The sequence below is a fragment of the Cynocephalus volans genome, chromosome 1 (genome assembly GCF_027409185.1).
Source record: "Cynocephalus volans isolate mCynVol1 chromosome 1, mCynVol1.pri, whole genome shotgun sequence".
Classification (NCBI taxonomy): Eukaryota; Metazoa; Chordata; class Mammalia; order Dermoptera; family Cynocephalidae; genus Cynocephalus; species Cynocephalus volans.
The window spans coordinates 285,900,300-286,158,293 of NC_084460.1; the positions used below are offsets into that span (position 1 = coordinate 285,900,300).

The window sequence follows — 257,994 nt, forward strand, 5'->3', positions numbered from 1 at the left end:
AGGCTAAAAGCCACAATGAAGTTCTCTAAGGACACTCCACACCCCTGTTACATGGACTTTGGACCTAGTCATGGGCTGGCAGAAATTGTGGGCTGGCTTAGGAATGCCTGTAAGCACGACTGGGTTCTGGAGGGCCAACAGAGATGGGGTAATTTGGAAGGCTGGAGGTAGAGGATTTCTTTTCAGTTATGACCTTGCCCTGCACTGAGTCTCATTTCAAAAGTCTGGGAGAAAGGGTGGCACCGTGTAAAACTGCACTCCTTGGACAGGGTGACTTCCTTGTTGTTACAATTAAATATTTAGACTGTGCCCGCTTGGGTGGTAAGAGCACTCTGAAATAAAGCTCACTGTGAAGAGACTAAAGGCAGCCACAGTGCCGTGAGGGCACGGGGAAGGGCCTGTTTTCCACATGGGCCTGTGTCCTTCAGGTGTTCCTGTGGAAATAGAAAGCTGCTCTTCTTTGTCTATGCATGTTGCAGGACTCTGGGTCACATTACTACACTTTTCTGACCTGTGAAACGAACTGGCCGTTCCCACTTCATCTGGTAAATGGGGACTTAGCCTTTATCACAGATGGATGCACCTGAGATTTACTGAGACTCCTGCTCTCTCCTGCTTCAGAGTGGCTTGGGCCAAGCCCTCTGCCCATCTTCAGCTTTTTTTGGTTCCATATAAACTTGGAAGGCACTGGCTTCTGCCTACAAAAGTGGATCAGTAGAAGAACGGATGAACTTAATCCTTTCTGGGGCCTGACAGAAGCGACAGACATTGCCTGATCCTGACAAGGCCTCCCTGATGCTACTCCTCCATTTCTCAGGTATTTTCTGTAAATCAATTTTCTCATCTATTAAGTAGAATCAGGCTCCCTTTCCGTCTTCCCACCTCTTATCTCTTGGCAATTTTATGGGTGATTAATGTAAGAACAACTTTAGCCATCTCTTGGAAAAACAAGCTAAACAAATGCAACACCTATTAAACCTAAGCTCTCCTTAGAACTTAGGGAGGTGATCATTATGTCGACACCAGATAGTTCCCTCCCAGGACCCCTCTTCAGTTCTTAAGAATAAGGAACAGGATCAACAACTTTCTTAAACGTGACTGTAAATGTATAGTTAGCAAAGTATCTCTCGAGGCATGGTGCCTGGACCACTGAAGCCGTGCTGTATGATCCTCACTCGTCACTGCCATGCACACACTTCGGGAAAAATTAGCCTTCTGAAAAGTGACGGAGGTCTGACCTCTGCATCCAGTGTTCAGACTGAAAGCCACGTATTTCCTGATGTCAAATATGTTCCATGGCTCCATTGTTGCGATGATCTTTGGTATTTGAGTTAGAGCTCCAATTTCTCGAGAAGAATAATTATAGCAAAACATCGTTTTAAAGTTCTTCTCACATTTATCACAGGTTAGAAGGCAGAGACCAAGATGACCTGCCATTTGGCTGCTTTTATATCAAACTCTGACCAGTATTTGCAGCACCATGAACTGGGGGGAGGGGAGGGTGGGGAGGAGCACTAGCTGTGGGCGCTCCCAGCCTTGGTCTGCCCCTTCAATGCGGTGGCTGTTGGTTACATGAGGGACTTTCCTGTACTTCTGTCCCCCCATCTGCCAAACTGGAGATCACAACACCAGATACTATTTACACAGAATGATTTTTAGTTGATTTGTCTGAAGCCACAAAAACCAACCAAAAGATCAGCTTTTCCCACTCGTATCTTTTGAAAACAGAGGCTGTAATTATTGTCACAGCAGTGGGTACTGGCGATTTATATACACACATATATATAAATTTTTCCTGCTGCCCTTTTAAGTCCCAACATTAGGAAGGCCTATCAGCTGTATTGATGTATTTAAGGTTATAGTTACACATTTTGGATTGAGGATGAATATATTAGCCACAGCAAATTAAAGAATGACCCAGGGATTTGTCATGGTTGATCACTTTTTAAAGTGTCTGATTACAGCAACTGGAAAATAAAATGTATATTGGTGAGGTCAAGCTGAGTTGTTGAGCACTCCTGCTCTGTGGCCTAGAATCAGGCAGAAACTGATTGAAAAAAGTCATTACCTGGTTCAGACTCTTGCTTTGCCAGCACGCTTCCATCCACTTCTCCCACTGCACCTCGCTCTATTACATTCTCTCTCACACACACACACACACACACAGCACTCTGTGACCCTTCAAAGGGTATGCTTTCCATCTCCCATCATGACACTTGGATTCTCTCTCTGGGGAACGTCTGCCCCCTGCTGGTTTGGCCTCAGTTTGGGTCAAAGCCCTTCCCTTGATCTGGAGTCTTAGAGATTACCTACGTAAAAGCCAAGTCACCACCATGTATCCTAGACCGGTGGTCTGGAGAACCTTGCTTTTGAGGGCCATGACACCAAAGCCCTAATGATTATTGGCCCCTCCAAGAACCAGGTAGAATGAGATGCCCTTTTCCTAATTGTCCCCATCTTACCCCCAACCCACAACCACCCTGTAACTTTCATTCTAAACAGCTGTCATTTCAAGCCAGTTCTGCTCAGACCTGCACCATAACAGAATACACAGAAGAAAAAAGCGTAGAAGAGACCCCTGAACTAAAAACCCTTAATTGGTGGCTGAAAGCACTCCACAACATGCCCAGTGGTCTCACCGTAACATGGGATTTTCTCGCCCAAATAGGCGACTCATGCTTCCCCAGGGTAATCAAAGCATGTGATGTTTCAGGGCCATATGCTTCAGGTTTCTATTTTGGAAACCTTCAGCTGTCTTGCTTATGTACCGTATGTAAATTTATTCTTTCTAAAATAAAGAAATTCACTTTTGTTTCATTATGACTTCTTATTAAATGCTTTAAAAGCCAGTGTTGTGTTTCCTTGAATTTTTTTTTTAATCTAGACCTTTTCCTCTGGGTTCATTGGACCTGAGTTGAAAAGAGGGGGCAAAAATAAGTGGCAGGCTATAGAATTCTCTGGTGTTGTCATAATTCCATCACATGCAAGTGTTGGTGAGCCTCACAGTGGCCACAGGTTTGATTAACAGGAAATAAGTGGTATGCCGACATACTTAAATCCCCTCCTCTAACTCCTTGATATTAACAAGCATCCTTTTACTATATGTGGAGATAAATGTCACTGTATTGAAAAGCAACTGGTATAGATGTTGCTGCTAAGGGAATTAAAAGGTTTTCACAGGTGAGTACACTACTGAACCAAATGAACATGACCCTAATTCAAATTTGTATCACTGCAACAATATGCTCTGCCCTTAAACAACCCCAAATTGCTGTTTGAGATGGTACAGAAAGTTGCCGTGCTTATTTACAAGGGGAAGTTCAGGATTCTAATTGCACTTTGAGCAGAATGTATTTATTATCTCATATGCTGGGCTCCGTGAGGATATGAAGCTCCAACCTGTCCTTTTTCTCCCAGGAGAGAGGAGACACAGGCTCTGAGAATGACAATTGAAGATCCCAACTGTTAAGGCTGTAGGGGAAAAAACAACCATGCAGTGGGAACTGGGAGGAGGCAGAGATTAATTCCAGCTTGAGGGCTGCAACAACTCAAGGAAGGCTTTGTGGAAGGACTGCGTGAACCAGGCCTAAAGAACAGATGGGGTTTGCACAGGGAATGTGACGGGATAGGCAGGAGATGACACTCCACGTCTAGAGAGCAGCTCAGCAGAGGCACTTCCCCAAACACCTCCAGCTCTGACTAGGAAAAACTGAACCACACCCATGTCATGATCCCGTGTAAAAATAACAGTGGCAGCAGTGGTGGAAGAAAGGATGAGCAAAGGGGCTTTGATGTTGCAAAACCAAACCACAAAAACAGGAAGGGAGAGAAGCCCCTTCCAGAGGAGATGACGTCCAGAGGTGATTTCACAGACTCTATTCATCATTGCTCATTGGAACGTTTCAGTCTGCCTGGGCACCTTCCCCTCGGGCACCTTTGTCCCCTTGTCCTCTTGTTCCATCTTCTGATCAGCAGCTGGAACTCAGTCTGTGTCCTTCATGTCTACTGCCCTCCTTCTTCTCTTTGCTCAGTTCCTCAAACTCATCCTGTGAAACTTCATTTTAAAACATACATTGCTGGGAGCTTGTATTTCTTTGGGGTAGCTTATTATGTGAAATAATGTGGGTTTTATTGTTTAAACAAATGAAATTAAGTATTTTTATCATGGTCTTGGCTCTTCGGGGACCTCTAAATGCTCCTGTCTCTCTTTAATGATTGTGGATGAAGCCCTGGTTCTCTAGTAAGAGGCTACCCAGAACCAAGTGGAACAGCGGTATACATGTCCTGTTTTAGACGATAGATGTTCTCCTCAAAGTTGCTTCTTTTGATTTTAAACTTGAATTTTAAGTGCACTGAACAGTTGCTGCTTAAAAATCATATGGCGATCTTTCATTTCTGAAAACATAAGGCTTTAATGAATTACTTTGTACACACCAGGCATCCGTTGTTTTCTTAAAGTGGGGCACACCTGTAGTACAGACTTGAATATTTACAGAATGCATATTAAGAAGAATGAGAGTTGAATGTGGGCCATGAATAGAATGTTAAATTCTTAAAACTGTAGCCACATGAGACAAGGGAACTATACAAAGCCAAAAATTCTTCTTCCTTTTCCACGCCTGTCTACGTGGCATGCAAAAACAAAGAAAAGCAAAGATGTAGCTAGGAGTTCCGGCTGTAAGGCTTTTTTAACACACACACTCAACACATCTGCTGGCCTTGCTCTTTCTCTCTTGTTATGACATCAGGGTCCCCTTAGTGGGAACACAAGCCAGATTCTCCCCAGTGCAGGTGTTCAAAGTAAGCCTTTGCCTTTTTAACATACACAAAGCTGGCCTTGGATTGTTGGGAGACGGGTCAGGGTGGCAACTGTGTGCTGCCTTAGTTCCTGTCCCTGCAAGGATCGCGTAACCTACCTGTATCCGTGAGCCTAGCTAGGAGCGAGGCCTCCTTCACTTCCGGTCTGCAGTGTCTCTCAGGAACATGGGAACCAGACACTGCATGGTGCTATGAAGGGCAAATTACACACAGTGCACACTAGACACAGACCATGTTAGCCATCTTAAGTAGGCACCAATAGAAGATGGTGAAGTAACTTGATGATCAAAGAGGGAGTTCCATTACACCCTAGTGATGACAGGAGTTGTGCCCAGTGTTTTCCACAAGTCATCTCACCTAATTCTCTCTTCCCTACAGCCCGACTTGATAATGTAGTGCCTGTTTGGCTTATCTTGCTTCATCTGCCTCAGTGTCACCCCAAATGCTCCTTGTTTAAAGGTTCTGTCCAAGGCTCACAGCTAAGAAATCTCTAATAATCCCACCTTTCTCTGACTGGACTTTTACTCTATCTGTCCAGCACCAAATGTGCATATTTACACAGGCCTGCATCCGTCACAACTGGTTTCGTGTTGGCCCTAAGCAGGTGCTTATTTTGGGGGTGGGCGAGTTTTCATTCCTCATGACAAAAAGTTATGACTTGTGGAAAGTAGAAAATTTCTTTTGCTACCTGATTAGGTATCAGACAGGCACATTTTCTCCATGTCTTCTTTTCTGTCTTAAAGGCCAGATACACTTTGTGTGTGACAAGTCCTCTAGTTCCAGTGCCGTAGCAGCTCTCTCATATAGTCTTGCCAGTGCCTCCTTACATTGGTGGCTCTTTCAGATGTCTTCTAATTGAGAATCATGCCATGTTCCTGACTTCCTTAAATAGAAATAATAAGGCCACACCTTAAGCACGTGGAGTGAAAAACTCCAGTGTGGGTTCTTACCGTACTGCGTTAGTCACATGGGGGAGAAGAAAACATACAGGGCTTTGGCCGGACATAATTCAATTAAACCCTTTGCTGAAGATATGTGTTCAACCCACAACGAGCTACAGTGCTCATCGTCATCCTTTCTGTCCACCAGGAAGCCAAAACAGAGCAGAATACTTGAACAAAGGCAACAGTAGTGGAGACCAAAACTATTATACGTTGGCTTTGTCCTTGCTGCCCAGCTCTGTTGTCAAACATGGTCATCTGGCTTTTCTCCTCTTATCCAAGGAGGTTGTATTCCCCACACTGACTTTGCTCAGGGTCCTCAGGGAGCTGCTCACAGATTGTCCCCAAGGTGTACAGCTGCCTTGAATTTTATCATTCATGCCAGTGCAAGTTCTCAGTAATATATGTCTTAGTCAGCTCGGGCTGCCATAACAAAATACTGTAGGCTGGGTAGCTTAAACAACAGAAATATATTTCTCATGGTTCTGGAGGCTGGAAGTCCAAGAACAGGCTGAAACATGGTAGGTTTCATTCTGAGGCCTCTTCTGGTTTGTTGGTGGCCACCACTTCGCTGTATGCTCACTTGACTTCTTAATGCATGTGTGGGTGAGAAAAGAGAGGAAGCTCTCTGGTGCCTCTTCTTATAAGGACACTAGTCCCATTACTGGAGCCCCACCCTCATGATCTCTTCTAGCCCTAATTACCTTCCAAATGCCCCATGTCTGAATACTATCATACGAATTAGACTTCAAATACGAATTAGGAGGTGGGGGTGGGGGCACAAACATTCAGTCCATAACAAAAGTTATTTGAGCTCCTAATAACACAATATGCCAGAACTTGGAAGACACCAGATGGGTCAAATGCTTTAGTTGCTTACAGGGCATATTTTGCTTAAGGCAGTTGTATCCCTTTAAAGCCACCTGTCTTACTTTTGGGTAAAATGGACAGAAGAGCCAAAGTCAATAACCAAGCATTAGGGTTAGTGAGGTTTCTACAAAACATCAAGCCCAAACAGAGGCTAAAATTGAGAAGCAAGACTTTGAGCAATGTTCTCTCTTACCAACTTGATGAGCCCGTCACTGCTGAGAGCAGGAATAGCAGTTAGGCTTGCTGGTTTCTAGTTAGACTACTCCTATTTAAAACTAAGAATAGTCATTCAACATGTTTTAAATTCAAAACACACCCTTTGTCCTGGCAAATACTACATCTAGGAATGTAACCTATGGAATAATAAATTGTTTAAGTACACAAGTCACATCTAAGAAACATCTAATTAACCCTATGCATCTCTGTGTCTATCAAACACCACATGTGGATGTTTATACAGTCTTGCATCCAACAGGACTGGTTTTTCTTGGGCCTTAAGTGCTATGTTAGGGGGAGTTCACTGGAGCACTGTTTGTAATTACAGAGTTACAAACGACTGAATGTCCAACAACAGAGGAATAGTTGAACAAATTGTGGATATCCATACAATAGAATATTTAATCCTTTCAAAGAATGAGGTAGGTCTATAGGTGCTGACCTGGAAAAATGGGACATATTAAGTGAAAAGTCACGAGAAATAATGCATAAAGTAAAATATAAAACTTGTCGCAAATCAGTAAGTAGAGCATCACTCCAAAAAACTATGGGCATGTGTGTGGCTGACTGTCCAAACTAAGGAAAATGTTAGAAACAATACAAGCTAAATTGTTAACAGTGGTTAGTTACTTTAGGAAATTGGGGGAAGAAGCTTGAGAAGGCCTTACATTGTACAATTTTTTAAGGCAGTAAACTTAGATTTATTAACTTTTTCTATTAGTGTTATTCTTTTTCTCCCCCTGACACTATCTACTGCAAATATTTTTTATATTAAAAACAAAAACTCATAAAAGGTCTCAAAATTTTGGATAGGTAAATGATGCAAACCACTGAATGAGCTGTGGACTCCTAGTCACTCTTATTAGGTGTCTCAAACCCATCTATTGGCCCTGTGACTTTTGGGCAAGTCATTAATCTCTCTGAAGTTCAACTGTTTTCATCCTATAAATCAGGCAGAATTCCTATTCTAACGGTCTCCTAGGATTATTAAACAAAAAAAAATAAAAATGTGGAACAAGATCACATGTGAAAATATGAATAGAAGAACAAAGCAGGAATGTCAGGCTGTAGCAGTAGAATTTATCTGTAGGCGATAACAAATTTGTTAATTTTCCTTTTAATACTAGAGCTCCTAGCTTTTACTAAGAAGATGTATGTCTCTCCAATAAAGGCTTTTGGCACAGACTGCCCTGGCTACAGTTCAAAAGCTTCAGCCAAGACAAGTGTAAGGTAATCTGGCTGTACAACCTTGACATAAGCTGAAGGCGCACCTCTTCTAAAGGAGCCGATACTGTTTTTCTTCCTATCATTTCCTGCTTCAGAGGGCAGAAACGTCCACATGAGGCATGGAGTTGATCTTCCCCTCTCATGCTAGGATATACAATTAGGTATTTTTGTTACAAGTAATTTCTGGCCATCCAAAAACCACCCAGGTGTCTGGCTGCTAACAGAACAAATCTTTCCACCTACTTCAACAACGCCTATCATATAAGCCATGGACAATGATTTTAACCATAGTGAACCTGAAACTACAGGAGAATATCTCATCAGTAGTTGTGATCCAGTAAGCCATCTTAAGCAGAGGTGCCGATTCTAGAATTCATGCTATTTTACCCTATGCATGCATCAGCTGGTATTGTATAGTTAAAATTATTAAGACACTACATGTTACATTACATTCTTTCTCCCAGCTTTACTGAGGTATAACCTACATCTTAAGTATAACTACCACCTCAATTAAGATATGGAAAATTTCCATCGCCCACAAAAATTTCATCTTAACCCTTTGCAGTCAATTCTTTTACCCAAGCTCCCGTCAGCCAATCTGCTTTTTGACTTTTCTAGAATGTTATGTAAATGGAATCACATGTAGTCTTTTGTATCTGGCTTCTTTCACTATAATTTAATATTTTGAAAATCATTTACGTTGTTTTGAGTATCAGTAGTTCATTCCTACTTATTGCTGAGATGTATTCCAGAGAATGGATATACTGCAACTTGTAGCTACAATAAATAACACCATGAACACTTGCATAAAAACTTTTGTATGGCCATATGGGTAAACCTAGAAGTACAATAGCTAGATGGAAGGTATATGTTTCATATTTTAAGAAGCTGCCAAACTGTCTTCCATAGTGGCTGTATCATTTTACATTCTGAATAGCAATGCACGAAGGTTCCACTTGCTCCAGTCTCACCAATATTCAATTTGACCAGTGTTTCTAATATTGTGGATTTTATTTGCATCTTTCTGATGACCAATGATATTGAGCATCTCTTCATGTGCCTATTGGCCATTCATATATCTTCTTTTGGGAAATGTTTGTTCAACTTTTTTGTCCATTTAAAAAAAAAATATGTTGTTTTCTTATTAAATTTTAAGGAATCTTTATGTATGTTGGATATAAGCCCTTTGATATGCATTACTTCTTAAGGGCATATCTCACTTCATTTTTAAAATATTGTAAGGATCTGCTTACAACAGAGCTGGGAAAAATGAGATGGAAATGTGTATGTTCACAAATCTTTCTAAGTGAAACACTGCTGTCCTGATTCAAGGCTGTAATATGGTTGGGTTTTTTCTTAGTAGTTGGCTCAGCAAAAGATCCATGAACATAATTCTTGTCTCACTATCTTTGTTAGCTATTTCTTATCTCAGCAGTAACTGGGAAGTTCTCTCATACATTAGACCGAGCTTCTTTCAAGAAATGGCACCTATTTCAGAAGATAAGTTCTAGATTGAAGTATAAAAAAAAATTAGATTGTAAGACAGGATGGCTGGGAGAAACTTAGCTTCCCAGAAGCAGAAATTTAATACCTCCCTATAAAGTAAGACAGAAACTAAAAGCTCAACTAAGTATTTAAAAACCATGATTTTATAACAGACCAATTACAGTAATATGTATGGCCTAGGGCAAAAATAAGTTTTTCATTGTTTCCTAATGTCCATATTGCACTGATATCAACATTGGCCATTGTAACTCTTCTAGCAGAACAGATCTGTTGCACGTACTCTATCTAGGAGTATCAGAGATAGAGTAAAAATACCTGTGCACCTTCAAATATTTTGAATACTTGTGATACAGGTTCTTCTTTTACTTTAAAATGACTTCAAAAGCCATAACTGCTAGACCATAACTGATTCTTAGAAATTTTCTTAAAATACTGTTATTTTATTGTTTTCCAATGATGAATACATGTCAAATGTAGAGAAGCTAAAACCCTTAGTTATCTCACACTTGGGCAAAAGGCATGCTAATCAATTATCTTGTTTCATCAAAAAGGAAAACATCAGTAAGGAAATAAGATGCTCTGATGTCTGAGGAGCTTTTAGAACTGCTCCTGCACACTGCTAGTGCATTTCTCTGGCACTCCACAGGGTTTTTACACAACAATGCAGCTTCATACACAGACACCACATTCATATATTGCACAAGCAGGCCTAATCAGGGAAAGGGTAATGTCTACCCACAGAGACAGACAGTGAATTCTACTTTATTAAACATTAAAGCACAAATGGATGTTCCCTACAGAGGAGGATTAAAGGACACCAGGGAAGGAGAAAGGGATGCTCAGGAAGATAATCACACAACAGAGACCCATCTTCACAAAAAGGGCTCAACATTGATTTCGAGGGAGGAGCAGGGCATGGTCAACTCAAATTTGGTGATAACATCAGGATGAAGGACCCCGAGCTTCCCGATGCTCTGACCCTTGGCAAATATCTCAGCACATCGCCCAGGGAAGAAAGCAGGGCCTGAAAAATAGAGAGAGAAAAATCAGTGTTTCTTCTGGCAAAAATGTCTATAGACATAATAGTAAAAGCCAGTAATCTACTTTAAAAATAACTATTCTACTTTAAACCACTGGCTATGAAGAGAGTGTTTCCTCACATTTTCTAGTATTAAAAAGAAGTATTTGCTATTACACCAAGAAACTCTTGCCAGGAAAAAATTAGGGGCATATATGACAACAAGGGTCCCATATTATTGATCCCCAGGCTCCACGCAGGGAGGATGAAATGAAGGAGGCTGACGAAGCACAGAAGGAGAGGTCTTAGGAGAACTCTTCCCACACTTGGAACTGGTCCTCAGAAGGACAAAGGAAAAGAATGAAATGTAAAACTGATGAACTTGCATGGGAAGAACCTTTGTGAAACAGGTTTTTCCATGGTGATACTTGCTCGTAAGAAGTCTACCCCGAATTCATTACTCTTCACAATGTCACTCTTTTCCACCTTATTTCACAGAGAAACCCAAGCTGCCATGTCAATGGCAAGCTGCAGGGAACCGCACATCTCATTACAGGCCTTGTTATCAGAAGGCGACCCCTGTTCCTCTCTGAAGAGAGCTTTCTAAGCAGTTTTGTAGCATCTACTACAAAACCACAGCAAAGGCCAGCACAAAATAAGTCTGGGTTGATCCCTGATTTATTGCAAGACAGGCAGAAAGTTCTCTCTTCATCCAGGTGCCAATGCACGGATACAGCTTACCAAACCAGTAACAATTCTTGAGGGTTAAAGAGCTAAAAGCAAACAAACATGTAGGCCCACTCCATAATCACTAAATTACTGGTGTCACAGGAGTTTGTCAATGCTCTGTACTCTACCGAAGTTTAAAAAAAAATGCTGACTCATTTCTCTCACCACCAACTTGAAAAGGGATCAGGCCCACAGCTCCTGACTGATTCAACCAAAACATTTACTGGCATGAACTATAAATACCCAGCAGAGCTGGGCTGCAAGCCTCCACCCTGCCACTTCAGAGTGAGTGTATTATTTATGAAAGAGTAAGGGCTCCAAGGTCAGCATAATTAAGAAATGCAGAAGTGAGCTAGAGGGGAGGGAACCTGCTACTGTCAAGCTAGAACCATAGAGACATAGGACAATTACATGTATTTCCCAATCAGCACAAAAGGATGTTTGTTTATATTTCTCGGGAAAGACATGAAAATCATTTTTAATTGTCATTCTTAAATAATACTAAAGCAACCTGGTGGAAATATAAGGTGGCCTATTTTTCACATCTCTCCAAACCAAATAATTCTGCTTTATTGTCTATTAAAGCAAGAATTTCATTGAATTACATTTAAGTATTTGGCTCTGTGTCACTAAGCCACATTTGGTGAGAGGAGTGAGGAGGAAATTAAATAAAATAATGCTGAAACCAAACTGGACTGATATGGAGAGCCCTTAGTAAGAATATCACTAAATGTGATAAAGATGGCATATTTTAACTCTGTCAAAATAAAAACAACTTAAAAGACAAAACTAGCTGGTTGGTTAGAGTGTGGTGCTGATAACTCCAAGGTACAGGGTTTGACCCCTGTACCAGCCAGCCACCAAATTAAAAAAAAAAAAGACAAAACTACCTCCCACACCTCCCAAAAAAATTTTAAAAAGAAAAGAAATCTTTAAATGACAAATAATCAAGAATCATAGAACTGTAAGGATTGCTGAGAATTATTTATTACATCACCTGGCACCCCTTTATACAAAACTATATCTGAATACACCTAAACTATCTTAAAGACACTAGCCTATTTTTAAAGGCCACTCATAAAGGCAATGTTCAAAGCCTTCCCTGATAACCTCGCTATGTTGAAAAATCCTCACTCTTACCACAGTGAGGCTGGCCGGTTAGCCGAGCTGATTAGAGCATAGTGCTGATAACAGCAAGGTCCAGGGTTCAATCCCTGTACCAGCCAGCTGCCAAAAAAAAAAAAAAAAGAAAGAAAGAAAACAAAAATCCTTCCTTTTATCTATCTTCAATTCCAATTTGATTGGATTCATTTTTACTGAAGCATAAAACCAAACTATTTTAGAATCTAAGCCAGATGTGCTAGCTCTGACAATGTTAGCAAAATAAAGCCTAAGAGATAAGAACTTAGAATTTTTACTTCATAAAATGATTTTTTTGAATCAGCACATTTTAGCAAAATTTAGTTATATTCTTCTGCAGTTGCCAGCTCTACCTCTCTCCAGAAGTTTGGGTCAAACTTTTACCTTAGCTCATTAATAAGCTAGATACTTGGTCAAATGAAAACATTTACATCACTAAATACAACTTTCCCCCTTTCCAAAGAAAAGCAAAGATTATGCTTTATTTAAAACATATGAGAGTATTCTAAATAATAGTATTTAGCAGTAGATAGTATTCTGGATGATGAGTATAAGAGTATTCTAAGTGATACAGATACTAAAAGCCCTCACCCAGCACATGGACCCCTCCGAGTCACTACAGCACTGCAAACTGTTCCTAGGTCAGAGGTCTTCACTGTCTCCCAGTGGAGCTGCCCTTTCATCCAATACTAATCCTCCCCTCCCCACCCACATGTAAAAATTAAGCCAAATAATGGGATTTCTGCATAAACTTCACTTTGCTGAAAACTTCACACTTTAACCTGTGATGACAATTTTAACTTTTCTTACCATTTTTCATTTCTAACAAGGTCAGATTCTGATGTAAACAGTTCTTATGATTTTCTAATTGACGCTTCTGTTCAGTTAGAGAAAGGCTGAAGTTTTGTCCTCCATGTACACAAATTGAGAGGCACACAAACAGGGACTTCAAGTTAACAAAGGGTACAGAGAGAACCTAAAACATGTGCCACTTGACTGATATTACATGTAAACTAGAAATACTGAAAGAAAACTTAAAATTACTAAAATTTAAGTACTTAGTGCTTTTAAAACCTTTATGGTACAAACCAAACTATGCAGGCAGAAGTGAATCACGTAACTGCTTCACTAACAAAATGAAGGGGACACACCCCACTAAGTCAGCGATTAGGTCAGAGAGCTGAAAGGTGAGAGCATCTCCACTCTCGGCAGAAAGAGGGTAGTTTAGCTCTGAAACTCAGGCAGATCAATGCGATCATAACACTCTAACTAGAGCTAATGCATCTTAAATTGGAGTCTTTCCAGAAATAAAAGAAGTCAATCTGAATGGAACTAAATATTGGTCTAGGCTTGTGAAAAATCAGACCTGGATGGTAGCTAAAGGCTACTTATACTGCATCAACAAACAAATAAAAACATACTTTTGGAGAAAGGGCACCATGCTGTGTCTAGAGACATAAAGTTCAAGGAAAATCATATTGCCTTGTGGATGGGAATTCTAAAATTCAAATTCTACAAGGCACATTAGTTTTCTTTTATTCATGTATTTAAGCCCAAACAGAGTTCCCTAATTTACTGGTGCATCAAGATGCATAAATATTACAATTTTCAACCTAAAATGCTCCGGAACAAAGAGCCTCTCAGCCCACTTTTCCACCTAGTTCCTTACACTGATTAAACTCTCAGCTTTGCTGGTATCCATCACAGTAAAACAGCTTCCGTTGTAAAAAAGATATTGGGAAAGTAGTGTTCTCTGTTGAAATACATGACGAAGCCCAGACAAAAGAAACATCAGTTAAGCAAAAATAAGAATTTAATTTCCAAAACTTACTGGGGTGTAAGTAAGTCCCTTAATTAAGGCCTTTCTTTGTAGCATCTCGAGGTCTGTAATTGTCTCTCTGTGCTTAAATAGCAGGACCACTCTGAGGACCTTGGGGGTAATTCCTGGGCCCTTAATCCAGCACAGCACCCAGTCTTTAGCACATTTTCTGGCTAATTGACCATCAAAGAATTTGTGAGCTCCCTCTCTTGCTCATTGCCAAACACCTTCACAGTTTCTTTTTGCTCCCATCTTTTTTTTATTTTAGAGTAATATTATAGCCCCAAAGTTTGACTAAGCTTTATAAAGAGTCATTCCTATAATTTTATGAAGAAACGGAAGTAGAAGCCTAAGGCAGTAACTGAGCAGACCCCTGATCTGAGAGCATCGGACAGTTACCAAGCATGAAGCTCTTAATTCCTAATCTTAAACCCCCTGCTACTGGCCATATTCAACTCATTCATTTGGTATTTTACTTAGCCCATCTCTAAAAAAATCATCTACTCATACAATTTCACTTTTCCCTTTCTTCACATTCCTAATGCTTGTTTTGAGGTTTAAACCCATATATTGAAACTGTTTGCAATCTGGTACTTTATCACCCAAATTTTCTACAATAAAAAGATAAAAAGAAAAAACAAGGGGGACAGGCAACACTGGAAAAGGGATGTCCATATATAACAAATGCATAGTAAACAGCAAAAATTGTCACTGTGAGCTTTCACCATACATGAACTCCCAAATTCAGGGACAAAATACAAAATGCAGAATTATATAAATACTGTAAGCCACTGGGCCAACTGAATGTATTTTAAATGTGTTCTAAATGACTAATTATGTACTAAGGGGAGAAGGGAGGACTAATCATTTAGCAGGCAGACTCTAGGGCTGCCACATACCCAAACCCTTCCCAACTCCACAAAGGACAAAAAAAAAAATTCCCAGTGTTCCATTTTGGAGTGAAATTGACAGTGTGGGTGACAGGGTGAAGACTAGAATGGGGCTGACACCATAATTTCCTATATATGCCTTTCTCCTGGTTTCCTACCAGTTTTTCTGAGAATGTAGTAACAGTAATTGTCTAACTCTGCTGCCAGCACATCAGTATCACCTTCCATTTCTAAATAATATTGACTTAAAAGAAGAGAGAAGACAGAGTATAAGACCTTAAACTGAACATACACTTATACCATACACGTGAGCTTACTATTATTCTTGAGGGTAGTTGTCTTCAAAGTACTAGAACTAGCAGTTTTTTGAGGGCACCAATGCATTTGCACAAATGACAGAGAACCCAAGGGGGAAAACGGTATAATGTACGTAAAACATTAACTTATAAAAGGAAAGGAAACAGCTTTGGAATATGAAGAGGAAAAATATCACTACCAAGATATAAACACAAAAATGCTTTTTCAGAGCCGAGTACACTTGAGAGAAAATGTCTCTGCAAAAAACATTTAATTTGTAAGTGGAGATAATTTCCATCTGGTAATATAAAACACCCATTTTCCCCCAGATGTATACAATTCTTCACCTTGCATTTGAAGTGAAATGTTTATGGCACCTAAAGTCTGTAAAGAGAGAGAAAGCTTAATCCCTTGAGTTTAATGGCCATCTTTCATCCCTTTCTGAAGATCAAAAGAAAGAAAAACCCCTTACACAACTTTACAGTGCTAATCCCAACACACCTGCAGACATCATTAACTCTCAGAGAGAAGGCAACTGGACGTGTGGGAAGAACTGGGACCTACTTAACCCCACAGCATGGAACTCGAAGAGGGAGCCCGTGTTGCTACAACCTTCTATCAAGACAGGGCATGGCAAACTCTGCATTACAAATGAGAACAGGATCCTGTGGGCTTTACTCTTCAAAAGAAATCAGCAAAGCCCAGACTACCTAGTCTTCTAACGAATGGAGAAATATCTTCAAAAATAAACCATCTTTTATAAATCACCACAATATCCTTATGACTATATATTAAGAATCATTAATCCAAAATTTCCCAGCCTTAATTTGTGCAAATTTATCGTTTATTTCCATGGTTGTGACTTTCTAACATTTCTTATGAAAAATTTAGTTAACTGGTAAAGCAAATACTAAATGATTAAATAGAAAATGCTAGGGAAACATAAGATCTACTAAAGTCTAAATATATACATGCTCATTTCAAAAACTGAAGGAGGTCAGAATGCTGGAAGAGCTTACAAGTGACCTGTTTAATTGCAATTTTTAATCAGTCTCAAATTTGTGTAAAATAAAAGGATTTTTAACTGTAAGTTAAAAAGTACTCTCGCTGTCTGTCAGTTTTGAAAACTCCTGTTCCTAAATAATGCCATCATCCTACATTTGTCTGACGCTCAAATACTCAGGTCATTTCCCCCCAAATTTTCACATTTCTTCAATACCCTCCCATAGGATATATTTAGAATAACAACTTCAAAAATAAAAGCTATGTATCACCCTGCCTTCCTGGGCAAGCAAATGGTTCTTTCTAGTCTTTCACCTGACAAAAACCTTTAAGGGGATGATTTCTCAAACTAAATAGGGACAACATTATTTCTTCTACAATCATAGTTAATAATAATAATAATAATAATAATAAGGATGATAATAGAAAGAATGTGGTAGGGCTAATTAAGGAAATAATGAAAATGTTGAATATATGTGATTATATCCATAATTTCACAATTAGTTAGCTTACTAACTTGAGACCTTTGGCTAACTTCAAACAAACATAACTTAAAATAGGCAATTATGACAGATGTGTTTTAGTTTCAGAATTAGATTTCAGTAGAAAAGTAGGGCATGTAGAATAAAAAGAAAAGAACAATAAAAGTGAAAAAACACAGTGCCTGCCCAGCTTTCTGCTCATTTCCTTCCATCCCCAGTAAACACAGTGAATGGGTCCCAGCAGTGCCCAGGCCAACCCCCTTGTGGGACAGGCAAGTTACAGATGGGAAAAAGCGAAGCACAAGGAGATTAGGAGGCTTGCCCAAGGCAAGCAGCAGTGTAGGCTAGAGCAAGCTAAAGGGGAAGAAGGGACACTGGAATGACCCTTCTTTGTGTATGGCCCACAGACACACAGGACTTATAGCATAATGTTTTTAAACTTTTGGTCAAGCTGTCCATTTCATGTTTGCAAACTTCTTCTGGTTTAAAATTAAACAAATAAACAAAACTTAAGAGGAAAGTAAAAAGACTGACTGACAGTTCGTCACCTCTAACCTTACTTGGCACCCAAGCAGGCTCTGCAATATTGCTAACACAACATAATACTGAAAAAACCTGGAGCCTTTCAGGGAAACCAGAAATGTATTTTTTAAAAATCCCAAATAACATAGGCATCTTTAAAGAATAAACTCCAGATCTGAAACAAGACTAGGATTATTTGAGGAGATAAATAAGTACTACAGTGACACTACCTAAAAGGTAAAAAAGGCAAAGAAAAAGAGCTGAAATGTTGGAATCTGTGGCACAGTCTGCTTCTGAATTTAAACTCCTGCACAGTCTTAAAACTGGAAATGACCTTGGAGGCAATCCTGTTCATTCCCTTATTTGACATATGAGAAATGGATACCAAAAAGGTTAAGAAACCATATAGCCAGGTAACGGCAGAGTTGAGATTAGAACTGAGGTCTTCTTGAATCCTAAATCCTGGTCTGCGACTCTTTTATACAATGCTGCTTTTCTGAGGGCAGACCTAATATCTACTCTGACTTTCCTCTGGGGAGTGATTTGCCCATTCCAAAATACTTGCACAAATTCTTGCATCTGCTTCTCCCAACAACCCTATGGTGAAGACAGGACAGATATTATCATTCCCATTTTACAGATGAAGAAACTGGCACAAAGGGATTAAGTCCTTAATCATGTGGGTTAAAGTGACATCAGTGCTATTTTTACTATGCCACAGTTGACTATCATGTGTCATAGGATTTAACAAACACTGTATTCTTTCCTATTGTTATAACTAGTGTCTATACCACCTTGGGATCATCAACTTAGTTTATATTCACATATCTAAAAATGTCTAAAGACATTTTTATTACATTCCACTATATTTATATATCACAGTTTGCCAAATTATTCTTTAAATATTTTATATTACTTTTTGCTCTTTCTTGAATTATTTCCCTTTTCCAAAAGTAGTACTACACAAGTAAAAAACAACGAATCATCATATAGTTCATTACATATTAAACTGTTAAACAACAGACTTCCAGCAGTGGTAATAGCAATGAACCAAGAACTTAATATAAGATTATACTGACTTCATCTTGTACAATACAGATAAAAAATCTTTCTCTTCCTGGTGAGTGCCAAAGTATTAGTAACTCTGAAGGAGAAAAAAGGCCCTGAGTCCTGGAGAGGGAGGAGCAGAAGAAAGTACAACTAAGACACAAAACACCTGCAAGATGGGACGAGCTGGGTTTCTGAAGACAAGCTGCAACCTCACATTTGGCCTAAAACAATCCTCAGCGGGGAGAGCCCGCTCCTGACTCATAACCCAAGTGAGCCGGCTCCGAAGAATCTCCAGGAGGGGTGATAGTTTGCCCAAGTTGTACAAGTGAAAGACAGCATTCACTACCCAAGCAGGTCAAGATTAGGCCAGAGCTATTCAATACTAGTGGAAAACAAACTAACTTATCAAAATCAAAACCACAACTGGGACCTCAATGAAGTTATAGCAGGCCAATCATTTATATAAAATTATTGGGAATACTTTAAGTGAATGTCAATCTGTTGAATTTCTGGAATGATGTAACATAAAGAGAAAGGAGTCTTTCCAAACAAAGCATAATGTGGGCTCTGAGAGGGGAAGAAATGTGCTAGCAGATGAAATAAACCCTAGAGAAGACAGATATCTAATGAATGTTCAGTTAAGTTTCTACATCCCCACTGCACCAAAAGTCCACAGTAAAATATATATTTCTAAATTTTAAACAAAGCAGATTATGGATAAATATAATATTTTTAAAAATTAGAGTAAGCATTAATCATTAGAGGTTTCTAGAATCTTGCTCGTTAAAAAGTAAATAATGGGAAAATGTTTATGGAAAAGTGATTTTTTAGCAACATTCTAATTTCCTAGATAAATTGTAACAGATGATAAGTTATTAGTTTCTGAGCAGTGGGAGTTACTAAACTGAACTATACCTTTGGTTCAATTAAGCAAAGAGGGAACAAAACAGAGACTGAGAAAAGGATATTGGCATCCAGTAAAACGACTTCATTATTCTGAGGAGATAAATCACAGAAGCAAAATTAGAAGAAAAAAAAAAAAATGTTGCCCCCAAATACATCACTCTTAACAAAGCCCTTGTACAGGAAACCTGATTACTGAGAGCAAAGTGCTCTGAAAAGATGGTAGGCACCAACATTTTCTCCAGTACCAGTGTAAATCAGATCATAAGAACCATGCAGAGTCCTCCACTCTGATAATATAATGTATTCTCCAAACTGTTATAAAAAAAATCCAATACGGCATCAGCTAAATATTTTACAAGCTCCCTAGTTAGGGCATAATGTTTCCTTTCAGAATCTCTCCAAATCTTATACATACTACACATATACATAATTATTTAAAACCTGAAAATCATAGATTTAGTATATAATTTTCAAAACTAAGATCTCACCTCAACTTCAAATTATCTCAATTTATTTACAGACAAAATAAATTTATTTCACTGGTTGGAAAGAAGGATTGTTAATGGACCAAGAGGGACTAGGCTGATTAAGGAGACTATGATGCTAACTCTGATGTGTGCTTGCAAGTTTCTTGAAATATTTCTCAAGATAAAAGTCAAACAATTGAGGCCTTCTTTTCTTGATAAAAGGAGTCTATAGCACACTGTATCTTTATAACTCTATAGATATGTGAATGTCACCCTGATGTGAACCAGTTTTTTATTCCAATTCTCACCTAGTTTCAAATATACCCAAATTTCCTCCTGGACCTGTTCAATTTGACTGAAGAAGGACTTTTAAAAATTATTTAATATTTTAAATATATCAAAGATCATAAGATTTTAGATCTCTTCTATTCCTTCATTGATTTCAAAAAGCATTTACCATAAAACAAGGTGAATTCAGGAAGTTAAACAGTACCAATAAAAAAACTCACAGCAATAATTGGAAAGTAATGTGTATCAAAAATATACAAAGCACATGGAAAAAGGTGAAATTGAATCTATTTCTCATACTGTACTCAGGATAAATGACAAACAGGTAAGAGATTTAAATGTAAAAAAAGTAAGTGAAACATTAAAGCACTGAAGGAAGCATGGGGGATTACTCCCTAATCTGAGTGGGAGAAACTTTCCTAACTATAACTCAAAATCCAGAAGCAACAAGAAAAAAGATGAATAAATTTGACTACATACATTTCTTTAAAATCTGCATGGCAAAAAATATCACAAAGTAAAAGATGGTTCAAAAGATGGTTCTGTACAATGTTACCAGAAGTCCTATGGAAGAGTGTTAGCTGTTATCTAGTGAAAATATGAATTTATCCTTTGTCTCAATATTCCCATACTTGTAGGAATCTGTCCCAAAGTTACACTGGCAAAAACACCAAATAACATATGCACAAGGCTATTGATTGTAGCACTATTTGTAACAGCAAAAGATTGTAAACAACCTAATGTTCATAAATAGGAAATAAGTCGAATTAACTATGGAACTCTATACAATGGAGTATTCCGCAGATGTCAAAAGAAAGGAGGAAGATCTCTATGTGCTGTCATAGAATGATCTCCAGTGTAGACCCTCAGGCAAAAGCAGCAAGAGACAGGATGACATGTAAAGTACCACTCCTTCAGTTGAGAACATGGAGGAGAAGGTAAACACACCACACACACACACCCCCCCCACACACAAGCTTATATTTATAAAACAAACTACAGAAGGATAAACTGAAAACTAATAAAATTTATAATCTACAGAAGCAGGGAGGAAATGGTGTGGAGGATGGAACAGAAGTGGAAGCCAGAATTCTCTAAATATACTTTATTTTGTAGGCCGTAAGAACTGAAGATAAATCATAAACTGTTTTCGGTAATTATATTGTTACTGATATATTGGTGTATTTATTTTAAAATTATGACAGATAGATAAACAGAGCAAGCAAATAAGTAATAATGTAAATTCATGAGGAACCAAGATTTTCAAAGTAAAGAAAAAGAGCTATAAATATTAAGTGAAATATCTCACATAAAAATCCTCAAATCCTGAATATGAATTGGAAATGTCCACATGAACTCAATGTTTTTTCTTTAAAAAAAAAAAAAAAAAGTTTCCTGCAGCTTTGCATACTAAAAAGTCCTAGAAACCATGACTCATTCAGTAGCCATGAGCAACTTTAACACTCAGATTGTGACCTAAATTTGATTTCTCACTAAAAGGAACCAGGGCCACTTGGAGATATGGCTGATTCCAGTTCTGAGTTAGAAACTGTGTAAGATGAGCCTAGAAATGTATTTCCTACATTACCATCTCCTTCTAAAGAAGTCCCACTATATGCAATTATTTTCTCTTTTTCATTTTAACAATACCCTCTCTACTGACAAAGGCTTTTTAAGACTTGAAATAAAAAGTCTTTTTCTCCTTCTCTTCGAGAACAATTCAGCCCCAAAGAGGCTAAGACAGAAATCTCCACCCCCAGATTGGGGAGAGAAAGCCGACATGGGGTGTCAGAGCTCAAGGGGGATGGGAGCCATCCAAAAGTGAGCAGGGACATCCCTGCAGGGGCAGTCAGAATCTCAGAGTGATGAGTAGGGCAAACATGCAGGGGAGAAGATGGCGACAAAGAGGAGAGTTTAGTTACAGACAGGGGCATTGGTCATCAAAGAAATAAATAATGGAAGCCAGGTTTCCCACTGTTGGAGAAAAGAGGTACAGATATGAACTGGGATTGTAATGGATTAAAATACATTGAGTAATGAGTTCATACTGACATAAATAAATAAATAGGAAGACTGACTAGGAACAGTATATTTACATAATTTCAAAGTTCTTACCCATGAAAGATTTATTAATTATAATGGAAAAAAATAACTTTACAGTAAAGAAGCTTGGTAGACACCACCTTAATCAAATGACTAAAGTGAAGATTATCAGTTATAGAGTAAATGAAAATTGTGTGCCGTTTGGTAGGATGCAATGAGAAGTTAGCATTACTTTTGGGACATGCCTCAAAACATGCCTAACCTGAATCCAGTAATGAAGAAACATAACACAAACCAAACGTGAGGAATACACTAGAAAATAAGTGGGCTGTCATCTTCGAAAGCGTCAAGGTCATGAAAGTCAAGGGACGATTATTCTACAAGTCTCAGGAAGGAGACTAATGAGACATGACAGCTAAAGGGAACGAGTGATTCTTTGCTGTAATAGACAACTGATGAAACTTGCATAGGGTCTAAGGATTAAATGGTGGTTAACATTAACATCAATGTTAATCTCCTGAATTTGATGATTATCATCATGATTATATTAATGTCCTTGTTTGTAGAAAATAAAATACACACTAAAGTATTCAGGGGTAATGAGACATCAGGTTGGCAATTTACTTTCAAATCATTCAGAAAAAGTTCTTTGAATTGCACTTACAATGTTAAAAATAAATTTTTGATTCTTTTAAAATAAAAAAGTAACATAAAATGGGAGCTTCAGTTACAGAAGTTACTTTAAGGGACTTTCCTTCCAATCCCTGCCCCCCCCCTTTTTTTAAACAATTATTGTCCCAGTCCTACACCTTGAAAGAAAAGCAAATACTAAATGTGAGTATATCAAGCGGGAAACAACATTTTGAATATAGATAAATTCAATAAACTCATTTGCTTGAACACATCTACTTAAAAAGAAATGAATTACCCCCAATTATTCTCTCAAGAACCGACTCTTAAGGCCACTCCAATAGATTAAAGAAGTTGTTTCCTTCCTTAAGATCTATCTAGCCATCTACCTACCTGAATACATACATACACATACTTTTTCTCTATCACAGTGTTTCCTGCTATTTTGCGCAATGCAACACCCTATCATTTTTTCATTTTGTTAACTTACCCTGACAATGTACAGATATCATACACTGAGTGATTAAGATAGTAGTGTAAGAGAATTTTAGAAACTTGTAAGACAGACTTAAAAAAAAATCACTGCTTTATCATATCACCTTCAAATTACTCAAGAGAACTTAAGAAATATGAGCTGAATCATCAGTGTTTTGGCAGACTTTCCTTTTTAAATCAGTGTTCATGAAAAATAATTACTTTTAATTTTCTACTATCCAAAAGTGTCAGATGCCCTGAAGTACTTGGTGTTCCCATGCAACTGGAGCTAGAGAACATCTCAAACCTGACATCCAATTGCTGACTTTTGAGTAGCTAGGTAGATATCAATCATTTCCAAACTCACAATGTACCACCTCCATGTGATATGATGACTTTGTATTACTAAAATTTTAGATTCTCTTAATCATGGCACGTAAAAGAAAAGCAATTGAAAGTAAGCTGTAAAGAAAAGAGTAAAAATTTCTATCATCACTACAGCATTTATAAACTTCCTGATTCTCTGTAAGAGTTTCAAACTTTTTTTTAAAGACAGGGAACCCTCTGTTCAAATCTTATTTGGAAGTATGTAAACTTTTTTTTTAAGTAGCTTATAATGTAAGTGGGAACCCAGAAGACATTTTAAAAGCTGGTCCTCTAATATGTATTCCCTGAGAATGGCCAATGTCTTCACTGGCTGTAAAAATGCAAACTCGAAATAACTGCCAATGGTTATTAACAATAGCCTTAAAGGCAATAAGACACAAGTGTGTCCAGGAAATCACTGCATATGTGGATGCAAGAGAGAGCCAAATGAATGTGTTCAAAAGTAAAGGATTACAACAACTGGGGGAGTAGGGAGAAAATAATTGAGACTGAATGATTTACTAAGAGTTCATTTTAAAATGATTTAGAAGAAGTTAGCTTGAAACTTAATTTGGTTATCTTAGAACTGGGTAGCATCTTAATACTGCCAAGGAGTTCAGATAGGTAGAAATTAAAATATAACTTGTAAGTTAGGATCAGTTTCATTCTTGAGAAAGAAAACCCCAAATAGCAATGGCTTAAGCAAGATGAAAGTTTTTCTCTGTCATACCAAAGCCAGTTAGTGCTCCAGGGAAATAAGGCCTTTATTCTGAGTGGCCATGTGCTCAGCAGAACACTCCACATTTATCATCCCTACCTAGGGATTTATTCATGTTTATCTACTTTTCTATCCACCCATCTATCCATCCTGTTAGTCCTTCTGGATTAAAGCTGGACTGGCCACTTAGAGGGGTGACAGTTAGCTTACCAGAACACATCATTCACTAGGAATTCACAGGACAGTGGTTCTTAACCAATATGCTGCAGCACACAAATTTGCCCAAACCAGGTGCTGCTAAATGTTGAGCAATGTGTAAAATTACCGCTACCAATGGGAAGTAAGCTGTCATATCTATAAGATACAATCTCAGTAGTCAAAATCACTCTAAAAGACCTTTAAACTTTCAGAACCTGAGCCCTTGAAAGATTACAATCTGAAAATGATCTTCTTTTACATCTCTTTGTATTTGGGCCATGGTGTCCTCTTCTCTAGGATAGTAGAAGCCAACGTCTAGTTTGGAGGCAGAAAAAAAGGGAGTACCATGTGGTAAATAAAATCTCTTTCTTTCTCTATTTGTTCAGTACATATAAATGACTTAAAATAACTCCAAAGCATGTATTCTATTATAGCATGCATTTTCAACAGGGGTGAAAATTGGTTAATGGAGAATGGGAATATATAATAAAATATTACATATTACAATGGTTTGTGGCCCTCCAAAGCTGAGCCCCATACTTAGCAAAAATCTTACTCCTTCCTATTCAGATCCTCTCATTGGATTTTCTTGGGTATCATACAAGCATTGATATGGAAGATATTGCAAATGTTTGCAGGAACAGTGCTAAAAAACTATGGCAATAGATGGCTGTGACTGGAAGACTCTACTGACTGCCTGATCTTGAAGTCACATTGAGAGGTAGACTGCAAATGCCTCGGGCCTGCCATTTGGCTGCCATGTGGATGCTGTTTATGTTTAACCCTGACAGCTTTCATGTGTGGCTTAGACATTGCAAATTAAATAAAAATAGTTTACATTTTATTTTTTAATTCAAAAAGTTATTCAACACGTCATTAATTATATCAAGTACTGAAAAAAAGGTTGACAATAAAAAGTTAAAAGTTAAATTCACAAAATATTATTTTTAAGAAGTTAATTTAATTTTTTCGATTGTTTTACTTTTGTAGAAAAATAAGTTTGAATGATTTTTAACATTTTTGATTACTGTAATTATGTTATTTATACAAATTTGCTAATTGGCATATAGAATTTGATACACCACAATTTATACATGTAAATAAATAACATTAAAACTTAATTATAATGTTAAATATTAATAGTCTTTAAATTTAACTTTTAACCTAAAAATTTGTTTAGTCATTGTTAACCCTGCATTGAATAAAAAGAAGCTTTACACTTATTTTTTCTATGTATACAGCACAGCTATACATAAAGTACATAATACATATATAGTATATCCATGGTATTAAAATTTCATGGAAGGGCAATTAAGAAAACAACGTCTACAAAAGGTCCTTAGGGAAGAGATAATAAACAAAAGCTGAGAAACCCTGTGTTACAACAATATTTATCAGATGGAATATTGAGCTGACAAAGCCATTCACTGTGGGACTTGGTATATTCGAGTACTCCAATTTGCTGAGTACTGAAATGTCAGGTAAGTATCAAAACACCCCTGGCCCGCCAAAAAAAGTTAAGTGAACTTGAGTGGAGAGAACTTTCCCTTGTGCATACAGGAGAGGGTGAGGCAATAACAATAAAAATGCTCAAAAACAAGACAGGGCAAGTGAATCATGTGACAGTTGCTGAAGCTTTTGTACACATTGGGCCCCTCTGGTATGCTGCTGTTCCAGCTGTGTGATAATTACCGCTCATTTGCTTAATATTGCTTGAGTCTTAAATCCTCCAAAGCAGCTAACAAAAATGGTAGTATTTGAGAGCTTGCCTCAAAGACAAGGTAGAGAATCAGAGGAATAAAGACTGTTTTTACCAGAGTAATAATATCAGTAGTTCAAAAACTTCCAAACACTTTTTTATCCTGATGCCTTAACAGAACAATGTCTTTGTCGATGGTAACTAAATGTGGATGTACTAGACAGATATCCCTTTATCACAGTCCACAATGTTTTGTAAATCAAATCACAAATTGAACACTTTTACTTCAACAAGTTGTTCAACAGATATTTTTCTCATATATTTCCAAGCTCATATTACACTAAAAACCAGTGTGACAACCAGAGAAACATCACAATTTCACCCATATTTTTTAGCATCTGAAATCTTTCACAGGTGTCCTGAAAGGGGAAAAAGGTCATGACCTGCAGGTCAAGTCAATGATCATTAGGTGTTACTGTAACAGAAGGTACCTAAATAACCACTGTGTGTACATATGGTGTAGGATTAAATGTGCGTATTACTTACAAGATTATTTTTCATTTCACAAAATAAATTCTGAGCAGCATAAAAACTGGAATTGTCAAAACTAATGGTCTAATACTTCTCTCTCCATCAGGGATCTTGTCTCATGTTAAATTGAAGTTTTTTGTAGAACACTAAATAATCAAAGCTGAAATAGGTAACAAGCTAAAGGGAGAAAATACCACATGCTCAAGTCAATGCAGCCAGTTGCACACAAAGCCCACTACGTTCTACAAGAAATTACTTTTGCCACTGATTTGCCCAGCAACCACATAACTGCTCTAAACACAAAAATGTTGAGAATTTTCCTTGCCCTGAAGTGGTTTGTGAAAAGGATAAATGCATCTTAACATACATAATTTAGTTTGCAACAAACCACAAAAACGAAGGGGAAGAAGCCTGAAAAAGAGTTATGCTATAATAATCTGATCAAATGCCACTAAAAAATTCTGAGTTGAACCCTTTGAAACCCTTAAAATACTCTGCAGTCTGCTATAAAAAGTTAAAGGTTCTTTATTTTTTTACTCCACATAGACCTTATTCTCTCATCAACCTGATGTCTGATCTCACTTTATGGTCTTAATTGCAAGGGTGCTCTTATGCTTTCAAATGAAAAATATGTAAGAATGAGCGACCATGGCTTTTCACTCTGGCTGCAGTCATAGGCTTTATGAGTGTTTCTGCAGACACTTCATGTGCTGCAGAGGGCTGCTGCCTGCATAACAAACAAGGTTAGTCTCCAATGTCAACACAACTCCTTGGGATCTATGCAATGATTAATCATATGAGTTTCCAGATTTCTCTTATAACAGACAGGGCCAAGTTTCTCAAAGTGGAATCAAGTTCTGTTCCAGGCCCCACCAAACAAAGCAGCACAAAAGGAAGCTTGGAAGCATACATTAAAAAGGACAGAAAGAAATTAGATATAACTGCCAATATTACTGACATCAGCAGGAATCTCTGGTGAACAGACTTAGCTTAATTATAACTGCAAAGCCATCGGTGATTTTTAATTATTAAAAAGTAAACCACATGCCGGAGTAATAGAAGACAACTCAGTAATCAAGAATGGCAGGTAACAGTAGATCTTAATCTGTTTCTACTCTATGATACCATGGAGACCTTTTCTTAAAGAGCAGAAAAATCTGTATATGAAATAGCAATAAATTTAAGGAATAATGTACCTAAACACATCCCAGCAACCAAATTCCTATGTCTGCAGATTTACTTCTCGGGAAAACAATTCTGTTCCTTGGTTGTGGTATGTATGTATGTGTGCACATATACATTAGATGAAGAACTAACACCGGCTTTGCTACTGACTTATTTTGACAAGCCACTTCTTTTGACATTGATTTCTTTAACCATAAAAGAAGATAATCATATTTGTTAGGAGATAATCAAAACAGGCTTAGAAATCCCTATGAGAAATGAGGAACCATTATTTACAATGACACTAATTCTCTTTGGCTTGATGGCTCTTACAGAAAGCATTCAGAGAAAAAAGCACTCCAAACTAGGTGCATGCCCAGGACTAGAGGGACATTGATGTAGTCAATGATGGTAACAGGGACAGTGAAAGTAAATATTCTGCCCCCTTTCAAAAAATGCCACTTAGATGTACTGAAATATGTACTGATCCAGTCCACCCATGTGTATACAGAAGTTGGATGAAAGCTTCTCTAATTCATAAATCTTGGACATTTCATAGATATGAAAACTTTAAAATGGCAGAATAGACAGTCCCCAGCATCACTCTCTCCCACAATTGACAGATTTCCAACTATTAAAAAAGCAATGACTGCTAAGCTGAGGCCGCTAGATCTCAAGGGAAGAGGAGGGGAGACCTACAGAGTTCATGAAGGTGGGAGAAGCTGTGATGAAAGAAAGAAGGGACTATTCTGACCGTTTCTAGGTCCAGCCATTTCACAGCTGGCCCTGGTAAGCACACGGAGCAAGAGCTGGCAAAAACCAGTTGTGCCCTTTGTGTGAAGATGCTTGGAGACTGCAGGGGAGAAGAGGGCTTTGTTGGACCCCAGGCCAGCAAGACCACTGACAGGGTTCCCATAGACCCACACAGGAGTGAGGGGCCACAGACAACTGAAAAAAGGAGCCAGAGGTCAGTGAGTCATTACAAGGGACTGGTGCATGGCCCACCCCATGGGAAGTGTTTGGAGGGCAGGAGGTAGAGGAGACTGGCCCACACGGGAACAGTGGGGCACAGCACAGACAGCTGATCTGCCCTCCAATCAGCACAGGCCCACTCAGTCAGGAGTACAGATCTGCAGGAGGTGCAGTTCGCTGAAAAGACTCAGGTCCAGACCAGAGTTTCCACACAACCCAGGTGTATTGGACCTCACAAGACCCAGAAGTACTTAAAAGATCAACAATCAAAACCTGAGCTGCATAAAAAGCCTTCCCCAGGGAATCAGCAGCAAAGCAGCAACTTAGCTCAACCACAGGGTTCAAGTGCTGGTCCCCACAGGAAGTTCCCTCATTTTAGAAGTAAGCAAAGGACAATGAATTAGTTCCAGTGCAGTGTTTAAGTGGTGGGGGTAGCTAATAAGCCAACACAAAGTGAAAGACAACACAAACACCCCACATCAGAGACAAAGTTTTGATATTAATCAGTAAAGGCCTAACACCACCAAGGAACACCTACAAATCATAAAAGAGCCAGAAGCCCCCCTGGCCCCCTGAGCCAGGGTAGGGGTGGAGGGCCAAAGGCCTCAGCCATGCCCCACCATGTCCGCACCCAGCCCAGTGATGACCAAGCCACTGCCAGAAAGCCCCTGTCTCCTGTGTCAGTCAGGGGAGCATGTGGGCCTCCTCCCCATCCCCACCCTCCATATGCAGTCCAGTGAAGGAGCTGCCTGTAGGCCACCCCCACCTCCCCACCTTCACCTCCATTTCCCTACCTCTCTACCCCTGGCCCCTCCCACTGCTCTGCAACATCACCTTTGAATGTAAAAAATAATAATAAAAAATAAATTTAAAAAAAAACAATGTTTTAAGTTCAGAATGATAAAGATCTGACTTTAAAAAAAGAGATCAATACAAAGTAGCTGTATCATAAAATGTTCCAGGTGGCACATATCACATTTTCCAAATGATGAAGGCTGAAGCCTCTACCTTACTACATTTCCTAAATCAGTCTTTCCTTTTTATAGCCATGACTTCCATTCAAGTTCAAGTCCTCACTCTCACTGCTCTAAAATATACTGTAACACCTTCCCACCATTCCCTTCACCCCTACTCTCAATGCCACCCAACCCATATATCGTTGCCAGATGAATCCCTCTAAACTACAGATCTAATATCACTCACTTGCTTTAAAAAAAGGGGGGGGGGGAGAGGAAGCTTCAGTACTTTTCTTGTAAGTAGCTGAAACTCCCTTTTTGAGCATTCAGGACTCTAAATATTGTCCCAAGCTCCTTCCTCACCCTATAGTCAAACCAAACTATACTCCCTGCTGCTCGGCACACAGACAGCCTGCATTTCCCATCATTTTCAGTTTTGCTCATGTGGTTTGCCTTGCTTCCCCTGTCTGCACCTATGCCTCCAAAGTTCCATGTCACTTTGCAGAAACTCACTAATGTTTTTCTCGAGAAGTTGCACTCTCTCCCTTTTTGGAACCTCAAAGCACTTGGTCTTTTCCTGAGCAGGTTCCTTAGCAGCAGGGCCCGTGTTCTATCTTTGTCTTCTTGAAGTCTGCCTCATTATTAGAAACTCAGATTCTTCTGAGACATAAAAATCTAAGCAATTGATTGAGGCAGCAGAGCCACAATATTAGGACATTGGTTTATACAAATATCATTAATATAAAAGTTACATAAAGCATTATATCCACAATAAATTATGCTCCGAGTTACCATTCCAGCTCTCTGCAACCTTTCAAGTAAGAAATAAATTAAACTTCACTTACATGGCACAATCTGCTTCAGGGAACTAATTTTTATCCAGTTAACCTGTTTGTGAAGTAAGATTTCTGAGAAAAGACTTTGCATAGAAGGAAGAAATGTTTCAAATCTGCTTACAGGTTGCTGGATGACCAGGTCTAAGAGCAGAATCCTAGGTGGTAAACTAGTGACTGAGCACATAAAGGCACTACAAAGGCAGGTAATGTGGCCTTGTGGAAAGAACACGGGGAGGCAGGAGTCCTGGGTTCTATATACATGACCCAGCTCAACTCACTTAACTTGCCTACCCTCAGTTCCCTCACATGCAAAACCAGGAAATTGGACTGGGCAAACTCCAGGATCCAGATCTAACACTCCAGAATTCTAGAAGCACAGTGCATGTCTTCATTGGACTATTTCTAATGACAAATGGATTAAAAAAACAGTAACTCCCTGCATTATTTAATCTCTCAATTTTGTTTTATTTTTTAAAGGAAGATATGCCCACACATCTTCTACCTAAAAAAACTGATACATTTCTGGGTTATTTTCAAAGAAGTTTCAAAATAAAAACAAACAAAAATTATAACAAGCAACCAACAACAAAAACAACATCTGAGGACTAAGAAAAATAAATATAAGCAAAAACCAAAAATATTTCCCCACCAAACTTCATGCCACTACAAATAACTGCTAACTAACATGTTTAAAATGAACGTTCTATTAGAAATTTAAGATGCCAAATATAGTTATAAAAAACATTGAGGTAAACAGTAGGAGTAAGTGGTGAAATATTTCTTTCAAGTTGTTTCCGGACCTCTTGCCTAACAAAATAAAGTTAGATTCAAGCTATAGGGATATGAAAAGCAAAAATTCAGAATTCATTGGACAGTGAGAAACTGGCATGTTAGGAGTACATATACATTTAGTTAGCCCAACTTAAAGTCTCTGACAAAGATTTTACTATACTTGGGCTTTTATACAGGAGGATTCCCACCCCTGCTCAGTCAACTTTATGGCTTGATTAACATGTGAAGTCTTTCAGAATAACTTTTGAGGTTTCTTTCTTTTGCCTTAAAGGCTTCTCTTTTGAGAGAAAACCATCACTTTAGGTCTTCTCAGTTTCCAGCTTGGAATTCTGGGTTCACCACGGTGCTGGTGGCTTGAAGGTGCCAGTAACTATAGGTTACCATAGCTCAGGTGGAACAAAAGTATACTGTATAGCACTTAGGAGAGTTCTGTAAAGCATTTTCTTACAATGCTGGAGGGGAAAGGGATATTTTGTGGAAAATACTAACAATTAATTGAAATAAAGCTCTATCTCCCTTTGTCTGCATATTCTCAAGTGAGAAAAGAAATTTTTCAAAAACAGGACTTAGCCTCCTCATTACATTACCACTAACTCTGGATTTGGCTGACCTATCTTACCTTCTGATGCTTTGATCACATATCCTCCCTTATCTTCACCAGGAGGCACATTGAGCAGCTGCATAATTCTGTCCAGCAGCCCATGGATTATCTCAAACCCAGGATTCTTGTTGTAATAAACAGCACAGAGATGCCTGTAGTTTTTTGCACCTACATCTGGAAAAATAAAAGAATTGGCCACAAGGTCACATTAACCATTATTTAAGAAACTGATTTATGCAACACAAACTTGGGCAAAGCCAACAAAAAAGAAAACCAATCATTAAACATAAAGGGATACATTCAGCCTCAGAAATGCAAGATAAGATAAAGTAGTCTTTTTCAACCACCAAATTCCCTTAGGTGTTTTATTTGGGGGCGGGGGGGGGGGGGGAGTGAAAAACCCTCACAGCTGGCGCAAGGACAATTGGGCTTCATTACAGCATAAATTGTAAAACTCTGTAAACAATTTAGCAATATATATCAAAGCCTTAAAAACTCATACTCTTCATGATACTATCCAAAGGAAAGAATCCTAACTACAAAAAAGGCTTTATGTAGAAAGACATTTCCTATATTACGTCCAACAGCGAAAATCAGAAAAAACCTAAATTGGAAAATGGATACATAAAGTATCTTTATGAAGGTTTATCATCACAGGGCAAGAGCAAATACTTATAATAGAAAATGAAAAAAAGGAGTCCACAAAGTTCAAAAAGAGTCAAAACTAAATTATATTGTTTAAAGAATATACATAGGTTGGAAAACTATAAAGCAAAACAAAGGAATAACTATCACCAAAGTTAAGTTAATGATCACCCTTGGTAAAGGAAGGTGCTATGATGGGGAGAGGACATACAAGAAGCTTAGGACACTCGCAATACTCCATTGTTTAATTTCAGTGATGGTTACACTAGTGTTTGCTTTATAATCTTTTTAAAACTATATATGTTATATATGTTATATACATTCTTCATAATTAAACATGGAAAAATGCAGAATACAAAAGTATATGACGCTATGCAACAACATGGATGAATGTTGAGCACATTATGCTAAGTGAAATAAGCCAGTCATAATAGGACAAATACTGCATGATTCCATTTATATGAGATATCTAAAGTTGTCAAACTCATAGAAAGAAAAAGTAGAATGATGGCTGCCAGGGGCTGGGGGAGGAGAGGAAATGGGGAATTGCTATTTAATGGGTATAAAGTTTCAGCCAGGCAAGATGAAAAAGTTCTACAGATCTGCTGTACAGCAATGTGTATATACTTAACACTACTGTACTACACACTTAAAAATTTGCTAAGATAGAAGCTCTTGTTATGTTTTTTAACACAATAATAATAAATTATAAAAAAGTATATAAAGAATAGAATCACACTAATATAGCCATAAGCTAAAAAACTCCATGCATGGGAAAAAAGACTGAAAAGAAATATGACTAAATGTTAACAGAGGTAGTTTGGGTGGGGATAATTTTTTTCCAACTTTTATCTATTTCCCAATTTTTCCATGATAAGTATATATTATTTGACTTTGAAAGTTAAAAAACAACTTATAAACTCAATATTTTAAAAAAGAATTACAACAATCCAAATGAATCCTGACAGGTGACCAGAGAAATGAGCTGGTACAGCCATACAATGGAATACTGCTCAGCAATAAATAGAAACAAACTGTTGATAGACTTGACAACCTGGATGACTCTCAAAGGCATCATGCTGAATGAAAGAAGCCAGTCTCAAAAGGCTATAGACAATATAAGTCCATTTATATGACATTCTGGAAAAGGCAAAACTATAGCAACAGAGAACAGATGGTTGTCTGGGGTTAGGTGCGGGGAAAAAAGTGACTAAAATGGGACAACATGAGGGGTTTTTGGGGTAAGGAAACTGTTTTGGATCTTGTGGTGATGGTTAGAAGAATCTAATCCTGTATTAAAACTCTTTAAAAAAAAAAGAAGTGCACAGCATATAAAGGAAGACTCAAAGTTAATAGTGATTACTTAACTTTATGATAGGTATATACTCTTGTGGCCCTTTAATAAATCGTAGAGACCACTGCTCTAACACGAACACTGAATGAAGGTTGGCCTCATTTTTCTTTTCAAATTAGTAAAAGAGAAAGAACAAACTAATATCTATCTGAGGGAATAAAATGAGAATAGAAAGCTATTCATATTCATATATATTGAGTAAAAACTCTCCCATTAATTTATGCTCATAGGTAATAGCTATTTAGCCATAGTTCACATAAAATATAGGATGCCTTGTATCTTTCAGATATTCAAATAAAACATGACTATTTTGAGACACTGTAACTCTATTACTAAAGTAATATAAAAGTGAGCACATAAATGGGTAAAAGGGAAACTAACATTAACTGATAAGCTACTATGTGCCAGGTATTTAGCAACTGTCAGCCTATCTATAATCTTATTTAATTTTCAAGACAACCATGCAAGGTAGGTATTATTACCCGTATAAAACAGACAGAGAAACAAAAGTTCAGAACGATTAAGTAACTTGCCCAAAGTCAAACTAACTTGCTGGAACTAATCGTAATTAATTACGTAGCTAATAAGGTACAAAACCTTTGATTGTATGACTCTAATACCCATGCTCTTTCTACTATACAGTATACCCTAAAGGATATAGATGGAAGAAAACAACCAATCTAAGTATAAGGGCAAACTTACATATAGCTAAATACCTACTTAATATCGTCATAGATGAGCATTCTTCAAATGTTCTGATATAAGCAGATGTTTTAATTTTCAAAAGTTTTCACGATATTTAAGAATTCCATTTAAGCAACTGGAATAAATTATTTTTAAGAGTCTCATGCTCTACCGACTGAGCTAGCCGGGCGCTAGAAATAAATTATTTTTAAAAGTCAGTGAAGTTTCTAACCATCAACAGTATATTCTGAGTTAAACTTCTGACTGAACAGACATAGAGAAGTAACTATTCTTGCTATTTCACATTTCTTAGTACATACTGTTCTAGGCACTCTACTCTAGATATCCCTAGATGGGAGAGGTCAAAGCCAGTGTGGGACTTGCACTGATTAAATCGTCAATAATTATTTCCTGAATAAATGACTAAAGCCTGCAAAAAGGAGATAAGCACACACAAATAACTATTAAACAAGGCCAGGAGCAGACAGTGGGTCAAACTGTAAGTCAGCACAAGAGCCAGCTGAAGTAAGAAAGCAAGTACCATACTGCTGTCACTCTCCATCATTTCCACTTACAAGGAAAAAAAATTTGTTATCTAAAAGCTATAATCCAAGGTGTAAGAATAAAGATCAATATTAAAGTCAGGCAGGCATAAAACCTCACTAAACCAATCACATGCAAAAACTAAAATGGGGAGCCTGATTCTACTGCAGGAACACAAACTCACTTTCTCTCTTTCTCTCTCTCTCCGCCTAAGGGAAAAAAATGAAATGAAATAAAACTAAATTATCCCTTTCATACTACTGACTTGCTTCTGGGTATTTGTGCCATGTGGTACCCATTTGTTGGTATCACATGCTTCCACTTTAACACACAGGCACGTATTGAAACTACTTTGTAGTTACATTTTTGCTGTGAGCAAACAGTGCAACAGTAATGCCACCATTTGGAGAGCTTGGCAACATAAGCTAGAAGCTCTATTTTGGTAACCTTTGCCTTGGAATACTTCTTTCCTGACCTCCAAATTATGTAAAACTTACCTTTCCAGTAAGAGTAGCAACATCTGGAGCAAAGACTTAGAATTTTAAAAAGCAAATTAAGTGATTTCAGAATAATGAAATAGCAAAAAATACAGAACTTTAAAAAAATTATACCTACTTCCTTCAAAAGAGGTTTTAGATGTTTACAGAATACACATACAATAATGAAGTATATATTTTTAGATTTAATTCTGTGGTATTTTTAAGACAGGCCACTGACTTTTAGGGCTGTGTATTAAACTCACCATAATGATTAGATTAACCTCATAATTTAGACGCCCCCTCCTAACTCCACCACTGATTAGCTGGTTTATCACATTTCCCAAGGGCTATTGCTCCTTCTAGACTTGCTTCCTCATATCTTGCTAAGATATTCCCTCTATTGTAGCTGAATTTGATTAAAGGAGAAAATAACCACATACTCATTTCCACCCATTCCTCCTTGGAGAAACTGCTAGGTATAGTAAAATTCCCATTTCCTAGTATTTTGCACTGAGAGACCATATTACATCACAGAAGTTCACTGACTGCACACCACAAAATAAGAACTATTTAAATTTCATGCCAAAGCTAGGATTTGTTGGAAATGCCTCAGTTCTTCATAACTTGGTTAATAGACCTCTTGTGTCATGCCATCAAACAATTCTGCTTTTTAAATGTGCCTGCCAAGTATGTCAGCCAAAATTATTCATGTATTTCACAGACTTCAAAGTACTGCCTGGAGAGGGCTGATTTATTTATTTATTTTTATTTTTTTTTCCAAGGATGCTAAATGGCTTTATTATTTATTCATTTATTTATTTTTTGTGGTTCCATTTTATTTTTTAATTTTTTTTTTCTAACTTTGATTTTGTCGATATAAATTGTGGTTGATTATTGTTGCCCCTTACCAAAACCTCCCTCCCTCCACCCTCTCCTCCCTCCCCACCAACAATGTCCTTTCTGTTTGCTTGTCGTATCAACAACAAGTACTCGTGGTTGTTATATCTTCTCCCCCCCATTTTGTGTGTGTGTGTGTGTGTGTGTGTGTGTGTGTGTGTGAATTTATATATTAATTTTTAGCTCCCACCAATAAGTGAGAACATGTGGTATTTCTCTTTCTGTGCCTGACTTGTTTCACTTAATATAATTCTCTCAAGGTCCATCCATGTTGTTGCAAATGGCAGTACTTCATTCGTTTTTATAGCTGAGTAGTATTCCATTGTGTAGATGTACCACATTTTCCGTATCCACTCATCCGATGATGGACATTTGGGCTGGTTCCAACTCTTGGCTATTGTAAAGAGTGCTGCAAAGAACACTGGGGAACAGGTATACCTTCAACTTGATGATTTCTATTCCTCTGGGTATATTCCCAGCAGTGGGATAGCTGGGTCATATGGTAGATCTATCTGCAATTGTTTGAGGAACCTCCATACCATTTTCCATAGAGGCTGCACCATTTTGCAGTCCCACCAACAATGTATGAGAGTTCCTTTTTCTCCACAACCTTGCCAGCATTTATCGTTCAGAGTCTTTTGGATTTTAAACCATCCTAACTGGGGTTAGACAGTATCTCAGTGTGGTTTTGATTTGCATTTCCCGGATGCTAAGTGATGTTGAGCATTTTTTCATATGTCTGTTGGCCATTGTATATTTTCCTTAGAGAAATGCTTACTTAGCTCTTTTGCCCATTTTTTAATTGGGTTGCTTGTTTTTTTCTTGTAAAGTTGTTTGAGTTCCTTATATATTCGGGATATTAATCCTTTGTCAGATGTATATTTTGCAAATATTTTCTCCCACTCTGTTGGTTGTCTTTTAACTCTGTTGTTTCTTTTGCTGTGCAGAAGCTTTTTAGTTTGATATAATCCCATTTGTTTATTTTTCCTTTGGTTGCCCGTGCTTTTGGGGTCGTATTCATGAAGTCTGTGCCCAGTCCTATTTCCTGAAGTGTTTCTCCTATGTTTTCTTTAAGAAGTTTTATTGTTTCAGGATGGATATTTAAATCCTTAATCCATTTTGAGTTGATTTTAGTATACGGCGAGAGGTATGGATCTAGTTTCATTCTCCTGCATATGGATATCCAGTTATCCCAGCACCATTTGCTGAAGAGGCAGTCCCTTCCCCAGTGAATAGGCTTGGTGCCTTTGTCAAAGATCAGATGGCAGTAAGTGTGTGGGTTGATTTCTGGATTCTCTATTCTATTGCATTGATCAGTGGGTCTGTTTTTATGCCAGTACCATATTATTTTGGTTATTATAGCTTTGTAGTATAGCTTAAAGTCGGGTAGTGTTATGCCTCCAGCTTTATTTTTTTTGCTCAGCATTGCTTTGGCTACACGTGGTCTTTTATTATTCCATATAAATGTCTGGATAGCTCTTTCCATTTCTGAGAAAAATGTCTTTGGAATTTTGATGGGGATTGCATTGAATTTGTATATTACTTTGGGTAGTATGGCTATTTTCACTATGTTGATTCTTCCAATCCAAGAGCATGGGATATCTTTCCATCTTCTTGTATCCTCTCTAATTTCTCTCAGCAGTGGTTTGTAGTTCTCATTATAGAGATTTTTCACATCCTTGGTTAACTCAATTCCTAAGTATTTTATTTATTTGGTGGCTATTGTAAATGGGCAGGCTTTCTTGATTTCTCGTTCTGCATGTTCACTATTGGAGAATAGAAATGCTACTGATTTTTGTGTGTTGATTTTGTATCCTGCTACTGTGCTGAAATCATTTATCAACTCCAAGAGTTTTTTTGTAGAGGCTTTAGGCTGTTCGATATATAGGATCATGTCATCTGCAAACAGGTATAGTTTGACTTCATCTTTGCCAATCTGGATGCCCTTTATTTCCTTCTCTTCTCTGATTGCTCTGGCTAGTACTTCCAACACTATGTTGAATAGGAGTGGTGAGAGTGGGCATCCTTGTCTAGTTCCTGTTCTTAAAGGAAAAGCTTTCAGCTTTTCCCCATTCAGGATGATATTGGTAGTGGGTTTGTCATATATGGCTTTAATTATGTTGAGATACTTTCCCTCTATACCTAACTTATAGAGGGTCTTTGTCATGAATGAGTGCTGAACTTTGTCAAATGCTTTTTCAGCATCTATAGAGATGATCATATGGTCCTTGTGTTTGACTTTATTAATATGGTGTATCACATTTATTGATTTGCGTATGTTGAACCAACCTTGCATCCCTGGGATGAATCCCACTTGATCGTGGTGAATAATTTTATGTATGTGTTGCTGTATTTTGTTTGCTAGTATTTTAGTGAGGATTTTTGCATCTATATTCATCAAGGATATCGGCCTGTAGTTTTCTTTTTTGGTTATATCTTTACCTGGTTTTGGTATCAGGATGATGTTTGCTTCATAGAATGAGTTTGGGAGATTTGCGTCTGTTTCAATCTTTTGGAATAGTTTGTAAAGAATCGGTGTCAATTCCTCTTTGAATGTTTGGTAAAATTCTGCTGTGAATCCATCTGGTCCCGGGCTTTTCTTTGTTGGGAGCCTTCTGATAACAGCTTCAATCTCCTTTATTGTTATTGGTCTGCTCAAATTTTCTGCATCTTCATGGTTCAGTTTGGTGAGCTTGTGTGTGTCCAGAAATTTATCCATTTCCTCCAGATTTTCAAATTTGTTGGCATATAGCTGTTTATAGTAGTCTCGAATGATTCCTTGTATTTCAGATGAATCAGTTGTAATATCGCCTTTTTCATTTCTAATTTTTGTTATTTGAATCTTCTCCTTTTTTTTGTTAGCCATGCTAATGGTTTGTCAATTTTATTTATCTTTTCAAAAAACCAACTTTTTGATTCATTGATCTTTTGTATTGGTTTTTGGGTTTCAATTTCATTAAGTTCTGCTCTGATCTTAATGATTTCTTTCCGTCTGCTAACTGTAGGTTTGGATTGTTCTTGTTTTTCTAGTTCTTTAAGGTGAAGTGTTAGGTTGTTCACTTGCCATCTTTCCATTCTTCTGAGGTGAGCATTTAATGCAATAAATTTCCACCTTAATATTGCTTTTGCAGTATCCCACAGGTTTTGGTATCATTATTTTCATTAGTTTCAATAAATTTTTTGATTTCCTGCTTGATTTCTTCTTGGACCCATATGTCATTAAGTAGAATGCTGTTTAATTTCCATGTGTTTGTATAGTTTCCACAGTTTCATTTGTTATTGATTTCTAGTTTTAATCCATTGTGGTCTGAGAAAATACATGGGATAATTCCTATTTTTTTGAATTTACTGAGACTTGATTTGTGACCTAATATGTGATCTATCCTGGAGAATGATCCATGTGCTGATGAGAAGAATGAATATTCTGAGGTTGTTGGATGGAATGTTCTGTAGATATCTGCCAATTCCAATTGGTCTAGAGTCTTGTTTAGATCTTGTGTTTCTCTACTGATTCTTTGCCTACATGATCTGTCTAATATTGACAGTGGGGTGTTCAGGTCCCCTGCTATTATGGTATTAGTGTCTATTTCCTTCTTTAGGTCTAATAGAGTTTGTTTTATAAATCTGGCTGCTCCAACATTGGGTGCGTACATATTTATGATTGTTATGTCTTCTTGATGCTTCAGTCCTTTTATCATTAAGCAGTGTCCCTCATTGTCTCTTTTTATGGTTTTTAGTTTAAAGTCTATTTTGTCAGATATAAGAATAGCTACTCCAGCTCGTTTTTCTTTTCTGTTTGCATGGTAAATCTTTTTCCATCCTTTCACTCTTAGTCTATGTGAATCGTTATGGGTGAGGTGGGTCTCTTGTAGGCAGCATATAGTTAGGTCCTCCTTTTTAATCCAGTCAGCCAGTCTGTGTCTTTTGATTGGGGAATTTAAGCCTTTCACATTAAGAGTTGTTATTGAAAGGTATTGATTTATTCCTAGCATTTTATTGGTTGTTTGGTTGTCTTAGGTGTCTTTTGTTCCTTGTTTTCTGATTTACTGTTTGGTTTCTGTGTTTGTTGGTTCCTTAGGTTGTAGATAGCGTTTTTGTTTGTTTGTTTTCTCTTCATTAATGCCATTTTTATTATACTAGTGGGTTTTGATTTTTCTTGGGTTTTTATGGCAGTGGTAGTTATTTATTTATTTTTTTCCATTTTTTTTTAAAAAATTTTATTTTGTCGATATACATTGTGGCTGATTATTGCTCCCCATCACCAAAACCTCCCTCCCTTCTCCCTCCCCCCCTCCCCCCCAACAATGACCTTTCTGTTTGCTTGTCGTATCATCTTCAAGTAATTGTGGTTGTGATATTTTCTTCCCCCCCACCCCCCGTTTTAGTGGTAGTTATTTTTCAGGAACCAAACCCAGTACTCCCTTGAGGATTTCTTGTAAGGGTGGTCAGGTGGTAGTGAACTCCTGCAGTTTTTGTTTGTCTGAGAAATATACTATTTGCCCTTCATTTTGGAAGGATAGCCTTGCAGGGTAGAGTATTCTTGGCTGGCAATCTTTTTCTTTTAGTAATTTGAATATATCATCCCATTCCTTTCTAGCTTTTAGGGTTTGTAATGAAAAGTCTGATGTTAGCCTGATTGGGGCTCCCTTACATGTGATTTGACGCTTCTCTCTTGCAGCTTTTAAGATTCTCTCTTTGTCTCTGAGTTTTGTCAATTTGACTATAATATGTCTTGGAGAGGGCCTTTTTGGGTTGAATACGTTTGGAGATCGTTGAGCTTCCTGGATGTGAAGATCTGTGATTTTTCCTATACCTGGGAAGTTTTCTGCCACTATTTTGTTGAATATGTTTTCAATGCAGTCTCCGTTTTCCTCCCCTTCTGGAATACCCATGACTCGGATATTTGAGCGCTTAAGGTTGTCTGATACCTCTCTCAGATTTTCTTCAATGTCTTTGATTCTTTTTTCTTTTTCTTTTTTGTCTGCTTGTGTTATTTCAAACAGCCCATCTTCAAGTTCAAAGGTTCTCTCTTCAACTTCGACAAGCCTGCTGGTTAAACTCTCCGTTGTGTTTTTTATTTCGCTGAATAACTTCTTCAGTTCAGCAAGTTCTGCTACATTATTTTTCAGGACTTTGATTTCCTTGTACATTTCCTCTTTCAGATCCTGTATACTTTTCCTCATTTCATCATGATGTCTAGCTGAGTTTTCTTGTATCTCATTCAGTTTCCTTAGAATTATCACTGGAAATTGCTTGTCAGTCATTTCAAGGGCTTCTTGTTCTATAGGATCTAGAGTTTGAGATTTATTAACTTTTGGTGGTGTACTTTCTTGAATTTTTGTATTTCTGGTATCTTTTTTTTGATGTTTATTCATTGTGGCAGGGGGTTTCATAGTCCACCAGTTTGAGACTATTGACTAACTAAGATGTTGCTGTGGTTGCCAATTTGGTATGGCTACCTCTGTGACTTCTCAGTTGGCCTCTAGTGTCTTGTGTGTGTGGTTGCCTCGGGTCTTGGGCCTCTCCGGGGAGCCACCTCTCTGGTCAGCTTGGACTCTGCTGGGCTGCTGGATCACGGGGCGGTACCACAGGGTGTGTGGTCTGTGCTGAGCTTCCACTTCCTGTGCAGGACTTTTCCCTGTTTCGTGCGCTCTGGCCCGGGCTGTTGGATCACGCAGTGGCGACCCCACAGGGTGTGAGGTTTCTGTCGAGTCTCCGCCTCACTAGCCGGACGTCTCCCCGCTCTGTGCGCACTGGGCTTGGCTGGGATGTGTTTTCTGCAGCCCTGGTCTATCAGCTGGGCCTTCAAGACCCTGCTCAGCACCGCCTCACCCAGGAAGTCTACCAGGTTTCTGCTAGGCACAGACGACCGGTCACTCTGGGTGCCTTTGTAGCACTGTGTAGATCTTTCTCGGGACTTATCACCTTCCCCCTGGCATCGCGGTTATTTGTGTACTTGTCTTATCTCCCACACCAGAGCATGAGCTCCTCAGGGGAGGAGCCTGCAGCACACGGTTCACCTTTGAATCCCCCTGGCGCGGACTGAGTCCAGTGCGCGCCCGCAGTCAGCTCTCCGTCAGGTTCAAGCGAACTTGGGAACTCTCTGACCACACTATTCCTAACCAGAAATCGGTTAGGCGTTTTTCCGAACTGGTAGCCGCAGAGATGGTATCTGCCTCCTGGTAACAGGAAGTTTACTGGGGGCTGGAGCCCAGGGTGCGGTGGAGTGACAGTCGGCCCAGCGCGTACTTCCTTGCCCTCCTGACGCTGGCTGGGGATGCCCCACGCCACCAGCCCCACCAGAGAACCGCCGAGGGAGTGGGAGGGGAGGCCGGCCCGCAGGCCCCGGGAAGCCCCGCGCCGGGGCAAGCAAGTGGGAAGGCTCAGTGAGGAGCTGCGCCAGGCGAGGAGGACAGGCTTGGCCGAGCCAGGCCGGAGCTGCCACCACCTGAGAAAATGGAGGCAGCCCCAGGGCCAGTGAGTGGCCCGGTGGGGCAGGCGGAAGCTGGGCGGGCATCCGCCCCCCGAGCAGGGCTGGGCCGGGGGTCACTCACAGGGCTGTGCCGGGTCGGGCGGCTCCCTCTCTGCCTCTGCGTCGTCACTGTCCCCGTTCTCGGCCACCGCTGCCTCGGGCTGCTCACTCGGTCCCACGGCGTGGCTCAGGTGCTCCCAGGAATTTTCTTTTATGCCGGCCTGAAACCTTGAATCCTGAATAGGGCAGTTGGCCGCCTTCAGCACGGCCCTGGCCTCCGGGATCCTGGCAGCGTCAACAGCAGCCCCAGCGCCATATTCCCTGTTTAGGGACTCGCTTTTGCAGCTAAGAAACAGTTCTTTTCCTGCTCCATACTTTAAAGCTGTTGGCTGTATATGAGGCAGCCTCTCCTGCCAAGGGCAAAGTGGTGGTCAGCCCCCACGACCGGCCACCAGCAGAGGTCTTCCCTTAAGAGACGGCAAGAGGAAGGTCCACAAGTTTCCCGGCTGCCTAAGGCCCAGTGGGCGCCTTTTCCACCTCATCTACTCCGCGCCAACCGCCGCAGCCACCACCATCTTAGGATCCAAACCGAGAGGGCTGATTTAAACCACCCAAAGGAGGGGCGGCTAGCTACAATTCTGTAAGCTGAAAGAACATGTCAAATAATTTTCTTCCTATGAGAAAAGCAAAAGGAATGGTACATGATGTCCACTAGTAGATGACTACTGCATACAACTCAAATTTTTAGAATAGGCTCTTGCTTGGTGTAGTTCTTCATTCACCAAAGTACTGATGATTAAAAGCAAATTAGGGGTTTTCAGTTATGTTATCATATATGGCACAGACTGGAAAAGGGCAGAGTCTTCAAGAGAACCTTTCCATTCCTATTCACACATTCACCTACAAGCCCAAATAAAGATGCTGGGAGAAAGCCTACTTAGGGAGACTAGGGGCTACTGTAGAGCTTGAGATTAACAGTCTGGCCAAGCTCAGAAAATAAAACAAATCACCTTGATTTTTAAGTCGATTTCATCAAATAAATTTATTTAATACTGGTACCCACAAGATTCAACTTATACTGCAAATTTTACTTATCACCTGAAGAATTTCAGTGCAGGGCTAAATGATTCACAAAAGCTACAAAAATCCTGTGAAGACATCAGCACCTTCAAAAACCATACATAATTTGGGGAAACAGGAACCTTTTTACTTTGGGTAGGACTTTAAATTTGTAAAAAAATCTTTTTTGGAAGAGAATTTGGTAAGTTATCAAACACTGAAATGTGTATACTTATGAACTGACCAACTCTATTTCTAAAAAATACATATTTGTACCAGAATATTCAATGCAACAGACATATTTTAACAAAAATCTGGTAATAATCTAAATACTCATCATAACAGTCCAGGTAAATAAATTATAGTGCATCCATATGATCAAATATTATATGGCCATTAAAAAAAAGTGGGAGACCCGGCCAGTTAGCTCAGGTGGTTAGAGCATGGTGCTGATAGCACCTAAGTATAAAGTTCATTCCCTGTACCAGCCAGCTGCAAAAAAGAAAAAAAGAAAAGAAATGAGGTGGATAGAATGTGATCATAGGAAAAAACAAGGTGCAGAAAAGAATGGGTAAAGTACAATTCCATTTGTGTAAACTAAAGTGTTTATTGGTATCTATGGCTATATGCAGAAATGTAAAACATGGTTACACATGAACAGAAAAGGTCTGACAAATTTCAAGAGCAGAATTAGGGAGAAGTTGGATTTCGTTTTTTAAATAGAAAAAGAATAGAATTATTCTTAAATTAAAAATATCGATGCATGGAGTAATTAAAGACATTACAAATATATTTTCAATTTTATTATACAAACATAATAAAACTTAAGCACAATTTTCCTTAAAATGCTTCTATATTATAGCACCAAAGTACAGATTTTTCTTTTTTAAATAATGCTGAAAGCTAAGAAAAAAATGTGAGGAAAAATCTATGACCTTCTCAATGCATGAAGAAAAAAGTTACATCCTTGTGGGTTGGCTTTTATTTAGTTAACATGAACCTGGAATGGATTTTTATCTATTAAAAAAATACACTATTCAATGCATGACAGAGCACATTATACTCACATTAGCAAACCTTAACTATGTGGAACTATACATACTAAAATAACTTTCTATATTAAAGATGATGTATTTACACAGTTAAGATGCCATCACATATGCGAATGATGCTACTTCAAAAATTGTTAATGTCAATGCTCCTTATATCCATATTTTTTGAATTATTAATTGGAAATTCTACATGCCAAAAATATGAAATAGTAAAATTAAATTAATCCAGACTGATGACATAAGCTCTCTTCAGAAAACCACATTCCACATGTTGATGCTAGATAATCTTCCTTTACTTGAGAGCTCCAGAATTAATGAACAATTTCTCCAAACGGAAGTATTTCAGAAGCCCATAATGAAAACACTTTTACTGAGCTCTTTATTAAGCATAAAGTTATACAAAAAAACTATAAAGAACTGGCCCCTGCATTTTAGTAGTTTACTAAATATATGACAGATACATGAACTAATGACATACTTATAATGGTATAAAACAACTTCAAATTAAAAGAACAAACCGAATCATAAAAGAATAATGAATTAGTTATGTCCTTACTGGCAGCCATAGTGGTCAAGGGAGGAAAAAGGAACAAAAATCTTAAATAAATATTGCAATTAAAGTTAAAAAAAAATCTGGATTTTCACATCCAAACTAGGCAGGGTAAGGAGAAGTAGATCATTGTAATCTGAAATTTTAGACACTGTTTAGGCAGTGATTTGGGGGACAGAGGAAATACAGCTTGAACCAGGACTGCAACAATAATTTGGAGAAAGTATGAATAGTCTAAGGAAGAAGTAAAGGCTTGGAGTAAGTGTGCTTCATGAAGTAAGTGAGGTTAACTGGTGCCCTCTGAGTGGTCAAGGGCCTTTAACCAATTCCATCTACTATAATAATTGTTGAAATCCAGAATTTTTTAACTCTATTAATTGAAACCAAAGTGCATGGCAATTTGATTATTAACATTCTCCACAGACAGATATATCAGGCTGACAACTAGACGATTGTATCCTGCTAAATCTAAATTACGCTATGTACTTTATAAAGCCAAACTATTCTTTCTTAGGCTCTTGTCCTTTTTTAAACTTAAAGTCACTCAATCCAGTGATGTGTTTTCTCCTGCCATTTCTGTGAGATTCTAGGCTTACTGGCAGCTTCAGTGACCATCAAGGAATAAACTGTGATTGCAGAATTCAATCTACATTTAAGAAAACACTGGAATTTTGGACTTCGCAAAATATACTTGCTTTTCTGGGAGTAAAGATTAAGAATTCCCCTGAAGCAATATTTTTTATTATTTTGTTTATAGTTTAGCTATTCTTGACATTGAACAGAAAAAACAAAAGTATTAATGACTGAAACCAACCAATAACTTACCCAGCAGCCTGATAAGGCAGCTTCAGTGCTGCCTCTGCTGACTTCCCTGTTAGAAAGCTAAAAAATTTACCCTACGGCAGGCAGAGTTTGCATTCAACTTCTCGGTCCAATAACACATGCCACTCTGCCCAACAAAAGGGATAAATCAGCTTAGTACCTTGAGTCATGACTAATTTTTAAAAATGTTACAGCAGCTTTGGATCTTGAGATTCAATAAATGCACTGGTTGGCTCAGCCTCAAGGAACCTGAATATGTCTGATTTAGGGTGCAAGTCTTAATACTTGAGAAGTACGCCTGACTTAGTCTCTAAACTGGCAGACTGACAGCCTCGCACAACATGGATGGTCAGTTAAAAAGTCCACATTAGCATAACAAACTGTCCCATCAGGTCAACTGTGAAAAACAGGCTAATAGTCTTTCATGAATACAGGTCAGAAAAAATTTGTAGGAGTCATACTGAAATCTATTATAGATTTCATTTTCATTTCCATTTTGGAAGATATGCTTGCCCACCCACAACTGATATGAAGCTGGGAGTGTTGGGTTTTTCCTTAACATTACAAAGCAAGTTAATGGCAGTTGCCATCCCTTCTCTGCGCTACCAGGGCACCTTGTACATTCTCTCTTAATATAATCTGTAAGAATCTGCTAACAGGACTGTCTCCCTCAAGACTGGTAGCTCTATATCTTATATGCCAAGCAGTCCCTAGCAAAAAAAAGGAACTAGGAGATACTTTCCTACCAATGTGCTGAATGAGACTGGCTGATCCATTCTCACCGAGCATCCCAACCCTTTGAACCAGCAGTTTGGAAACTGCTTGCACTAATGAAAATTTGGGAAATTTTCATATTAACGAAAAATTCCTCTATCCTTTCACTTTTGATAGTTTAGACCCTTTTCCTTCAAAAAAGCTTCATTCTTTAGGAGCAAATAGCTAATGTTAATCCAACACAGAAATGGTTACTGGTTTGAGAGACAGTAAAAACACACATGTCCATTCATTGAAAAGAAGTGATGAATTACTCAAAAAAGCAACATTCCTGTTTTCTTAAGTAAATTCCCACATCAGTACGTTTTGGTTTTCTTATCCTAAAAAAAATAGGGCACAACATAAGAAAAATCAATTAAGTCAAAGGTTAGGATAAAAATTGGCCCCAAGCGCCTTAGCAAGGCAACATTAACCCTTTAATGGCCAGCTAAAGCTTTCAAGTCATTCTGGTAGAAAATTCCCACATACCAGGATGCTAGGTATCTGGTGTTAGGGACTGCTAATAACCTAACAATAAAAGCGAACACCTAACAGTGCTTATTACTTGGCTGCAACTTTTCAAAATGCAATTCCACTTAATCCTTAAAACAAATCTAATGAAATAAGTGCTATCATTATCCCCATTGGACTGATGAGAAAACTGAGCCATGGAGAGATTAAATCAACTGTCCAAAATTAAGCAGCTGGTAAATGGCAGAAGCATGACTCAAACCCAAGCACTCTAGCTGCAGTCTCTCTACAGAATTGTGGTGCTGTGCTGCCTCTCCTATATAGGCCTCTATGTATACCAGATGACACGCAAGGAATCCACATGTACATATTTAGAATACTCCATCAGAAAAGCTTCTTTTGTTATGAAATAAAATCCAGGCCTACCTAAACAAAACACGTACTCCAAATAAACTAAAGCAAACCTATGTTTTCAAGATGGTAGATTTACCAAGTACATTTACCTGCCTTCATTTCTCAAATCCCATTGATAGGACAGAAAATTTTAAAGAAAAAGAATAAATCATAATAGTATAAGACAACAGGCAAAAGTAGTATCAGATGGAAATGAATCAATGGGGAAAGAGAACAGAATAATTACAACTAAAAACAGGTATAAAAAAGGTTATCTACAGAGATGAGAATTATTCCTTCTGATGAAACAAAGTGCAGCAGAAATGCAAATCTTTAAGTTAAGTATATGGACTAGGTTGCTGGGGTAATCACCTGGGTGATTTGTTAAAAGATGGCCCATAGCACTAGCACTTAAGAACAACTCTCTCTCTCAAAACAAACAAACAAACAAACAAAAAAACCAACTCTCAATAGGGGAGTTATCTCCAAGCACAGGCCGTGAGGCCAGAATGAGAAGCAGAATAGGGTCCATATATGGGCCTTTCCAACAAACACAGATTAAAAAACAGCAAATGTACCTCTGCCCAGGATTGTAATACAGTAAAGTGCTCCATGCCCACAGCAAAACTTTACTTGAGGCAACTGTGGGACCCCAGCTTGCTCCTCATCCTCACCCTCCAGACTGAGCTGCCTGCTATGAGCATGCCCTACAGAGCTCTTAGGAAGCCCTGGCAATTAGAAAAGAGGCCTATTGCTGAAACAGTATTACAAAGGAAACCAAGTATAACTAACCTAATCCTATATTTATAAATATGAACAGATCACCCAGGAACAAAACAATATAAAACTCAGAGAACTAAGATGAAAGGAAACAAGTCAAAGTTAACAAAGAAATTTGACATTGGAATTATAACACATTCTCAGCTACCTTTACCAATGGAGGATTTGAGGCATAAGAACCCTCAAAACTATTTGCAGCTGGCACTAAAAATGTTTTCTGGTTTCTACTACAGATTTACCTCCCAAAGAAAATTTTACATAGACTGATATTAAAAATGAACTTTATGTACACTGAGACCTAAATTCTGGTCCTAGCTCCAAGTCCAATTGTAAATTATTTTCTATCTTAATTTTCCAATATGTTAAATGGGACAATACTAGCGAACAGATGGAATCCAGCCTCGGCTGAAATGTTTGCTATGGACAGTCCACATATGACAATCACAGTGGTTATACCTCTACAATATCTATTTCCTAAGACAGGTCGATCCACAGCGTTTGCTTTTGGTAATTAAGAGTGATGCCTATTATCCTCTTCAGGATAAATTGAGGAAAAGTCATTGCTTCTGCTAACTGATTCAAAAGAACACACTCTGAATTCTGTAGAGTCTGGAGTAAGAATCACTGAATAAACACTGCTCGGACTTGATCTGCTAGATCCAGGGAATCAAGCGAACACTGACAGCAATTGAGTCAGATGAGGCACTGCTCACCAAGGGATTACCACACATACAGGTCGAAACAACCAGCTGGACTTATATCTGAGACTGGAGACACAGAGTTTGAATGAGACAGACTTCCTTGGCAATCAGGTTTAGGTACTTACTAAATATACGTATTTATTAAATAACCACCACATTCCAAGTGTTGGACCAAGCAACCTGCTGTACTAACAAGTCCAGACCATACTCAAAAGGGACAAAAACTGGTAAAACACATTCACAATCATCAGTACAACAGTGATGGTGAACAGTCACTGCTAAACCAGAACGAGAAGATATCAAGTACGTTAAAATGATACGCATAAAAATCACATGATATAAGAAAAAAAAACGTTCCATAGTGCTTTTCAAGTTGGGGTTTTAAGAGGGCTCTTCAAAAATATTATTAAATTATTAGTTATAATGTGTTTTCCATTAGAAGAAATGAGAGACATAGCAACCAAATATCTGGACCTTACTTGGATTCTGATTCAAATAACTCAATCATAAAAAGTAAACTTATGAAACAACTGGGAAAATTTAAACATTAAGTAGATATTTGATGATAATAAAGTGTGATGATGATGGGTTACTAAAGTGCTGATGAAATGATACAATATCTAGATTTACATTTTCTCTATATATGTAATTGAAATTTACATAATAAAAAATGCTTTAAGTATACAAATCAAAGGTGAGTCATTCTTACCTCTGCTAGAATCTTTTATTACAATGTCAGAAATTTCAAACAGTTTCAGAGGAAGGGGCATCTTCCGATTTGCTGCTAAGGTCTTTAGGAGACCAGGAAGAAGGGTTGTGCGTGCCACCTACAGGAAAAGACATGAAATTGCACTGACCAAATAGGAACCAGACAACACACACTTGGTCTTTAAAGACTAAGCCAAAAGACTCCACGGCTTCACAGGAAGACACTTCTGGAAAATGCAATGCCTAAAATGTCCAAATCATTTTAAATTTCCAGTTCCGAGACATTGTAATTGAACTAAAAAGAACTAGAAATATTCTAGCTGCCAAGTTTATGAAATGAAGATTCATAAATGATTAAAAAATAAGTGAGGAACAAATATTATAACAAATATGATTGCTCTTATCTAAAGATTGGTTATTTATTCATTATCATTTTTAAAATTAAAGTTGGCTTTCAAGATTTCGAATACATAAATTTTCATATCTTGCCTCATTTCACAAAATAATTGAAGCACATTACAAGAAATAGAAATATTTAAGTGGATTAAATATGAGTTAATCAGAAGTTTAAAAACCAGGACCAGGGAAAATGTAAATGCAATTAAAATACTAGGACCATGAGAAAAACGGAACACAAACACATAGGCACTAAAAAGTTATACAGCTGCTATGGGCAGGCTATGACTATAATCCTCAGCTTTTCATTAATTAAAGCAAATAGTAAAATACGTACAGTTATTTCATTCTTCCTAACATAAGAAATGCACATTCCAGCTCTTGAAAAAGCAAAACTTCCCTGCTTTTGTCTGTGAAATAAATTTCTCACATCTATGAGATGTGTTAGTTTCCAACACATCATGGTACCGGAAGGGTTTTATGAGCAGTGGTATATCCGAAAGTCTGTGTTCTGCAATCACACTCCAAGCACCGTTATCTTTTGCCCAGACAATTGCAAGATCTGGCTTCTATGCTTCCACTCTTGCCACCTTATGGTCTATTGTCCATACAGAGTGGTCCTTTAGACCTAAGTCAGATCATGTAATTGCCCTGCTCAGAAATCTCCAACGGGTTTCCATCAAATTTTGAATAAAATCCATGCCTTACATGGGGCCCTCTATTATCTGGCCATGGCTCCCTCTCTAACCTCAACCCCTGCTGCTCCCCCTCCAGCCATGTTAGATGCTGGGGCCTTCACACTTGCTCTGCCTTGTGCATTCTTTCTCTAGATTCACATGTGGCTATCTTACTTCCTTCATGTGTCTGCTCAAATGTCCTCTCCTACAGAGGTTTGCCTTGACCACTCTAGCTAAAACAGCAGCCCTTTTAGATCCTGCACAAGTACCTGTAAGCCCCTAAAAGAACTTGCTAGACTGTGTGCTGAAGGAAAAAATATATATCTTTCCTATCACATTCACTCTATCAGAAAGTTGCTATTAACCTTCAACTTGGTGCTTTCTTACATACTGTTCACTTTCCCATTTGGAGGGAAAGTGCCCAAACCATTCTCAGAAACAAAACAATGTTAAAAGTTAAAAGGAAGTTTAACTTACTGGAATATAAATAAGCTACTTTTATAGAAAACATTTCTTAATTTTTCCAATTTATAAAGATAAGCCTTATTTGCTTATTTAAAAACCTTATAGCAGTGCAAAAAATTAAACCTGAATCTGATCAAGCTTCTAGATCTAACTACCAGTTTAATGGAAAAATAGGTGACCATTGCAATGTATTCAGGAAAATCCTAAATGTGGGAATTCTATAGAACAAGTGACCTGCTTTCTTCAATAAACCAACTGAAAAAGAGAGAGAGAGAGAGAGAGAGAGAGAGGCGCATGGATGGGCAACTTGTAGATTAAAAGATTTAAGAAGCACATCAATCAACTTTGATGTATGAACCTCATTTGAACCCCAACTCAAACTATAAAAAAATAAATCTAGACAATTGGGAAAACAAACGACGACTACATATTTGAAGATATTCAGAAATATTACTGTTAATTTGAGGGGAAGATGTGATAATATTCCGTTACTTTGTTTACAATAATTATAATACAATTTTACTATTTTAGCTAAATAATATTTTTCTTATCTCATCTACTCTCTAACGTATCTACAATGAGAAAAGGACCCAAAGTTAGGAATTATGCAGGGGAAAGAATGGGCTTAAACAATAAACTGAGTTACAAGTCCATGAACAAATTTACATTTAATTTAACCATAAATATATACCTGTGAGCCACATTAGTAATGGCAGGACATATCTACTAGTAACATAGAATCTGTCAAGTCTAAAAGTGGATACTCTCCTTTATCTCTAACATATTTTATGCAGAAATATTGATCCTTAAGTGTGCTAAGCCACAGCTATTTATAGTGATGTTTAATATCTGTTTCTGATTTGTTTTCCTTCCATTTATATAAAATAGATAAGACAGGATGTAAACCCTGAAAGACAGAACAATTATCACATCTTAAGAAATCTATCAAGCTTCAATAAATGAAACTAGGGGGGAAAAAAGGTAAATTTGGAATAAACAAATAAAAATCCATTAAGATTTACTGAAAAATCACTCTATGCAAATGAATTTGAGTATCTTTGATTAAAAAGAACACCATGAGCATCTTTAAAAGCACTAGAGAAGCAAAACCTCAGAAAACAAAATATGACAATTCATTATCACAATCTTTCCAAACCAGTATCTTGTATAAGGATTCTTCCAAGTTCTGACACTAAATATAAAGAATTCATGTACTTGATGCATATTTGTATTAATTCATTTCTGTTGCTTATGACAGAATACCTGCAATTGGGTAATTTATAAAGAAATTAAATTATTTCTCACAGTTTTAGAGGCTATTACAGTTCATGGTCCATAGGCAGGATCTGATGAGGGCCTTTTTCTGGGTGGGAACTCTATACAGGGCCCCATGACAACACAGAGCATCACATGGTGAGAATGGCAAGAGCTCTTTTATGTGCTCCTGATAAAGCCACCAGTCCACACCCATGATAATTCATTAGTCCATTCAGAAGGGTACAGTCGTCATGATCTAATCACCTCTCAGAGGCCTCACCTTTCAAATAGGATTCCCCTACCTCTTAATGCTATGACAGTGGGGATCAAGTTTCCAACACATGAACTTTTAGGGGACACATCTGACCCATAGCAATATTATTATCAATTAGTTCTTTAGTCTAGCTCTAATCTACCACATTATTAGGTAGGTTCTATAGATAAAATTTAGAATTTTTAAATTTAGGTTAAACATTTTTAGAACTTTTAGAATTATTTTAGAACTAATTCAGCCCCCTACTTTTATAGAAGGGAAAAAACATAGTCCAAAGAAACCACCTCAAATCAGAGAGTTCAAACATTATAGTATTAACTTTCTTAGAAACACATCCTTCCAGTTCTAAGATTTCCCTTGATTCTAGAAGACATGATTTTCTCTAAAGTGGGGTTAAAAACACATAGAATTGCATATGCAGGAAAAATAGAACAAGAGCTTATTAGTATAAAACAGATGGGACTATTTAAAGTTATTAATAAGCAAAGATACTATAACCTTGAAATGCCCTTTTTATAGTTAATACCCGAATCTATAACATAAATCATTTAACAGAATTATTAAAGTAGTGTCATTTTCATTTAAGTATTTCTAAACTCTACATGAAACTGCCAATAAACAGACTAGTACAATGAAAGACACAGGCAGCACAGTTAGGAACTAATGAAATGACTAATTTCAACAAATGAATGGAAAAGAGATGAAACCTGAAAACAGTATTAAAAAGTCTACTATGAAATGGAAGATTCAGACAAAAGAGACTGAGCCAGATGGCACAAAGCAAATAAGAACCAACTATAAAGTTAATCAAGAAAAAATTATAGAAAAAAGTTGTAAGAATGCTTGTCAGAAAAGCATGTAAGACCCAACTATAAACTTAGGCAAGAAGAGATTATAAAAAAGCTCTCAGATTTCACCATCTGAGACATAATAACGAAGAGACTTTTCCTAACTTATGTACTGTCTCTTAGTTTTTACTCAAATTCTTACCCACTTAAAATTCTTACCTGGAATTCAGCTGTTTTAGGATTACTTATGTGGACTGCCTTTGTTGCAGAGATATCCAAACCAAGTTTATCAGCAATATCTTCTTTGGAGCACTAAGAAGGACATACAAAGTATATCACTATGGAAAAGCAATGACTAAATTTAATATAAAAAGTATTTAATACTTTAGGTCAACTTTTGATGGCCTAATAGCAATGTATATTCTCTACATAGATCAGTAAGTTAAGAATAAGCTCAGGGTACTGATAACACCAAGTTCCTGGGTTTGATCCCTGTACTGGCCAGCCGTAAGAAAAAAAAACCCAAACAAAACGAATAAGCTAAGAATAATCATACATCAATTTCAGGGCTACAGCAGATGCAATTTAACATTAATAGTTCTCTTATGATGAATACTAGCCATGATATGAAGCTAAAGTAAATTTTTCATGTGGAGATGGTATATTACCTGTACTTGGGCACTTCCTAAGCTAGCCTCCCATTTATCTTTCCATTTTAATCTTCTACCCATTCTCTAACCGTTACACTTTTCCCTGACTTCACCTAAAATGCCCTCCTAGTCCCACATGCTGCCATTCCTCGAGGCTCTACTTAAATGAGCTCTCTTCCACCTCTTTGATAAAAAATATTATCAATGACTTCAGTCAGAAATTCTCTCTCACTCCTTGATATTCCCACAGCTTTCTGTTTTGCCTACCATTGTAACCCTTGCTAAATCCGTACTGAGTTGTGGCAAAATGGTAGGACTGAGGGCAGAATTCAAGTGACCTGCACTCTGCCCAATGTTCTTTTTACTCTATCATTTAACTTCTGTGTACATGTTTGATGAAGCTCCTAATAACAAATAAATACTCACCAAGAGAAGGAAAGATGCTGTCACCTTTAAAAATCAGGATTTTTAGGCAGAAGTTATGAAAATAAAAGTCACTAACTATTAAATACATCAAGTGTAATAATAAATGAGATAATGAGATAAGGCAAGTACAGTGCCTGACACAAAGTACTCAAAAAGTATCAGCAATAATCATAATTAACAAATGGTTACTAAGGATAAATAATTATTACATATGTTAATGCTAATTCTTTGAAAAAGAATTTAAAATTTAACATGAATAATGATGTATCAGCAGATTCCATTACAATGTTAGACATTACTGTTCAATGTACTGTTCTATAAAATGGTCTTCAAGGATTAGTTGCTCTGTATTTCACTTAGAAAAAAGGAGTGGTGTAGAATAACTGAAATGGTAAAAAAAATTATTTTATGCCAGTGCCAGTTCAAGCAATTCTTGCTATGCTGTCTTAGGAAAGAGCCGGAAACCACATCCAAACAGAGCTCCCTCACCTGCTCTGGCTGCAGAGGTGAGAATGGAACAGGCACACTGGAAATAAGCATTTTCCCCCAGCATGGAGGACCAGATTTAGATATAATGTGATCAATTACTTGAAAATGTAATTTACGTGATGCAGTCCACTCTCAAACAGAACTAGTACTATCTGTATAAAAGAAAAAGGCTCCACAGACACATGGCAATGCAGCAAAGTATCTGAGTGGCCTTGCACTTTATCATGACGAGGGACCATAAGGGATAGTGATAAGAAGCTATCCCAAAGTAGCAATGGCTACTACACAGGAAGGAATATTTTTAAAATGTTAATGTTTATGTGTTTATTTTAATGTGTTAGAAAAATTATAACAAGTAAATAAAGCCCATAAATTTTATGGATATTATTCTTACAACAAGGCTGAAGGAGGTGGTTATAAAAGTGAGCCAATTTAAAAGAAAACATTACAACTATATGCAGATACAGCAAAACCATAAAGATGAGACGTGAATTACTTATACTTGGGAGGTCAAGACAAGGTTTGAAAAAAGAAAGGCTGTTACTCTTGTGCAAAACTGGATGTAACAATATAGACCATCTTTGCTCAGTAATGTTTAGGTGCGCTTATATAGCTTATAAAGTGTATAACTTTATAAATACCTTTCATGTTGAAATCCCTGCAGGAAAACTGTTATTATAAATCTGAAACTTTCTAGCACTTCACTCCTTTACACACCATTGATAAACAATGAATATGTTAAAGTGACTTTGGACAGCTGAACAGACTGTTTCTAACATTCCTAGTGTGACCGACCGTTCAGTCACAGGCTTTGGATGCAGATAATCCTGGGCTGGAATCCCTGGTCCACTGCTGATTGGCTATGCGGAGTAGGACAAGTTACTAAAATTAACTGCTGTGGAAAATAGGAACATCTACTTCACAAAGCTATGCAGTGGGGGAATGGAAGGAAGCATATGCATAAAGCCCTTGGCACAAGACAAACACTCCCTGCAGAGCAGCCACTAGTCAGGAGTCAGCCTATGTACTCCTCCAAAGATGCACAGGGCCACAAAGTTACAAAATCAAAATGCACTACTAATATAACAGAGCAGAGAAAAATACATGCATAAGTTTCAACAATTGTTTCTGAGGAGGAAAGTAAAATTAGAAGTGGAAAAGGGAACTGTCATGGCTTACTCTACATGGTTCTGTAAAGTTTGAATCCTTTAAAATGAAAATGTATTCCTATGCCACTTACATATTGAAAAAAATAAAAATACATTTCTTAATGTTATTTTTTGGACTTCATTTTACATGAAACCATGGATGCTCATGACTGTAAATGTCCATGTATATATATATATATGAATGAAATGGTACTACAAACCTAGTGTACACAGTATGTGACAATGGAAAAGCACTGTTCTACGAGTCCAAAGGCCAGGATTCTAGTCACGGTTCTCCTGCTGTCTGTGTAAAACTTAAGTACTTATCCTCTCTCATTCAGCCTTGGGCTTCCTCATGAGTACAGTGCCTGGCATACAACTGATGCTCAACAAACCTTGTTAAGTGAATGACTGCTGAATCAGAAAAATGGAAGTGTTGAACTAGATCTGTAAGGTCCCTTAAAAGGTCCTAAAAGACTGAGAATTTCAGGATGAGGGTTGAGTTGGGGAGGGAAGAAAAAGAAGTAGCTTTTCTTCCCCCCATAGATTGTTAAACTGAAGCTCACTTGAACACTCAAGAACTATACTGTAGGCACCACAGAAATGCCCCAGAAGATTTTTAAAAAAGACCTACAAATTACATACACATTTTATTCTTTCAAATGGTCAATCTAGTCGAGGAGGGAGATTTCCTTCTGATTTTGTAATAAAATTCATTTCCTGATTTAGGCCTTTTATGTCAGCTTTTCAACTCAAAGCAAATGTTTGCGACCATGTTCAAAGACAAAGAAATAAGTTTAATGTGGAACAGTTCATAAGCCCTTAAACAGGGCCGCATCTAGGGGGCACACCCATGACCAAATTAAGACCAAATATTCTAACTTAATAAGTTTGGTTATGAAATTCTTTGTGAACCCTCAACATTTATATGAAACCCAAAATTGTACAATCCCAAGTAACAAAGAATCTGGAAATTTTAGCAATCTAGATTTTATAAATCAATATAAGGAATCATAGAAGAAATAACTCAGAGATTCAAAGTAAACAATCAGCTGAGCAGAAAAAGCATGTAAGACATACCAGAGCAAAGGTAAGTGCTTCAGTGAATCCAGCAGCTGCCAGGTCATGTCTGAGAAGTTCAGTGAGCTTATTAAGAGGAAACTGACGGGGAAAAAAGTATTCACTTTATTTCATCTCAATAAAGTTTACTTTTTTTTTTTTCTTAAAAAAAGATTTATACAGAACATGTCCTTAACAGGAAATCACCCTTCTACCCCTTACTAACATAATGCTAATACCACCTTTCCCCCAGCTCCAACCATCCCCTCCCCACTGTCTCACTCAACCTCTACTCCTACACAGTTGTACAGCCCCCGCAACTTCCACCTCTACCACACATAGCTTCTGCCTTGGGGCCCAAGCTGAGAAAATGAATCTCCCAGTTAAAGATTTGACAAGGGTGCCAAACTTGAAACCTGTCTTTCTTCAAGGAACTAGTCATCACAGGTTTTCAACTTACTCTAATCACTTGGGCATCTGTTTTGTATCCTCTCCATAGCAAATACCTCTCATAGCACAGCATGTCCAAATACTGCTTAATTCCTATGTTCTGTTTTTCTCAAAGCCTTCCTGGCATTCAATAATCAGTTTCTAACAATAAGGAGTGTTTATTTAAGGGTGCAATCTTACTTGATTAGCTATGGTGTATGTTTTCGGGAGAGTCATCTGAATGTTGTTATATCCATAAGCAATAGCTGCATCTTCTACAATATCACATGCATGGATAATGTCAGCTCTGGTTGGAGGGATTTCAATCTCAATCTGATTCCCATCACCTATGACTTCTGACTTTAAATACATCCTGGTCAGAAGCTTGGCAAGGTTTTCTGGAGTTTCTCTGAAATAGGAATATACAAAACATAAACTTCACTGGATTATTTAAAACATGTTTACATTTTGTTTTAAAATATGCTACTACCTGAAAAGAATAACCTTTCTTTTTGAAACCCATTAGGCACCAGACATCCTACCTGATGCTCTATCACTCCTTAACTTACTCTGAAGGATAGCAAAACCCTCTCTTAGCATTCTTTCAGGAAAACAAATAGTCTTGTGTGTACTTCATTCTTGAATTTTCTCCAACAGTAAATAAATAAATGAAGTTTTTACAGCATACCTGATTCCAACTTTTTTGTTAATTAGATCAGCTCTCACCATCTCCTTTCGGTAAGCCAGTTCCTTAAAGAGAAAAAGAGTTTGAAAAGCTTAAATCGTTCCCCATCAGATAAAGCTTCAGACTCTTTCTAATTCAATTAGTTGTTGTTACAGTTTTACTATCCTCCCAAGAAATTGTCATTAATGGCACAAATTGAAAATAAAATTGATGTTTCAAAACATTTTTATAGACGAACAAATTTGCTACATTAGATTCAATTATGAACATTTTACTTGCTAGACAATATGGACTTCTTGGAAATAATATAAAATGCCAAACATTTTTCTCTTTTAGATGGTCAATCTCCATTCCTTACAGTAAAACAATGCTGTGTTATATCATTCCTAAGATGTCTCTAAATCCTGCTAAGGATTTTCAGTCTCATGCAAGCAGGTGTGTTTGACCAATAAAGAATAGGTCATTGTCACAATGTGCTACCCATCCCACTAAATCTAAGAGTGTTATGAAGATATTCCTTTCATACCATTTCCCAGGTGGGGAAATGCAGTGATGCCCCAAGTCTTGGCTATCAAACTGCTCCAGGACACAGTAGAGGTGGGAGTATCTCATGAACTGGTATTTACTTTCAAATGGTAGATAACTCTACCACATTAGGCAAGAAAAAACACACATAAAATCCAGGCTTTTCACACCTCTGCAAACATACTTATGAATATTCCTGATCACTAAATTACTCTCAAAAGTATAACTGCCACTAGCAAAAAGGCCATAAATTTAAAAACCTGTTTTGATTCAAGTAAGGGTAATGAGCTAGAGCCTTGCTACTCAAAATACAGTCCTCAGAGCAGAAGCATCAGCATCAGCATCACCTGAGTGCTTATGAGAAGGGCAGACTTTAGGACTTTACATCTGGCGGCAGTGACACCAGATCTACTGAAGCTCTATCTGCAGGTTATCAGGATCCCCAGGTGATGTGAATGCACAGTAGAGTTTGGGAGGCACTGGCCTAGATGCTAATGATTGCAATAGAACGACAAACCTTTACAGAGCAATTACTATGTGTTAAACAAGATGCACTTTTAAAATAAACTTACTTAATCCTCACAAAAAATACTATTAGTATTCTCATTTTACAGATAAGGAATTTGAGTTTTAGATGGATAAATAGTCCTAGGTCACAACAATGGAAAGCTGCTGAGCCCGAATGTTGCTATATTCTCAGAGCTTAGAAAAATGCTTAACAGATAGCAAGCATTCAGTATATACTTAATGAGGAAATGCCTGCATTCGTGTAATAACTAATGAACAAATTAGTGAATTAATAAACAACAGCCTAATTCCAGAGCTCACACCATTAACCATTAGTCTCTCTCACTACCTACCACTTATTTCCTCTACTTCTCTTATTCGAAAGTTTTATTCTTTTACATCAAATAACAAAAGAATAGAAAAGAATTTTCAAAGTGGGAAAATATGCTATTTATATGCTATTTCATGTGAGAAAAATCAGTTTCTTCTAGAGTATCCTTCCCTTCTGGGAGGACAATCTGAGAAGAGCTGTTCTAATCTAAGTTTAGGAGGAAATAAATTAACAAATGTCAAAATACCTGTGTAGCACTCCTTTTCAGAAAGCCCACCATTTCAAATTTATGAAATTGCTCTATAATACAAATAAATGATTTTAAGAAGATGCACGAGGAGAAAAGTGAACCAAATTTAAAATATAGCTCTCCTTTTCTTCCCAAAAGTACATATTCACTTTTATTAACACTTGACAATTCTTCATATTAAAAAGAAACTTTTCACAAATCAGACATTATTTTAAAACAAACTAAAAAGCTATCTCTGGCAAATCCTAACTACTACCTTTGTAAACTGTAAAAAAAAAAAAAAAAAAGGCCACAAACCCCTCCCCCTCAGCATTCATGGCCTTACAATGTGACACTGTAGATCCTCCCACCAGGAGCTGGCATCTATTTCTCCCCCAAATCTAGCCAAGTGACTGGGTTTGGCCAACAGGATACCATGCATACAAAGCACTTGAGCACTGGGCTTGCTCTCTTGCTACTGGAAACCCTGCAACCAACCACTCCTGTGGAAAAAAGCCCAAGCTAGCCTGCTGGATGATGAGGGATACTTGACCTGTTGACTACAATGCCAATAAGCAGACATGTAAATGAAGCCGTCCCAGATCATTCAGCCAGCTGACTACACATATGAACAAACCCAGCAGCAGATTAGCTAAACAAGCTCAAATCAGGAGGACTACCCAATTGAACAAGAGAATCATCAGATAAATGAATAGTTGTTGTTTTAAGCCACTAAGGCTTGGGGAAGTTTGTTACACAACAAAAGTTAACTGATAACAACTCCTAAAATACAAATCAATTAAAAAAACTGATACTACTCATATAATTTCAGTCATGCTTTCTACAATTACACACCTATTTTAACTTTATAAAATATAATACTAAACTCTAATGTTTTCAGGAAGGGGGAGGTTTTGATCTTGGCAAGTTTGTCTACTTTAAAAGTTATTTAAATAGTAGAAACTATTTTAGGCTTTGATTCACTTCATAAATAACAGGGGAATATTGAAAAAAAAAAACAAAGGAAAAATTAGTTCATCAAACAATGTTCTCACTAAATCAGAAACACAACTAGAAGATTGTGATACTATCATGTTTTGAGAATGGCCATCTTTATATCAAGTCATACGTGATGGGGCGGGGGGAAGCCCAGTAACTTAAGAATAATACTGGTTTAGATTTTTCATCAAGATCCCATGTCCTGACAATAAATATGCTTACTATTAAATTAGTCTTATTAATACATTTGGAATTGTTTCTCAGTTACAGTGATGGCCTTCAGCAACTGTTAATTCGAGTATGAACACAATAATTAGGTTTGGAGGGCTGAGTAATTGTAAAAAAGGTGAGACTATAACCTACTGAGTTAACTAGTTACTAAGAAAATAAATCACAGTTATTATGGTCATACAATGTTATAATGTAGTGTGGACAGCTGAAGTCAGACTGCCTGAACTTAAATCTTAGCTCTACCACTGAACAGTAATAAGCAAGCTATTTAACATCTCAAGGTCTCAGGATCTCCATTTGGAAAAGGCATAATAATAGCACCCAACCTCACAGGATTACTGTGAGGACTGAATCCATGTAATGCATATAGTATAGTGCCTGGTGCATATCATATAGGTGGATGAATGGATGGATGGACAGTCAGAAAGGGAGAACACAGGCACTCTATAGCCATCATTAGTAGTAGTATTGTCATCATCAAGTCATTTCTTAAATACTTACTGGGAAGGTATATGATTTCCCATTAGGAAAAACTACATCAGCTGCTTCAACCCTAAAAAAAAGCCAGAAATAAAATACTTAAGGAAAAAAATGGGCCACAAATTCTAGAAATGTGTATAGTTAACAAATCTTTCATTTGGTCTATAACTACGGCTTCAACATATTCAATCTAGGGGTTGGCTGGTTAGCTCAGTTAGTTAGAGCATGGTGCTGATGTCCAGGGTTCGATCACTGTACTGTCCAACTGCCAAAAATAAAAATAAAAATAAAAAAACAACATATTCAATCTACTACATTCCAACATTGCCATTTGGATTCATCTTCCCATATGCAATATGACTCTACCATTCCATCTCCTATGGCTCCCACATCCCTTTAGGCAGTGCCCACTTGAAAAGTTTATCTCCCAGCATGGCAAAGCATACATCCTGTATGAAATCCTTGCCAATATTGATATGCACATTCCAGTCTTTACCAGGGTAGTGTGTTATACAACCAAAGCTAACTGATATAACCACTGAACTGCAAATCAATTAAAACAAAACTGATATTGCTCATATAATTTCTGAGCTTTCTACACTTACATATTTACTTTAAATTATAATGAACACTCTAGACTAAATGATAATTCTAGTACATAGTAGGGGCCAGAAGTTTGTTAAACAATTTTTTAAATTAAAAACATGCTTTGGAATGAGTAATCTTACTGACATATATGGGATACATGCTTTGCTCCTATATATGCTTCTCTACCTTTGTTTAGCTGTTCCTTTTGCCATTCCTCCATCTTTACATCTCAAATCCAATGATCCCTAAACACAGCTTAAATTTCAATGCCTCCATGAGGCTTTACCAGATTGCCTCAGCTGGCAGTAACTTGCCCTTACAAACAGCCAGAACATTAATGAAACTTTTTAAAGTACCTATCACTTTTTACTTTATGTATTATTTATGCATATATATTATCTCCCTAAATATCAGACTATATATTTTAGTTATAGGAACCACATTTTTCATCTGTGTATTCAGCACAGGCCTTAGTGCCTTGCCTTCAGAACAGCAAGCCACTAATAAAGTGCTGAATGAACTTACGTAAACTGATTCTCACAATATTCACTGAACATGGTGACAATAACATCAAGAACTATTTTTGCCTGCAAAGGAAAAAAACAAATATTAGGGTAATCTATGAATATACTCTCTCTTCACTCAGATAGAAACAAATTAATATTTAATATAATTTAGTTCCGAAACAGCTAAAAATAGACCTTTACATATACAGTCTAAAAAAAGAAATGGAATAAAAACTCTGAGTAGGCCTGTCCTTATCTTCAGTGTTCTGCATTTAGGCAGTTCTCTGAGAGTTACAATCCATGACTGACATAAATCACTTAGTTCCCCCACCCCCAACCATGGGTTCACCAGGTTTCAAGAGAGACAAATGGCTAATTATTGGAGTAAATCTCATCAATCTCGTAAGTCTCTGAAGCCAGACTCCTTGAATCCTGGCTCAACCACTTATTAGCAGTATGATTTTGAGCGAGTTACTTATTCTCTTTGTACCTTAGTTTTCTTATCTGTTAAGTGGAGATAATAAAAGTTCCTATCTCATTTGGTTATTATATGGATTAAATGCATTAATATATATATATATATATATAACATGAAGAGCAGTACCTGGTTTATAGTAAGGGTCATACAGGTAAAATTTATAATTTTAATTAAAAAAAGAATTCTGAGGAAAAAATACAGTAAACATTGGGATACATGCTTTGCTCTTATATATATCTCACTCTTATATATAAGCCTCGGGAAAGATATTCAAGGTCTCTTAATGCATGAATTAAAAAAAAAATTATTTTTCATCCCAGCCTCCTGTGTGAAAAATTTAAAAAAAAATTTTTTTAAATAGTAAAACCTGTATTAGCCTGACAATATTTCTGAAAGCAAGTATGGTACATAAAAGTTATAAATGAAATACCTTAAATGGTCTCCAATCCTCTAAGATATGTGAATGACATTTACCTGCCCTACAAATACCCAGCCTTCTCCTGACATTCAAGTTTATCTTTCGTAATTTGCTTGATTGCCATCTAATTCTATGCCTTACTTAACATGTGTAGAGAAGTCATATGCCATAGGAAAAAGCTTTCATAGCAATTCAATCCAATATATGTCATGAATAAAAGTGAGTGAACAACTAGTATTCTACAAAGATTCTAGGTATCTTTGTGTGCATAAACCCTTTACTAAGCCCTTTATCAAACTCCTTCTAGCCAATTCATTTTTTTTAAAAATTGTACCAAGTACACAAAGGTACCAAATTATTCAGCATTTAAATTAAACCAACTACGATAAATAATTTACACAGATCTTTTTACAGTACTTATTCCTTTCTCTGTTTTACAGTTATGTGCATGGCTAACTCTCCCACTAGACTAGGAGTTCTCTGAAGTCAAGAAACATGTAACTCATTAAATTTCTGGCACCAAAAAGACATTAGGTGTTCATTAAAGATTTGTTGAATTAATGAAAGCATCATAACCAAAGTGCAGAATATCTATATCTTTTTAATTTTCTAAATTTCTATAATATTTTCCCACCTACAAAATGAACATATTAAAAAAAAAATTTTTTTAAAGCAGAAAAGGAATGTTTTAAATTTGAACTATATATTCTTGTCCCAGAAGTAAAATCTATTCTGTCAGATAGTACAAAAATAAAATAAAAGTTTTATTTACCTTAGTAAAATCAGTTCCTGTGCATTCAATAAATACATTTCTAGTATTTAATGTTATTCTGGAATGCTCCCCTGCAATGAACACAAAACAACCAGTTTCAGAAATATAAGTGCACTATAAAGCTCAATAAGACACTAACTACATTTTAAGTTTAAAACACAATTTAAACTGATACCTCAGAAGTAACTGAACATACAACTTTTAAGCCCCAATTGCAAGAATAAAGATAAAATAACAAGAAGCCTTTACTGAGTGGATATGATGCGTCAGGCAGTTCACACATTTAACACAGGTTTCTCATCTAATCTTCACAACTCTTTGATGTAATTGCAGGTAAGTCAACTAAGCCTGAGAGAGATTAAGCTACTTGACCATGATCATGAACTATTAAGCAGCAAGGTAAAGATTTAGGTCTAGATCTGGTTAACTCTGAGGCCTGTGTTGGTAACCACCACAACTACTAACGTCCAAGACTCTCCTTCCCATCGTGAATGAGCTAAACCTCTTTTTCACCTCCAGAAAGACAAACATCTATGGCTTAGACGTCATTTGTAAATACATTTAAATTGCTTCATAAAAATAGTCTTCAGAAAGGAATTGAGAACAAAATTTATATTAAAAGTTTTAGTTTATAAAACTATAGGCAAGACAGAGTTTGAGTTTAAACAAGTAAAATATCTGCTAAAAACTTCAACATCTTTTGGAAGAATATAACAGAACCCAGAGATTGGCATTAGTAAATATTTATAAGTATATAAATAAATATGTATAAATATTTATACACTTATAAATAATATAAAAATCACTAGTAAAATGTTGATGAATAAATAAACTATTAAAATAAAATCTACAAAAGACCGGAGATTTTCAAATTAAGAGTTATTTGATTTGATTCAGCCAAATCTATTTAGAATTCTACAGAAATGCTGAAGATAAGAGGAAATAGCAAAAATCCATGATACGTATGAAATAACTCACCATTGATGACTGGAGGCATTGAAAGGATGACACCATTGCTATCATAGATAACTGGGTACAGGGTTTTATTTTCAATTATATGTAAATAATGCTTAAGGTGGTTGTCAGTCTGAATAAAAATTAAGTTAAAAGAAATTAGTTTTTTACTTCTATCACTATAATTAGCTTTCATACCAACCTAATATATTAAAAAAAACAAACAGGGGAACGAGTAAGAAAAACATTAAAACAGTCCAAAATTACAGACAGCTCAAAATTTATAAGATTTTCCAATATAAACTAATATTTCAACATCCTTATACAATATCATCTTGTACTAGGGAGAGAAGAGAACACAACTGAGTGTTTTCAAGAAAATCACAGATTGGCACTGGTATGTCTGAATCATCTCAAAAAAGCACAAACCATCACAAAACAACTCCGAATAAAAGGAAGAAATCACTTGTAAATCACGCCAGGGATAAGAGCTGCTTTTTCCAAATGATACCTACTATTTCTATTTGTTATACGCAATTTAAAGTGACTACTGAATTCATTTTCACCATTGGACTCTAAAATGCTAATAATAGGAGACAGACACTTTGTAATACTAATTCTCACCAAAAAACTAGCTAAATCTTACTGTTCCTTATACTTGCATGAGTTTTAATTATACCCACCTTCTAATCTTCATAGATTACAATGTAGGATGGTCTTACTTTAGTGGTTCTCAATTGTGTACATTGAAATCATTAAACAAAATAAAACTAGGTCTAGGCCCCACTCTAGGTCAAATGAATCAGTATCTCTGGGTTAGTGCCCATACACTACTATTTTTTAAAGAGCACTCATTATATTTTCCTAATTCCAAGACTTGACATTGAAGGAATTTCACGTTTTATACAAAGCTATTGCATAAGAAGAAAAAGAATATTTACCTTGTATATTTTCATCAGTTCACAGGCTGTATACTCCTTGGTCTTATTTAGAGGCTTAAACTTGATATCTGATGGACGCTTCACAGTATAAGTAAATGGGCCTGACAAAGTGTCCAAATCATGCGTACCAATAGCAACCAATGCTCTTTTCCTAAATGTTGAGGGGAGAAGGAGGGAGGGAGGGAAAAGGAGAAAGGGAGAGAGAAATTTGAATATTCCAAAGCAGAAATTCTAAAAATAACATATATACAAGTATACGTTTTAAAAAAATTACTTTAGACACTTCCCTAAAACAACCCATTGCTACTATATGGCATCTTTAGGGGAGTATAATAAATGAATTCTCACAACCACTAAAAGTAATGAGAAATTATAAAGCTACTTAAAATATGTTATTTCAGTAGATGAAGGAAATTCTTTGCCATTGTGCTTTACCAAGTACTATGCTACTAGGCCATTTTCAAAGTCAGCATTCTCTTTACCTTCTTTTAATCTATTTCTTCTTTTAACCTATTTTTTCTTGGTGTCTTCAAGTAAACATTAATGTTTTATTAAATTAGCATAAAATGCCAAATTGCTGTGTTATTTGGCTTTTCTATATTTTCCTAAATTTTCTGTCACCTAGCTATATTACTTTAGTAATAAAAAAAATTTAATTTTAAGAGCTGTGAATTACATTTAAGCCTTATTTTAATGTGTAAGGAAAGTTCAAAAGCTATTAATTTCAGTTGTTCTATCGTTTATCTGCAAAGGAGTTCAGGTAATTTTATTTTTGTGGACTTATAGCAAGATACAAAGTAGGAGAGAAAGAAGTAGAACTAAGGATATAAAAGGGAGCCAGGAAATGTTGATACTAAATTAAAATCTAAAGGCCTAAATCTTATCAGGAAGGATCACATATTTGGCTCTAAGCTTTCTAACAATCAATTCAAAAAGAGAAACTTGGCCAAAATGGTGTTCTTAAAATTCCTTAAAATTAGCTTTAAATGTATGTGCACATATATATGAGTATTTATGCATAACCACATATTCACACAAAACAGATAAAATGCATGATATCAAATTCTGGTCAACCTCCAAGACAGAGAACTAGAACTTTTATAAATATGGTTAAACTGAACAGAATTTCTGGCAAGCAAAAAGGAAGTGTCACTTTACTCAATGAGTTATAAGCTTATGGAAGATAATAAACCCAGAACTACCCTAGGAAGAAATATACATGATTCATGATGTTTAGGTAAATTAACAATTGACAGATTTATAAGTAAGAAAGTCCATGTTCTCTTAGATATTAATATTGGTCCTTAATCCTGAATCAGTATCTCAACCTATCATCAAAATTTCTACTTCAAACCCATCACAAAAAAATAAATTCCAGATAAGTCAAAGAGCTAAGCATTTTGAAAAACAAAAGACAAACATACATATACACATACAAAAGAATCCATAAAAATTATTCAAAGAAAACACAGAACATGCTCAAAATTGTAGAGTAGGATGCCATTTCTTAAGTAAGACACAAAACATAAAAGTCATATAGGAAGACTGATAAACTTAACTATGTCCAAATTGAAGACCTTAGATATCCAAAAGATCCCAAAAGTCAAAAGATGAGAGACACACTGATAGAAAAGGTTTACAACAGATGTACAGAAAAAGGATTAATATTCCAAATACAGAAAGATATGAAAAAGAAACTAAAAATAACAGTCAGAAATCAAGATTGTATCTATCACACTGGCAAAATTTAAAACCATAGCTATAAAAAAGCAGCAGGGGCTGGTTGGCTCAGTTGGTTAGAGCACAGCCTTCTTACACCAAGGTCATGGGTTTGGATCCCAATATCAGCCAGCTGCCCCAAAAAATAAATAAATAAAAATTAAAAAGCAGTAGCTTGGTGCGGAAAAAACTGAGCAGAAAATTGAGCTGCTGCCAACTGCAGAGATTTACTCTAGCCAAGTGTTTAGAGCCTGAGCCTAGCTAACTATCAAGAGTCTTTGCCTGCAAACGCAAAAATCACTTTTCAGAGAAACATAATAAAATCATGACCCTCTTCCATAATATAATATTTTATATGCAATCAAAGGCAATGGACATGAGACAAAGCAGGGGAACATGACATATACTCCAGATGAAACCAGCTAAGTTTTTCTATACTCCATAGAGACCAATGCTAAGATGCCCCAGATTTTGACATTGCCACACAGAGTTAAAAGCTGCTACGACAAAAAAAGTTCAGTTATTATGGGAAATATCAGCAGAAAAAGAGAAACTATGAAAAACAAACCAGGACTGTCCAGTTACCTCACTCGGTAAAGAGTGGTACTGATAATATCAAGGTCAAGGGTTTGGATCTCCTTGGATTTCTGCACAGGCTAACCCCCCTGTCCCCCCAATAAAAACAAAAATGAAAGGAACCAAACGGATTCCAGAGATGAAAAGTAAAATAACTGGTGTAAAAAATTAACTGGGTACTTCCAGCTTAGATGGAGTAACAGAGAATGGATTTACTCTTGCCTGAACAACCACAAAAAGAGCAAAATATATGAAATAATACTTTTCATGGTGGGCAATGAAGAGCAGCAATCCCTGAGAGACCAGAAACAAGTGAAGTGAACCCTGCAACTGCCCCTGCTTATTGTCTCATGAGACTGCAGGCTGCAGGGCAGAGAAGAGGACCTGGTTGGAGCCCAGTAGACTCCCTGAGTGCAAGAGACACAGCTGAGAGTCTTGGAGGGCCAAGACGGCCAGAGTAGTCAGAATCCTAGAGAAAAGAGAGCTACACAGAGAACTTTGGAGATATGCAGAGGGTTCCCCCTAGGTCTTCAGCTGAGTACTGATCAGTGCATCCAGGTGAGGAAACTACACAAGGCCAAGGAAAGAACCACCGAGGACTATAAGAAACAGTGCCCCACACTCTCACAGAAAACTTCATTTTACATGTGGCAATAGATAAAGAATGCAAGAGGGTCTTGGCTCAGCAGTAGGACTACAGGCATACCGTGTTTTATTGTGCTTCACGTTACAGCTTTTCACAGATACTGCATTTTCCACAAATTGATGATTTCTGGCAACCCTGCTTTGAGCAAGACTACCAGCACCATTCATCCAACAGCAGGTGCTCACTTCATGTCTCCACATCACATTTTGGTAATTCTCACAATGTTTCAAAATTCTTCATCGTTATTGTATTTGTTATGGTAATCTGTGACTTTTGATATTACTATTGTAACTGTTTTGGGGCACCACAAACCACACCCATATAAGACAGCACACTTAATCGATAAATGTGTGTGTTCTGACTGCCCCACTGACCAGCTGGGGAAGGCAGGTTGAAAGCCGAGATAAGCTGAAAGCTAGGCCTCTTGAGCCGAATGGTTACCAAGTTGTGGATCCAAAGGAAAAATTCTTGAAGGAAATTAAAAGTGCTACTCCAGTGGACAAATGATGATAAGAAACCAAAACAGACTTACTGCTATGTGGAGAAAGTTTTAATGATCTGGACAGAAGATTAAATCAGCCACAATATTTTCTTAAGCCTAATCTAGAGACAGGCCTAATTCTTCAATTCTATGAAGGATGAGAAGTGAGGAAGCTATAGAAGAAAAGTTTGAAACTAGCAGATGTTGGTTCATGTGGTTTGAGGAAAGAAGCTATCTTGTCTTCATAACATAAAAGTACAAGGTCAAGCAGCAAGTACTGAAGCAGAACCTGCAGCAAGTTACCCAGAGGATCTAGCTGAGATCATTGAAGGCAGCTACATTAACAGCAGATTTTCAATATAGATGAAACAGCCTTCCATTGGAAGAAGATGCCATCTAGGACTTTCATAGCTAGAGAGAAGTCAATACCTGGCTTCAAAGCTTCAAAGAACAGGCTGACACTCCTGTTAGGGGCTAATGCAGCTGGTGACTTGGTGACTTTAAGTTGAAGCCAATGCTCATTTATCATTCTGAAAATCCTGGTCCCTTAAGAAATTAGCATACCAAAGAGATATCTGCACCCCCATATTACTGCAGCACTATTCACAATAGCCAAAATAGGGAATCAACCTAGGTGTCCATTGACAAATGACTGGATAAAGAAAACATGGCATATATACACAATGAAATACTATGCAGCCATGAAAAAGAATGAAATCCTGTCATATATGGCAAAATGGATGAGCCTGGAAAACATTATGTTAAGCGAAATAAGTCAGGCACCCAAAGATAAATACTGCATGTTCTCACTCTCATGTGGGAGCTAAAAAAAAATACATAAGTTAAACTTCTAGAGGCAGAGAATAGAATTGTAGCAACTAGAGGTTGGGAAGGGAAAGGGGTGGGAGACAGGGAGGGGTTGGTTAATGGACACAAAATTACAGCTAGATAGGAAAAATAAATTCTAGTGGTGTACAATAGTGCTAGGCATCTATAATTAACAATAACTTGTTCTATGTTCTCAAATGGCTGGAAGAGAGGAAATCAAATGTTCTCATCACAAAGAAATGACAAAGTTTTGCAATGATGAATATGCTAATATAATGATCACTGTACACATGTACTGAAATATAAATCTGTACCACATAAATATGTACAACCAATATGTTTCAATTAAAAAAATAAATTCCTTAAAAAAAATTGCTCTATAAGTGGAACAACAAAGCCTGGGTGACAGCACATCTGTTTACAGCATAGTTTACAGTTTACTGACTATTTTAAGCCTAGTGTTGAGACCTACTGCTGAGAAAAAGGTACCTTTCAAAATATTACTGCTCATTGACAATTCACCTAAGAGCTTTAATGAAGATGTACAAGGAGGTTAATGTTGTTTTCATGCCTGCTAACACAACATCCATTCTGCAGCCCATGAATCAGGTAGTAATTTCAACTTTTACGTCTTATTTAAGAAATACATGTATCTTGCCATAGATAGTGATTCCTTTGATGGATTTGGGCAAAATAAGTTAAAAACCTTCAGGAAAGGATAAATCATTTTAAATGCCATTAAGTACATCTATGATTCATAGGAGGAATAATATCAACATTAACTGTAGTTCGGAAGAAGTTGATTCCAACCCTAAGGGATGACTCTGAGGAGTACAAGATGTCAATGGAGGCAGATATGGTGGAAACAGCAAGACAATGAGAATTAGAAGTGAAGATGTGACTGAACTGCTGCAATCTCAAGACAAAACTTTTATGGATGAAGAGTTGCTTCTTATGGACGAACAAAGAAAGTTGTTTCTTAAGATAGAATCTATTCCTGGTGAAGACGCTGTGAATAAGACACTGTGAACATTGCTGAAATGACAACAAAGGATTTAGAATATTACATAATCTTAGTTGATAAAACAGCGGCAAGGTTTGAGAGGACTGACTCCAATTTCGAAAGAAGTTCTACTGTGGATCAAATGCTATCAAAAAGCTTCATATACTAGAGAATTCTTCTGTTAAGAAAAAAAAGAGTTAATAGAAGTAGGAAACTACACTGTCATCTTAAGATTACAATGTGGTAATCATACGACAAGGCTTGGATCATTAGCATTTTGGGTAATAGAGTATTTTTCAATTAAGACATGTACATTGTTTTTTAAAACATAATGCTATTACATACTTAATAGACTATAATATCGTGCAAACATAACTTTTATAAGCACTGGGAAACCAAAAAATTCATGTGACTCACTTTATTGCGACATTTGCTTTCTCAAAGTGGTCTGAAACCAAACCCACAACATCTCTATGGTATGCCTGTAATTAGCTGATGATCAATGAAAAACAGAAAAATAGAGGGAAAAAAAGAGAGAAAAATCAATGGAACCAAAAGCTCCTTCTCTGAAAGATCAATAAAGTTGATAAACCTCTAACCACACTGATCAATGGAAAAAAAAGAGAAGACACAGGAATAAAAGAGGTGACATCACTACAGATATTACAGATACTAAAAGGATAATAAGAGAACATTATGAACAACTTTATGCCAATTAAATTTAATAACTTAGACAAAATGTATGTATTCCTTGAAAAACATAAACTTCCAAAGCTCACTCAAAAGGTTAATTAGAATTTACTGACAGAAAAGGACTCTGGCACACCAGAGTATTAGGATGTGTTCTATTCTTTCCCTTAGAATAGGCTTAAGATTTCCAGAAACACCAAATAAAATAGAACTTAAAGTTTTATTAAGTGAGGAAATGACTTCTGACTTAGATAAAACTAGATTCTTAAGGTATGTTCAGAATAAATAATGTGGCTCAATCACTTACTAGCTATTCTTATGCTTGTCAAAAATCTTATGTCTTATTCCTTATTTTAAAATTATATTTAACTCTGCCGAGAAGCAGGCAGGAGAGCATGCCCAGGGTCCTCAGCAAGGAGCCAGGGACCACAGCCCCCCCACCCCCCCAAGAAACAGGCAACAGAGTACACCCCGGGTTCTAGGCAAGGAGCCGTGGGATGCAGCCCCTTCCCCCACCCGTAAGCAGGCAAGAGAGCACACCTGAGGTCCTGGGAAGGGAGCCAAGGGCTGCAGCCCTGTTCCACCAAGAAGCAGGCAACAGAGCATGCCTGGGATCCTGGGCAGGGAGCTGAGGGCCACAGCCCCCTCCACTCAGAAAGGCAACAGAGCATGCCCAGGTTCTTGGGCAGGGAGCCAAGGGCCACTGCCCCCTCCACTCAGAAAGGCAACAGAGCATGCCCAGGTTCTTGGGCAGGGAGCCAAGGGCCACTGCCCCCTCCACCCAGAAAGGCAACAGAGCATGCCCAGGTTCTTGGGCAGGGAGCCAAGGGCCACTGCCCCCTCCACCAGAAGCAGGCAGGAGAGCATACCTAGCATCTTAGGCAATAAAATTGATAAATCTCTAAACCCTGCTCCAAAGCAGGCAAGAGAATATACCAAAAACACCACTTCCAAGCAAGTGGCCCACCACAGCCACCGTCACAGCCACAGTTGTTGAAAAAGTGGCTCAACACTACAGGAGCATCCATTGCCACCATGCAGGCAAGCCACTGGACACTTGACTGCATTGACACAAGGAGACTCAGCAGCAGAGACTGGAAAACGAAGAGACATCTCTCTCCTCAAAGCCCATTCCAGAGTAATAGAAGCAACTGCTCTACCAGATGCCAGACATCAACACAGAGATACTAGAAATACGAAAACCTAAGAAAATATGACACCACCAAAAGAATACGGTAATTCTTAAATACCAGACCCTGTAGGGCAGGAAACCCTCATAATGACTGAAAAGGAATTCCCAGCAACAATCTCAGGAAACTCACTGAGGTATGAGAAGATTCAGTTAAACATAATGAAACAAGAGAAAAAAATCCAGGATACAAAGAGACTGATACCTTAAAACAGAATGTAGCAGAACTCATGGAACTGAAAGATTCACTCAACAAAATAAAAAACAAAATCCATAGCTTAAGCAGCAAGCTAGAACAAGCAGATGAAAGAGTTTCTGATCTTGAAGACAGTCTTTTCAAAATAACCCAGGTAGACAAAAAAAGGAAAAAGAATTTTAAGAAATGAAGAAAATCTGAGAGCTAGCAGAAAACTTAAGCATACAAACATTAGAATCATGGGTGTTCCAGAAGGTGAGGAAAAAGGAATAGGCATGGAAAACCTATTCAATAAAATAATTATGAAAAACTTCCCAGGTATAGGAAAAGACACAGACCTTCAGATCCAGGAAGCTCAAAGATCCCCAAACAGATTCAACCCAGAAAGATGCTCTCTAAGACACATTACGGTTAAACTGGCAAAGTTCAAAGACAAAGAGAGAACCTTACAAGAAGCAAGAGAAAAGTGTCAAGTCACCTATAAGAGAACCCCTATCAGACTAACAGCAGACTTCTCAACAGAAACTCTACATGCCAGAAGAAAATGAAATGGTATATTCAAAATACTAAAAGAAAAAACTGCCAGCCAAGAATACTATATCAAGCAAGGCTATTTTCCAGACAAAAAAAAGCTGTGGGAGTTCACCACACAACCAGCCCTATAAGAAATCCTCAAAAGGAGTCCTGTATCTGGAATCTGAAAATCTGAAAAACAATAATCACTACCACGAATATACAAGAAAGAACAAAAACCACTGGTAAAACAAAAATGCAAAGAAGAAAGAGAAAGAAACTAAATTTTACCACCCAAAAAGCCATAGTGACAATGTAATAATGCCCCTACTTTATTTCTGATTTTAGTAATTTCAGTCTTCTCTCTTTTTTGATGGTTAGTCTAAAAAAGGTTTGCAAATATTGTTGATCTTTTTAAACAATCAACTTAGCATTTTGTTGATTTTCTCTATTGCTTTTAATTCCCTACTTCATATATTTCTGTTGTAATTTTTGTTATTTCCTATCTATATTTACTTCTGCTTTGGTTTGCTCTAGTTTTTCTAAGGTAGAAGTTTATATTACTGATTTGAGATTTTTATTTTTAATATAGGTGTTTACAGGTATAAATTTTCCTCTCAACACTGCATGAGCCCTGCATCCTATAAATTTTGATACATTGTGCTTTGATCTTTATCTCAAAGTACTCTCTAATTTTCCTGTGATTTTTCTTTTTGCCTATTGTTTATTAAGGAAAGAGTGTTGTTTAACTTCCACACATTTGTGAGTTTTCTAAATTTTCTTCTGCTATTGTGGTCAGAGAACATATTTTCTATGATCTCAGTCTTTTTATTAAAAAAAAAAAGGAAAAATCAATCAAACAAAAAAGTTCATGGAGAGATTCCCGTTATCTTTCAATTCTATTTTTCCATGAACATTAAATGCCCTTATGTTTACCTTCAGTTTTATTGACTTTTTATGTAATTTATGATGCTGAACTTAAGACAATTAATTTCTGTTCTTGATTTATTTTTATTAAGTGGACCTCTTGATTTCCTTAGAAATTAATTGGCCTTGAAAAGTTTATTCATCTTCCTGTGTTGAAATTAACTTGATTTTTGCATGCTTTTGGAAGACGTTAGAAAGCTACTGAAAATAACTGTAGAGATTATAAAATGAAATATGTAAATTTTAATAAGTTTTACATCTCCAGTTTCTGTGAAAATTAGAAGCCCTACTTCCTACAGAGTATTTTGATTTTGTTATTCATGTTATTCAGCTTATGTATCTATTATCTGAACAAATAAATGTGCATATCCTTGTTATATTAAAACAAATAAAATAAAATTATATTTAAATTTTTATTGTTTTGCTTAATAATGACATATCAGCAAACTAACATACAGACTTTATGTAAAAGGACTGGGAATAAATGTTATTTGGAATCTGAAAGAAATCTTGCTTCTACCACATGAGCAAAAATATTTCAGGAAAAAGAGAACTTGTGAGCTTAACCACAGGTGTGACTTTTACTATTAAACATTTTCACCAAGAAAATGTCCAAAATTCTCTTTTAACCCTGTCCCTAGCCCATCCCATAAACACAGCCCTTCCTAGTCTTCACAGTTTACCAAACTATAATTATTAAAAAAAAATTATTTTTCCTATTTTTATTCAAGACATATTTAACTGTCAATCATACTTTGGGGTCAACACAGATAACTTATGTTGTTATATTTCAGAACCAACACAAAGAAACTTGGTATGTTAGCTAAAGCCTGAGGTTTCTCATCATCAGTAAATATTTAGTTTTCATCAGGGTTTTTTTAATTTTTATTTTTTGGCAGCTGGCCAGTACAGGGATCTGATCCCTTGACCTTTGTGTTATAACATCATGCTCTAACCAACTGAGCTGACCGGCCAGCCCTCCATTAGGGTTTTTGAAATAATGAAATTAATTAAAGGACCCCCATTTCTACCTTTTTGACCTTTAGGAGTTCAGGAATTGTATAGGTTTGAAGATCACTGAACTAAAGGGAGCTGTGCAGGAAATAATGTAAAGTAATATAAAAATAAAATCAGTAAAATTCAGTCATTTAAACTCATGTTTTAACCGTCAATCTACAATTACACTCATTCAAAAAGATCAAAACAAATTTTTTTTTTTCCATTTTTAAAATGATAGGTTATACTTTTACTTTTCAAATTACCAAGTTCACACTTAGTAGTATAATCCACTATTGATTTGAACAACAACAGAAAAAACCAAGAAAATCTCTATGACTAGATAATTCTTCTCAATATAGTATTCAAAATATATCTCCTGTGTCTCCATGCATGAATCATTTATAAACAGTAACGAATATCTGTCTGGTAAAGCAAAGTTAAACTCATTACTCTAACATATTATTGATTTAGAAATGCTTTGAAAAAATCTGCAGAGGAGGAAGAAAGGATGAAGAGATGGATAGAGGGAGGGAAGGTAGAAGGGGCATTAGGGAGAAAGAAGAGGGGAAAGCAAAGAGTGGGAGGAAGAAGGGAGAAGGGAAGGCAAGGAGGAAAGAAGACGCAACCACAAACCTGCAAATATTCTGATGTAATTTCTCTTGAAGTTCAATGAAGCTGTCATATCGATCTTTAGTAAACTTTATATTTCGGAGAACTGCTGCTACAGCAAAAGGACGTATTTTAGCAGTCTGAAATTCATAACATCATTAGAGACAGTAAATATTACAGCCTTTCTTTGTAATAACATCTTATAATAGAGGTAACTGCACTATTGACCCTGTCACAAATTTTCATTCAAAAAAGAATATGTTCACTTATTCAATCAACAAGTAATTAGGCAGTGAACAAGAGACAAAGTCATTGTCCTCACAGAATTTACATTTCAGTAAGATTTCTGAAAATTTACTAAATAACTGAGAAAAATTAATCTTTAGTTTGCTCATAGTTCATTTTTTACCAAAACAACCCCCCCAAAACAGTTTCTCTTTCAAAGTTTTATTAATATACCACAATTGAAACAATTATATCTCAAATATGTTTTTTTTTTTTTTTTCTTTTGGAGGCTGGCTGGTACAGAGATCCAAACCCTTAACTTTGGTGCGATAACAAAGCACTCTAACCAACTGAGCTAAATGGCTAGCCCTCAAATGTGTTTTAAGTAAGCATTTGGATATTATTTTCCAAAATTATTTATGGAAAACAGATACTTTGCTCTCCTTCATTTCTTGGTAAAAACAAATTGGCGATATTTAAAAGCTAGAGACTAAATATATGAGGGTACCTTAAAAAGTTTGTGGAAAAATAAATTAAAAGATAACACAAATCTTTCTATGAACTTTTTGAAGAGCTTTGTACATCTATTTCAGCAAATGATTAAAGAAAATTACATTTGGCAGAAGAGTCAACTCTGTTCCTTTTTCTTCCCCACCTTTCAGATATATACACAAAAGAGATTTTTAAAAGGGAAAATAAGAATTTATCCTTATTACCTCTTCTGTGATAATCAGTTTCTGGATTTCTCCATTAGGCATTACCCGTTTATACACTGGAGCTTTTATCCTAAAATAATATTCAAACAAAATTACTCATTATTAATCAAAACATTTGGTGAATTAATTATATCCTATGCTATATATAGAAAGTATATTAAATGAGCAAAATTAAGACAATGGGTTGAGTACAGTAAGTAAAATTGTGGCTGAATATTTAAAAAACAAAAAAAGAAAAACAAAAACTAACTTTCTAACATTTAATTGTCCAAAAATGCTTCATTATAATGAGTTTCCTATCAGTGGAGATCCAGCAGAGACTACAAAACCATTAACTAAGGAATTGTTTACAGCACATTTAAACATTGGTTGAGGGGCCAGATTAGAAAACCTTTAAGTTTCATTTCAACCATGAAATTCTGAGCTTCCAGTAAAAAATGGAGCTTATTAAAAATACAGAATCCCTGGTCCTATCCGGACTTACTGAATCAGAAAAGTCAAGACAAAGGCTTGGTAAATGGTACATTTTGAAGGCTGCTATGGTTTGAATGTCTCCTCAAAACTCATTGAAGCTTGATCCCCCTTATAACAGTGTTAAGAGGGTGGGAAATCAGACTATGGTATTTGAAAGGTGAGCCACTGGAAGTTAATTGGAACGTGAGGACTCTATGCTCATGAACGGATTAACCCATTCATGGATCAATGGTTTAATGGGTTCACGGAGTAGACTGGCAGCTTTATTAGGAGAGCAAGTGCTGTGAATTGATGAATTGTGTCCCCCAAAGTTCACACATTAGAAGTTTAATTCCCACTGTAACTGTTGCGGGCAGGAAATCCTATTATGTAATTGAAAGGTGGGGCCTTGAAGGGGTGATTAGATTATAAGACCATGCTGTAGTTAATGGATTGATAATGGTGTTCAGGGGTGTGGTTCTGAGGGCTTTAAAAGGAGAGGTCATGAGAAACAATCTCTCTCTCTGCTCTACCATTTTCTGCCATGTGAGACCCCCGCATTGCTATAAAGCCACCACCAAAGAAGACCCCCACCAGCTATTTTCCCTGAACTTAGGACTTCCCAGCCTCTAAAATTGTAAGCAATGAATTTCATTTTCTTACAAATTACCAGTTCTGTGTATTTTGTTATAAGCAACAAAAATGGACTCATACAGCAAGTAAGCATGTGGAAATGCTCTTGCTTTTGCCATGTGACACCCTGTATCGCCATGGGACTCTATAGATAGTCCCCACCAAGAAGAAAGCCCTCACCAGATGTATCCCCTTGACTTGGACTTCCCAGCCTCCAAACTGTAAGAAATAAATTTTGTTTGCTCATAAATTACCCAGTTTCAGGCATTATATTATGAGCAACAGAAAACAGACTAATAGAAAGGTATATCCAGTCAATTATCATGAGAAGTTGGGAATTATTGTTTTAATGCATTGCTTTCCAAACTTCAAGTTGCTTACAATCAACAGGTAGTTTGTTAAACTGCATATTCTGATTCACTGGGTCTTGGGTGGAGGTTAAGATCCTGCATTTTTAATAAGCTCTCAGGTGATGCAGACGCTGCTGGTCCACGGACTACACTTTGAGTAGCAAAGTTTTTAAGTCACATTCCTAATTCAGTCTAGTCATAAAAATCACATGAGGTATCCATTAAAAATATAGATTCTGATCAGGGGGGTTTGGAAAACACACTCCTTGACTGTGAAATATAAGGACCTGACTGTCATGTAGGAAACCAACAGGGTCAACCCCAAAATTTTAACTATCTTAACCAAATGCCTAATAATCATTTCACCAACACCCATCATTCATCTGAAGCCTCATAATATCAGAATTTAGCCCATCAGCCAGAGGCTCCTATTCTTTTGCAACTGACCAGGTGATGTATTTGTAATAAAAATTAATTTTTTTTTTTTTTTTTTTACTAACCTCATTTGTAATGAAAGAAATACAAATTTATAAAAGGAACTCTCATACATTGTTGGTGGGACTGCAAAATGGTGCAGACTTTATGGAAAATGGTATGGAGGTTCCTCAAACAATTACAGATAAATCTACCATATGACCCAGATATTCCACTGCTGGGAATATACTCAGAGGAATGGAAATCATCATGCCAAAGGGATGCCTGTACAGCAATGTTTATTGCAGCACTATTTACAATAGCCAAGAGTTGGAAACAGCCCAAATGTCCATCATCAGATGAGTGGATAAGGAAACTGTGGTATATCTACACAATGGAATTCTACTCTGCTATAAAAAACAATGAAATACTACCATTCGCAACAACATGGATGGACTTAGAGAAAATCACACTAAGTGAAACAAGTCAGGCACAGAAAGAGAAATACCACATGTTCTCACTTATTTGTGGAAGATAAAAATAAATAAACACACAAATAAAGGCGGGGAAGGAAGAAGACAACAATCACAACAATCCTTGAACTTGTTAAAACAAGTGAACAGATATGATGTGGGGGGGAGGTGGGGGATGAGGAACGGGTAAAGGGTCATGAAAATCAACTATGATGCACATTGAGAAGTTGAAATGAAGAAAAATAAATAAATAAATAAATAAATAAAAATAAAAAATAAAAAATGACACATTTTTCAGTTATATTGGCAAAGATTAAATACAAAAAAAAAAAAAGATTAATACTTATGATTTACCATGGAATATATAGGTAGGATGGAGGTGGTCACATATACACTATTAACTGGAAGTGTAAATTGTACAGCCTTTTTGGACAGCAACATGGTTATACTCCTCAAAGCTCTAAAAATGTTTAAGCCCTTTGAACCAGTTATTCACTTCTAAAAACTTTCTTTTTTTTTTTTTTTTTTTTAAATTTTATTTTGTCGATATACATTGTAGCTGATTAATGCTCCCCATCACCAAAACCTCCCTCCCTTCTCCCTCCCCCCCTCCCCCCCAACCATGTCCTTTCTGTTTGTTTGTTGTATCAACTTCAAATAATTGTGGTTGTTATATCTTCTTCCCCCCCCCCCCCCGGTTTGTGTGTGTATGTGTGTATGTGTGTGTGTGAATTTATATATTAATTTTTAGCTCCCACCAATAAGTGAGAACATGTGGTATTTCTCTTTCTGTGCCTGACTTGTTTCACTTAATATAATTCTCTCGAGGTCCATCCATGTTGTTGCAAATGGCAGTATTTCATTCGTTTTTATAGCTGAGTAGTATTCCATTGTGTAGATGTACCACATTTTCCGTATCCACTCATCTGATGATGGGCATTTGGGCTGGTTCCAACTCTTGGCTATTGTATAGAGTGCTGCGATGAACATTGGGGAACAGGTATACCTTCGACTTGATGATTTCCATTCCTCTGGGTATATTCCCAACAGTGGGATGGCTGGGTCGTATGGTAGATCTATTTGCAATTGTTTAAGGAACCTCCATACCATTTTCCATAGAGGCTGCACCATTTTGCAGTCCCACCAACAATGTATGAGAGTTCCTTTTTCTCCGCAGCCTCGCCAGCATTTATCGTTCATAGTCTTTTGGATTTTAGCCATCCTAACTGGGGTTAGATGGTATCTCAATGTGGTTTTGATTTGCATTTCCCGGATGCTGAGTGATGTTGAGCATTTTTTCATATGTCTGTTGGCCATTTGGATATCTTCCTTAGAGAAATGCCTACTTAGCTCTTTTGCCCATTTTTTAATTGGGTTGCTTGTTTTCTTCTTGTAAAGTTGTTTGAGTTCCTTATATATTCTGGATATTAATCCTTTGTCAGATGTATATTTTGCAAATATTTTCTCCCACTCTGTTGGTTGTCTTTTAACTCTGTTAATTGTTTCTTTTGCTGTGCAGAAGCTTTTTAGTTTGATATAATCCCATTTGTTTATTTTTCCTTTGGTTGCCCGTGCTTTTGGGGTCGTATTCATGAAGTCTGTGCCCAGTCCTATTTCCTGAAGTGTTTCCCCTATGTTTTCTTTAAGAAGTTTTATTGTCTCAGGGTGTATATTTAAATCCTTAATCCATTTTGAGTTGATTTTAGTATATGGTGAGAGGTAAAAACTTTCTTAAAGACATAATTAAGCAGTACTACAAAGTGTGGAAGGACAGTGACGGCACCACTGCTTCCAGTAATCAACTGCAGACAATCAAAATGTCTAATACAGGGGACTGGCCGGTTAGCCGAGATGGTTAGAGCGTGGTGTTGATAACACCAAAGGTCAAGGGCTCAGATTCCCGTATTGGCCAGTGGCCAAAAAAATTAATACAATAAACAAATAAATAAACAAACAGAGAAAGATGAGCCAATTGTGACACATCTTTCTTATGGCAGGCAGTGCCTTCACCTCGATGCCATTCTCCCAAACCCACCTTAGCTTCTTCCTTTCCAACAGGATCTACATCTAACAGAGGCAAAAATGTCAGACAATGCCTTCCTCTGTGACCTCATCTGAATCAATGGAAACTGAGAGGAAGTCTTCTGAGGGTTTTGAGGAAAAGTCTTCCTTATAGATTAAAAAAAAAAAAAAAAAAAAAAAGTGAAGGAGAAATGGCCTCTTTTGCCTTTTTGATGCAATTTTATGAAGATATGAAACTGGAAGTTACTGCAGCACATCTTGTGATTGGGAGGGGAATGACCCTAAGGTAAAACCAGTAAACTGGGGCAAACGCAAAACAAAAACAAAAAAACCTGTGTGTTATATGAGACAACACATGCCCTTGGTTACTTAAGCCAATTATATTAGAACATTGTTACCTATGGTCAAAAGCATCCTAACTAATATTAGCCATACAGCAGAGTACTTTAAAACCACTAAAAGTTATGTCACAGAGGTATACGCAGTAGATGTGCAGTTAAAAAAAATTACAGTAGTCTGTTCCATTAAAAAACATAAAAGAAATATGTTAATATGTATTCATTTGCCAAGAAAAAGGTCTGGAAAGATACTCAAGGTTTTAATAGTAGTTATCTCTGAAAGCAGGATTTAAATGTTTCTTTTTTGCATATTTGCATTTTCTATTTTTTTTCTTACAGTGAGCATGTATCACTCTAAAATTCTGCCACCCTTTCTACTTCTATCAATTCAATGCAATTTTGGAAAAGAAGAGGTAAGACATGTATTCTAGTGAGCTATCTTGAACTGGAAGTCTGCTTTTTAATAGGAAAAGTTTTCATTATTTTTTTAAAACTGTTTTGTGAAATAAAATTAGATATTATCAGTCATTCATTTTTCAGGAATATGGAAGATTAGTTTTCATTTCCTTTTGTTATTTAGGAATTCATATCACGACTTTGTACCATTTTGTATTGGAATTTCTTCTGTGAAGCAAAAATAGTCCCAAAATGAAGGATCTTCAGGTGTTATAGGAATAGCAGATTCTATTAAACCATTAAAAGTGAGAATAGTAAAATGCCTCTGGGATGGTTTAGAATCATTTTGAGATGATATATTCTAATGTCTAGATCCATTGGCTTTCCTACGAGCTACTGCAACAAACTGGTGCTCATCTATTTTGCCTTTTTCAAATGCCCATTCTTTTTCTTCCTCCCCATCTAGGAACAAATGTATTTCTTTAAAAACTTAGCCAATATCCAACTTTAATGGAGATATATCAAATTTAAACTGCTGTAATTCAAATCCTAGCCCAACATCTATGGCCTTTATGAAGCTTTCGTTCAGTGCTCAATTCATATAAAACATATCCAGATGAGTCCATTCATACTTAAAGCTTCTGATTGTTTCTCATTCTCTGTTGGTAAACTTTCTTTTCATAATATGAAAGAATTCTGGAATCGAACCATGACCCAGAAAACTAGTCTTCATTATGTCAATTCCAACTTGTACCTCAGGATCAGCAGCAAGTACCACATAGTCCCCTTGATAGATGTAAAACTGGGGTAAGGATTCAATGAGTCCTTTGCGAGGACTGGTTTCCTTTTGCAGTTCTCTGCAAATGAATATTATTCCAAGGGATATTCAATTTCTCTGCAATTAATTTCCTTATTATCAGACAACCAGCCATGGCTGCCTTAGCATCCTGGGCAAAGACACACTGGCGAATGCACTCTTTCTCCTTGGGCTGGATCAATTGCACTGCCAGCAGCCACTAGGCTCTGCTTGGCAGCCACGTGCCGCAGGAAAAGGCCCAGTGCACATCTTCTGTGAGTGGCATGAGGCAGAACCATTTGGCTGGGAAACCATAAACTAAAAACAGAGCTCACAGCTACCTTGGGCCTGATGGCACAGATGCTAACCAAAAATAGTTATTTTTAATAGCTGTCATTTTTTTTTTACTTTATATATTCATTACATTCCATATCTACCACATAAAGAGTTGGAAGGGGCCTTAAAAATCTTCTTCAGTATAGATTAGGAGATTGAAACTAGAGAGGCCAATTAACTTGCTCAAGATCATATAGCCATCATAAGACATCAGTTTTCTGGTTAGAAAACTCCACTCCAGAGCTTCCTTAGAATTCTTAAGGTAAAAAAACATAAAGTATTGCCACCTCTACCTTTCCTCACAAACTTTAACAAATACAATGAACTATCCACTCCAATAAGATTACTGAGTGAAATCACACAAACCTGCCAAAGAATTTTTTAAGCAGCCATAAAATCATTAACTTCCAGTTTCAAAATACGCTCCCCAAATGAAAGGCTATGATTGAATATTTAGGTAAATTTCCAAATGACTACAATCTATATGAATCTCATTCTCCAAACATCCCTCTATTCAGACCTAAAGCTGTGCACCTATATAAGTTTATTTCTAGAAATTTAAACATGCTTATTGATAATGACAGGGGGAGGGGAGGGAAGGAGAGGAGAGATCCAACTTAGCAAAATATTTAATGAACATATTTCCTTACCTTTCTTTGAAGACCTGAAGTCCTCGAACCAATCCTTCCAGACACAGGAGATCATATCTATTGGCAGGGACGTCAATTTTGTAAAGAACAACATTAGAGGCCCCTTCTGCCTTTAAATTACCTTGTTCCTTACTTATTATTTCTTTCTCAGAAGTCTAAAACGAGACAAATAATAATAATAATAATTAATATAACTAATAAATTTAAACTCTTTTTAAAAAGTAGAAGGCAGTAACTATATTATACATGTTATTTACTGTAACAAAAACATGGGTTTATTATATGTGCAACAAAAACAAAAAAAAAATAGCAGACAGAAAAATACTCCAACTTTTACTGAGTTCAGACATAGAGCATCCTCAGTCATTCCAGAAAAGCACAAATCCATCTAAATGATGGCCTACTGGCCAAATCATACCTGACATCTGTTTTTTGAAAATGAAGCTTTACTGGAATACAGACAGACCCATTCATTTACATATTATCTATTGTTACTTACACACTACAACAGCTGAGTTGAAACAGAGACTATATAGCCTACAAAGCCGAAAGTATTTACTGTCTTGCCCTTTGCCAAAAATTTGCCCATTGCAATCTAAAAGAAAATGAAACCATCACCAAGAACATAGAGCAACAACAAAAGTGCCACAGAGGTAAAATAAAGATGATTCACCAAATAAAAGAAATACAACTTTTTATAGGATAATGACTCTAAAAGCTAAATCCTGTGGACACTCAAGCCTAGAAGCAACATGAGAATGAAAGTGATAATATAAAAACAAAAAATATTCACCAGAAGAGATCAGAGTGGTTATTTCTTAAAAATAACCACTCCCAAGAAGTTACATTCTATTCACTATGTTTACTACAGCAGGGAACTGTAAATATATTTAAGAAATTTTCAATCAAAATGATTAAAAGTTATATTCCAATTGTTAATGTTACCCTTTAATTATTTGGAAACTCCACTTACCCAGAATTCCTGCTATTTCTACCACCAACAAAACCTGCTAAAATAACTGATACATTTCTATCAAAATATGTAATGATTTTTGTTTTACATTATGTCCTCCCTGCCACAATACGAGTTCAAATTAAGAATTTGAATTCTTAGTTCAAATTAAGAATTATAATCCGCACTTGCACAGTATGCAGAGGAACTCACTTTTAGTCACTAAGCATTATGTGCCCAAGTTTCCCTTAAGAACCACAGAGATCCACACAATGCTGGGACTGTGCAAGGCCATGCCAGGCTTCAAAGAAACATCTACCCTGACATCTCAAACTCAGGAGGCAAATTTTAAAAATTAAGAAAAATGAAAAAATGAAAAGAAGAGGAAGAGGAAGAAGGAGCAGGAGGTGGGAAAAGAGGAAGAGATGGGAAGAGGCAGAAAGAAGAATTAGAATTTAAATAATGTTCAATCAAAGGCATCAATAAAATTACTGTTTTTTAGTGAAAAAAAGTTGAGTATCCCCACAGGGGATGGTAGACTTCAAGACGGACCTATATAAAGAAGTGGAGATAATATGGTAACCAGAGAAATAACGGCATCTGGTTAAAAAATGGCTTAATTCCTTTGGGAAAAAAAAGAAAGGGCTGGCCAGTTAGCTCACTTTGTTAGAGCATGGTGCTGATAACACCAAGGTCAAGGGTTTGGATGCCTGTATTGGCCAGCTGCCAAAAAACAAAAAACCCTACAGCAATTTAAATCTTTCATTTTCAGCATCTCAGTTCATACAGAGACTATATGTGAAGACTGAGTTTATTATCAGTGCTACCTGACAAAAAGCTAACAGAAATCAAAAAGCCACTTAAATTTCAGAGCCGGAAAGGATCTATAAAGATCATATAATCAAAACCCTTTATTTCACCAATGAAAAGGAGGGCCAGAGACTAAAATATAAGGCTCAGAGATGCAAAGTAATTGTCCAGTAAATGTTGGATATGAAAACACAACTCAAATTTTCTGGACTGGCCAGTTAGCTCAGTTGGTTAAAGCACCACCTTGTAACACCAAGGTCAAAGTTTTGGATCCCAGTACACGCTATTTGCCACCCACCGCTCCCTCCCTCAAAAACACACAACAAACCTCAAATTTTCTGATATCCATTCCAATGCTCTTAGATATCACATAGCCTCAAACAAAGTTTTGAGGTTTAGTAAAATTTTTAATACCAACTTACAAACTGCAGATATCTCAGCCAATTTCTCAAGCATCCAGATACTCGTTAATATAAAGATTACCTTTTCTGCGACATTAGTAAAGAAGCAGCAGGGAAACTCAGGCAAGACAATGTGGATTTTTGTTAAGTGAAGATTTTTCAAACTATACCTAAGATAATGTTATATAAAACACTGAATAGATCAAGAAGGTAACGGCCTTAGAAAAAAATAACACTACCAGAAAACTACTGTCCTTTTAACTATAAGTACAATGTCTTTAATATATAATCTTTATTAACAATATATTTTATAAATAAAATATATACCCCCCCATACATGCTTTTTAAAATATTTGATCAAAATATGAGATCATTTTACAAGGTTAATACATACAGTAATGAATAAGCTAGTCAAATAGGGATGGGGGTGGCAAACAGAGACTGAAAGAGGAGGAGGTGGAGGTGAAGGAGGCACAGCTACTCTGGTTAAAGCAACATTTCCACTGCTTCCCACGTCCCTTTCCATGGTTAATATGGAAAAAAAAAAAAAATCTAAACTGCCAGGTAGCTCACTCTCATTTTGGGGTTATTTGGTTTTTTTATCCATCTCCACAGCATTAGCCTGATAGCTTGAAACGATTGCATACAGAATAAGGCATGAATCCCTTTTGAGATTTTAATCAAAGTGACGGATACTTTTAGAACTGGAGCTTAGCCCTCTGAACACAGAGAACACAGAAATCATTATGGCTCACAAATGTATCATCTTAGTCTAACTATAAGATAACAAAGACAAAATACAGTAAACCTCTGAAAAATGAACTTATACACAGAATATATGAAAAATAAACAAATATCCAATACATACAATTTCATCAAGTTCCAGACCAAATTCAAAACAAAGTTCATCAAATTCTTCGTCAGCTAGGAAAAAAAAGAGGACATTAATTTTAATCTGTTCAGCATAAACAAAAATAGTATATAAATTGCATCTTATTATTAAATGCCTTACAGCAAGCACACTATTAAGTAACAGATATTGCCATTTAAAAACAAACAAAAAAGCTTGATCAAAATTAGGAAAACAAAATGATTAATAGTCAAAACTATTAAAGGGCTGATAAATCTGTACTAATATCAACTACAGAATTAGGTTACCTACAGTGGGAAGTTTGCATTTACTTAGGAAAAAAACAACCTGTTAAGTAGGGATCAAATATAAAGTAGGCTCCAAATAACAGAACCAACACAGTAAAACAATGGCATGTTAAGTCCTATCCTTTAAAATTCTTTGAGGCAGCCTGACACTTGGCTTTGGAGCCAAGCCAATCACACTTTGAATTCTGAGTATCCTATCTACTAATTCTGAGAACTTGGCACCTTATGAAAACTTTAGGGATGCCTCATCTGTAAAGTCCATGTAATGGCCATTTATAGCATAGAACTGTTGGAAAGATTTAAATCAGGACATGGACATAATGGGCCTGACACTGTACCCTGAAACAGAACGGGTCTTCAATAATTAATAGTTCTCTTCCTTATTTAAAAAATATATTCCATTTCACTTTGCTACCTGATACAGCATTTTCAGGGTTTTCACATTATCAAAAATTGAACACAAATCATCACTACCAGTATATTTTAGTGAAAAGCTGGTTAAGATTCCTGATCCAGACAATAAACTTCAATTCAATTTAACAAACATTCATCGAGCACCCACTATATGCCAGGCACTGTACTAGGTGCCAGCGCTACAACAATAACTAAAACACAATTCCCACCTTAACTACTTCCTCCTCCAGTAAAGAAACTAGACATGTAAATAAATATAATTATATTAAGTGTAGGGTAATAAGCTCCACTTAGGATCAGCTAAGTCTTAACAAAAAGGATGAGTTTATTAGGCAGTGACTATGAAGAGTGAAACAAGAGCATAGCAAATTTAGAAAACTCTAAGTAGTTCAATATGGATTAAGCATAGGTTCATGTCAGGAAGAGATATAATGAAACACGGGTGATGTAACCAAGATTTCCAACCAGCATTCAAAGTGTCTGATTTTCTCTTGATTCTTATGTGAGACAAGAGATAAACCAAAGGAAGGGCCTTTAAACAAGAAGGAGTCAGGATGCTGATGATATTAAAAATTCACAGCCTCTCCTGATGTAAAACAATACTAAAATTAAGAAATAACTTCTAAGCAAAGATCCAATCCAAGGCATTGTCAGGAAAACATGGGCCAAAGATAAAATCAATCATATGATTATAAAATCTTTAGACTCAAAAAGATCAAAGGTTCACTCAAACAAAAGGTACTATAAAGAAATTAAGGGTGTACCTCACAAATCCAATTAATCACACAATAGAAATTAAGAACATTACATCAGCAGAAGACCAAAGTATAGAACAGCTTATTTCAGAGATCTGTGGATGGTGTGGCTTTGACTAATGAAATGGAAGCCACTAAATTACACCAAAGACCCACAAAGTTTTTAGAAGAAATACATACACAGAAACATTGCCAGCTTGAACTGAAAGGGACAGAAACAGGACAAAACGAAGTCTTTGAACCCCCAAATTTCTTCACGAAGGAGACTGAGAAAACAATCAGCTGTGAAGGACAAGCTTTCTGGGGTCCACTCAGAGGGTGCAACCGATAGCCTAGAGGGCAGGGCAGAGCCAAGGAGAATTATCCCAAGAAGTAAGACCTAATCTAGAGCATCCAACATTTGCCATTTGATTTCAGAATTGCCATGAACCAGTGACCCCTTTGCGTCTCTCATTTTCTCCCCTTCTGAAGAGGAATGTCTACAGTAGTTTTCCTATGCCTGTCCCACCATTGTATGTTAGCTGTATGTGTGGCAGATAACTTGTCTCTTGAGTCTCTCAGGTCAAGACATAACTGTATTCAAGGAGCTATACCCAGGTACTACACCCAAGAAGCCTCATCCATATCGGGACCTGATTCAGATGATGAGACTCTGAATTTTGAACTGCTGCTCTAATGGGATGACACTTCCAGGGGCCTTAGGAGAGAGTAAGCATATTTTACACATAGGAGGAACATGATTCATTTCACTGGGGGCCAGAGGGTGGACCGTGGCAGTCAGCCTCCAATAATATCCACCTCCTGGTATTCACAGCCGAGTGTATAGTCCTCTCCTACGTTATGCCAGGACTGGTCTGTGTGGATATGGCAAAGTATATCACTTCTGAGCTGTTATTTAAAATTGAGGCTGTGGCTGGCTAGTTAGCTCAGTTGGTTAGAGTGCAGCCTTCTAACACAAATGTCACAGGTTCAGATCCCCATACTGGCCGCCAGCTCAGCTGGTTAAAAATGGAGGCTTCTCTCTTGAGCACTCTCTCTTACCTGCTCTCTCAGACCTCTCACTCTAGGATGAACAAGCTGACATCAAGTAAGTTGCCCTATAGAGGCCAAGGTGGGAAAAACTGAAGCCTCTGGCCAAAAATCAGCAAAAAACTGAGGCCCACCAACAACCACTTAAGTGAACTTGCAAGCAGATTCTCCAGCCCCAGTTAGGCCTTGTGATGACTACAGAACTGGCTCACACCTTGACTGCAACCTGATGAGAGATCCAGAGCCAAAATCACCCAGCTAAGCCATTCTTCAATTCTTGACCCTCAGAAACGGTGTAACAAATGATTATTGTTTTAAGCTGCTGTTGGGAAAATAGAATAATTTAATCAGGCCCCCTCACCTTAGGTCAGGTTGGGGGTGGTGCTGCACATTCCTTATTAAGTTGTGTGTGGTAGGAGTTAGTGCATATGCACTACGCCTCGACCTGGCTGGCACTGACTGCCTCGGGCGTCCGCCCAGCATGGCCATGCTCTCAAACCTACGGCTCCAGGGAACTTTTGGCTGGTTACATAGCTCCCAGACCTGCATGTGAACGGTTTGTGACCCAGTCTGTGAATGGGCTAGAGGGGTCTGTGAGCTCCAGACCCAGCCCTAGCTTGACAGCTGGTAAACTTTGTAGTAATTTATCATGCGGCAATAGATAACTAAAAGTTTATTAACCAAATTTAGAACTATTAAAATATACTGAATCCTAATTATCATATAATATTCTATTCCTTTCAGCTGTATTTCACAAGCTTAGGTGCAAAGAACCAACAATAAAATAGTGATTAATAATCCTCTAACAAAATGACACACCTAAGTAACACAAATGGCTCTAGTAGTATTGCCAGCCATTACGCCAAGCCAGAACAGGACCAGACTGAAGAGCAGTGTTAATAAAGCAGTTGACAAGAAGATGAGTGGCAAGAGGAAAACATCTGAGCAAACAGGCAGTAAAAAGGTAGACTAAGGAGACAAAAAACTGCTCCACTGGAGTCAGAGGAGCAAAATGACCATACTAACAAAAACAACTTGAAAGAAAAATATCTTTGACAAGCTAAAAGGTGGCGAAGAGAAAGGAGGTGACTGTTAGAAACAATGGAATTTCAGACAGAGAGGCAGTAACCCCTGGAGGAACTAAAAAGAAAACATGGATAGGAAGGCACAAATGAGGCATTAATCTGATAACAAGGAAAAAAGAGGGAGGGGGGGCGGGGTTTAGGGAGTGATAGGTTAGGAAAAGGGAATAAAGAAAAATTACGATTTGTAATAATGAATATGCTAATAATAAAAAATAAAAATTTTTAAAAAGAAGACTGAAAAAGTAAAAGGTAAGAAACAAGATGGATCCATACTATTTGGAAACCAGATGTTTTGTGTAACAGCTTTTCCAACTCTGACATCAACCCAATTAACATTCAAATGGTTTCAAGAAAAGAATACAAGTATAAACAAAAGGTGAGTATTATTTCTGGCCTGTCTGAAGTACATCTCAATAACATCAATCTTTCTCACTGAAATTTTCAAAAAGAGCCAGCAGCTAACAGATATTTGTAGAAAATCAAGCTTACCTGACCACTCTGGATTTGGAAAAAAAAAAAAAAAAAAATGGAGAAGGCAGCTAGAGAATATATTAAAACTATCAGATGACAATATATAAGTTATAAATCTCACCACTTTTTAAAACTTGGATTAATTTTTATTTTTTCAGAGATGGAGACCAGGACGGGGCCTGTTTATAGATTTTTGGAACAAATATTTGCCACATACCATCTTATGCAATTCAGGTATACTACATACCATAGTAAGAATATGTTTTAGAAAGACATGTAAGAAATATAAATAAGCATATCATAAAATAAAAAAATTATTAGGGAATTAGAGCCAAGTTCAAAGAGTAAGGGTGTTACCTCTACTTTCAAGGACTTGTGGAAAATAACACTTTGAGAATAGACAGTATCTATAAGAAAGTATAGAAAAGTTTTTTTTCTAAACTTAAATATCTTTAGAAAAGTTTTTAAAAGGCTAACTTTATTTTCACAGTAACGGTAATATCTTATCCTGAAAAGCTATACCTGTTAATAAACAGATTAGCGCTTTATTATCATACTGAGCCCTATGGGCTAAAACCAAAAAAGAGCTCTCACAAATCAGTCGCAACAGCCTTTATCCAAGCTGATAATTATGGGGTGGAGCAGGTGTCATTTCAGCTGCCATATGTGTGTGGTAATAGATATTTGTACTTAACATTTCCCTCCTTTTTCTCAATGGTGGTGTTTTTAGAACTGAAGAAGACATGAAGTGTAGCTAAGCCCACAGCATACTATTCAGGTCTCAAGTGTTACCACCCTTTCGAACGTTGTTCTTAGCATCAACACCTTGCTTTCCCTCCTTGATAGCATTTGACATTATCCGAAACAATTTTATCTTATTTTTTTTTCCAAAAAATTATTTTTATGTTATCTTAAAATAAAATGCATAGCAATGGCTCTTATTCAGTATGGCCAAATAGGAAAAACCAATTAATCATTGTAATAAAGTGTGTGTAATAGATAATAATTATTGTTTTAAATGGTTTTTTTTTTAATTTTTAAATTTTTATTTTTTAATTTTATTTTATTTTGTCAATATGCAATGTGGTTGATTATTGTGGCCCATTACCGAAACCTCCCTCCCTCCTCCCACTATCCGAAACAATTTTATTAACGTGCTGGTTAGTTACTGTCTGCCTCCTTCATCAAACTGAGAATGTGGACCTTGTGTGTCATGTGCACCGCTGCAGTCCCAGGCGCTTACAACAGGGCAGTCATATTAATAAAATAAAACGGAGACAGACAAAGGCCATTCCCCCCTCTCCTGATCACACTCCTACTCCTACTCCCTCACAACCTAAGTTTCCACAGCGCTCTTTCTACTGTACCGAACTGGCCACACTCAGGAGGCAACCCGGCGATTCATTCTTATTCTACTCCCTGGCCCCGATGTCGGTGCCCGGCACGCAGCAGGCGCTCGGTACGAGATCGCCAGATGAATGACACGGAGAGCAGGGCACACGCCGGCGACGCAATGGCAGCCGCGGCGATGCCGGTTCGGAGGGTTCCTCAGCCCAGCCGGGCCGCCTCGGCCGTCGGCTTCCCCGTGTAGACCCCGACCTCCTGGGGCCAAACCTGCAGGGCAGCATGAACGTTGCCACGATGCCCTTTTGGAGAGACTACTAGCCTCTGAGTAGAGGCGCAGAGCCCAGGAGACGGGTAAGGGACTCACTATAGGTCCGGCCTAGGGCTTCGAAAAGCAGATCTCGCTTCACGCTGACAGTCGGCATGGCGAGTCGGATGCACTGCGCCTGCGCGGCCAGCCAGCCCTCGCTCAGCGACGCAAGTGCGTAGGACCCGCATCTCTCCTGTGGGCTGTCTTAAATATCGCCAGTCTGTTTCCAAGAGTTTCTTCTCTTAATTTTTTAATCTGAAAACAAGTAATTGCAACCATACAGCTAATTTAATATATAGGTATTGGGACAGTAACTAAAAATCTTGGAAAAGACACATAATTGGATAAAATTGGCTATTACTTGACAGGCAGTAAAGTGGATGGACCCCGAAGGCTCGGATTCCTCTAACGCCATAAGGTGGGGCGATGCCAAGCGAGATGGGCGGGGCGAGAGAGAGGCTGGTGAGTAAAGGGGGCAGGGCCTCCAGGTGGGGAATCCTGCCCCGAGGTGGTGAGACTGCGAGTGGGCGGGGCCTAAGGCGTCCTGGACAGAAGCGTGCACAAATGTGTGTGTGTGTGTGTGTGTGTGTGTGTGTGTGTGTGTGTGTGTGTCTGTGTCTGTGTGTGTGTGTTAGGGGGAGGGGTGCTATTAAAAGACTTGAATTTTTACTTTATTTTTAATCTCTTTTGTATCCTCATAAGTGATACTGTACCTGTGCTTTGTTTGAACCTTACAGTAGCTCTATAATAATGGAAGCATTGTTAGAGACCTCTTTGTAGAAAAGGAAATAAACTATTTACTCAGTGCTTTCTGCTATATGCTGTGCTCAGCCCTCTCCCAGCCTTAACAGATTTCCTCCTTACAACAATCCTGAGTGTAATAGGCTGAATAATGACCCGCAAAGATATCAGGCCCTAATACCTGGAACCTGTAAATGCTACTTTATATGGAAACAGCATCTTTGCAGATTAAGTTAAGAATTTTGGGATGTAGAAATTATCCTGGATTATCAGGATGAGCCCAAAGTGCAATCATGTGTATCTTTACAAGAGGGAGGCAGAGATTGGAGTGTGGCAGCCACAAACCAAGGATGCCAGCAGCCACCAGAAACTGGAAGAGACAGGAACAGATTTTCCCTTAGCTTATGGAGGTGCCCAATATACACTTCGATTTTGGTCAAGTGAAACTAATTTGGGGTTTCTGGCTTCCAGAACTGAGAAAATAAATTTTCGTTTTAAATTAACAAGTTTGTGGTAATTTGTTTCAGCAGCCACAGGAAACAAATACATGGAGGTGGGTACTATTATTATTTCCATTTTACATATGATGAAACTAAGACACAAACTGTCTAAGTCATCTGACCCTTAAGGCTTGGTTGAGGCAGTTCCACATGGAGCCTTTCTCTTAACTTTTCTACTGCACAGTAAGTGAGGGCCCCCAAGCCCCTTCATGTGAGGTGGCAGAGGCTGGGCCAGATTTAGGCTTCGCTGGCTGTTAGTCAGTTTTTCACTATATTAGCTTTACCCCCACAGATGCAGGCAGTCCCTTCCCTGTGTCCCATATAACAGATTGGCAATACCCCATAAGAGGCAAACATCCCCAATGCCAAATACAATTTTCCACCCAAAATTGTTGCTTAGTGTCCGATTAATGAACAAAAAACTTCCTGAATTATTGCATGCTGATCTGCCGACCTCTGGGCCCTCCGAAGTGTTCTGTGGCTCCTGAACCTCAGTTATCTTATCTAAAAAATAATGATAATGATACACACTTTAGAGAATTATTGTAAGGATTAGAAATAACTATTATAGTTCTTATCATGTCATAGGTCCTGGAAATGGAGCAGCTGTCATTATTGTTATCTATCCTCCTAGTCAGTTTCCTGCTAGTCTCAGACCACTGAGAGGCATTCTGTTCCCATCTCCTATATCCCCCAACTCATCCATCCTGCTTTTTATCATTGCACACATTGCAGGTACTCTGTACCTTCTTTGTGACTAGCCAAACAGTTAGAAGATTCTAATAGAAAAGAGAAAACTAGGCTGCAAGTACTCATCACAAATGTTACTAGCTGACTGATAGGAAAGATACTTGGAAAATGTTGAGATGTTTTATCACAAAATTTAGGTATATGCTTCTTTTATCTAATTCTAGGGTCAGACCAAGAGCAGGAATAAGGTGGCAGCATTTCCTAGAAATGAAAGATGGGCTGGGCAATACACATGAGAAAATTCTCACCTCAATAGCAATTAGGGAAATACAAAATAAAATTATAATGAAATACATTTTCATACCCACTGAACTGGTAAAAATTTGAAAGTCTGACAAAATCAGATCTTGGCAAGAATGTGGAAGTATAAATCAATACAACCATTTTGGAAAATATAGCCTTACCTAGAAAAATGGGGCCTATGCCTACTCTACTACCCAGCAATTACAATCCTAGGTATAATTCCCTGGAGAAACTCTTACCCTTGTGCAACAGAAGACCCAAATAAGAATGTTCGTGGTTACTTAACCTGGGAACAACACAATGTTCATCAATACTAGAATGGGTAAATCATTATGATAAATTTATACAGTGAAATGCCACACAGCTGTGAAAGTGAATAAACTACAGCAGCATGTATCAACTTGGATAAATTTTAAATCATAATATTAAGAAAAAAAGTAAACCACAGAAGGATACATACAGTATGCTGTCATTTGTATAAACAACAAAAACAGGCTAATCTTAAAAGTATATTGTTAGGCATACATAAATAGAATGTTAAAAACTACAAGAAAAAGCAAAGGATGTTAAACACAAAATATGACACTGGCTAGGTCTGAGTGGGGTGGAAGGAATGCAGCCTGAGGAACTGGGATATCTGTGTGTATTAGGGTTCTTCAGAGAAACAGAACCAACAGGACATAGATAGACAGATTTTATAAAGTATTGGCTCACGCACTTATGGAGACTGAGAAGTCCCACAATCTACCGTCTGCAAGCTGAGGACTCAGGAAAGTTGGTGAGGTAGTTGGAAGGCCTGAGAGCTGGAGAGCTGATGGTGTAGAAGCTGTCTCAAGGCCTGAGAATCAGAAGCACTGAGGGCAGGAAAATATCAATGTCGCAGTTCAAGTAGTCAGGCAGAGAGTGAATTCAGCCTTCCTCTACCCTTTTGTTCTATTTAGGCCCCCAATGGATTGAATGATGTCCCCCCCCCCCCACAACGGGGAGGGCCGTCTGCTTTACTCAGTCCACCAATTAAAATGCTAACCTGTTCCAGAAACACCTTCACACACCCAAGAATAATGTTTAATCAGCTGTCTGGGCATCCTTTAGCCCAGTCAAGTTGATGCATGAAATCAAACATTGTAATACCCCAAGGGTTTAATAAATATTGGTGATGTTCTATTTTACCTGGTATACCTCTGTGGATGTATTTTAAGAAATTAAAGATGAAGGTGGGAAGCAAGAGATTAGTGTGGCACTTTATTTGGGGATTAGGGAGATATAAATGCTTGGCAGTTTATAGCTGAGTAGAAACCACAACAGGAATTCTTGACATTTGACTCTATTTTAAAGTGTTAGCTTTTTTTTTTTTTCTTTTCCCTAAAGGGCTTTTTAAAAAAAATTAGTCTAATTTATAATTGTTTTCCTTTATAAATTCTGGGGTTTAAGTTATGTTTTCTAAAATGTCTCCATCTCCCAATTTTTTTTTAAAATTACATATGCTTCTTAGAGGACTTAAAAGGATTTTTTTTTCCATTTAAATCTCAGATCTTTCTGAAATTTGCTTTGGTTTTTAAGTGAATGAATAGCTTCTTTTTTGTTTTCAAACGTCAATCCAGTTAACCGAACACCATTTATTAAATAAACTTCTTTTTCCCCAGATTTGAAATACCTTCATTATATATTAAATTTCTATATATATTTGGGTCTATTGCTGAGCTCTCCATCCCAACTAAGAATTCATGTACCTTCAATGCTTTAATTTTTTCAAAGTTATGTGATTATTGTCCCATGTTAATTTTCCTAGATGAACTTCAGAATATTTTTGATTTCTGAAAAACCTTTTAGTATTTTATTAGGAATCAGACATAATTTGTGGATTAATTTAGGAATCTTTCTATCCATAACCACTGGCTTGCAAGTTCCTGAACGTGCCAGGCAGTGGACCACCTTAGGTCTTTGCACCAGCAGTTTCCTCCACCTGAATATTCTTGCCCCGACTCCCATGCGGCTACTACCTCCCTCAGCTCCTTGAAGTCTTTTTTCTCAGAAAGGCCTATCCTTGACTATACTATTTGTTATGGTTATTAGATATAAATATCTCTCCCTGAATGCTAAAACATATGTTCCATAGAGATTTTTGTGTTTTGTTCACTAATACATGGTAAAAGCCTCAAACAGTGTCTGGCACAGAGCAGACCCTCAATAAATATTTGAAGGTTTATTTTAATGACAGGAATACTTGGCAATTTATCTTTTCTTTTTAAAAATAAACACTTGAATAAAAAAAATGAGTGAGAGAAGTAAACATTAATTCATTAAATACAAACAAAAAAAGAAAAGTAGGAAGGGGGGAATGCAGATTAAAACAACAATGGAAGTAGGGATATTTTCTCCAGGGAGACCAGCATAGGTTAAAGAAATAAATTATACTACCCCATATTGGCAAAGATTTAGGAAGTTGGCACTTTTAGACACTCCTGTTGGGGATATAAATAACAGTTTGAGGGGTTGGCCAGTTAGCTTAGCTGGCTGGAGTGTGGTATTATAACACCAAGGTCAAGGGTTTGGATCCCTGTACTGGCCAGCCACCAAAAAAGAAAAAAAAAAAAGCAGTTTGAAGATATGAAACTACATTTTAAATATATATTCTCTTTGATACTGAAATTTCACTCTTGGAATTAGTCTAAGAAAATAACCAAACAATTGTTTCTCTCTTTATAGCACAGAAATTTTTGAAACAACCTAAACATCCAAAATATGGGCTTGATTAAATAAAATGTGATAACACCATGCAATAGAATACTATGCAAACGTTAAACATGATGTGACTGTCTACAGTTTTTTAACGTGGAAAAAAGTTCACAACAAATGATGTGAAAACAAAGTGACTAAACAATATACTTTAAATGATCAATTTTTTGTTTACAAAATGTGTGTATGTATGTGAGTGTGAACAAAAATAGGACAGCTAGCATGATATACACCAACATGTGAGCAGTGGTATCATTGGGTGGTGAGATTATCTTCTTCATTGTACCTTTTATATTTTACAGAAGTGTGATTAAGATGTATTTTAACTATTTTTTTTCTGTGTTGTCTACAAGAAGTATTGCTTTTATTATGAGGAAAAAAAGCAAGGTTATTGCAAAACACAATCATATTCACTTCTTTTTCTTGCCTAATCTGATATCAGTGGACAATCCAGCTCTTTCATCACCACATAGGATCACTGCCTGCACAGGCTGATTGTTTTTGCCTGTAAAACATAAGAAAGTTTCTAAAATGATTGTGCCACTTTCTGGTAATGCTCGTGGGCAGTAATTTGCAAAGAGATACTGTCAGGTCTGAAATTCTTCCTACATACATTCTAAAACGCTGTACAATGTCAGATGACATGTTAAACTAGAGCAGCAGATAGTTTAAAGTGGTATGCTAATATTGTGTAGTGCTTTCTTCTCAAAAAAACAAACATTGTACCATCCCAGCCTCAGTCTCTTCATCCTTAAAATGGAGATAGTACTTCAGATGATTGTGAGGACAAAGTATGTGGAAACAATTTGAAACGTGAAAACATATTTATACTGAAGGTAGCAACCCCAGTGATCTGAGACTATAGCATTAAGCTTAGTAATACTTGAGCTGCTGTCTCCCAGAGGGTGAGGCAGGGCTAGCCACACGAAGAGATGATGCAGTTTACTATAACTGGCCTTCTTTTCACTTGCTGTGTATCCAAAACTGGTTCCCTTCTAGCCAAAATCTTACGTGCCTTTCCTATAAACTTCCTGGAGTACTGTAATTTCTCTGTAGATTACCCTTTTAGGATGTAATCAAAGTCCATCTGTCAAATGTCTTCTTGTGTTTTTATTGTTAGATACATCTGGAACCAAAAAGGTCTGCTAGACTTGCCAAGAATCAAGTTGATCAGTATTACTTCCTAGTTTTGAAAACAATGATTGTTTTTAAAATAAACTCATTAGACATTTTACGTTATTGACCATCCCCTTATTCTTGAAATTTTCCTTCCTTAGTTTTCCTGACTCCAGACTCCTGTTTGGCTCCTTGGATTTTTCTAATAACACTACATGAGAGGCAATACAATATAGTGTGAAAAGTTCTATTAGTTAGTCACAGATTAAAATCCTGGATCTACTGCTTACTAACTGAGACCTTGGGCCCATGACCGAATACTGGTCAGCCTCAGTTTCTCATCTACAACATGAAGATGATACTAATACCTACCTTGTAGGTAGACCATAGGATGGCTATGTGAATTTTAAGAGAAATAATTTGTGTGGGATTTGGCACGTTATGAACACTCGGTATGTATTAACTCCCTCACAGCCTCTTCTACCGCCTGTGCTACCCTTTTCCTTCTTCAGTGTGGGGTGCTCTCCAGAGTTGTGTGCTTAGTGATCTTCTCCCCAGGTGAGCTCCTCAGCTCCCACTACCACCTACACACAGATGACTTCCGTTCTAATCTCCAGCCGATGTCTCTTCTGTTTATATTTCTTACCCGCTTCTGAACACCTGCACCTGATGTCCAGCACTCTGGCATCTCATACTCAACATGTCAAAAACCGAGCTTTCCCCCCTTGCCCCTAAGACTTGTTCTCCCACATGTTCTCCTGTCCTTTTCAATGTCACCACCATTCACTGAGTCATTTAAGTCAGAAATGCTGAAGGTGCCTTAACTCCTTTCCCCTCATTTCCCTCTCTTTTTGTCTTTTTATGCTCATATTTTTTTATTGTGGTAAAACATATATAACATAAGAATTTCCATTTAAGCATTTTAAACATCTAATTGTGTGAAATTAATGACATTCACAATGCTGTGTAACCAGTACCTCTATCTACTTCCAAAACTTTTTCATCATCTTGAACATAAACTCTGTACCCATTAAGCAATAACTTCGTGTTATTTTTTCCCCTCTGTTTTTGGTAACCCCTAATCTACTTCTGTCACTAACTTTTTCTCTATTTTTCATTTTTTTTTCTTAATTGACCTGTGAGAATTTTATATGTTTAGGGAGTACAATATGACATTTGGGTACATTTACACTGTGTGCAATGATCATATCAGGGTGTTTTGCATATCCATCTCCTCAAATATTTGTCCTCTCTTTGTGTTGAAAACATTCAGCATCCTCTCAACTAGCTACTTGAAGTTATACAGCAATTTGTTGTTGGCTGTAGTTTTCCTATATTGGTACAAAACACTAGATCCTTCCTACCTCTCTGCAATGTTGTACTCATTGACCACCCTCTTCCCGTCTCCCTTCCCCATTTGGTTTTGATTGCAGAAACTTGACACAATCTTCCCAGCATTTGCTCTTTCAGCCACAGGTTAAACTTGAGAGCCATGATATTGGAGCAGCGGAACCCTGTGTCACATTCCAGTGAATTGGTCTAGGAGTGAACACCTAATCCAAGCTGGATTTTGGACTTGGGACCACAAGGAACTTTACATTATTTATGTAATGGTGTAAGCTGTAAAGTACCAGTATGGAACCATGGCAGCCACACTTCCCATGCAGAAAACTAATCTGCAGTGAGATACAATGACTATGACAGCAAGAGAGAAGATAGTGGAGAGAAAGACCTAGAAGCATTTAAATACCTGGTAGTTCTTGAGACCCACGTGTCTCCCTGATCTTACTGAAACTTGGTGAGTGTGGAGGTTGGAAATTTACACTTGAGACTCAAGAGGTATGTAGATGACCTGTAATTCAGGTCCTAAACCATATAAAAGAGTTCAGACTTTATCTTGAGAGCAATGGGAAAAAATTCAAAAATTTTAAGCAGAGAAATGACAATTAATTTGGTATTTTGGAAAGCTCACATTGGGTACACTGTGAAAAAGAGATTGGGGTGGTAGTTTGGAGGGTAAAACTCATGGTAAGAGACTTGTTATGAGATTGTAGTAATCCACGGGAGAAATTATAGCAGCCAGGATGGAGAAATGGCATGTGTCAAAAAAACATTAATAGTAAACGAGAGGAATCAACAGGTCATATAACAGTAGTTATAAACAACTGGAAAGATACAAACATGAGTTCAAGTCCATCACTGGATTGGACTGTCTTAATCCATTCAGGCTGCTATAACAAAATGCCATAGCATGAGTAGCTTATAAACAACAGCAACTTATTTCTCACAGTTTTGGAGGCTGGGAAGCCCAAGATCAGGGTGACGGCATGGTTGGATTCTGGTAAGGGCCTTCTCCAGGTTGCAGACAGCTGGCTTCTTGCTGGGTCCTCACATGGCAGAAGGAGCCAATAAGCTCCTTTAGGCCTTTTATGTAAGGACACTAATCCCGTTTATAAGGGCTACCCCTCAGGATCTAATCACCTCCAAAAGACCCCACTTTCTCATGCCATCACCTTGCTGGTTAGGATTTCAACATGTGAATTTGGGCAAACATAAACGTTCAGACCATAGCATGGAAGGTCAAGAGTTCAGATGCTGTACTGGCCAGCCAACCAAGAACAAACAAACAGACCATAGGATGGATCTTGGAAATTGGAGCTAAATGATGAAGCTGGCGTTGGCACTGCTGTTTGAGGGACTGGCTGCCTCTATTAAGAGCCTGCCGTGAACCCAAGTCAGTTGCCGTAGGCCTTCCCAGTCTCTTTCTTCTTGATCCTACCTTGCTTACATTGCTGGAAACCAAGCAGGTTCCCAGACCAAAGCAAACGAAGGTGGGGGTTGAGGGTTACGGGAAGAGAAAGGAAAGTATTTAATCAATACTAGTGATTACTATAATAATTTCTAAGAATAATAACTCATAGTGTTTTAATAATTTAAAAGGGCAGTTAGGGAAGCACATATTTTGTAGAGGAAACATCATATTAACATTACTTAACCAGTAGGAAGATAACAATTAAACCTAGATTAATGGAGCTTTCAAAGGAGACTGTAAAAGGAAGAAAAGCAGGGATGGTGGGTAGGATCTGAGACTTGTGGTATGCCTACAGCAACAAGAAAATATGGAGGGAAGGAAACCTGGGACCATAATCATGGTGGCTACAAAGCCTCACTGTCTCAGGTAAGACTCCTGCTACTCTACCCAGAACAAACATATCCGAGCCCTTTCATATTGATAAAACAGTTAATCGAGAAGGCAATAAGTAAACAAAAGAGCCAGAACAAATTTCTTGAACTTTGCTCAAAAGAGCCTTGAAAATAGAACTTCCAGGACATTCTATTGAAACTATCATAATTACGGCCTTCTATCTGAATTTAACCAGAGCTGGTCATTCTCAATAAATTATGATAAATACGACATTTGGGTTCTGTGTGTGTGTGTGTGTTTGAGTATGAGAGTTTTTATGATTTATGCATCTTATGAAAGACAACTGTGACCATTGTCTTAAACTGTCTCTTCTAAAGACTCTCAATCTAGACAGAATACTATTTCTTTTTTAACTTAACAATAGGAGCATTTTAACTTGTTACAGTAAAATGTCACGTTACAGAAAAACATTGTCATCTTCTTATCAGAAGTTAGATATGGGAAAATGCATAGAAAAACAAAACAAAAAAAAAAAAACAAGGAAGTGATTTATAACTGTTCATTTCCGAAAGCAGACTTTCATAATTTATGAGGCAATCTGAACTGTCACCTTATTTCTAAATTAGGGGTGAGAAGTAGAAAGGGGAAGCATACTCAGTCGGTGGAATCTCAGATCTTCAAGCAGGACAGCATTCGTTTCCTATCACCATGCCCTTCCCAGTACTTGCCACAATGGTGATGATTCATGCATTTTTGTTGAATTATTGTAAAACACATGTGTGTATTATTCATTCATATGTAGTCAATGCCAAGTACATAGGAACAAAGCTGACCCTTCTGACAAATGTAATTTTCTCTGATAAATATTTTAAAATATTTGCTAAAATATTTGGTGATTGCAGTTAAAAATTGTATATACCAACATTACTGAGTCCTAACTGCCATATACCACATACTGTGCTACATGCTTTAGGTACCATGTCTGATTTAAACCCCACAAGGACTTGAATAGATTAATGGGTTGGATGGGTAACTAACCCCAACCCAAATGGACAAGTTTAGTATGGCAGTTACTTGCTTAGGCTCTGGAAACAGACAAACCTATTTTCAAAACAAACAAACAACCCCCCAGAAACCTGGTTCTACGATTTACTCTATAAATAGTGTGTTTGACCTCTAGTCTTGGTTTCTACATTGGTAAAGGAAATAATAGTTCCAACACTGGACAGTCATTATGGAGTTTAAATCAGACATGGTACATAAAGCATGTAGCACAGTATATGGTAGGCGATAATGTTGCTATATACAATTTTTAACTGCAACCCCGATTGAAACTTTGTATTCTCCAAATTTTGAGTGGCTCATGAAAACAAAAACAAAAACAAGGAGCAAAGTAAGCAGTGGTTTCCAAGTTGGGTTTTGCTGAACCCTCAGAGATTCTGTCTGATGCCAATTTCATTTTGCTAAAATTAGTCACTTTGGGAAGGAGGAAGATGCAGAGTGAGTGGGAGTCAGGTTCCCCATCCCTTTTCAACCAGAGTTTCTTTGCTCTGACTTGTCTTATAAATTGGAGGGTTTTTTTTTTTTTGAAGATTTAATAAAAATTCCTCTGAAAGAAAGTTTGAAACCATTATACTATACCACATTGCCTTTCCTCATCTGTTTTAGCTCTTAATGCCAAGAATTGGTTGTACAGCTATTAAGAAACCTAGGTTTACTCCTTGTCAGTAATTGGCCGGGTTGCTTTGAGCAAATTACCTAACTTCTCTATTCTCAGCTCCCGAATCCATAAAATGTGTAGTTTGGAAATATAGTGTCTAAGGTTCCTGTGTTCCTGTTAGTTTTAATTCTAGAGGTCAACAGGACTCATATAGAAGAATTGATTTCAATAGCTTGATGAATTAAAACCATATCGATCCAATAATCATTTAATAGCAATAACCAGGTGCACAATATGTACACAAATAAATACATGTTGAATATGAAAAGAATGAGTAAAAGACTTAATTGTTGTTTAAAATGAACCGTTGCATTGACTGAGCCCTGGTGGGTCCACGCTTTGCTTCAGTGGTCTGTGACAGATTATGATAATGCTCTTTTACTAGCTGAGTCTTCTGGGAAAGTGAAAAAAGAATTATTAAGTACAGTAAACTCCAAGTGATTAGGATCAGGAGTTCTGGGTGTTTTGCTCTTCTTATTGATCAATAGATTATGAATTCAATTAATCAACCAGTCCTAGCATTTATATCTCCCTCGCATATCTCAAATCTATCTCTATTCTTCCCTGCTTCCACAGTAGGGCAGGCCACCACTCTCTGCACTCATCCTACAATAGCCTTCTTGGAGGCCTCCCTACTTCCACTCTTGTTACCTCCAGTCTGTCCCTAAACAGGTGTCCATCATTCTGTCACTGGAGACTACATGTTTCTTTCAGGACGTTATCACACATTTAGTTGTATAGGTATGTAGTTATTTTCTGTTGCTCTCTCTAGACTGTGAGCCTCAGAGGACAGAGACCTTTCTTACTCACCATTCTAGTCCATTCCCACTCCCTACCTAGTGCCTAAAACATAAAAGTCTTTCCACCAAGCAATGAATGAATGCATGTGAATTCTCAAAGGCACAGAGACCATGTCTTAATTCACTTTTGTGTTATCAGCACCAGGTCCCCGTCCCCAACCCCCCGGAGTCTGGGGGTGGCTGGCGACACAGACCAGTAAACTAAGAAGCTAAGTCCCACACCTTTTATCCAGCTGGTGCACGATTCCCATTCCTAAAGGGTTCGGAGGAAGGGGTGGGTTTAAGAGCGGATGCTGAAGCCAAGCGCACAGGGATCGACCAGCCGAACAATGGTCAGATCCCCATGGAGATTTCAGTCCCTGGACAGGCGGCAGGAGCCCGGGCTGCCCGGCTCGGGCCCGCAGCCAGCTGACCCCTCTCGCAATCCCTTGTGCCCTAACGCGGCAGCTGCTCCGGGGCCCGGGCGCTCGGGGCCAGCCACTAAGCCTGGCAGGCGTGATTGACAGCCCCCCCCAGCCCCCTCGCGCCCTCCCACCCAAGGCGAAGTCCAGTCCCCGCCCGCTCCTCCCCGCCCCGCAGGTGTCCGGCGCGCGGGATCCAGCCACTCACTTGCCGCAGGCGCCGCGGAGCAGCGAGGGTCCTCGCCCCGGCCGAGCCATGAAGGTCGAGTTTGCACCGCTCAACATCCCGCTGGCGCGGCGGCTGCAGACGGCGGCGGTGCTGCAGTGGATCCTGTCCTTCCTGCTGCTCGGTAAGGACCCCGCCCCGGATCGCCACGGAGATCAGGCAAGACGCCGCGGTGCCTGGACTCCTAGTCCTCCCTCCCGGACAGTCCCCAGCCGTGCTCGGCGCCTTTCGACCCTTGCTCCCCGGTCAGCCAGAGCAGGCAGGTCAAAGAAGGCGTGTGGAGCTAACGTGGAACTCTCCTCCTTGGTTTCTTTCCCCCACCAGAACCTCGTAGCAAAAACTGTTTACCAACTTTATTTTCCCCTGTGCTATTTTTAAAAATCGGGGTGGACCTTACTTACAATAAAAGACACAGACTATAAATATACACCTCGATGAGTTTTGAAAGCGATATCCACCCAAATGTAACCATGACCCAAACAAACTGCAGAGCATTGCATTTTAACCCCTCAAAAGTTGGTAAACTCGTTTCTCGAACGGTCGATTCATAAATGGAAAAATAATGCTGAAGTATTTGAAACCTGATACCTTTACCTCCCCACGCGCATAACAAATAGTCGTGCTAATTTTTCCGTTTTTAAGCTCTCCCGGATGCAGAGAAGTCCACACCGCACGTTGGGCTGGGTTGGGTTGAGTGTCTTGTGTCTGCGAATAATTCGACCCAAGGGTGTGTTCTAGCAGATGGCCAAGTTAAACCCATGCAGAAACGCACACGAGCTGAATCCCTAGATGGAGCAGGCAGGCTTACCTGAGGGCTTTTTCTTCATGTTTGTTCTGCTCTTGGAATGAATGGGGGATGATATGGGAATTAGTAAGAAAACCTTGCATGGGAACTTAAAGTCTTGTGAAGGCTAAAATAATCTATATGTTGTAAGACCATGGATTGTACACTGTTGGGGCTGTAATAGTAATAAACTCACTACGTTGTAGAGTTTTACACTTTTGAAACGGTCTTCGCATGTTGCATGCCTAAATCAGCGTTTCTTAACCCTGGCTGCACATGAGAGTCACTGGAGGAGCTTCTAAATAATACAGATACCCAGGCTCCACGACTCAAATTTCTAATTCATTTGTTTGGGAATGGAACCCGTGCATCAGGATTTTTTTTTTTTTTTTTTAACTTTCCAAGTGACTCTAGTGTGCAACTAGGGCTTATGGGAAAAGGTAAGTCATTAATTCATTAAGTCCTCACAGGCCAAACGGTGAGGCAGGGTTAACATTACACTCCATTTTGCTCTGGACCAAAGGGCCATCAAAATAACAGCCAACCTTTCCAGCGCTTAGTATGTGAAAGGTGCTGTTCTCAGCACCATCCGCTATTAACCATATAATCCTCACAACAACCCTAGTGGGCAAGGACTATTCCTGCACCTACTGCACAGATGAGGAAACTAAGAGGTGAAGTAAATTGCTCAAGGTTACACAGATAGCAGTCGGTGGAAGAGCTGGATGCAAACCTCTGTATTTTGCCCAAAGTCCCTGCTTTAACCACTATATGCTGCCTGCTTTAATGACTTGAACTTGAAGTCTAACTTTCTAACTGATAATTCAGCACATCTCTAACAGCCCACTATCCTCTTCTGTCATGTTACTTATCATTGCTAGTATTTGTGATGTCTGTGGTTATTTGGGGAAGGTCTGTATTGCCGTCCTACTCTACAAGCTCAGTGAGGAAGCACCCAGCAAGTGCCTGGCCTGTGGAAGATACATAAGAAATATTTGTAGTATGACTGTTTTGCTCTCTCACCCAAAAGAGGAGCTATCCACCCCATGTCCCCACGAGTATTGCTCATGTTACCCTCACAGGAACTACCTCTGTCCTCATTTTACAAATAAGAGAACTAGGAGGTGAAGTAAATAGCTCAAGATCATATGGCTCAGTAGTGGACGGGTGAGCCACCTATACCACGTGTGAGTGGATCAGTGACTAGGTCATGGTAAGTGCTCAGTAAGCCATGCCTAATTTGAATAGAACTATAGTAGCTCCCCATGCAATTCATTTAAATGTTTTTAGTTCATACATTTGACATTTTTGTTACTGGGAGCATACTATTTTGTTATTACATCTTTTGATAATTATATTATGGAAAATTTTAAACACACAGAAAAGTAGAAAGAAGGATATAAATTCCCATATACCCATTACTTAGGCTTGTGATTGTTTAATAATTTTTTCTTCTATTTGTTTTATCCATTATTTTGCAAAAATATTGCTTTTATTTTATTTTTTATTTATTTATTTTTTTTTGGTGGCTAGCCACTAGGGAGATCTGAACTCTTCTTGACTTTGGTGTTACCAGCACCATGCTCTCCCAACTCAGCTAAGCAGCCAGCCCCTTTGTATGCATATTTTAAAAGTAAGTATTTTGTACATAACTGTAGTGCCATTGTCACACCTAGCATAATTAACAAAACTTGCTTTAAATCATCTAAACCAAGTTCATATTTAGATATCCTAAACTGTGCCAAAAATACACCTTTACTGACAATTTGTTTGAACTTGGATTCGAAGAAGATCCTTGTATTGCATTTGGTTTTTATGTGTCTTATTTAGAACAGTGCTCCCCCATTTGTTTTCTTGTCAATGAAGCATTGAAAAAGGCCTGGCATGTATTCTGCAGGATTTCCCACTTTGTGGATTTGTCTGATTGTTTCTTTGTCGTGTTAACTTGTTCCTCTGTTCCCTGTATTTCTTTTAAAATGGAAGTTAGACTTGTTTAGGGTTAGACGAAACTTTTTTGGCAAGAGTTCCACCTAGCTGCTGCTGTGTGCTTCATACTGTATTGCATCAGGATGCACCCGATGTCTGGTTATCTCATTATTAGTGTCTAAGATTAGTCAGTGAGTCCAGAAAGGAAGTAACCTGAGGGGTGATAATTGGCATGCTGCAAACTAACATTCCCCATTGACCACTGATCTTCACCTAGTGATTGAAGTCATGATTCTTGCCTGAATTGTTTTATTTGAGACTGCAAAGTGGTAGTTTGCTGATTCTATCATACATTCTTCATTTATTAGCTAGAATTTCTGCAAGAAAAAATTTTTTCTCATCATCTAGGGCCATTTGACTACTCTACAATTTAATTCTTACAGGAAAGGAGGGTAAACGCTAACTTCTTTCAATTTGATTATCAATTTTTAAGAAAGGAGTTGATGTAATAGTTACTTTCAGGGATAACAAGTCAGGTTTTAATAATGATATATTTTGAGATCTCTAAATCAAAATCCAAGAATACAGTTTTCTTTCCACCACCAGAAAGTCAGTTTAAAGTGAGTACTTGGCATATATTAAAAAATAGCAAAATGTTTCATTTAGTCATGAAATCAAACACTGTTTCCTTGAGATAAATATTAAGTACCTGTCATCCAATCTTAATATTCAAGAAACTGAAACATTACTTACTAGTTTATGTACCACTAAATTGCTAACTGAAAAGCAGAAAACTGAAAAAGAGAGAGCCAACATTTATTGACCATCTTCTACCCATAATCCTATGGCATTATTAATATTTTGGCATATTCCTTTCCTCCTATTTACTTATTTTTATTTATTTTTATCCAAATAATATATGTACCTGAGAACAAATCGGATAACATAATGGGCTGAGCCATTGATTTTATTTTTTTATTTTTATTTTTAAAGAGATCTTAACCCTTGACTTGGTGTTGTCAGCACCATGCTCTCCCAAGTGAGCTAACCAGCCATCCGTATATAGGGATCTGAACCTGTGGCCTTGGGATTAGCAGCACCACAGTCTCCGAAGTGAAGCCACAGGCCGGCCGTATGGGCTGAACCATTTAAAACTGGTGTGTCTGAATGTCTCAAGTAGTCAGTGGCTACCAACTAATGACTAACACCTAATAACTAACATTTATTGAACATTTCCTATAAGCCTTAATTTTTCTAAAGGCTTTCTGTGTATTAAATTATTTGTTTCACTAACCAATTATTTTTCCATATTATGCACACTACAGTCTTAAATTCTTTTAAGACTATTTTTAGAGCAGTTTTAGGTTCACACAAAATTAAAAGGAAGGTACAGGGATAACCCCTATACCCCTACCCCCACAAATCCACAACCCTCCCGTTATCAACATCCCCTGTCAGAGTGGTACATTTGTTACAATTATCGAATCTACATGGACACATCATTATCACCCAAAGTCCCTAGTTTACATTAGGGTTCACTCTTGGTGTTGCACATTCTATGGGTTTCAACAGATGTATGATGACATATATCCATCATTATAGTATCATAGAGTATATTCACTGCCCTGAAAATCCTCTGTGTTTTATCTATTTGTCTCTCCCTCCCCTCAACCTCTGGCAATCACCGATCTTTTTATGATCGCCATAGTTTTGCCTTTTCCAAAATGTCTTATACTTGGAATCATACAGTATGTAGTATTTTCAGTTTGGCTTCTTTTACTTAGTAATATGCATTTAAGTTTTTTCCACATATTTCCTTGGCTTGATAGCTCATTTCTTTTTAGTGCTGAATAATACTCCATTGTCTGGCTGTACCACAGTTTGTTTATCCATTCACCTACTGAAGGACATCTTGGTTACTTCCAAGTTTGGGCAATTATGAATAAAACTGCTATAAACATTCATGTGCAGGTTTTTGTATGGACATAAATTTTTACCTCCCTTGGTTAAATACCGAGGAGTGCAATTGCTGGATTATCTGGTAAAAGTAAGTTTAGTTTTGTAAGAAACTGCTAAACTGTTTTTCAAAGTAGCTGTACCATTTTGCATTCCCACCAGCAATGTATGAATTCTTGTTGCTCCACATCCTTGCCAGCGTTTGGCAGTGTCTGTCAGTGTTCTGGATTTTTGCTGTTCTAATAGGTGGGGAGTATCTAATAGGTGAGTAGGTGTCTCACTGTTTTATTTTGCATTTCCGTGATGATATTATGATATGAAACATCTTTTCATATGCTTGTTTGCCACTGTATATCTTCTTTGGTGAGGTGTCTTTTCAGGTCTTTGGAGTATTTTTTAATTGGGTTGTTTGTTTTCTTATTATTGAGTTTTAAGAGTTCTTTATATGTTTTGGATAACTGTGCTATATCAGATATGTCTTTTGCAAATATTTTCTCCACATGTATGTGGCTTGTCTTTTCATTATCTTGACAGAGTCTTTTGCAGAGCAAACATTGTTAATTTTAAGGAAGTCTGGCTTATCAATTCTTTCTTTTATGGATCTTGCTTTTGGTGTTATATCTAAAAAGTCATTGTCAAACTCAAGGTCCTCTAGATTTTCTCCCATATTATCTTCTAGGAGTTTTACAGTTTTGCATTTTACATTTAGATCTGTGACCATTTTAAATTAAATGTAGATTCATTTTTTTTTTTTGGCATGTGGATGTTCAGTTGTCACAGCACCTTTTGTTGAAAAGACTGCCTTTTCTCCATTGTATTACCTTTGCTCCCTTTTGAAAAACCATTTGACTATATTTACGTGAGTCCATTTCTGGGCTCTCTATTTTGTTTCAATGATCTGTTTGTCTATTTATTCATCAATACCACACCATCTTGATTATTATAGCTTTACAGTACGACTTGAAGTCAGTCCTCCATCCTGTTCTTCTCCTTCGATCAATATTGTGTTGGCTATTATTGGTCTTTTCCCTCACTATACAAACTTTAGGATCAGCTTATTGATACTCAAAAAAAAACTTGCTGGGATTGGGATTGGGATTGCATTAAGTCTATAGATTAGGTTGGGAAGAAATGACATCTTGACAGTATTGAGTCTCCCTATTTATGAACATTGAATATCTCTTCATTTATTTAGTTCTTCTTTGATTTCTTTCAACAGTTTTGTAATTTCCCTCATATAGATCTTATACTTATTTTGTTAGATTTATATCTAAGTATTTCAGTTTGCGGGGGTGTTAATGTAAATGGTATTGTGTTTTTAATATCAAATTCCATTTGTTCATTGCTGGTATACAGGAAAAAAATTGATTTTTGTATATCAACCTTGTATCCTGAAACTTTGATATAATCACTTAGTTCCAGGAGTATTTTGTTTATTCTCCTGGATTTTCTACATAGACAATCATGCCATCTATGAACAAACACAGTGTTATTTCTTCTTTCCCAATCAATATACATTTTTATTTTATTTTATTGTCTTATTGCATTATCTAGGACTTTCAGTACTGTGTTAAAAAGGACTGGTGATAGGGGACATCCTTGCCTTGCTCCTGATTTAGCAGGAAAGCTTCTAGTTTCTTGTCATTAAGTATGATGTTAACTGCAAGTTTTTTGTAGATATTTTTTATCAAATTGAGGAAGTTCCCCTCTATTCCTAGTTTACTGAGAGTTTTTATCCTGAATGGGTGTTAGATTTTATCAAATGCTTTTCTGCATCTTTTGATATGATCATGTGATTTTTATCTTTTTTTTACCAAATTATCCTTTATTAATATTTTTTTTAACATTCTGATGTTGTTGTGGAGCAGTTGGGAGAGAGGGGGAGAGGAGAAAAGGGAAGGAAATGGGATGGAAGAAGGAAGAAGGAGGAGGGGCGGTATTGTGGCCTGTGGCACCCCCCCCCAACATTCCCACACGGGAGACCAGGGGGCTTCCAGCAGTGGCTTGGTCCTTAACAGGCTGGGTGCAGATGTCAGGGAGTGTGGCAGAAGCCCTCACCACCTACCACCCCAGCTCAGGAACCCAGGGCCCTTGCTGCAGCTCAGTGGTTGTCACTGGGCTGGTTGTGGGTGTTGTGGCCTCAGCTACCAATCGCCCTGCCTTGGGATAGCCCAGGGCGCTTCCTGTGGCAGCTTAATGGTCATCACTGAGCTGGTTGTGGGTGTCGGGGGTGTAGCTGAGACCCCCGACCCTCCCCCCTTTCTGGCTTGGTAGCCCAGGAGACTTCCGGTCCTTCTAGGTGTTATAGGTGTTCTTTGGTGAAATGAGACCTTTACTAGTTAATAACTAACTGTCTTTGGTTGTGGATACTTTCGGGTTTTTTTTCCAGTTCTGTGTTGGATTATTTGCTGTTCCCACCACTTAAACTCTGTTCTGGAACTAATTTGTTGTCCTTTGCTTACTTCTAAAATGGGGGAACTTCTTGTGGAAAGCAGGACTTGAGCTCTGTGGTTGAGTTAAATTGCTACTTTGCTGCTGATTCCCTATGGAAGGCTTTTTGTGCAGCTCAGGTTTTAATGGTTGATTTTATAGGTACTTCTGGGTCTAGTGAGCTCCAGTGCACCTGGGTTGTGTAGAAACTCCAGTCTGGGCCTGAGTCTTTTCATCAAACTGTACTCTATGCAATTCTATATTCCTGACCAATCTCTTCTGAGGGGTCCTGGGCTGATTGGGGGGCAGATCAGCTGTCCTTGCTGTGCCTCAGTGTTCCCCTGGTGGGCCCATCTCCCCCACTGCCCGTGCTGCAAACACTTCCAGTGGGACAGGCTGTGCTCTGGTCCCTTGTGATGACTCACTGGCCTCTTGAGTGGCTCCTTTTTTTCAGTTGTTGTAGCTCCTTGCTCCTATGTGGGTCCGTAGGAATTCTACAAGTAGTCTTGCTGGTCTGGGGGCTAACCAGGTCCTTTTCTCCCCTGCTGCCTCCAAGCAACTTCATCTGAAGGGCACAGAAGTGGCTTTTGCCAGCTCCTGCTCCATGTGCTCAGCAGCCCCAGCCTGGAAGCAGTTGGGATTCAAAATGGTGGAAGCGGTTTTTTTCTCTCATCGTGGCATCTGCCACATTCATGCACTCCATAGGTCTCTCCTCCTCTTCCCCTGAGCTCTAGGGCCCCAGATTGGCTGTTGTTGTTTTCTTATAGTTGTAAATGGGTTGATTTGTGGGAGAGAGTGATGCTGGCAACCATCTATTCCACCATCTTGACTGAAAGTCCGATTTTTTTCTTGAACCTGTTGTTGTGGTGGATTATGTTGATTTTCAGGTGCTGAACCAGCCTTGCACACCTGGGATAAATGCCACTTGGTCATGTTGTGTAACTTTTGATGCATTGTTAGATTCAATTTGCTAATATTTTTTTTGAGGAATTTACATGTATGTTCATGAGAGATAGTGTCTGTAGTCTTTTACACTTATATTGCCTCTGTCTGGTTTTGGTATTAGCTTGATGCTGGCCTCATTAGAGTTAAGAAGTGTTTCCTCTGCTTCTCTCTTTTGAAAAAGATTGTAGAGAATTGTTATTGTTTCTTTTAAAAATATTTGGTATTATTCACCAATGAACCCATGTGGGCCTAGTGCTTTCTGTTTTGAAATGTTACTAATTATTGATGCAACTTTTTTACTAGAAAATAGGCCTTTCAGATTGTCTATTTCTTCTTGTGCAGATTTTGGCAGTTTGTGTCTTTCAACAAATTGATCCAGTTTGTCTAGGTTATTGAATTTAGAGTTGTTTATGATATTCCTTTATTTTTTTTAATGTCCATGGGATCTGTAGTGATGTCCACTCTTTCATTTCTGGTATAAGTAGTTTGTGTCATCCCTATTTTTTTTTCTTAGCCTGGCTAGAGGCTTATTGGTTTTATTGATCTTTTCAAAAGAATGAGCTTTTGGTTTTATTGATTTTATTCTATTGATTTTCTGTTCTCAATTTAATTGATTTCTGCTATAATTTTTATTTTCTCTTTCTTCTCCTTACTGTGGATTTAATTTGCTTTTTTATGGTTTCCTAAGATGGAAGCTTAGATTGCTGATTTTAGGTTATTTTTCCTAATATATGCATTCAGTGCTATAATTTCCTCCAAGCACTGCTTTCACTTCGTCCCACAAATTTTGATAAATTGCATTTTCATTTTCACTTAGCTTAAAATATTTTTAATTTCTCTCAAGATTTCTTCTTTGATCCATATGTGATTTAGAAGTGTATTGTTTAGGGCCGAACCCGTGGCTCACTCAGGAGAGCATGGCGCTGGGAGTGCAGCGGCTCTGGGAGCGCCGAGGCCGTGGGTTTGGATCCTATATAGGGATGGCTGGTGCGCTCACTGGCTGAGCACGGTGAGGGCGACACCAAGCCAAGGGTTACGATCCCCTTACTGGTCACCAAAAAAAATAAAATAAAATAAAATTTTTTTAAAAAGTGTATTGTTTAATCTCCACTTATTCTGGGATTTTCCAGTTATCTTTCTGTTATTGATTTCTAATTTAATTTCCTCATAGTCTGAGAGCAGACATTGTATGATTTTTATTTTTAAATTTGTGAAGGTGTGTTTTATGTCCCAGAATGTGATCTATCTTGGTGAATGTTCCACGTGTGCTTGAGAAGAAAGTGTGTTCTGCTATTGCTGGAGGAAGTAGTCTGTAGATGTCAATTATATCCAGTTGATTGATGGCATTAATGAGTTCAACTGTATTCTTACTGACTTTCTGCCACCTATCTTAAATTTTGAAAAACTAATAAAATAGGGAAACAAAAACCTAGAACTTAAAGGAATTTATCAGTTTATGTACATCAGGTCTTTGGCCAAAGAAGTAACTATGCACTAAGTGCATTATTAGGATTCATTTACTTTTTAGATTCTGCTGACATTGATGGAGCATTTACCATGTGTCAGACACTGTACAGTGCATTTTCATTTGTAGTTTCCTGTTCAGCACAGTTTTACTTATTGGAAATATCCAGGTGAGTGCACTGGAGTCAGCAAGGTGGAGACAGCAAGGGAAAATCTTAAAGAGCTGCAGAGATGGGAATTGTCCAGGTAAGCACCAAAGGTCCCTCCAAAAGCCATAAACCTGGCCTACCACTCCTTACCAAAAGTCTTCAGTTCACAGAAAAATGACACTTATGTCCCTGATTTCGCCAGAACACTTCTCTTTTATAAAGCTAGTGTTATTACCCAAAGGCAGCTTTGAAGCTGAAAGTAGGGCAGTGCCTCAGTCATCAGTCATTTCCTCTACGTGTATGAGACGTTCTTGCAAATGTAGGTCTCTCTATGAGCTTCCAACTTATTCCTAGCCAGGCAGCAGTGTTTAACTTGCTATGTATTATTATCAGTTATGTGTGTGATTCATACATTTTCCCACATCTTTTAATTTTGGGAAATTTCAAGTCTATAGGTGTACTGAAAATATAGTTTAATAAATATCCAAAAGAACTGAAGTTAGGATCACAAAGAGATATTAGCACTATCACATTCATTGCAGCCCTATTCACAATAGCTTAGATGTGGAAACAACATAAAGGTTCATTGATGGATGAATGGATAAAGAAAATATCATTTATATACAATGGAATATTATTAAGCTTTAAAAAAGAATAAAATTCTGCAATATGCAACAGCATGGATGAATCTTATGGACATTAGGCCAAACGAAATAAGCCAGTCACAGAAGACCAAATAGTGCATGATTCAACTTATATGAAGTATGTAAAATAGTCAAATTCTCAAGCAGAGAGTGAAATGGTAGTTGCCAGGGAATGGGGGCAGGGAGACATGGGGTTTGCTAATCAAGGAGTATTAAGTTTCAAGATGAGCAAGTTCTAGAGATCTGCTGTATACATTGTGAGACAGGAAAAACAGTGTTTTCCTTTATACTTACACTCAACGCTTCTGTGACCAGTTAGGGTTTTTCCTCACAACAATCCTTTCTCCAACTCTCTGGACACCAATTGGGTATCCTACAATCCAATTCTGACACTCCCTACCTGGAGTTAGCATTAGATGCTACAAGGTAAGGGCTCAGTGAGGCAACCACAGGGTTGCCTCAGCTTCAGACTGACTGGCTACAAATCAGGGGTTTCTACAGCCTCCTCCTCAGGCTCGGTCATTCGCTATGATGGCTCACAGAACTCAGGGAAACACTTTTACCAGTTTACTATAAAGGATATGATAAAGGATACAGATGAACAGCCAGATGAACAGGTACGTAGGAGGAGGTCTGGAAGGTTCTTAGGTGCAGGAGCTTCTGGCCCTGTGGAGTTGGGATGCACCAACCTCTCAGTATGAGGGTGTGTTCGCCAACCCAGAATTTGGATTTTTATGGAGACTTCATCACATAGACATGATCAATTGTTAACTTAATTTCCAACCCCTGTCCCCTCCCTGGAGGTTGGGGGCTGGGACTGAAGGTTCCAAGCTTGTAATAATGGCTTGGCTTTTTTGACAACTCCACCATCCAGGAGCTACCAAGAATCACCTCATTAGAACAAAAGATGCTCCTATCACCCAGAAAATCTCAAGGGATTAGGAGCTCTGTGTCAGAAATCAGAGTTAAAGACCAAATATTAGAACTAAATATGTACCTAGCACCACTACTGCTTAGGAAACTACAATCATTTCAGGAGCTCTGTGCCAGGAACCGGGGGCAGAGACCAAATATATATTTCTTATTATATCACAGACATGTTCCCTACAATTAACAATACTGTAATGTACACTTAAACTTTGTCAAGGGGGGTGATTGCATGTTAAGTGCTCTTACCACATTAAAATAAGAATAAAAATAATAAAAGTAAAACACATTGCTTTTTATCTAGATCAACAGCCTTTTAGCATTTTGTCACATTTGCTTTGTCTCTACCTCTCTCTCTCCACACAAACGTACACATTTATTATTGTTGCTGTTGAACCACTTGAAAGTAAGAAATTGAGTTGTAAACATCATGATACTTCATCCCTAAATACTGCAGCATGTGTCTTCTGAAAACGAGGATTTTCTACGTAATCAAATCCTATTATCATAGCCAAGACATTTTTCACTGATACAATAGTCTTATTTAATATATGGCTCATATTCAGATTTCCCTAATGGTCTCCAGCTTTTCTTGTTATTGAGAACCTCTGCAACAGGTTCTCAGTATCGGTTTTGAGAGCTGCACAAGGTATTGCATGTTCTTCTTCCCTTTGGCATCCAACTTAGAAGAATCACATTACCTTGGATTGCTTAATGAGATAAAAATAAAATATAAAGCTTATCTAGTCACTTCATTTTTATAATGTTTTCTTCTTTCAATCCAATTTAGAATTGAGGGATAAAAAAACTTCTTTGGTACTGTTTATACTTATTTTGGTACTGTTTATACTATGAAATATGAAAGGATATATGAAGTGTGTAGAGTGGGAATTTAAATTAGAACAACTTCTTTGGATAGCAAAGTACCCAAGTGTTATCAAGTGACAAAGATATTTCTACTTAGTAATCAGTATTTTACTTATTGTCCTGTGGAAGTAAAATCAAAATGTGGGTAAACTTTATGCAGGAGTACACTTATAGAGAAAAATTATTAGATGCCCAAATGGTTGTTTTAGCACTGACAAACAATAGAGTGTTGGTTAGTCATTAAAAATAACATTATGAAGAGGTTATAATACCAGATTTATAATACCAAACAGCTCATGAGAGATAATCATAAGTGATAGAATTAAAGAAAATGTGTCATCTGCCATGTTAAAGAAGTATAACTTGTTCATAGGGGAAAAAAGTCAAAAGGAAAAATTTAACAGAAGTGTTTTTTTGAGTGACAGGAATATGGCTGATATTCTGCCTACTTCTACTTTTTGCATTCTCCAAATGTATAATAGCAAACAAAATAATTATAACAATGGCTCACATTTGTTGAGCACTAGCTCTGTGCCAGGTGCACTGTGTATCCTTATGTCGTTTATGCCCTCAGCACCTTTTGGAGACAGATGCTGTTATTAGCCTACTTCACAGGTGTAGAAATTGAGGCTGAAGAGGTAAAAGAACTTGCCCCAGGTCAGGCAGCTAGTCAATGGCAAATTCCCACATATGCAGTCTAGTTCCAGATCCACGTCTTAACTATTATACATGCAAAACATAGAATGAACATTAAAGAGATATGTGATGTGTATTCAACTAAAGTATGTGTGGCTGGGTTAGCACAACATTGGATTGGATGTTGGGAGACTTTATTTCTGGATCTACTCTTGGCTAACTCTGTGTTTGAAATTAAGTCAATTTGCTTTTGGTCTACACTTTCTCCATCTTTGTAGTAAGGAAAACAGAACCTCCCATGTGCCTGATTCTTTATGCTTCAGAATCTGCTCATGCACTTGTAATAAATACGTTTGTAGTGGATTGAATTATGTCCCCCCAAACTCATTGAAACTTGAATTGTGTCCCCCAAGTTTCATGTATTAGAAACTTAGCTCCCACTGAGACTGTTGATAGGGTGGGAAATCCTATTATGGTAATTGAAAGGTGGAGCCTTGAAGAGGTGATTGGATTGTAGGACCATGCAGTAGTGAATTGATTAAAAATGGTGGTGAGGGGCATGGTTCTGAGGGCTTTAAAAGAAGAGGAGAGTCTTCCTCTCTCTCTTGCTCTCTCTGCTTGACCATCTTGCAATGTGAGACCCCTGCATCACTGTTGCCACCACCAGATGAACCTTGGACTTCCCAGCCTCAGAAACTGTAAGCAACAAATTTCATTTTCTTTATAAATTACCCAGTTCCAAGTATTTTGTTATAAGCAATGGAAACAGACTAATGCAACATTTAAGTGCACAGTGTTATTACAGTAACACTGTAATAACAGTGTACTGTTACCAGTGTACTGGTGGGTAGTATGATTTTTGTGAGAAAAGTACATGGGTTTAGGGATTAGGCAGATCCGGATTCAAATCATTTGGACACATAAACTCCCTGAGCCTCAGTTTCCACAACTGTGAAATGGGGACAGCAATGTGTACCTTGAGGGCTGTAAAATGAGATTGCCTATATAAAGTAAAGGGGATGGTCCCCACTCAGTCACTGCTCTTCCCCTTCCCTACTTTCCCTTAGCTCGTCTGATCTAGCTTTGAGTGAAGAGCAATGAGACCTATGTACGGTTCTTGTAAAATTTTTGCACATCTTACTAAAATAAACAGAAAAGTAACCAGCGGTGTTAAATTGTCAGCACTCAGATCTGAAGAGAGGGAACAGGTGAAGCAAAATCGTATGATCCTGGTAGGAATGAGGGCACAGGGCACTCTTTTGGCCTTGCTTTTGGCCTCATGGGAACTTCCTGGCAGTTCCACAATGCAATAGGATATCCACAGAGGCATGGGGGACACATGCCTCCTTAACCTTTCACCCACTCTGTTAACCTTGAACCATCCTTGGAGAGAGCAGCAAGTCAGTCCCCTGCCTAGGTTCAATGATATGTTTTGATTAAATTCATACTGGAAAATTTATGGATTTACATGTGTCAAGAAATATAAGTGTTCTGTTTTTGGCCAAATAAATATGTGTGTGTGTATATATATATCAGATACATACGTATATATCTCAATAACAGATCAAGGCACTATTATTTGGATACATTGATGGATTATTTGAGAACAGCTCTTTTTAACAAAGTTCATAGGGAGTAGGTACGAGTTTGGGGACTGAAGTGAGCCCTAGATTGGAGACTGCCGTGCATTGTAGGAGAAAGCAGCAACGGCTCTCCTTACAGTAAGAGTAATAGCTGGCATTTAGTGAACACTGACTGTGTGCCAGGCCTTATGTCTTTATGTATGTTCTGTTTTTCTTATTGATATATTTCTCTTCTGTAAATATTTTTTACTGCAATACATAACACAGACATTAAAAAAATGTGTAACTTAGCTTAATGTGTTACTCAAAGATGAACATTTTATCTCTACTACCCAGGTCAGGTTTTGTCAGTTTTTGCCCCATGTGTTTTGAAGCCATGTTATTAGGTGTTTGAACAATTAGGATTGCGCTCTCATAAAATGTTTCAAGAAGTGCTGTATGGTAAGATCTAAAGAGTCCCTCCTATGATATTTCTGTCTCTGACAAGAGAGTTCCTGAAAATGAAGTTTGGGGCTGGACTGTGCTCTCTTCATTGGCACGTGAATAATGGCTGTTCAGTCAAGGTAGGGAGATAGGATTTCCTGTAGTAGGAAATCCTCCACGTCCCTTTTGTCAGTGATGATTCCTGCATATATCATGTCAGGGAGGCCATGTAGGGCCATGGCTAGGGGGGCAGACTTTAAATTCAGATAGATCAACCACTTATATGCTGTATGACTTGGGCAACTCCCTTAACTTCTCTCTAAGCCTTAGTTTTCTCCTCCATAGAAAAGATGTTAAGAGTACTATTGCTACATTATTGGTATTGTGGTTATATGGAGATTAAAGGAAAATATCCAGGCAAGAGTACACGATACAATGTTTGGCATACAGTCAACATTCAACAAAGGTTAAATAACCCTATATCATTACTGTTTTGTTATTGTACCTCACCTGAACCAAGGATCAGTTTAATATACCTTGTATGTATTAAATACCCCTCACATGGGCCAATGATTGCACAGTACAGTGAGCTGATACTAACAGACCCTGATTCCATGAGGCTTTTCCCTTTCTTACAGCGCAGGTGTGCATTGGAATCATTGTGATACTGATCTTACACAACTACTGGTTCCTTTACATCCCCTATTTGACATGGCTTTACTTTGACTGGAGTACCCCAGAGCAAGGAGGCAGGAGATCCAACTGGGTCAGAAATTGGACTGTTTGGAGGTACTTTAAGGACTATTTTCCAATCCATGTGAGTAGAATTGCTTTATAAAATATTATTTTGAGTTGGGAGAAGAGTGGAAATTTGTTTTCGTGACATATATATATCTCAAGCTTTTTCCTTTTGAAAGAAAGAAAGTGTGCAATTTAGCCAAGTTACTAAGTGAACCCTAAGTGGAACTGACAGAATCTGGAAGGCTGTGTGTGAAGGGACCTGGGCTCAGAAGATAGTTTAGAAATTTGGAAACAGCTCCAAAACAGGGAACTAAAACAAGTCTTGTTGTGTATCTCCTCTTAACATAAGAATTAACCATGAGTCCTTTTGTTTCTCACTGCAAACTAATAAGGGATTTTTTTTTTTTTTAATCTCAATATGAATGTGCTGTAGATCATCAAAACTCAGGATTTGGATGCAAGTCACAACTATATATTTGGGTTTCATCCTCATGGAGTACTCGTGGCTGGAGCCTTTGGAAATTTTTGTACCGATCATTCTGACTTCAAGGAGCTGTTTCCCGGATTTACTGCCTATCTCCACGTACTCCCATTTTGGTTCCGGTGTCCTCTCTTCAGAGAATATCTGATGAGTAGTGGTAAGTGAGGGCAGATCACTATTTTCACCTTGCTCTGGGGTAGGAGGGCACACAGAACGTTCTCTCCTTACCCTATTTCGGTTTACAGTCTCTTAGAGTAAAACCCTATGTCCTTCTCCCTATTTGGCACTTTATAAGCTGTCTGGATGATTTTTGCCTCTCCCACTAGACTGCAAATGCTAGGAAGACATAGAAGACATGTGTCTTTTTTTCTGTCCTCTCCCAAGTATCTATCATGGTGCCTGAAACAGAGGAATATTCAATAAATAGTAACCCAGTAAAAGAATACATTAATGGATGCATTTTGTATACCCAAATGTGGAAGACCTAATTATAGATCAAATAAACAATAAATCATAAATATGCTTTTATACATACTCAAAATTAAAAATGTCTCCCATTGTGTCTTGAAGAAATGGCAGTGCTATAACTAAACATAGTCAACTTGCTGTCTTTTTCTTCCAAGAGTGAATGTAACTTAGTTCAGAAATAAATGTCCATCCTACTCTGCTACTCTGAACCAGTGGAAAACTCTTTGATTAGTGAAACCATAATTCTATCAATTCTGAGAATAAAATTAATCTGAAATTCCATAAAGTCACAATATAAATGTGTTCAGGAGGCAAAGCTTGTGTTAATAGCTCTTATTGCAACTTAAGAGGCTCAATTTGTTTGGTTTTCCAGCTTGACCAACTTATTGATTAACCATTAACTATACTAACTTACAAAATGCTTTATATTTATGATAATTGTATAGATTAATTAGGTTAATTATTATTGTCTTTGTATTTCTTGGATATAAAGAAAAGTGGATAGTCTCTTTGAAAAATCGTGATGTCAGGATCAACAAGTGGCATATTCAGGGATAGTATTTTCCATGATCTCCCAGTTTTCATTACTTCCTATTAATTTCTCAAGTCTCTACTGTCATTATATACGTGTTAGGAAATCACTAAGCACCGAAGGATCTGGATCCTTGGCTGGGTTTTCAGGTTCTGTTTCTGTTTATGGTCCTATAAACATAATTCAGTCCGGCCTGAGCTAGAGGGCCCACCAGAGGGCGCCCTAAACCTCCAAACTACCAAAAGATCTGGTGTCAACCCCCCAAACTACCAAAGAGAGAAAAAAAATCCCTTCTCTTCCTTGTTCTCTGGACATTGGGTTAGAGTTTTCCAAAAGGACATAAATTAAAGGGAAATTTAAAAAATTTCAAAAAAGCATAAAAATATATTTACAGTACACTGTTTGCTGATTCAAAGTATAGCCACAGGTGAGTTTGCATAGTGTAGTTAAGAACAGATGTGGTAAATTCATGGCACAAGAGATGTGGGTAGGCCCCTCTCCGTAGCCATGTCAGACACAAATAGTCAGTCTTAGAGTCTTTCTCCATAGAGTACCCCGCAGCCACTACCATTGACTAGAGCTGCCATTTGAGATTAAATCTATCTGCCATCCCTGGCTTATGACATCATGAAATCTTCCTTTTTTATAAACTTCAATGTCCTAAAACCTAAACAAGAATATCAAAACTTGTAGCCAGTGGAGGTTTAGGCTGTCCTTGTCTCTAACACTAGAGAGTTCTCAATACCTCTCAGGTATTGAGATTCCTAGGACAGTCCCTAATCCAAGGCTGCCCCTCCATTCTGCACCTGCCTTGGTGCCTGTCCCTCTGGATGTGAAAGACTGACAGATATGTGTGCCATACCTCACATAGTAAGGAAATACTAGGGTTTCAGGTGCCTGTTTTGCTGACAGGTGCCTGTTTTTCTTTTACCCAAAAGGTTTTTATAGCTACAAGTCCTTTTATATTCCATCTCCAACCCATTCCTCGTGGCCCATTTTGGTGTATTCTCCAGGTGTCAACTAGAGCAGACTCTGTGTTTTAAGGCTCGTGTTCCTTTCTGTCTACCCGTTAAGACTGGGCAGGTAGCAAGGATCAGATCACAACAGCCTTATATACCACACAGATTTTAGATTTTAGATTTTATCTTGTAAGTAGGTCATGGGGAACTTGGGAGGGATTTTGAGCAAAAAAGGGATTTGATTGGATTTTTCATTTTAGATCATTTTGCATATTAGATCATTGACTATGAGGATAGAAAGAGCCTGTTGCAGTGATCAAGGGAGAGGTGATAAGGGCTAAACTAGCACAGTGACTGTGACAGTGGAAATACGAAGAGGAGACCCATATGAAAAATCTTTGATAGAGTCAATAAGACTTAGTGATTGATTTAGCCTCATAAAGACAGCAACTGTATTTTGTCATTATTATCAGCACATAGCACAATGCCTGCCTTGTAACCGGTAATCAATAAATGCTTTTGGATGAATGTATGAGTGACCAGTCAATGCAGTGTCTTAGAGAGGGGATACATATTAGAGAAGCTATGTTTCTGACTTGGGTCAGATGATGGTTGGTCCTATTCACCCTGATAGACAATGCTGGAAGAGGAACTACTTTGAGGGAGAATTTAAAGCATTGGGTTTGGGGACATAAAGTTTGAGGTGTCTTTGAACTATTGAAGTAGAGATGTCCATTGGGCCTTGGAGATGTGGGCCTCAAAGCTGTAGAGAAGATCTTCCGGGAGATAGATTTGGGAGAACTCAGCACACATGAGTGGTAGTTGAATCCATGCTGCAGTTGAGGTTAGAAGACAGCGAGGTAATAAAGGAGCCCTAAGAAATAGCAGCATTTAAGGGGGGCCTAAAGACAGGGAGCCTGAGGAGGAACTGAGAAGTGGCCGGAAGCAAGTTGAGAGAGCTAATGGTCTAGAAATCCAAGAGGCCCTCTTTCTAGTGGAAGAGATGGCTTTACTCCTCATTCAGGTCATGCAGGGCAGAATGGCACACCTTGAACTCAGTGAAAGGTCACACCCGTCCGGGCAGGCTCAGGTTCTCTCCCCTCTGTGTGTTCTCGTAAGAGAGTAGTTGGCCATTCAGAATCCTGGCATAATTTCATATTCCCAAGTAATAGGAACCCACAGTAAAATTAGCATATCATTTCCTTCAAGGGATGAGGTGTGCTATGTCTATAAAGTCTGTCTAATACATTGTTTTGACTAAAAAAAATGGCTAAAACTCAGAATGGAAGGAAACAGAAGACATTAAAAAGTGATTACCTCTGAAATGTGGGTTATGAATGGTTTGTATTTTCATCTTTATTCTTTTCCATATTTTCCTCCAAGAGTCCACAGTACATTTAAAATCTGAAAAGGAATCTTTAAAGTGGTTTTTACATGGAAAATCCTGATATATAGATTGAACAATTATGTAACTATCTTAACTAGACAGTTGACCAAAGTTAAGACTACATATTTTGGAAGTTTGTAGAGATCTGACAAGTGATCTAGGTTATTTGTCAAATGTCTGAATGTTTAAAACTATTTACATTATAAATCCAGGTTTGGAAAATGATGATACATATAGAATATCTGAAGACGGACCTTTATGTGTTCAGAAGGTCCTCCGCAACCTTTCGGAGGATATTCTTTTTGCTTCTGAGCAAGGATCTGCTAAGGTATTGATCAAGGCCACCGCAAGGTGTGCAGGTTATGCACTGAACAATTCCAGGGGGGGCACCTTTTACTTTGAATGCAATGTGAATGGAGTCCAGTAGAGCTGGGCAGTGCCCAACCTCCCCAAACAAGCAGTAGACCTAATAATGATCAGGTGACATTTTAAAGTCCTAACCCATCACCTGCCAAAATATTTGATCTTATTAATAGAATACATTACAAAGATTTGGCTACAAAAAAATTACATACCTGCAAAGTGCTCCAAAGGTGAGCAGTGTAGAAAGTTTTGTTAAATGTTCACTGTCTCCATACAGTATTATAATCAAGTTTTTCATTTTTTAAAAAAGGATAATTGATTATATTTTTTGTTTTATTCACTAAGGGCCAGTTTCAGTTTCCAAGAAAAGTGTGTCCTATGTGCTGAGCAAGGAGGGAGGTGGAAACATTTCAGTCATTGTCCTTGGGGGCGCAGAAGAATCTCTGGATGCTCATCCTGGAAAATTCACTGTGTTCATCCGCCAGCGGAAGGGATTTGTTAAAATTGCTTTGACCCACGGGTAAGTGGCTTTTTGTTTAAGCAACTGAGTCCTGAAAGTTAAGACATTATTAAATGAACGTAAAGAAGTCCAATGATTCTCCTACCCCTGAAAGCCTCCAAATTGATCTTACGATGCAAGCAGGTATGGGTGTTCTTGAGGAATGAAATGTGACCTTTCAGCTACGGTAGCTCAATGCCAATGACATCCCTCAATTAAATTTAACCTTAAAAGCAAAACAATAACTAAAACAACAAAATCCAAAATTTTATATACACAGAGTAAATTTCCAGCCAATGAACGAACAAACAATGGCCAAAGCTGCGGGTGAAAAAGAAGCTTCCTGGAACCTTGATTTCCTGTAGAACAAGATTCCATCAATGTGTAGGCTGCTGAAGAACTTCCCCCAAAGGATTTCAATATAAGGCAGTTTCAATGTATGGAACATGATGTTAGCACTAGAGGGAAGAGGGGGCCTATTTAAGAATTTTTAGGAATCTGTTGCAGAAGTCAGCTGGACAGAATAAGTTATTGAAATACTTTTCATTTAAAATTGTATTCCTCCCCTTTGTTATTTGCAGTGCCTACTTGGTCCCAGTGTTTTCTTTTGGTGAAAATGAACTGTTTAAACAAATTAACAATCCTGAAGGTTCATGGCTTCGAGCTGTCCAAGAGAAACTGCAGAAGATCATGGGGTTTGCTTTGCCATTGTTTCATGCCAGAGGAGTTTTTCAGTACAATTTTGGCCTAATACCCTATAGGAAACCTATCCACACTGTTGGTATGTATATAAAATGAGTGCAATTATTATCTGACTTTAAGCAGTGTTTATTGTTATCGACTGAGGTGCTAATCCCAAGAAAAGTGGCTGTGAGTAAGAACTTCCTAAAATAATAATCCTGTAGGTGTTATTTGAACTTCATTTACAGTAGACCTTTCATTTATGAAAGGACTACAATTTCCATTTGAATGGGAATTGATTACTTTCAAGAATATTGCTATTGAACTACAGGTAGAATGTAATTTTAGAAATAAAGTTTCTAATACTTTATAATGAATCTATTTCTCTATACCAGCTGATTGTAACAGAAATTCTTTGATGAACATGTTATATCAGAGTCTATTAATGATGTAATTTCTGTACAATGTCTTTATCAAGTTCAGGTTACACAGGCATCATTTTCTACAGCAAAAGCATTTTTCTTGCAACTAGCTATATTTATATGTATTCTAATATAAACTGATTTTATTTTTAAAAGTTGCATGTTTGGGAGAATTGACATGGGGGAAGAGGTGAAGACCCTGTTGATAAAAGGACGGAGGAGCAAAGCAAGCTCCTCCAGTTAGAAGGGGACTAGAGAGGCGAGAATGAGAAAGTACTGAGCCAGGTGCTAATAGCAGAATTAGCCAAAACTATATTCTTTGCGTGAAACATAGTAATATTTTCACTATGGTAGTCCATAAACTGAAGCTCAAATATAGTCATATATTTTTCTAAGTCTGTTTTGCCTCAATAGTATTTTACTATTGTCAGTTTATAAGAGCTTTGGATTTCACATGCAGTCATATGATGTTATTTTTAAAGGCTGTATTTAACTCAAATGGAATGTTAACAGACTGTTGATTAGTTAGTATAACAGGAATACTGAGATAAGTTTAAGTTTGCAATTGTATTTTTCAAGATAAGCTGACTACATTTCTTTGCCATAACTTCAATTAAACATTTTTGATGACTTATGTACAAAGTATTATTGTTGGTCTTGGGAGGGATATAGAGAAAATTGTAAGGCATGATTTTAGGAGCTAAAAGTTTATTTAAATATAGCCCATATGCTCAGATGAAGGAAGGTAAAAGCAAATACATTCTGTTGAATTAAGTGATTATAGTTATCACCTGGTTGGGTTAGCACTTTAAAGTGGCTTCCCACTTGATATAGCCTAGTCATACCTCTACTGACAAAGAGCTGGTTGGCCAAGGGTCAGTGGAGTTACTGAGCCTGAGTTAGTTGTCAGGACTGGAGAACTATAGGACTTGTTTTCACTCTTGCCTTCCCAATGTGCTTCTGTTAAAGATTCAGAATAAGGGAGAATTGCATTCGTCCATCACTCAACGTACCTCCCAAACCATTGCCATTACTAGTCTAGTATCCTCAGTATCCCATTATTATCTGAAAACTTCTTAAAAATCAAGCTAAGAATGTGAACATTTCATGAAGACTCACAGCTGTCTTGATCTTAGGGTAGGAGAGTGGGAGTCAGATGATTTAGAATAGCCCAATTTGTATGCACCAGACCCTCAAGACTATGTGTATTTAAAGATTTTTACTTGCTTGAAATAACGAAAGTGGAGGACAGAATATTTACAATTCTATAAACAAAAATAGAGCTATGCATCAATCAAATTCCACAGAGAATAAAGCACAATTTGATATTGAAATAGTGTTCTGAACTGTGTTCATTTCTATTTTAAATCAAGGCACTTAAAACCCAGAGTGGTTTCTTTGAGAACTCCCTGACACGAATTCTCCCTGTCCGTCCCCAGGCAGGATTCAGGCAGCAACTCAGAGCAGCAAGTTATTTTGTGCCCCCTCTGTTCCCGCATCTACTTAATGAAGAGTTTATTGACTTAAATAATCTCTACTTCACATCATAAGAACTCAATAAATATTAGTCAGACTCATCCTAAATCATCACTTTAGCTATAATTGTCTTACTCACAAGTGTCCAGAGAATCCCAGTTCCCCATCCTATAGTTTCCCCACACGTCTTTCAGATCACTCTTTGCTGGTGACCTCAACCATAACATTCATTTCAGTTTTACTGATTTTCACTAAGACTATAACGATTTTGTCTGTTAATGTTCTATTAATTAATTCCCCTTAAAAATGTATTCTCGCTAAATCCAAATTGCCATATTCAGGTCACAGCCACCCTCCCTGCATTTTTCTTACACCGTATCTTGCTCAACCATCAGGTTTCTCTGCACACTCTATCAAAAATCCCCTTTTCTCCTTGCTGAGGGGCATTTTCAATGGGCATAATATAAAAGAAGCTACTATATATTTTCTTCACACATTTCACAAAGAGCATGTAATATACATATTTTGTGGATGTTATCACTTTATCAAAATGCAATTAAATATTCACATATGCAGTATTTCATTACATAGTAATGGAGAAAATTTGTTTTAAATGTCACTACCATCATGACAACCAGAAGACACAATTGAAATAAGTTTAGACTTTCAGAAAAATGTGTAAAGAATCGCAGTTCCTTGAAGGAACATTGCTCTGTTTCTGTGTTACAGAGACCCATGAGGGCAGGGATTTCATCTGGTTTGTTTTCCCCATATTCCCAGAACCCACAGAGTAGGAGCTCAGTTAAGGACAGATTAAGGACAAAATAATATAGTAGAGAGGTTGTTTCTTGGGTATGTCTTTCATTATGCCTGTCTGATGGTATTCTTAAGTTTTTAGAAATCTAACAAGTACGCATTAGATATTTTAAGATTCATCAGTAAGTTCAAATATTAGAGGCAGTACAGGAGGTGTGATGCGAAGTTGCATGTTTGGACAAGAAGATCCAAAGGAAACTTCCTCTTTCAGAGAGGAAATTTCATGTATCTTAGTATGTGTTGAGTTTGTTTTTTAAATTTTATTTTGAAAAATTTCCAACATTCAGAAAAGTTTCATGTATAGTCAAATTAATGTCTATGTACCTTTCTCCTGGACCCAGTTGTTAACCTTTTGCTGCAGCTTTTATCTTTCTCTCACTATGTGATAAATATACCTTCTATTATTGTTATCATGGAACCATTTGAGTAAGTGCAGATGTCATGACCGTTTGCTCCTAATTACTTTTAGGTATATCTTTGAAGAACCAAGCCATTTTCTTCCATTATGTCAGTATGATTCAGGAAAATTAACATTGATAAAGAACTGTTAAATGGTGTACAGTTTATATTCAAATTTCTCCAATTGTCCCCATAATTTCCTTGTTAGCTGTGTGGGTTTGGGGGGGGAGGGGAGACGTTGGGGGAGATGATATTTTTTCCCTGAGTAGGATCATATATTACATTTAATTTTCACATCTCTTTAACCTCCTTTGGGCTGGAATAGTTTTCAACCTTTCTTTGTCTTTGTGGATGAGCAGTTTTGAACAGTATAAGCCAATTGTTTTGTAGAACATTCCTGGACTTGAGTTGTTGTGTTTCATGTTGACTACATTCTGGTTTCGTATATTTGGCAACAGTTGCACAGAATGGTATTGTGTCCTTCTCAGTGCATCAAGTCAGAGGCACAGGATGTCAGTTTGTTTCATTTTTGGTAATATTAACTTTGATCATTTGGGCAAGGTGTTTGCCAGGTTTCTGTACTAGAAGGAAAACACTTTTTGTCTTTATTATTAACAAGAAACCTGGGAGTAGTATAATCAGGGATGTGTAATTATTCTGCCCCTCGTTAACTTTTACTTAATGGTTTTCATAACCATTGGTAATTCTTGCTTAAATCAATGATTATAGTCATGGTTACAAACTGGTGATTTTCTAACTCTGGCATTCTTACTATATTTATTAATTGGCATTTTTCCATAAAGAAGAGCTTTCCTTCCTCCCAATGTTAGATCATTTGAGTTATGGATACCCAGACAGGCTTATCAGCTATATTTGCATGTAGCACAGAGAGGGCTCCAATCCTACATCTTCTAGCCATGAGGCTCTTGTGGAGTTTCTATTAACTCCTGAGTTTATCTTCTGAATTACGGATGTGAAAGAAGCTTTTATTTCATTTTTATTCTTATGGCAACATTGAGAAGATACAAACAATGTCATTAAGAAGTTGTTTTTTTCCATGAGTAGGCCTACCATGACAGCCTATGGTGAACACTCAGCCACATACAGATTGATACTGGCATTAGGAAAGCACTTATTATGCACCAGCTGGATATACAGAGAGTTGTGGTGTGGGTTTGAGGTCTGACTGAGTGACTCTGAATGTTACATTTACCTTCTCTGAGCCTCAGCTTTTACAACTATTAAAGAGGAGAGAAGTATAATTGTCCTGTCTTCGGCTCAGGGTCATTGTGGAGATTAAATGTCAGGATACATGGGAAAGCACTGTGTAAACTCCAGGTTCTAGGCAAATGCAGTTGGTGTACAGAGCTGAAGGCCTCCTTACCAGCTTGTTGAGAGCTTTCAGATGTGTTTCGATTTCCCTGTGTAAGTATTCCTGCCACAATGTCAATCTGAATCAAATGATGAGGAAATAATGCAACAAATCCAGATCGTGGGACATTGTATGAAACAACTGGCCTGGGCTCTTTACAGACATCAATGTCATGAAATGCAAAAAGGAGAGGGTGCTCAGAGACACACAACAGCTGTCATGGATTGGAGAGAAGCAACTATATCCAATATTACTGAGACAATTGATAAAATTTGAATGTGGATTAAGGACAAAATAATATAGTGTAGAGGTTGTTTCTTGCGTATGATAATGGTGTTATGCAGGACACTGTTCTTGCTCTTAGGTAACACACTGAAATATTTAGAGATGATTCACATGATTGAATTATTGATGTCCACAACTTACTTTCAAATGGGCCTACAAAAATAAGAACAATAATTATATGCCTATACATGTATATGTAAATGTTAGAAATTAGTGAGTCTAATGAGTCTAGTAGGCAAGTGCTGATCATATAGTTTTTTACTGTAGGTTTTTTTTTTTTTAATAAAAAAGGTAGGGAAAGGATTGTACTTTGTTTAAATAAAACTGGCTTGAAACCACATGAGGACAAAAGTAGTTCATTATGTTTCAAGTTGTTATTACATCCTGATGGGAAAAAAGCAGGCTAAGCGATTTTCTGAAACAAAAAGGAAGGGGACTTAATTTAAGTTTTCATTGCAAGGTGGGGATTAAAGGAGATAAAAATGTTAAGGGGACTCACATGGTGCTGTTGGGAGACAAAACCTCACCCTCTTAAGGTCTCCAGCTGGGCCTGAGAATTAAATTGACATGAGTCAGATAAACAGGAGAAAAGCATAAAGATGTTTACATGTACATAGGAACCCCATAGAAAAATGAAGATCCCCAAGAAGAGGGTAGGTCTAAGTGTTTATATGCTAGGTTGAACAAAGAAAGGTAATTGTGGAAAAGTAACTAAAATATGTGAGGAGTCTAAAGGAATATATAAGGTCTAGTTATACAGGTTTCTGTCAGCCTTGACAGCCCGTCTCTGGTGATAAGAATGTTTCTTTCCTCCTGGTATAGGGAGGGTATCTTTCACATAGGAGTTTTATCTCCTGCTTTCAGGAAGAAAAGGGGAGGGTCAGAGCACCCTTCTTGCACCTGTGTTTGTTTTTTTAAGTGCCTTAGCTGAAAATAATCTATGCCAAAGTGGCATATTCTGCCACCCCTCAGTGCCCAGTACAACATATTAAGTGCTCAGTGAAGGTTCATTGAGTATATGTGTGTACATGCACATACATACACACACACACACACACACACACACACACACGCTGACATTGAGTATATGTGTGTACATGCACATACAACACACACACACACACGCTGACATTGAGTATATGTGTGTACATGCACATACATACACACACACACACACACACACGCACACACACGCTGACATGGGTATCTTTTCAACCTCCACCGTAAGCCAGACGTTGGATTGGAATTCAGGTTTCATCTGCACTGTTCATAACCTCACCTGGGCACACAGTTTCCTGCAGCTATTTCTAGTGTGCAGCTCTCTAGCATTTTGAGAAAGAGTAGTTCTTCTGTGAGACTATTAGAGAGACTTTTTTTTTAACTGGGAAAGATCTCTTTGCTCACGAAGCTGCATGTTCTTCATCTTATGTAAATGCAGTGCAGCACCACAGAATTTGGAGCAAAACTGCTGTGTTGGGCAGTAAATGCATAACAAATTCTATATTGTGGGGTGGAATTGGAAAATGGAACAGATGAGCATATCAGCTATTAAAAACAGTGAAACATGAACAAAAGCTGTGATTCCTGACTGCCACATGTAGGCGTTGGTTGATTTTTCCAGGGCAGGAGAGCAGTCTGATGCAGCTGTTAGTACTGTAAAAAGAGAGATTTGCAGCAGTTTGCAACTAACTTAGTCTTATGTTGAAAACATATTTTTTTTTTCTCCTTAGTAGTAAAAATGAATCTCCTTTTTGTAGAGAGAGAGAATTCTGGTCTTCTAGAGCTCCAGGGCTCCCCTTTTCTGAATATCCCAAGTTGCAGTAACTCGGTACAGAACAATTCCAGGTGGATCTTTTCCTTTGAACCTCACAATGCTGGAGCTGGGCATGGCAGAGATGTTTTAAATCCTGGTCTCGCAGATGAGGACCTTGAGTTCTAATGAAAGTAAGAGCTGAAATGTGATGAAAATTTATAACACACTGGGTCCTTGATGTGAACTGAGGCCCCACGAAACAGTGCTCTTAGGGGTAGGTTGCAATAGGGCTGGGATTTGAAGCAAGACAGGGGTGCTCAGAGCTGATGCCCTAACCAGCTGTACTTTCCATCTGCCCTCCTGCAGAAGGTGAAGTAGCCGTCCCGTGGCCATCTGGCAGGCATGAGGGGGCATGGATGCCACAGTGTCCTCATTTTACCACCTTTTGGCCAGAGCCCAGATTTGATTTAATGACATCTGATTTAATGCTCATTTAATGGCCTTCGATAAATAGCAGCTTTATTTCCAGTCTAGGTGTAATTTAGCTTTGAGGTAGATCTGTTGGAACTGAACTCTCAATAGGTGGTTGTTTCCCATGGCTAATAGTCTGATGGTTTTCAATCTCATTTCTGCAAGATGGGCTTCCTTGAGTTCTTTAGTAAAAGTATGATCACAGTGAGCAAGTTTTTGTTTTCTTACCCCTGGCTTTCTCCCTAAAAAGCAATTGAGAAAGATTTCTTACTCTCTAATCCAGTTTTGGGTTAGTTTAGGAATAAAGGAGCGGGAGTGCTGGGTTTAAATCTTCATTTCCTGGGGTTTTGCTGTATGTGGTGTAGGACTTGTTGCACCTCAGTTTCTCTACAAGTAAATGAGAAAGCCAAGTAGACTATGCCCATCTCACAGTTTAAAGGGAGAAGTCTTATGATGACAAATTCACTTTATATGAACATATTTGAGCTTTCTGGAAGAAGCCTCTGAAATATAATAAAACAATTAATAAGAAAAGAACAGGGTTGAAATTAGCCGTAGGATAGCTCATAGGAAAGAACACTCACTAATTCAGAATGTGTCAGTCCTAATTAAAGTAAGCTAGGAACAACACTCTTCTTCTTAGACCACTGTTTCTTTATTCGTCCCCATCGCCACCTTGATTAGTTACATTGACCTCTCTCACTGGGATACTAAGAAAACAGAAACTATTTCTATAAACCCACATATTTGCTAGTAGATTTGCATGTAGATTTCTCAATTTTTTCCCTCAAAACAACCACAAATCTCAGAGCTGGAAGGAAGCTTCCAGATTATCGAGTTCTCTTTTATCCTACACATGAAAACTGAGAACAGAGAGAAAGTTACTTGCTCAGTGCGCTTGCAGGTGAGCTGGGACTAGACCCAGGCTGGGCTAGTGCTTTCTACGGAACTCCAGCTCCCGGTTCCATCCCCCTGTGGTCGTCAGCCTCTGCTACTCCATATTACCAATCACAGCTGACAGCGAGATGGTGATGTTTCCAGTTCTCTGTGTTGGGTTAATAGGACTGATGTCTGCTGTGCAAAAATATGACATCCAAGCTATCCAAGAACACTGTACATGAGCTTCTTGAGGCTGTATCTTGTTAAATACTTAGCAATTTGAGGTTAATGTCGCAGTAAGGATGTGTGTGTGTGTGTGTCACTCCCTTCTCTGTGTCCCCTCACCTCTTATACTGATGTCACTTACCACTTCCTTCCTCCTCTGTGACTTAACATTTGCTCAGTTTTTTCTTAACTAAACACTTTCTGTTAGTGATGTGGATCTGACCCTTGTATGTAGCACGGGACGACCCAAGGTAAACCAAAGGAAACCCCCTCCACTGTGAGTTCCATTTATTACCTACAGCCGCACTTGACCTCATGTTCAAGCTAATTAAAGGTCAGTAAGAAGCAGTTTGCTGCCCGCAGGGCAGTGAACATACCGTACGTTTTCAACCCCTGGCATCACTAGCGGCATCGGACCAGCAGGGGGCGCAGCGAGTGCGAGCACAAAAGCTCTGTGTATTTTTCTATTCTCTAAAAATCTGACACATGAAGAGAGGATTTATCATATAAACACGTTTTAAAATATGTATAGAAGTTGACAGATTTGTTTTTAGTTAATTCTTATATTTTTATTTATACAGGTAAAATACAAATACATTCTCATTTGTAGAAAACTCACACGATACAGATAAAGTTCCCCCATCCTTCCCCAGAGGTAACTGTTATCAGTTTGTCTCTCTTTTCAGACTTTGTTCCATGCACTAAAAACTTGCAATGCATCTAGAAATATAAATATTTTTTTCATGAATGGGATCCTACTGTATTATTTTACACACTTTTTTCCCACTTAATATAGTTTACAAGTCTGTATGTGTGTGTGTGTACACATATTTGTATTCTTTCATTTAAAAAAAAAAAATGCTGCCTACAATTTCATTGAGTGAATGTTCCATGGTTTATTCAATAATTTTTCTATTAAGATTTTTAGTTGTTTTTGAGCTTTCCACTATTACAAACAGTGGAATCCTTGTGATTAAGTGTTTCTCTAGCATAGATACTTAGCTGCAAAGATACGTATATTTTTAGTTGTTTAGAAAGACATTAAGAAGCAGAGTCAGAATAGAGGATGCCACATGACTCAAGGATTTCACAGTCAGTAATAAAAAGAGTACTGTGGTCTGGCTGTCAACTGCACCGGAGGGGATGCTCGTGATGTGGACACAGAGCTACGTCCACTTCCCTCACAGCTGCAGGCAGTCAGCACAGTAGCTCATTTGACTCAAAGTCAAAACCACCAGGTTACTGGCAAGCCAGCGTCCGCTGAGAAGGAACGTTCTTTCTTTGTCATCAAATGAGCTGGTGTGACCACAGCAGGCAGCCAGTGAAATGGAAAAGACTTGGAGCGAGCAGGCTTGAGGGAATCTGATTGGCAGACCTGTCCACAGCCGTCCACTAGAGGCAGTGATCTGTGGTGGGGTGGTTTTGGTTCCTCACGGATGATGTGTTCTCTGTTTTTGCAGTTGGCCACCCAATCCCTGTTCATCAGACTCTGCACCCAACCCCAGAGCAGATTGAGGAGTTGCATCAGACCTACATGGAGGAGCTAAGGAAATTATTTGAGGAGCACAAAGGGAAGTATGGTATTCCAGAGCACAAAACTCTTATTTTTAAATGACTGCACTCTTTCAAGGCTTAAATAAATGACTGCACTCTTACAAGGCAAAATAAAGGACAAAAGAACATGTCATTGAGAGAATATATTTTAAATAAGTTAATCTTTTTTTTCTTTTACTATGGAATCAAATTTGCAACTGTAAAAGTATTATTTGTGGTGACAGATGTCAATGTTTTAGCTGCAGTGAGTAAAAATATAGTAAATGCCTATAGGGTAAGGTTGGAGATGGCTATAAGACTTTCAATAATGTTCCTAGTTTGGGAAGCCTAAATCATTTTACAGCTTATGAAAAAGTTTAGAATTATTCATGTGCTCCAGAAAACACGGCAGCTTCAAAAAATAATTAGACCCTTTTACTAAACATCACAGTAATTTAAGATGTTTTCACTAAGTATGACAGCTGTTTTTTTAGCACAGCTGGAACATTTAAGAGACAGTGTGTAAAATAATTTGCCATATAGAACTAAAGGAGATCATTTTTTTCCTCTCGAACAAATCATTTGTTAGTGAATAATGTAATTTTTAGTACTTAGATAATTTGATCTTTTTGGTCATGTCAACCAAATCATTTTTATACAATTGTGCAGAATTTTTATGCCATTTTTAAAATAGGATGAATCTGCCATGTGGAAACCCATGTGGACAAGAGCATGTCTCCTCATTTTTATTTATGCTTAGAAGCATGTTCATTTGCAATAAACAGGAAAGTATTTTTGGGAGATATGCTTTTGCACATTTTACAACATTGGAAATTCTAAAGGGTTTTCATGGTGATAGAAATAGTTTTAATTTTCTTCCCAAATGGCCTTTTCTTTGTAAGACATGCTGTGAAAGAAAGTACCCTCTATGGTGAAAAGTGTCCAGTTCACAGTTAACTGGGGTTCTGAGCCGTCGTCTCTGAACCAGGGTGAGAAGGGACCTTGTCCTCCCTAGTGCCTGGGTCAGCTTGTGGCACTTAGTAGGTACAAAATAAGTACTTGTTTAATTAATGTATTTATATTTAAACATAGAAACAAACTTTTCCATAAAGCAAAGAATTTTTAAAGCTATACCATAGGCTGAAACCTGTTATAAGACAAGACCCACTTTCAGAAGGAGGTAATTTGCTTTGTGTGATTGTCCCACACCAGTAATCGACAGTACTGTGGGCTGGTTCATAGGGAGCAAGTCAGGACGAGGCTTCTGATATTTAGTCACTGAATGTTAAGTAACTAGTCAATCAGTAAGTAAGAAGAATGTCTAATTTCCAAATGATCTCCATTGCTTGATCTTTGATTCTATTCCTCCTCCACTCTAGGTGTGTGTGGGCAACTTCACCGAGTTTCCTTCTAACTTATTGGTAATGTCTTCAGGCTTCTAATTTTTAAAACAGTAAGCCCTGGGCGAGAGCCTGGATTAGGTTCAGCAAGAGCAAAACAAAATCATGCTGGGTAATGCCTTGAGTAGGAAAGCATTTCATACACAAAAAGGGACCTTTCTCAGTTGTTCTACATGAAGTGTTTTGGATTTGAATTCCTTTGACTTCATACTAGATGAGGGATCCAGGAGTCCATTGACCCTATGGCCTTGACATTAGTTCAATTGTTTTGTCAAAGCAGGGCCTTTGTTATTGCAAAACCTATGAATTTTATCCCTTTGGAGAAGTTTATTAAAAGCTTGTGACACATCATCTTTTACAGTTTCACAGAGATATGGATTTTAATCTCACACTTCGTTGTGAGAAGGCCAAGCGGACCACGCAACATGAGCAGGCAGTGAAACCCATGCTTAGTGAAGAGGCACTAAAACATGAGAAAAGTTCACTCACATGAACTTGTCTAGAATTTTGCCTTTAAAAAAATCTAGACATAAGCATCTTTAATTGGGGCATATATAAAATGTTACTTTTCGGGCCGAGCCCGTGGCGCACTCGGGAGAGTGCGGTGCTGGGAGCACAGCGCCCCTCCCGCTGCGGGTTCGGATCCTATATAGGAATGGCCAGTGCACTCACTGGCTGAGTGCCGGTCACGAAAAAGACAAAAAAAATAATAATAAAATGTTACTTTTCAGTACATATGGCTGTGGGTGAGGTGTTCTCTTCACTTCTTAGGGTCTCCAGAGGTCTTAATCCAGCCATACCAGATTCTTTTCATACAGCCAAAGCATAGTTCAGAATTCCATATAGTACTCCATATTGCAAATGAATTTTTGATATGAACTTTTGCTACTACAAAGATGTGGGCCATGTATGGTATTCACTAGTATGATTTGATGAAGATCTCTTCTACTACAAAGGTTGCCATCTACTGTGTAATTGCCCATAAATTTTAAAGAGCAAAGCAAAACAATAACAACAAAAATAACCCTAGAGCCCTGTAAGAGAAACTGGGTCTATTGCCTTGGGAAAATGTGTGTGTATCTGTTTGATTTGGACATTTCTTTTCGCTCTGTTTTCTTTGCACACCAGGTGCAGGCTGAGTCATTTCCTTTGTCTTGCAGCTAGAAGTATATGAAATTGCCAATAACCAGCTAAGTCCATTATGCCACGTTGAGGGTTGTAACTTCAGTGCTTATGAAGGCCAGCTAGTTCTGCTCTTTACAAAGGGGAACCACAGCAGGAGATCAAGATGTTTTAATGCAAACCCTTTGCCACTACTATGGAAACAACCAAAGTGTGTACACTTCAGGGATGATGGGTGAGCCTTTATTGTACGCGTAGGGTTAAAAATGAAATCAACTTTCAGTAGAAGGTACGTTTCTATCATGGGAAACACGGAGGTGGAATCTGGTTGTAATGTCCACACTTCTGTGACTTTATGTCTCTTCCAAACTACCTCACTGATGCACAATACCAAAGTTTGTGATAAATGTGAAAACAGTTTTGTCTGCATTAGCTCTCCATTCTTTTCCTCTGACAAGAGACACTGTTAATTGGATTTGTTGACTGGTTGTTTTTTTTCCCAATCTCATATTTGTGTTTTTTAACTTAAGTGACAAAAATGTCTATTTGTGGGGCTGGAGGGGTTATTTCCAGTAGAATTTGTATACTTTTCTAAAGGCAAAAACAAGGCAACTTAAATAACTAACCAGTTCTAGTTTCTCAAGGATGGGCAAACACAGAAGCAGGGGTTTTTTTGTGTTTAAAACAATGTGATTTCTTTACTACCTTCTGTTTTGATTACTGTAGTTAATCCTTCTCAAACACCTAGTGCCTTTATATATGAAAAGAAGAAAGTTTATCTCAATCCATGGTTAACCCATGGGATGATGAGTTCCTTAATGGCAGAATATGTGTCTTGTTTTGATCCTGACTCCAACAGAGCAGGCCTTCAGCAGTCTGTCAGTGACTGTGGCACTAACCTGGAAATTGGCTGGATTGTGTCAAAGAAGCTAAGTCTCAGAGCTAGAAGGGACCTCATAGTCTGTCTGATTCTTCCTTCTGCAGAAGAAGCAGTTGAACCTCAGTGAGGTTTAATGCAGATTAAAAGTGATTTTATGTTCATATTATTCTGCCTTAGATTAAACAGGAGGTACTGCTATTCATGATTACTAATTAATAAACCTAAGAAAACTCCTATAAAACAGAACTTCCAAAAAAGTAGAGTATAACTAAAAATACGCTTGAAGGAAAGGATTAAACAACTCAGAAGCAAACTCCGTCTCATTAATATTGAGAACATTTTTCTTTGTTGAGGCTCGTGCACCACATTGTTGATTTTTCCCTTTTGTGCAAGTGCTACTTTGGTGGTATGTCCTGGGCAAAGTCCAAAATTTCAACGAGTTTAGCCACTAGAGCCTTATGTGTTGGAGCGGTGGATGAGACAAGATGTCCTATGCCCAGGAGAACTGATGGACACAGAAGGGGGTCTTCCCTGTCAGTGGCGTTGTGATCACTAATGCAAGCCAAAGCAACCCCATTATACAGACAGAGGTGGCAATAGATCGCCTATCATCCCATTGATAGCCCAAAGTCCCTTCTGTCTCCAGCTTCATCCAGCTGGGTTGTCACAGCTGCTTTTTCATAGCTCTTAGGTTCTGGTTAAGAACTATCTTAGGCTCCCTTGAGAACAGAGGTAAACCTAGTGTTTTTTGTATTTCCAAGGGCTGCATAATTCTCCACTCCCAGACCGACTTGGAGGCTTAAATCTTTCTGGTTGGATTCCAAACCCTGCAGTGCGGGAGTGCAGTGATGCGGGAACAATCAGGGAACCTAACTGCCGTGCTCTTTCTACTCTCCAGGCTTCCGTATGGGATAGTCCTTTGGCCTCTGGTCTTCTATTACCTGGCTGGGTGACCTGGGCTCAGTTTCTTCCTATGTAAATAGAATTAGGAGTGAATGATCTCCAAGGTCCCTTCTGGTTCTGTCTGTGGTCTCTGCCTGACCTTTCATCTGTCATGGTAATGACATCTAGTTGGAGATGTAGGTTTCTCTGATAACTTTGCCTTTTCGTCTGCCATCTACACTTGTTTCTGTTCCACCAGGAAATATAGTGAGCTGAAATGACTGCCTCACTTTCTTGGTATACCTAAAACACAAATTGCTACCAAAATTTCTCTAGGATCATGGGACCTTTAATCATGTGTTTCTGAGAAATAATTTAATTCTCTAAATAAGAATAGGAGAAATTGATCTAAGAGGTTTTCTCCTTTATATCATTCAAAACTATGGAATAACAGTTTCTTACTTAGTGAAATCTTTATAAGAGGTGGTGAATTTGTATATTTTCTATATGATATGTGTTGCTGTGTGTTTTCAAAAAGCTTTCAGTTTGTAAAACTTTTGACCAATAAATGTGTTTTTATGCCCGAGTAATAAACGTGTAGGTGTGGTTTTTAACCTGGATAGAATGGTTTTCATTCTCCACACCTTTGCGAAACTGAATGAATTTACACTTGGGGATGAATGTCATTCAGGGAACTGCAGTGAAATTGTGAGCACTGCAAATTCTCCTACTGCAGAGATGGTACTTTAGATTCTCTTGATGGGGTAAAAGACAAAACTGAAAGCAGGGGCAGGGCTCACTGAAAAATGCAGGGTTCAGGACCAAAACAAGAACAGGGGTTTGCAAGAGGAGGCAGGAGTCAGCAAACCATTCTGATGATTCGCGGCTGGGAGAAGAGTGAAGCTTCCCTCATTCAGAAATGTTCAAAAGCTGGTAGGAAGACTTATAGATTACAAATGAAGTCAATCACTGCTAATGGGCATGGGGTTTCTTTTTGGGTGACGAAAAATGTTCTAAAATTAGATTGTGGTGATGGGGGCCCAGCTCTGCATTTTAGCAAATACTAAAACCCCCTGGACTCTGCACTCAAATGGGTGAATTTTGTGGTATGTGAATTATATCTCAATAAAGTTGTTGTATAAAATTAAGTCAATCATACACTTGCCAAAATAATGGAAAAAGCTGAAAACTAAGTTCCTTTTTTTTTTTTTTTTTAATGTGTCAAGAATGAAATTGCCTTCCTTTGGATGCCAGCACTTTGTGCAATAAATGTTATGCCTTGATTTTTGAGACCTGATAGTGTTTCTGGTGTTCGTTATCAAAATAAATGTTTTCGATATTCTTTTTAAGGTATTTATTGGATAAAGAACATGCTGTTGTATTATTGTTTAAAATACTTTTTGACTTTATTTTTTCCCAGTATTTTATTAATGCTGTAGCATAATACTAAGTAAATATCATATAAAAACAATAGCTGACATTTGTCAACCACCTACATTGTGCCAGATACAGGGCTAAATACTTTATGTACATTATGACATTTAGCTCTTTAGATAGCCATATGAGATCAGTACTATTTTTATTCTGTAGGAAATCGGGGTTCAGAAGGGTTAAGAACTTTTCTCCAGGCAGCCCGGATGGCAGGTGGTGGAGCTCGGATCTCTGGCTCGTGTCCACGCATTGGGTGTAGAACACAGGAGCCCTGGGGTGTAAAATCTTTGTTACTAACTTGTTTTGATTATGAATAAGCAACCTGCTATGGATTCTGAGTAAGTAACCTCATGCCCTTCACCTTTTGAATGAGAGGATGGGACGTGAATGCTAAGGTTTATGTAGCTGTGATTTTATTCTAAAGCCATTTCACCTGGCCAGTTAGCTGAGTTGGTTGGAGAACAGTGTTGTAACACCAGTGTCAAGGTTTCAGATTCCCTTAATGGCCAGCCACCAAAAAAACCTGCAAAAAATGTTTATAAAGTCATTTCTGAGGGCCGGCCCGTGGCTCACTCGGTAGAGTGCGGTGCTGATAACACCAAGGCCACGGGTTCGGATCCTATATAGGGATGGCCGGTTTGCTCACTGGCTGAGCGTGGTGCTGACAACACCAAGCCAAGGGTTGAGATCCCCTTACCGGTCATCTTTTAAAAAAAAAAAAAATTAAAAAATTTTAAAAAAATTTTTAAAAAAGTCATTTCTGAACAGCTCCCTCCCTCCAAACCTAGTAGGCACAACAGCTGTGCACAGCACTGAGAACAACACCTGGAGACTCTGTATACAAAGGCAGAATGTGATGTCCCCCATTAAAAGGACAGAGCAAAAAAGTTGCATAACAGACTAATATTTGTTGTCAAAGTTAAACATTTCAGCAGAACACCTGTTTGGTTAAAAGTCTTGATTTTTTTGTAGCTGATACTACATAGAGCATTGGCTAGGGAAAGATCATTTTTCTAGACTGTATTCCAAAATTCATTTTATTTCTCACATGCATATAAGTATGTGTGTTATTTAACATATTTTTCCCATAAGTCTAATACCACATGTTTCTAATTTAAGAAGAAACTTCTGTGTGACATCTTCTTTGCCTTCTCTAGTTCTCCAACAACATCTTTAAAATTCTCGATGGAAAGGAAATTTGATCTTTAGTTTGACCTGGCATTGACATTTTATGTGATGCTAAAATAAAGGAGTGCTGTAATTTATCTTAGATTGGCTAATGATATAAGAGCAGGAGCATACAGTTTGTAATTTCAAGTTGACTTAACTTTAACATAACATTGAATTCATGAGTATAGAATTTTCAGTCATGTCAAAGAATTTTGACAGGATTTGCAGAAGGGTTTTTACACTATTTATATATATTTATACATTAGACATAAGAATTCATGTATTTTATATATAATATCATGTATATATAATAGCAATAGAGATAAACATGGATATAGATATAGAGACATACATTTGTTACTGTTGTTGAAATAATACCCAAAGAAAGGAAATTTTGAATAACTGGGAATAAAAGCAAATGTGAGAAAAATTTGATTTATATTTTGAATAATATACGGTTGATTGAACTTAATGCCATTATTACAAGTAAATAAAGGGGATATGACCTAGTGACCTGCTGTTATTTTTCTATAGAAAGCAGCACACTTTGCTTTTTCCACCCAGGACACAAGTGCACCTGTGCCAGCAAGGCTGTGGGTAATCTTCCCACCAGGGAAGACTTGGATGAGACGTCCACCCACACTCCTCCTCTTTTCTACCTTCTTCTGTTGTTTGTTTTTTTCCTTTCACATTGGCTTCTGTTTTGTCAATAATACAGAGTAAAGAAAAATAAAAGGAAGAGAAGGGGGAAAAGGGAAAGTTGAATTACACGAAGCAAGTGAGACGCCCCTATTGTCTGTCAGAGGTAAGGTCAAGGACGTTGGAAGAAGAAGAGACTGGAAAAGGAAGAGATGAGACTGCACAAGGAGCAAGGAGAGAAGACCAGAAGAGGAAGGCGTCTTTCCATTGTATGTTTTATATTAAACATTACACATTTTATATTAAAGGACCTCTCTGTCCCATTCCATGGCGGGTCCTTGTCCCAGAGGACCTTCATTTCAGTCACAGATGACAGGAACACATTTGGTGCTGCCCAAATGAAAGATTGTCTCAGAAGCAGCTCCCAGGGAAGGAAGGTGCTGCCTCTTGTTGGCCCTTTCCTGGCAATCCGAGGAGTGATTCCTGCACTGGAAGCTTAAACTCGCTTAGCCCTACCAGGTGACTGAGATAAGGATCTTTGCTGTTTACCTGATTTCCGTTAATGAATCCTCTGTTACCCAAACAGCTGAAAATATTAGCTGAAAATGATGGGTGACCCTTAAAGCCCATTCCCCACCCCCTGCAATACTATGCCAAGGTAACAGATGATATGATACTATAGCAAGTAGTCCAAAGATCAAATAGTCAAGTAAAAATAGGGTAGTAAAATTGTGTTCAAATCTGCATTGGCAAAGTCACCTTTAGAACTATATATTTCCACTGTTACTATTGAGGGTTCTATGAAACAAACCATCGAGATGACTTGACTACAATTGCCAAGTTTAGATATTTAGATGACAGAGTTTATGCAAAGTGCTGTGTCCTAATGGTCATTTCTGGCCAGAGAAAACACTTTTCTTAAAGAACTTGATACTGAACTTTTGAATCTCTCTGACTTTCTGACCATATCCTTTTGGCCTGTCTTTTTTGCAGAGGTCATTTCCCTTTCCACATCTTAGTAAGCTTAGGAACTGTCCCAGTGCCATTGTTTCAAAGGAGAAACTTATCTTCCACCTTACCTGTGATTTCTCTTTGCTCTGGGCTCCAGTTTTTGGGAAACACAGGAATGCAGTGACTTCAGTCTGATCCCCTTTCTGGGGTACGTAATGTATTTTCTGCTAATTCTCTGAGTTCCGTCAGGGAGATTTCTCTGCCTGAATCATTTGGCAAGCATCCACTGAAGAATTACTTTCAGTTTTCCTCGTTGTTACCGGGTTCAATTGGAATTTCCTGTATCTCCTGCCAATTCAGAGATCCTCGTGGAGGGGCTGAAGCCTGAGCTGCAAGGTGTGTTTCTGCCAGTAAATGCAAGAAGTCTGGGAGCAGCGTGGAGGGAGATGCTCAGAGCCCTGTTCTTCTCAGCACCCTCCAGTGGCCTTTCAGTTGGACAATTGTGATCACGCCCCGACTGGGTAAAAAGCACCAAGGCGTGGGGCATGGGTCCCGCCCTCGCCAGGCTCGTCCTTAGAAAAGTGTCTCATAGGAGAAAGTGAAGTGAACAACCAATCTAGGGCTGTGGGCATGTGGAGCAATTCCTTCTGGCCAAGGGATCTGGGAGGGAGTCATCGAGGGGATGGAATCAACCTGGTCTCACAAGGATGGGGAAGACAGGTGAGTACTAAGGGACAGCGCAGGCGAAGGAGTCAGGAAAGGGTAACCAACTTGTCAGTTTGCCCAGGAATTTCCAGGTTTTAGCAGTGATAGCTCTGGGACCTAGGAACCCCTCAGTGCCAGGCAAAGTGGGGTGACTGGCATGAAGATACCACCACATGGCCCTGGTATCCAGTGCCCAGCTGGCAGCTCTCTCCACCTTTGGGAGGGGTGGTGGGGAGGCTTTTTATTTTTTCAAATATTCCAGAGAACAGATTTTAAACTAATTTTTTGAGAATGAATAATTCCAACTTAGCTATGTATCCTGTGATACCCTGAAATTTCCCAGTTACCAGGAGCTCAGTGTGAACAATGGGCTTTAAGTCCTGGAAGGTTTCCAAACGTTTGGGTTAGATTTTGTTATGAGTTTCCCTTAATGCACTGTCTTGTCTTGGTGGCCTTAAAACTAACTGCAGTGACTATTCCCTAGGCGTCTGAATCCTACAGTGAGGGTTTTTCTGTGATTGTGACCATTTTTCTGGGCTTCAGTTTCTCCTTCTACAAGGAGATACTCCTATAATGGATTTCTAACATTTTTAATGAAAGGATGCCTAGACCTTGTGACTTTTGAAAGATATACTTTGAGGTCTCATATGTTAGGAAATGCCCTAATCTTTTTATGGTATTTATTCTACGTTTTCATTTTGTTTTGTTCTGCCTTTCACTTGTTAAAAATGTATATATTTAAATCTTATTTATTTATTTATTGATGGCTGGCCATATTAGGGATCGAATCCTGGACATTGGTAAATCTTATTTATTTATATTTTGTTCCCAAAAGGACCACAGAAGGAATAGCTCTGTTAGAGATTTCATGATCTAAATTGCCACTTACAAAACTTAATAAAATTAAGAGTTGAATACAGGAATATCAGATTACAGTTTGTATTCACTCACAAAAATGAAATTCTCTCTCCTATGCAGAAGATCCACTGAGCAGTAGAAACCAGCAATCATTGATGTTTTTACATCTTTGCCACAGTTAATGAGCACATTTAGTCTTGGAACACAGCTTTTTAAACTTGTTTTTACATCCCTCCCACTCCACGTACCTTGGCAGATTTAATTTGGGCCAAGGTTGAACTCCCCTCAATTGGAATCTGGGGTTATGTGACCACAGTCAAATTCTAAAAAGAGCAGCAAGTTTCCCATGAGAAGCATCTGTCTAAAAATTATTCTCTCCCCAGTGACCATTGTTGGGACTAGGTTTAGAAAAACTACTGATTGCTTCAAATCAATTCCAACTCCAGAGAGAAGAAAGCATTGGATCTTTCACCCACATACCCAGGAATGCTGTCAACCCCATGTTTGTTTCGTTATGGTGGCAAAAAATGTTGCCACAGCAGCAGATATCACATCTGCCTTAAACATCTATTTAAGGCAGAAAGGAGAAAGAAGTCCACTCTTTACTTTATGAGGAATCACTCTTCTTTCCCAGAATCCCCCTTGCAGACTTTCCTTGACATCTTATTGGTTGGAACTGGGTCACCTGGGTCACTCTCAGCTACAGATATGGCTGGGAAGTATTTGACCTTCCATTCTCTGTTGTGAGGGTCAGCAAACTTTTTCTGTAATGACTACGTAAATATCTTAGGCTTTGCAGTCCATTTGGTCTTGTTACAACTACTCAACTCTGCCATTATAGAGCAAAAGCAGCCACAGATAATACATAAATGAATGAGTGTGGCTGTAGTCCAATAAAACTTTATTTATAGAGGCTGGATTTTGAATTTCATAAATTTTCATGGAATATTATTCTTCTTTCAATCTTTCTTCAACCATTTAAAAATGTGAAAACCACTCTTAGCTCACAGGCTATACAAAAATAAGCAGCCTGCTGGGTTTGTCCCATAGCTTGCCAACCCCAGCCCCATGTGTGAGAGGATGGTCGCAATGGCTTCGGTGGGGGGCACCCACTGTGCTGCCCCAATAGGCTCTGTACCTTGAATATAGAATATTGGAAAGCGATGACAAGCTCAATCAATCAAAAGGACTTTAATTTTCCTGAAATCAACATGAAAAGTCTGCTTCCAAATCATGTTTTTGTTGTGAACAAATTAAAGTTTACCAAATACCTTTAACTGTATTAATCTGATTTGTATTACTGATCTCCTGGGCCAGGAGACCTTATATATTTTACATATTTTATTTTATGTTGTCCAATAGTGCTTGCAAAACTAGATCAGACCCTACCCAAGAAAACTCTAGAATAGAGTCTAGAACTGTAACCAGAAAATTAATTGACATTATAACACAGATACTTGCATAATTGTTCAAAGGTCTGTTTGTATAAGCTTCATGAAAATTCAGAGATAAATCTACCTTAATACTATTTAAAGCAGAAGAGAGATATATTAGCTATGCTGATTTAATGATTTTTCTTTTTGAAACATCTCTAAACTGTTACCTGTTCCTTGCCCTAGAAACTTTCTATTTGTTCTCTTTTGAACTTGACAGTTAATTTCATAATTATACTTTTATGTATTTGTATATAAATATAAATTTATACTATATATTTGTGATTGCTATATAAAATATAGCACAAATATAATGTATATATGCATAAATATATATGCATATATTGTAAATATATGTGTATAATAAATATACATATATACATAATAGTCCCATACATATACATAATAAAAAAAATGTATTGAGTCACATAGCAGAAAAGTCTAGGGATTCAGGCAGGGATCCAGATGCTCAAATGATACCATCAGAATGCAGTCTTGCTCCATTTCTCCTCTCTTCTCTCCACTGTGCAGACTTCACTGTCACCTCCACAGTGGTAAGACGTCCACTGGTAGCTGCAAGCGTGCATCCTATCTGGTCAGCATTCCTAGAGGAAGAATAGCTTCTCTTTTTCATGGGAATGGTTCTCGTTGAACTGACTTGGATCATGACTCCGCTCCTGACCCCATTACTATGGTCATGAGGTTGGAACCTGCTGACTGGCCTGGCCAGGGCTGTGTGGTTGACTTGCTATGGTGGGGCTGGCTGGTTTGCCTGAACTACATGCTCTGAGAATAGAGGATAAGTGGTTTCCCAAAGGAAAGTCAGGGTGAATAGATTCTGGAAGGACAAAAATGATTGTCCACTACAATCACATTTACATTGATTTTAACAAAGGAGTCAGAAGAGAATATGGAGACTCAAAGAAAATGATTAAGGAAACAGAAAATCATGGGAATATAAAGAAAATGTTTTATAGTAAGTTGGGCAAGGTCAGTGGTTCATAATCTTGACAATCTTAGATAAATCTAGCGAATTAAAAATAAAGATTTCTGTACCATACCCTAGACTGAATCAGGATCTCTGAGAGTGAGGTCTGGAATTCTGTATATTTTTTAATAACCCCAGGCAATAGAAATGTCGCTTATCTGTAGACTCATTTGGGGAGCCATTGAACAGGGTTGCATTAAAGTACAGGCTAAACTGCAAAGAAACCTCAAACTACAGAGGCCTGAATGAAAATGCCAATTTATTTTTCACATAATAGCCTGGGCATAAATAGTCCAGGACAGTGAGTGGCTATGTTTCATGTGTTCATTCAAAGACCCACGTTCCTTCCACCTTGATGCTCTGCCATTTCCTACGAAGTTGTGCTAGTCTGCATAATTGAAGCTGGCTGCTACTACATCCACATTCCAGTCCAAGGGGAAGAGAGAAGCACAGAGTTGTATGTTCAGGACAAGGCTCAGAAGCTGATGGAGTCTGGATGTGTTGTCCCCTCCAAAACTCATGTGGAAATTTGATCTCCAATGTGGCAGTGTTGGAAACTGATTGAGTCATGGGGCGGATCCCTCATGAATGGATTAATGTTCTCCCTGGGGGAGGAGGGGCAGTGAGTTCGAGCTCTATTAGTTCCCGGGGGGTGGGGGGGGATTGTTTAAAGGACCCTGGCACCTTCTCTCTCTCTCTTGCTTCCTCTCGCCATGTGATCTGCTCGTACCTGCCGGAGGCCTGCCACTTTCCACCATGAGTAGAAGCAGCCTGAGGCCCATGCCAGATGCAGCTGTCCCAGAATCATAAGTCAAATAAACCTCTGTTCTTTATAAATTACCCAGTCTCAGGTATTTCTGTTATAGCAACACAAAATGGACTAAAACAGAAGCAGAACACATCACTTCCATGTTCATTATATTGGCCTGAATGTAGTCACATGGCATAGTAAGTTGAAAGAGAAGCTGGAAAGTATAGCCTTCTCTCATCTAAGGTATAAATATAGCTTTTGTCTTTTTCCTCTAAGTACACAAACATACTTGTGTATATGCAAATAGCTAGGTGGGCATATGCCCAGCTAAAATTGAACACTTTAAAGTTAAACATTCATTACTTTCAGTTAAACATGAAAAATTGAATGCCTGCATTAATAGGTATTTCTTCATGAAACTCCACTGAGATGAGAATAAAGGAATAAAAATGGTAAAAAGTTAAAAAGTCAAAAACAACAGGAGAGAAGTAAGAGGAGAAAATGATGTCAACATGATTTTGCAAAATGGAAAACAGATGGACAAGTGGAAACTGACTTGGCAGAGCAAAAAAAGCAGAAACAATGCCAGAGAGAGTTGAGGGGGAGAGTTGCGTAAGAAGTAAGCTGATTCCCACCACAGAATCTCAGAAAGGCTGAGCCATGGAAGGCACCACCCATCTCTGAAGGTTGGGGGTCAAGGGGACCAAAACCTGAGGGAAGAGTGGAAAATCTCTTTCAGTCAGACTCCCAGATTTCCTGCCCTAGCTCCTGTAGCTTATCCATCCCCTACCAGAATAGGCACAAGAGCTTTGCTGCTGGAAATTCTAGAGAACCTCTGAGCTCTGGGACACCAGGCTTAACTGAAGAGGATGGGGGTAATGAGGTGTCCTTAAAGCAGAATGAGTGAAAATCTTCATATTGAATACTACGTTCCATCGTCCCCTTTCCACACTAAGTTCCCGTGATCCTTTGCAGCCGGTTTTATACTCTCCCAACAGGAGATTAGAGAATTCCTCTCTAGGGAAACTGAAACCATATGAAACTAGTTGAAAACTGATGAAACTAGCCAGAAATAGTTTTATTTCTCTATTTTAAGTTGTTTTACAAGTTACCTTGCAGAATGTCAGTTAAGCATGTGCAGAGACATGGGCTCTGCCCTCCAAATGACCTTGGGCACCACAGGAGCCTGACAATCCTCCACCTGTGGAATCAAAGGACTGGATTCAGGCCCAACCAGTCAGCCCTTGCCTGTGTCATATGGCCTGAATCAGGCCCAGCCAATCACCTTTTGCCCAGTTATATGGTCTGAACAGAAGCCTGCCAATCCCCAGTTTCTGATCCTTACTGATCCTTTAAAAACCTGTTCAGCCCCTTGTTTGAGGAGACGAATTTGAGAGCCTTGCCTCCATGACAGTCAACCTTGCAATAAAGCCTTTTTTTCTCACAAAAAAACAGTGCCATGGTATTGGCTTCTGTGTGCAACCAGCAGTGAGCCTGTGCTTGGTAACAAAACCAACCAACCCAAGAGAGAAGATTCCAGTCCTGCTAGATTCCAATCCCTGTGGTTCCCCATCTACTGCACTATAGTGAGGCCCGTCAATGAGCAAACTCTGTCTGTCTACACAGAGCTGCAGCTCAGCTTTTTAGTAACAGTAATGGACATCCAAGAATCACCAGACATTTCAAGAACAGCTTTGACAGGAGAGGATACACCAAACAAGAAACATGGGAGAGATGGAGACAGCAGGGGAAAATGTCAGAAAATGGTAACTTACATTTTTGGAAAGATAAGAGAAAATTTTGCAACAGTAAAACAAGAACAGACTACTATATAAAAAGGAGCATTTGGAGAAAAAGAAGGTGACATAACTATATGGGGACGATGGGAAGGAAAAGAGTAGGTGACAGAATGAGAGAGGGAGCCAAATCCTCATATTGCCTAGGAAAGAACCAACAATGTATAAATGAAAAGTGAAGACATAGCAGTTTTAGCATGTAATTTAGGAGTATAGGTACAAATATATAAAAAGATATAAATACATATAAAAAGCTAAATGAGCTGAAATTTATTGACTCTGCAAGTGGGAATTAAGTGTGAGTCAGAAGAATACTGCTTTTCATTATAAACCCATACTATTTGACTTACTAATCCATGCCTATGATAGGATTACAATATTTTTTAATATTTTTATTGGTTTTAATATTATTTTTAAATAGTTTATAACAATTTAACAAAAACTATGAATGTCTCATATTTCAAAGACTACTTCCCAACACGATGTTGAGATATGAATGTAGTAGATGTCTCTACGTGAAGTCGTTAGCAAGGAGAGTGGCACTAATGGGCCAGGGGAAAGGAGTTTACAAGGAAAGTTGTGGACTTAATACATGCAAGCATGTGAAAGGATCCTGGTGCTTTCAGGAGGGAAAGTGAGAATTCTAATTTAGGAAATCTCAGCAAATCGTTACAGACCAAGCTGCCAAAGGTCTACAGAGGGTTGGCAGGTATTGTAGAAATTGCTCATGCTGTTTTTTTTAGTTTTGTTTATATAATTCAATAATAGGAAGTCAGGTTGTTTGGATAATATTGGGAAATAAAAGCTTGCTTTTCCTTTTAAGTTATAACCAGAAATGCTTTGCATAGTGTTTTAGTCTGTTTGTGTTGCTATAACAGAAATAACTGAGACTGGGTAATTTATAAGGAAATGAGGTTTATTTGGCTTACAATTCTGGGACAGTCACATCTGGCATGGGCCTCAGGCTACTTCTACTCATGGTGGGAAGTGGCAGGCAGCCGGCGGGTACAAGCGGATCACATGGTGAGAGAGGAAGCAAGAGAGAGAGAGAGGAGGTGCCAGGGTCTTTTAAACAACAAGCTCTCGTGGGAACTAATAGAGCGAGAACTCACTCATTTATCCCCCTTCCCCCAGAGAGAGCATGAATCCATTCATGAGGGATTCACCCCCATGGCTCTATCACTTTCCAACACTGCCACATTGGGGATCAAAATTCCACATGAGTTTTGGAGGGGACAACACATCCAAACTCCATCACATAGCTTTAAGTCAGACACTACTAACTGGCTTCTCAAGAAAATCCCTCTCCCTGGCTGGCATCCCATTAAACAGGTTGGACACTTGCTTTCTCAGTCTTTCTCTCCACTAAGAGTGTTCATGTGACTCAATTCTGGTCAGTGAGATGTAAGGGATTCTGCTGGGGAGCTTTTGGGAAGTTTGATAAGGATTGGTACAGAGAGAGAAAGATTTTGCATGCTGCTTTTAAACAGTGTGATAATGTCACTTTGCAGCTGTCTGCAGCCACCTTGCAAACCACAAGGGCAATTCCAAAGGATTACGAAGACACCAGTCCAAAGGCCTGGCACCAATAAATCCCAAACCAATACCAGCAACTGTCTAACTCCAGTTCCCCTGTTATGCAAGAACAATAACACCAAGGTCAATCTGGTTTTCTTTTTTTTTGCAACCAAAAGCATTCCCACTTTCACCATTGGTCCAAATATGCCATTGTATTATTTTTGTAAATGACATATGGTCTCAGTGATTAGGCAGTGTCTCCTATAGCAGTTGAGTGAAGGGAAGTAAAATGATTCACTCATGTCAATATGATCATTCCATTTGTACATTCGTATGAAATTTTTTAACAGCTTCTCAAGAGGTGTGCCTTGCCACACAGATGTTGCAAGTGTGATAAATGTTTGAACCCCTCATCCTGGAGGATTGCCAAGAAGGGACTGGGTTGGCATGAGTCTCTAGGGCTATTGGAGCCCCTGGGGCAGTGAGAACTCCCTCTGGGCCTCCTTACCTGCTTAACCCCAATGCACTGGACAAATATAACCCTTTACTCCAAGTGTCATCAAGTAAAGTATGCCAGGAAGCCATGCTTTAGGATTTACTCCTGCTGTGTATGTGCATTATCTCTGACAGGAACATTCTGAGGTTATTGTTAATCTCATCTTCCAAATGTAGAAACTGAGTCTTAGATAATGGAGCTCCCCAATTCCTACAGCCATTTGGTGGCAGAGTCAGAATTTGGCACTAGGTGTCCAGACTCACTCTGCTGTCTCAGGCAGAATAGCCATACTTATTTTTCTCAGCTCTCCATTCTCATTTACACTTCCCTAGGAGTTGATAATGGACTGTCACTGCTGGGAGAGGGTGTGGGAGGAGCAACGAATGGGGTGATGTGACGTGAGGATGGTTTGGCAACCGCAGAACTGAAAGTTCATGGTCTGTGAAGATGTGACGAGACCAGAGAAGCCAGCACAGAAGACAGTGGCCGCACTGTCTTACATCCTCACCGTTTGTTCCTCTAGCCTCCTGCCATCCACTAGATGGCATTGTGCTTGACCCCGTGCCAGCCGCTCAGGGTGGAAAAGGGGGAAGGGTCTGCGTCCAAGCATGCATGGCATTGCTACGTGTTTCTTTAACTTCTGGGCTGTTCTTCTGAGACTTCCAACTGCAGGGCTGCTGCTGGTCAGACATTTTATTTCCACTTCTGAGCCGGGCTAGTGGGGCTCTGGCAGAGAATTAGGGGCCTGTGGGGGGCCAGACAGTTAGTTCCATTTTCTCTTCATACAAGTGAGAAAAACAAAGCTGGACAGGATGACTGAATTTCTCCAAATCACAAAACTAGTTAGTGACAGAGGCAAGAAAGGGATGAAATTCTCCTCTACGGTAGACTGTGCTTTCCTCATCTGTAAAGGAGGGATTGTAAAAGCACTTTTTCTCCAGGGTTGGAAGAAGTAGTTGAGATTATTCACTGTAAAGGGCGAACTCCACCACCTGAGCACAGGCTGGACTGTTTGTTCTACATTATTATCGATTCCTAGTCTGTTTCTCTCTATTCAGTTCCGCAGCTCTTTAGGGTACTAACAGCTAACTGTGGGAATCACAATAACACTCATTCCATTTGTCAAAACTCATAGAACTGTGTACCTAGAAAGTATAAATTTTACCATATGGAAATTATAATTTTAGAAACCTGAATTTTGTTTCTTTTGAAGCATTTATTCCATTGCAAACCATCAAGCCTTATGAAAAACACGAGACACTGTCATTTCAGCAAATCCTTACACAATTATAGCTGCAACTTCAAATATGGAGATTAAAGGTATAAGTTTAGAAATAACTGAATTTTTTGTGTCTAAGTATAGACATAACTGAGGTCAACCTGAGTGCAATTTTAGATATTTGCTCAGAGTATTGGTTAAGGATTCTAAAAATCTCAGCAACCAATTAAAAAAAAAAGCCCCCTGTGTTTAAAAAAAAAGATTATTTGGGTAATTTTAAGGAAATTGTTCCTTTTCCCTTGTACATAGTTTATATGCTTTTTGTTGCCCAGATACTCAAGCACTTTCCATTATCTTCAGATTTCTCTGAAGCTTTGTAAAGTCAGAATATATTCTGCTGCTTTCCTTTCTCACAAGCAAATGAAGGTTCCTCTGACTTGCCAGATATCTACAGAACATTCCATCCAACAACCTCAGAATATTCATCCTTCTCATCAGCACATGGATCATTCTCCAGGATAGATCACATATTAGGTCACAAATCAAGTCTCAACTAATTAAAAAAATTGGAATTATCCGATGTATTTTCTCAGACCACAATGGATTAAAATTAGAAATCAATAACAAACAAAATTCTGGAAACTATACAAACACATGGAAATTAAACAGCATTCTACTTAATGACATATGGGTCCAAGAAGAAATCAAGCAGGAAATCAAAAAATTTATTGAAACTAAGGAAAATATTGATACATCATACCAAAACCTGTGGGATACTGCAAAAGCAGTATTAAGGGGGAAATTTATTGCATTAAATGCTCACCTCAGAAGAATGGAAAGATGGCAAGTGAACAACCTAACACTTCACCTTAAAGAACTAGAAAAACAAGAACAATCCAAACCCAAAGTTAGCAGATGGAAAGAAATCATTAAGATCAGAGCAGAACTTAATGAAATTGAAACCCAAAAAACAATACAAAAGATCAATGAATCAAAAAGTTGTTTTTTTGAAAAGATAAATAAAATTGACAAACCATTAGCATGGCTAACAAAAAAAAGAAGAGAGAAGACTCAAATAACAAAAATTAGAAATGAAAAAGGCGATATTACAACTGATTCATCTGAAATACAAGGAATCATTCGAGACTACTATAAACAACTATACGCCAACGAATTTGAAAATCTGGAGGAAATGGATAAATTTCTGGACACTCACAAGCTCCCAAAACTGAACCATGAAGACGTAGAAAATCTGAACAGACCAATAACCATAAAGGAGATTGAAGCTGTTATCAGAAGGCTCCCAACAAAGAAAAGCCCAGGACCAGATGGATTCACAGCAGAATTTTACCAATCATTCAAAGAGGAATTGACACCGATTCTTTACAAACTATTCCAAAAGATTGAAACGGACGCAAATCTCCCAAACTCATTCTATGAAACAAACATCATCCTGATACCAAAACCAGGTAAAGATATAACCAAAAAAGAAAGCTACAGGCCGATATCCTTGATGAATATAGATGTAAAAATCCTCACTAAAATACTAGCAAACAGAATCCAGCAACACATACGTAAAATTATTCATCATGATCAAGTGGGATTCATCCCAGGGATGCAAGGTTGGTTCAACATACACAAATCAATAAATGTGATACACCATATTAATAAACTCAAACGCAAGGACCGTATGATCACCTCTATAGATGCTGAAAAAGCATTTGATAAAATTCAACATTCATTCATGACAAAGACCCTCTATAAGTTAGGTATAGATGGAAAGTATCTCAACATAGTTAAAGCCATATATGATAAACCCACTGCCAATATAATCCTGAACTGGGAAAAGCTGAAAGCTTTCCTTTAAGAACAGGAACTAGACAAGGATGCCCACTCTCACCACTCCTATTCAACATAGTGTTGGAAGTACTAGCCAGAGCAATCAGAGAAGAGAAGCAAATAAAGGGCATCCAGATTGGCAAAGATGAAGTCAAACTGTCCCTGTTTGCAGATGACATGATCCTATATATCGAACAGCCTAAAGCCTCTACAAAAAAAACTCTTGGAGTTGATAAATGATTTCAGCACAGTAGCAGGATACAAAATCAACACATAAAAATCAGTAGCATTTCTATTCTCCAATAGTGAACATGCAGAACGAGAAATCAAGAGAGCCTGCCCATTTACAATAGCCACCAAAAAAATAGAATACCTAGGATTTGAGTTAACCAAGGAGGTGAAAAATCTCTACAATGAGAACTACAAACCACTGCTGAGAGAAATTAGAGAGGATACAAGAAGAGGGAAAGATATCTCATGCTCTTGGATTGGAAGAATCAACATAGTGAAAATGTCCATACTACCCAAAGTGAAATACAAATTCAATGCAATCCCCATCAAAATTCCAATGACATTTTTCTCAGAAATGGAAAGAACTATCCAGACATTTATATGGAATAATAAAAGACCACGCATAGCCAAAGCAATGTTGAGCAAAAAAAAAAATAAAGCTGTAGGCATAACACTACCTGACTTTAAACTATACTACAAAGCTATAATAGCCCAAACAGTATGGTACTGGCATTAAAAACAGACACACTGATCAATGGAATAGAGAATCCAGAAATCAACCCACACACCTACAGCCATCTGATCTTTGACAAAGGCAACAAGCCTATACACTGGGGAAGAGACTGCCTCTTTAGCAAATGGTGCTGGGAAAACTGGATGTCAATATTCAGGAGAATGAAACTAGACCCATACCTTTCACCATACACTAAAGTCAATTCAAAATGGGTTAAAGAATTAAGTATACACCCTGAAACAATAAAACTTCTTAAAGAAAACATAGGAGAAGCACTTCAGGAAATAGGACTGGGCACAGACTTCATGAATACGACCCCAAGTGCACAGGCAACCAAAGGAAAAATAAACAAATGGGATTATATCAAACTAAGGAGCTTCTGCACAGCAAAAGAAACAATTAACAGAGTTAAAAGACAACCAACAGAGTGGGAGAAAATATTTGCAAAATATACATCTGACAAAGGATTAATATCCAGAATATACAAGGAACTCAAACAACTTTACAAGAAAAAAACAAGCAACCCAATTAAAAAATGGGCAAAAGAGCTAAGTAGGCATTTCTCTAAGGAAGATATACAAATGGCCAACAGACATATGAAAAAATGCTCAACATCACTCAGCATCCGGGAAATGCAAATCAAAACCACACTGAGATGCCACCTCAGCACAGTTAGGATGGCTAATATCCAAAAGATTGTGAATGATAAATGCTGGCGAGGTTGCGGAGAAAAAGGAACTGTCATACATTGTTGGTGGGACTGCAAAATGGTGCAGCCTCTATGGAAAATGGTATGGAGGTTCCTCAAACAATTGCAGATAGATCTACCATATGACCCAGCTATCCCACTGCTGGGAATATACCCAGAGGAATGGAAATCATTAAGTCGAAGGTATACCTGTTCCCCAATGTTCATCACAGAACTCTTTACGATAGCCAAGAGTTGGAACCAGCTCAAATGTCCATCATCAGATGAGTGGATATGGAAAATGTGGTACATCTACACAATGGAATACTACTCGGCTATAAAAAAGAATGAAATACTGCCATTTGCAACAACATGGATGGACCTTGAGAGAATTATATTAAGTGAAACAAGTCAGGCACAGAAAGAGAAATACCACATGTTCTCACTTATTGGTAGGAGCTAAAAATAAATAAATAAATTCACACACAAACAAAAAAAAGCTGGGGGGGGAGAAGACATAACAACTACAATTCCTTGAAGTTGATATGACAAGCAAACAGAAAGGATATTGTTGGGAGGGAGGGGGAAGAGGGAGGAGGGAGGGAGGTTTCGGTAATGGGCCACAGTAATCAACCACATTGTATGTCAACAAAATAAAATTAAAAAAATAAAATTAAAAATAAATTAATTTAAATAAAAATAAAAAAAATAATAAACATTGAACTCAAAAAAAAAAAAAATGAAGGTTCCTCTGGAAACTTTTGGTGATGGTAGCACTCTAATGGTGTCATCAAGATCTAGACATTTGTGAACATGTTTTATTTCCTTCTCTGGATTTTTAGCTTTTTGGGGTCAGGGGCTACATCTGAATGATGTTCCCATTCCTAATGGTTCCTAGTAAAGTGGTTAAGGAATGAAAAAATCAATCATTATTACGAACTGATAAGACAGTTAATTAAGAAGTGACATATTGTTTCATAGAGAATCTAAATAAATGAAAAAAATCAGCAACAAAAGTGTTTTTTCATTATTGTTAATAAGTAGAAGCAGAACTAAGAAGGAATATATTTTTTCAGAGGGCACTTTAGGTCCTTGGTTTAGTAAACAGACAATCTTCCATTAACATGTCAATTATTTTTCAATGTATGCTTCTGGTGGAACCTGAAATTAGGGCATCTGCACTGTAATCCCAGCTCTGTTACTAGCAAACTGGGGAAACTTGGCCAAGTCCCTTGAGCTTCTGAATATCAGTTTCTTCCTATGCAGAATGAGCGATTAAAGTATTAGATCATTGCCAAATTTCCTTCCAGTTTTAATGCCTTCCAAGTGTCGTCTCCTTTTGATGTTGTTCTTAATGCCTTAGGCACAGTAGACCCTCAGGAATGCCTGTGAGTTGATTGAGGAAGTTAAGTGGTTTGATTTTGCAAACATTGTTTTGCAAACATTATTTTGCAAACTCATTTTTTATTGATAAATATAAAACTAAATCTCAGCGAAGCCCCTCTTTAGATTATCTCAAATTCCCAATTGGCAGGTTCCAAGTTACTGATATTTTACACTCCCTATTTTTAATTTGGGGTGCTTGTCACTTTCACATCTGTCGTACCTGTTCTGTGAATTACAGAAGTTTTTTTTTTTAGGTAAAAGGGATGTGTAGAGATTATTTTATCCAGGATTCTAATCTGGGGTCCTTAAACCTATTGGCTTTAAGTGCTCCATGAGCCCTCAGAATCTTGTCATTCTTTATTGGTTGTCTCTACCTTACTTTTATTAAAAGGACTTACCACCAACTGAAACGATCATATGTATTCAGTTTTTTCATCAAGTCTGTGCTTGAGCTCCCCATGCTGCAGGCAGGTGCACACACACAGACACACACACACCATTAGACTGTAAGCTCCATGAGGGCACCACCTCAACCTGCCTTGCTCACCATTGCACCCCATTGTCCACAGAACAGAGCCCGGCACTCAGTAAATGCTCAATAAATATTTGTTGACTGAGTGAATGTGTTAACCAAAATAAGTCTCAGTTCAATATCACATTCCCCAAACTTACATATTCCACTCCAAAGTTCTTTAAAAATAGGTGATTTCTGAAATTTCTAGAATAAGTAACAAAAGGAGGTGGGGATATATCCTAAACACACACCAAACTTCCTAAAAATCCTCTGTACCCATCCATCTCTCCCACGTCCTGTACAACAAGGCAGGTGCCCTGAATTTCCTTCTCTTTTTCTCCCCAAAACTCTTTTTGCTGGCTCCCTGTCATCCTCATTTCTTCTTTCCCCCTGGACCCCCAAATCTATTTTTCTTTTAGTTGAGATGTAATTCATACACCATAAAATTTACTTTTTCAGAAGGAACAATTCAGTGACTTTTAGTAGACTTACAAGATCATGCATCCATCACCATTAATTCCAGAACAATTTCATTACCCCATAAAGAAAACCATACCCATTAGCAGTCCCTCTCCATAATTTCCTCTGCCTAGCCCCTGGCAACTACTAATCTGCCATCTGTCTCTATGGACATTTCACGTACACAGAATCATACAATTTGTGATCTTCTTTCTGGATTCTTTCACTTAGCATAGTGTTTTCAAGTTTCATCCATATTGCAGTGTGCATCAGTACTTCATTCCTATTTATGACTTAATATTCCATTGTATGGATATACCACATTTGGTTATCCATTTATTGGTTGATGAACATTTGGGTTGTTTTTACTTTTTGGCTATTTTAAATAATGTTGCTATGAATATTCATGTAGACATTTTTTTGTGAACATATGTTCTCAGTTCTCTTTGGTATATACCTAGGAGTGGGATTACTGGATCATATGGCAATTGTTTAACTTTCTGAGGAACTGCCAAACTACTTTCCACAGAGGCTCAACCATTTTTACATTCCCACCAGCAATGTGTGAGAGCTCCAATTTCTCCCCATCCTTGTCAACATTTGTTATTGTTTATCTTTATTACTATAGCCAACCAGGTGGGTGTAAAGTGGTATCTCATTGTGGTTTTGATTTGCATTTACCTATTGATGAGTGAATCATGATATTGAGCATCTTTTCATGAGCTTATTGGCCATTTGCACATCTTTGCTGGGCATATATCTATTCAAATCGTTTACCCATTTTTTTAAACTGGGATATGTGTCTTTGCATTTTCGAGTTGGTAAGAGCTCTTCATACATTTTAGACACAAGTCCCTCGTCAGATACGTGATTTCAAATATTTTTTCCCATTCTGTGGCTTGTTTTTCACTTTCTTGACAATGTCCTCAGAAGCATAAAAGTTTTTAATTTCTATGAAGTACATTTTTATCTACCCCAGATCTATTCTTGCTTACTTTCTTGATTAACATCCTGACCTTTCTTAGATAAATCAATCTAGCATCTCTTGTTACTTCCAATTCTCCTTGCTACACATTACCCTGATCTATATAACAAAGGTCCAGAAGAAAGCAGAACAAACACAGTATCTTCTTTAGAATATGAAACTAAGGGGAATGTCTGCCACATCCTATATTTTCCTTTTTTTTTTTTTTTTTTTTTGTCCCTTACAGATATAGAAATATTTAGGCACAATATGCATTTTTTTCTGAGTAGGAGTCTGTAGATATATTTTATCACTGTGCTCTTGGGTTTTTATGGAAGCTTCACTATGTAGGCAATGCCTGATGCATGGACAACATGTAGAGATGTGATTGGACAAAAAGGGTCTGATCTCACACCAACAGCCTGGTTGGGGAAATTCAGCAAGACCTGTTCAGATTCTTCTCAGCTTCTCTCTGCAGTTCCTTGCTTCCAGGTATGGGGCAGGACCCCTTCTCAAATGAGAGTCTTGTGACCAACAATCAGATAAGGTAGGTCAAAGAATTTCTTTCTGTCCAGCTCCAAGACAGAAAGATCGGGGAAGGTTAGAGCAGTCAGGAACCATGGATGAAAAACAAAATATGCATCTCAGAATATCTCACAAGATCAATAATATTTATATTTTCTTTTTTTTTCTTTCTTTCTTTTTTTTTTTTTTGTGACTGGTGAGGGGATCGCAACCCTTGGCTTGGTGTCATCTGCACCGTGCTCAGCCAGTGAGCACACTGGCCATTCCTATATAGGATCCGAACCCACGGCGCGAGCGCCGCTGCGCTCCCAGTGCCGCACTCTCCCGAGTGCGCCACGGGGTTGGCCCAATAATATTTATATTTTCTTCTGTAACTATAACTTAGTTCTTCATATATTGTCTACAGGTTGATTCTAAAAGTTGAAAATTGGCATGGTTTAAATTATTATGTTTGTGTAAAAATTGTTCACTGCACTGTCAAATTGTCACTCTGATTACGTTAACTTTTCATCCATCTTTTCACCTCTCCTGGAGTTACTAATGGTCCCTCTTTTATTTTTTCTTTCTTTTATTTTTGCTCTGTTTGCCTTAATCACAATCTCAATTTTCCCCCAAAAGTTTTCAGCGATTAGATACTCTATTGAAGACCCCTTCCCTTTTCTCCTGAAACACCCCTTTCCACAGCTCTTCCTCCGTTCTTCTGTTCCAATCAGGACCAAAGGCCAGCAGTATATAGCTCTCATTCTCATGCAGTCCTTCACAACTTTCCTTGGTTGGACCCACTATTTTTTGGATCCTATGTTTTCTTTGTTTATTCCTTCATTTTGCTGGAGCACTTCTTCAAGGAACTTTCTAAGAAAGAGGGTGATATTTGGTTCCAGGCTTAATATCTATCTGATGTTTTTATTCCTTCCAGATAACCTTCATGGACTTCTCTGACTATGAATTTACCAAAAGTAGAGTAACAGCCCAATCACCTATCACTTAAGTGAGGGAATATATTAATTTTGTACAAAAAGATATTTGTGTAATAGGGCAGGTATCTCTACTGTCCAGGCCCTCAAAACACAGATTCTGGGGCCTTTCCTTATATACTACTATGGCTCTTCTGGGTGTCAAAGATCTCCTTTCCCCACCTTTATTTTTTAATATTTTGTTGGTGATCCACTTTTCCCCAGATATGTTTCCCATCTCCCATTTTGTTGATTTCTAAAGCCTTTTGTATTATTTATTTCCATAATTGCCTGTTAATTTATTATATGACATGTTTTCATATTTATTTATTTATTTCTTAATGGAATCTTCTTCTTCTAGACCATGCACAGGAAAGCATCTCTTTTCCCAGTGAGGCACAAATGATAAATTTTGTAGTGGAAAATGCTACTCACTTCTTTTTACTGAACTCTCCCCTCACTGTAACTGTGAAAATTGTCAGAATCAAAATAACGTCACATGTTAAAAACCCTGATGAATAGAGCCAGGGAAGACCGTAAGGGGAGGGTTCTCATGCACGAATGCCTGATAACATAAATTATCAGAAAGGACTCTGCAAAACCATAACCTTGCAGAAAGCTCATCATCCCAAACTTACACAAAACATTATTCTGCAAGGACATCTGCAGAGCCATTGCTTGTCCAACCTTGGACAGGTGTCACTCTTGTTATTGCTCCTGTAGTTAAGGATAATTATTCCAAAATGATTATGTAATCCTCCATAATTTTTCCTTTAAAACCCTTTGTCTTTTGTTACCTCCCTAAATACGCACAGTTTACTATGACACACATATTCCCATTGCAATGTTATATTCCCAATTAAACTCACTACTTTTTTAGAAAGTCTCTCTCTGATATTTAGGGTAACATAGAAATGATCAGTAATTTCTTTTTTCTTTTTTTTTTTTTTTACAGATAACAATTCCTTCTCCTCTTGATAATTCAGTTCCTTTATCACTGGAAGGCTGCTAAAGTGGGCCTGGTCATGTATCCATTGGTCAGTCAAACCATCTGTTGCAATAGCTCCTCCAATTGCCAGCAAAAAAGCAGCTGGGAAAAGCAGCAGCTATTGGCTGAACTTGAGACAACCAGAATGGTCTGGGATTTGCAGCTGCCTTTGCAATGTGAATTGCTGTCACAAGCCAGCATGGGGGAAAAATAGGTCAGATTGTCAAGGTGTTACACTTCTCACTGTGTCACAGAGGGGATGGTTATTAGTATGTAATGACCAGTTACCAGTTGAATATTATCTACTTGTCTAAAGATAGCATCTTGAAATCTATTAACAAAATCTATGTAAGATTTGGAAAGCCTTTGTCCAATTAGCAGCAAAAGAGCCAGTAGGGATATTTGTTTCCAGAATTTTATTTTATGCTTATACAGCTGCACAGGTTGTTTGACCAAGCACTGTTGAGGAAGTAAGGCCTGTGCCTGAGGGGACATAAAGTCACTTTCCCAGAACAACATGTTTATGCCAATTTGAATATTGTTTTGTATATTTCCTGAAGTTATTATAGTAATACTCTCTCGATATTTTTGTAACCAAACAGTATATTGATCAGTTGTTAAGACAGTTTTTTTGAGTGTTTTCCAATCCCAAGGAGTCATATTGTAACCATTACTTACAGATTCTAAAAATCCTTCAGTAAAAGTACCGTGGAAACCATTTTTTATTATGTCCTTTTAAAATTTTTTAAATAAGGAAAAGGGAAGATTTTCATAACTAGGATTAGCTCAAGTTCCTATAGGTATCGACTCCTATATTATGTCCCTCTTTAAGACAGTGCTCCATCAAGGGAGTGAATGAATTGTCCACCTCTAAAGGTGGGGGTGGAGGTGGAAAATCAGAGGCAGATGGAGGAGGAGGAGGTGGTGGAGATTGTGCTTCCTCCTTTTCAGTAAGAAAAATATGTTTTTGTGTTTTGTTAAGGTCCTGAATAAGTTTTAAAGCAAGTTGACATAAATTCTACACTGGCAGGTGATAAGCCTTCGCAGGACCTATTGCAGTTTTTAACCAACGATCAACTCATTCCCAATCTTCTAAATCAAGGCTTCCTTCCCTAGGATGCCAAGGACATTGTTGTCTTATAATTAATAATAATTCAACAAGCTGTTGTTCTGTTACTTTACAGCCAGCTCATTTAAGGAGGCACTGGAGTTGTAATTTATGTTGAGTCTCCTCCTTAGTTAAAGAATTTCCCATATTTTAAAAGTGAAAGTAAGAGAAAAGAAATCTTCGGGTGAAACCTAGCTAGACACTGCCACAGGCGTGCAATGCTAATCGAAAAGCTGCCTGTGATTCCCTTACTGGGATGAGTAAATGTCAGATATCCTTCTCCTCTCCAAGGCTTTGGCACGTCAGTCTCTGATCCGTGGTGTCAAAAAATTCCTCACACAGGGCACCATTTGTTGCACTTCTTGCTGTGTAACAGAGATGAAAAAAGATTACTCAAAGCAACATGAATGCAATGAGAGCCCGAAGGGACTGCACCTCAGCAACTCCTCTGTTAGAAGGAGAAACTGGGTAGCAGCCCTGAGTCAGTTTTTGCTTTTGTTTTTGTTGAAAAAACACGGAAATTACAGGAAAAGAACAGATGGTTAATCACTCATAGTAAGAACATATAGAAATTGGCTTTTTAACAATCTTCATCCAAGCATGTTTGGTTCAAAATAGTTTAAACAATATACCATCAAAAGGGTCATAAATTTAAGCTAGGTGACATGCAAAAGAAACAATAAAACAATCACAAAAGTGCCTAACTTCTCAAGAAACTCACAGAAACAGCTTAAAGCAAAATGTGGAAAAAACCCCATGTACTAACTAATCTAGCAAAACATTCTTGGAAATCTTAATTCCCATGTTTTCCCATCATTTAAGCTTTGTTGTATTAAAGGTTATTGCCCTCAGACCAATCCTTGTTCTGTTTCAGTTCTCTTGCTCACATTAAAGGCTTTAAACCTGTGTGAGTTTCTTTTTCACAAAATCTTCCAATGAATCCATTATATTAACAATCAGTATATATAATCCCTAACCTAAACAGTGATTAGAATTGATTTGGTGGGCTCTTGCCCCCTAGCTGCAGGCTCTTGCCTCCTATCTGAGGACTTTTGTCCCATGTATGCATTACCTAAAAACCCTATACTAAAATCAAATAGGAATCAAAACTTCTAATCCTTTACTTCAAGAGTTTAGAGGAAAAGCTTGTCTTTCTTCTTTAGCTGACATTTTCTGCATTAACCACCTATTTGGATTGAGAACTGGGCGCATTCCCTTAATAAAAAATACCATGCTTACTATGGCAAAGGGTAGAGTGGATACATTAACCTAGGAGGTTATAATAGCAAATGCCAACCTTGCATGTACATACACATGCTAAAAAATATGAAACAAACCTGTGAACATGAGAAAAGTTGTGGATTCCACTTTAGCATATTCTTTTCATATCTGTTTACTTAGTGTGTTTAATTCAGTGTGATATATCCCAAGGTGTCCCTGTCAAATTATAGTAATACTTGCAGATTTTTCTCCAGAGATCCACTGATGTTCTCTTGAATTCTTGAAGCATCCTTATGCAGCAGATAATTAAATAATTATCTACTTTTGCACAGACAGAGATCTTTGGGCTCAGAAAAGCTAAGAGATTTACTCATGGTCAAAGTGTTAGTTTCCTAGGGCTACCATAACAAAGTACCACAAACTGCTTGGCTTAAAACAATAGAAATTTATTCTCTCATACTTCAGTGGGTTAGAAATCCAAAATCAAGGTGTTTGCATGGCCATGTTCCCTCTGAAACCCCTACGGGAGAGGATCCACCCCTCCTCCAGCTTCTATTGGTGACCAGCAATCCCCAGTGTTCCTTGGCCTGCAGCCACATCACTCCAATCTCTGTCTCTGATATCACATGGTGTTCTGTGTCTCTGTCTAAAGTTCCTCCTTCTTATAAAGATACCAGTCATATGGGATTAGGCGCCACACTGTTGACCTCATCTTAACTTGATTACATCTGTATAGATCCTGTTTCCCAATAAAGTCACATTCACAGAAACTGGGCTTAGGGCTTCAATATCTCTTTTTGAGGGACAGAATTTGACCAATGACAGTTGGGTAGCAAATCTAGTCCACCATTGGGGAAATATGGCTGCCAAACCACTGTTTCTCGAATTTGTTTCAATTTGAATTTGTGTTCTCGAATATATCCAAGTCACCAGGACATCTCGTTAAAATGCAGTTTCTGGTTCAGTTGGTCTGAGGTGGGGGCCTGAGAATATGCATCTCTAACACAGCACTAGTGATGGCAATACCAGTCCAAAGAGCACATTTAGGAGTAGCAATGGTCTAATCTTGTGCTGTCCAACACCAAAGCTACTAGCCTCATGTGGCTATTTACATTTTAAATTAAGTTCATGAAAATTAAATAAAATAAACAAATTAAGTCCCTTAGACACACTAGCCACATTTCAGGTGCTCAACAGACACACATAGCTAGTGGCTACCATCTTGAATGGTGCAGACATAGACCATTTCTACCATCACAGAAAGTTCTGTTGGATGGTGCTGCTCTGGATCAGTGGTTTCAAAGTTGATCCCTGCACCTGCTGCTTCTGCATCACTTGAGAACTTGTCATAAATGCATATCCTCAGGCCCCACTCCAGACCTACTGAATTAGAAACTCTGGGGTTGGGGCCCAGCAGTCTGTGTTAACGAGCCTCCAGGTGACTTTGATGCATGCTCAAGTTTGAGAAGCAATTTTCTTCTGGTGATTTTCTTCTTCTTCTTCTGGTTATAATAAGAATGTAGAATACCTGACCATGATTAGAAAACTTTCAATTAAATGGGTCATTAAGGCATTCCTGGGACATAATTGCCCACTTTTAATATCAGCTGTGAAGAAGAACTAGAACAATTGGCCCCGTTTGATTGCCCCAGCCCCTCATAATAAGGACTTGCATGCAGATAGTTTATTTTGGGATGTGACCCCAGGGAACAGGCATGTGACACTGAGGAGAATGAATTAGAAAGAGGGAAGTTAATGCAAAGGTGCATCACTGAGCTTGTGTTGATCTGAGCAACTGGGGCTCGTCCCAGTAGGACCCCTCTGGGGAGCCTTGCAGAATGGACCTCAGCATTGTCCAGCTGATAAAGGGTAGGGCCAGGTCCTCCACTGGTCAATGACTGCCCTGTAAAGTGTTAATACCCTCACACATTCAGTTTTGTTGATGCACCAGAATTGTTAAGTGGGCTCCAGCAGGAATCCTGCAGAACTGGAGCAGGAAAGCTGGGGGCAGAAAGCCAGAAATGCACAGTACAGCCGAGGCTAGCTGTCAGGTGGTTGCCGCAACAGTAAAGCAGAAGTGCAGATGGAGATGAGATGGGGCGTGAAAGGCATCCGACCCGTTCCCTGAGAATGGGATCCCTGTAGCACCTTGGAAAAGAAGATTAAAAAACAGAGAGATGTAGCCCAAGAAAGCACTTTCTTTTCTATTCTTATAATTAGTCAAGAATGGCTTATACAAGCCTGGAAGATAAATGTTTGCAAAGTTTCTAATGATGCCTGGCCCATAGCAGACACTCAATAGATATAGTTGCCTCCTATTTTTTCACTTTACCTTTCATACTGAGGCTTCTCACATTAAGTGATTAAAAATGTCACCTTTTGTGCCTTAGGTAGTCACACATCAATATTATGAGCAATTCCTGATATGCCTCTTGGCAGAAGAGAGGAGAAGCAATTTCGAAGTCCACCTGCCCTGGGGAATGCCCTCCGAGCATCCTGACTATGACACTGTCCTGACTGTCCTGTGTCCTGAGTGCTGAAGAGCCGTGTGAAACCCAGAGCTGCTGTCCAGATCCTTTACGTTTTATACTGTGTGACCTTAACCTTAAGAGTCTGAAGCAATCTTTTGCTGTATGATCCAGCCAGTGCATCAAGACACACACAGTTAGGGATGCTGAGCAGATAGTGGAGTGTTCACAGAGGCTAAGAAGTACAGGAAATAAGTCAAGATCCCTTTGCCACTTAGACTCCAAAAGCAGTGGCGGGTGGTACTCTCGCAGCTTCCCAACACACACGCTGCTTCCTTTTCTCCCTCCTCATCCTGAGACTTCCTTTCTCTCTCACCCCTACACACACACCATGGGGCCCCACAGAAAGTGCATGGACTTGGGAATCAGGTCCCAATTCTAACCTGTGGATACTTAAAAAAAAATTATATAAACTATATGTCCAGGTGAGGGTTTCCCAATGTTTTCAGTCTTGTCAGTCATGATGGTAACAGGACTCACCTCCTTTCCTCAGTGCCAGCATCTATCCACCCCCAGACCACACTACACGCACGCACGCACGCACGCACGCACGCCCCCACACACGGCTCCTCTTTCCTCCCCATGTCTTTTTTTAACACAACCTCCACTTGGTCAAAAATTGACAAAGAGCAGTGAGAAAAACTAGGTCAGCTTCACAAAACACTGCATTGTTTTGGGAAACAGGAGAAAATAGCATGTTTGTCGGCTTTAATCTGCTGTGCATTTGCAAGTGCTGCTGTTTCAGTTCTTACAATGCATTTTATGTATTAAAATTCCCACATTTCTAAATAATAAAATCATAACAGTTTTCATAACAGTTTTATGACAAAGGTCCACAGTGATGTGCTAGATTTTTTGTCTATAAAGTAAGACTTCAAAGTTTACAATAATACATTGAAATAACCAGTAAAAAGTTAAAGAAAATTTTATTCACCAGAATTCTTCTTGGGAAAGAAGAATTTATTGGAAAGAAATATTTTGATAAGTCATTTGAGCTAGGGAGGGTGGGATCTCAAAAACATGACTAAGTAATAATAATGATAATGATAATAGTAAACTGCCCATTATGGAACCTGAAACCTGTTAACAGGAGCCCATTTGTTCTGATGAGCTATGAGTTGGTTTTTTGTGAGCCTGTCTAGGAGTAGCAGCAAGAGGAAAGCAGAATGTGTCTGCATAACAGAGAGAGGAGACCAGCTAGCCTGCCACTTTTGGAGGAAGGAGAGAGAGAAACAATTCTCAGTCATGGTACATCTGAAAACAGATAGAATTGAAATATCTAATATTTTTCATGTATGCATGTATGATTGTAAACCTCTAGGCCAGAGTCTCTCACCCTGAACACTATTGACATTGTGAGCCAAATAATTCTTTGTTGTGGGGACTCTCCTTTGCATTACAGGATGTTTAGTAGCCTCCCTGGCCACTAACCACTAGATGCCAGTAGCATCTTCCCCCTACCCTCAGTTATGACAAACAAAACGTCTTCAGACATTGCCTAATGTCTTCTGGGGAGCAAAATCACCCTGGTCAAGAATCACTATGTTACGCTTTTAGTAAAGTCTACTTTGCTTAAAAGGAAAAATGTCGACAGCCAGCTACCAAGCTGAATGCTTATATAATAGGAAAGAGGAAGCTACCATAGGTTTATTGCACTGAGACACTTTGTTGTCCTCATGTTGTGGACATGAGCTGGGGCCCACACACGTTCAGGTTTCTAATAAATGTCTCACATACTACAAAGACAAGAGGAGTCAAGAGTTACATCTTATGAGGGTTCCTAGTTCCTCTGTGCCCCTTGTTAACCTTGAAACTTCCTTTATTTTAGCACTTTATCTTATACCTTAACACCTGCATGTACACTCAGCCCTCTATATCTGTGGGTTAAGCATCTGTGGATTCAACCAACTGTGGATCGAAAATATTCGAAAAAAATCGCATCTGTACTGAACAGACACAGACTTTTTCCCCTTGTCATTAGTACCTAAACAATGCAATAGGACAACTATTTACATAGCATTTACATTGGATTAGGTATTATGAGTAATTTAGAGATGATTGACAGTATATGGGAGGATGTGAGTAGGTTATATGCAAGTACTATACCATTTTATACCAGGGACTTGAGCATCCATGGACTTTGGTATCCACGGGAGTTCCTAGAACCAGTGCCCCTGGATACTGAGAATGGACTGCATCTGTTTACTTTGTAGTCTGCAGGCTCTTATATTATCTCTCCAACTAAACACAATGTCTAAAATATTCTAAGTCTGAAGTCACAGGCCTGCAGCTATGTTTTACTTAGCCCTTTTAAACCTTGAGAACGTTTACACTGAAATATAGATTTAGGCTGGCCAGTCAACTCAGTTGGTTACAACATGTTGCTGATAACACCAATGTCCGGGGTTCAATCCCTGTCCTGGCCAGTTGCCAAAATAAATATATATGTAAAAAATCTATATCTAAAATACAGATTTGCATGTATACAATGTAAATATATATACAACTTTTCTTAAAGAATCAGAAGATGGTTCAATAGTCAACTAACATTGCCACATGGCCACAACTCCTGGAGCAGAGAACCAGACTCTTCTTTAAAAGAGGCTCATAGTTCCCAGTTTACAGAGTCCCTTCCATCCTCTTGGTGTTGCTCCAGTCCCTCCTCTCATTTATGTCACCTGCCTGGCCCCTGAAGGTGTGTGAATTTTCAACCCCTATTGTAAGTGCCCTTAAAATGTTTACAAGAATTGCTTTTTGATTTCACATTAGGTATCCTGTGCTTGTACGGTGTAGAAAGAAAGATTGCCATATAGCAATCTGAAACAAAATTGAATACGTCTGACAAGAGAGAGCCACATCATTCAAGTGCAAAATCACCAGGTCTTTCTGAACAGAAATTGAAAGGACTGGACATGTGGCAAAAGGAAAGTGTATTAAATATATGTCAAGGATAAGTCTGATGGCTCAGGAGGTGAACTGTAAACTCTTTGCAATTAATTGACCATTGCAATTGGTCATTGCACTGGCTTATGGCTCAAAAGCAAGAGCACAGTTCTCAAAGAGAACCATCATGATGGATTATGTAAGGCTCACGTGGGTTGTAGCACCTCACAAATCTGTAGCACATGCTTGAGGACAGGTGGAAAGTTTTCTAAACAATGATTCATAATAACAGCTATTATTAAGACAATCAGGTATCTATCTGAATGATTGAGACTAAAGGGATAGTTTAATCTTCAACTCTGGTACTTTTTCTCTGGATTGTTAAGAAAGCCTTAGTGATGTTAGTTGGAGACTAACATTCAGTGTAGAGCTGGGCCTATTCTTTTTTTTTTACACCTCTAGGGTATTTTCCAGGCCCTTACCTTCCCCAAGCACAACATTGTGTGCACTCTACCAAGCAGATTCTTACAGCTCCTAGGCCACAGGGATGTTGTTCTTTTTTTCAAACCCAGTATAGGTGGTTCGATTATGTAGATGTAATCGATTACGTAGAAATAACAAGATATGACCTTAAGCTTTGGTTAGGTAAGCAGTGCAGTTAAACTCGAGTGAAGAAGCCATAGCAAAACAGTTTATCAATGAGTTTCAAGTCATTCGTCTTATTTGCATGCTTTCTAAAAATAATAAAACATGAAAAATAAAACACGTAAGGCAATATTAAAATGTGAGTACAAGTATACCTATTTACTTTCAAAAATATTTCTCTCTCAAAAATAAAAGTGGAAATAAGGTCAAATAAGGAAATAAGGTCATGTTTTGAACTTTGAAACTTTTATCTTCACATAAAGCAAAGAAAGTATTTGCTTCAGATATAGGAGGGTACTTCGATAAGCTCATGAAAAGATTTGTACTCTCTTTTAATTCCCTTTTTCCATGAACTTTTTGAAGTATCCTCATATTTTAGGCAACATATAGATCAGGTACTCTCAAATACTCATAATGCTAAAAAACACGGGTTTAAGGAGTTGTTGATTGGTACCACTGTTAAGCCTTGGAATGCTGCAGACTAAATCCCCTCCCTGGAAATTCCCAGTACACATCCATTGTGTAAACTGTGAGAAGTCCCATAATAAAAAAGAAACCTGTTTCATTTTCTCAGAGGTTGGCATCATGTGTGCTGATGTCATTTGATCTGGATCCATAAAATATTTCATCCCACTTCAGCACCATCTCTTCATTATCATCAAAATTAACCTTCATCAAGATAGGACTTTTTCTTTTAATGCACCACAATTATTTTCTTCCATTGTTTCACTTTCCTGTGTGGTATCATTTTACAAATTAGAAGATCGGGGCTATAAAATAATAGAAAAATTTCCAGGAACTACACAAAGTTTCATCCCATGACAAAAACCTTTATCTTTATCTTACTTTTCAGTGGCATTTTTCTTCAAGGAAATAAATCAGATTTAAATCATTTATGACCAAGATGTTATTTACCCAAGCTCCTTGCCTGCAACCCCTGGAGCTGCCACTAGGTGGTGGTGAGCCAGTTTAGATGCATAGACAGACTCCCTTCCCAGGGAAGTCTGAAAAATAGTTTTTGTTTTTCAATTAAAAAAGAAAAAAATGAAACCAAACAAAACAACATGAGAAAATGTCAGGACATCATTATGAATTAACAAAATGCATCTATTAATAAGTTTTTATTTTGTTTTGTTTTTTATTAAACAGAGCTTCTAGGAACCACCCTCCTTCCCCTCAAGTCCCCTCCTGATCTCTGCCCTTCTCAGAGTTCAGTGCCCAGCACAGAGAAAACTTCCCACCCCTAGGAGTGTGGAACTTTGTGCTTTTCTGTCAGGTTTTTGATGTCTGTTCTGTGTGCTCAGGGACACCTGGAGGACCTAGGGACTTAAGGTCAGGGGTAGCTAGCCCTCAAGCAATGAGGGACTGGAGCCAGCTTCCCTCTCTTGGTAGGGGCAATTCTGAGCCCCAATTGTCCCTAGAGGAAAATGGCTCTTTTACATACCACCAACTGGCCTTTCTCTTTGCCCCTTCTCACTTTCCTCACTCCCTCACTGGTGCTTATTGAGATCACCTCCCCCGCGAACAACCTGCCTTCGAGTTGAGTTATCGCAGGGTCTGCCTGGAGGGAACCTAAACTAGGACACTAGTACCATTGAACTCTGGTATCTTATCCATTTTACTAGATACTGTAATAATACCAGAATCCAGGCATTGGACATCATACCCAGATTGGTTTGGGGGTTTTGCACAGCCACCACCAAACAAAAAGACTCGTGCTCGTTTCAGACCCTGCTAGCTCTAAGTCTGGCAAAACAACAGCTACACAAGCTGATGTCCTAAACCTTTATCGCCCTGCTAATTGCAATTCTTTTTTTTTTTTTTTTTTTAAAGATGACCTGTAAGGGGATCTTAACCCTTGACTTGACTTGGTGTTGTCAGCACCACGCTCTCCGAAGTGAGCTAACCAGCCATCCCTATATAGGGATCTGAACCTGTGGCCTTGATGTTGTCAGCACCACACTCTCCCAAGTGAGCCACGGGCCAGCCATTAATTGCAATTCTTAATTTGAGCTTTCCCTCTACGTCCATTTCTTTCAAAGCTATTGCATTTCTTGGCAACCCTTTTCTTACTAGGTCTCATTACGGCTAAAAACAAGAACAAAACAAAAACCACTAAATTGCACACAGTAATGTGGTGGCCACCGTGTCACTCTGTGTTTATAATTTGGGTTTCTACCTGAGCCAAACTGGTTTTAAATAGACTTTACTTTTTAGAGTCATTTTAGGTTCACAGCAAAATTGAGCAAGAAATAAGCATCCCATATAATCCCCCCACCCCCATAGCCTCTCCCACTATCAACACCAAACTCTTTTAAAATTAGATATGTTTGTCTTTTTTAAACTTTTAAGCATTTTAAAATACCATGTATTTTTGGAAGTAGTAATGAGGTGATTTCCTAACACTGCCAACTCTCTTTGCTCTTTCTCTCCATTTCGTTCCATTCTCAACTCTTACTTTTTTATTTTATTTTAAAATATTTCATGGTCAAATAAAGATTGAATACATTCAAGCTGTACAATGTGATGATTTGATATACATATACATTGTGTAATGACTACCACAATCAAGTTAATTAACATATTCATCACTACCTATGCTGTACATTAGATTTCCAGAACTTGTTTGTCTTATGACTGAAACTTTGTACCCTTTGACCAATATCTCCCCATTTCCTCCACCCCCCAGTCCCTAGCAACCAACATTCTACTCTCTGTCCCCATGAGTTTGATGTTTTTTAGATTCTGCATATAAGTTAGATCACTCAGTATTTGTCTCTCTGTGTCTGGCTTACTCCACTTGGCATAATATCCTCCAGGCTCCTCCATGTTGTTGCAAATGGCATGATTTCCTTCTTTTTTATGGCTGAGTAATATTCCACTGAACAAGTGTACTTCAAAAAGATAGTGGAAAGTGGAATTAAAAGATAATGCGAATAACCTGTCTCAGTACCGGACAGATCTTCTAAGCCACAGAACAACATAGGAACAGTTAATCTATCAGATGGAGAGAACATATCTATGATTATGGAGGCAGGGAAGGGAGTGGGGAGGGGGAAGAGGAAAGACTGGATAAGAGGCATAAAGAATAAATATGATTTGTAACAATGAATATGCAAATAAGAATTTTTTTAAAAGATAATGAGAATAATTCCATGAACTTTTTGAAGACCCCTCATATATATGTACCACAATTTCTTTATCCATTTATCCATCAATGAACACTTAGGTTGTTTCTATTTCTTGTCTATTATGAATAGCACTTCAGTGAACATGGGAGTGCAGGTATCTTTTTGACATACTGATTTCATTTCCTTTGGATATATACCCAGAAGTAAAATTACTGGGTCATATGGTAGCTTTATTTTTCATTTTTTCAGTAACCTGCAAGCTGTTTTCTGAAGTGGCTATACCAATTTACATTCCCACCAAAAGTGTACAAGCGTTCTCTTTTCTCCACACCCTCACAACACTTATCTCTTGTCTTTTTGGTTGGTCAGAGCCATCTTAACACGGGTGAGGTGATAACTCATTGTGGTTTTGACTTGTATCCTCTTTGATTTGTATCTTCTGATGATTTGGGATCTTGAGCACCTTTTCATACATCTGTTGGCCATTTGTATGCCTTCTTTGGGAAAAATGTCTTTTCAGGTCTTTTGTCCATTTTTAAATTGGATTATTTGGTGGGTTTTTTGGTTTTGTTTTGTTTTTTTGCTATTGAATTGGGTGAGTTCCTTATAAATTTTGGATATTGATCCCTTATCAGATATATGATTCACAAATATTTTCTTCCGTTTCATAGGTTGCCTTTTCATTTTGTTGATTGTTTACTTTTTTGTGTGCAGAAGCTTTTTAGATTGATATGCTCCCACTTGTTTATATTTGCTTTTGTTGCTCGTGCTTTTGGTGTCATATCCAAGAAATCATTCCCAAGACTAATGCCAAGGAGACTTCCCCCTATGTTTTCTTTTAGGAATTTTATATATTTATGATAGTTATGTCTTCTTGCTGGATAGATCCCTTTACCATTATATAATGGCCTTCTTTGTCTCTTTTTGTGGTTTTTGGTTTAAAGTTCATCCAATATAAGAATAGCTACTCCTGTTCATTTTTGGTTTCAATTTGCATGGTGTATCTTTTTCCAACCCTTTACTATTAGTCTGTGTGTGTCTTTACAGGTGAGGCAAGTCTCTCATAGACAGCACACAGTTGGGTCTAGCTTTTTAATCCAACCAGTCAGTCTGTGTCTCTTGAAAGGGGAATTTAATCCATTTACATTCAGGATTGTTATTGAAAGGTATAGTCTTACTCCTGACATTTAATTGTTTTTTGTGTGGTTGATTTACATATCTTTTGTTCCTTTCTTCCCCTTTATTTTTGTCTTTGGTGTTCACTGATTTTTTGAGGTAGTATGGTATAGTTTCTTTCTCTTTCTCAATTACATATCTGCTCTACCAGTGGTGTTTGTTCTTTCTCATGTATTCATGGTGGTGATCATCATTTTGAGGGTTCCAGGTGCAGGACTTCCTTAAGGACTTCTTGTACAGTTAGTCATGTGACAGTGAACTCCTGCAGCTTTTGTTTGTCTGGGAAATACACTGTATCCCCTTCTTTTCTACAGAATAGCCTTGCTGGGTATAGCATTCTTGGCTGGCAGAGTTTTTGCTGTTGTTGTTATTTTGTTTTGGTTTTTTAGTACTTTGAATATTTCACCCCATTCTCTTTTGGCCTGGAGGGTTTCTGCTGAGAAGCCTACTGTTAGTCTGATGGGGACTCTCTTATTGGTGACTTGATGCTTTTCTCTTGCTGTTTTTTAGGGTCTTCTCTTTGTCTTTGAATTTTGACAGTTTGACTAAAATGTGTCTCAGAGAGGAACTTTTTGGATTGAATCTGTTTAGGGATCTCTGAGCCTCTCAAATCTTGAAGTCCATATCTCTGTTGATACCTGGGAAGTTTTCCACTGTTATTTCATTGAATATATTTTCAACGCCTTTTCCCTTCTCCTTCTCCTCTGGAACACGCATGATTCAGATGTTTGTGTGCTTAAGATTGTCTGCTAACTCTCCTAGATTCTCTTCATTTCTTAAATTCTTTTTTTCTTTTCTTTTCTCTCTCTCTCTCTCTTTTTTTTTTTTTTTTTGGTACACTTGGGTTATTTCAAAAGGACTATCTTTGAGATCAGAAATTCTTTCTTCTGCTTGCTCTAGTCTGCTGCTTATGCTTTCAATTGTAGTTTTTATTTCATTGAATGAGTCTTTCAGCTCCAGGAGTTCTGTTACATTTCTTTTTTAGGGTATTAAGCTCTTTGAAAACTTCCTCCTTCATGTCCCGGATTGTTTTTCTCATTTCCTTGTGTTGTTTTCTTGTATCTTACTGAGTTTCTTGACAATTGTTAATCAGAATTCCTTTTCAGACATTTTAAGGGTTTCCTGTTTGGGGTTTGGTATTTGAGAATTATAATACTCCTTTGGTGGTGTCGTATTTTCTTGTATTTTTTAATTTTTTTATTTTTATTTCTTGTATTCCTACATTGATATCTGTCATGTGGTGGAGCAGTTGCTTCTTCTATTACTCTGGGGTGGCTTTTGAGGAGAGAAACTCCCTACTGTAGATTTGTTACATATTGCCCGTTGGGTGGGTATGTTAGCTTGGTTCTGGGTAGACTCAGTTGCGTCAGTAGTTCCAGGTGGTGGCTGACCCTCTACACCACCCTGCTGGGTTTCATGCTCCAGAGGTCCTCATCAGGCTCCCCCTGTCTTCCCACACTCTCCCACCTATGCTCTCCCGTGTACTTAGCTGTCCATTACTTGCTCTGGTCGTTTTCTGTGGGATCATGTCTAGGGTACCTCTAGTCTATCACCTTGCCACACCCCCTATTTAGATTTTATTAATTTGGGTTAATCTCATGATTGTGGAATCTGGTCATCATAAGAGTTTGATAAGGAGAAGTTTCCCCATTTTACAGTTGAGGAAAGTGAGGCTCAGGAAGGTGAATACCTTGCCTGAAAATCATAAGACTAACTTAAACAGGCAGAATGTAAGGCTTTGGCCCCAAAGCCTTTACTATGGTCTGAATGTTTGTGTCCCCTCAAAATTCCTAACTTGGAATCTAATCCCCAAGGTGATGGTATTGGGGGCCTGAGGGTGGAGCCCTCATGAATGGCATTAGTGCCTTACAAAAGAGACCCCAGAGAGCTGCCTTACCCCTTCCACCTTATGAGGACATAGCTAGAAGGTGCCGTCTCTCAGCCAGAAAGAGGGACTTCACCAGACACTGAATCTACCTTGCTCTTGGACTTCCCAGCCTCCAAAACTGTGAGAAATAAATTTCTCTTGTTTATAAGCCACCCAGTATATGGTATTTTGTTACAGCAGCCTGAATGGACTAAGATAGCCTTTTTTTTTTTTTTTTTCATTTCAGCTCACCACATGACCTCTTTAACAAAGAAGTAAATTTGCCAACATGTGTTCCTAGGTAGGATAATACTGTTTCATATTTGTTTAAAGAAATGTTAATGAGGCTCCATCCTCGTTCCCCACAACCCACCCTATCTCCCCCGCTGCTGCCAGCACAATCCTCTGGGGCTCTGCTGTCCAACATAGCAGCCACTAGCCACACATAGGCCTACTGAACACTTGAAATGAATTTAGTTTGAATTAAAATGTGCTATAAAATACTCATGAGACTTCGAAGACCTACTAAGAGAGACTGTAAAATATCTCATTAATAAGGTTTTTACACTGATTATGTGTTATCATAATAAGAGTATGACTATATGGGTTAACAAAATCTTAATTCAAATTCATTTCATCTGTTTCTTTTTATTTTTTTTAATAGGACGACTAGCAAATTTAACATAACCTACGTGGCTCACATTCTATTCTGAAAGACAGCTCTGCTCTAAGGCACAGGCTGTATTTAGCTCGTCTCCTTTGTTGCTTTCTTCATAGATTAAGTTGCTATTATTGGGAGTTTAGGGAGGATTTGTGAGAAGGGTGGCTGACAGCTTCTCAGCAGGCCTGGGTGTTAGACAAGACCCTCATGCCAAGGACTTAACTGGGCTAATCTGCTTGAGCTGGGATTTAGTGGCTTCAGTCATTAATAGAGTTAAAGCCCTTTAGTGAGCTTTGGCCTTTGAAAACACTACCCGTCTTTTTGGATTATATCTTAAGGAATTTAAAAAAGGACAGGGAATGAAATAGTCAAAGAACAAAACAAAACATACACTGTTTTATCAAATGATGGTCCAAGTTCAATGTTTCTAAATTTGTCTTGAGCTTACCTGGATAGCAAGCTGAGCGATATTTCACTGCTTGCCTTCATTTACAAAGGAAGTGCCTATGACTGTATTCCTCTGTTCCTTATGCTACAGTTGAAAAGGATGGAAAAGTACATTTGCTTTGGAGAGGCTGAGAGACAGAAAGAAACCCTGCAGGGAATATCACATTACTTCCTCCAGCTGGGAAAAAGACTGCTGGCCCAAGATGGTATTTCAGTACTGTGGTTAAATAAGCAAACACTCTAACCAAGCCATAGAATAATAATAATATGAAAGGGGATAGATCAATTCAGGTCAGCTCCCCACATTTAGCAGCTGGAGATACAGAGGCCCAAGGAGGTTGGGCCGGTAGATGTCACTGAATGTCACCCCAGGGTCAGTACTATGTCTGCAGGTGGTAAAGGTGGGACAGAACCTCATAGATAATCCAGTTCAGGGCTCTCAAACCGCTCTGTACAGTTGCCCCTCAGTGTTTCTGCAGGATTGGTTCCAGGACCCCCCTTAGATACCGAACTGCTCAAGTCCCTTAGTAAAGTGGCATGATATTTGCATATAACCTGGGCAAATCCTCCCGTACGCCTTAAATCATCCCTAGATCACTTTTAATACCTAACACAATGCCTACACATTGCTTCATTCGAGTGGAATTAACATAGTACTCGGCACATGGCAAATTCAAGTTTTGCTTTTTGGAACTTTGTGGAATTTTTTTCTCTCTAATATTTTTGATCCATGGTTTGTCGAATCCACAGATGTGAAACCCACAGGTACAGTGGGCCAACTGTACACCTGGAAACGATTATAAGTCTCCATGCCCAAAGCTGCACCCCAGACCAATGAAGTCATCCGCGTCTGGAAAGATTTCTGGGTGATTCCAACATGCAGCCAAGTTGGAGAATCAGTGATCTAGGTCACCCTTTGTTTTTGCAAACACTGAGACCTAGAAAGGATCAGGGAACTTTGCTCAAGTTCCTAGAGCTAAGAGTGAGGGGCTGAGTGGAGGCAAGTCTCTTCTTTCCTGGCTTTTGATTTTGCACGTTCCTTTTCCTGCATTCCCAGTCCACTACTGTTACATGACATCACGTTGCCTTCCTCTGAAATGTCCTTCCTCCAAATCTTTGCAGGGCCAGCTCTGTCTCATTTGGACATCAGCTTACACACATTTCTTGAGAGAGGCCAGCCCTGACCACCGACACCCAGTCCATGTCACCAGCACATCGCTATATTTCGTCCAGGCACTTTTCACTACCTAAAATCATTCCATGTTTTGTCTGCCTTCCCTGCTAGACCACATCCTGTCTGCCAGGGTCACAGCTTTCTTGCCAGCTCCTGCAATTGTCCCTGGCCTACTATAGAGGATCAATAAATATTTGTGGACTGAATGAATGTTTAGTGGACTTTTAGCAGTGATATTCTCTTGGATAATGTCTTCTCAGGGTGTCATTTCAAGGGTAATATACTTCCAATTATGTCAGTTGAAAAAAATATTCGATTTTGAGAAATGTTTTTTCTAGCTATACTCTTCCAAATCGCATCTGTTCTATCATGTGAGGCTCATCTGGGTGGACAATTTGAACTTACATCAGCTTTAGGACAGACTCCTAAGCTATTTAAAGGGACAACATTTTACCATGATACAAAATGGACTTTGATTAGGTAATGGAGTGTGATTAAAATAAGAAAGTGTCACATGATTAGAGGGAAATATTTGATGCCCATGGAGATCAAATTATAATTGCTCTTCTTGCAGGTGAAAGGATTAACAATGTGGCACTTAAGGAAAAAGCTTTCCAGGTGAATAATACATACATAAATTAACCAGGCTGCAAGATTATGGCATTTAATGTACGAAGGATCTTTACACAGTTCGTGGAAGGATTCACGTTATCTCTTAATTCCATTTTTTTCCATGAACTCTTTGAAGTACCCTCCTATTTGTGGACCCCCATATTCATGAATTCTATAAAATGGTGTAAAGTGATCCTGTAAATACTCAGAGATCATAGTTCTCAAATAAATCAATGGAAAGCTGTGATAGACATGACTCCCATCCCCCCCATTCTATTCAAATCAGCATTTATGTTAGCGGTTACTCTATGTGGGGTTTAGACTCTGGTTACTCCAAAGTGTTGTTCCTAAACTAGCAGGATCAGCATCAGCATCACCTTGAGGCCTGTTACAAAAGCAAAATCTCAGGCTCCACATCCCAGGCCTACTGAGTCAGGACATGCAATTTTAACACGATCCCCAGGGATTCATGTGCAGGCACAGGTTGAGAAGAATTGGTTTAGAATAAAAGTTCAGATCTCTAGATCAGTGGTTCTCAGTTGGGGGTGGGGAGCGATTTTGCCCCCAAGTGACATTGGCAATGACTAGATACATTTTTGATTGTCACACTGGGGATGAGGTGAGGGAAAGAGAGGGGTGTGACTGTTACTGGCATCTCGTGGGTAGAGGCTAGGAATGCTGTTGAACATCTTACATTACACAGAACAGTCCTCCCACTAAGAAAGAATTATCCAGCACAAAAAGTCAATAATACAGAGGCCAAGAAATCCTGCTCTAGACCAACAGATTGTAGAGTTTAAAATAGTAACACTATGATTAATAATAAAGCAAATTGTAGCCTATAAGCATTGGCCAATGAGAACTAACCACAGTACCTATATAACTAATTGTGAAAGATGAAATGATTTGAAAATCAGTAACTCAATAGCCATGTACATAACTGAATAGTGGCAAAAAAAAAAAAATCACATTTCATTTGATGGGAAGCCAAGATTTTAACAGTAAAGATGTTTTTAAATATACCAAGGTCAAGGGTTCGATTCCCCTGCCTGCCAGCCACGAAAATATACATACATACATACATACATATATATATAGATATGCACACACACGTATATATATAAAAAGTTCCTATATTTTTAGGAAGTAAATGTTAAAATACTAGGGAAGTAAAATAGGGTAATTCAGAGCTTCAGAAGAGAAAACAAATGCTGAATTCAGAGCAAGGCAATGTCCTTACATAAACTCATTATCATTATTGATAATTAAGATAGCAAGACTGCCCCCTAAATCCTTTCTGCCAGCTTCCATTACATCTTATTATCACATAGACTCTCTGCAGTCATTGTGTTAAAACTGCTTTCAATTGTGTACTGACAATTTGTTGGCTCATAGGGGACTGGGATTAAAAAAACAATGAACCGTTTCAATTGCATTTCAACAAAAAATGGGACACTGCTGTTTGCTTCTTCCTACAAGCCAAACTTCAAGGGACAACATGAGGTTGATATTTGAACATGGGCTGAAGTGACTTAGCTGTTCTGCTGGGCGTGGTCTTTTGATTCTTGATAGGAAAGGGTTATTATTAGGCCAAGGTTGATTCTAGAACTTTTTAGGAACTTAGCTCAGGAGTCAGACCCTTTTGGTATGACCTTAAGTAAGTTACTTCACCTTTCTGAGCCTCACTTTTTTCATTAAAATAAGTCATAATGATGTGAGTTTTTACCAAGGATGTTTCAGGATTAAATGAGATATTATATAAAAGCATTTAGCACAATGTCTGCACACAGTATGGTCTCAAAAAAAATGTTAGCAATTATGATAGTTCCACATCATATCCATCATAATGTAAAGTCCTGAGTATTCTGAGTCAGGACTAAATCTTTCCAGAGTTCATTGGATGTCCTGGAGGAGCCAAGAGCCTGTCCACCGGTAGACCTGGGTTGACTGCTTTCTCTTGTCTGGATTTGGAGTTCTAAAGAAACTCAGAAAGAAAACAAAAGATTAAAGGAATCTTTTCATCGGATCTCTGGAGCTAAGTAAAGGGATTTCACTCTCTATCAACAGTAGCCTTCCTTAAAATCGAGGTGGTATTCTGGGATTACTTAGAATGAATTCTTCTAGATTTTTAACTTTAAAGACCCCACACAAATACATTTCTATGTTTTCTATTGAGTCTGAGTGACTGAAGATTTTGATTGGGAATATTAGTTCTAATGCTGTACCAGAGACACTCAAAATAGTAATGACTGAAACAAGATGAAATTTCATTTCTATCTCACTTAAAAGTCAGAGTAGGTAGTTCAGGGCTGGTACAGTGGCTCTACATCCTCAAGAAGCCAGGGTTCTCCCTGTCTTATTGCTCTGCTGTCTGGAATGTGTGGTTTCAATCTCATGGTCCAAGAGGGCTGCTCCAGCTCCCACAGTCCTACCTGGTAGGAATGGGAAGGGAAAGGTAATGGAGAGCAACGCTTAACCCTTTCCTTTAAGGGCAAAACTTGGAAGTTTCTCAAGCTGCTTTTATTTGTATCTCATTGTCCTGAACTTAGTCATTTGTCCATACCCACCTTCAAGGAATACTGGGAAACATCATCTTGATTTTGGATGGTCACGTGCCCAGCTAAAAACTGGAGGTCCTGTTAGTATATAAGAGAAAACAGACACAGAGGGAGATCACCAACAATCTTTGTCAACACTGTCCATGCAAGCCCACTGCTTTCAGAAGCAACTGGCCATTGTCTCAGCTGAATGAAAAGCAGACTAGCTCGAATGCCTTCAGTTACTTTTTCCTGATTGTATTTCCCATACTCACAAAACTTTCTTCTAGTTGAAAAACAGGGGCCGTCCTGGTCATTAAAATTACCAACTATGTTACTGAGGAAATTTTTCTGCATTAAAATGTTTTGAAAATATAATTGCAAATGTAGAATATAGACAAAAAATTTAAGATGAAAAAGACAACTTTTCTATAGTCTCATCCATCCAGAGATAATAAGTTAGCTTTTTTTGTGTACGTTCCATGTTATTTTACACTATTTCTCTCTATATGTAATAATTTTAACATTTCCAATAGTGACAAAGTGACAGACACTTCTAATCCCGCTTTGGTGTTGTTACTTACATTCATATTTGATAAGTAACGTAAATTACAGTTAAAGGCTAGTGAAAATACAGATGTAATTTTTTCCCATCTTAGTTTGTGCCCCACCCCCTCATATACTATATTTATGGGCCCCTCAATCTCTCCTCTGCCTCCAACCAAGGCCCCAATGCCTGCTGTCCAGTCCACATCCTTCAAAGCTGACAATTCAAGAGTTGTAAGTTATTCTCAGTATACTTTCTTTTTATCTTTTCTGTTAGCAGACAAAGACTGATCTCAGTGTGTTTGGAAAACTGGGAAGGGATTGAGTGACTGGAGCAAAGCCACACAACAGAAAACAGTGCTGCCACCCTGATGCACGACTGATGGGAGCAGCAGTTGGGAAGGCTGGTTAGAGGGAGGTTGTGGCTGTGCCAGCTGTTTAAAGAAAACTTTTAGGCCAATTAAATTTAACAGAGTTAATTTGAGCAAAGAACGATTCCCGAATCAGGCAGCACTCAGAACCACAGGAGGTTCAAAAAGCACCATTATATGCAGCCTCTATGGAAAATGGTATGGAGGTTCCTCAAACAATTGCAGATAGATCTACCATACGACCCAGCTATCCCACTTTTGGGAATATACCCAGAGGAATGGAAATCATCAAGTCGAAGGTATACCTGTTCCCCAATGTTCATCGCAGCACTCTTTACAATAGCCAAGAGTTGGAACCAGCCCAAATGCCCATCATCAGATGAGTGGATACGGAAAATGTGGTACATCTACACAATGGAATACTACTCAGCTATAAAAACGAATGAAATACTGCCATTTGCAACAACATGGATGAACCTTGAGAGAATTATATTAAGTGAAACAAGTCAGGCACAGAAAGAGAAATACCACATGTTTTCACTTATTGGTGGGAGCTAAAAATTAATATATAAATTCACACACACACACACACACACACACACACACACACAAAAAAAAAAAAAAAAAAAAAAAAAAACGGGGGGGGGGAAGATATAACAACCACAATTACTTGAAGTTGATACGACAAGCAAACAGAAAGGACATTGTTGGGGGGCAGGGGGGAGGGAGAAGGGAGGGAGGTTTTGGTGATGGGGAGCAATAATCAGCCACAATGTATATCGACAAAATAAAATTAAAAAAAAAAAAAAAAAAGCACCATTATATAGTGTGAGCAGTGAGCTTTTATAGGCCAAACACGGAAGCAAAGTAGAGAAATCATCTGATTGGCTGTTGCTAAGCATGTGCCTTATTTGGGCTTGGTGGGATCTGCTGGCTGCCTGTGGTTGGCTGAAGCTCAGCTCTTTGTTACAAAAGTATAAGAGTCCTTCAAAAGGTTGTGGAAAGATTTGTATTATCTTTCAATTCTATTTTTCCACGAACTTTTACTTGCACCCTCATATACTCCTAAGTTAGTTTGCAGTTTGTTACCTGGGAATTTAAAGTATGGAGACAGCCTCAGGCCAATCACCTTCTGCTTATTTAATTTAACACAGCTGAGAAGGGATCTTAGTAAGGACATCAGCTGGGTGGCATGAAGGGAAAAGGTAAAGCAAGAAAGACTCTTTTCTGGGATCAGGAGATGTAAATACTTGGGAAAACCTTCTGGAAAAGCTGGGGATCATCCAGAGGGGGACCACTTTCCACAAATCATCAGGAGATCCTATTAGCGTGGAAAGGTAGCCTCCGACACATGAACAGTGGCTGTTGCTGCTAGGCGATGGGATTACAGGTGATTTGTATTTTCTTATTTTAAGTTATCCTTATTAGTCTAAAGTTAAATTTTCTATAGTGGACATACGAGGGTACTTCAAAAAGTTCATGGAAAGGTTCATATTAGCTTTCAATTCTGTTTTTTGATGAACTTTTTGAAGTATCCTTGCACATACATTTGTAATAATAAAGAGAAATTAATAAAGATTGCATTTAAAATGTTATGTAAGATATTTATTTCTTTTTTTATCATTGAGACATAAAATAGAGTAATAACGCCAAGGCAAAAAAAATTCTAAAACCTAGGGTTCTTGGTCCATCTTTCATTTGTTCTAGAACTTTGGACAAATCACCTACTGTAAAAAGGGGTATATTAGTTAGCTAGGGCTGCCAGAGCAAAATACCACAGCCTGGGAGGCTTAAAAGTCAGAAATTTATTTTCTCACAGTTCTGGAGTCTAGAAGTCCAAGATCATTGTGTTTAGTTTCTCCTGAAGCCTCTCTCCTTGGCTTGCAGGTCATCTTCTCTCTGTGTCCTCCCATGGTTATCCCTGGTCTGTGTTGCAAATGTCCTAGTCTTTTATGAGGACACCAGTCATACTGGATTACGGCCCACTCTAAAGGCTTCATTTTAACTTAATAACTTCTTTAAAGACATTACCTCCAAATATAATTACATTCTGGGGTACTGTGGGTTAGGACTTCAACATATGGATTTTGGTGGGGGGACATAATTCAGTCCATAACAGGAGAATATGATATTTGCTTTCCTGTCTCTGGATATTGTTGAGAGGATATACATTTGGAATACTGTAAAGGTCTAAGCTATCTGGTTATAAAGATCTAAGCATGGAGGAAATGAGAATATTATGCTTCGTTGTGAAGTAACTATACCTTTCCCCGGTGATTAGAGGCCTTTGTAAGCAATAGTTTGCTCTGCATTTATCTACCTAATGGGTAGCTGAGAGGAAACACCTGGCCAGGTGCATACAACCAAACAGTTGTCCTGCTTCCTACCCACTTCATCTAGACACAGCATTTCCTCCCAGGTCATTCCATTATCCCAGAAATCAGGATTAAAGAGAATTTGCCTCTGTGTCCTAAGTCCAGTGGTTGCTACACCATTTATTGAGCCTGGGTTATGGAAGAGACTCACTGGCTGGAAACACTTAAATCTGATTAGCTAATGGTCAGGCAGCAAGGCAGGGAGTAGTGCCAAATAACTCCATGAGTGACAGGCACACTAATCACATCCTAGGTGTGCTGAGATGACCACTTCCACCGCCTGCAGGTTGTGTCTTTACTCTTTCAGAAACTGCTGAAGAGAGACAGAGTTAAGGAAGGGCAGAATAAGCACTTTGTTTTTTAGGTAAATGTCTAACCCATTGTCATCAACAACTCTCACATGCAAAAGCTCATGGACCTATGAAGATTTGTTTTAACCTACCTTTAGACAAACAGGTATGTACTTCCCTTGTGGATATCCTGCCACGCTTTCTCTCTCTAGCCAGAGAACCATAGTGCATGTGTGTGTGTGTGTGTGCACATGCACGCGTGAGTGTGCTGGGAGGTGGGGGACAAGAATCAGAGTTTGAGAACAAGATGAAGACGAACATAGAACTGGTGGGATCATTCACCTTCGTAGTGACCCAGCTCACAGATGGTTTGAAAACGAGGCATTAATTCATTCCTAGTCTCATTAGGAAGCTTGTTAATTCCTTTAACAAACTTTGCTGTGGTCTTTCAGTGTTGCAGGCCCCTAGACATTAGGGATGCCAAGACGGATTAATTACCATCCATGGCCCCAATTAATTACCATCCATGGCCCCAAGAACCTTACAGTCTGGAAAGAGAGACAGACGTGCACATGTCACAACAGGTGCACCTGTTCCAGGCAGCAGAACTCGCCTTCCATGCACATTCCATGCCCGAGAGTTAAGTCATAGCCCAGCATGTGCCCCCTATAAGCAGGCTGAGCCAAGAATTCTTCCACCTCTTCTTGCCTGCGACCTTCCCTGGGTCTCACCTGATTCTCCTGGGCACCAACTCCACTACTCAGTCTCCACTTTGGACTTTTCCTCTCCCCGAAGGTTTAGTGTGTGAAGTGCTTTTCTCCATTACAGCATCTTGCCTTGGGCTCTGTTATGGGCTGAATCACGTCCTCCCAGAATTCACATATTGAAGTCTCAACCCTGAATACCTCAGATTGTAACTGTTTAGAGATATGATCTATAAGGGGTGATTAAGTGAAAATGAGGTCATTAGGCTGGGGCCCTAATCCTACAGGACTGGTGTCCTAATAAGAAAAGACACCAGGGAGGCATGCACACAGAGAAAAGGCCATGTGAGGACACAGGCAGGAGACAGCTGTCTGCAAGCCAATGAGAAAGGTCCCAGGAGAAACCAACCTTGTCAACACCTCGATCTTGGACTTCCAGCCTCTACAACTGTGAGAAAATAAATTTCTGTTGTTTAAGCCACCCAGTCTGTGGTATTTTGTTATGGCAGCCTGAGCAGGTCAATACAGGCTCTAGCTCAGTCTTTGTATCTGGTTACAGCCTCCTTAAACCAATAAACACTCTGAAACCTGTTACCCAACTTAACCGTGCATGGTCACCCTTTGACCTGGGCATAAATGAGCTATTATTCTAATGTGATGTGAAATGTGGCAGGATGGGAGAGTGTATAAAATAAAATGGTAAGAGAAGGAATGAGTGATCAGCTTTGGCCGGAATGGGCTTAGGAAGGGAATAAAGATGTGTGTTGGGAAAAGCTGCACAGAGGAGGAGCAAGGATAAGGAGTGAGCCTGCAGACAAACAGGATTCCAGGCAAACAGCGTGCAAAGTCTCCAGGATGAGCAACATCGTATCATGATCAGTTTTCATAGAGCCCTGGCTGCAAGGTGAGGAGTGACAAGAGACAAAAAGGGAGAGGTAAGAGGGTCTTGCCTGTCATGAAAGAGAGTCTAGAAATTAGACAGCAGAAAATGAAAAGCGTGTGAAGGGTTTGAAAGCCCTACTTAAAGTAGACCTGTAGTACATCCAGATCTGGATTTGGGGAAGATCACTCAGATAGCCATGGAGAGGGGCTTGAGGAAATTCTTCAAGTGACACAACTTTTCTGTATAGACACTCCCCAGAAATGAGGGCAATCCTGGTCTCAGGTGCTAGCCCAAGGACAGGAACTTATTCAGACTGCCTCTAAGTTCTTGCTTTCTGACCTGGTACAGCCACTACTTATCTGCCCTTGGACTCTGGTCTCTGTTTAGCTCTGGATCTTCATTCTCGATTCTTCCTTCGGGGGCTTCCAGTTCTGTTGACTCGTTTTGGACATACCACGGTGGCTTGCTCTGGGCAGTTCTGAATGCACATGCCACACCCCAATCACTGGTTAAGAGACCCTCTGAGTGCCTGCAATCCTCATCACGTGAGCCTGTCTATGCAGATTGGACAGAGCAGGGCAACAGCGAAGGAAGTCCCCTCAGGGGACAAGAGCAATTGTCCAGGTGACAGTCACAGTGGTGACATGCAGGACCAAGGAGGTGGCAAGGAGGCTAGAGAAGACATGAGAGACAGCATTTGAGAGGGCAGAAGGGACAGGACTTGGTGACTGATTGGATGTGAGGGGTGAGTGACATGAGGGACTCAGAAAGAGGTCCAGATCCAATTGAGCAGGAGCTGAACATGCCCTGCTGTCTGGAGTGCCACCCAGACACTGATGGAGTCCTGCTCTCTGGCACTCCTTTCTGAGACTCTACAAAGGATGTCTTTGCCCATCAGATAAGATCATGGTTTTCTTTCCATGATATGATGGATAAAAATGAGTCATATATGCATGTACCTGGACTCTTCCCTCCTACTACAAAGGAGTTCAACCTTGCTTACTCAGTTTGTTTCTCTCATCCTCCAACTGGGGTCCTTCCTTGCAGGACTGGCCCTTTTTGGCATATTCTGGAATAGACTTGAAAAAATGGAGAGGGGAAAAGAAGTAAGGAAGTGCAAAGGCTAGAGCTGGAGGGAGTGTAATTTTTCCCAGAGAGCGTTGGTGAATGGCACGAGGTATCTGCCATGTTTAAATGAGGTTGATGGGAGAGGAAAGAAAAATGTTAAGAAGCATTGCTATGAGTTAGATATCCCTCTGTGGTATTTGAAAAAGACTAAGAGCTTGCAATGTTTTGAAATTGCTTTGATTGCTGGAATATGGTCGTTTGAGAGCAGCACCGTTCTGCAATGGACCACTTGGGTCACGGATTAAACTAGGTTATATTTACATTCCTGGCCTGATGACTCCCTTTGCACCTTGATTAGATAAAGAGATTTCTTGGCCATAGGGTTGGAGGCAATCTCCTCTTAGCTCCCCAGATGTTAAACCTTCTTTCCTTTTATATGCATGCTGCCACAGGATAGCAGGCTCTAGCTACAGAGCTACAATCAACAGCCCCACATTCACCCAAGTCTCTGGCTCATGGCTCATGATCTTCCTCTCCATTCCAATGCCTACTATTATTCAAAGTTATAAGTTTTTTATGTACAGTATGATAACTCCCACAAGGATTCATATGCATAAGGAAAAGACTAGAAGAATATAATTATACTCCAAAATGCTAAGAGTGGCTGTTAATAGTGTTAAGACTATTTTCTTTTTTACTTCATTCACCTGTATTTTCTAGTATACAATTTCCATACTTACATTAAAAGGAGAAATTATTAAAATGTTATTATAATTTATTAAATAGTGAAGGATAAAAGGGACCATAGAAATTGCCAGATATATTTAGATCTGGTAACAAGAGATAAAAAGAGTGCAGAGCCCAGGTCTGCATTCTAACATACGTTCACTATTGTGATAGCATAGCTTTATGATACACCTGCCAGTATCTCTAATTTCCAACCCATTTGGAAAGTTCATGCTACTCTGCCTCTCCCTTTCCTCCCTTCCATTTGGGACCTCAGGGCATGTTCTAACAACTCACTCATTTGATTCCTGTCATCCAGACCTGTCTTCTGCTAGACAGCCCTTGAGGTCACCTCCCATGGCGCCCTGTGCTACCACAGCACAGTACTTACCACGCTCTATTGTAATTCCCATTGACCAGCTTTTCTCTCACTAAATCCTACATTTCTCAAGGGCAGGGACCATGTCCATTTTGTTTCTCATTATAAATTTAACTCCTGAGGCCGTTCTTGGTATGTCCTGCAGATCTACCATTTGCACCCCGGGGTCCCCCGCCCCACTTCTCCACTCTGCCCCGTGCCATGGGAAGTGGGTTCTTAGCCATCGCCACAGGCTCCTTTGCCGTCTGGCTTCCAGGTGGGCTTGTCCCAGGGGTGGAGTGGGTTTTGTTGGGTCTTGAAGTCTATATCACTTTTGGAACCCTCTTTAAGAAACGGAATATAAGAATTATGAATACAACATGAGATACAAAAGTAAATATTTATTTTGAATAAGAAATGACTTCCTGAAAAATAGCATAACATTTTTATTAATGAACTGCTTCATAAACCTCTTTAATGATTTTTTCCTACATTTTTGTCTGTGTTCTCTTGAGTGCCTCTTTATATGACAACAATCATGTAATATTATTTACAGCAAAGAGACTAGATGACTGAATTGTTCCTCTGGTATGGTTTACCATTTTATAAAAATTCTTTGACCTCATAGTCTACTACTGGTAACGTCATTTAAATTCCTAGTATTTTTTTCAAGGTTGGGAAATGAGTTGCCAAGGTGTTTTGTTTTTCCCCTAAATGAGTTCTAAAATTTGAAGAAATTTTATACAGGCCAGCTTCTGAATCTTTTGACTCCATCTCCTCCCATTACCAAAGGACACATTCATATCACAGTACGACGCCAGCTCTGCACCTCTGAGTCCTGATGCTGGACGGTATGAGTGCAAGTATTCCTGCAAATTCCTACACTGGAAAGACAACACAGAAGTGACTGTGAAGCACATACATTTCCCCTACACACAAAGTAAATGTACTTCCAACTCAACTTCTCCTCAGCTGGAGCCCTCAAATGCCCATGATTGTTTCCAGTACCACATGATACAGGAGAAGTTTGATAGAGGGTTTTTTGGAATGTGAAGAGACAGCAGACTTAACCAACTACAGTTAAAATAGCTCACGTTTGAAAGTTTACAAAATCATATGGCCATGTGAACATTGCTAGGGCCTAGCTGGGAACTTGGAAGAGACCAACATGAATGAAAGTCGCTGAAGGTTCATGGTCATTCACTTCATGTTAAACCCACCTGTGGTTCTACCAATGAGAAACATTGGCAGGGGATGAGCGAGAGAAAGAATGACTCTGGGGCATTTATTCCCCTGACTTTCTCCCTGCAGGGTTGCTGCAGGCTGGCTAAGTCCTTCAACCAAAGGGCACAGCTCCTGCGAAGTGGCCTCTTTACACAGAGGTCTCATGCCCAAGTTCTAGTAACTGCTCCCATCTCTTGCCCCTTCAGGCCTAGGGCTGCCAAGGGTGTGCCACTACATTATTCCTTGTGGTTTCCCTACACCTTGCCTGAACCTTTCAAAGAGTATATTTACTAAACTCTCCTCAAATTACCTATTTTAATTGTTCCATCTCTTTTCTTGAGGTTTCTAGCAGTTGCCAGTATATAGAAGGTTCTGAAATGTTACTGAGTGAGTGAATGAATGAATGAGCAGTAGAAAAAGCATGGAGGTGCATCAGAGTTTATAATTAGCCCAGGAGAGTAGAGTCAGGGGAGCTCAGTTCATTTCCTACCGTCCTCATCAACCTCCTGTGTCATCCTGATGTTCAGAAGAGGAACAAAATTCTATCAGTCAGAATTATATCAGACCTGCTAAAAGTATGTGGAATTGGCCAAGTGAACAGAGAAATGCAGGTTTTGGTACTATCAAGGTGGTCAAGAAGAGGAGGCAGCTGGTAAGGTAGGAACCTGTCTCAAGGTAGACACGGGGGGGCCTGGCCACTTAGTTCAGTTGGTTCGATCGCAGTGTTGGTAACACCAAGGTCAAGGGTTTGGATCCCCTTATCCACCAGCTGCCAAAAAAAAAAAAAAAAGGTAGACACGGGGTCTGTGACCTTGACAATGTTCGTATATTTATGGTTGGGGCAGTTACTTCCCCACTTCCCAGCTTCAAGTCGATCTGATTGAGTTTTATATATGAGGATGCACCTCATGCATTTGCAAATACGCGTCTTTATTTTTCTCTGGATAACAACCATCGATGTTACAATCGTGAATATTGACCTTCTTAGACTGCTCTTTAAGAGATTTTCTTAAAGCTGTGAGCAATGTTGTTTAGAGCCTCTCAAGAGAGACTTTTCTTTGGTCTTTATTTTTGATATCAATGGCAATGAAACATTATACCAAAATATACTCCCATGCTCAAAAATTTCCAGTGGAATATAACATGTCTCGAAAAGAGAACCAGAAATGATGCTTATGTCATCAAATCGGTGATTGCTATTGCCGAAAATATGATAGTCTGATTTGAAGAAATGCTGATCTGCTGTAAGAGGGAAAGTTGCTATTTTATCACAGTCCATTTATTTAGAGAAAAATCCGCTAGGTTAGCAGCTTCACACCTGTCTAGGAACCCTGTTTCCTGCGTAACTCAATTCGATGTTCAGTACTGATAACGGAGATTTCTTTAAATGTTATCATATTAATATTTCCTACAGTTAACTCATATGCCAAAAGTATACTTTGACAGCAGGTGAGAAATATATTGGCTTTCTGGCCAATATGCTGGGCTTTGTAAGAAATGCTTCTTTGAAGGTTATGTGCTTTGAATTCTGTTTATGGTTAGGGAGATAGATTTTCCTCATTCAATGATTCATTCATTCAAAGTCTCTCCCATTTATTCTCTATGATTAATGGTGCTCATAAAGAAAAATTGAGGTGATAGTATAAAATAGGGTCATAAAACAGCAAAAGGTTTTCTGGCCTGCCTGGAAACCAAACCTGTGATCGTGATGTGATTAGAACCACAAATTGACCACAGGTTTATGGATACCTCTCATAAAAGGACTATTGGTATGTCTGTGGTCTTTCTATCACAAAAAAGAGACACATTCTTCCATCTACTGAAAATAGTGCTCTAAAATATACTAATTAACTAAACTTGGATTCCTCAAATAGAAACATTTCAGGTTGCGTCCAAAAATATAAGGGAGGTGAGAATGGATAACACCTATGTTAATATATTCTGGAAATTATTGTCCATAAAGATATCTATAAACCAATACATAATTTAACTATTTGCTCCAGGCAATTCCTGCAAAATGTTTACCCAGGAAAACAGTTTACTTATCTGGGAAGTCAGCTCTTCTAACAAGAAATGGATTGCTCACCTAAGAAAAGAAACTGCCCATCAGACACAATGCTTGCCTATCAAACAATAGCTCATCAAAACCCTTACCTTGCTGTGCTCACCAGTCCTGCATTATTGTGTCATAAACTATGCCCAGCATCAATCAGTTCCCCGTATTGAAAAATGAGACTTATAGGACTTGAGCCTTACCCCAAATCCTACAGATAGCCTTCCTTGAAATCCTCCTTCTGAGACACTATCAGTTATCTATCAAGGTGATGTTTTCCATGCAATGGTGCTAATAAAATTGACTTTGGGGGAGTTGACAGTCAACAGAAGGGAGGAAAATAACTAATATTTATAGAGTATAGGTATATTTGCTCATTATGTGTCAAACTGTTATATGTTATTATCTACTTCTATTGCTAATTTGTATAAAATACAGTTGGTGTAAGTCAGTGATACGTTACGCTGTGACTTGGGCTAGGAGAGTCGAGTCATTATCTTGTTATCTAAACTCTAAGATTTGAAGTGAAAAGCAATGAACACTCAAAGCTTTCTTTACTGTTAAAGGATTAAAAAATGGTGAGACTTTAAGGCCTTAAGCAAGCTGCTACTCCTCATCCTTCATGTGCATCTGGCCTCTACAAATGTAGTGTGAACAGAAGTGAGTGTGGAAAATCCCTCCTTTCCATCTTTCCATTCTGCCCAGCTCCCACAATCCTGAGGTTAGCTTCTATGGCCATTACCTTTGCTCAAATTGCTTAATATGGCCCAGTAATTCTTGGTTCAAGCCCAGTATTACAGGTCAAATTGTGTCCCCCAAGGTTTTGCTAATGGGCCACAATAATCAACCACATTGTATATCAACAAAATAAAAAAAGAAAAAAAAAATTGCGTCCCCCAAGACAGATACTTTGAAGTCCTAACCACCAGTATCTCAGAATGTGACCTTATTTGGAAATACGGTCTTTACAGAGGTCATTAGAGTTGGGTTCTAATCCAATATGACTGGTATCCTTATAGAAAGGGGAAATTTGTATAGAGGACAGATAATATGAAGACACACTGAGAGAAGATGGCCATGTGACTAGAGTGATGCATCTACAGGCCAAGGAACGTCAAGGATTACAGGCAAAACCAGAAGCTAGAAGAGCAAAGAAAGGTTCTCCCCTAGAGCTGTCAAAGAGAGCGTGGCCCTGCCGGTGTCTGGCCTCCGGAACTGTGAGACAACACATTTCTGTTGTTTTAAGCTACCCAGTATTGAGCACTTTGTTACAGTAGCCGCAGGGAACTAATATACCCAGAGTCAACATTTTAAAGGAAATAATAATCACACAATACATTTCATTATTTTTTTATTACATATGTAATTCATTTAAAACTGTAACTTAATGTGGCTTGAAGTAATATTAATGGAATAAAATGAACTGAATGATGGGCTTCTGGTTACTTAGACTTTTTTATATTAATTCGTGTGAAAATAATTTCCCTTTATAACTCTTTTTGAAATATTCTCTTCCTGAAGTGTGACTTTGATGAATAACATGGAGACTTGGGCTCTACTCTGGGGTGAGTGCTTCACACATATGACTTACATTGTTGAAGTGGTTATCAATAACCTTTTCTGAAGATGGGGAAATAATTTCAAAAACATTAAGTTAATTTGCCCAAGGTTGTATAACTGATAAGTAATGAAGTCAGTCATGTAAACTAACTGCCATCGTAAAACAAAGTCCACCTTTCAACTCCACAATTTCACTATTATAAGAACTGATTTCAAGGATTAATCTGTACTAAGGGATCATCATAAGATCAATGCCCAAGGTCATGAAAGAGAAGAGGCTGCTTTGCAAAAATAAGATATCATTGCCCCAAATCTTTTCTACAACTTCTCAAAGAATAGTATGTATATGTATTTGTTCCAGAAAAATTTAGATTCAAATCTAGTGATAACTACTAGATGTCAAACTTTGTGTTAGGTACTTTCATACATAATAACTTTCAATACTCATACTGGCAAAAAAAAAAAAAAAACTATCGATATATATTCAGATGATAAAAGTTTCATATTAAAACAACACAAATTATAGCTTACTAATGAGCAGAGATGCTTTAGAAATCTCCATCCTTCCCTCATGGACTTCTAGAAATAAATTTGATAAAATGTTTTTATTTATTTATTTATTTATTTTCAGCTGGCCTGTACACAGTGTGCATGTGTGTGTGTGGGGGGGGGGGTCTGAACCCTTGACCTTGGTGTTATCAGCACCACATTCTAATCAAGTGAGCTAAACAGCCAGCCTGATAAAGTGTTTTAAATGTTCCATGACAGACTTTTACCTTTAGTTCCATGGTTCTCAAGCTTTGACATGGAGAAGGTTTTCTGTGGAAAACTGTACATGTTGAAGATTGTACATGTTGCCCCATATATACTATACTTTGTGAGTCATCGAAGAGATTTTCGAAGATCACTTTACACATAATTTTTTCTTTTGTGCTAACCCCCAGTTTAATGTGCAATTTTATAAACATTACTGTTATTCAGCTCCAAATTTTGTGCTGGATTTTTAGTAGCCAGTCTTCGAAGGGCAACATGATCATAAAATGTTCCAGATTAGAATTTGTAAAGGTTAATTTGAAAAACTCAAAAGGGGAAGGAGTACTATCTTTGTTAAAAAAAAAAAAAAAAAAAAAAACCCTCCACACACATAGACTTCATAGTGACTTTCTAAGTCATTTAATCAGGAGACTGCTTCTCTTAGTTTGAATTTTTGCAAAGTAGTTGAAAGAGGATCTTATAACATGCATAGGACAAAGTGATGTGTGGACTGAATGATCATGAGATGAATTTATCACGTGTTGAAGAACCCTAGCTAATTGGTGATCAGCTTCACTTTAGAGAAAGGTCATGAGGGACAGGATGAAAGACTCTCTCCTGACTTTCTTGTTAAAAATACTTAACAGGGGGCCGAGCCCGTGGCGCACTCGGTAGAGTGCTGTGCTGGGAGCGCGGCGACGCTCCCGCCGCGGGTTCGGATCCTATATAAGAACGACCAGTGCACTCACTGGCTGAGCGCCGGTCACGAAAAAACGACAAAAAAAAAAAAAAAAAATACTTAACAGGGATTTACATGGAGTTACAAAGAGAATCAATTTGTCACATTTGCAGATAATGTCAATCTGCAAGGAATAACTGGTGCTCTAGATAATAGAATTGAAATCTGAGGGCCCGCCCGTGGCTCACTTGGGAGAGTGCAGCGCTGATAACACCAAGGCCATGAGTTCGGATCCTATATAAGGATGGCCGGTTCGCTCACTGGCTGAGCGTGGTGCTGGCAACACCAAGCCAAGGGTTAAGATCCCCTTACCAGTCATCTTTTTTTTTTTTTCTTTTAAATGAAATCTGAAAACAACTCAATAAACTAGAAACACAAGTCAAATCCAATATAAAATATGCTACTAATAAATATAAGTTCTGCTCTAGGATCCCTAGACCAATTACATAATAAAAGAAGATGAGATAAAAAAGATTTATGGTCTTCAGTTGGCTGAATCACTGTAGGATGTGCATAGAAGGTAATGTAAACTTGAAATACCGTAGTGATATCCCTGAACAACGGAGATAATCGTCTGATTTCTCTGGCTTTGCTCAAGCTAGCTCTTGACTGGTGGTGTCATTTGGGGCAATAAAGTCTAATAGAAACATTGATGAACTGAAACGCACCCAGAGGAGAGCAAAACAAAAGTTATTCACATGAGGACACAAGTGAAGACGTGGTGTTAGGAAAATAGAATAGTTTAATTAAGGCCCTTTGCCTCGGTCCAGTTGGGGGTGGTGCAGCATATTCTTTGTAAATAGGTTGTGTGTGGGTCGAGTAAGTGCACGTGGGCTGCACCACCACTCGGTTGGTGTTGACTGCCTCAGGCATCTGCTCCATGAGGCTATGCTCTCAAACCTACAGCTCCAAGGACCTTTTGGCCAGTTACCTAACTCATAGACCTGTGTGTGAGGGGTCTGGTGACCCAGCCTGGCATGTGAGGGGTCTGGGGACCCAGCCTAGCATGTGAAGGGTTTGTGACCCAGTCTGAACAACAGGCTTGAGGGATCTCTGAACTCCAGACCCAGTCCTAGCTCAACGATTGGCCCAGTCAGCAGGATTAGGGGCAGGTAAAAGAGCACTACACATGGGTAAGAGTAGAGTTAGAGGAGGTAAGACAGCTGTCTTCAAATATCTGTATGGCTGTCACCAAGAAGTATTTCAATTCATCTGCACACCCCCCTCAGGGCAGAATTAGCAACCACAGGGACAAGTTAAAGAGGGCTGATTCTGATTTAAGATAAAAACACCTTTCTAGAGCTGCCAAAGTGCAACAGGCTGCCCCCTTGCCGGGAAGATTTTCAAGCAAGTGTACATAGCCCCTGACGGAGGAAATCTGGCTGTCACTCACAATTTCCTACTTAATACCCATTTATACTTTCTTTCTTTCTAACCACACTTGAATTTTATGTAGGGGTGAGCAGATGACCCAGTTCTAACCTTAAAGGACCTTAGACCTTAGAGAAATTCCCTGCTGGGGTATTTAGGTAAGCTTTTGATTTCCTGGTAGGAAGGGACAGATGTAGCCTGTGGCTATCTTTCACCCTTATTCTTTCTGGAATGCAGACGGTATGCTAATAGCTACAGAAGCCGTCTAACAACCGCGAGGAAAAGGCCAGGAGAATCAGTTCTAACATCAATGAGCTGCTAAACCAAAGCCAGCAACTGCTTACCTCCAGGTACCTTGCTGTTTGAGAAAAACACATCCTTACTTGTTTAAGCCAGTGAAGTCAAATATTCTGTTATTTGCAGCCAAATGAATTCTTAACTAATCCAAGAAAGTGAAATGCAAAGAGCAACAGCAGCAGATTAGATGAACTCTAGGGTCCTTCTAAAGCCAAGCTTCTTGTAGTCCATGAATTAAGTTAATGTCCTTAAACTTTTTTATATTTAACCAATAAATATCCTTCTGAGTACCTTCTATATAGGTAGTAGTATACTAAGAGCACTAAACACTTCTTTCTATCTGCACAGTACCAAAGCCTCTTGGTTTTTGCTGAGAGTTTAATAGTATGCTGGAACCCCACAACAATGCCATTGTAAGGAAAGATTATTTTACCTGTGAATTAGTTTTATATGGCACTTCTAATACAATTTTGTAATCTATGACCGCTGTTTCAGAACCAGATCCATATTTGTTTTAAAGGGCTTGTGCCCTTTGGCCCAGAACATGAGAAGATTGAGGGATAGTTCCCACTTCCAATAGTTCCCACACATTTAGGTCAACATCCTCCCCACAACCACCAGGAGAGAGAGAGAACACCACAATTAAACTACTGGGGAAAGTGTCCTGGGCCACAGATGGGACCCTACACCAGGAGGAAATCTGTGGTCATTGCCTTGCTTTGGGACATGGGGAAGAGTGGGGAGAAGAATCTCAACCCCAGCTCTTTGGATGGAGAGCTCCACTGAATAGCTTCCTGTTTCTGTGCAGCTATACCAGCCCACTCCTGGTGGGCTGAAGATCAGGAACCCTCGGATTGAGGGGCCACCTGCATACCAGCATAACCTCAGAGACAGAGTGAACAGTGGCCCAGGAGTAAGGGTTTGCAGCAGCACCTCGGCCAGATGGAAGAGGTACCCAAAACAGGGATGTCAGGGTCAGCCGTGGAACCAGAGGAAACCAAGTCTGGTAGAGTGGAGCCAGGGCTGAGGCCAACTGTGACCACAAGCGGAGGCAGACCCCATCCTGGTGCCTTGATAGTGTCCAAGGGCAACACCAGCAAGGGAAGGTGGGGGTGGGGGGAGCAGTTATCCTGAGGACTCTGTCCTGCTTTGCCAAGAGCAGTGGTTTCCAAGCAATTTGGAGAAGGGATAGGAACCACAACCCCCTAAGAGATGGGAGAAAACCACTGGAAACATAGCTGAGAAGTCCAGTTCTCATTCCAGGAACTCTGATTGTAGACTTGAGCTGAATAAAGCTTTCATTGTAACCTGGGTCTGAGACTTTTTTCAGCGGCAGCAGCAGCAGGTGTGGTCTCAGAAATTAGGACACTGTATATTGGGCCATTCAATAAATATTTTTCAAACTGCAGACTGCAACTCATTAGAGAGTCATGAAATCAACTTAGAGGGTCTCTAACAGCATTTTTAAAAAGTTGAGAAATAGAATAAAATGAAATAGGCTAGAGAGAAAATATGAGAGTGCATTCCCTGTAGTAAAGGCAATGGGAAACTTTCATTATACTGTGTGTACCAGATTTTGATGTAAACTATATTTCTCATTATTAGGGTCAAAATGTTTGAAAGCCACTGACTAAGAGTTTCACTGCTTAAACAAACACTTAATTTGAATATAGTCTTTAGGACATTTTGTATCATTTCATTTTTATGACTAAACTAACAAGAACAAAGTGATCCAGGGCATTGACCAATTTTAATTAAACAAATGTCTCCTGATACGGGAAGGAGATGTTCTGGTTTTCTATAGCTCCTTTTGGCTCATACAAATGTTCATACTTTATTCAGGGAGAGGATTGTTTGTTCTTTTGCTGCTCTTATTTCCTTCTTTCTTATTATTAGTGGCTTATTTACTGAAACATTCTCTACCTCTATTTCCATAATCTTGGTCATTGGTTCTAATATTCCTCCTTTCAATCTGATACAAATTCTCTGTTTGTTTTATTTAAACAATTTCTTTTCTTGAAATGTTCAAAGGTCATGGTAGGTTCTTGGCTATTTACTTTTTCACTTGGGCAGGATAAGGACCTTGTTTTATGTGCCTTGGGTTTACCCAGAGCTTTGCTTGTTGAAGATCTCAAACAAGAATGCAGCTCTCGGAACTTCCTAGCAGACTCTAGTCCCAGAGGGGAAAGATTCTGATCATGAGGGAAAAGAAATGTGGTGCTTGAATACATACTGTCGCTTCTAGGGAATTGTCACATATATTGAAATAGTTAGAGTACTCCTACAAAATAATTAGAGCCATATTACAAAACCAAGAGAGCTCAAGGACCCTCCCAGCTGATCCACCTATGGTCTAGAAGGAGCACTGAAATTCCTGGCTGGGTAATACCACCAATACCAACACAGTCTCAGGTCTTTTAAAACATAGTGCCACCTTATAGGAGGGACTCATAAGAACTAAAGTTATTTCTGATAAAAATGAAAAATCAGCAGGAACCTACAAGCTTCCACTGGAACCACAAGACTCACTGGTCTCTAACCTTCATATGGTATCAGGCTCTCACTACCAGTAAGACTTTCATCTGCTGCTTTGGCCCTCATCCCTGCCCACTGATTAAGTGTGAGCTTATCTTGCCCCAAGCCTGCTCTGGCCCTCTACCATTCTCATGTCTTTAGCTTTATCTCCTTTTAGTGCTTGCACCTGGTCCCCATCTTTGCCACCTTGTACTTAAGGTTGCCTATGCCCTGCTCCCCTCTCCTGCAGCCCAGTGGATTTTGTCTTCTGCTCCATTTCCCTCTATCCTGACCCATCACTGAGCTTATCTACCCAATAACTCTCCTTCTCTGCTCCCTACATGAACAAATAGGTTTTTGGTGTTATGCAGTAAGAAAATCCTGGGGATTTCAATGTTGGTTGCTAATGTTCTGCCAGTCACCTGTTTTTCTCTTTTTGCTTAAGTTAGTTTGGAATGTTTTTTTTCCTTGACATTTGTGACCAAAAGAATCCAGCATGATAGCGTAAGTCTCATTCTGCCATTAACTACCTGTGGAACACTGGACTTAATTTTTCTGGCCCTCAGTTTCCTAATCTGATGAATGAGAGCATTGTGTTAGGGTCTTTCTAAAGGCTTTTTCCATATGGGCTGGCCCGTGGCTCATTCGGGAGAGTGCGGTGCTGATAACACCAAGGCCCCGGGTTCGGATCCCATATACGGATGGCCGGTTCGCTCACTGGCTGAGCGTGGTGCTGACAACACCAAGTCAAGGGTTAAGATCCCCTTACCGGTCATCTTTAAAAAAAAAAAGAAAGCAACGACTGCCAAGCTGGGGCTGCTGGAGCTCAGAGGAAGAGGAGAAGAGACCTACGGAGTTCACGAAGGCAGGAGAAGCTATGATGAGAAAAAGAAAGGACCGCTCTGACCATGTTGAGCCTTGGTCACTTCAAGGCTGGCCCTGGTGAGCACACAGAGCAAGAGCTGGCAAAAGCCACTGCTGTACCCTTCCTATGACATTGCTTGGAGGCTGCAGGGAAGAAGGGAGACTTGGTGGCCCCCAGGCCAGTAAGACCACTGACAGGGTTGCTGTAGACCCATATAGGAGCAAGGGGCCACAGACAACTGAAAAAAGAGGCCACTCAGAGGCTGGTGAGTCATCATAAGGGACCAGTACATGGCCCATCCCATGGGAAATATTTGGAGTAGAGGGAGTGGCACAGATGGGCCCACTGGGGGAACACTGGGGCACAGCATGGACAGCTCATCTGCCCTCCAGTCAACACAGGCCCACTCAGTGGAGACTGGTCAGGAATATAAAACTGCAAAGAGTGCAGTCTGCTGAAAAGACTCAGGTCCAGACCAGAGTTTCCACAAAACCTAGGTGCACCGGGCCTCACAAGACCCAGAAGTGCTTACAGGGCCTCAGGCACACCGCCACCCCTAAGTCTGCAATCAGCCTGGAGACGACCACCAGGCCATCACCAGAAGCAGCCCAGATTCCCAAGCTGGGGTGGTAAGGAGCCGAGGGCCTCAACCATGCCCCTATGATGTCTGTATCTAGCCTAGTGATGACCACTGAGCTGCCACCAGAAGATCCCCAGGCTCCCAAGCCTGGAAGGTGGGGGGCCAAAGGCCTCAGCCATGCCCCGCCCCGAAGTCTGCATCCAGCCCAGACATGACTGAGCCACTGCTGGAAGCCCCCTGGGTTCATTCCCCTGTTAGAATGAGGGGGGTGCCACAGGCCTCGACCACAACCCCCTCCTTCCTCCTCCTCCCACCTTGTCCTCCTCCCCCTCCCTCACCCCCTCCCCAATTGCTCTGCAACATCTTAGAAAGTAAATAATAATAATAAATAGACATATTCAATTTAAAAAAAGAATATTATTCAGCCATAAAAAGGAATGTAGTACTGATACATGCAACAACATGGGTGAACCTCGAAAACTTTATTCTAAGTAAAAAACCCAGACACAAATGGACATATATTGGATGATTCCATTTATATGAAATGTTCAGAATAGTCAAATGTTTAGAGATAAAAAGTAGATTAGTGATTGCCTAGGGCTGGGGAGGAAGGAGGGAGAGGGGAGTTGGAGGGAAATGAAGAGTGACTGCTAATGGGTTTCTTCTGGGGATGATCAAGATGTTCCGAAGTTGATTGTGGTGATAGTTGCACAAGTCTGTGAACATACTAAACACCATTGAATTGTGCACTTTAAAAGAGTGATTGTTTCATATGTGAATCATATCTCAATAAAGTTATTTTTTGGTTTTTTGTTGTTTTGGCAGCTGGCCGGTATTGGGATCCGAACCCTTGTGGTGTTATAACACTGTGCTCTAACCAACTGAGCTAACTAGCCAGCCCAATAAAGCTGGTTTTTGAAAAAGTAAAGGTAGAGTGATGGGCCCTTAAACAAGAGGCAGGACTATTTGAAGTGATGGGAAGGTTCTGCATCTTGATTGTGGTTGTATTTACTGGGGTATATCAATTTGTCAAATCTCATTGAAATGTATGTAAATTAATCCCCAATAAAGTTAGCTTTTTAAAATGTCCAGAATCCAGACAAGTAGGTTTGGTTGGATCTAAAAAGCCTGCTGTAAAGCTGACAAGGGCTACTTTACCTTCCCATAAGGAAGGGCACTGACCCCAGTATGGGACGTGCATGACATCATGATGTCAGACCAGCCGCAAGACTTGGCTGTGATGAGATTGCAGAGGCACAGGAGATTAACCCCCGCTCTCAGAGCACAGCCCAAACCATTACAGTATTAGGCCAGTCTGTTCCTCAAGGTCCCTTAGACACCTCAGACTGGATGAGGCATCCTCATGTGCTACTTTCCTGCTCTGCTTAGGCAGGTCACTATCACTAACCTTTGTCTTGAGTCAGGTGCCTCACCTCTGATGTCACACCCCTCTGACCTCCCACAATACAGCTTCACATTCTGCCCCATGGGATCACATCCTGCTTGTCTAGGGCTGGACTTCCTCGTGCTGCACTCCCTTGTGAGCCTTGCTTAGATTACTCACATTAAGCCTTTCTTAAGGTGACCAAGTATTCCAGCTCCAGAACCTCAAGAGGGCTGCTGGAGCACACCCAGAGCCACTGGTCCAAGGGGCCACTGCTCAAGGTTGCATTTTCTGAACTTTCCTAGGAAGCATGAGCCTTCTGTCTGCAAGCATAATAATTCATATTTATGAAATGCTGACTACGTATCTGGGGCTTACAAGCATTATTTTACACAATCTTCACAATAATCTTATTGATGTAATACTATTTTCCTTCTTGTATGAGGATTAAGGCTTAGAAGATTTATGTAACCTGTTCAAGGTTACATCACTGGAGTTTTTAAAGCTGGGATGCAATGGTAAAGGCAGCAGTCAGAGCCCAGAATCCTGTTCCAACTGGGATATGCACATGGACTTCATAAACAAGGGTGGGAAGATACTATGTCGAGACCTGGTCAGGCATGGCTCCATAGCCTATAAACTTTATTTCCCCATAGGCGTCCCACCCACTGAAACAGTATGTTTCAGGGCTGTACTGCAAACAGTACATTTGCCAGGAAAAAGGCAAATGCTTAGTAGAGAAGCATGGTTACTTCTCAGATCTGACTCTCAGAGAACTACATCCAGAAGCAACAGCTTGATTGTCAGACTTGAGAGTGTGTGAGAGTGAGATCCAGAATTACTAAAGTCTTTTAGATACTAAAACTCTATGTCAAGAATTAAGCCTGGATGATAGAGTTTCTTCCTCAAAAATAAAACAGAAGCCTTTTCACCACTGACGGCTCGGAGGCTATGATGAAGGCAAAAAGTGAAATCCACCTCTTCTTGCAAGTGGAGGAAGAGAGAAAAAGGGAAAGTGGAGAAGTGAAAACAAGGACTCTCACCTGCTGCTTCCTGAGGGCAAGTGTGTGTGTGTGTGTGTGTGTGTGTGTGTGTGTGTGTGTGTGTGTGTGTGTGTGTGTGTGTGTGTGTGTGTGTGAGAGAGAGAGAGAGAGAGAGAGCGAGAGAGAGAGAGAGAGAGAGAGAGAGACACTCACCTAGATTTGGGGAAGACAGAACAGTAGGACTAGTGGCCGCTTCCATGAATGTGCTATGGGGAGCATATGAGGTCCCTAGGAGAACCGAAGCTGTAGGTTTGGGACCATCTAACAGGGCACCAAGGTGATGATGGCCATGAGGCGGTGCTCCTGGCTCCCCAGAGCCTTTAAGTGGCACGGAGGGGAATGAGACCTCCCTGTATGCCTTGAAGGGAGGGTGTGGACACTTTGAGTGTGCAGTGGACCAGCAGACACCTGAGGTCAACATAGGTGGAGATCCCAAGACAGGGGACACCAGCACCATACGTGCCATCTAGAGGAACCAGCAGATCATCCCCAAAGCCCAGATGAGATCAGGCACATCTCAGCTCTCAACTAGACCAGGGAGGAGACCAGTCCTGCCCCTCTGCAGAGATCAGTGTGGATCCAGCAACACAGCACAGACCATTATCCACTCCCAGCGTCCTGTAAAATACACATACTTCTATAGCCTCAGAAGCCATTTTTGAGAGGAGCAGGTAGAAAAAGAAGTGGAAAGACCTCAGGGACCCAGGTTTGTCTAAAGGAATGGTTTAAATCATTGAATTGGAATAAACTGGACTAAACCTTAGGTGTTTCCCCCCACTGTGGGCCAAATTGTGTCCCCCCCCATTCATATGTTGAAGTCTTAACCCCCAGTATCTCAGAATGTGACTGTATTTAGAGATAAGGCTTTTAATTAATAAGGTGATTAACTTGAAATGAGGTCTTTAGGGAGGGCCTTTATCCATCCTGACTGGTGTCCTTGTAAGAAGAGGAAAATCAGACACACAAAGAGACAGCAGGGGTATGTGCATGTAGAGGAAAGGCCATATGAAGACACAGCGAGAAGGCAGCCACCTGCAAGTCGAGGTGAGAGTCCTCAGGAGAACACCTTGATCTTGGGCTTCTAGCATCCAGAACAGTGAACAAATAAATATCTGTTGTTTGAGCCACCCAGTCTGTGGCAGCCCTAGCTAACCAATACCCTTCACCACCTCCACCCCACCCTTCCTCAAGGATACCCAGTAGGTGGGTCTTGAGGAAAAGCAAATCACCTAATAGAAAAATAAAGAAGCTGTATTTTCATGAACCTGTACAAATTACTTAGAAAACACTATGTTTTAGAACTTTAAAAGAACAATTTTAGCTATAAATAATCTACTCTCATTTATCTAGTCACTGAAAAAGAGGAAAGAAAATCTTTCCTTACTAAACCTAGGGGCTGGCTGGTTTGGATCCCCATACTGGCCAGCCACCAAAAAAAAAAAAAAAAAAAGATGGTACTTACTAAACATGGGTATATTCAAAAGCAAAAACCCCCAAACATTTCTAATCTGATGGGGTTTTTTTGTTGTTGTTTTTTAAAGATGACCGGTAAGGGGATCTTAACCCTTGCCTTGGTGTTGTCAGCACCACGCTCTCCCAAGTGAGCTAACCGGCCATCCCTATATAGGGATCTGAACCCATGGCCTCGGTGTTATCAGCACTGCAGTCTCCCAAGTGAGTCATGGGCTGGCCCTTAATCTGATGGTTTTTTAAAAAAAATAAATTAGTTGGTACAATTTATTCCAAATTAATGAAGTATACTGTATTTTAATTTCAAAGTCGGTCATCCTATCTCCCATTCAGTAAAAATGAAAGGTTGTATTTTCCCACTAAAAAAAGGCTCCTGAAAGGAACTTTAAAAGTACTTCCCTACAACTGGTATTTGAACATATGTTGCTGTTTTGTTCTCTGTGATCCATAGTTCTATTTTAGATATTAAATTTAAAAGCAGAGATGCAGAATCTCCTCATGAATATTTCTGAACGGGGACATTATTTGAGTGGAAATGGGACAAGCGTGCTCAGTCCTTGGTTGGGGCCGCCCTTTGTCTCTGTCCAGGCCGGTCCTTTCCCTCGTCGTGGTAAGTGGGACAGTCAGTGCCTTAGCCAGTTGCTCCGTTCAAGCTGAATTGCACAGAACAAAACCGCTGCCTCTGACCGGGAACACCAAGCCAGGACTCTGTGCACTTCTGACCGTGCACATGGCCACTGGGTGTCCATAGAAGTTCTTGCCAAGTTGTTAGCAGTTCAGCCGATTAAACACAATTTCCTAACGTTCACGACTTCCTTTTGAGATCATTTAATTCATCGCAGGCCCTTTCTGACAAGTATTAGGATCAAAGCCAAACACCATCTTAACATCTGAAAAAAGGAGTTTTGAAGCACTTGCTCCTTCCCCACAGACCAACCTGCCCACCCCCCAGCAGAGCAAAGAGCTGGAAAGCTAGACCTTGACTTTGACAGAGGATTGTTCTGGTTAGCCCCAGTCACTCCTTCTCTGAGTCTAGAGCTGTATTGGAGCAGAGAATGTGTGGATTCAGCACAAGGCGCCCTGTGAATACAGAAAAGGAATGAATATTTGAACAGAACATGTCAAGCCAATGGAGATGGTGAGAGGATATCTGAAGGATTTGCAGGATGATGGAGCCTTGTGGAGTTGGGCAGAAAAGCAGGTCACCTGGGGTACAGAGAGGCAGCTGTGCTTCTCTTCCTTTTAAATCATTGCTCTTCCAAAAAAGATTCCCTGCTAGTGGTTAAGAATCCCAAAATGTGAACCCATGATAAAAATTGCTGTGTCACTTTTTGGAAATCCTCCTTTTAATCTTCATTTCCAAATTAATGCTGCTTTTCCTCCTCCTCCTCCTCCTCCATCTCCTTCTCCTCCGATAAACATTGTTTTCTGGACATGGTCAAAATCCAAGAGGTATAAAAAATAATGTAAAATAGTACCTTTTTTAAGTGAGGAAATACTTTCCTTAAAACATAAAGAAAAGTACAGAAATACAGTAAATAAATAAATAAATTCCATGCTTATCCTCAGTTTCCCCACTGAAAACAGCTGTTATTACTAGTTTCTTATGTATACTTCCAGAGATATTCTGTATATAAATGTCCTCTGACCTGTTATTTTGCACCTTGCAAAAACAAGATTTGCAACCCAGTGAAAGACCATGCTGTCTCCCAAGGAAAAAGGGAAGGTCATTATGTGGACTAGGCAACATTCTGAGCCTCCCTCCTAGATTTCTGATCCATGTGGAATTCCCTACAGAAGGATTGTCCTGCTTTTTATCCATAGGCCAGAAGACACGCTTCATCTCTGCTTAGGTTAGGCACAATAAAATAAAATCTCAGAGTGTTTCCAGTTCTAAACTGTGAGCCACAAACTTCTTGATTATTTTGCTGGCAGCATCTACATAAAGCTCATCTTTGATCTACAAATATAAATCAATCAGTTAGTGTCTTACTTGGACAGCCATTAGAAAATACCATAGACTGGGTCATTTAAGCAACAGATTCATTTTCTCACAGTTCTGAAGACCTGAAGTCTAAGATCAAGGTGCCAGCAGGGTTGATTTCTGGTGAGGCCTCTCTCCCCACCTTGTAGGACACAACCTTCTCGTTGTATCCTCACATGAACATGGCCTTTCCTTTATGCACAAGAGAATAGAGAGAGCTCTCTGGTGTCTCTTCTCCTTATAAGGACATCTGTTCTATCAAACTAGAGCCCGACCCTTATGACCTCATTTAACCTTAATTACCTCCTTAAAGGCCCTGTCTCCAAATATAGTCAAACCAAGGCTTAGGGTTTCAACATACGAATTTGTGGGGAGGAGGGAACACAATCACAGTTCAGTCCATAACAGCAATATTGATAACTATTTTAACAAAATAATGACTACCATTTATTTAAATACCTATTCTGTGTCAGACAATGCACAGTATGCTTTATACATATTATGTATAATCCTCAAAATAACTCCATGAGGTGGGCATTGTTACCACCAGAGTGATACTTAAAATACTTAACAAGTGGCATGGTTTGAGCACTGACCAGTCAGAATGAACAGTGGCTATAAGCAGAGTGGCTATTGTCCCTGTGCATGCTGGCTGAGATGAGCCCCAAATAATCCCATTACTTGGGTAAAGAAGGGGAGGTTTGGAGAGGTTATGTGAACTATACGAGCTCACACAGCTGGCAAATGGTGGAGCAGGGATGGGAAACCATGTCTGTCTGGCTCAACATCGTTTTGTACCTCTGCCGCCTTGCTAGAAGCTATCTCCTGAAGGTCCCCATGTTTCTCTGCCTCCATGAGCCTTTGAGTGTTCTCCATCATACCTGCAACGCAATTTCAGTGTCTGCCATGGAAGAGGTTGGCTTGGGATCAAGGTCAATATGGCCGCTGGCTCCTCTCCAAGGGAGTCTTCCTCACTGTCCACACAAGATCACGTCAGACATATTATGGAGTTTCTGTATCTGGGTCTTTGCATTCGTCTTCAGCTGTTTTTCCCCAAAAGATACATCTGGGTTTCCAGGGTCTTTTGCATCTTTTTATGCATTCAACATCCACCATCTATCTAGATCAGGAGGCTGACTCCTGCTTATAATACAGATCGCACTTTTGCCTTTGTTTCCTTATCCGATCTCATCCTGGCGCCCAGACTACACCCTGACTTTCCATCACGATGTACCCAAACACTAAATGCAATGCTGAGTGCCCTCTTTCCAGGCCAAACCTTTTCTCTGAGCTATTCCTACCTCGGCTGTTAACACTTTTTTTCAAAGGTCCTTACTCTTCTCCCCAATAAACTCCTCTTCCTATGCTACATGCTCCTCATTCTCTCACCTTCATTGTTTTTTTTTTCTTGCGTTCCTGTTCCCACTTTTCCTCTTCTTTTTCTCTTTTCCATCTGATTTGGGGCTGTGTTAGCACCTTTACTCTTGACATTTAGAGCTTAGGAACATCCCTGTCTGCTGGGCTGTCAGGGGCACAGTGTATCTGTGGGACATTGTATGAACCTCTCCATCTGTCAGTGTTACCTGCAAGCAACCCAGAATTAGGCCAAGTGCAAGGCACCTTCATTAAAGATTTAAAGGCAGCCTTGCTCATTGCAAACTTTCCATGCTTCCCCTCAATGTCACCTTGTCCAAAGGGAAAAGGAAATGCTCTGTGATCGGTGAATTTGCTATCACCTTCAAACTTTACCTGGATGTTTCCTCCATTTCCTCAACAAAGTCCTATTGTGCATATTATTATTTGGTCCTGTAGCCTGCTGTACTAGTTGTTACTAGAATAAATATTTGTAGTACAAGCAGAACTTTGCTCTGAGGAAAAATCCAAAGGATACTTAGTGCTCTGACAAATGAAAAGACATTTTTTAGCTGCCCTTTATTTGATACTCACTAAATGTTATGTTTTCTTTTCTGGGTTATGTATAATATGCAGATCCAGGCACTCCTTGACAAGGGCTTGTAATGATAAACTGCCTCTTGACAATGACTCTAGATAGCCTTCTTCTTTTCCTCCCTGAAAAATATTCCTCCATGACTCCAAAGGTTTCAATCTAAGGCTGAGGTCCTGCCACTTTTCTTTTGCACCATAAACGAAATGACATTGAAGACATCAGCCTCACCATATTGGAAAACTGCCTAGGATGTTGCTTGGAACTGTGGACCAACCCAGGAAGATAGGATATCCACAAGCCAAAATGCCCACAAAGGGGTGTGCTTTACATCCTCATGTCTGAGAGTTGCTCTGGGGAAGGACTCATTTCCCACATTTGCCCTGCAGTAGTTGACACCCAGAGATCAAGAGATATCTTTGAAAAGGTGGTATAGATACTGAGCCAGAAAACTCAGAAGTGTATCCTGGCTGCCCAAGACCTGATGTGCATTCAATTGTCGTCACTCAACAAATATTTACTGAGCACCACCTCTGTGCCAGGCACTGTTCTGGGCGTGAGTGTCCAGCATCAGAGGAAACAAACCCAAACCTTAGGGAGCTGACAGTCCAATCGCAGTGGGTTATCACCCTGGGCAATGACAGGCAGTGGCATGAGCCTGCTGAGCTAAAGGGACAATGGATGAGCCACTCCCACGATAGACAGTAATCAGGTCCCAGGGAGCCTCAGCTGCTGCACCCGAAGCACTGCAGATGAACCTCAGCTTTTGAAATCTGCTCTTAATGTGTCAGAGATGAAATCTCTCTTAATGTGTCTTAATGTGCCTTTTCTGGTAGGGGAAATCTTTTTCCTACATGACAAAGATTAAAAACAAGCATTCAACAAGCAGGACCTATATGTAACGTTAAAGGAGAGACCGCCTAGGGTCCATGCATCAGAGATCATTTTCAGGATGTTTAATCTCATTAGGGTGGATTTCTGTGAATGCTGCCAGGGTCTCTGAACCCTCAGCAAACAAATGCGGATGACATTTGCTCAAGTTAATGCTACCTCAAATAAATGTAAAAGGGTCACCATCTTTCCCCCAAACTCCCTCCTCCCCCCCAAAATAATCTTTCCTGCAGCTTATCTTCTTTGGCTCCAGGAGGCACAGGCTCCCCATTAAGTCTTTATCCTTTTGAACTTAATACCATCTGTCTTCAGCAAAGAATTGTCCTAATGTTGCTTTTGAAGAGAATTATCTGAAAGTTTAAAAAGCCAGCAGTTCTTGACCTTGTTTAAAAAAATAAAAAAAGCTTTAGTCATTCAGTGACCAACTTTCTGCATATTATTTTATCACTGTCGTTTATTTGCTTTAAAGTAATTATAATTCTTACAGACAGGAAGGCTTAGACTCAGAAAGAGGATGATTAATGATGTATTTTAACTCTAGTAACTAAAACAGGGTAAACTTCCTTTTTCCAAGGGGCACTTAGTCAGAAACATAATTCCTCCTCTTCTTTTTTATTATTCCAATTTTCTAGACAATATTTAAAGAATGGGGTCAGTTGGTATCCTACTGGGTCACATAAATATCCCATCCTATCTATTGCCCAGAAAGTACTCTTTAGCTGGTACTCTGAGAGGTGACTCAACAGTGTTGACGGGTGACTCAGTGTCCGCCTATGCTTGTACCTCCTGGTCATGGGGAGCTTCTGGATAATTGTGCAACTCTGAAGGTGTCAGTGTGACCCAGGCTATAGCTTACTGGACACGAGGCCCCCTTAATTTGACAGGTTAACTCCTTGCCGAACTCACCTACTACTTGACTGGAGAATACTTCAGCAGGAAGCCACTTGGTTCTGCAGTGGGAATCTCTTAGAAATGCACAATTGTGTCCAACCTGAATCCCAATCCCAGGAGCCTTTGGTGTGAGGTGGGATTTGGATGTGAGGTGGGATTTGGGTGTTAGGAAGGATAGATCCCTGGCTTAAGGAAACCTACCGGCGTTCATTCCAGGTTCAAGAGCTCACAAAAGCCTTTCACATTCCATTGTAGCGAGTACCTTAGAGGAAGCCATTCTACCAAGTTCTGGAAATGAAAGCTATGCACAATCTGCCAGTACATCTCTGAATCTAGTGACCTCTTGAAGTTGTTGCAGATTGCCATCCATAGGAAATTTCTTTCCTGCCACACACTTCAGGGTTTCCCATTTTCAAATTCAGATAATCATACTGCTATACCTTAAAGTGATGTCAGTATTGATTCATTAAAATGTTACTTCATTTTATTGCCCGACATTGCAAATGTAAGTTTGGAGATCATATCACTATACCAAATGATTGAGTTCTTACTAGGGGGAATATTTCTTATTATTTCTAAATACTTCTAAATATTTCTTATAGGTCTTATAGGTTATCACCTGCATGCAATTTTGTGATTACTTTCTTGAAGGTTTTAGTGTATTCACTAAGAGAAATTAGTCATCTTCATCACCCAGAGAAGAGTTAAGAAGTCTGTTTGAGGAGAAACACTAAACACTTCCTTAAATGTTAGTTATATCTTTAAGGATATAAACAAGCTGGTCATGAAGGATCTAACCTGGAAGTTTGGCTTTGGACTGTTTTCTCGGCCCTGGTGAGAGTTGTGGATAAGGAGAAGTGGTGAAAGAGAAGCCAAAAGGAGGTAAAGTGAAATTCCATGCACAGGCAGTCAAATCCAGTAGGACTGGAATATTAGTCTGTTTAGCCTTCTCATCTGCATGTTTCTGCCTCTTAACGCACACAGTCTGCTGATCATGCTTGATCGGTGGCTATTGTCTTCCCTTGCTGTGTGGAAGCCATGCACCCCCTAAGCTTTTGGGGGATTTCAAAGGAATATTAGGTACAGTTTTGCCTTAGAGCCTTTGATCATCACTTATTAGCCAGAGTGATGTTAAACACCATTAAAGACAGGAGCGAAGACTGGTAGCAGTTCAGGGTGGGGTTTTGGTACCTGTCCCCTCCAGAACACCTGGGTTTCCTACATGCACTCAAATGAATGGGAATACACTGGCTAGTCAGTTCTGACATACAAAGAACCCCCTCTCCCCAGTGAGGAGCTTCTCCCATAAGCAGTGCTTGGGCTCTGGAAGCCTAAGAGAGGATTCTCTCACCTGCCTTACTGCCTTCAACTGGAATGCTGGGCATGTGGAGCAATCAGACCCCAGGTCTATGTCCCAGCCAGTTACAGAAGAAGGAGTTGGATCAGAGAAGCTTCAGATGGCCTAGTTCAGAAGGCAGGGAAAGAGTTTTGCTCACCACTGTATCCTTAGAGCCAGGCATAGAGTAGACACTTGACAGAGGCTAATTGAATGAATGATCAAATGGTGCATGAGTGGATTCCATTAGGTGCATAAAATATGAATTGAGAAATTCTTACCCTGTGTCAAGAAAAAACATGGCACTATTATTTGTTGGGCCAAGCATAAATAATTGGACATATTTTCTTGCTGCACTTAAAAAAATCACAGCTACTCCAAAATTAATTTTAATTTTCATAAACATTTTCCTCTCAAGCCATAAAATACTTTTTCTTTTAAAAATTTATTTTTCTAGAATCCTAGGAGGTTAATATAGAATAAACATGTTAGCCAAGATTACAAAATTGAAGTTACCATTATTTAAAAAATGTCCTTGGATAAACTCTATTTTCTTTTACTTAAAAAAATAATAAATAAATTAGTATTTGTTACACTTCTTGCTGTGTAACAGAGATGCAAAAACATTACTCAAAGCAACATGAATGCAATGAGAAGCCCAAAGGGGCTTCAAGTGGATTGAATTATGTCCCCCCCAAACTCACTGAAGCTTGAGTTGTATCCCCCACGTTTTATGTATTAGAAACTTAGCCCCAACTGTGACTGTTAAGAGGGTGGGAAATCCTATTATGGCAATTGAAAGGTGGAGCCTTGAAGAGGTGATTGGATGGTAGGACCGTGCAGTAGTGAATAGATTAAAAATGGTGGCCAGGGGCATGGTTCTGAGGGCTTTAAAAGAAGAGGAGAGTCTGTCTTTCTCTCTCTCTGCTCTCTCTGCCTTCACCATCTTTCAGTATAAGACCCCTGAATCACTGTCACCACCATCAGATGGACTTTGGACTTCCTAGCCTCAGAAACTGTAAGCAATAAATTTCGTTTTCTTTGTAGATCACCCAGTTCTGTGTATTCTGTTATAAGCAACACAAACAGACTAATACAGGACTATATCTCAGCAACTCCTCATTAGAAGGAGAAACTGAGTACAGCCCCAAGTTGGTTTTGATTCAATTTTTATTGTAAAGACAAGGGAATTACAGGAAGAAAAAAGATGGTTAATCCATCATAGTAAGAACATAAAGAGATTGGCTACGTAACAATCTTCATCCAAGCATGCAAGGTTCAAAATAGTTTGAACAATGTACTACAAAAAAAGTCATAAATATAAGCTATGTGACATGCAAAAGAAACAATAAGATAATCATTAACGTACCTGACTTCTTGAGAAACTCAAAGAAACAGCCTATGGCAAAATGTGGGGCTACTAACTAATCTAGCAGGACATCCTTGGAAATCTTAACTCACATATCTTTCCATCATTTAAGTTTTGTTCTATTAAGGGTTATTGCCCTCAGAACAATCCCTGTTATGCTTCAGTTCTCTTGTTCACATTAAAGGCTTTAGACCTGTGTGAATTTCCTTCTCACAAAATCTTCCAATGAACCCATTATATTAACAAGCAGTGTATACAATCCCTTACCTAAACAGTGGTTAGAATTGATTCAGTGGGCTCTTGCCCCCTAGCTGCAGGCTCTTGCCTCCTATCCGAGGACTTTTGTCCCATACATGCATTACCTAAAAACCCTGTCTAATAATCAAATAGAATCAAGATTTCTACCTCTCTACAAATATTTCCAATAGATTGATGTAGAATACAAAGTACTAATGTTATAATATGCAATTAGGAAAACATTAAAAAACATTGTTTCCTTATGCAAAAAAAAAAAAAACCAAACTCCTGAGAAAAGCTCTCAGACTTTTGTTTGATTGTTTTTCTTTGCTTTTTTTTTCTTTTTTTTTTTTTCCTGGCAATGTTTTAAGAATTGTCCAATTATCTGTTATCTTAGCTGTATATCAGAATGAAAGTAAATTGATTTGTTGAAACGACTCTTTAGAAATAATGGCAAGAAATCAGTCACCCAGTATACCACGTCTGGCTATTTAATTTATTCTATGGATGACTACCCATCTTGAGAGAGAGGAATAGAAAGGGAAATTCAGTTTTGTATCAAGACTATCTGTATTAGAAACCATGACATCTTTTCAAGGCTGTACTTACAGCCCTCCCCCAACCCCCTCCTTTTAAGTTTTCTTATCTGTTTTCTGAAATAGGATAACTTTATTATGTCTTGGGACTATAGAAAAAATTATGCTAATTATAAAAAATGCAGATAAGTGAAATAAGAAGTTAAAATATCCCTACTCCCCAAGGTAATCACTTTCAAGAGTTTGATATATATTTTCCAGTGTTTTTTCTAAGCATAATAAAAGTCATACTTTAAAAAATAACATAATGTATTATGCATACTGTTTTTGCAACGATCTTTATTCATTTAACATCTTTTCATGTCAGCCTTGTGTGGAATAAATGTCTCATTATAAGTTATTTTGCAAAACTCAGATTAAGGGTAATATTATGACATTTGGGGTGAACATAGGCAGGAAAATATTTTGGACACAGTAACAGAAAAGACATAAAGGTAGAAATTAATGCTGATTTTTCCTAATCTCAGAATGGTATATTTTTCTCAGACCAGTGACTCGTTCAGGGCTGCCTTCCATCTCTCCCACTCAACCCTCCCACGCCCATGGAGGTAAGCAGGGTACAAGTGATTTTTATATGAGGGCTGATTTCATGTATTTAGTTTTCTGGCAGTTATTATATATGTTTTAGGAAGGATGTTATTACTGTTAACAATTTGTCTCAGGAAAGAATGCACTTCCTGTCACTCCTTCACCACCAATTTCACAGGGTTTTCCACCATTTGTATGACAATAATTTCTTTTGAATTTGTTTCTCTCTGATCCTAACACAGTGGAGTAAGTGAACAATTTCCTGAGTTGTGGCCTAAGAGGAATAACATGCTTTGACATTTCAAGTTAGTGTTTTTGAAGACAGAGAAGCCAATGGAACATCTAGAGAGACACACTGAAAAATGAACACATTTCAAGAACATTTGTGCTGCACTTCCTGTGGAACTGCCCTCCTGACTGGTGCATCTGAGACAGTGCCATGCCTCCCACCTGCTATTACACACAACAGTTTGCAGGGCCAGGTTTTGATCTGTCTCCATTGCTGAGACGGGTTCAGATCGGTTGAAAGAGCTGAGATTGTATTAATATTTTGAAACCTGTGAATTATAACTTCCTTTTTTAAGTGTGGCAGGAAGCAGGATTCGACAGCTGCTGCTTCGTTTTCAAAGCACTATCTGTAGGTGGATCTGCTCCCCATGTCACTTGCCCTGATCTCCCTTTCTGGTCACTTCACGAGGCACATGTGTGGCACCTTCTTTGGAGCTCAGGGACATGTACTCTATGAAGCCAGTTCATCAACTCATCCAGCATATCTCTTTGCATATTTCTGGCTATAACTTTTACCACCCTTTTGATGAGTCCAAGTGTAGACATATCCTATTAGAACAAACAGGCACATTATTAGGGCAATTTGATAGAGCTATATGCCTGGGAAAAATATGTTATGTGCATGGATACTTTAAAGTATTGCCCTAAGATTAAAATATAGTACTAAGTGTGTACATTGGCGACCAATAACAATAAAGGAGATTGAAGCTGTTATCAGAAGGCTCCCAACAAAGAAAAGCCCAGGACCAGATAGATTCACAGCAGAATTTTACCAAATATTCAAAGAGGGATTGACACCGATTCTTTACAAACTATTCCAAAAGATTGAAACGGACGCAAATCTCCCAAACTCATTCTATGAAGCAAACATCATCCTGATACCAAAACCAGGTAAAGATATAACCAAAAAAGAAAACTACAGGCCAATATCCTTGATGAATATAGATGCAAAAATCCTCACTAAAATACTAGCAAACAGAATCCAGCAACACATACGTAAAATTATTCATCACGATCAAGTGGGATTCATCCCAGGGATGCAAGGTTGGTTCAACATACACAAATCAATAAATGTGATACACCATATTAATAAACTCAAACACAAGGACCATATGATCATCTCTATAGATGCTGAAAAAGCATTTGATAAAGTTCAGCACTCATTCATGACAAAGACCCTCTATAAGTTAGGTATAGAGGGAAAGTATCTCAACATAATTAAAGCCATATATGCCAAACCTACAGCCAATATCATCCTGAATGGGGAAAAGCTGAAAGCTTTTCCTTTAAGAACAGGAACTAGACAAGGATGCCCACTCTCACCACTCCTATTCAACATAGTGTTGGAAGTACTAGCCAGAGCAATCAGAGAAGAGAAGGAAATAAAGGGCATCCAGATTGGAAAAGATGAAGTCAAACTGTCCCTGTTTGCAGATGACATGATCCTATATATCGAACTGCCTAAAACCTCTACAAAAAAACTCTTGGAATTGATAAATGATTTCAGCACAGTAGCAGGATACAAAATCAACACACAAAAGTCAGTAGCATTTCTTTTCTCCAATAGTGAACAGGCAGAAAGAGAAATCAAGAAAGCCTGCCCATTTACAATAGCCACCAAAAAAATAAAATACTTAGGAATTGAGTTAACCAAGGAGGTGAAAAATCTCTATAATGAGAACTACAAACCACTGCTGAGAGAAATTAGAGAGGATACAAGAAGATGGAAAGATATCCCATGCTCTTGGATTGGAAGAATCAACATAGTGAAAATGTCCATACTACCCAAAGTGATATACAAATTCAATGCAATCCCCATCAAAATTCCAAAGACATTTTTCTCAGAAATGGAAAGAACTATCCAGACATTTATATGGAACAATAAAAGACCACGCATAGCTAAAGCAATGCTGAGCAAAAAAAATAAAGCTGGAGGCATAACACTACCTGACTTTAAGCTATACTACAAAGCTATAATAACCAAAACAGTATGGTACTGGCATAAAAACAGACACGCTGACCAATGGAATAGAATAGAGAATCCAGAAATCAACCCACACACTTACTGCCATCTGATCTTTGACAAAGGCACCAAGCCTATTCACTGGGGAAGGGACTGCCTCTTCAGCAAATGGTGCTGGGATAACTGGATATCCATATGCAGGAGAATGAAACTAGATCCATACCTCTCACCATATACTAAAATCAACTCAAAATGGATTAAGGATTTAAATATACACCCTGAAACAATAAAACTTCTTAAAGAAAACATAGGAGAAACACTTCAGGAAATAGGACTGGGCACAGACTTCATGAATACGACACCAAAAGCACGGGCAACCAAAGGAAAAATAAACAAATGGGATTATATCAAACTAAAAAGCTTCTGCACAGCAAAAGAAACAATTCACAGAGTTAAAAGACAACCAACAGAGTGGGAGAAAATATTTGCAAAATATATATCTGACAAAGGATTAATATCCAGAATATATAAGGAACTGAAACAACTTTACAAGAAGAAAACAAGCAACCCAATTAAAAAATGGGCAAAAGAGCTAAATAGGCATTTCTCTAAGGAAGATATCCAAATGGCCAACAGACATATGAAAAAATGCTCAACATCACTCAGCATCCGGGAAATGCAAATCAAAACCACATTGAGATACCATCTAACCCCAGTTAGGATGGCTAAAATCCAAAAGACTATGAACGATAAATGCTGGCGAGGCTGCAGAGAAAAAGGAACTCTCATACATTGTTGGTGGGACTGCAAAATGGTGCAGCCTCTATGGAAAATGGTATGGAGGTTCCTTAAACAATTGCAGATAGATCTACCATACGACCCAGCTATCCCACTGTTGGGAATTAAAAAAAAAAAAAATAAGTGTGTACATTGGCTAAACCAATTATATCAAATTAGTATCCATACTAATTATAATTTTTTCAGTAGCCAAGAAGTACAACAACAAATACATGGACACTTTGGCTCTGTCAATACCCTATCCCCCCAGGTGAGCACTTTAATTAGTATTATGTATAACCTCCCTCCCAGTGTATATGAAAAAAGACACATGTATACGAAAAAAGGACACATTTAAATTTTCCCCTTTCCTACTCAACAGATTGATTAATAAGTTGACTGCTCTGCACTTTGCTCTTTTATTTAGTATGGCCTAGAGACTTCTTTCTATGTCAGTCTGAAGAAAACATCCTTATTTTTTTAAAACAGTTTTATTGAGATATAATTCACATAACACACAATTTTCCCATTGGAAGTGTACAATTCAATGGCTTTTACTATATCCAGAGTTGTGCATAATCACACAATCAATTTTATTGCATTTTTATTGCCTCCAAAAGAAACCCTGTATACCTGAAACATCACTCCTAGCATTTCCACCCCACTCCCACCCCTTTGTTCAAGGCAACCACAAAGCTCCTTTCTGTTTCCAGATTGCCTATTCTGGATTCCATTTCACACAAATGGAGTCATACAACGTGTGATCATTCGTGATTGGCTTCTTTCATGTAACAATGTTTTCAAGGTTCATTCATGTTGTACCACTAGCTGCCTAGTATTTTACTGTGCAGAGGTATTATAGTTTGTTTGACCAATCATTCCCCTAATAAATGCATGGGTTGTTCCCAGTCTTTGCTCTTTCAATCAAGGCTGCAATGAATAACTTTGAACATATGTCTTTTCCTATGTGTGCTGGTACATATGTATAACACATTTCCAGAACTGGAATTTCTGGAGCACATAGTAGACACAACTGTAATTTAGTTAGATATTTGCACATTATTCTATTGTACCCCCACCAGCCATGTATGAGGAGCCTGTTTCCTGTAGTTGTGCCTGCATTGCATATTGTCAAATGCTTAGTTTTTTCAAATCTATAGGTTAAAAAAAGGAAAAAAGGCATCGCTCTGTGGTTTTCATTTGCATATTTCTTCTTATGGTTGAGTTTGATATCGATATTTACTGACAACTCTTGTGAGCTCCTTGTTTGAACTATATTTTCTTGCCTTCCTCAGAGAGTTGGTTAGGATCTGCCAACCATAATCACTTGGTTGTCCACAATGTTTGATTTTTACATCTTTTACATTTTGCATTTTTGTACTGACAGGTACAATATAGGTATTTATTTTAAGCATAAATAATTATCTTCATAACACAAGTATCAAAATGAATATAATTTATTTATCCCAAATCATGTTACTCTTATTTTCCAAGATTAATTGAATAAGAAAATATCTTTCACTAGTGTTGCTTATTTTGGTTGACAGTGTAACTGTCATTATCATGAAACTGCAATTCACGTTAAATACAAATGAAACATCTATTTATAAGCATTTGAATTATTCATTATATGTCAGGTGCCTGTCACCAGTCCCATTTGGAATGTCTCAGAAAAAAAAAAAAAGCTCTAATATTTCCTGGAAAAAAAAACAAACCTATTCCTCTGAGTATTATCCTCCTTTCATTAGACATTTTATCAAGTGAGTTTGTCTGTTTGAAACTAGGGTATCCTTAAAGGGTAAGCAAATCTATATATGTTTTGATTTACAGTCAGCTCTCAGTATCCATGGATTCTGAATTTGCAGATTCAACCAACCACAGATCAAAAATATTTGGGAAAAAATAAACAATAAAAAATAAAAATACAACAACAAAATAATACAAATAAAAAATAATACAGTAAAACAACTATTTACATTGTATTAGATATTATAAGTAATCTAGAGGTGATTTAAAGTATATGAGAGGATATGCATAGGTTATATGCAAATACTATGCCATTTTATTTAAGGGACCTGAGCATCTTCAGAGTTTGATATCCCAGGGGGGTCTGGGAAACAATCCCCTGCAAATACGGAGGGAGGACTGTATTCAAGTTTACTATACTGAAATTTTGAGACTTTTGCAGTTATATATATTTTTCCTTACCAGCAAGTCATGAGAGGTAGACATTTTTCTCTCAAAGAACACTGTTAAGAACTGAAGTCTAATTGTTATATTTGCCTAAGAGACTCCAGGGTGGGGGTGGGGAGGGGTTGTCAAAGCAAGACAGCAGATCTTCTCCTTGCAGGGGTTACCCTACATCTTCTGCAAGGAACAATGATGAAAAGAGGGCTGATGGCCAGGCCCTCAGGACCCTGTCCACATAAACACTCCCGAAGCAAAACCAGAAACAGGCATGCTCTACCTTTCAAATGGGATATTCCTAGATTCTCAGAAAACCACTCATGAGACAGGAGAGCTTCAGATAACAGGTGTCAGAGTTTGGAACAGCGATTAATTGCTATGGGGGTGGAGGACAGAATGCTCTTGAGGGTACCAGGGGGTAACCATCAAAAACTCTAAAATAAGGGCTAGCCAGTTAGCTTACTTGGGAGAGCTGGTACTGACAACACCAAGGTCCAGGGTTCATCCCTGTACTGGCCAGCCAAAAACAAAAATCAAAAGGAAACTAAAAAAACCTCTAAGACAAGTCCCCAGCATCCAAAGTAGGAAGAAATACAAACTATAGGTCAGACCCTCTTGCATAAGCCAAGTTCTTTGAGATGCCATACCATTTATTGTTAGACAATAACATCAGCAGCAATAATACAGTCAATTCTAGTTATCTCCAGTGGTTATGTTTTACACAGTCACTGTAATCACTGAATTAGCAAACACCGAACCATGCATGGCTCCTAGGGGTAATGCAGTTAGGTTCCTGTGAGCCTCTGGTCATGTTCTCATCAACTGATCCAACACATACCTTATTTTATGTGTGAACTCACAGTCAACAGCACTATAACTCACACCTGAATGAAGCATACCTAACATGCTTATTTTCTCTGTGAGGGACATCACCTTCTAGGCAGCGCTTCAGCATAACTCAGGGGCTGTATAAACAGTAAAGTCACCAACAAAAGCTCAATGATGCCAAAAACTTAGCACTAAGTAGATTGCACAAAAGACCCTGCGGCTTCTGGATGTGTCATGGAATTTTATCAGTTTCCTCATCAGCAAAACTGACAAAAAACTCCTGACCTACCTACTTCAAAAGAATGTTTTGAAGCTAAAATGTAGAAAACCCAAGAGACTAAATAAATTAGAGAATGACTTACCAAAAAACACCCCAAAATAAAAACAAAGTATAAGGGTCAATGGGGGTTATTTCTTTCTTTCTTTCTTTCTTTTTTTTTTTTTCAAAAAGATGACCGGTAAGGGGATCTTAACCCTTGACTTGGTGTTGTCAGCACCACGCTCACCCGGTGAGCAACCAGCCATCTCTATGTGAGATCCGAACCCGTGGCCTTGGTGTTATCAGCACCACACTTTCCCGAGTGAGCCACAGGCCGGCTCAATGGGGGTTATTTCTGTATGGGAACAGGAATAGAGGTAATTTTTATTTTCTTTATTGTATCTCTAGATTTTTCACAATGATCACTCTTTAATATGTATTATATTTACAACCAGAAAAAAAATCTTTAAAAGGCAAAAGCACCCATGGGAATAACAAATTCATATGAAACTGCTTTGAAAAAAATTAATTAAAAAAATTAGAAGGTGTCACTTTCCTGAAATAAATCAATATAAACAGGGCATTAGTAAACCAAAGCGAAATTCCAACACGCTCTGTCATGAACAGAAAAACAAGTTGCACCTGGTTTGCAGAGTTAATCTCATTGTCAGAGCCATTCTGCTCAGGCTGACTTTTATGACATGGAAGAAGCTCTCCCACACTGTGCAGACTCTGCCTGCCCACTGAGCTGCCAGAACCACCCTTGCCTTTATTTGTACTGAAAGAAAAACAAAGGGGGGAGGAGGACTAAGTTATTTCCCCCTATAACAGCAACATGTAGTAGAACATAAAAGGGCGGGGGGGACGACGACAAGGGAAATCTAGGACAGTGTATGTGGCAGTTTTCCTAAAAGGAGAAACCTGCACTGTTTCCCCTTGATGTAGTAACACAAAATATAAGGCTCATGTGCTCTTTTGCTTCCAGGAACTAAATCGACCCGCTGTTTCAGTAGCACACGTTCCTCTCTACACTTCTGAACAAAGAACAGGTTTGTCTGATTGGAAAGTGCACTGCCTTCCATAAACAGTCGTTTAGTTGCCCTCAAATCTCTCCATGTCATTTCAATTAGACATGTGATTGTTTTTCATTTTCTAATCTAAACTGTCCTGTGTTGTGACTGAGGGCAACTCAACAGCTGTGATGCTTTATGAGAGATAGTTGACCCTCCATGCTAGGTAATGTGATCCTAAAATAGATTAAAGAGTGAGGCTTAAGCCTTTCAGCTCTAGTCCCTGGCTTACAGAAAGCACAAACCTGGTTAATGCATTTTACCGATTCCTAGACAATTAGGCTCCTTGCAAAATTCAGCAAAAGCATCACCATGTTAAAGATTTAAAATTATTTTTAGATATGCCAGAATAAAAAAATACAACTTGCAGAAGTAATAAGGAATGACCTACACGGTTATAATTATTTGATAATAAAAATGTAAAGCAATTGCTTTTAAAAAGTGAACATTGTTTTAACATTAATTCTATTTGCACACTAAATTACTGTTTGAGATGGATTTAGAACATTAGTTAATGTTCCATGTAGATTTTCCATGTAGGAAAGTAAGTGTGTTCCATGTAGACTTTCACAAAAATGAAAAGTTCCATGTCTGAACTTTCACAATAATCCTTCAAAAGGTCACTTCCAAGGAACCTAGAAATGCTAGCCCACTTGGGGTGGGAGCAGAGAAACAGCAGGAGCTGAGAATAGCAATGTAGCATGAAATAAGGCAGAGAGAGTCTGGGACCGACTAGTCCATTAAAACAGAGAGCCCGGGGAAAGGGGTTGACAGCTGACAAGTTGAAGGGAATCCTGCTTGAATTTTAATATGACTGGTGTGGGTAAATATTTAATTTTAAAAGACTTTAGTAACTGGAAGTGGATATGAACATATGAAATATTTATTATCATAGTGATGATAGAGATAAAAGATCCAATAACATGTATTATCAAGTTATTTTAATTTCTGTATTAGGATTTTTGGAGTTGTAAGTGAAAGAAATGCAATCAAACTAGCTTAAACCATTAAAAGAGGGCAGGCAATATGGCAGCTCTGTACTTTCCACTCAATATTGCTCTAAAAAATAAAGTCTATTAAAAAAGGGAGGGCCGGCAGATCTTAGGGGTAATTGACAGTCTAGATAGAATATTTTTGTATCCCATATGAAATTTAGAACAATCTAGACAAGATCTCCTAGAACTACCCAAATGCATGAGATTTTGGTTGGGCCCTTTACATTTTTGTAGCATGGATTAATTATGAGGATATTGCTTTATACAATTCTCATTTGGAAAAAAAATATGTATTGTTGTACTGCTATAAGAGAATCACTAAAAAGTGCTTACATGAGTGAGGCAGTTAATACTGATCCAAAAGAGGAAAATTTTAAAAATACCCTTGGAGGGACACTAAGTCTGAAACATGGCAAAATTGATGATGTTAACTCTGGTAGAAACTAGTCTATTTTGACCTCGCTATCAATTCATATACAAAAACCTATTTGAAAATGTTTAGTACAATTTAGGAATCTGAGAAGAGTCTTGAAGTTTGTCGGACTTTCAGGCTGTCGGGATTCCATAAGTAAGGAGGTAAAAAGAGTGATAAATAAGTGAAAATAAAATAAAATAAATCATGGGCCATGAAACAAAGATTTGGTTTTGTGGAACCTTCAAATAAACATAAAGGCAAAGCTTCTTTGCTGACATGTAAAAAAATAAGCCTTTCTCTTAAACCATTAGATATAAGCAGTTGTCAAGGGAAAAATAAAAGGAGGTAGAATCTCGGGTTGGTTGACCTCAGAGGGACCCTTGAAATCATGTCACCAGCCTTGTCATCTTATAGTTGGAGACACTGAAGCCGGAGAATCCAAGTGACTTGCCCAGCCAAGGCTCTTTCCTTCATGCTTCACTTCTCTTGACATAAAACACCCGAAAGGAGCCAGTGATTTGCAGAACCCCCTCTGCAACTAGACGAAAGAGAAGAAGAGAGGAAAGAGAATCCCTGCTCGAGGAGGAAGTCATTCCTTCTGTGGCTCAGCCCCAAACCCCTTAAATACAGTTTTCCTAAACTTTAGCTGCCTCTTAATCTCCCTTCTTACCCCTAATTAGCTATCATTAAGTACAGAGGTTCTGTGCCCAGTTAAAAAATGAAATGGATTTGAATGGATAAACTGTGGTACAACCAAACAATGGAATATTATTTAACATTAAAAAGTAATGAGCTATAAAGCTGTAAAAGACACGGTAGAACCTCAGCTGCATATAACTAAGTAAAAGAAGCCAATGTGAAAAGGCTCCATTATCTATGATTCCAACTATATGGCATTCTGGAAAAGGCAAAGCTATGGAGACAATAAAAAGATCAGTGGTTGCCAGGGGTTGGGGAAAGGGAGGGATGAATAGGCACAGCACGGAGGATTTTTAGAGCAGTGAAAATACTCTGTATAATACTATAATGATGGATACACGTCATTATACATTTGCCCAAATGCATAGAATGTACCACACCAAGAGTGAACCCTCTGTGATCTGTGGACCTTGGGTGAGAATGCTGTGTCAGAGTAGGTTCACTGATGGCAGCAAATGCACCATTCTAGTATGAGATATTGATAATGAGGAAAGTTATGCATGTGTGAGGTCAAGGGGTAGATGGGAAATTTCTGTACCTTCCTCTTCATTTTGCTGTAAACCTAAAACTGCTCTAAATAAATGAAGTCTTTAAAAAAAGATGAATATGAAAAAAAATAAATAAAGATGAAAAAAATGAAATGAACTTGAGGATAAGAAATAGCACCTGATACATACATATTGAAGAAGAATAAATTGGCATTTAAAATTTTAATCTTAATAAACATATTGTCTTATCAAAGAAGTTTACTAGGGTATAAATGCTAATCTAATAAAATATGATGCTCCATGACCTGAATGTCCTAGATATTAATTAGCAGGAGGATAGATGCCTGTGAGCATGAAAGGAAGATTTAGGAGTCTGAGATTTTGTCTCTAATGAGTTGTGTGACCTTGGGCACGTCACTAAACTTTTGTTGCAGTTTCTCAGTCCATAAAAAGGATGATAAAGTTACTCTCTGAGATAACCTCAAAGAAGTGTTCTCATGATTAACGAGTTAATGATGCTAACATGATTTACACACCTGAGATGAAAGTCAGTGTATAGAAATGTAATGCTGTTGTTGGAATTACTGCTTTTGCTCATGCACAAGGAACATGTATGGGGGCTGGCAGTGTGTTGGTTGTTAAAGACTAAGCCATCCAAGAGAAAGAATGAATTGTGATTTCATTTGCACTTTATTTTCAAGGTTATGTCCATGAGACATACACCTTAACTTGAGCTACTGTTACAACAAAATGTTTCCAGAACTTGACTTCCCAGTGGGAGATGTTGAATATGTGGAATTCCAGTAGCCAGCACCGTGACCTTCATAGTGCCTATTCGATCTCAGTTTCCATGTCAGTAAAATCTGGTTATAGGATTAGGTGATCTCTGAGTTTTCTGCTAGCTCTGAGGGTTTACAGTTCTATCACTCCAAAATCCTTGAAGGCCAATCCTGTAGCTGATGAAAAAATAGAAGCCCAGAGGCAACCATCATCACAGGTGGGGAAGGTTGGTTGCAAAACTGAGCAGTACAGTGGACAGGCTTAGAGAAAGGACTTGAGTCAGAGAGCTGTGCTGTAATTCTTGTTCTGCTGCTTTATATTAGCTTGTGGGCAGGTTTCTTCATCTGAACATGGAGCTCAGAGCTCAGTGACCCTTCAGAGGGTCATTGGAAGGATTACATGAAGAGCTTATACCTGGCACACAGGAAATGCTCAGTCCAAGACAGGTATTATTACTCTGGGAGGATCTACACAGCACCAACGTCATTCCATACGACATTTGTTCAGCACCCGCTCCTAGCAGTGCTTACCACCCTATAGATGCTTAAGCATGATACTTTTTTTCAAGAAGAGTTTAAACGACTTATGAATTCAAATTATTGTCTAGGTGTTAGGAATTGCAGTGGACTCAATCACAAAGAAAGCAAGTTTCGTGTTAGGGAACACGTATGTGGCTACCACAACTCTTACAAAGATTGAACACACTGGGGAGAATAGATTGTGGAGAACAAGGTTAGGCCCAGAAGGGTGAATATTTGTTGCATGGCTGACCCAAATCCAACACCCCCCTCCCAAGATTTCAGGAATTTTGTATTTTATGTTGGCAGAAGCAGTGCCCATCTCCTTAAACATTCAGATCCTTCCTCCTCTGCCTCCTAGCAGCCACTGCTCAGGACAAGAGGTAGGCTCAGCTAATTGGTGGCTTCCATCAGGGATTTGGGACTATCAAGGAATAAGGCAAAGATGAATTGGCTGAATTCATTAGCAGTTAAGTGGGGTGGGCAGCAGCGCTGTTCTTTCCAGATTGTTTCTGCTAAATGACCATTTCTGTGGGTCCTATTTCATGGCTCTCTGCAGCTGCCCAGGTTTCTGAACTGTTTTGAAATCTGATCCTCTGCTCTTCCATTCATCCTTCGAGTCCCTGCTCCCTTCCAATAAATTCCCTCTTAAGGCTAAAAAAACCCAAAAACAAAACCCAAACTGCTGGGCCTCCTGCTACCTTATTATTGGTTCCTTATGCCAAAACGCTCCTACTATCACCAATAAAAATATCAACCCCTAGTAGGGAGATATATATATATATATATATATATATATATATTTTTTAACATATCCAATTTGTATGGACCAATGGAGACATTTGAATGTGGATTAACTGCTAGATGTTATTTTTACAGTATTTTTAACTTTCTTAAGTAGTTTAATGGTTTTGTGATCACGTGAGAGAATATCTTTATTCTGAGGAGATGCCTGCTAAATTATTTAGGGTAAATGACATGATACCTGAAATTGAGTTTCAAATGGTTTAGCCAAAAACAAACCAACCAACAAACCCAAACCCTACTATGTATTATAAATGAATATCATTATAGTATATGGTCTTTACAGATTTATGTATTAGTCAAGTCAGGTTGCCGCAACAAAATACCATAGCCCAGGTGGCATAAAGAACAAAAATTTATTTCTCATGGTTCTGGAGGCTGAAAGTTTGAGATAAGGGTACCAGCATGGTTGGATTCTGGTGAAGGTACCTTCTCAAAATGCCCTCACAATGTGGAGAAAGAACGAGCTCCAGGCTCTTCTCCTTCTTATAAGGACACTAATCCCATCATGAGGGTCCAACCCTCCTGACCTTATCTAAACCTAATCACTTCCAAAGGCCCAGCCTCCAAATACCATCACATCGGGGGTTAGGGCTTCAACATCTGAGTGCTGAAGGGACACAAACATTCAATCCATACAATTGATAAAAAGCCACTTATAACTCAAAGTCAAATAGGCATAAAGAGTGAAATCAGAGTATCTGTCCACCAAGAGGAAAGGGACATGAATAAATCATAGAAGAGTGGACCAGAGTTGTTTGCATATGAGTTCTAGGTACCTGGGACTAAGTGACAGAAACCAGGGAATGAGGGCCGGCCCTGTGGCTCACTCAGGAGAGTGTGGTGCTGGGAGCGCTGAGGCCGCGGGTTTGGATCCTATATAGGGATGGCCGGTGTGCTCACTGGCTGAGTGTGGTGCAGACAACACCATGCCAAGGGTTCAAAAAAAAAAAGAAACGAGGGAATGAGAAGTTACCCTGTGTAAGAGAAACTGAATGTTTTGGAGTGTGTGGGCAAATGCCTTTCTAATAAGATTTCTTAATACCAGACTTCTGAAACTGGAAATCATATGTATCTGGGAGTACAAAGTACATTCATTAACTCCACAATTAAAAACAATCTAAAAATATATATAACAGAATATAAAACATCAGAGTTTTATATAAATACACAGACACATTACACATCTCTGGTCTTTTCTAGGTAACTTCTGTATCACTAAATGAAGTAGTAAATTTCAAATCTAGTACATTGGCTTTATTTATATACTATAATCGGTTTTCATTTCCACAGGAATATCAGCGCAGGCACGTAAATAACGTCTTCACCAGACTTGCCTTCTATCCCCAGTAGATAGAAACAAAGAAAGACTCGAATGAATAAGGTCAAAAGCCAAAAACAGCTGGTCATCTGAAGGTTCAGTTTCCTGGGAATGGGCTTGTTGCTTTGATATTCGTATTTCTGCAAGTCTCTTTGCTTCTTAGGTTAGCTGTACAAATTATAATCCATATTTCACTCAACCACAAGTGTGAAAAAGACTTCTAGGGCAGTCATTGGAGAAAAGATCGAGTCTCTAACTAAAAAAGTGCTGACTTAGAACAAGACAAAAACTGTGTATTAGTAAGGAACCTTTCCCTTTAATGAATCCATGAGATCAGTCAGCAGCTGAGCACCGCCCACAACGCAACACAAAGCCAGTCAAAAAGGAGCTTCCACAGACCCAATGACAAGGAATAGGAGACAACAAGGAGACCGGAGAACAGCAAGAAATCACGGCAGTGACGATGTGGGAGTCATTACAGGCAGGATTTGGAGGCGTTTGCCCTCGTTTATTCTGGCATTGCAGATAAATTGGGTCCGGCTTTTCTCTGGAGCCTTATGTAACAGTCTTTCTCCAGGTTGAATGGAGTTCACGGTGGTTCTTAACCTCATTCTCTCTAGCTCAAAGTTGTGACTCATTTTATATCCCTAATTGTCCTCCCCTTTCATTTTTCAGTGGAGCTAAAGGAAGGAAGGGAGAGGCAGGGAGGGCAGGTCCTGAAGGGAAAGCCTAAGGGATGGGATGGAAGATACTAAAAATGGCAAGAAACACAGGCTTCTGCCTGCTTTGTTGTCTGGAACTCAGTCTCCCTCTGCTTAGAGTATTGTCTCCATTTCATCTAAGCTTAAAAGCCACCTCCTCCGGGCAGCCTACCCTGACCCTCCAGTCTAAATACATTCTTAACTTTCTGTCTTTATCCTTCTTTATCTAGTCATGTGATTTATCCCCTACTGAACCTTGAAGTCATGAAGACAGTGTCTTTGTTTTGTTTTCAAGTGGCACTGCCAAGATATCGCATAGCACCTGGTGTATTGTAGGTGCTCAATAAACATTCGTTGAATGAGTGCATTATATCTCTTTTCCCTGTCATCTAAACTGAAGTTCTAATTGGGTTTGCAGAACCAGAGTCTGAGTTGGGGAAAGTGAAGTTTCCCTGGCTCTTAGCACAGGATCTTCCTTTCCTATCTTGTGTCTACTTTAGTTGTCTTCAGCTCACCCAATCCCATCTCAAGCTTGGCTCAAAAAGCCCTAAGTATGATTTTTATATTTGTTGAAGGACTTTTATCTCTTTAGATTGTTTTATTGTTTTATCCCTAAAATGATAAAATGCAGCTATAAAGCCCCTTGGATAAATTGGCTATAATTTTTATAAATTAGCAGTAAAATATTATTGATGTGAAGTGAGTTCACACAACTATATAGCTATCACTGCAGGAAGTCATCTCTTCGAAATCAAATTTGTGACTTGATCCTTTCAAGAAAAACAATATTTTGACTACTACTAATAATCAAAGAAAGTCTTAAATTATGACAACAAAAAACTCAATATTCAATATAGAATTTGTAACCATCATCGAGTGGTATCAAGTGGGGCATAATTTTCATAAAATATTTTAAATTGAAGAGAAATAAAAATTATGCAAAGCAATTTTTTATTATTAATAAAATGTAATCATTAATTACATTCTAGTATTAATTAACACTAACATTTAATAAATAAGAATGTTTAAATTTTTAAAAATTTACCCCTGCTAGGAAATATTAGCAACATAACAACTTATAAAATAACAGATGTAGGAGACCAATAAAAATTTGATTAAAACTATTGAATAAACTAAATTTTACATTAATAATTATGTTGCTATATAAATTAGTTACATGAATTTTTCTGTTAGTATATCATATTAATGAAATTTGATTAATCCTTTCATCATATTTTTAACTCATTGTGATTAAAATATATGAATACTACTTATTTTTCTAATTCATATATACTTTTGTATTGCAGGGAGAAATTTCTGGAAACTTCTATCCAAGAGGGAGAGTTCCTAAGTAAGTGGATAAGAGAGATTAAAAAGTCAATTTAAAGAAGTAGGACATAAACTTGTTTTATTTTTAAAGTTTGTTTTACCTGATCAAAACCTTTACACTTGGGCCGAGCCTGTGGCGCACTCGGGAGAGTGCGGCACTGGGAGCGTGCGGCGCTGGGAGCGCGGAATGGCCGGTGCACTCACTGGCTGAGTGCCGGTCACGAAAAAGACAAAAAACAAACAAACAAACAAACAAACAAACAAACAAAAAAACCTTTAAACTTATAACTCAATTAAAATATTAAAACATTGAGAGTAGAACATTATGGTGTAAGTAATAATATAAAGACAGTATATACCATGTGTTTTTCAGAGTTAAAAAGAAACAGATGTAAGATGTATTAAATTGGACCAAGTCTATATGTAATTAAAGGTTAACTGCGTTTTATTGTAGTCTGGGTCATGGATATATAGGGAACAGTTGAACTGAAGCAAACATATCTGTTTGGCCATTTATGGATCTAGCATAACAACAGTTGTAGAATATTTAGCACCTGCTGAGATCGTAGCAAAATATTATTTTAATTAGTATATCCTGCTCCATCATGTTCAAGGTTCAAATAAGGTCACACTACCCTTTAATAATCAAGTTCATCACTAGGGCCCTACTTGCCCGGAAGTGCAGCAGTCTGCTTTCTCTCTTGAGTGCCTCTCACGAACACCAAGAGATTACACAGCCTAGTCGGGCCAGTCTTGCTTCAAAACATCTTGCCAAGACAGCCTGGAGAAACTGATTAGTCCACTGATAAATCTTGTATTTTCTGAGGCCGTTTCTTTTGTGAATGCCCTTGGTTTTCACTCTAGTCAGCCATAGTTTCCAAAAGCACAACTTCCTGGTCAAAGTAAACTGTGTACTCTGCTGGAATCAGCTCTCAATAACCTAAACCCCGAAATTGGGCCTAGGTGTTTAGGCCAGTTTGCCCTTTCCTTCCTGGCCAGATTCCTCTTGCAGACCATCACAGTCCCATAGAAAGAATCTGAACTTCCAAAGGGTAGGAATTTTAGGTCTCTACATTTTCCCCAAAGCTTCCAGTTTCCCATGCAAATTTGCCCACATTCTCCCCAAAATATACACCACTCTTTCATACCATGAAGTATTGGAAGGAGCATGCTTTGGTAGGCCAAAACCAAAACAACCACAATAACTGAAAACAAGAGGAAAAAAGAAGCAGCAATACTTTCCTAAACCAAGAAAACATGCTTCACATTTATTTGCTGCCGCCATCTGGGCTGAGAGGCGTCTGACATTATTTAAATGGCAATCTCTCTAGATGAACTTAAAATCAGCATTAAGCAGTAAAACAATATTCCAAGTATAATAGAGCTGATAATCAGTTTACTTCTCAATCCCTTCTTGCAGTAAACTTACTTCCCTCTATTCTTGTGGATATTTGAGCTCTATTTCTGGGTGAAGAAACTTTTTAACACCACTCCATAACACATCGACCAACAACAGGGTTACTCCTACAAATGTAAAAATCTATTTCGTGGTACATATAGCCAAGAAATGGCTCTGAATTTTCTATTTCTTATAATGCAACTTCTTGTACATTTTTGAAATCCTTATTCTACTCCAAAGGCTCTCTTCTTGAAAGAAAATTATGAATCAAATCTATGTTATGTGACTAAAATATGGTAAGAAATAATATGAATTTGTTGCAAATGGGTTACAATTTGATTATGTCCCTCATGCTCAGCAAATCTTGGCAGTTTGCCTGTGATCAGATATAGACTGAATATCTGAATCAAGTAAAATCAAACAAACCAAAAAACCTCTTTAGATATCTTTCCACCATTTTTTTTTAGTACAGTACAATGTTTTAAAATGCTGTATCTTCATGGTAGAGATTTTTAGATATATTTTCTTTAAAAAACATGTCTGGTTTTTATTCTCTTAATATTCACACTTGTATTCAATCTTCGGAGCTGGAAGTCATTTTCTTCTATATCTTTTGACTTAAAATTGTATTTATGGTAACAAAGACTTTCTGACTCTGGCCACTTATGGATTCTCATTTTGGATTTCGAGAATTAAACACTGCTGTTTGAAGTGTACATGTTTTGATTTTTCAGTCAAATCTAGATGTCTCTAGATGTCAATGTAATATGAAAGACTGTGAAATACCACATGAGTAGTTCCAAATACTATATACGAGTATACAGTTTCCAGTGATTTGTTAAGTAGCGTTTATCGAGTAATGAACCACTCAAACTAAAAAAAAATTCTGTAAGATTTTACAGAAAACCGGTCAGGGTAGGAACTCTGCTGCTGGTAACTAAGTCTGTTCCACACAAGGTCTTTCAAAATGTTTGAGGAGTTCATTTACAAGGTCATAACTCCGTATATATGGTATTCTCAGACATTGATTTCAGTTGGATTTTATTTCCAAGTCAGCATATTAGCAACACTCCATCTGACATAGAGGAAAGAAGATCCTTTGTATTAACTAGGACTTTTTGCAAGTGACAGAAAAACACCTCTAACTAATTTAGACAATAAAGGGGATTTATTGGCTCGCATAATTAAAAGCTCTAGGATATATAGCCTTCAGACAAGCTTTGAGCTCAGAGTTCAAACAATCTCAGCAAGAAGGGTATCATCTCATGGTTCTTCAGGCTTTCTCACCACCCTCCTCTCCTCCCCAGCAGTTCCAGGTAACAAAATGGCAGCAGCATTCTAAGACCTCCCATCTCCTCATCAGACCTTCCAGCTAGCTCCTTCCCAAGCCTTGGGATTCACCACCTCTTTGACCAAAACTGTGTAACTTGCCCATCCCTGAACCAATCTCTGTGGCCAAGGGGATGGAACATGTCAAGTTTAGATCAACCACCGCAAAGCCCTTCCCAGAAATGAAGGTGACCCCTTGGGCAGGGGTGAAATCCCTGGCAGGAGATGAGATAATGGATACAGAGCAGGCACATGTGACACCCTTACTCTCCATACTCTTTTCTTGCCCCTCTCATTTTAGTGGGAGACCTGGAGAAGTAGAAAATAGCTACCCAAATGTTGGCAGCCTACTTGCTTTCAGATCTGTGTTCTCGAGAATAGCTTGTTGCCTCCTGCCATTTTCACAGGGCATAATAATATTTGTAACCTTTTGTTGATTTAATTTCTTTAGCCATGATTTCATTATTTTGTTCATTTATTTATTCATTCAATATATAGTTATGTGACCAGTATCGTGCTTTTCTTTCCATTTCTTAGAGAAGGTGCTGGGCCTGATTGAAGAAGCTGAATCCAGGCAGAGTCAGTGTGTTCAGAAATGATGGGAGCAGAGGGGATAATGTTTGAGTCATTTTCCTTGCTAATATGCAGGCCTGCAAAGAGCTTTTCTTTATAGGCATGTAACTAACTCCACCCACTCTTACCTAGAAATGCCTGGAGATTTTCAAGGTCATTAATTAGCTATTCAATGGCATTCCTTGGGAAGCTCCTATTTTCAAACCAAGTGTCTTTTAATGGTATTTTAACATTCTTTCCTTAGATAACAAAGATAATCACTGCCATTTATTGAACGCCTACTAGGCACTACATTATTCATTTTACTTACATTATGTTGTTAATTCTTTCCAACCATCCTCCAAGGTAGGAATTATAATTTTGTTCACAATAAAATGAAGGTGTAGAGAAGCCAAGTAAATTTCTCAAAGTAGAAAGTGGCAGAACCAGGATGTAAACCAAGAACTGTTCAATGCAAAAGCCAGCACTTATTCCACTGGCTTCTCTCTCCCATGGGTGCACTGTACCCTGTTACTAAATATCAAGTCTTATTTTCATTATTAGGTCATCCTTAAACTCATCGATCATATCAGCATCTATTCAATTCAATTTAGTAGATAATTCTGAAACTAATATTTGGACTTGGAATGGATCTAAGAGACCATGCAAATAGAATTACATTTTACTGAACTAGAAGTAGAACTTACATTTCCTAACTCCCAGCCTGGTGTTCTTTTCTGAATCCCATAAAAGAAAATAAGACACAGACCCTTCCTGGACTTTAGTCTAGTTGGGGAATAGGTCTTACAGAAGAAACTTTCCCCTTGATTGTCAAAGTAGGTTGCATAAATGTAGTCAGTGTCAAATGGAGTGTTATCAACAGTGAGAACCACAGGAGAAACTCCCGAGTATGCAAAACTCCAGCGATTTCTTTTCATTTTCACAATGGTTGGGAGAAATGTTCTTTCACCTTGCCCCATTGTTCCACGTGAAGGAACACCCATAGAATAGTGTGCCTCCCTTAGAAGGCTGACTGGTGAATGGCAAGGATTCCTACACCTAATGGTGCATGTTCCTTGACTGGGTAATATTAATCTATTTAAAAGCTGCAAGGTGCAACCACCAGCCAGTCATTCTCTTCCCTCTCTGCCAGACTGCTGCAAGGCAGTGATCCCAGATAAGCGCATCTTCTTGGGTGCCCTGTCGCACACCTCAGAATGAGATGTGAGATCAGAATGTCAACCAGGGCTGCCCTTTTGGCGGCAGGTGTAAATCCGTGGTCTTCAGGCAGCTGCCACTTTTATCTCCATCTGTCAGTCTCCTGCGTCTTATACCTCAGCTGCTTCAGAGTTCCACAGAGGAAGAAAGAGATGTTATTTATTGACCTCTTAAAATTCCCCAAATATAAAGCATCCACTTTCCTCTTTATTTAAAATCCAGCAAACACTGTGACTTATTACTGAGTCAAAGGAACTCAGAATAAAACTTCTCTATTAATATTTTAATTTGCATTAAAAATGCTCAGCTTTGATTTACCAAGATGTACCTTTTTCAAACATGTCACGGCTTTTCCCAGGGCCCTTGGTGGTTTATGACTGTTGTAGAGGTTCACGGTAGCCTGTATCACAGCCCTCCACGCCCTCTAATTTCAGCCACAGCTGAGGTGGGTAATGCCTTGTGAGCGCAGACTGTCCCGCTTCAAGCAACTGCCGGGGGGTGGGGGGGGTGGGGGTTCCAGTTTCAGGAGTCCTCCCCTGAGCTGTGGGAGGCTGCTCACCCAACCCACAAGCACAGCCTGGAGCTGTGGAGAATTCATGCCCACAAGGGCAGCCCTCAGGCAATGAGAGAGAGCAGCCAGTGGGTAAATGCTCCAGGCTTCTGTCCTTTGAGGGGACAATTCTGTGAGGCACTCTGAACACTTCTCAGGAGGGCCCAGTGGAATCAAATCCCTTTGCCCATAGAAGTGATGGATAATACACCCTTCCTTCTTTCCTGTCTCTGTCTTCTCTCTCACTCCAGCTACAAGGGATCACCTACCAATTAAACTACCTGGACTCAAACCCTGGCTTGCTTTTGGGGAGTCCCAAACTAAAACAATGATAAAAGAGGATATAATCTACCCAAGAGGAGCAGACTGCTCCCTACAATAGATGCTCCCATCACAACCTATCCCAATACACAAGACACATACCACCCTCCACCCACCTGGCAGGCTTCCTGTCCTTGCCTCTGTTCATGTTTAGCTGTCGGCACCTAAGGGAAATATAAAGACCATCTCCTCATCAAAATCATGCCTCTGAATTCTGGCCTTCTCTCACTACCTCGGCTTGTCTGGCTTTATTCTTAATTTGCCCTGTTCACTACAGTCAAGCAACTAGTTCAAGTGCAAAGCAACCTCTTATAATAGTGTGAGAAATGTCAAGGTCTTAGTTGAGCTGAATCACAAGTACAGTTTCAAGTTCCTCTTTTGGCTTATCCCAACTTTGAACCGATAAACAGCATTTTCTGACACTTACTGTTATCCTTTCCCTATTTTAGCTTATAGGCTTTTTCTTTTAGAGCCTGACCTTTAAGTTTTTCCTAGATCACCCTTCCTCTTCATTCTTTTGTTTGAGTTATTGCTATTGAGTACCCTTTGGGGTTTTGGGAGGTACACACACACACACACACACACACACACACACACACACACACACACACACACACACACACACACACACACACACACACACACACACACACACACACACACACACGGGTACTTCAAGAAGTTCATGGAAAATGGAATTAAAAGATAGTACAAATATTTCCATGAACTTTTTGAAGACCCCCTGTATGTATGTGTGTGTGTATGTATACTTATGTATATTATATGTATATATTTCCATTTGGGTTCCAGGACTACACTGTAAGATGCTTGAATGAAATCCTTACTTTGGCAGCGGCTTCCCAGTCTTGCCTGTAGTCTCACCAAGCCGTGGCCTAGAATCCTGCTTTATTTTCCCCTACAGTTGGCTCTTTTTCTCAGAGTCTCCCTATTTGGGGTCCTGTGGTAGGCTGGGTTCCCTGGAAGTATACACTGAGTTGACCGTTTGATATGTTTTTAAGGAATGTTCTCGAGATCAACACGTGGGGTGGGGGTGAGGCAGCAGACGCAGAACTGGGCAGAGGGGAAAGTGGGTTGCAGCACGGGGCAACTGGCCTCACGCCACAGACAGCCCTGAGCCTGGGATGGCTCTTCAGCATTGTCCTGTGTTGGGACAAAATTCTCAGCCTGGATGATCTCCTTGCAGACCAGTCGGTGGATGCAAGCTGCTTTGGGAAAAGATGGTGACATTGGGCATGGCAGGTTGACTCAATCTGGGCGGTTCCTAAAGAAAGATGACAGCTGAAAGCTGTGGGCTGCCAACATTCCCAGCAGCTGAGGAAATAAATCCTTCAGCCCTGAAGGAGGGGGTGGGAATCTAGGAAGAAGGTATCTGCAAATCCTTGTACTCTTCCACTCTTTGGTCTCCCTAAGTGGAGACTAAGTCCTCTCATCCCAAGCTCTGTCTAGAGATCTTTAGGGTAAACATCAAAGACCAAGCAATATCTTAAAAAACAGACAGAAAAACTTATAAAAGTTGCAGTTCAAGGTAGTACTATTTCATTACAAAAAAATTGAGACATCAAATCTTTTTTTTTTTTTTGTAAATGAATGTCTATATTCCAAAATATATTTCTGAAGCCAAAAGCATTCTTTTCCAGATACACTCAACTTTCTGAGTTCTGTAGGAAATGGAAACTTTATTTTAAAAATAAACCTTGAAGCAATTTGAAAATAAAGAGGACCTCCTTTTTGAACCTGTGCTAAAAGTTAAGCAGGCCCACGGGCACTGCAAACCAAATTTCTTAAGACTTCTTCAGAATTGGCAAAGATTGCAATAACAGATGTCCTAGAGAATGTGGCAGGATACTAAAGTAGCTTAGGGAATACTGAGCAGGCTTCCAGTTAGAAACTTACAAATTCTTTTTTCTGAACTCAAAGTACAGTCTAAGGTCTTGCAGACTTCATGAAGTTACATGAAGGAAGGGTGCAAATCTGTTTGGAGGCACAAACAACTCAATGTTAAGTTACTGTTGTGGGCTGTGTTGTGTTCCCCCACCTCAAGGAAAAAGAAAAAAAAAGACGTGTTGAAGTCCTAACCTCCTGTACCTCAGAATGTGACTTTATTTGGAGACAACGTCTTCACAGAGGTAATCAAGTTAAAACCTGGTCATTAGTATGAGCCCTAATCCAATATGTTTGGTGTCTTTATAAAAAGGAGAAATTTGGACACGGAGACAAGCGTGAGAGGAGAGAATATGTGAAGACAGAGGAAGAATGTCATCTACAACCCAGCAGCTACTAGAAACTACCAGAAACTCCTGAGGCAACTGGAAGCAAGGAGAGAGGACATGGAACAGATCCTCCCCTCTATTCCTCAAGAGGAACCAACCCTGCCTTCCCCTTGATGTTGAGCTTGTAGCCTCCAGAACTGAGACAATAAATTTATGTTTAAGCCATTCAGTTGGTGGAACTTTGTTATGACAGCCCCAGGAAAAAAGCACAGCCACTCAGACAGCATCTTCTCTGCTGAGCCTTGCCCTGGCATCTTCCAGGAAGCCAGCTCAGAAGCTGAACAGACTAGGTCCTGGCTCGATCATTTGGTCAAGTTAATTTCTCAAGCCTGTTTTTTTTTATATGTAAAATAAGAACATAAATAATACCTACTATACAGCCTTTTGAGTATTAAATGAGCTGAAATAGATAAGAGCCTCCCTTTCCAGATACTTATAAATTCCAGAGCGTCACGTAAGGCCAATTGACTATCCTCCAACAGCTGCTCATAGTCTAATGATGAGTAGTCCGATCCTTGGAATGTTTATGCCTCTTCGAGTTTCAAGTTCAACATCATTTCTGTCCACTAGTGTCCATTGTTAATATTGCTTTTTCTTATCAACTCTCAATGACCGAGCCCATCAAGTCTCCTGAAACAATTAATTATCCTGATGTACTGAGGAGGTCATAAACCAGAAAGAACCCGTTACAGCAAGCACCCAGCCCTTCTTGACAAGCCATTGTGAATCAGTCTGGGGACATTGTATGTGAATTAGCTGTCTGGGTCAGGCTCAAAGGGTCACCCCACCAGGGACCAGCTTCCAGACTCTTTTGAGCTGGATAGGTATACAGACTTTCGTTATTTTAAACTAGATAATCATCCTTGGTAGGCTTGGTACAGACACTTTCAAATAATACTTAAACATTACAAAACTAACTACAGATGATCTTTAGACTATCAGTTAGGTTTGATTATCCGAACTGTTTTCTTGCATTGACAGAGGTAATGAAAAGCTTTTTAAGCCACAAGCAGACATCACTTCACACTTACTAAGGTGGCTATAATATAAAAACTTGGAAAAAAGCAAGTGTTGGTGAGGGTGTGGAGAAACTGGAACCCTTGTATGTTGCTCATGGCCATGTAAGTGGTACACCGCTGTGGAACACAATTTGGTGGTTCCGCAAAAAGTTTAACATAGAATTACCTTATGTCCTAGCAAGTCTACCCCTGGGTATATACTTCAGAGAATCGAAAACAGGGACTAAAGTGGGTACTTGTGCATGGATGTTCATCACAGCATCACTCACAATAATGAAAGGACAGCACCGATCCCAGTGTTCATCAACAGATGATTGAATAACCAATGTGTGGTACATACATGCGGTGGAATAGTGTTCAGCCGGAAGAAAAGAAAGAAAGTTCTGATACATGCTACGACATGGCTAAACCTTGAAAATGTTATGCTAAATGAAATAAACCAGATACGAAAGAGCAAATATGTATGATTTCACTTATATGCACTATCTAGAAGAGGCAAATTCATAGAGACGGAAAGTAGATTAGAGAAAGTAGATTATCAGGGGCTAAAGGCAAATGTGAGTTAATTGCCCATTGGGTACACAGTTTCTTTTGTGGTGATGGAAAAGTTTGAAAATAGGTAGTTGTGATAGTTGCACAACCTTGCATAAAATTAAGGCCAATGAACTGCACACTTAAAAATGACAACTATTATATATTTTACCACAATAAAATAAAAACAACCTTATTACATGATTATTCTTTTCACACAAAACCGGAGACTCTACACACATTGATTATCTTATTTCTTTTTTTATTTTTTATTTTCATTTATTTTTATTGGTTATGAGTATTCACGGAGTACAAAGCTAATTGTCACCACTCGTGCCCAAATGTGATGGCCAGATCCATACTGGCAGCATGCCCATTACCACAAATTGTGATTATATCTCCTGTCCCCCACCCAATTATCCCTGACCTCCCTCCCCATCCCCCTTTCCCCCACTCCACTTTGTATCCCTAGGTATGTTCTCTCCCTCTGCAAGTCCAATGCACCACTGTGGTCTTTCTTTCCTTCCTTCTTTCTCTCTTAGCTCCCACTTATGAGTGAGTACATGTGGTATTATCGTATTTCATCTGCACATGGTGTTTTGAGGTAAGGATTATTGTCTCTACTTGATAACTAAGAAAACTAAGGCTTGGAGAGGGATTTGTGGCCATATACCTACTAACTGACAGAGCCAGAATTGCATTTAATCCATCTTTCCCCAGTGTTAAGTGGTCAGTACATGAACTTCTCTGTCCATGATACTTCAAGGTAACTCAAGCACGTATACACTCATTCCTTCCTTACAGCAGCAGACCCAGGTTAGCAGGGAAGAAAGGCCCTCTGGGCTCTGTAAAGATAATTTCCTGGTTCTAAAGGGAAATGAGTGTTTTCTTAAGAGTTGATTATTTGCAAAGATAAGGTTTGCCCAGAGATTGTTGATATAGTTTATGACCTCAGTTATCTCCAAGACAGTCAAGAATCCAGAAGTGAGCAAAACTCAACTGCTTCACAACACGTAGGAGAGCAGAAAAATGTAACATTATGTTAAAGTACCAAAGCCCGCTATTCTTGGGCCTGCCATCTTTTCGCATACTTTTGCAAAGCCTTTTCTTATCCCCAGGCTCTGTCTGTAGCTTTAGTAGAAGGGGGCCAGTGCAGGGAAGGAAATGAGAAGGTTTTTCAAAAGAGCATTGCAGATGACTATACTGAAGAGACTCTGCCCTACCTGGTGAGGTGGACATCCTCACTGTACCCTCTCATGTCTGGTCCGTTCATTTTTGGCACCTCTATCTGCTGGAATCTTAAACGTTGGTGATACCAGCGTTCTGTACTTCCCACTTCTCTTTTCATGTTATACATTCTCCCTCAGCTGACGTGTCTACAAACAAGGCTTAGCTACCCTGTTCCCTGATTTCTACATCTCTAGCCCTGATGGCTTTCCTAACCTCAGGGCCCTTAAATCCATTACACATCTCCAACTGTATGTCCCCAACCATATTCATCATCTTCTTCTGATGAGAACATCAATGAACTAGTCACTCACACCAGAAATTAGCAAACTCTCCTGGCCTCCCTCCTTTTCTCCTCTCCTTTTCTGTCACCCTCCTTAGTTTTTCTGTCCAGTCAATTCTGTCTCCTGTATATTGCTAACCTGGTCCCTCTTTTCCACCCTCACTGTGCTTTGTTGAACTCCTCCTTACACAAACCTATCCAGACCACTGCAGGGACTGTCTCACAGTCTCCAGTCTTAGTCCTCTGCAATTTATTCTCCAAGGAGTGATTAAACGAACCAACAAAACCATATTTGGTCATATTTTTCTTCTACCTAAAAGCATTCGGTGGCTAATGGTTGCTTACAAGATAAATCTCAAACATCTTTGCTTGACAAGTCCATTCATGTTCTTTCCCATATGTTCTCAGGCCACTTTTCTGTACACACCCTGAGCTGTAGTTATCCTGACGTTTTTGTAATTCCAAAAATGCACCACGGCCTATCTTGCCTATGTGCTTCAGAGTGTGTTGTTCTTTCCACCTGCGATATCCCTCCACTCACTGTGCTCCACCTCTCTGCCTAACTGTGACAAGTCCTTAGGGACCTAGCTCAAATATTGTCCTCCCTTAGAAGCATGTCCTGACCTCACTGAGCTGATTTGAAAGCTTATCCTTCATAGTCCTCCCTTATCAGCCTGTGCAGAAATCTACCCTACTCCTTATCTCATTGATTTTCTTGTATAGTGTCCTCACTAGGCTACTTACTGAAGGTGGGAACTGGGTCAAGCACATGCTTGATACATAGAAGGGGATAAAAGGCGTGTTGAATGAATGCTCCCTGCCTAGAAAATTATTCCTTCTTAGTCTAAATCATGGGGGGTTGATAAACAACCCCTCCCAGAAATGACAGTAATGCTCTAAGGGCTCCTTGAGATCTGAAAGTCAGAACATGTCAGATAGACATTAGAGACATAAAAAAGACATGACAATGAACCTTGGTTATTCTGTGTGACTACTCATCAGGGTAACTAGTGAACATCCTTGTTTTTGCCTCCCAGTAATACTTCCCTTTTCTTTTAATAATAGTAACTTGATATGCCTTCTAGATACTAACCCAATCCCTGTATTTTAGGTGGGGCTGATCCCAGACTTCCATTTCATTGGTAGGCACATGACCTAGGTCTGTCTAATGAGCACATTCTATTCCCTTTGCCTCAGTAGTTGGTTCAGAGATCAGCACATAATTAGAGAAAGATTTTCTTTTTCCACTGGGACTGCTTGCTGGAAATATAAGGTAGATTGATAAGCCTGCAATGACTGGTTGCCATCTTTGTCTTCATATGGGAGAAAACTTAAGAATGAAACCCATGTAAAAGTTGGAAGAGATGACAGGCAGAAAACCAAATTGCTGATGATAATGTTTGGGTAACAAATCCAACTTTGCATGGTACCACATAAAGTTGTTTTGTTTTGATTTTCTAGTTACCTGATAAAATAAATTCCCCTTTTTGAATCAGGAAATTCAGTCTGGGTCTTTGTCATTTGCCATCAAATGAGTCTTTATTACTGCAGAAAGACAACAAATCTAAAGTGAAGATGTAAATATAGACGTTCTGTGGTCATTGACAAGGATGTGTTTCCTTCCATCCAAATCATTTCACCTAGTGACACTCTGGGCAGGAGAGTTCTTCAGAGGGAATGGTAGTCACAAACTGCTTTGACTATGGCCCCCTTAGATGGACCACACTACTCCCAACTCCATTTGCAATTTCCCCAAAAAATGCATTTTTCAAAATTTTATTTTGTTTTACATTTATTAATAATTGCTAAGCAAAACACGAATACATTCTTTTTGTAGGAATTAAAATATTACAGAAAAAGCAGAAAGTCCCCTGACTTTTACTTGACCATTCCCTTTTAGAGATCACCCTGTATTCATTCGACTAGTATCCTTTAAAACTTTATAACTCAGTATAGGCACACATAGGAACTTAGAAGCTTGTTTGACATGGTGGCTTTGCAGGGGATGGTGACTGTGATAATGTAGGTTCTGCCCACATTTACACTAAGAGTCAAGATGCATTAGAAAGTCCCAGCCATAGACAACACCTCCTCTCTCACTCTATCATCCAACCCAAGAGATATCTTAAACTGTCCCTTTTTAAGTCCCTTCTATATATTTAGGAATTCTATCTAAAAGGCTACTGTTAAAAAGTTTCCTGGAAAGGGGAGGATGAGCTAAACTATTATTTTTCTCATGTTTTCTTTTCACTCATTTTTAAAAGTTACATAACAAATATATGAACATGTGCTATTATAAAAGATTCAAAAAAATACAGAAATACATGGAACAAAAGGTCAAAATCTACCCTCATTTCACAATCTCACCTCACCCTTGATTCCTCTCCTCGTTACATTGTTTATTTTTCTACTCCATTTTCATTTTTATATGTAATGCAGCCATGTGTTTTCGAAACTTTTTCATGTTGGTGTCATAAGATTAAAAGATTAAGTTATGATAAACAGAGAATATGCCTTTAGGTAATGAGATACAGGATGGGCAAGTATTGTAAGGTGGGAGGGGCCAGGAGATTGTCACGTACAAGTCTGAGTAGGCAGGGCTGGGCCAGGTGAGGTATGGAGCCTTCCTGTGGGCGGAGCACTCAGTGGGGCCATGTCGAAAGCAATCCTCACTGATTTCCCAATTTATCCAGCCCTGCTTCCCAAATCCTGGGGCTGGGAGGATGGTCGTGTTTTTGTCAGTAATGGGACTCTAATGTTTTTCTATTCATAATTGCTGTTGAAATTCAGCATTTTTTTTAGCCACAATGTTCATTCTTTTTTTTTTTTTTTTCTTTTTTTTCTTTTCTGGATAAATCGAGCTATATATATTTTTTCTCCCTATGTGCTAATTTTATAACTTGAGATGGATGACCTTGGAGGAATGATTCCTGTTTTGAGTTCTCTTTTTTTAATCTGGCCGAAATTTCCTCTTCCTCTCACTTTTCTTCCTTCTCTTCTTTCTCTTTCTCCTTTTTCTTCATTAGTCTTTCCTCTCTCCCAAAAGTCAATATTTTTGAGGGGCAGAGAGATGCGTTTTCTTTATTTTCTTTCCATTTTGGACTTTCAATCAATTCGGGCTCCATCTTATCATTACTTATCTGACATGCTAACTAGTTTACATTGAGTTATAGAATGTTGCATACGCTTCCAAAATGTTCGAGCATATGAGCTTTGGTGTGATGTAAGATACACCATCAGGATGACTGACAGTACTGTCGTCTTCTTTAGAAAGCAAAGTAGTCTCATGGAGAAAATCACTATCTAGGGAGTCAGACAGGCCAGGGTGCACATCCAGGTTCTACCACTCACTAGTTTTAGGATCTCAAGAAGGTACCTGATAAGAAGGTCTCAATGTTTTCTTCTGTAAAACAGGGAAATGCTTCATGGGGTAGCTATTAGATTAAATAAAATTACATATATAAAATTTATATGATTGATTCAATAAATGAATGCTATTTTACACCCTAATATTTTGATTCAGAGAACAGTTGATGGAAATTTCATACTATCCACTGAGTCAACCAGGACAGAAAAGGAGGGAATGATTCAGTAAGAAGATCTGTCTAAAAGAAAACACTGCTTTATGCTTCTCTTTTGTTGTATCCACTCAGAAACCTGAGCTGGTCTGACCTAGTGCAGGAAGAAAAGGAAACCCTAGAAATATGATTCCTGCTTTACAGAGATGGGATGATAGAATATCTGCAAAACACATCCAGGAATTAGCATAGTGCCTTGCTAAATGTTGAAAAGATGCAATTGCAGGGCTGGCCCGTGGCTCAGTTGGGAGAGTGTGGTGCTGATAACACCAAGGCCATGGGTTCAGATCTCTGTATAGGGATGGCCGGTTAGCTCACTTGGAGAGTGTGGTGCTGACAACACCAAGTCAACGGTTAAGGTCTCCTTACCGGTCATCTTTTTTTAAAAAAAGAAAAGATGTAATTGCAACTTCCCAATAGTAACAAGTTACCTTCTTAAGCTTCCATGAATTTCATTTTTAAATTCTCCCTTCATATTCCTATTTGTATAGCATAAAGTTTGAGTGAAAAATGACCCAAAACTAGCTTTAACAAACACACACACACGCACACACACGGGTATTGACTCAATTTGATTAGAAAGAACAGGGGTGGGTGTTGACCTCAAGCACTGCTAGATTCAGGGATCCTCACCCCCATCTCCTTCCTGGGTTCTCCTCTGTATGTGTTGGCCTGATGGCTTCCGAGACAGAGTTGACATGGATTTAGTAAACCTCAGGCTTAGGTAATTCCAAATCAGTCTCTCTTAGGATACAGATGTAAAGTGCCAGGGATGAACTCTGATTGGTCCTCCCTGGATCATGTGACTCCCATTTGAACCAGTACTTGCAGCAAGCAGGGAATGGGATGTTCTGATTGGCACATCGGGTCCGGCACTTACTTCTGTGGCTAGTGTGGACAAGGTTTCGTGACCTGCAGTTCCTCCAGAAACACCAGAAACATGCAGAATAGGGAGGGGGTTTCCCTAAAGGGAAAGGATGGTTTTTTTTTTTTTTTTTTTGCCTTTTTGTGACCAGTAAGGGGATCGCAACCCTTGGCTTGGTGTTGCCCGCACTGCGCTCAGCCAGTGAGTACACCGGCCAAGAAGGGATGGGTTTTAATAGAAAAAGTGGGAAAGGGTTGTTGGGCAGACAGTGCGACAGAATCTTTTATAAACGATATTCTAGCTAGAATTTTGTGATTGTAAAGATTGTACAGAGCTTTGACATTTTTTTTTTTTTTTTTTTTTTTTGGTGGCTGGCTGGAATGGAGATCCAAACCCTTGGCCTTGGTGTTGCCAGCACCAACTGCAGAGCTTTGAAATTTTACATATCAAGTTCTTTATCTCCTATGAGAGAATGTTTGTCACTTCATTACTGCTGGTAAAAACACTCTAAAGTACAGAGGGAAGTGATTGTTTTTCAGAGCTGCTTTAATAGTGGTATAGGAAGGGCTATATTGGGGTATCTCACCAACACCAACTAGTTCGCACTAAGTGTCCATTTGGTGGTTTTTCTTCTTTCCACACTTGCTAAAAGTAGCTGATTGATAAGCGGATGGATGAGAATTGGTAATTTTGTAGTTAAAACCAATGTGTGATGCACTACTTTGATTGTCTTGACTCAACATCATTGGTATAAGATGAGGCTAGGAAGCATGTTCTGACCTTCCGGGTGCTCGTGGCCTCACTCAGATTAGTACCATCGTGGGGTGGGAGCTGGGAAGCTGTCTTTAGGAAGATTAGGGGCGACTTTTGGAGAAACTTGGTTCTCTAAAACACTAACTTTTTTTTTTTTTTCTTAGCCCAGATGCTCAGGGGGGGTGGCAGGAGATCCTGCTTTTTGGAAAAACAAACACTTGAGGTCTGTCTTCCCATTGCCCTCCCCCAGCTTTTTCTCCATCTGTGGAGAACTCCATAACGTCCCAGTTCAGTGTGCCAAGGCAGGATAAATCAGAGGTCCTCTGTCTATTCTCTAGGCCAGGCATTTTCTTCTCTCTGTGTCCAGCTCTGGGGCAAGTGGCAAGTCTATCTACATTTGGTGGTAGAAGAAACTGACAGTAATGTTGAGACAGTGCTTCTCCAACTTTAATGTGCACATGAATCACCTTGTTAAAATCTTGTTAAAATGTGGATTCTGATTCAGTAGATCTGGGCCGGGGCCTGAGAGTCTGGATTTCTAACAAACTTGCAAGTGAAACCATTGCTGTTGGTCCATGGAATACATTTTAAATACCAAAGAAGTACAGTCACAGTTAGGTTTTCCCAAGTTTTAATTGAAGCAGTTTTGTACCTTCGTGAGGTACTCTCACTAGACTTTTAGTTAATGCTTTGATACTTCCGAAATCTATTCAAGTTTGAGAAATATACTCTTAAGCAAGATGTGATGACATAATGAATGCTAGAGTGTTGTGGTTTAAAGATTACATAGAAAATATGTAACACAGATAAAATATAAAACATACAAAATGTTTTTATTTGTGTATGGATCCTAGAAATATTCACAAAATCATTAGAGATTCAGTATAAACAGGAGTAAATTATTAGCAAGATGCATATAAACAATCTTTAGGAGAAGTTTATGTTTTTAAAAAGTTGGGGGTTATGGCATGGTCTTACTTCATTAGAACTTTCTAGACTGAAAACTGTCTTTATAATGGTGAGAAAAATACAAATGATAAAGTTTTTCAATAGTTACGATCTGAAGGAGCAAAAGAGAAAAACTATAAAATTACTTCTGTTTTGTCAGTGCATTTGTTGTGCTTGTTAAATATTTTGAATATCCTTCCCCTCAAATGTACTAGTTCAATAAACACTTCCTAAGTGCCTGTTACACGTCAGGCACTGTGCTAGACACTGGGATACAGCAGTGAGCAAAACAGACATGGTCTGTTGTTTTGACGCCTCTTACAGTCTAGAGCTGTGTTGACGAATACAGTAGCCACCAGCCATATGTGTCTATTGAGCACTTGAAAGGTGAGTAATCCAAATTGAGATGTGTTGTAAGTATAAAATAAACACTAGGATTAAAAGAATACCCCCCCCAAAGTATCTCATTAATAACTTTTTATATTGATTACAAGTTGAAATGATAGTATTTTGGATATATTTTGGGTTATGCAAAATATATTACTAAAGTTAATTTCACTTGTTTTTTCTTTACTTTTTTAATGGTTCTCCCAGAAAATTTTAAATTACGTATGTGGCTCCTATTGTATCTCCAATGAATGATACTGGCCTAGAGAAGTTGGCCAATGATTCTCAAACTTTCATGGGTCTATGAATCACCTGAAAATCTTGCTGAAATGCAGATCTGGTTCAAGTAGGCCTGGAGCGGGGCCCAGGCTTCTGCATCTCTTGTAAGCTCCCCAGTGATGCTAATGCTACTGTTATGTAGAGCACACTTTGAGTACCAAGGGACTAGAAGACTTATGAAATGGTAAATTAAGTGTGGATTAAAATATATGACTAAGAAAAAGTATGTGGGAATAAATTCATTGTAGAAAGAATGATAAACTGAAAATATCACAGAAGAAATAATTGAAGTTGATATAGCATGAGGATAGTCTTTCAGTTAAAGTTTTAAGAAACAGTTTGATGTCTTGTGAGGGATTAAAATGTACTGTCAATGACAGTATTGGTATATGCATCCCTGTAAACATGTGCATGTGTGTACAGTGTTCATAGTTGAATTCAGCAAATGTGTGTTGAGCTGACTTGGTGGAGACGTTGTACCTACGAGCACATTGGGTAGACTACAGGGATAAAGAAATGAAAGCAACCTACTCCTTGTTCTCAAAAAGCTCATCCAGTTAGAGAAAGACTTGAACACAACTACCCATAACATGGCACAAGAAGCACTAAGCTCATGGTAGTGCCATCTGATATTTTTGTTCCTTTTCACCTTTCTACTAATAACTATACTCTGATTTCCCTGTGGGGAGTCAACACCTGCCTCTGCAAACACATTCCATCAGTGTTTTGGAGATGAGGACTGCTGGACTCCACCCTAGGATCCAAGGGTGGAAAAAGTGAGTCAGGCCTGCACAGACAGAGTGTAGTGTTCTGGACACAAAGACTGAGCAAGGAGGGTGCATAACCCGGCAAGAGGATATACGATTTCTGGGAAGAGACTCTGAATTTCTGGTGGGATAGGAGTCCATCTTGCTGCCATGGATGGACTCAGGATGGAGTAAACACCAACACCAAGGAAGCATACCTTTGGAGAGTCAAAACTGCTCTTTCTGTTATCTTTCGAACCCCCTATCAAGCTGTCTCTGGGGGGTTAATTTTGTAAGTCAATAAAGTCCATTTACTTAAGAAAATTTAATCTGCGTTTTCTATTGCTTGTAATCTAAAGAGGCCTAACCGATAAAGCAACAGCACAAACAAAACACAGAGAATGGGACAAGTGAGTAATTTAGCATGCGAGCTTCACAGAGCATTGACATTTGAGCTGAATGCCTTAAATGACAAAGCAAGATCTAATGGATCTTTAGATGATGAGACTGTGTCCTTTGTTATATTTATGGATTCTTCAAATTGAGCAGAATTCCAAAAAATGCCAGGTAAAGTTCACAATCCAAGAATATGTTTCTCATCTCTGAGAGAGTTTCTCTAAAGCTGGAGGAATAGTTTTCCTGTTATAAATCAGCGAGTCCTTCATTAGGGCTTAAATGTTACCTCTCAGAGTTGTCTTCCCTGACTTCCCCATCCAAAATTGTCTTGATTCCTCCTTTCTCCCAGTTATCCTGTTTAAATGTCTGAAGAGCACTTTGACTCTGTAATTATCTCTTTTTTATTATCGTGTTTATGTATACTATTTTTATTTATTTATTATAATGATTTTATTTTAGAATATAAACTCCTTAAGGGTTAGAACCAACTTTTGTCTTAATAAGTGCCAAATCTGCAACGTCTAACACAGTACTTGTCATCTGGTGGCACTTGAATATTTGTTGAATTAATGTTTACTTAATTAGAACATTGAATCCAGGCATGGATTTCAAATATTTTATAATGATATAGAGAAATTATAGCAAGGCCAGAGAAAAGAAACAGAAAGAATGAAAATGGTGAAATGTAAGTTCAGTAAAAAACTCCAAAAGGAATTTGTACAAATGATTCTGGAAAAGAGAACACTCAGGGATTGTTTACTTATTCCACAGTCAAATAAAGTTTCTTTATTAGAATAATGTAGAAAAGTTGCTATTTTCACAAACTTCTACATCAGAGGAAGAAACAAACAAGAGCACTTTCATTGGTCCTGAGGAAGAATTTGAATATCATCAGGTTAAAGAAATATTTCACTGCCCAACATACCTTTTTCAAGAGGGCAGAGATTGTTGGTTGCTTACACAATAACTGTTCTCCATCATGGCTAATAACAGAACCCTGAGTTTATTTAAGATGGCAATGAGTGCTTCTAAGAAACTGCATGTTCCAGTTTCCTTAGTATGTGATGACATTCTGGTTAATGGGATGTAAGGTGAGGTGTTGTGTGGATAAAACTGCCTAAAAGGATTACTGGGAGTTGCATCCCTTTTGCATTATTCTCTTCTTCCTTTCTGATGCCTGGAATACAGACGTGATGGCTGGAGCTCCAGCAGCTATTTTATGACTTTGAATATGGAAGTCACACATTAAGAAGTCACACTCTGAGAATGGAAGAACAAGAAGAGAGAAACATCTTGTGTTCTTGATGATTTCATAGAATTGTCATACTGGCCTGGAGTACCAAGTTTCAAACTCCTTTTATGTGGAATAAAAGCCCTTGTATGTTTCAGCCATTATGTTCTTATTACATGCAGCCAAACTTAATTCTGATACATCTAGGTTTTCTCTTTTTTAATCAAATACTTCAAGTCTGTATTACAGAAGATCTTAAAAAATAATAGAGAACTACTTTGGAGTGGTTAATATAACTGCCCAAATTCAGTGTTCTTTACACATATACTTATAAAATGGAAAGGAGACTCAAATGAATTGATAAATTACACAGAAGATTTAGTAAAGATAATATAAAAGATTGTATATGCAGAGGCTCATACATAGAACAGCAATCAAATAAGCCCAACAATAGATTCAAGAGACTTTTAGACATGTAAAAGTGTGTAGCTAATAAATGTTTACTTCCTTAAGTGGGAATTATTATTAATCAAAATGAATGAGAAATGAAAAAGTATGTGTTGTTACTTTAAAAGCTATTTAATTTTAGGCTACTTTAATCAAATTCCAATGTATAAGGGCTGGGAATAGATCCTTCCAATATATTTTACAATTTTCAGGTTCTTGTTAAAATTTGGGTATTCCGTTTTGTCCTCCAAATGATAAACAGGGGGAAAGAGCAATAAAAATGATTAAAGGGATAGAAAATAGGTCACTTGGAAAAAGGTTTTTAAAAAAGTTTTGTTTAGCTTAGAAAAGAAAAAGTAAAAAGGGGCTTAAAGTATTTCATGCATGTGAAGAGTTATTAAAAGGAGACTGGTCAGTATTTAATCATTAAAACAGAACAAAATCAAATTACCTTAAATCGAAGAAACGGCTTATTGATAGAGACTGTTTATGGTATCAAGTATCACTGAAGGCTGCAGGAGAATCTCAGTCCCTAGAGATCTTTATGAAGTCTGGCGTGGATGTGAGGATGTCCCACTGTGATGTCTCACCCCATGATCAGCTGTGCACATCCCTCCTGAAGCCAACAGTCTGTGTTGAAAAGCAGGACTTCTTGGGAAGACAGTGACGTTTGGCCACAGGACCTCTTAGAATTCTTCTCCTCTTTTTTTTGAAATTCAGTAGCTGTCAAATTTCTTGAAATACATTCCAGTGTTGTGTTTTGTTTTTTAAACAAAAGGATAAAGGGCAGACACCATCGATTGTCTGCTTGAAGCAGGTGCTGTGTGTGTCCTGCACACATTCCCTCAGCGTTCTCATGTCCAGTATATGCTGATGACACCTGTGAGCCTCAACCAGTGCCATGGCAGTGATTTGTTTTTACAGGTATGGATACATATCATGGGTATGAGTTTGCTGTTCCTGCCCAGTGAGCCTTGTCCGCTCAATCTGAGGCCTCACAGAGTGTCTGATTTGCCATCATGGAATCCTGCGAAACATTAGTCTGGGTCAATGGCCCCACTTTATGGCAGAGAAGCAACAATGGGCACGTGACTATGGAATCTATGGGTCCTACCATATACTTCATCACCAATAAGTACTGCCTGAGGGAACTCTTTTTTTTTTTAGAAGAAACCGTAGGCTTGTTTACTTCACCACAATAACAAACAAACAGCAAATGAATAAAAGGCCTTGGACAAAATTCAACACCTATTCATCTCATGTAAAGCTAGGAATAAAAGGTAACTTTCTAGGCTGGCTGGTTAGCTCAGTTGGTTAGAGCATGGTGCTGATAACACCAAGATCCGGGGTTTGAACCCTTGTGGCCAGCCACCAAAAAAGAAAACAAACAAATGAAAGGTTACTTTCTTTACACTTATCGGTGACATGTTTAAGGTATTTCAGATTCAGAACAGTTCAAGTATGCCTGGTATATTCAAATATAATCAACCATCATACTGGAAGATCTAGACAGTAAAATAGGTAAGAAGTAAAGGCATAAAAATTTATGACTAAATACCTTGCAAACCTGAAAGAATCTACAAAAAAACAAAAACAAAAACAAAAACAAAACACAGATAGGCTAAGTGAGTATAAAAGGATGCTAAATGCAGGTCAATATAAAAAATCAACTCTGTCTAGATACTGGGGCACTGTAGTAAAAATGACAGTGCTTAGGAATCTGAAGTTTACTGAAGAAAAATGGTGTGATACAGCAACTGCAGTAAAGACATGCATCAATTGAGGATGAGCATCTCAGCCAAAGGCTGCCTTGCAGAGAGGGGTCAGGAGAGGCCTGGCACGGGCTCCAGTGCTCCTCTCTGCAGGCATGTGCCCAGAGGCACTTCCTCTCTCAGATCAGGAGCCAGCCATGTGGGCACAGAACACCTTGGAACCAGGGAGCCCCACATGGAGTGTGGGCTGGGCTTCTTACACGTTGCTAGTTGCCTGAGCAAACTCTTAAAGGCCTCTTAAAGGCCCAGCTAAGGCTCTGTTGGGGTGGGCCCTGTCCTTCAAAATGTGGCGTATACTCGGAACCAAAGGTCAAATGATGCTGTGTCCCCAGTAAGAATACCCTCCTCTAGTATATGATCTGTGATTTTACACCCTAGTAGATGGTTTATGATTAAACTAAAATTTTCAAGGTGATTTTATTTCTCAATGATTGGTTTAGGAGAAGTGGGAAGAGTGAATATTGGCAAAATGTAGCTCCTTGATAAACACATGCTAACATGTAAGGAGAGGCTGCCTTTCCTTTCTGGCTTTAGATGTGTTGTGTAAAGATAATGCTTGGAGCAGTTGCAGCCGTCTTGCAACCATGAGACAATGTGGAGACTGAGAATGGTGGAGTGAAGAGACAGTGGAGCTGGGTCCTTGAGCATTGGTATTGGGCATGGAGCTTTTGAAACAAACCTGAAACTGCCTTCCTCTGGGCATTTTGTCACATGAGATAACATGGCTTTCTTGTTTAAGCTACTTTTAGCATGAAATGAGTAATTTCAGGTGATATCTATGTCAAATATTGCTGGGTAGGCTTTACCATGGTTATTCTCAGAGCTTCCTCTCTGTGTACGGATACAACCTTCCATTATAGAGTCCAACGATGCCTGTTTAATGCTTTCACAGCCTCTCTTGCAGCTAGCATGTAGATGTGTGACCCAATTCTAGCCAACGGTATTTGTGGAGTGGTCTGTTGTGAGCATTCTGAGAAAGGGTTTCATTTTTAATAAAAACTGGCATTTATTCTTTGGCCAGATGCTGTTGTATTTACATGTGACACTCGAAACAAACTGTGGCTGACATCTATGACTATGAGTGGATGGTCTAAGGATGAATCCAATATGCTGAGATTGACAGAGTGAAAGATGGGAAAAGCTGAGGTCCTCAGTGATATGCAGAGTCCCTTGACTGGTCTTGGACTTACCCTGCCTCTTGAGTTCTCTTCATGTGAGATAATAAACGTCATTTTTAAAGGTGTTTTTTGTTGAGTGTTCTGTTCCTTGAAGCCAGAGCCGTCTTAATGCAAATATGAGGGTACTTCAAAAAGTTCATGGAAAGATGGAATTAAAAGATAATACAAATCTTTCCATGAACTGTTTGAAGACCCATCGTACATAGTATCACATGCCACTGTAATTCCTGTCCCTCACCCCCACTACCCCCATCCACCAGAAGTGAAAGAACAACAAAGAAAAGTTTCTGTTAAACTTTTAAAAATCTGCTGGTCCTTGTATTATATTGTAATGATTACGGAAAATGCTAGCAGTATTTTATAATACAGTCACAGACCATTTCCCTGACCCTTCACATGAAACAGATCATTAGATGTTCATGAGGATTACAAAGACATCTCCCCTCAATGTCCCTGTAATTTGGAGAAACAACAAAACTATAAAACGGACTGCTGTGCTCTTATAGATGTTTTTATTCAGGTGGCCATTACAGTTTCTGAACTGATTTTTATAAGAAGAAGGAAAATGCAGCCAAATTTCATCACTTCCAAAAGCTTCGATAAAATTATACTGAAAATCTTTCTAAAAGAAAAGCAACTCTACATGTTTTTTTGTTTAATTTAAAAAACGAAAAGTCTAGAGAGTAGAAATACTACATTTGTTTACTCTAAGTGGTAAACAGCAAGCAAGATGAGAATTTAGAATTTTAATTTCAAGGAATATTTTCTTTTAAATATAAGTATGTGTCCACAATATAACATATATATTCCATAATACAGAAAGAGATAATGAAGAAAGATGTTGCTGGAATTCTACTAGTCTGTTAGGCTTACTGATGGGAAAAAAAAAAAAAAAATTTAATATTAGTTTTCCTGGGCCGAGCCCGTGGCGCACTCAGGAGAGTGCGGTGCTAGGAGCGCAGCGACGCTCCCGCTGCGGGTTCGGATCCTATATAGGAATGGCCGGTGCGCTCACTGGCTGAATGCCGGTCACGAAAAAGACAAAAAAAAAAAATTAGTTTTCCTTCCTTGGAAGTTACTTAGTTTTTCTAGAGGCTTCTCATGGTTCAGGAACTACCACTTCTAGAACATGATTCTCTCTGCAGAGCGGTGGCAGCCGTCTTTTCAGATAAGCAATCCTGCATCCCACTTATCTTCAGGATGTATCCTTTGATAGCATTTCGACAGATTAACGAGCAACCGAAGCGCCAAGTTTTCCAGTGGGAGAACAGGTTGCCTGCGTCAGGTATCCATCCCTTTAGGTAGCTAGATTGGCCCGGGTCCAAGGTGAATGAGCTTTCTGTGCTCAGTGCATCAAGGCTCCACCTAGTTCAAGTTCTGACGGCTTCCTGATTTTGAGGTTCTCTTGGGAAGTGAATCCCTGCTGTAGCCTGAGGCTGGCTCTGAAACACAACCTTTCACCTACTTAAAGAGTGTTCACAAACCAACTAAATAATATGTTGTGCTGCCAAAAAAAAAAAAAAAAGCCCAATTCTACTATTACTAGGTTAATGAAAGTCTTCTTTCTTATAGCACCCTGTAGTTGTTTTAGTCATTTGTGTTTTAGTGTGTGTTATGTGTGTGTTTGTTTTGTTTTGCTTTTGCTTGTGGGGAGACAGTCTACCTGCGCGGGATGCCTTTTTTTTTCCCTTGTGGAGTGTCCAAGATGAGAGACAACGGCGAACTTTTAAAAATACGGAAACACTTTTCGATTCCTAAGAAGAACGTTCAAAAACAATAATTCGGAGTCAACTTTATCCTTTGAAAACAAATATGAAACTTGTGCAGTGAGTGCATTTAGGGGAACGTGGGTTCCATGCTGGGGCAAGTGAAGCCAAAACATAAGAAATAATGAAGGACATGCTTTGAGGTTTTGAGCCTCTTCCCACTCTAGGCATTTCCAAAAATCACTTTATTTTGCAAAATTTGACAGAAATTTGTGCAACGGGGCGACTAATCTAACTCAGTTAAGAGTAAAAAGCAATATGGGTATTATTT

General features: G+C 38.7%; 2 protein-coding genes, 1 long non-coding RNA gene and 1 pseudogene across 6 annotated transcripts; 2 read left to right on the forward strand and 2 right to left on the reverse strand.

Annotated features, from left to right (window-relative positions):
• Positions 1-9,987: 9,987 nt before the first annotated feature.
• On the reverse strand, positions 9,988-106,519 carry FARSB (phenylalanyl-tRNA synthetase subunit beta). 4 transcript variants are annotated; one of them, XM_063088087.1, is made up of 17 exons: positions 106,501-106,519; positions 88,443-88,498; positions 85,412-85,566; positions 78,551-78,620; positions 77,634-77,749; positions 67,234-67,384; positions 66,317-66,425; positions 65,339-65,409; positions 63,690-63,751; positions 62,598-62,649; positions 59,278-59,339; positions 58,791-58,998; positions 58,182-58,262; positions 54,608-54,700; positions 50,533-50,650; positions 32,187-32,342; positions 9,988-10,602 (listed from the first exon to the last, which is right to left on the reverse strand). In XM_063088087.1, the coding sequence occupies exons 4-17, from the start codon at positions 78,590-78,592 to the stop codon at positions 10,451-10,453; spliced, it is 1,473 nt and encodes a 490-aa protein (XP_062944157.1). In that variant the 5' UTR covers positions 78,593-78,620; positions 85,412-85,566; positions 88,443-88,498; positions 106,501-106,519; the 3' UTR covers positions 9,988-10,450. The 4 variants fall into 4 exon arrangements, with proteins under 4 accessions (XP_062944157.1, XP_062944140.1, XP_062944165.1 ...); XM_063088070.1 differs by lacking the exon at positions 106,501-106,519 and adding an exon at positions 94,198-94,265; XM_063088095.1 differs by lacking the exon at positions 106,501-106,519 and adding an exon at positions 93,854-93,871.
• LOC134389580 (L-aminoadipate-semialdehyde dehydrogenase-phosphopantetheinyl transferase-like) lies at positions 83,823-84,856 on the reverse strand (annotated as a pseudogene).
• On the forward strand, positions 106,471-141,872 carry MOGAT1 (monoacylglycerol O-acyltransferase 1). Its single transcript, XM_063088107.1, has 6 exons — positions 106,471-106,642; positions 121,891-122,069; positions 122,427-122,631; positions 126,529-126,703; positions 127,264-127,463; positions 136,922-141,872. The coding sequence occupies exons 1-6, from the start codon at positions 106,549-106,551 to the stop codon at positions 137,074-137,076; spliced, it is 1,008 nt and encodes a 335-aa protein (XP_062944177.1). The 5' UTR covers positions 106,471-106,548; the 3' UTR covers positions 137,077-141,872.
• A 90,757-nt stretch (positions 141,873-232,629) lies between these two features.
• Positions 232,630-240,486, forward strand: LOC134372698 (uncharacterized). The gene is made up of 2 exons (XR_010022919.1): positions 232,630-232,679; positions 240,242-240,486. It is a non-coding gene; the product is annotated as an uncharacterized LOC134372698 (long non-coding RNA).
• Positions 240,487-257,994: the final 17,508 nt, after the last annotated feature.

Coding starts and splice junctions, on each gene's coding strand:
- FARSB (XM_063088070.1), bottom strand. CDS start 94,255: ATGCCGACTGTCAGCGTGAAGCGAGATCTGCTTTTCGAAGCCCTAGGC. Junction 65,410..66,316: donor AATGCCTCCAGTCATCAATG/GTGAGTTATTTC, acceptor TGTTCATTGCAG/GGGAGCATTCCAGAATAACA. Junction 63,752..65,338: donor CAGGAACTGATTTTACTAAG/GTAAATAAAACT, acceptor TTTCCTTTGCAG/GCAAAAATAGTTCTTGATGT.
- MOGAT1 (XM_063088107.1), top strand. CDS start 106,549: ATGAAGGTCGAGTTTGCACCGCTCAACATCCCGCTGGCGCGGCGGCTG. Junction 126,704..127,263: donor AAAATTGCTTTGACCCACGG/GTAAGTGGCTTT, acceptor TGTTATTTGCAG/TGCCTACTTGGTCCCAGTGT. Junction 127,464..136,921: donor GAAACCTATCCACACTGTTG/GTATGTATATAA, acceptor CTGTTTTTGCAG/TTGGCCACCCAATCCCTGTT.